The sequence below is a fragment of the Mercenaria mercenaria genome, chromosome 1, assembly GCF_021730395.1.
Source record: "Mercenaria mercenaria strain notata chromosome 1, MADL_Memer_1, whole genome shotgun sequence".
NCBI classification, from domain to species: domain Eukaryota; kingdom Metazoa; phylum Mollusca; class Bivalvia; order Venerida; family Veneridae; genus Mercenaria; species Mercenaria mercenaria.
In genome coordinates this window covers 16,097,814-16,358,854 of record NC_069361.1, presented here as the reverse complement: position 1 = coordinate 16,358,854, position 261,041 = coordinate 16,097,814, and the positions used below count along the sequence as shown (strand labels likewise).

Genomic DNA, 261,041 nt, shown 5'->3' with positions numbered 1-261,041 from the left:
TTCCGTGCAGTTTTGAGATAAGAAAAAGAACCATACACATGAAAATCACCGGGAGAAGACGCAAATGCCCCGTTGATAGGCTTTGATTCAATTTTGCTTAAAGGCCTAGATTTTGGCAGTGGGCCAAGGGATTTCTGTCTTCACCAGCACAGTTGGGGGCTAATGACCATCACAGTATGGTTCCAATAAACAAGGGTCATTGTTTATTGGACAGTCAGTCTACTTTACAAGTGTATCAATTAGTGAGAAAGGGAAACCATATAATTTATTTTAAATTAATGAATAATTGATAACATTTAAAGTTATACCAGTTTCTTTTGGCATTTCTATGTAAAGAAAAATATTGTTGATCAAACACAATAATAAAATAAAATAATTCATAATAATGAAATAATGAAAGACTTACTTAAAGAAATATGCAAGTTTTTATTTTTTTCAAATTCTGTCTGGAGAATTGTGATATTTCAGAAAAATGTGACTTAACTCATCTAATGCTGGCAGAATACTGTAGATAACATTTGTCTAAAATTGAAAAAGTTTCAAAGTTACAAAGCAAAGCATGAAAAAAGTCCCTTTTGGCAACATACTGAAAATGAAAGTCGAGTATAGATGGAACACAATAATTTTATATTATATTGTTTGTCAGCACAAAGAACTCATGAAGTTTTCACTATTATACTTGTGTTTTATCATCATTATTATTTTCAATATCATTTCTGTATCTTTTATCATCCTAAATGTAATATAATAATAATAATGATAATAATAACAATCATGATTATATTTATAATTATTATTATTATTATAACATTAAAGTAATAGTTATTATCATCTATATAATATCAAAATAATAATTATTATTATTATCATTCCACATTCACTGAAGAAAAATTAATTTCTTTCAACTCCACTGCACACATCTTCATGGTCTAGTTGGGGTCCCTGCTGTGCTAATTGCCCTCTAATCAGTTACTGTTACATTGTCGCTGATAAGCAGCAGATAAGATGGGAGTTGTATATTGGATTTGGGGGGGGGGGGGACACTTATATAGTAGTGAATCTCGGCCTTTAAGGGCCTAGATTTTGGCAGTGGGCCAAGGGATTTCTGTCTTCACCAGCACAGTTGAGGGCTAATGATCATCACAGTATGGTTCCAATAAACAAGGGTCATTGTTTATTGGAGAGTAAGTCTACCTTTCAAGTGTATCAATTAGTGAGAAGGGGACACAATGTAATTTATTTTAAATTAATGAATAATTGATAACATTTAAAGTTATTCTAGTTCTTTTTTGCATTTCTTTGTAAAGAAAAATATTGTTGATCAAACTCAATAATTATATAATGAGAAACTTATTTTCACAATAATGAAATAATGAGAAACTTGCAAGTTTTTACTTTTTCAAATTATATCTTGATAATTGTGATATTTCAGAAAAATGTAACTTTCACTCATTTAAAGCTTGCAGAGTACTGTAAATAACCTTTGTTTAAAATTGAAAACAGAATGTGCATTTAAAAGTTACAAAGCAAAGCATGAAAAAATGTCACTTTGGCAACATACTGAAAATTGAGTATAGATAAGAATATCAGTCGATTAGCCCGAAAAAGAAAAACGGGCAAAAACCTTACAGCGGATTAATCTGTCTTTCAGTGAAAATGGTTAGTCTGATATTTTGCAAGCTCTGGAATACGGTAATTATAGGTCTCAACCACTTTGTGGTTTCAACCTAAAAAGCAATTTAGCAACATCCGATGATGTATTCATTCGGCGATGCATATGGTAGCTTCAATGATAGTGTGTAATTCCACCAAAAACGGTGTATGGTCCAAAGTTAAAATAATTGTTTTGCCTTAATGAGAAAACAGTGAGGATAAACCCTTCATATCTCTTTTGCCCAGCACTAGTGAGAAGATGAAAGATGATCAGTGAATGTCACTGAACTTTTATGTAAGTGTTCATTGAAGATTCCATGTTCACCGCCGTTTGAATACATCTGTGGATGTCTCTAAATTGCTTATTGTACTTTTAGCATGTGTAAATGTTGAGTTCTGCTCAACCCGGGGCTAGAGGGCGTGGACGGTAGCATGCATTTCCACTACCGTCCATGAACAGGCTCAATCAAACCGAACCGGCAACATTTTCGTTTTTGTCGTGTTGGGCGATATGTAAAGTTTCCACTTTTCTCTATTTTATTTCACAAGCATTGATGAAACATAGTAAAACTGTAACTGACGGACGGATTGATAGAAGGATGGACGGCCTGTAACCACGGAAGTGTTGAATTACGTAAGTTGGTGCAACCAGGTATATCTAATAAAAATGACTTGCCGTCTTAGCGGACTTGCCGTCTTAGCATATTTTGGATTTTTTAAAAGTTTTTAAATAATTCTGCTACATTTTTGTCAATTAAGGCCTCCCACAGAGCCGGCATTAAATTCCTGTGAATCGGTAATACGCGCGACACCTCTGATGTGTACAACCATCCGTTTTTCTGTCAAAAAGGGCTCTTGCTTGCCGTCTTACCATGCTCAATTTCTCTAAACAAAACAGTTTTCCCGTTTTCAGGCCAAAACTGTTCATCTGTTGATAAAACCGTTTACTTGTGAGTGAAGTACTCACTTTTTTCCTTAGCCTGCGCTTTATTTGGTCTTATTTGATCAAGAAATAAAGAACTTACGCTGCTTTAAAGAATCGAAGCGACGGAATTCAGCTTGCCGTCTTAGCCATAAAATGATGTCAAAGTCACGTGGTATGGGCTCACTGGATAAAGATTAGGTAAACCCTTATCATGCTGTTCACGACTGACTCTGCTTTTGCGACCAGTGTAGATCATGATCAGCCTGCACACCACACCCGTGCAGTCTGATCATGATCTGCACTGATCGCCATTCAGTCAGTGTATTTTTGATAAGCACCCCGTTTAACAGTTAATGGTACTGACCAAATTGAATAATGGACCAGTTCATTATAGAAATTTAACAGGGTAATACGTTAACTTCGGGACTGACAGCATGATATAATGCAGCGTATTCATTTTTAGCTCGACTATTCAAAGAATAGTAGAGCTGATGGACTCGCCCGTGCGTCGGCATCCGCGTACCGATTTGGTTAAGTTAGTAAGTAAGTAAGTAAGTAAGTAAGTAAGTAAGTAAGTAAATTCTTTATTTAAAGAGGGTAACCCATTTAGCAAAGCTAATCTTCCATGGGGCCCTCTTACGACTAGAATGAACGACTAGAATGTACAGTATTGTGATCATAGTAACAAATATTTAACAGAAATCAAAGAAGAAATTATATATGCATAAAATAAAAGTAAAAATACATGAAATGTAGTTAGCATTAAAATCCATTCATTCATCGATCCATTTTATACAGTTAAATTTAAAACATGACAATGATATGAGGTTTTGATTTCTATTGGCAAACAATTCCATACAATTGGCCCTGAGTATAAAAGACTACCTTTAAATATTTCACAGTTTTATTTGGTATATAAAAATTTAAGTTTGTATTAGAACGCAATGTTAAGGATGTGTTATTTGTTTGTGGCTTTTTTTTTCTTATAAGTTTATTTATACTCGCTGCCGGGAGACCTATATGAGCGAGAATATCTGCGCCATCGTCTTCGTCGTAGAGTGTCGACGGGCGTCTTTTCATGCTGATCGGTCGTAATCCTCTCGGAGTACCATGTTCTGCGTTCGTAGACAACTCTGAACTGAAGAAGGTAAACCACCCTTCTTAGGACCATTGCTCCCGCCCTTCGTTGCAACTCCAACAGCTGACCTCAATATATTTATGACGACTTCCGGTGGAGCTGCATGCTTTCTCCGCGATGTGCGCGCGGCGGGAGCTCAGGAGAAGGTTTGTGGCTTTTGCAGAAACATTTCATTTATATAAGAAGGATGTAAGCCAGTTGACACTTTATGCATAAAGCATGCCCTCTTGAAAAAAAGACGCTTATCAAATCTTTGAATATTAAGTAATTTCAAAGCTTGATCAAAATCTTGAAATTCGTTACCTAAAATAGTGCGACAGGCTCGTTTTTGTAGTCTTATAATTTTGTTTTTGTATGTAAGCTGGTATCTCAGTAACCACTTGTTGGAATGGATTGAAACTTCACACACTTATTCACTGTGATAAACTGACTTACACTGCACAGGTTCCATAACTCTATTTTGCTTTTTAAAAAAAATATGCCCCTTTTTCGACTTAGGAGTTTTTGGTTAAGTTTTTGTATGTAAGCTGGTATCTCAGTACCCACTAATGGGAATGGATCGAAATTTCACACACTTATCCACTGTCTTGAGCTGATAAGCACTGTGCAGGTTCCATAACCCTATTTTTCCATTTTTACAAAATTATGCCCCTTTTTCTACTTTCGTATTCATTTAATTGACAAGGCTGTTGAAAGCCGAGCGTTGCTGTCCTCCGACAGATCTTGTTCATAAGCTAAACACTCACATTCTATAGCTCGTCTACTGCATTAAGAGGACATTTCCGGTACATGAAGTCGATACACATGCCGCCATATGGTACCTCCTCAAAACCTACCTGCCTTGTTTGCTCAATAATACAGTTTGTAAAACCATGTTTACCATTTAACGTCTGTGTTGAAACGAATGTTTCCCGAGCTACTGCGCAAAGGTCATTTTTTTCACTAAAGGATTACATTAATCTGTTATCAGAAGTTGAACATTCATACTAATTGAACGTTTATATTTTGAATATTATACGACTTTTTATGCCCCCGAAGGGAGGCGTATAGTTTTTGAACCGTCTGTCGGTCTATCAGTCTGTCGGTCTGTCCGCAATTTTCGTGTCCGGTCCATATCTTTGTCATCGATGGATGGATTTTCAAATAACTTGGCATGAATGTGTACCACAGTAAGACGACGTGTCGCGCGCAAGACCCAGGTCCGTAGCTCAAAGGTCAAGGTCACACTTAGACGTTAAAGTATAGTGCATTGATGGGCGTGTCCGGTCCATATCTTTGTCATCGATGGATGGATTTTCAAATAACTTGGCATGAATGTGTACCACAGTAAGACGACGTGTCGAGCGCATGACCCAGGTCCGTAGCTCAAAGGTCAAGGTCACACTTAGACGTTAAAGGATAGTGCATTGATGGGCGTGTCCGGTCCATATCTTTGTCATCCATGGATGGATTTTCAAATAACTTGGCACGAATGTGTACCACAGTAAGACGATGTGTCGCGCGCAAGACCCAGGTCCGTAGCTCAAAGGTCAAGGTCACACTTAGACGTTAAAGGATAGTGCATTGATGGGCATGTCCGGTCTATATCTTTGTCATCCATGGATGGACTTTCAAATAACTTGGCATGAATGTGTACCACAGTAATACGACGTGTCGCGCGCAAGACCCAGGTCCGTAGGTCAAAGGTCCTAATCTCTAACATCGGCCATAACTATTCATTCAAAGTGCCATCGGGGGCATGTGTCATCCTATGGAGACAGCTCTTGTTTATACATACTTTTGTTCGTTTGCAATATTCATTTGAAACAAGGGTGACAGTACACACAGATCTGAGTTTAAATCCGGGCCGAAGTTAAGCCAGCCCACTTGGCTATAGTACATTGCTACACAACAATACTATCAGAAGCCTTGTTCCTATCTGATATGGGCAGTTTGAAAGTATTTTGTATATTATCCAAGTGTGCTGGTTTAGTTCGAGGCTGAACACCACTAAATCCAGCTGCTCTTTATTTCATATAAAATCCACTCACTTCATAATGGTGTTTTGACATTTTCTAGCATATCAGATTTTCAGAGACTTATATTCCCATAAAGAACTAGATCGCTACTTTAGAAAAACAAAAAGAAAAGGGGGTGTTAACTTATATATAAGAAAACTACAGTTCGTTGAATACAACCCGCTGAATTTACTACTTTTCGCTTCTTTCAATTTCTCTTTTCGTGACATTAAATTCTTACGCCGCCATTTTTATCTATCATGCGATAGGAACATGCCGATTTCATTAGAATGCAAAGTGATACATACTGAAACGCGGTAGGGTAAAAGTAAGCACGTTGCTGCCGAGAAAATGCACTAGGAAAGGAAAAAAGATTAGTACTATTTATATTTGGACTACTTGTGACTAGACCTGCGGAGGCTTACATTCTATTTAGTCAAAATGTAGTTCCATGTTATGGATGAAATCTGGTATAATGAGTGACATGAGGAGGTGACAGTTAAATTTTTGGCTTATGTTTATTGCTTATAGTATTGAGAATAGATCTAGATCATTTTCATTGTAAATTTCTTGGAATAAGTTTTATTCTTTGCGAAAAATGTCTACCTACGCGTAACTGCTAAACGGCTGTTTTCATGGGGGTATTTTCAGAGGGTGATGTTTCTCAGATCAGATTATTTTTCTTATATACAACATAACATGTCAATATTTTTCTATTTTTGATAAGAAGACATGTTATACTAAATGACCATATATGGTTTTCATATCATTGAAATGCTCTAAAGTGCTGAAAATGAGGTCTGAATGTTTTGTTATTAATATGAAATAAATAAGGAATTGAATTGGTAAGACTGCACCGCTGTCACAAAGCATATCGTATATTATATACGATATGCTTTGTTACAGCGGTGCAGTTTGGTGATCTGCTTCTTTCCCATTAAGGCTCACAATGTGCAAAGATGTAAGTCCCCGAGTGGGGTAATAGGGTCTTTTTTATCCCCCCGCCAAAGGCGAAGGGGATATTAGAAATGCTCTCCGTCCGTGCGTCCGTCCGCAACGATCTTTGTCCGGAGCATAACTCCAAAAGTACTGGAGGGATTTTCTTCAAACTTCATACACTGATAGAACACATTGAGAGGAAGTGCAGTGTGCAAGAACAATAAATCTACCGTGCCTATTTTTTGAGTTATTCTCCTTTATCTTATTTTCTTAAAAAAATTGTCCGGAGCATAAATCCAAAAGTACTGGAGGTATTTTCTTCAAACTTTATACACGGGGTATAATCAAAATGTAAAAAACAATGCTTTCAAACTAATCAGACCACCATCTCTGATAAAAAATAACCTATCGCATTCGATTCATTGTCCTGGTTAGTCGCCTGTTAGTGACAAATGAAGACTGTTCTTAAAAAAAATGCTTCTTTTCACTTACAGTTTAATTGTAGCTGTATCAATATAATTGTAACTCTATGTACTATCTACACACTGGCCATAGCTTTATCAGATCAAGTGGTTCCTACGTTGTTTGAGCGGTGAATTTTACGCCGATCAGATGGAGAAATATGGCCGATACTACAAATTTCTGGAATTGTAAGTATGAGTTAAATGAATTTCTACCCGTTAGATAACGAATCAAATGAAAACGATGGGTGCACCTGGAGCGCAAATGTGTCTATATTTTAGCACATTTGTCTATTTAGCTGAGATTTGTGCCGTTTATTCAAACACTTCTGTACAGTCCGGCGGGGGAAGGAGATTTTTGACAGTTTTTGACAATATCGCCTCAAATTTAGTGTTTTTCGGGAGCAAGTAACTGTTAAAACACTTTTTATGTAAAGGGCTACCTCTTAAAACAAAGCGTGTGTATTTTCATAGAATTATTCAGGGTTGTTTCTGAACAATCGGCCGAAAACCTTATACAACGCCGTTTCGAGTGGGTCGCTATGCAACGCAATCAAGTGGATACCGTTCTGTGTCTTACTTGCGAAGTCTTATTCGTCTTAAAAACAGTCATTATTTTCAAAGCCTAACAATGAATAAATTAATTTGGAGAGTTTTATATCATCATAATGATCCCGCCATTTCTAATATATTGTACCTTTACATTTTTATGCTCACTTAACAGTTCACATATTTTTGCGGACATTGTCAAAAAACATCAACACATTTATAAACATAAAGCAAGGATGAACATCGAACAATATCATTAAGTAAATAATAGTATTAGTTCGTTAAAACAAGAACCAGTTCACGGATATTTTTCTCCTCCACGAATGGTACTGAACAGCATGCCGAAATCGGGTTGACTCTTTAAATCAGTATAGTTACAGTTGGTTACTTTTAATCCCTTAAAAACCAATACATTGTGATTTCATTACTGATTTGTTGTGCATTTAAGCTGTTCATACAAAATAAATAAAGTTTGGTCCATGATAAAAGTATTGATCAGTTGTTTGTATATATTTTCATTCATATTCTTGGTGAAACGTTCATTTATTTTCAGATAGATAAATCACAGAGACCGTTAAAATTGGCCAGGGGAAAGGCAAGATTTTATTTGTCCTCCATAAAACAGAAACGATGTTATAAAACTCTATGGCCGCCGTTTAAAAATGAAAATACAAATGAAATACAGACACCAATGAAAAAAAAAGTTTTGTTGGGAGACAGTTAAATAGTACAACTGTAACACGTCTCTCTTAGTATTGCTAGTCCGTTTATTTTCTTTCATTGGTGTCTGTATTTCATTTGTACATTTATACATTGATACCACACCCATTAAAATCCGTTCACTTTAGCTGTGTCTATCCCTCACTAACATTGCCTACTCGTGTATACTAATACAAAAATGGTTGGAAGAAGGTCAGCGTACGCCGTTGAAATACGGTCCTATATTAAGAATCGTTGTACTCTTGACAGAGAGTGTAAAGACATTTTTGATGATATATGTTCTGTTTATGGGCATAATGAAATATCTTTTTCGACAGTTATTCGTTGGTTTTAGAAATTCAAATGTGGGTTAGTTTCAACAGAAGATGAACCACATGGCCGTCGGCCGAAAACAGCAACGTTTGCCAAAATGGTTGCTAGAGTGAAAGAAATAGTTGCTACTGATGCAAGATACTCCGCTAGGCAAATAGCTAGTATGATTGGCATCTCATAAGAGCAGCTCATACAATTCTGAAACGTAATTTGAAAATGAGGAAGATTCCCTATCTGTTGACAGATGAGCAGAAAAAAGGCACGCGTGCAATGCACAAACTTGTTGCTTAAATAGTTTCCAAATTACAATGCACGATCTTTCGCAAATGTCGTCACTGGTGACGAGACATGAATTCACTTTTTCGAGCCCAAACGAAAGATCCAGAACAAAAAATATGGGCAACAAAGTCTGGCAAAAGACCACGCATTGCAAAGCGGACCATGAGTGTCAAGAAGGTAATGTATGCCATATTTTTTACAACTCTGGGTCCTGCCATTCAGGTTGCTGTTCCTAAAGGCAAATCCGTAAAGTTTAACAAGACTAAAGTTTTCCGAAAACTGAAGAAATATTTCAAAACTCGAAGACCCGCAACTGGTTTGGCCAATGTCAGATTGCTACATGAAAATGCGTCATCGCACAAGGCGTCTATTGTACAAGACTTTCTGAAGCAGGAAAAGGTTGTTGTGCTCCCTTCATCACCCTCCTTATTCGCCTGACCTTGCCCCGTGTGGCTTCTTTTTGTTCCTAAGGCACAAGAATACCTTTCTGGTAGAAACTTTGTGCAGCGCAAACACCTCGGTTCTGCAATATTCCAGTGTCTTCATACTATACCTAGAAAATACTACGAGAAAGGCTTCAGGGATTGGATTAGAAGACTGAAATTTTGCAAATCTGTTGGAGGTGAATACTTCGAGGGGACCAAATAAAATTGTCATTGAAATCTATCAAGGATACATTTTTATGTGCTCAGATGCATTCATATTTGAACAATCCTCATAAAGAGTCAACCCGCTTTTGGCATGCTGTTCAGTATACCATTCGTGGAGGAGATAAATGTCCTTGAACTGGTTCTTGTTTTTACAAACTATTACTGTCATTTACTTAATGATAGTGTTCGATGTTCACCCTTGCTTTATGTTTTTGTGTTGATTTTTTTGACAATGTCCGCAAAAATATGTTAAATGTTAAGCGAGCATAAAAATGTATTATAATATTTAGTACAAGATATTAGAAATGGCGGGATCATTATAATGATGTAAAACTCACTAAATTTATTCATTGTTAGGCTTTAATGACTGTTTTTAAGACGGATAAGACTTCGCAAGTAAGACACAGAACGGTATCCACTTGATTGCGTTGCATAACGACCCACTCGAAACGGCGTTGCATTAGGTTTTCGGCCAATTGTTCAGAAACAACCCTGAAAAATTCTATGAAAATACACACGCTTTGTTTTAAGAGGTAGCCCTTTACATAAAAAGTGTTTTAACAGTTACTTGCTCCCGATAAACACTATATTTGAGGCGATATTGTCAAAAACTGTCAAAAATCTCCTTCCCCCGCCGGACTGTACAGAAGTGTTTGAACAAACGGCACAAAACTCAGCTAAATAGACATATGTGCTAAAATATAGACACATTTGCGCTCCAGGTGCACCAATCGTTTTCATTTGATTCGTTATTTAACGGGTAGAAATTCTTTTAAATCATACTTACAATTCCGGAAATTTGTAGTATCGGCCATATTTCTCCATCTGATCGTTGTAAAATTCACCGCTCAAACAACGTAGGAACCACTTGATCTGATAAAGCTATGGTCAGTGTGATCTACAGAATTTGAAACGGAGAATGCGTATCAATGTTTTCAAAACGTATGAGCTGCAGAAGCAGTGCACGAAACTAGTCAGTTGGTTGTCTGTGGTACAAGCTGAAATCACATCAAGTAAAATATTTCTTGTTCCGTTCCGTTCCGCAAAATACCGTTACCTATATAGCTATTGGTACTTTGCGGAACGGAACGGAACCAAGTCAGGAATAAAGCTCAGCTGCATGTAATGTAGAAATGACTAATCCGAATATGTTATAAACATCACCAGAAGTTCAATCGTAATGTGCCAGATGTAATCATTACTTAAAGATTACAGAAAGAAATTTCTTCTTTTCACTGACAGATTGTAGGTGCATACTTGTTACTCGGATTCTATGTACTGTTTACAAAATTACAAACTGAGAACTGGTGCCAATGCTTGCAAAACCTATTTGTTGCAGAAGCAGTGCTTGAAACTAGTCAGTTGGTTGTCTGCGGTACAAGCTGAAATCACATCAAGTAAAGTATTTCTTGTTCCGTTCCGTTCCGCAAAATACCATTACCTATATAGCTAATGGTACTTTGCGGAACGGAACGGAACCAAGTTAGGAATAAAGCTCAGCTGCATCTAATGTAAAAAATGACTAATCTGAATATGTTATAAACATCACCAGAAGTTCAATCGTAATGTGTCAGATGTAATCATTACTTGAAGATCACAGAAAGAAAGTTCTTCTTTTCACTTACGGATTGTAGGTGTATACTTGTTACTCTGATTCTATGTACTACAAAATTAGATCCTCGGGCGGGGCGTATGTTCTCCGTGACTATTTGATAAACGACATTGTGTCTGAAATCATTAGTCCTCCACCTCTGATAATTCATGTGGGGAAGTTGGCAGTTACTTGCGGAGAACAGGTTTGTACTGGTACAGAATCCAGGAACACTGGTTAGGTTAACTGCCCGCCGTAACATGACTGAAATACTGTTGAAAAACGGCGTTAAGCCCAAAAACAAACAAACAAAACAAAACAAAATTAGAAACTGAGAATGGGTGCCAATGCTTGCAAAACGTATTTGTTGAAGAAGCAGTGCTTGAAACTAGTCAGTTGGTCGTCTGTGGTGCAAGCTGAAATCACATCAAGCAAAATATTTCTTGTTCCGTTCCGTTCCGCAAAATATCATTACCTATATAGCTAATGGTACTTTGCGGAACGGAACGGACTAGTCGGAATATGTTATAAACATCAACAGAAGTTAAATCATAATGTGTCAGATGTAATCATTACTTGAAGATTACAGCAAGATCATTCTTTTTTCACTTAAAGATTGTAAGTGTATACTTGTTACTCGGATTCTATGTACTATCTACAAATTTAGAAACTGCAGTGTGCCAATGATTGCAAAATGCATTTGTTGAAGAATCAGTTCATGAAACCAGTCAGTTGGTTGTCTGTGGTGCAAGCTGAAATCACATCAAGTAAAATATTTCTTGTTCCGTTCCGTTCCGCAAAATACCATTACCTATATAGCTAATATAACTCTGACCAAACTGCAGCCGCAGAATTGTGTGAAATTCCAAAATAATTGCTATTTTTTTTTCATTTCTTGGAATTTTTTCACCAAATAAAAAAATTTTGTTCAGTTTATAAATTTCTATCTGAAAATGTATTCAAATTGCACCAGAAGTCAGTAGTTTAAATTTTTTCTTTTTTTAAAAAAATTTTTTAAGAGTTTTTTTCTTTTTTTTAAAATATCTAATAAATTAAAAAAAAAAAAGTAACAAAAATTCTGAACCTGTCAAATTTTTACTTTTATAAAAGGCTATAATTTAACAAACAAAATGATAGGTAATTTACAATTTTATGACCTGTGGTTCCAAAGATATCTCATGCTAAAATGTGCCACTGTCTGGTCCAGCCTTTGGCAGGCTTGTATATTGTCCAATACACAACATTCCAGTAGAGACAAGCTTGACTTCTGTGTCACTTCTGTGAATCCAGGAATTTCTGGGGTTGTTGACAGGCATTTTCCGCATTCTTCGAATGCCAAGTTTAATATAAATAGGAATCAAATTTTTGGTAATCCTCAGAAAGGAGTCAGTGGCGCAGTGGTTAGCAGGTTAGACTACAACGCCAGCGGTCCGTGTTCGATTCCCTGTTGTGGCTGATATCCCGACTAGTGTTCAGTGCTGGGTGATATGCTTAAATTGGTACTGATTCCAGCAGTATTGGCCTAGACTGGATGCTGGGGAGGTAAATATGGCACCTGCCGTGGGCTCGGCTGGAAATAAGTTGTTCCATCCATTCCAGGTGGGGAATTTCGTCGACTACCCACGTTAAACAAGAAACTTTACCTTTTTTAAAATACTTACTTTTATACAATTCACTTCAACTGCACAACTATGAAAGGAGACCGCAATAGTCAGTCTTCTAGATTTTCGCCTGGCAGCATCCTATGGAACAAAGGTCTACAGCTGAGTAGCATGAACTGTGGAGACACTGAACAGAAGCCCTCTACCTCAAGGATGACTGCAGAAGAATTCTCTCTAGTGGCTAGACCTACTGCTAATGGGAGGGGAAACCTCTGGAAATATCCGGGTGCTACGACCAAAAGTGACCGAGACGTCAGCCCTGAAAAAAGAAGATACAACATCATGTTCAGGCATGCGACTTGTAGACTGTGAAAAGATGTCTGAAGCCTTCAATGAGGCCTTCCAGATTCACTAACAAGAGGAGTTAGACTGCGAACAGGCTAATATCATAGTGGCCGAGGAGAGAAAAGTTGGCATTTGTAAGTTCTCCCTAAAATGTACAAACTGTAATTATGTTACACCATAGAAGAAGCTATTTCAAGAGGCACCATCTCCGAGGCGAGGACCGAACCCAGCTGCACCAAATCTTGGACTGGCAGCTGGACTGCAAGACACTCCACTTGGGAACACCAGATGTAGATACCTACTGGCAAACCTCGACATCCCTCCACCCTCCAAAAGTGGCATGCAGAAGACAGGTGGAAGAGGAATACCAGAAGAAGTACGCAAAGCAACCGGAAAAAGTGAAAAGGAGGTTACTATCCAAGCGGCGGCAGCTAAAAGATCACCTAAAATACCTGGCAGCAAAACCTTCAAGGTCAGAAAACTGCAAGGGACAGCTAGACCCAGTGCCTTCAACATCAAGGGCAGGAAACTCTGCTGACCATAGCTATTCAGTGATACCTCTAGTTATCTCCCTTGTGCTGGAGAAAAATAGACTAGAAAGAAAAAAATCTTATGTGGGATATGGACAAATAGGTAGGTAGGTAGGTGGGTAAGTAGGTAGAATGCCGGCCACATAATGGAGAAAAAATGCCAATCTAGAAGATTTATGAGACAGTCGTGGGAGACTTGCCCATTTCTCAAAAGCAGCTCTTAGTAGTTTCCTATATTTTGTAAGGAAATTCCTATATTCTGAAATTTTACCAATATTTTTTAGTACCTAAGGCATAAATAATTGTTGGTTTCCGGTAACATGCTCAAACATTTGGGTAGTTAGATTGGTATGTAATTTTTTCAATGTTATTTTCATGTAAAAAAATGAATACAAATAAGGGGATTATTTCCTTTAAATTATCAGTAAGTTGATTTAATCAGTGACCATTTTTAAAGGATAACAAGAGCTCTTCGCAAAACAGCGCGATTGACTTTTCTCAGCACATCACTCTGAATGAGAGCTTTGCCAGGAGCATTTTATAAAATTTTATCAAATTCTAACTTTAGAAGGAGACAACTCTGTCAAAATTCAAATCAGAGTTATCAGGATTGTTTTCTGATGTAGATTTTGATAGTAAATTACTGTCTTAAGTTTCAAGTCAAAAGCTGTGAAAGTTACAGAGATATTTGACTTTGCAGTTTTGAAAAAAAAATTCTTAGGCCATAAAAACATTTAGGGTCCCACCAAACATTAAGGGTATGTCAGGATACAGGAAGCAATTTTTTCGCACCTGAAATTGTTCAGTGTTGTTTTTTTTTTGCCCATGAAGGTGGGCACATTAAAATCACACTGTCCGTCTGTCTGTGCGTACATGTGTCTGTGCGTGTGTGTGTCTGGTAAATTCTTGTCCGGGCTATAACTCTTCCATCCATAAAGGGACTTTGAAACAACTTTGCATTAAATTAATGTTCACCTTAATGAGATGAAGTGTCATGCGCAAGACACAGACCCCTAGCTCCAAGGTCAAGGTTACACTTCGAGGTCAAAAGTTAGCATGGTCTGTTTCCTGTGTCCTGTCCATAACTCTGCCATCAATGAAAGGATTTTGAAAGAACATGGCATAAATGTTTACCATAACGAGACGACATGTCATGCGCAAGACCAAGACCCCTAGCTCCAAGGTCAAGGTCACACTGAAAGTCAAAGGTTATATTTTGTGTCCGGTCCATAACTCTGCCATTCATAAAGGGATTTTTAAATTACTTGGCATAAATGTTCACCAGACGTGTCATGAGCAAGACCCAGACCCCTAGCTCCAAGGTCAAGGTCACACTTAGAGGTCAAATGTTAAAATGGTCTGTTTCTTGTCTGGTCCATACCTCTGCCATTGATGAAGGGATTTTGAAATTACTTGGCAATTATAAATGTTCCTTATAATGAGATGAGGCGTCACGTGCAAGACCCAGACCCCTAGCTCCAAGGTCAAGGTCACAGTTAGAAGTCAAAAGTGTTTCTTGTCTGGTCCATAACTCTGCCATTAATCAAGGGATTTGAAAATAATTTGACACAAATGTTAACCATATTGAGAAGATGTGTCACACTTATGACCGAGGTCTCTTAGGTCAAGGTCACAAAATGATATGTGATATTTATGCCCCATGCATCTACTGATGCGGGAGGCATATAGTGATCGTCCTGTCTGTCCGTCCATCCGTACGAGGTTAAACAAATGGGACCGTTTCATCTAGCATCAATGTCCCTTACTAGAATGACTTAATACTAATGCAGATGTAACCTGTGACCATTCCTCATCTTCAGACATCACCTGACCTCAGTTTGACCTTGACCTTGAACTTATTTTGGACTTAGGTTGTTTTATATGGGCCATCTCTTGGTTAACCAAATGGGACCGTTTTGTCTAGCATCAATACCCCTTACTAGAATGACTTGATACTAATGCAGATATAACTTGTGACCATTCCTCATCTTCAGACATCACCCGACCTCAGTTTGATCTTGATCTTGACCTCATTTTGGACTTAGGTTGCTTTATATTGGCCATCTCTTGGTTTACCAAATGGGACCGTTTCGTCTAGCATCAATACCCCTTACTAGAATGACTTGATACTAATGCAGTAACCTCTGACCATTCCTCATCTTCAGACATCACCTGACCTCAGTTCGACCTTGAACTTGACCTCGTTTTGGACTCAGGTTGCTTTCAACAAGGATCCCACCGGGGGCATCAAGCATTTATTGAACACAGCTTCTTGTTTGTGAATACAACTGTGGCATTCTTGGGCCTACTAAGGGGGTATTTGTCACCAATAGTGACAGCTCTTGTTTCTTGTATTTTTGCTGACTTTGATACATAATGTGCCTGTCTGATTTGGCTTTGGAAGCTGATGAACATGAACAATGTCAAATGATGAAGGTTTTAAGTACTTTAAAGTTTAATATACAGAATGTGAGGTATAACAGCACAAAAAGTTTTCACGAAGATGTTGCATCAAATTATATTCATGGAACACTGATAATTAAGGCAAAAAAATTCTAAAAGATATATATATATATAAGGCCACAAAAAATTCCAAGTCCCCCCAAAATTCTTATCAGGTACAGATACACTTAAAAACCTGAAGTATCCATGTTGTACCACAGTTCTCTACGGCCTATAATAAAAAGTTAGAAAATAAGCCGATTATAGTAACAACAAAGGGAAGTTTAATACTATAAAAAATAGTAATTCTACAAAAAAGGGGTCTGCCAAGGTTTGTCTTTTGTCAATTATAGGTCATATGGCTACTTTCCACATTGATGGTGGAGAAAGACCCTAGGTACCCCTCCATGCATTATTTCATCAAAGCACCGGAATGCCCGGAATGAGGCTCAAACCAAATTAGTGAAAAGCAAGTGATTTAAATTTGGCCACAGAGGACCTCCCCCCCATCTGCCAAGTTAGAAATATTTGACCTTGGACCTAAGCCCCGTTCATGCACACTGCACATCCTCTCTTTGCCATCCACCTACATGCCAAGTTTGGAGTCAGTGCATTGCTTGGTTATTTAGTAATGCTCCGGACACGAAATATGACACACAGTTTTGATCTTTTAGCTCAGTTTGTGACATTCACATTTGACCTACAGTGACATCTCAAATGCTACGCACATAGTCTCATCACCATGTACCTATATGCCAAGTTTAAAGTCAGTATCTTTAAGTTATAGAGTTCTCTTTCAGACACAAAATTATGACGGACAGACAGAAATACACACAGATGTCCAAGCCATCACATAATATGTCCATTTTTTTTTTAAAAAATGGGTGCATAAAAAGGCAGTGCCTTGAGATAACCAGTTCAGCCACAGTAGGATTTGGGCTGGCGATGAAGGGAGAGGGCGGTGTTGGGGGAAGGAAAACCTGTGCATTAGTTATTGCAGGGAGGCTGCTTTTAAAACACTTTTATACTGAACTAGAATGTGTTCGTAGGACGCAGGGTGTGAATGTCACAAATAAGGGGCAGTAATTCAAACCATTGCAGCTTTAAGGGGGTATAGCCTCAACAAACATAAATTATGAAAAGGATTCATTATTCTAGACCATAAATTATACTTTTTGAACTATAAGCATCACAAAGTTAACAAAAAATCCACTAATTTTGCTATTTCAAGGGCCATAACTCTGTATTAAGCACTAAGATTCTCAAGACAAATGCCAGGTATGCAAGATTACATCATGATTAAGACTCAAGCAAGGTTTCGTGAATTTACATCAAACAATTTTTGAGCTAGGCTCATAATCAGGTGAAAATATTTCAAGGGCAATAACTTAAAAAATAGGGGGTGGTGTCGGCCAAAAAATAAGAGGTGCGCAAGTTTATATCATGATAAATAAAATCTGGAAAGTAGATCCCTCGGAAGCACCGACAACAAGGCAAACAGTGAAAATTGCAGATTCGGTTTGATTGAGTCTGTTCATGAGCAGTAATGGAAAATGCAACACTGCCCATGCCCCCTAGCAATGGCTTAAGCAGTATTCAATCTTCAAATCTAAATGAGTTTAAATCAATAATCCCGAAGGACCAGAAAATATAACAAGACTGAAATTTGTGCAAGTTTTCATCATCTGAGTAATATACCTTTTTAGCTAGGACTGCGTCACAAGGTGAAAATGTGCATTTTTGACTATTTAAGGGGCCATAACTCTGAAAATAGGGGGCAGAGGCAGACAAAAGTAAATGGTGCCCAAGTTCATATCATGATGAAGACTCATGCAAGATTTAATAAGTCTGTTATTAAATAAAAGTATTAAACACTTTTTGAGCCAAGCGCATCATAAGGTGAAAATGTGCATTTTGTCTCTATTTTAGGGGCCATAACTCTGGAAATAGGGAACGGAGGTGGATGAAAAATAGAATGTGCGCAAGTTCATATCATGATAAAGACTCATGCAAGGATTCATCAATTTAGATCTATATCAAACACTTTTTGAGCTAAGCGCATCACGAACTTTGGATGGATGCACAGACAGACGCACGGACACACGGACAAGACCAAATCTATATGCTCCCACATCTTGGGGGTGTGGTGAGGCAGCTGTTTAGAAATTATTTTAGAGCTCAGATTTCCCATGCCCCCCCCCCCCCCCCCCCCCCCCCCCCCCCCCCCCCGCCAATACCTATAGGCCTACTGTCCGGCATTATTGTAGCAATCAGCAGTATTCTTCCTCTTTGTATTTTAATATAGATCTATTTCGATATAAATTTCATGTAAAAAAAAAAGAAAAATGCTATAACTTACCATGCAGTTACTTGCAGCGTTGATGTAACTTTGGGTTAGAATCTATAGTTTCAAATTCCTTGACTAAATTAGTTCTTGTCACACAAGAAATTTTGGGAAAAGAAACTTCTTCACTGTGATGTCATAAGTGTCATAGTTATGATGAGGTCATCAATCCGGTCAGTTTGTGATACATGTACATTGACCATCAATGTCCTTCAGACTAACTTTTAAAAGGGTTGGTACATGCCCTCTAGGATAGTCATGCAGCTGGGATATTTTTGCATACAATACATGTAATAACCATAATGTAAACATGTTTCAATAATCAGTCCATGCAAAGAGCTATAAAATAAATGTATTTTATAGTTCTTTGGTCCATGCAGGCAGAATATTAATAGAGTCATAATAAAAACTCTTATATTTCAATGGATATATTAGTCTTTACATCTTATTTGTGGGGGAAAAATAACACTGTTAAAATATTTTGCTTTTGCTTTCAGGCTGGAATGGCAAAGTTGATGTCAAATAGACTAGTTGCACACTGGAGCAGTTCAGAGCGCAACTAGTCCATCTGCATTAAACTGTTTAAAAATCAGTATACATTAGCAAAAATGTACTTAAAACAAGCATCTTAAAACACAACAATATAACATGTATCAAATGATACAAGTAAGCATTATTTTTTCTGAGGTATAGTAGCTACTAATTAGAATATTTAATATGGTCAATATTCCCAGAGAAAAATAACATCAAAATCACAAATTGTGAATTACAATATACACTGCTAAAACTCTGTAAAAAAAAAAAACAGAAATAAAACTAGATGATCTAGTTAGGCGTAAATAATTGTTTGTTTCCGGAGGCCCGACCTACTCTATTTTTTTTTACCGCCGACCCTAAACTTTTTTAGCGGTAAAATCGGGCCGCATATTTTTGCAAAGAAGTATATTATTATTTTTATAGCTCTTTGCACGAATGGACTACTCCACCGATCGGGCGAGTGAATTTTACGTGGTAACTTTACCAAAATGAGACATTACATCAGGCAAAATTACCTGGATTGACTGGAATTTACCCGCGAATCGTAAAAATATCAAAACGTCATGCTGGTAATTTCCAATCCACAAGCACGTGCGCCCTATCGTAATATCTGATTTACATCGCGGTTACTTTTGACACAAAAAACGCGCGTAGTGCATTCATTTTTTAATATAATCGCTTCAAATTTGCAACACCGCTTGAGAACTAATACAGTTTGAATTCTATAACAATTTTAATAAGATATCGACAGGAATGTAGGCAAAATTCTTTAAAAACGATCAAATTTTCATAAAATGTTTTGTAAGATTTCAAATTGCGCGATCTTGATTATTTTCTTTCTTAAAGTAAATAAACGGTACATACTATGGTAATAAAATTCAGACTTATGACCAGAAAGTACAACAAACACAATAAAAAAATCTTAAATAATGAAAAAGCGGTAGCAGTTTAAATACATGGTGTAAAACCATTTTTGGAAACAGATTTCTGTTAGCGCGGCAGAACAGGTTACGTGACCTCGTGAACGTTAACAGAAATGTGGTTTTAAAATAAAGCAGTATGATGTCGTTGCGGTTTTTAATAAGTTTTAAACGATTCTTTGTACATGTATTTTTTGACACAACACTTTGTTAGATATTCTTCTCAAACAATAATGTAAATTCCTTGAGGGCAAATAAGTCACAAAGGTAGGATGTCCAATATCATCGTTCACGGTTTGACACATTTACATGTCAGTTCATTCGGGATACACATTCGCTTTTAAAAAGTAAATAAAAAACAATTTCACTGATTTCTTTTCAACGATTTAAGGACTCGAGAAAGTACGATCAGACAGTGATGTGTCACATGGCGCGAAAACATGACGTAATGCCATGACAATCTCGGGCAACTATACCGCTTTGATATCCACTTCAGATGCCATAATCACTGGCAGCAGATCAGAAAGAAAATGCCTCCGTACGTGTTATACCCTACCCCTAGTTAGACCACGATAATCCGTAAATTGCCAATCGCAAAGCAGACTTGTACCCGTCTATATTTCATATACAACAGTAGCGTTGTATATATATCGGGGGAAACTTGGGCAAAAAAACGCGTGAATTTCGTGCCAGTTTACCATCTAACAATACAGGCTAACGCCGGAGTTAAATGACCTTGCAATATTCTCACCAGTTATCAATGGGATAAAAAATAAGAATGACTTGGAGGTAAATTCAGTTGACAACCGCTAAATATTAATATTGTAAAAATGACCCCATGTTATTACATATCAATAAAAATGAATTACAATAAACTACATATTTGTAGTGTAGAACCAACTGGGTAAAAACGTAATTTACACATTCACTGAAACGTTTTCAACAGTTGTAACTTTTTATGTTCACTTGTTATAAAAAAGACATGTCAGCACGATCCTTACATTTGCAATCAACTGGATCCAGTTGTTCAAAACTTTAACAGGCGATTGAGTTAACGGTCGATTGACTTTATCAGTTGATTTCGACAGTTTAGAAAACTTAGAAAATCAAATGCACTTGTTAAGGATTATAAACACTAAACCATCTTTACAGTAAAATTAAAACATCATACTAGTGTTTCCCACCCACCAAGACTAGTATCATAAATAGAAATTTAACAGGCGGTTAGTTTAACAGCTTAATGCAGTGGTCGTGGGTTCGAGCATCATTGGGGTCACGACCATGACTTTTCTTATGACCCCAGTACTAGTTTTCATAGGAAACGGACTCGAGAGTGGTTACAATAAGCTTAAACAGTTAAAGCTTTCATCAAAATCGAGCTAAAACAAATTAGTATAAACTAAACTAAACTAAATTATATTCCGTTAAAGTTTCGAACAACTTGGCCCAGTTAGAAAGTAAAACAACTACATCATTCTTACAAGAAGGGCGCGATATAGTAAAAGGTATTTGTAGTCCTACGAGCATCTACGCACTAACTATATCCTGGTAAACAAAGTAAACAAATAAAAAAAGAACTAACTAAATAAATAAATAAATAAATAACCTGGCTATCTTCTTGAATCAACGAATCAACGTATCTGTCATCGTGTTTCGCCAACATGCAAACTCCTCACAAAAACTAATTGTTCAGCATGCAGTCCAATTTTGAGTATTTTTGAGAAATCCATATTTAACTGTTTAGAATTAATTTTTGTGATTGCAAATGACTCAAAGTGTTAATGAACGTTAAATCTTAGTAAATCCTGTATTTGGGTAAAACTGAATTTATACAAATAACCTGCATTCTTTCATATGCCCTACTGACAATTAAGCGCTAACGGTACAAAGATGATATTACTCTTATAAAAGCACGTTAATCCTAATTTCTATAGAACGCGTGGGAGAGTTTTCAATAATTGCAGTTTTTATGTCACGTGGTCTAAGTCGGATAGACAACTCGTGCCGTTGTCTATCCTATACGTATTCTATAAGAACCATGGTCATGAACGGGAAAATGCACTAACCCGTTTCAATTAGGCATAGGAAATAGCGATCAATATAATTGCACCTTTACTAATCCTACCAGGTGTTCTGTATTACAAAAGTTCTTCTATTGTGACATTTTTGATACAAGCAAATCTGTATTATCTGCACTATTATTTACTTACTGGTATTTCATTTTATTATTGGCTTGTTAAAAGTTAATTTTTTACCATAATGTAAGTTGACAAAATCAAAGGCACCATATTTTGAGGAGTAAATCAAACACAAATGAATAAATCCTAAATGTTTTTGTTGTGCAAAAAGTATGATATTGTGTCTAAAACAGTTTTCATTTTCCACTCAATTGTGTAATTGCAAGGGAAGTACACTAATAGATATTTCTGCTTATAAGTACTAGCCCAAGACAAGAGTTGTCATTCTTTGTGGATCACAACTTTAAATTAATAATTAAAACTTCTGTTATTGATATTAACAAAACTATCATAAACTTCACATTTGTGAAATCACTTTTGGTTATTTCAAGGACTTGCATGGAAATCAATTTCTAGACTTTATTTAATGTATAACTATCATTGAGAATTTTAGTGTCTAACTCTATTTTAATCGTACATTTCTCAACTTAAGGTGAATGGGTACCTAGTATATTGAACAAGCAATATCTGTTCTAAGTTTACTAGCTGTAATGACAGATATGTATTAGACCTTCCTGCTCATAGTAAGGTGGCAGTAGTACCCCTCTGACAAAATAGACTGGATCCGCACATGTCTAAAGCGTAAAATATATTTTTCATAAAAGGGCCGGGCAACGAGTAAAATCTACAGTTTGCATTTCATGATTTTTAAGGTCATTGATTTTTAACTATACATTAACATCTCTGATAGACGGAGGACTGGAGATTAAATGGATTAGCACTGGTCTTTTCCATGTATGATGTTTCAGTAAACCGTTTTTCTGTGAAAATTGCCGAAATATTGTTGAAATCTAAAAGTATTCCAAAAGAACATAATAAAACTAACAAATATGTTGCAGGCTAAGGAGGCAGTAAACAGTTTTCTGAGCTCCTCAGCCTAGAGTCGCCTACCTAACTTTCAAAACCTCACACAAAAGTCTGTAACCACACACCTGAAATAAAGATATTGCAACATTAACATCACTGTATGTCTATCGTTACAAACCATCTACAATACATCTCTAATATCTAGTTTTCTGTTTACAAGACCTGAATTTTGTGCTCTCCCGGTCGCGGAAACTGATGACGAGAAAAGCTAAATTTGCCAATTTTTAAATCGCTGCAGAAAATTTCCTGAAAATGATAGCCCCAACTGCTACACTGTTCCATACTCCAGTAACACTGTAAAATCTGAAAATAAGCTCAAATATATGTGCCATCCGTACCGTTTCTTCACTGTTCCAGTTTTCCTGAGGTCCCTGCTAAAATGACAACCCCACTTTAAGCTAGCTCAGAGGAAGCATGTATACGCTCCTGCAAGTCATTACGTCATACTATCAAGATCAAGGCTACTCAACTGATTTTTTTTAAATAAGTGAAACTCAATTCTAGCCGCTGAAACTTCAATTCTAGCAATTATTATTATTTAGAAGTTCAAATATGCACTTCATTCCGTAAATTGCCTCTTATTTGTAAATTTCACCCCGGCCAATTCGACACTAACGGCTCAAAACTGTTTACTGCCTCCTAATCTGGTGAACATGACACGTCCATCGCCGATCTCATCAAAGAACTAAAAATACAATACATAATTTATTTTTATAGCTCTTTGATCTCATGTAAAGTCGTGAACATTCCAAATGTAATAGTATTTAGTGCCTTTTATGTTTAATACAGATAAAATGTAGCTAAAACTTGGACCAAAAAACGTGCGCAATATTCAAGATGGCGTATTTTTTGTGGAAGTTTGCTGTTATATAACCTTTATAATACGCACATTTTGTTTTGTACTTGCATCAAACAATAGAAATAATGCCGCGAACAACTGCTAACTAGAGTTAGAAACTCCTGTGAAGAAAATCAAAATTGTGTCTGAAAAGAAATTCAAAACACTGACCATAGAAATTCTCGAAACCTTTGTTTATTTTGCCAAACTGCTAACATCTATGGCTTTTTTTAAAGGTTTATACTTATTATCTCTTTAGAGTAGGGGTAGAATATAAGTTCTCGTTTGTACAGCAACATTTTTCCCCCTAAATGTAGATCTAAAACACTGGTCAGTGATTTCTAATAATTTGTGGATACAATATGTTAATGGACAGCGTAGAAACAGGTACTTTTCAAACATTTCATGCCTGATAATTTCGAACCCCTCTTTTTATAGTTTGATGAATATTCTATTCAGACTAGATCTACTGTATCATGTATGTATGAAGTTGATCCACATTGAAATCGGCCAGCAAAACAAAACCGTTTTTGAAACAAGATTATTGTGACAATATTTTCAAAATTCATGTTAATATTCATTAGAAAAAAGATAAAACTGGTGAAATTAGAAAAAAAAATACAAAAATGTATATGCTTTCAGTCGGGTTCGATGTTTCAAAGTTTAGTAATAGAAGAAGAGAGTTTCAATGTTCTTTCTGTTTTGTATCATAGCCATCCATATATGGTAGTTAAAGGCGTTCCACATTGCCATAAACAGCAGTTCAGTGAGTACAGCCCAGGTAAATTAAACCAATGCTGGAGGAGCAGAAAATCAATAAAGTACACTCCGTTGTCTACTGTTATACCTCCCTATCACTTTCAGTTACCGCACCTTGTACTCAGTGTATTACGGTAAATACCTGCACCAAATTTGTTACGAAAAAACACCGAGCTATGATACAATTTCATATAACTCTCAGTTTGTACATATATACATATATACATGAGACAATACATTTATATAACTAAGACATAATACGGTACATGATACATGGAGGGCAACGATAAAACTTTATCCAAAATATGGTAACTATAGTTGTACACTGTGACATTATTGATGCTGCGGTCTTTTTTCGGCGACGCCGTCTAAATTAGTTTTCGTTACCTATGCCACGTGACTTCAGTTTGCAAATCAAACTACTGGATAACGCATTATAGATAATTGATCAAAATGGAAGATTTATGCAACACTCTGCCTGATTGGACGAGAGTGTCAATTTCTTTCACTCTGTTGATTGTGCTACGCTGAGTGAAATGTAGACAAAGCGTTTATCCTAAACGACGCTGTTCACAGTTTTAAAGCTAACTTTGGACTCAGTATATTTAGCAAGAATATTGATATATCTCAAAATGATAAGTAAGTTTAATAAATATGATAAAAACCTGTTCAAATACCAACATATATCAAATTAAAGAAAGAGCTGAATACAGTCTGCGTATCACATGAATAAGGGTGTGATAAGAGTCTTTTATGTAGAGAAGTGCTTTTTAAAAGATTTTCCTTGTTACAATTGTCGTCTGTATATGAAAAAAGTTTCTTGCTTTTGTGACTTATTCAGATTGCATATTAAAATGAGTACTTGTTTGCTTTGATATATTTGTTATAAATTATTTAACTGATTTATTATATATGGATATTTTTCTTTAGTGTGGTATGCAAATATTGAACTCAGTTGAAATCTGTTTTATTATATATATGCTATATAATGACTGAATCTCATTATACTGAAATGACGGTAAGCTGCATACAGTTTCTATGTGATATGACTATGGTCAAACTTTGCTTATGAAACAGAAATTTTGAAATAATTACAACTGTATGTTTTGCTTGACCTTCACTTTTTTATAGGTGTGACGTCATTGTCCAAAGATTCATGAATAGCGAATATGCTATTTGTTAAAACGGATCAGTTGGCCTATTTTAGAAATAAATAAAAATAATAAATAAAAATATCCTTTAATTGATTTTTTCTCATGTATTCTAATCAAACTTGATTTGTAGCATCTTTATTAGGCCCGCAGCCAACTTTGTTCAGCTGGGACATTTGACCCCTTTTAGGGGCTGCTAGAGCTAAAACTAGAAATGCCTTTTTACAGCGTCTCATGAACAGCTTGGTGGATCTTTGTCATACTTGGTCTGGAGCATCATTATAAGGTCCTCTTCCAAATTTATTTATATAGGAACTTGGGCCCTATTAGGGACCACTATAGCTAAAAGTAGATATGCCTTTCTTCGCATTAACCACTAAAATATAATGGATTTTTATCAAACTCGATGTGTAACAATATAGTAAGGTCTCCTGCTATTTTGTTACAAATGGGGATAGGGACCATTTTAGCTAAAAATATAAACACGTTTAATGACCTCTTCTTGAACCGCTTCATGAATCTTCATCAAACTACTGCTGTAATTATTCGTCTAAGGATAAACGAAACAAAATTGCAACCCTACGAAACCTTTGCGAAAAATTAAAAGAGAACCATTTAAATTGTTAAAGTGCGGTGTTTAGTTTTGCAATTTGAAAACTGTTAGATGAAAGATGAATGTTAGATGAAAAATTCATAAACTTCTTTCCTAATTATTATACGGTGGTATGTTTAGGACATGCAATTATTTTTTTAGGATTAAATTATCTTGAGCGATCAACATCTTATCTCGTGCGCACGACATCTTATCTTGAGCGATCAACATCTTATCTCGAGCGATCAACATTTTATCTTGAGCGATCAACATCTTATCTTGAGCGATCAACATCTTATTTCGTGCGCATGACATCTTATCTTGAGCGATCAACATCTTATCTCGTGCGCACAACATCTTAATTTGAGCGATCAACATCTTATCTCGAGCGATCAACATATTATCTTGAACGATCAACATCTTATCTTGAGCGATCAACATCTTATCTCGAGCGATCAACATATTATCTTGAGCGATCAACATCTTATGGTGTGCGCACGACATCTTATCTTGAGCGATCAACATCTTATCTCGAGCGATCAACATATTATCTTGAGCGATCAACATCTTATTTCGTGGGCACGACATCTTATCTTGAGCGATCAACATATTATCTTGAGCGATCAACATCTTATTTCGTGCGCACGACATCTTATCTTGAGCGATCAACATCTTTTTTCGAGCGATCAACATATTATCTTGAGCGATCAACATATTATCTTGAGCGATCAATATATTATCTCGAGCGATCAACATCTTTTCTTGGTCATCTTATCAATATCTATTAAGGACCTTTGTGTTCATTCAGATCATTAGTAAAAACATACGGCTGCCACCGTTTTTGTTTTTATTTAGATTATACTTATAACCGTTTCACATGTTTGCAGGGTTAGACATTTAAATGTGGAAACTGATAAAAAAGGCAGCAAAAAATCAGTGATGATGCAAAGAAATAAATTTAAGTCCTTGAAAAAAAAATAGTATGTAGGCTTCGCTATGGAAGCCCTGGAGGGACAATTGATTCCCGTACTTCCCACTTCTGACTTCTAACTTTTGCACTTCTCACTTCCAACTTCTTGACTTCCTACTTCCTACTTCTAACTTCCACACTTCTGACTTCTAACTTCCGCACTTCTGACTTCCAACTTCCCGACTTTCGACTTCTGATTTCCAACTTCCACACTTCTTACTTCTGACTTTTGACTTCTTACTTCCTTCTTCTAACTTTCGCACTTTTGACTTCTAACTTCCGCACTTCTGACTTCCAGCTTCCTGACTTCATACTTCCGACTTCCAGCCTCCACACTTCTTACTTCCGACTTCCAAAAAAGGTAAGTTGGCAGTCAGAAGTGCGGAAGTCGGAAGTAAGGAAGTTAGAAGTCAGAAGTGTGGAAGTTAGAAGTCAGAAGTGCGATAGTTAGAAGAGGGAAGTAAGAAGTCAAGAAGTCGGAAGTAAGAAGTGTGGAAGTTGGAAATCAGAAGTCGAAAGATAGGAAGTTAGAAGTCAGAAGTGCGGAAGTTAGAAGAGGGAAGTAAGAAGTCAAAAAGTCGGAAGTAAGAAGTGTGGAAGTTGGAAATCAGAAGTTGAAAGTCTGGAAGTTAGAAGTGCGGAAGTCAGAAGTGCGGAAGTTAGAAGAAGGAAGTAAGAAGTCAAGAAGTCGGAAGTAAGAAGTGTGGAAGTTTGAAATCAGAAGTCGAAAGTAGGGAAGTTGGAAGTCAGAAGTGTGGAAGTTAGAAGTCAGAAGTGCGGAAGTTAGAAGTAGGAAGTCAAGAAGTTGGAAGTGAGAAGTGCAAAAGTTAGAAGTCAGAAGTGGGAAGTACGGAAATCAATTGTCCCTCCAGGGCTTCCATACTTCGCCCATATATTAAACGATTTTCCTTGTTTTCCCTTAATTCATACATGCAACTTTTCTGCGCGAATTTATCAGTCGAACTGAAATTTGTTGCTGTTCTAACATGCAGTATGCATCATTGGTTATGTTCATTTGATTTTGAAGATAGGATGACCAATTATATGCATTGCTTTCCCAATTGATGTGATAAACTTGTACATGTACTTGTGGGAAGTTTAAATAAATGCGGAATAGGCGGGACCCTAATTAACAACTTGTCCGTATGTTTTACTGATGACCTAAATGCACACACAAAGGGCCTTAATATATATAAATAAGATGTCGTGCGCTTGAGATAAGATGTTGATCGCACAAGATAAGATGTTGATCGCTCAAGATAATATGTTGATCGCTCAAGATAATATGTTGATCGCTCGAGATAAGATGTTGATGGCTCGAGATAAGATGTCGTGCGCACGAAATAAGATGTTGATCGCTCGAGATAAGATGTTGATCGCTCGAGATAAGATGTTGATCGCTCGAGATAAGATGTCGATCGCTCGAGATAAGATGTCGATCGCTCGAGATAATATGTTGATCGCTCGAGATAAGATGTTGATCGCTCGAGATAATATGTTGATCGCTCGAGATAAGATGTTGATCGCTCAAGATAAGATGATCGCTCAAGATAAGATGTTGATCGCTCGAGATAAGATGTTGATCGCTCAAGATAAGATATTGTGCGCACGAGATAATATGTTGATCACTTGAGATAAGATGTCGTGCGCACGAGATAAGATGTTGATCGCTCAAGATAAGATGTCGTGCGCATGAGATAATTTAATCTTAAAAAAAAATAACATATGTCCTAAACATACCACCGTATTATTACAATTCGCTGACCATCATTTTTAAAGATATTTCTTGTTGGTCATAATTAATAGTTCTATCTGTAGAAAGGTTAAATATAGATCGTGTTTAGTGACATAATATTACCTAAAGGAAGCGTGTGTAGGCCTACTGGTTCTAGGCGTGTGACTTTAATTGACCAGTTTAGCGTAACAAAATGCCACGTGCAAGTATTCATGAAATAATTAGTGATTTACTATTTTTTTTTGCCGAAAATGTAATAAGGAAATATGAAAATGAGTTATATTTCTGCTCACGGAATGATTCTTCTTTGGATATGGATGTAAACCGATTTTTTGTGTGTTTATTTTGTGAGTTTTTCAACAGTGTTAACCTCTCAAACTATCAGTTATAGCATTGTGGCAAGAAAATGATAAATTTTGATTATGGAATTTTAATTCTTTGGATACCCTTACAGAAGCAAGCGTTTGTGGCGTACATGCTGCGTATTTGCTGTGTATATGCCGCGAACACAGTAGTACGCCAGAGGAGTACATTTTACATACACCGCATGCCGCGTACATGCCGCATACTATTTCGACGAGTACACAGCATGTACGCAGGAAGTCACTAGTTCACTTCAAGTACGCAGCACAGACTCTGAAAATTTAAGGAGTACACTGCATGTACGCAGGAGGGACTTGTACAAGAAAATAGTACACTGCATGTACACCGCAGATACTTAGAAATTTATAACACTTATATTTAGTTGCATTAAAGTTGTTTCCCCTTGATGCAGTTACGCCATTTTCTTCAGATGTTTACCAAATTACATGCTACAAAAATTGATTTATTTCATTGAAAAGTGGATGAAGAAAAGCATACTTATTGATTTGATAACATCAATCTACATTATTTTGGTAAGGGTAAGTACTTATTGATGCATGTCACTTATCTTTTTTCTGTTTTTTTCTGTCCAAATGATCAGCATTTGCATAAGAAAGTTGGTGGGGTAAGGAATTTACACTATCACAGCAGTATCGCCATAAGAGTACACAGCATATATGCAGCAGGAGTACACAGCATGTACGCCGCAGGACTCGGGCCAGGAGTACACAGAATGTACACCGCAGGAGTACACAGCATGTACGCCGCAGGAGTACACAGCATGTACGCCGCATGGGTAGTACACCGCAGGCTCATTTGCATGTGAAAAGTGTATGTGCCGCGTACATGCTGCGTACTATTTCCCGCATACTAAATTCCTCCAGCGTACATCCTGTGTACTATGTAGTCCACAGCATGTACGCAGCAAGTAGTACGCGGCAGAGCTCATTTGCATGTCAAAAGTGTACTACAAATGTACTATCGGTGTATGTGCGGTGTATATCCTGCGTACTGTTTAAAGCCCTTGATTTCAGTACACATCATGTACGCATCATATACGCTGTATGTACACAGCAAGAGTACGCAGCAGGCCTTTGGTTAGCTCAGAGTGCTCTAGTTTAAAACTGTGTTGTCAGTGGAAAGCATTCAATTTAGTACCTACATTTCTACAGGTTAATAATCAATACACAAACAGACTGAAATGTCAATGGCTGTTTGTATGCTATGTTTCATTGTTCATACAAAATGAGTGACTGGTCTATAAGCTCTCAAAATGCAAATAATGATTTCACTTCTTACATTAGAAAAACATACTCAGTATGATGGCAATACTTGTAGACATGTACTAATGCCTTTAAGATAAAATTTACATTTCTACATCATTTGAAAAGGAAACGCGATTATAAGATCACCCAATTATTTAAAGGACTGCAGTTCGGACATGAGAAAATTATGGTAAATTGTATATAAGCTGCAACTAAAGCAACTTAATCACAGCATTTGCAGTGTATGTAATTCTGATATGACAGTGATCTTTATATCTGCAGTACATTGCATATGTAGAATAACTATTGCCCTAAATCTCTGGACAAAAACTCTGTCTGCTCAATGCTTTTTAATACCGTCCAACACCTGCATAGACCAACCTGCCTATGATAATAGTCTGCATGGTGCTCGCATTGCACATATGTGAGCTGATGGTGCTATGGCCACAATTGTTATTCAGTTAGCTTACCTTCACCACGAGAACCGTGTTTGGACACAGTCCAAGGCTTATTGCAATCAACATTTTTATCAACTTGAGTTCAGTCTTTGTAATGATCCGTGCTGCTCATCTTTGAGGCCCATTAGGATTATGTGTGATGAATTCTTTGCATCAACAACTTGTTTTTCTATGCTGCGTGTTGAGCATGTCATCATTGCAATCTTTCCATCCCATACCAATGATATTCGTTCTCAGACTACCTCATAATTTCTCGAGAAAAAAAATAAAAATCACCTGCCCGCACGTACATAAAAATTTCCGAATTTTTTTTTTTTTTCCGATTAAGCGGTCCGGAATAATAATGGCAAAACAGGTTTTATTGCTGTTTTAATGCGTCAAAGTGGTATTGATCGGATTTCATGTGTCCGTAATACATGTAGCTGATGTCCCAAACTCAAAAAGTCAGGAATTATGGTGTTGTTCATCATTTGTTTTAAATCTGGGGTGTCTGTGCTAGTGCCACACAGTCATGGCCTTCGATGTGCCGGTAGGTAATGAAGTAGGCACATTCTACTTTTGTTCAATACAGTGAAAAGAACGAAGCCCGACTTGTAAGAGGTGCACGGGGATGCAGTTAAAAGTATTTGGAAATATTGTTCAGATATAAAGTTTTCAAACCATTTATTTGTTGTTTAGTTCAGCATGTTAGATCTAGAGCCCAAAGCTGAGGCCAACTACTATCTTAAAAAAATATTTGTTCACAGATCCTGACCGACCTATCACATTGTCTTGGCCCAAATCTTTTTGAACGTAACTTCTTTAGTACAGCAGTCAGATATTCTATCAAAACGCATTTAGTCAATTTACTAATTGTTTAGCTTTTCAAATAAGTAGTGTTGATATGAAAATAATTTCTAACAAAATCTGTCCTTTTGTAACCACAATTTTGCCTGTTTGTACACATGACGCCAGGATATATTAATTGACTGTAAATTGATTGAACGAAAGAAACTGAAAAAAAAACAGACCTCCCCAACTCTAAATTTCTAGTTCAGTCAAAGCACAACAAACATCACTTTTAAGGGTGGCCATATTGGGATCATTCTTTGTCCGTCTGTAATCATTTTTGCCTGAAATGAATGTCTACCACAAAAACTTAAGCTAGCCTGATCTGTTAAGAAATTATTCCAAAGGGATTTGAGCAATGTCGAAGCATCTGTCTGCCCAACTCCGTTTGGTCTCACTGGTCAAGTGGTTTATTACTTCCCCTCACCTCTATGGGTTGGAGTTCCACTAGGGGCACAAATTTGTTCATGTGTCAAAGGCATCTAACTGTGTTTCAGAAGAAATGTTATTCCACACATGTGCCTGTTTTGTCTTAAATATTCCTCATCCTGTGCCGTTAAATAGGCATGCCTTCAGATTAATGTAGAAAAATCAAAATTAAAAATGAGACACATCCCTTAGTAATTATAATTACAAAATAAAAAAAAAAAAGTGATTCACTGAGTTTTGGCAAAAAGTTATTTGCAAAATCATTCATGTCGTCTTTAAAACATATAGAAAAGCTATATACTGTGTTACCCACACTGTAAATGTTTGATTTCTGTGTTATTTCTAAAGAAATGTTAACTTTATGTATAATCATAACTGTCTCCTCAAGGATCCAAGCTGGGAAAAAAAAAATTAAAAAAGCCCGCTTGCTCCATGTAAAATCTGCCCACCTCTGAAAAAATCAAAATTGAGGAAAAAAAAGAAAAAGAAAAATTTCGCTCGTTCGCTCCTATTTTTTTTGAAAATTTTCCGAAGAACTATTGATCAATTTGGTATGGCCCAATGGCATCAACGACTTTGTATATTTCACTTGTATGTTTCTCTGTATTCCAATACTTCCGGCATTGCCAGTTTTTCAGAGAGAATAAATGACATGGGTTCCAGTTTTTTTTAGCAAAATGATATCCAACACTTTTGGAAGCCATTTACCTTTCCCAAACGGAAAATTGCATTTCTAATTCGGGAAATGCAGATTTTGCACTAAATCTAAGTAGAAATGCTAACTTTCGAGGACAATAAAAAGATAACAAGAACATTAAAACAAATTCTGAACAGTAGAATTTTAGAACTACACTTCTTCTGTACAATGGTACCATCAATATTTCTGTAACTTGAAAATCCTTATGCACTGATCAGTTTTTCTGACCCTATTAAAAAACTGTGATTTTGTTTCCCCAACGGGAAAAAAATGTATTAATATAGTAACAAAAAAGGGGAAGTCCCGATTTCCCGATCGGGAAGTTTCCCCCACTGATTAAAAACAGCTAATTTCACAACAGACATAACACATGGTTTTATGCTGATGAGTAGGTTCTAATTTTTCAGATTTCATAACTCAAGCTATAAAAAGTAAAACAAACAATAATCTTTATTGTTCAGTAGATTATACAAACGCTGGCTAATTGTTTCGGGAAACAATATAAGATATAGCCTCATTAATGATGTTTATTTATTTATTCACTGCTGCCTTCTTTTTAGCTCACCTGTCACGTAGTGACAGGGTGAGCTTTTGTGATCGCCCTTCGTCCGTCCACAATTTCTTGTCTGCACGATAGAGGTTTCATTTATGATTTTATTTTAACCAAACTTGCACACAACTTGTATCACCATAAGATCTCGGTTCCTTTCTTGAACTGGCCAGATCCCATAATGGGTTCCAGAGTTATGGCCCCTGAAAGGGCCAAAATTAGCTATTTTGACCTTGTCTGCACAATAGCAACTTTATTTATGATTTGATTTTTACCAAACTTGCACACAACTTGTATCACCATAAGATCTCGGTTCCTTTCTTGAACTGGCCAGATTCCCTTATGGGTTCCAGAGTTATGGATCCTGAAAATGCCAAAATTAGCTATTTTGACCTTGTCTGCACAGTAGCAGCTGTATTTATGATTTGATTTTTACCAAACTGGCACACAACTTGTATCACCATAAGATCTCGATTCCTTTCTTGAACTGGCCAGATTCTGTTATGGGTTCCAGAGTAATGGCCCCTGAAAGGGCCAAAATTAGCTATTTTAACCTTGTCTGCACAATAGCAGCTTCATTTTTGATTTGATTTTAACCAAACTGGCATACAACTTGTATCACCATAAGATCTTGGTTTCTTTTTTGAACTGGCGAGATTCCATTATTGGTTCCAGAGTTATGGCCCTTGAAAGGGCCAAAATTAGCTATTTTGACCTTGTCTGCATAGTAGCAGCTTTATTTATGATTTGATTTTTACCAAACTTGCACACAACTTGTATCACCATAAGATCTCGGTTCTTTTCTTGAACGGGCCAGATCCCATTATGGGTTTTAGAGTTATGGCCCCTGAAAGGGCCAAAATTAGTATTTTGACCTTGTCTGCACAATAATAAGCAGCTTCATTTATAATTCGATTTTAACCAAACTTACACACAACTTGTATCACCACAAGATCTTGGTTCCTTTCTTGAACTGGCCAGATTTCTTCATGGGTTCCAGAGTTATGGCCCCTTAAAGGTCCAAAATTGGCTATTTTGGCTTTTTCAGCCATATAGAGACTTCATTTATGGTTTTATTTGATACAAACTTCCAAAATAACTTCAACAACAATAACTCTTGGATTCCATGACAAATCAGATCCAACTTCCAAGCGTAGGTTCAGAGTTATTTTATATCTGATTACCTCCCCTGATTGTAATCAAAATGGATTTATATCAGTAAGTACTTATAGTACTTATTTGAAATTTCATTATTGTCATTAGTTGGACTGAGCCAATCAGGGTAGATAACTATGGACTGATTTTATGTCAAATTACCTCCCTTTATTTCAAATTAAAATGGGTATATCTCCGTAACTAATGAAGATACTGATCTGAAATTTCATTTATGTCAACAGATTTATTTGGCAGATCCTTCTTTTCTTCACATACAATAATTTTTTTTTTTAATTACTTCCCTTTTACGTTACTATAAAAAGCTTATTTTTAGTAACTTTTTTATTATTGGCCGTAGGGAAAAACCGAGACCACTTTTCTGTGGTACAACATGGATGGTACCTCCAATTTGTAGGTGTATTTTGACATATCTGTAGCTTGTAAGAATTTTTTTCTTTTTGGTTAAATTTCTTCCCTTTGTTGTTACTGTCCTTTGAACTTAGATATTTTTTCTGAGGACCGTCTTGTCCTCAAGTGCAATGATAACAGGTGAGCGATATAGGGCCATCATGGCCCTCTTGTTTGACGTGGTACCATTTTCTACTATCTGAACGGCGGAAGTTTTGACGGAGAGTAGCTGCAACATTTCGCATTAATTTGTCTCAACATTTTAATCTGATAGAAGGGTTTTTGTTACTTAATGTGGAGTACTGGGCTATGATTGTTTTAAATAACGATTGATGATTATGTTCTTATTGTATGCTAATCAATATATTACACTTTGCATGAGTTTTTATTGTCTATTGATAATTAATTGTCATATATTGATATTGGTCCCCGGTGTAATTATGTGCACGCTAATTAAATGTACAGGTGCTTTTTAATGACGTAGTTAGCAACGTCAGCTCAGGTTACATACTCTAAGAATCTGTGTGGACAAAATTAGGAAAGCTCAGATTGGTAAAAAACGCTTAAACCACTTGTATACCGTAAATAATAAATAATCGAATAATTTTTAATAGTATGACAAATTTGCACGACAATGTGATATCTTAAGAAAATCCTTGTGACCTCTCTAGAGGTCATATTTTTCATGGGATCTGCATGAAAATTGGTCAGAATGTTTATCTTAATGATATCTAGGTCAAGTTTGAAACTGGGTCACGTCTGTTCCAAAACTAGGTCTGTAGGTCAAATAATAGATAGAAAAACCTTGTGACCTCTTTAGAGGTCATATTTATGCCCCTCTTCGAAGAAGGAGGGGTATATTGTTTTGCAGATGTCAGTCGGTTGGAATGTAGACCAATCCGTTTCCGGATGATAACTCAAGAACGCTTGGGCGTAGGATAATGAAAGTTGATAGGGAGGTTGGTCATCACCAGCAGAAGACCCCTATTGATTTTGAGGTCTGTATGTCAAAGTTCAAGGTCACAGTGACACTGAATAGTAAAACGGTTTCCGGATGATAACTCAAGAACACTTGGGCCTAGGATCATGAAAGTTGATAGGGAGGTTGGTCATGACCAGCAGATGACCCCTATTGATTTTGAGGTCAGTATGACAAAGGTCAAGGTCACAGTGACCAGGAACAGTAAAATGGTTTTCGGGCAATAACTCAAGAACAGTTAGGCCTAGTATCAAGAAAATTGATAGATAGGTTGGCCATGACCAGCAGATGACCCCTATTGATTTTGAGGTCATTAGGTCAAAGGTCAAGGTCACATTGGCCAGGAACAGTTAAACGGTTTCTGATCTTCTTGTCCAAAACCATAGGGCCTAGGGCTTTGATATTTGGTATGTAGCAAAATCTAGTGGTTCTCTACCAAGATTGTTCAGATTATTTCCCTGGGGTAAAATATGGCCCCACCCCGGGGGTCACATGGTTTATATAGACTTATACAGGGAAAAACTTTGAAAAACCTCTTGTCCAAAACCACAGGGCCTAGGGCTTTGATATTTTTGATATGACATCATCTGGTGGTCCTCTACTAAGATTGTTCAAATTATTCCCCTAGGGTCAAATATGGCTCCGCCCTGGGGGTCACATGGTTTACATAGACTTATTAGGGAAAAACTTTGAAAATCTTCTTGTCCAAACCACAAAGACTATGGCTTTGATATTTTGTAATGTAGCATCATCTAGTGGTTCTCTGCCAAGTTTGTTCAAATTATCCCTCTAGGGTCAAATATAGTCATATAGACTTATATAGGGAAAAACTTAGAATCTTCATGTCCATAACTAACATCATTCAAATTTGGACCACATGTATAGTTTTGAGTGGCAAGATGAACCTTGGCATGAGTTGACCTTGATCTTGACCTTGTGACCTACTTTCACATTTCTGTAGCTACAGCCTTCAAATTTGGACCACATGCATAGGTTTGTGTAGGGAAAAAAACTTTGACCTTGTTATTGACCTAGTGACCTACTTTCACATTTTTGAAGGTGCAGGCTTCAGATTTGGACCACATGCATAGTTTTTTGTTCCCAAAATAAAATTTGACCTTGATTTTGACCTAGTGACCTACTTTCACATTTCTCAAGCTACAGCCTTCAAATTTGAACCATGCATAGTTTTGTTTACCAAAATGAACTTTGATCTTGAGATTGACCTAGTGACCTACTTTCACATTTCTCAAGCTACAGGCTTCGAATTTCGCCCGCTTGCATATTTTTGTGTTCTGCATTGAAATTTGACATTGATTTTTACCTATTACCTACTTTCACATTTCTCAAGCTAGAGCCTCCAAATTTGAAGCACATGCATAGTTCTGTCTACCGAAATGAACTTTGACCTTGAAATTGATCTAGTGACCTACTTTCACATTTCTCAAGCCACAGCGCTTTCAAATTTGGACCACATACACATTGTTTTGTACCGAAATGAAAACTGACCTTGATTTTGACCTTGAGCTAGTCTTGAAATTTGGAACATTAAAAAATGGCTCAGTGGATGGCACCAAGATCACTCTGTAATCTCTTGTTAGGTTAATCGGTTAAAAGTCAAGGTCAGATTAAACCAGAATGGTAGAACTTTTGTTTACAGTGAGCATATAATTTCTGTTCCTTGTGCAATTACTGAATGCATCAAGGGGGGCATTTCCTGTTCGACGAGCTGTTGTTTTCATGGGATCTGCATGAAAATTGGTCAGAATGTTCATCTTGATAATATCTAGGTCAAGTTTGAAACTGGGTCACATGCGGTTAAAAACTATGTCAGTAGGTCAAATAATAGAAAAACCTTTTGACCACTCTACGGGCCATATTTTTCATGGGATCTGTATGAAAGTTGGTCTGAATGTTCATCTTGATGATATCTAAATCAAGTTTGAAACTGGTTCAGCTGCGGTAAAAGACTAGGTCAGGAGGTCAAATAATAGAAAAACCTTTTGACTTCTCTAGAGGCGATATTTTTCAATGGAACTTCTTGAAAATTGGTGAGAATGTTCACCTTGATGATATCTAGGTCAAGTTCGAAACTAGGTCACATGCGGTCAAAAACTAGTTCATGTGGGGACAGGAGAGCAATTCAGGACCATCATGGTCCTCTTGTTTCAATACATATGGACAATGAAGTTAATTAATAATGCATTAAATACAGGCTTGGAAAATTTAATAGATACTCTATAAAAAAACAACAAAGTTTATTTAATTAATTATGAATAAATTGTTTTTGTGACATTGCCTTTTGTTAGCTGTAAGTATTGTAGCGATACACTTTACTTATTATAATGCAAGCATAAAATTGTTCCTTTTTTTAGCTCCACTATTCGGAGAATAGGGTGGCTATACTACACGCCCCGGCATTAACGATGGCAACCTTTGTTTTTCTTGTCATAGTTGGTTTAGGGCCAGCATGGATCCAGACCAGACTGCGTAGATATTATTATTATTGTTATTACCATCAGCGTCAGGATCATGTCCTTTCCTTCGATGCAAGTCCTTTCCTTTGATGCAAGTCCTTCCTTTCGTTTGATGCAAGTCCTTCCTTTCCTACGAAGCAAGTCCTCGTTAAACTCGCTGACGCCATCTGAAAGGTTCAAATTAGTATACATAAAGAACTTTTACACGATCCTAGTGTTTTAGTACAACACACATGGAAAACCTTAAGTGTTGTATTTGGCCTTAAACATGAAACTCTACTAATGTTATTACTATCAATTTAAGAGAATTACATAAGAAATGAGCAGGATATTATTATTGTTGGTTTTCTCGTGGCGGGGCTCATTTCTTTATGCTGGTTTTCTCGTGGCACGGCTCATTTCTTAAAATGGCTTAAGAAATGAGCCGTGCCACGAGAAAACCAACATAAAGAGATGAGCACCGCCATGAGAAAACCAACACAGCGGGTTTGCGACCAGCTTGGATCCACACCAGACTTCGCAGCCGGTCTCTAATAACAATATTTAATGAAAACTCTACTAATGTTATGACTATTAACTTAAGAGAAATATTTCAGAAACGAGCAGGATGCGCAGGCTGGTCTGGATCCACACTGGTCGCAAACCCACTATGTTGGTTTTCTCATGGCGGGGCTCATTTCTTTATGCCGTGCCACGAGAAAACCAACATAAAGAAATGAGCCCCGCCATGAGAAAACCAACATAGTGGGTTTGCGACCAGCGTGGATCCACACCAGACTTCGCGGCCTGTCTCTAATAACAATATTTAATGAAAACTCTACTAATGTTATGACTATTAATTTAAGAGAATTATTTCAGAAATGAGCAGGATATTATCATTATTGTTCTTACCATCAGTGGGTCAGCAGGTGTCATGTTATTATTATCTCCTCCACCAGTCCGTCAGCTCCACCAGTCCGTCAGCTCCACCAGCTCCACCAGTCCGTCAGCTCCATCAGCTCCATCAGCTCCACCAGTCCGTCAGCTCCACCAGTCCGTTAGCCAGTCGGTCCATCTCGTCCTTTTTACGGCGATGCAAGTCCTATTCGCTGACGCCATCTGAAAGGTTCAAATAAGTCTACATATAGAACTTGAGCAGGATGTGCAGGCTGGTCTGCATCCATCCTGGCTGCAAACCCACTATGTTGGTTTTCTCATGGCGGGGCTCATTTCTTTATGCTGGTTTTCTCGTGGCACGGCTCATTTCTTAAAATGGCTTAAGAAATGAGCCTTGCCACGAGAAAAACAACATAAAGAGATGAGCCCCGCCATGCGAAAACCAACATAGTGGGTTTGCAACCAGCGTGGATCCACACCAGACTTCGCAGCCGGTCTCTAATAACAATATTTAATGAAAACTCTACTAATGTGATGACTATTAACTTAAGAGAAATATTTCAGAAACGAGCAGGATGCGCAGGCTGGTCTGGATCCACGCTGGTCGCAAACCCACTATGTTGGTTTTCTCATGGCGGGGCTCATTTCTTTATGCTGGTTTTCTCGTGGCACGGCTCATTTCTTAAAATGGCTTAAGAAATGAGCCTTGCCACGAGAAAACCAACATAAAGAAATGAGCCCCGCCATGAGAAAACCAACATAGTGGGTTTGCGACCAGCGTGGATGCACACCAGACTTCGCGGCCTGTCTCTGATAACAATATTTAATGAAAACGCGACTAATGTTATGACTATTAATTTAAGAGAATTTATTATTGTTGGTTTTCTCGTGGCGGGGCTCATTTCTTTATGCTGGTTTTCTCGTGGCACGGCTCATTTCTTAAAATGGCTTAAGAAATGAGCCGTGCCACGAGAAAACCAACATAAAGGAATGAGCCCCGCCATGAGAAATCCAGCAAACCCACTATGTTGGTTTTCTCATGGCGGGGCTCATTTCTTTATGTTGGTTTTCTCATGGCAAGGCTCATTTCTGAAGCCATTTTAAGAAATCCAGCAAACCCACTATGTTGGTTTTTTCGCATGGCGGGGCTCATTTCTTTATGCTGGTTTTCTCGTGGCACGGCTCATTTCTTAAAATGGCTTAAGAAATGAGCCTTGCCACGAGAAAACCAACATAAAGAAATGAGCCCCGCCATGAGAAAACCAACATAGTGGGTTTGCGACCAGCGTGGATCCACACCAGACTTCGCGGCCTGTCTCTGATAACAATATTTAATGAAAACTCGACTAATGTTATGGCTATCAATTCAAGAGAATTACTTAAGAAATGAGCAGGATATTATTATTGTTGTTATTACCATCAGTGTGCCAGCAGGGTGCTATTATTATCTCCTCCACCCGTCCATTCCCTCCCTCGGTCAGCAGGCCAGCCAGTCCATTCCCTCGGTCAGCAGGCCAGCCAGTCCATTCCCTCCCTCGGTCAGCAGGCCAGCCAGTCCCATTCCTCCTCGGTCAGCAGGCCAGCCAGTCCCACCGCCGACCCAAGTCTTATTCGCTGAAAGCTGACCTCTGGAAACGGTTCACATATTTGCAGTCTACATATTTAAAGAAAATGGCTTAAGAAATGTAGCCAGCACTGTGCCACGGAGAAATTACCAACATATAATGAGAATGAGCCCCAGCCATGAAGTGAAATCCAGCAAACCCCACCTATCCCTTGGGTTTTCGCATGGCGGGGCATCCATTTCCCTCTTATTCTGGTTTTCTCGTGGCACGGCTCATTTCTTAAAAATGGCTGTATACGAAAGATAATGAGCCCCTTGCCATCGCCAGGAAAACCAACTAAATATGCAGAAATGAGCCCCGCCATGAGAAAACCACATAGTGGGTTTGCGACCAGCGTGGATCCACACCAGACTTCGCGGCCTGTCTCTGATAACAATATTTAATGAAAACTCGACTAATGTTTAATATGGCTATCAATTCAAGAGAATTACTTAAGAAATGAGCAGGATATTATTATTGTTGTTATTACCATCAGTGTGCCAGCAGGGTGCTATTATTATCCCCTCCACCCTCCCTCGGTCAGCAGGCCAGCCAGTCCATTCCCTCCCTCGGTCAGCAGGCCAGCCAGTCCATTCCACTTCCCTCAGGTCTAGACGAGGCCAAGCCAGTCCCATTCCCTCGGTGCATGGCAGGCCAAGCAGTAATCCACACAGTGCCTCTCCCCTCGGTCAGCAGGCCAGCCAGTCCATCCCTTCCCAGTCGGTCCAGCAGGGCCAGCCAGTTTCCACACCGCCGACGCGACGCAAGTCCTATTCGCTGACAGCATCTGAAAGGTTCAAATTAGTCTACATAAAGAAATGGCTTAAGAAATGAGCCGTGCCACGAGAAAACCAACATAAAGGAATGAGCCCCGCCATGCGAAAACCAACATAGTGGGTTTATTTCTTTATGCTGGTTTTCTCGTGGCACGGCTCATTTCTTAAAATGGCTTAAGAAATGAGCCTTGCCACGAGAAAACCAACATAAAGAAATGAGCCCCGCCATGAGAAAACCAACACAGTGGGTTTGCGACCAGCGTGGATCCACACCAGACTTCGCGGCCTGTCTCTGATAACAATATTTAATGAAAACTCGACTAATGTTATGGCTATCAATTCAAGAGAATTACTTAAGAAATGAGCAGGATATTATTATTGTTGTTATTACCATCAGTGTGCCAGCAGGGTGCTATTATTATCTCCTCCACCCGTCCATTCCCTCCCTCGGTCAGCAGGCCAGCCAGTCCATTCCCCCCCTCGGTCAGCAGGCCAGCCAGTCCATTCCCTCCCTCGGTCAGCAGGCCAGCCAGTCCACCGCGACGCAAGTCCTATTCGCTGACAGCATCTGAAAGGTTCAAATTAGTCTACATAAAGAAATGGCTTAAGAAATGAGCCGTGCCACGAGAAAACCAACATAAAGGAATGAGCCCCGCCATGCGAAAACCAACATAGTGGGTTTGCTGCTCATTTCTTTATTCTGGTTTTCTCGTGGCATTTCTTAAAATGGCTTAAGAAATGAGCCTTGCCACGAGAAAACCAACATAAAGAAATGAGCCCCGCCATGAGAAAACCAACATAGTGGGTTTGCGACCAGCGTGGATCCACACCAGACTTCGCGGCCTGTCTCTGATAACAATATTTAATGAAAACTCGACTAATGTTATGACTATCAATTCAAGAGAATTACTTAAGAAATGAGCAGGATATTATTATTGTTGTTATTACCATCAGTGTGCCAGCAGGGTGCTATTATTATCTCCTCCACCCGTCCACTCCCTCCCTCGGTCAGCAGGCCAGCCAGTCCATTCCCTCGGTCAGCAGGCCAGCCAGTCCATTCCCTCCCTCGGTCAGCAGGCCAGCCAGTCCACCATTCCCTCGGTCAGCAGGCCAGCCAGTCCACCGCGACGCAAGTCCTATTCGCTGACAGCATCTGAAAGGTTCAAATTAGTCTACATAAAGAAATGGCTTAAGAAATGAGCCGTGCCACGAGAAAACCAACATAAAGGAATGAGCCCCGCCATGAGAAAACCAACAAACCCACTATGTTGGTTTTCTCGTGGCGGGGCTCATTTCTTTATGCTGGTTTTCTCGTGGCACGGCTCATTTCTTAAAATGGCTTAAGAAATGAGCCTTGCCACGAGAAAACCAACATAAAGAAATGAGCCCCGCCATGAGAAAACCAACATAGTGGGTTTGCGACCAGCGTGGATCCACACCAGACTTCGCGGCCTGTCTCTGATAACAATATTTAATGAAAACTCGACTAATGTTTAATATGGCTATCAATTCAAGAGAATTACTTAAGAAATGAGCAGGATATTATTATTGTTGTTATTACCATCAGTGTGCCAGCAGGGTGCTATTATTATCTCCTCCACCCGTCCACTCCCTCCCTCGGTCAGCAGGCCAGCCAGTCCATTCCCTCGGTCAGCAGGCCAGCCAGTCCACCATTCCCTCCCTCGGTCAGCAGGCCAGCCAGTCCACCATTCCCTCGGTCAGCAGGCCAGCCAGTCCACCGCGACGCAAGTCCTATTCGCTGACAGCATCTGAAAGGTTCAAATTAGTCTACATAAAGAAATGGCTTAAGAAATGAGCCGTGCCACGAGAAAACCAACATAAAGGAATGAGCCCCGCCATGCGAAAACCAACATAGTGGGTTTGCTGGATTTCTTAAAATGGCTTAAGAAATGAGCCTTGCCACGAGAAAACCAACATAAAGAAATGAGCCCCGCCATGAGAAAACCAACATAGTGGGTTTGCGACCAGCGTGGATCCACACCAGACTTCGCGGCCTGTCTCTGATAACAATATTTAATGAAAACTCGACTAATGTTATGGCTATCAATTCAAGAGAATTACTTAAGAAATGAGCAGGATATTATTATTTTTGTTATTACCATCAGTGTGCCAGCAGGGTGCTATTATTATCTCCTCCACCCATCCATTCCCTCCCTCGGTCAGCAGGCCAGCCAGTCCATTCCCTCGGTCAGCAGGCCAGCCAGTCCACCATCCCCTCGGTCAGCAGGCCAGCCAGTCCACCATTCCCTCGGTCAGCAGGCCAGCCAGTCCATTTTTACGGCGACGCAAGTCCTATTCGCTGACAGCATCTGAAAGGTTCAAATTAGTCTACATAAAGAAATGGCTTAAGAAATGAGCCGTGCCACGAGAAAACCAACATAAAGGAATGAGCCCCGCCATGCGAAAACCAACATAGTGGGTTTGCTGGATTTCTTAAAATGGCTTCAGAAATGAGCCTTGCCACGAGAAAACCAACATAAAGAAATGAGCCCCGCCATGAGAAAACCAACATAGTGGGTTTGCGACCAGCGTGGATCCACACCAGACTTCGCGGCCTGTCTCTGATAACAATATTTAATGAAAACTCGACTAATGTTATGGCTATCAATTCAAGAGAATTACTTAAGAAATGAGCAGGATATTATTATTGTTGTTATTACCATCAGTGTGCCAGCAGGGTGCTATTATTATCTCCTCCACCCGTCCACTCCCTCCCTCGGTCAGCAGGCCAGCCAGTCCATTCCCTCGGTCAGCAGGCCAGCCAGTCCACCATTCCCTCCCTCGGTCAGCAGGCCGCAGCACCATTCCTCGTCGCAGCAGCCAGCCCGGGACGCAAGTCCTATTCGCTGACAGCATCTGAAAGGTTCAAATTAGTCTACATAAAGAAATGGCTTAAGAAATGAGCCGTGCCACGAGAAAACCAACATAAAGGAATGAGCCCCGCCATGAGAAATCCAGCAAACACTATGTTGGTTTTTTCGCATGGCGGGGCTCATTTCTTTATGCTGGTTTTCTCGTGGCACGGCTCATTTCTTAAAATGGCTTAAGAAATGAGCCTTGCCACGAGAAAACCAACATAAAGAAATGAGCCCCGCCATGAGAAAACCAACATAGTGGGTTTGCGACCAGCGTGGATCCACACCAGACTTCGCGGCCTGTCTCTGATAACAATATTTAATGAAAACTCGACTAATGTTATGGCTATCAATTCAAGAGAATTACTTAAGAAATGAGCAGGATATTATTATTGTTGTTATTACCATCAGTGTGCCAGCAGGGTGCTATTATTATCTCCTCCACCCGTCCACTCCCTCCCTCGGTCAGCAGGCCAGCCAGTCCATTCCCTCGGTCAGCAGGCCAGCCAGTCCACCCCTCCCTCGGTCAGCAGGCCAGCCAGTCCACCATTCCCTCGGTCAGCAGGCCAGCCAGTCCACCGCGACGCAAGTCCTATTCGCTGACAGCATCTGAAAGGTTCAAATTAGTCTACATAAAGAAATGGCTTAAGAAATGAGCCGTGCCACGAGAAAACAAACATAAAGGAATGAGCCCCGCCATGAGAAATCCAGCAAACCCACTATGTTGGTTTTTTCGCATGGCGGGGCTCATTTCTTTATGCTGGTTTTCTCGTGGCACGGCTCATTTCTTAAAATGGCTTAAGAAATGAGCCTTGCCACGAGAAAACCAACATAAAGAAATGAGCCCCGCCATGAGAAAACCAACATAGTGGGTTTGCGACCAGCGTGGATCCACACCAGACTTCGCGGCCTGTCTCTGATAACAATATTTAATGAAAACTCGACTAATGTTATGGCTATCAATTCAAGAGAATTACTTAAGAAATGAGCAGGATATTATTATTGTTGTTATTACCATCAGTGTGCCAGCAGGGTGCTATTATTATCCCCTCCACCCTCCACTCCCTCCCTCGTTCAGCAGGCCAGCCAGTCCATTCCCTCGGTCAGCAGGCCAGCCAGTCCATTCCCTCCCTCGGTCAGCAGGCCAGCCAGTCCACCATTCCCTCGGTCAGCAGGCCAGCCAGTCCACCGCGACGCAAGTCCTATTCGCTGACAGCATCTGAAAGGTTCAAATTAGTCTACATAAAGAAATGGCTTAAGAAATGAGCCGTGCCACGAGAAAACCAACATAAAGGAATGAGCCCCGCCATGCGAAAACCAACATAGTTGGTTTTTTCGCATGGCGGGGCTCATTTCTTTATGCTGGTTTTCTCGTGGCACGGCTCATTTCTTAAAATGGCTTAAGAAATGAGCCTTGCCACGAGAAAACCAACATAAAGAAATGAGCCCCGCCATGAGAAAACCAACATAGTGGGTTTGCGACCAGCGTGGATCCACACCAGACTTCGCGGCCTGTCTCTGATAACAATATTTAATGAAAACTCGACTAATGTTATGGCTATCAATTCAAGAGAATTACTTAAGAAATGAGCAGGATATTATTATTGTTGTTCTTACCATCAGTGTGCCAGCAGGTGTCATGTTATTATTATCTCCACCATCCTCCATTCCCTCCCTCGGTCAGCAGGCCAGCCAGTCCATTCCCTCGGTCAGCAGGCCAGCCAGTCCACCATTCCCTCCCTCGGTCAGCAGGCCAGCCAGTCCACCATTCCCTCGGTCAGCAGGCCAGCCAGTCCACCGCGACGCAAGTCCTATTCGCTTAAGAAATGAGCCGTGCCACGAGAAAACCAACATAAAGGAATGAGCCCCGCCATGCGAAAACCAGCAAACATGTTGGTTTTCTCGGGCGGGGCTCATTTCTTTATGCTGGATTTCTTAAAATGGCTTTTCTTAAAATGGCTTAAGAAATGAGCCTTGCCACGAGAAAACCAACATAAAGAGATGAGCCCCGCCATGAGAAAACCAACATAGTGGGTTTGCGACCAGCGTGGATGCACACCAGACTTCGCGGCCTGTCTCCGATAACAATATTTAATGAAAACTCTACTAATGTTATGACTATCAATTTAAGAGAATTACTTAAGAAATGAGCAGGATATTATTATTGTTGTTCTTACCATCAGTGTGCCAGCAGGTGTCATGTTATTATTATCTCCACCATCCCCTCGGTCAGCAGGCCAGCCAGTCCACCATCCCCTCGGGTCAGCAGGCCAGCCAGTCCACCATCCCCTCGGTCAGCAGGCCAGCCAGTCCACCATTCCCTCGGTCAGCAGGCCAGCCAGTCCATTTTTACGGCGATGCAAGTCCTATTCGCTGACAGCATCTGAAAGGTTCAAATTAGTCTACATAAAGAACTGTCTTGAGCAGGATGCGCAGGCTGGTCTGGATCCATCCTGGTCGCAAACCCTCTATGTTGGTTTTCTCGTGGCAGGGCTCATTTCTTAATGCCGCATTTCTCGTGGCACGGCTCATTTCTTAAAATGGCTTAAGAAATGAGCCGTGCCTTGAGAAAACCAACATAAAGAGATGAGCCCTGTCATGAGAAAACCAACAAAGTGGATCCACACCAGACTTCGCGGCCGGTCTCTAATAACAATATTTAATGAAAACTCTACTAATGTGATGACTATTAACTTAAGAGAAATATTTCAGAAACGAGCAGGATGCGCAGGCTGGTCTGGATCCACACTGGTCGCAAACCCACTGTGTTGGTTTTCTCATGGCGGGGCTCATTTCTTTATGCTGGTTTTCTCGTGGCACGGCTCATTTCTTAAAATGGCTTAAGAAATGAGCCTTGCCACGAGAAAACCAGCATAAAGAAATGAGCCCCGCCATGAGAAAACCAACATAGTGGGTTTGCGACCAGCGTGGATCCACACCAGACTTCGCGGCCTGTCTCTAATAACAATATTTAATGAAAACTCTGCTAATGTTATGACTATTAATTTAAGAGAATTATTTCAGAAATGAGCAGGATATTATCATTATTGTTCTTACCATCAGTGGGTCAGCAGGTGTCATGTTATTATTATCTCCTCCACCAGTCCGTCAGCTCCACCAGTCCGTCAGCCAGTCGGTCCTTTCCCTCGGTTGAAGTCCTAAGTCCTTTTTACGGCGATGCAAGTCCTACTCGCTGACGCCATCTGAAAGGTTCAAATTAGTCTACATAAAGAACTTGAGCAGGATGCGCAGGCTGGTCTGGATCCATCCTGGTAGCAAATCCACTATGTTGGTTTTGTCATGGCGGGGCTCATTTCTTTATGCTGGTTTTCTCGTGGCACGGCTCATTTCTTAAAATGGCTTAAGAAATGAGCCGTGCCATGAGAAAACCAACATAAAGAGATGAGCCCCGCCATGAGAAAACCAACATAGTGGATCCACACCAGACTTTGCGGCCGGTCTCTAATAACAATATTTAATGAAAACTCTACTAATGTTATGACTATTAACTTAAGAGAATTATTTCAGAAACGAGCAGGATGCGCAGGCTGGTGTGGATCCACGCTGGTCGCAAACCCACTATGTTGGTTTTCTCATGGCGGGGCTCATTTCTTTATGCTGGTTTTCTCGTGGCACCGCTCATTTCTTAAAATGGCTTAAGAAATGAGCCATGCCATGAGAAAACCAACAAAGAAATGAGCCCCGTCAAGAGAAAACCAACATAGTGGGTTTACGTCCAGCGTGGATCCACACCAGACTTCGCGGCCTGTCTCTAATAACAATATTTAATGAAAACTCTACTAATGTTATGACTATTAATTTAAGAGAATTATTTCAGAAATGAGCAGAATATTATCATTATTGTTCTTACCATCAGTGGGTCAGCATTTGTCATGTTATTATTATCGCCTCCACCAGTCCATCAGCTCCACCAGTCCGTCAGCTCCACCACGTCAGCTCCACCAGTCCGTCAGCCAGTCGGTCCTTTCCCTCAGTTGAAGTCCTAAGTCCTTTTTACGGCGATGCAAGTCCTACTCGCTGACGCCATCTGAAAGGTTCAAATTAGTCTACATAAAGAACTTGAGCAGGATGCGCAGGCTGGTCTGGATCCATTCTGGTTGCAAACCCACTATGTTGGTTTTCTCATGGCGGGGCTCATTTCTTTATGCATTTTTTCTCGTGGCATGGCTCATTTCTTAAAATGGCTTAAGAAATGAGCCGTGCCACGAGAAAACCAACATAAAGAGATGAGCCCCGTCATGAGAAAACCAACATAGTGGATCCACACCAGACTTCGCGGCCGGTCTCTAATAACAATATTTAATGAAAACTCTACTAATGTTATGACTATTAACTTAAGAGAATTATTTCAGAAACGAGCAGGATGCGCAGGCTGGTCTGGATCCACGCTGGTCACAAACCCACTATGTTGGTTTTCTTATGGCGGGGCTCATTTCTTTATGCTGGTTTTCTCGTGGCACGGCTCATTTCTTAAAATGGCTTAAGAAATGAGCCGTGCCACGAGAAAACCAACATAAAGAAATGAGCCCCGCCATGAGAAAACCAACATAGTGGGTTTGTGACCAGCGTGGATCCACACCAGACTTCGCGGCCTGTCTCTATTAACAATATTTAATGAAAACTCTACTAATGTTATGACTATTAATTTAAGAGAATTATTTAAGAAATGACTATAATTTTAATTTAAGAGAATTATTTAAGAAATGACTATTAATTTAAGAGAATTATTTAAGAAATGAGCAGGATATTATCATTATTGTTATTACCATCAGTGTGTCAGCCTGTGTCATGTTATTATTATCTCCACCAGTCGGTCAGCCGGTCCTTTCCCTCGATTGAAGTCCTAAGTCCTCTCCTGGGATGCAAGTCCTACTCGCTGACAGCATCTGAAAGGTTCAAATTAGTCTACATGAAGAACTGGATACTTACAATATTCTAAAGATCTGTCCCGCTTTGAAAATAAGAATAACATTTGTAAAAAAATTAAAATAAACAACTGTCTAAAAGTATTTTAACCTTCTTATATTAAGTTATAGCACTTACATATTGCTGCAAATGCATCAAAATGATGGCATGTAGATATCTAACAGCATTTTAAAAATGGTGAGCTTGTAAGTAAAGACGTTGAACTGTCCAAAAGTGTGTGCTCTTCATGCAATTCAGTTCCTACATATCCTTTCCGCAGCAGGCCTACTAAAACGTATTAGCGTCTGATGGCCCTTTCACGCTTCCGTAGAAACAACATTTATTTACACGAAACTTATTTTTTTGAAAATATTTCTGAAATGTCTAGGTCTGCAGCTCTCAAATACGGTTATATCTTACATCTAAGGCATATACTGACACTCTCAGACAACATCAAAAATGAGATTTTGAGCGATTTGATGAAGTTTCAAAATTATCAATGTACGCTTCGTCCGTTGCGGACCCCTGTGGGATTAGTGTTTATCCAGAGCATCTTTTTTTTTTTCATAGATTAAAAGCTGACATGCTGTACTAAAGCCCAGGTAATATTAATTCGTAATAAAGTGCTGAAAATTGGCTCCCCAATAGCAAAAAAGTCCACGCGCATACATTTAGACGGGGTGACCCCTGCGCGTGACCCCTGACTATCTACGAATCAAAATGCGGCTTTCGTTTTCAAGTTAAGCATTTCTACTTTTATTTTATTTACTTCCGGAAATAGCTGAAGGTCGAGTGACGTCATCAAAAACATACATATACCTGGCGAGTGCTGGCCGTCCTAAGCAAGGTTATATGAGTAAATTGACAATGGTTTTGTAGAATAATATAAATGTAGCTGCTCATACTACAGGTAGTCGTCGATAAATATTATGTTCCAGATGATACCCGGATAACTGCGGCAAGAACCTATCAATGTTACATTTGTTCTGCAGACCCGCTCGCTTAGCTCAGTAGGTAAGAGCGTTGGTCTACGGATCGCAGGGTCGGGAGTTCGATCCTCGGGCGGGGCGTATGTTCTCCGTGACTATTTGATAAACGACATTGTGTCTGAAATCATTAGTCCTCCACCTCTGATGATTCATGTGTGGTAGTTGGCAGTTACTTGCGGAGAACAGGTTTGTACTGCTACAGAATCCAGGAACACTGGTTAGGTTAACTGCCCGCCGTTTACTGACTGAAATACTGTTGAAAAACGGCGTTAAACCCAAAACAAACAAACATTTGTTCTGCAGATAGTAGATCTAACTTGCATGTAAAACTTTAACCAGGATCAGTTTTTGCTCGCAAGCACGTGTTGTACTATATCGCGTTCTTTTTGTATCGATGCTTCTATGAGTGATACTTCTGTAAATGCAGATCGATAATCCATAAATATATTCTTAATCAATGAAAAGCAAATTTTATTGTTGCTTTTAATATTTCCAACTACCCTTTACATTAATAGAACAGTAGTCACATCTTCACATCAGTTGTATATTAACATGTCATTTTACATGTTTTATCTTCTTCAGAGTTCTGCAAATTGACACATAGGCCTACATTTTTATTTTCCTATAGAACTCTCCATATACCCAAATGGTAAGTATAAAATTTCCAGAGTTGGGATGTTTTTGAAATCATTGACTCATAAAAATATTATTTATGTAACAATTTTCACTGAGCGTGTATTAGAAATCATCATATAGTTGATGCACTTGATCTAATTATGTTATTGGGCTCGTTTGAAGTTGCATTTTTGAATCACATTTTAAAATGTAAAAGATGGTTGTCATGAAACAAAGTGTTCGGAATCTTTACAAAATACAATCAGCTTTGAAAGTACAGTAACAGTGGGGAGTACAATGCTACAGCTGAATGATCAAAAACACGTATTGTAATCTTCACATATATATAGAGGATATTAAATAAATAATAATAATATTTTTGCATATGTCACCACGGCAAGGATACATTTCGAACTCAGTTTGAAGAACTTACAAAATAAAAAAATGTACCAATACCACTAAAAAGTATTAATAACGGCATAGAGATTGCATATTAAGACCGAAAATATACCGAATTGTTCTTCATTTATATACGCTGACAATCACTTCAGAAAAATAAAATTGGGATCAAGTATATGTTTATTTCACAGGAAACATACAAAACTATATTTAAATTTCCATTTGACACGCCGTGCATAAAATAGGATAATATTTTTGTGAAATCGCCATCAAGTGTAGAAATTATCCATATACCCCTATAGAAAATTTGTATCTTTTATCGTCAACGATTTGTATCTTTTAGCGAGCCTAAAAATGTTGTATCATTTAGCGTTAGTTTTGTATCTTTTAGCGAGCCTAGATTTATATCATTTAGCGTTGGTTGCATCATTCAGCGTCAGCTTTGTATCATTTAACGCCAGTTGTATCATTTAGTGAAGTTGTATCATTTAGCATTCCCACAGGTGTATCATTTTAAAGCGTTCCCACAGGGGGGATTGTAACCACGCATGCAGATGATGATTATAAAGAAATAGTTTTAATTTCAAGTCATCATCTTTTAAAGTACCAAAGATATGTCTATAAACAAAGCTTTCAAAAAATAACATTAAAATAATTTCAAGTATAACAACTTTGTGATCTTGACCTTGGGTATAATGGGCCCAGGTCCTGCACATACTTTCTTTGTATGTTGGACAATGTTTATGTGAACTCACAGTAAGATAAAAGCAATAGTAACAAAGTAACAAAGATATGACAGGGAAACAAAGATAGTGGAAAAACTTTAACCTTAAAAACAACTCAAGTATAATACCATGGTGACCTTGACCTTGGGTATAATGGGCCCAGCCCTTGCAAATTGTTTGTATGCTTGACAATGTTAATGTGAAGTTACAGTAAGATATAAGCCATAGTAACAAAAATAAGACAGAAAAACAAAGGTTGCCGAAAAACTTTAACTTAAAAATAACCAAAGTATAACACCTTGGTGACCTTGACCTTGCTTTCTTTGTATGCTGAACAATGTTTATTTGAAGTTTTAGTAAGATATAAGCAATAGTAACAAAGATGTGACAGAAAAACAAAGTTTGCCTAAAAACTTTAACCTTACAGATAACCTAAGTATAACACCTTTGTCACCTTGATCTTGGGTATAATGGGTCAAGCCCCTGCACATACTTTGTTTATATGCTGGACAATGTTTATGTGAGGTTACGATAAGATTATGCAATAGTAACGAAGATATGACAGAAAAACAAAGCTTGCTGAAAAAACTTTGACCAAGAAAGGTCCTGTCGATGCCGACGCGGACGCCGGGGCGAGTACAATAGCCCCCCCCCCCCCCCCCCCCCCCCCCCACCCACACACACACCTAACCCCTCCGCTTCTCCGAATAGTGGAGGTTAAAATAGCTTTGAACGCATTTTTTCCTTTTGCTGTAACCCAGCAACCTGTGTTGAAGCTAAGACTAGTTAAGAGCCGAAGGCCGAGTGTTTGAAACTTGTCAGGGTTACAAGCACATTCCTTTAGTTGGACAAGACTACATTTTAGAATCACAAGTTTTAAATTAATCATGTAATAACTTACCTGCTCATATGAAACATGCTGCTATCAAGCCGTCGTCGGTATTTCTCAATGTTTCTTCTACAACATTTTCTAATCTTTAGGCATTTTTTTTCAGTGAGTCAGCTACTTTTCCGCTCGCCAACTAATGTCCGACTTTTTGACATGTGAGCGATATCTCACATAAAGCTGAAGATTGGTAAATAAATAAATTCAAAATAATTTTCCCACTCTACACGTAAGAGAAGAAAGACTGCCCTTAGGGTCGAAGGATTTTGGCAGCGGAAAGTGCAAAGAGAATAAAAAGAACAGACCAATGTATATCTTTCTCTCATTCTATCTCTCATTCAAACATGTAAGACAAACAAGACGATTGGACAAACATGACAAACTGCACAGACAAACACACTGATGAATTGCCTCGGGAACTTCCGTTAATATCCGTGATATTACGTACATTACCGAGAAGCCCCGATTCAATTAAATAGCAGACGATACAACATAATAAAAACCTGACGGACACTATCGGAAATTTGACGCGTGCGCGAGGGTTAAGTATTACTTTCCCGCTCTGGAAAAGACTTAATGCACGGCGCACGTTACTATTAAGGATAAACAGTCTAAAAAATACGACCTGTGACATATATATCACAGGATAACCCATAAAGTGTTTCTGCTTATTACCTGCGGCCTGGAGGCCGCAGGTATATTGGAATGCAACAAGTAGTGTAGCACATGGGGACTGGGTGATTTCACGTGACTTTTTACCGATATGCGATTGGCTTATCGCATTTATGGAACGCCGTTTCTGCAATATAGCCGGCACTCTATATGATATATAGAGCAATGTTTGTGACCTAAAGTCTTCATTCATTATTTCATATAATTTATTCAAACTTTCAGCTATGATCAGTATTGATACCTAGTTGCGCATAAGGATTTTAATTTCCTGGATTATGGTCCTGTGTTGCCTTGTTCTATACTTAGTATGTCAACGAAGTCCAGGAGAAGGCATGACTCACATTTGTGATCGCTCTAGTGCAGTATTTCAATAGTCAAGGAATGTGACCAGTTGAGCCAACAGTTATTTTTGCTCAAAACAATAACTTTCAGAATTAAGAAAAACATATTTCATAGATATACTTGTAAATCATGTATAATGGGGTAATATTTCCTACATTTAAGCGTAATTGTATAATTTTAAAAAAACACACACACACAAGCACGTTATTCCCCAATAAGTTACTTTTTTAGGCTGAGTGGTCACACATACATCCATAACAATTTCTGGTCTGTATAACTTCTGGCCGCAAGAAATCTTTCAACTTGTTTTCTATGGGGTCCTTAAACGTTTAATAGTATACATGTATAGACACGACTGGATTCGGTATGTATCAATCAGCGTAGGCATATTTTTGCACACGATTATTTACTACTTTTTATACGCCCGAAGGGACGTATTATGTTATGACGCTGGTGTCCGTCCGTCTGTCCGTTAGCAATTTCGTGTCCGCTCTGTAACTCTTGAACCCCTTGAAGGATTTCAAGGAAACTTGACACAAATGTTCACCACACCCAGACGACGTGCAGAGCGCATGTTCTGGATGTCTCGCTTCAAGGTCAAGGTCACACTTAGGAGTCAAAGGTCATATCAGTTTGTTTCGTGTCCGCTCTGTAACTCTTGAACCCCTTGAAGGATTTCAAAGAAACTTGACACAAATGTTCACCACACTAAGACGACGTGCAGAGCGCATGTTCCGGATGACTTGCTTCAAGGTCAAGGTCACACTTAGGGGTCAAAAGTCATATCAGTTTGTTTCGTGTCCGCTCTGTAACTCTTGAACTGCTGGAAGGATTTCAAAGAAACTTGGCAGAAATGTTCACCATATTGCAACGATGTGCAGAGCGCATGTTCCGGATGACTCGCTTCAAGGTCAAGGTCACACTTAAGGGTCAAAGGTCATATATGTTTTTATTTGGCAGATCTCTTTTTTTGTACTTACAATAAAATTTTTTTGAATTACTTCCCTTTTATGTGACTATAAATAGCTTATTTTGAAACTTTTTTATTACTGGCCGTAGGGAAAACCCGAGACCACTTTTCTGTGGTACAACATGGATGGTACCTCCAATTTTAAGGTGTATTTTTACATACCTGTACCTGATAAGGATTTTTTTGTAGACTTTGAATTTTTTTTTTGTGGACTTAGATTTTTATTTTGAAGTTTTCCTTTTGTTGTTCCAGTCCTTTGGGGCTTCAACAGTCAAGTTCTCCCATCCTATGATGTAAGCCTTTGGGCGTATATTGCCCCGCTTGGCGGCGCTCTTGTTCATAAATACATTGTGTATATATTGCGTATTTTGTAAAAATACATATGTTTTTTTAGTATATTCTTTAAGCTATCAAATTGCTCTATTTGATTGTCTCATATACATATATATTTCTGATGTATTATCAAAACATTTTTTTCTAGCGCACATTACAAATGAATGTTAAACCTAACCATAAATATTACCTCCCTTTATTAAATTTCATTTTGAAAAAAAAAATATCGTCTGGGAGCTGTTTCATTAACTCGGTTAGTCGTTATGATCAAGTAATAATCGTTTCAGTCTATTAAGAATCCCTGATACTTTTTAAAACGTTTATACTTGATTCATCAATAATTAACTGTTATTTCCTACGTCTTTGAATAGTATACAGTAATCAACTGACATAACTCGTGTTAAAGATGTATTCTGCTCATCTTTCATTAAAATATTTTATATTAAGATATTTACTTCAAATACAGATAATCCTCATCAAATATAAAAATAAACGAAGGTCTGTATACTAGTACTTCCTCCTCAAAATTAATTCGCCGCCAAGAACCAAACAACTGTACATTCATGTGTGAACAAATATAAAATATCACGCGAAATCTTAATTCTTTCAGGAGTCGATGCAAATATGATTCAACTAGCTGCTATGGATTCCAGATCTGGGAAGACTTTTGCTACTTACATCTATCCGCCAAATGGTTTGATACCAAAAGCAATCACAAATATTACAAATATTGAAATCCACGGAAAAAATATGTATCATAACTTTAAATGTGTATCGTCAACGGATACCCGATCAGCTTTATTAGATTTTCATTGTTTTCTAGAACCATTCGGAAAATCAGTTTTAGTCGCGCATAATGTATTATTTGATTCAAAAATTCTTTTGAATTCATGTAAAACCTACGGAGTAGGATTTGGTGATACTCTTTCTCTATTTCAAAAAGAATATCCCGACAGAAAAAAAGTAAAGCGGGATACAAACAGGTAAATCTTGTTAAAGATATTTTAGGGACTGAGTACAATGCACACAGCGAAGACAGTGATGTATATGCTTAAAATGCCCTATTGAAAACAGTTGAAATTTTGAAGAAAAAAATGAAAATATATTCAGTAAAAGAAATCATAACAAGATTGTCAATACTTGAAAATGAGAAGAAATATCAGAAATCTTTCGAACAATTTATTGCTAAAAATATTATGACAAGAATAAAAGTGAAAAAAATATCAGGCGCAGGAATTTCTATGGAACACTTAAAAACCATTCATAACAGGTCGGGCTGCGAAGGCCTAAAAGTTTTATTTCAACAGTTAGTGTCTGCTCCCGCGAAAACAGCAACAGATGTTGTTCAGTATTTTGAAGAGGTCCGGGACAGTCACTAGTATACGGTATCGTATGATTGCAAGTATAAAGATATCAGAAAGACTATTTTATCGTAGTATTATATAAGAATCTTTCACTGGCTACCGGTAAAGATGGGAATATCCGGCACGAGGGTAACTGTTCAGGCGGTAACGAGGCTCCTGCTAATTTACCGCCTAAACAGTTACCCGAGTGCTGGATATTCCTATCTTTACCCGCTGCCAGTAATTGATTCTTTTTCTTGCATGCCTTATTCTTTAATGTGTAGAAGATATAAAGAAAAACGAAGGTTTTTCTTGAAAGCGCTAGTTTGTTATAGCAGCGTATGAATTTACGTATTCATTTATAAATTATAGCACGCGAATCATCTTACACCCCTGGGTTTAAGATAAGTTTCTCTATCACCGGAAAAACACGAGAAAATCCTGTCCGGCACGCAAGAAAACCTAGTATGTTTTATTCGTCGAACTGTTGACAAGTGATAAGACTTTTTATTATACCTCACATAAATGTCCAATGCAAATTTCCCATTAGTTTAACTTGAATAATATATCATATTCTCCAGTAATTTTATATCTCATGCGCAAAGTCGTCATTTTCAGTTTCTGCGCATGTAATATGATCAATAATTTCATATCACCTGCGCAAAGGCGCTATTTCGTTTTACTGCGCATGTGATATTATTTTTTCATATCTCCCGTTGAGAGATTGATATTTTTGCACTGAGTAAAAGACTGAGACGTTAACTTTTCAGAAGATGTGCAAAAAATTTCGAAAACAACTTTTCATCAAATGTTGAATCGAAACTATTTTCATCGGATTGGAAATGATCTAACTAAGAAATTAAGTGCTCACACATATATGTTTCGTTTAGAAATAATCAAGTTATCGCCGTTTTTCGAATGTTACTGCTAACGATTTCAGCAGTGTCACAATGTTGAAATATGCACATAAATATAGGGGTCAGCGATATGCAAACGCTTTGACTAAACCTATCAAAAATGTCTTATTACACAGCAGAGTTTCCACCTGAGTAATCACTCCTTAATTCTGTTTTCATTATTTGGTAAGTAATTACTTTTTAACATAAGATAAATCATTTAAATCATTATGCTGATTTTCCAGTAAATGTTTTGATCTTATGTCATTTCGGTATAATAAAATAAATATTGCATTCCTGAGAGGGTGATATGAAAAATGTTCACCCCTCGAAATATGAATATAGACCTCGGCTGGCGCCTCGGTCGATTTTCATATATCTCGTGGTGAACATTTTTCATATCACCCTCTCAGGAATGCAATATTTATATAATACAATCTGTGTACATATGTTGAAAGAGTGTTAGTATTGTCCGTAAGTATTGACCTGGCACTCATGAATATTCCGTATGTTTTCGTAAATTAATTTTCGATGTACGAACCCAAACAATGATATAACTATTGAAAAGTCAATTATATACCATCACATTTCATGTGCAGATATAGCTGTGCGGACAAAGCGTTTTGCCACTAACGTCAGGGTTGAGTGTTCGAGTCCTCTGTCTGACCAAATCGTTTTTGTTTTTGTTTTATTATGATTTTATCTGTAAAAGACGGAAACTTGTCACACTTATCATGTTTTATCAACGAAATACTCTACTGTCGATTACCATTCTTCTACGTACATAAAACCGTTCTACAAAATGTCTTTTAAAATCTTCACCCTCTGTTATCATTATCTATATATTTTACCTTGTATTTGTGTTAATGATTATGTTTATGGATGAGAAACTGTAAAGTTTAAACTGTTAAATCCTTAATAAGTGGCTCTGTTCTGTTCTGATAATCCGTTCTTGTGAAAGGAAATTGTAATAAAATACAATTAGTTTGTGAGTATCATTTATGTTTTACTAAAGCTGCTTGTTTGCATTAACAATACATGGATATTTATAAATGAATCAACATTAACAACGTAAATCAAACGCATATGCTTCAGTTTTGACGTTTCATTCTCCTTGAATTGACTGTGACTCAATGCAGACTTGGAGCGCCGGTATAAATTACAGACTCCGGTACATACCGGATTAACTAAATTTGAACGAAAATATCATAAATGTATATATTTTGTAACCATGGTGATACTAACCCTAACCTTTAGTCAGTATTTTATGCATATTGTACACTAAATGCATGCGGACATGCAAAAATATGCATATTTTTGCCGTGCGCTACAATTGACAATCACTTTCGGGCATGCGCAGAAGACCGCTCCAAGTCTGCAATGAGTTACATCGCCTTGAATTACAACGGTATTTTTGTTTGAAAACGGAATAGCGAAAAATCTTACGCGATGACCCCCATATTTTTTCCGTTAATCATTCTGTTTATAAATACTGCACAAAATGTGGAAATATAAAAAAAATATTCACCGTTTAAAAACATGCTCTTTTCGCTATTTTATCTTACAGACGAGGCAAAATTTTCCGACGTCAGAATAGCTTTTTGTGGTCGGTTGCGCCGAATAAGCGTTTCAGTTGATAAAAGTTTATTAAAAAATAGATATAGTAATAAAGTAGAGTGTCTGTAGAGTGAAATGAAGGTTTTACCGGCGAAATCGGACAAATATTGTCAAAATCATGAGCGATCAACGCTAAAAAGACGCAGTTTTACTGTTGCCGCTAGAGTGCGCTTCGACGTCAAAACTATATTAGACATTTATTTAAAAAATGCACCATTTGAAAGGGGATGCATTATCGTTCAGTTATGCCAAAAATCATCACAATCTGAGATTGTGCCAAAATTCATGAGGAAAGTAGCGAGCCACGTTAATAAGAAGTACATGGTAGGTTATTTAACTTGCTATACTGATAGGAGGCACATCATTTATTTTTTGCAATTTTTGTACCTTGTCATGAGAAAACTTAATAAAACAGCTCTTGCAATAAATTGAAAAGCATTAGAGGTAGATCAATTAAGGGACTTTTTTACAGAATGAGTACACACATAAGGCATTAGACCGATAATTTTAAAAGTATTTTGGTTGTGTAAAAATATGGAATATTGAGAAGATAGTGACATTTATGCTCCCATGTATTTTAGCAGAAGTATTTTGTACTTAAAGAAAACAAATTCAGTTTAATTTTTGCGTGCAAGTTAAAATCTCTGTAACTATTAAAGATATTCAATTAAAACTTCACACATGTCTTCAATGTCATAATGTTAGGTCACTGGCTATGTCCCGTAACTCTGACCTCCGTTTTAGCAGAATTATGCCCTTTTTGTACTTAGAAAATTCTGGTTAAAATTTTGCATCAAAATATCTCTGTAACTACTAAAGTACTTATAGTACCGCGATATTTACATACAACATAGTCTAATGTTGTTAGTTGTCTATAAATGTTCCTTCTCCACTTACAACATGCTTTTTAGCTCCACTATTCGGAGAATAGGGGAGCTATACTACTCTCCCCGGCGCTTTTTTTTTGAGTACACCACCCCTACTGACTTTGGGGTCACTAGGTCAACAGTCAAGGTCACAGGGGCCAACGTTCACTTTTTGCTTTACTCGTGAACCACTGCACCCAGGACCTTCAAACTTCACATGCTGATAGTACTTATTGAGTACACTACCCTTACTGAGTTGGGGTCACCAGGTCAAAGGTCAAGGTCACAGGGGTCAACGTTAACTTTTTGCATGAAGGCACTTTACTTGCGAACCACTACACCCAGGACCTTCAAACTTCACATGCTGATAGTACTTATTGAGTACACCACCCTACTGACTTTGGGGTCACCAGGTCAAAGGTCAAGGTCACAGGGGCCAACGTTAACTTTTTGCATGAAGGCATTTACTCGCGAACCACTACACCCAGGACTTCAAACTTCACATGCTGATAGTACTTATTGAGTACACTACCCTTACTGACTTTGGGGTCACCAGGTCAACAGTCAAGGTCACAGGGGCCAACGTTAACTTTTTGCTTGAAGGCACTTTACTCGTGAACCACTGCACCCAGAACCTTCAAACTTCACATGTTGATAGTACTTATTGAGTACACCAACCTTACTGACTTTAGGGTCACCAGGTAAAAGGTCAAGGTCACAGGGGCCAACGTTAACTTTTTGCATGAAGGCATTTACTCGCGAACCACTATACCCAGGACTTCAAACTTCACATGCTGGTAGTACTTATTGAGTACACCACCCCTACTGACTTTGGCGTCACTAGGTCAACAGTCAAGGTCACAGGGGCCAACGTTAACTTTTTGCGTGAAGGCACTTTACTCGTGAACCACTGCACCCAGGACCTTCAAACTTCACATGCTGATAGTACTTATTGAGTACACCACCCTTACTGACTTTGGGGTCACCATGTCAAAGGTCAAGGTCACAGGGGCCAACGTTAACTTTTTGCATGAAGGCACTTTACTCACGAACCACTGCACCCAGGACCTTCAAACTTCACATGCTGATAGAACTTATTGAGTACACCACCCTACTGACTTTGGGGCCACCAGGTCAAAGGTCAAGGTCACAGGTGCCAACGTTAACTTTTTGGATGAAGGCACTTTACTCGGGAACCACTGCACCCAGGACCTTCAAACTTACGTTAACTTTTTGCAGGGAGGCCTTTAACTTACGAATCACTGCACCCAGGACCTTCAAACTTCACATGCTGATAGCACTTATTGAGTACACCACCCCTACTGATTTTGGGGTCACCAGGTCAAAGGTCAAGGTCACAGGGGCCAACGTTAGCTTTTTGCATGAAGGCATTTACTCCCGAACCACTGCACCCAGGACCTTCAAACTTCACGTGCTGATAGTACTTATTGAGTACACCACCCCTACTGACTTTGGGGTCACTAGGTCAACAGTCAAGGTCACAGGGGCCAACGTTAACTTTTTGCGTGAAGGCACTTCACTCGTGAACCACTGCACCCAGGACTTCAAACTTCACATGCTGATAGTACTTATTGAGTACACCACCCTTACTGACTTGGGGTCACCAGGTCAAAGGTCAAGGTCACAGGGGTCAACGTTAACTTTTTGCATGAAGGCACTTTACTTGCGAACCACTGCATCCAGGACCTTCAAACTTCACATGCTGATAGTACTTATTGAGTACACCACCCTTACTGACTTTGGGGTCACCATGTCAAAGGTCAAGGTCACAGGGGCCAACGTTAACTTTTTGCATGAAGGCACTTTACTCACGAACCACTGCACCCAGGACCTTCAAACTTCACATGCTGATAGAACTTATTGAGTACACCACCCTACTGACTTTGGGGCCACCAGGTCAAAGGTCAAGGTCACAGGTGCCAACGTTAACTTTTTGGATGAAGGCACTTTACTCGGGAACCACTGCACCCAGGACCTTCAAACTTACGTTAACTTTTTGCAGGAGGCTAAACAACATGCACCAGACCTTCAACTTCCATGATAGACTATTGAGTACCCACCTAGATTGGGTCACGTCAAAGTCAAGGCAAGGGCCACGTTAGCTTTTTGCATGAAGCATTTACTCCGAACACTGCACCCAGGACCTTCAAACTTCACATGCTGATAGTACTTATTGAGTACACCACCCCTACTGACTTTGGGGTCACTAGGTCAACAGTCAGGGTCACAGGGGCCAACGTTAACTTTTTGCGTGAAGGCACTTTACTCGTGAACCACTACACCCAGGACTTCAAACTTCACATGCTGATAGTACTTATTGAGTACACCACCCTTACTGACTTGGGGTCACCAGGTCAAAGGTCAAGGTCACAGGGGTCAACGTTAACTTTTTGCATGAAGGCACTTTACTTGCGAACCACTGCACCCAGGACCTTCAAACTTCACATGCTGATAGTATTATTGAGTACACCACCCTTACTGACTTTGGTACCAGGTCAAAGTCAAGTCACAGGGGTCAACGTTAACTTTTTGCATGAAGGCATTTACTTCGAACCACTACACCCAGGACTTCAAACTTCAATGCTGATAGTACTTATTGAGTACACCACCTACTGACTTTGGGAGTAACTAGCAAAAAAAATTACAATGTTACTAACACTGCAAATTTACTTGAATACACCTAGAGATCAAATTTCTGTGACGGGCATTATTGTGACATTCTGCACCGTGTCCCTGTTAGCTTTCCGATTCTTTTTACAGTAGCCATTAGAAAAACAATAGCTTACTCAATGAAATTAATAAAATTTACATAACACCTCACCATGACTTATTCTATTCTTCCACATTTAAAACCCTGATGCGGACCACAACTAAATGGTTCTTCAAAGCTTCCCAAAATTATGCATTTGCAGACACTACGTGCCATGGAACTTTAGCCTTCAATTATAATATGCCCGGCGGGGGGATTGGCCATGCCTAACATGGCTCTTGTTAATTCTTAAAATATCTTTAAGACTGTCTATTTTATGAAAAAGAAAACAGACACAAAAATTCCCCCCGATTTTAGAAATGTAGAAAATTTACACGTATACTTAAACGAACAGTCCGTCAACAGATAAAGCTAAAAGTAAAAAAAAAACAAGAATTTGGTTTTCAAAATAGTCAAAATTTATACTTGGAATGTACCCTACCAAACTGATGCTAGATCTTTTAGCTTATCTGTCACGTAGTGACAGGGTGAGCTTTTGTGATCGCCCTTCGTCCGTCCGTCCACATGATTTCCTTTTGAACACGATAGAGACCACATTTTGTATTTGATTTTAATCAAACTTGCACTCAACTTGTATGGGCATAATATCTCGTTCCTTTCGAAAACAGATCCCATCATGGGTTCCAGAGTTATGGCCTCTTAAAGGGCCAAAATTTGCTATTTTTGGCTTGTGAACACGATAGAGACAACATTTTGCAATCAACTTTAATCAAACTTGCACACAACTTCGTTTCTTTCGAAAACTGGCAAAATCCCTTCATGGATTCCAGAGTTATGGCCCCTTAAAGGGCCAAAATTTGCCATTTTTGGCTTGTGAACATGATAGAGACCACATTTTGCAATCAACTTTAATAAAACTTGCACACAACTTGTATTGGCATAATATCTTGGTCAGATCCCATCATGGGTTCAAGAGTTATGGCCCCTTAAATGCCAAAATTTGCTAATTTTGGCTTTTGAACACGATAGATACAACATTTTGCAATCAACTTTAATCAAACTTGCACACAACTTGTATTGGCATAATATCTCGGTTCCTTTCGAAAACTTGCCAGATCCCGTCGTGGGTTTCAGAGTTATGGTCCCTTAAAGAGTCAAAATTTACTATTTTTTTTATTGTGAACGCGATAGAGACAACATTTTGCAATCAACTTTAATCAAACTTGCACACAACTTGTATTGGCATAATATATCGGTTCCTTTCGAAAACTGGCCAGATCCCATCATGGGTTCAAGAGTCATGGCCCCTTAAAGGTCCAGAATTTGCTATTTTGGCTTTTGCAGCCATAATGAGACTTCATTTTTGGTTTGATTTGACACAAACTTGCAAAATATCTTCAACAACAATAAATCTTGGATTAAATGATGAATGTGTCAGACCCAATCATTATCATAGGTTCTGGAGTTATTTCATATCTGATTACCTCCCCTGCTTTTAATCAAAATGGATTTATATCAGTAAGTACTTATAGGACTCATTTGAAATTTCATTATTGTTATTAGTTGGACTCAGACAATCAGGGTAGATAACTATGGATTGATTTTATGTCAGATTACCTCCCTTTATTTCAGATTAAAATGGGTATATCTCCGTAACTAATGAAGATACTGATCTGAAATTTCATTTATGTCATCAGATGGACTTGGACAATCAGTGAAGATACATATTGACTGAATTTATGACAAAATACCTCCCTTTGTTTTTTATGTAAATGAATGTACCTAGCAGCTTCTAAGGTTGGTTTGAAACGTTATTTATGTCTTCCATGGTAAGAAATTTCTACTTTTACTTTCTTTTCTAATATATTGTTGTAAAGGCTTGTACTCTGTATCTTCTACATGCATATACCAATGCATGATTACCTCCTCTGATTTTAATAAAAATGGATTTATCTCAGTAGGTATTTACAGGGCTCATTTGAAATTTCATTATTGTCATTAGTTGGACTGAGACAATCAGGGTAGATAACTATAGACTGATTTTTTTGTCAAATTACCCCCCTTTGTATGTGTGCGTGCATGCGTGTAGTGCCTGGATTGAGAATGATAAAAGTAAGTGTGAGGAATGTATTTTATGTGTGTGTGCGGGGGGAGGGGAGGTGGGGGGGGGGGGGGGGATGCAGGATACTAAGGAACTTTAAGTGATGTATGATGTAATACGTAAGATATATGCAGGCCAGAAATATGATTCTCGGTTTGCGTATTCATTTAATGATGAGTAACAAGTTTGCAAAGTTTCAGAGCTGAAGTTGACCTTAAAAGATTAATCAAGAAATTGCAATTTTCCAAATACGAAAAGGGCCATGATTCTATCAAAAATACAAGCGAGGTGAGACTTTTGATAAATACTGTGCAAATAAGATAAATGAAAAGATCATTAAGAAGTGTAGAACGCAACTAAGGCACAATAGCAGACTCGGCAGTCTCGGTTTGATTGAGTCAATAAAATGCGCAACACCCATCAGGCTCTCTTGTAGTATTCAAGAACAGTGGACCTGAACACAAATCTTAACCAACGCCAAAGATCAGGTGACGACAATACTTCGTAGATTTTTTGTTTAAAATCAGTCTAGCTAAATAACAGTTAGAAAAATAATCTGGACAGAACAAAATCACATGCTACACAACATTATTGGCTGCTGTTTCTGAAAATAAAGAAACAATATGCCGCTGAGGGGTAATAACGCATATTTTCTTAAGTTTTACTATTGACGCCAAAGTATGTGACACCTGGTATTTATAAAGAAACAATGATTGTTATATTTATAAATTAAACGGAGTATACTCTCTCAGAATATAATCTCTCAGTACGAGAAACTCTATGGTTTAAGAGTGGGGTGGGTGTAATTCTTTTCCGTGGACATCACAAGACTCACAGTCAAGATCTTGCAAGTTCGAACTCCAATCTGAGAAATGATCCCAGTGACGTTGTATGACCTGAGAAATAATCTTAGTGACACTCTCCAACATAGGAAATGATCTCAGTGACGATTCCGACCTGAAAAACGATGGTCACAGACCTATAGGTATGATCTCAGAGACGATCACCGACGTGGAAAATGATCTCGATGGCGACTCCGACCGATCTCAGTGGCGATCAACAACCTGAAAAAATGATCTCAGTGACGATCACCGACATAGGAAATGATCTCAGTGACGAACTTCGACATGGGAAATGATCTCAATGACGATCTCCGACATGGGAAATGATCTCAATGACGACTCCGACATAGGAAATGATCTCAGTGACGATCTCCGACAAGGGAAATGCTCTCAGTGACGATCACCGACCTGGAAAATTATTTCAGAGACGATCTCGGACCTGGGGCATGATCTCAGTGACGATCTCCAACCTAGGAAATGATCTCAGTCATGGTCACCGATCACAGTGATGGTATTCGACCTTTGAAATGATCTCAGTGACAATCTCTGACCTGGGAAATGAACTCAGTGACAACCCCCGACCTTTGAAATGATCTCAGTGACAATCTCTGACCTGGGAAAGGATCTCATTGACAACCTCCGACCTAGGAAATGATCTCAGTGACGATCTCCAACTTGGGAAATTATCCCCGTGACGATATCCGACCTAGCAAATGATCTTGGTGACAATCTCCTACCTAGGAAATTATCTCAGTTACGGCCACCGATTTTAATGACAATCTCCGACCTAGTAAATAATCTCAGTGACGATCGCTGACCTAGGAGATAATCTCAGTGACGATATTCAGCCAGGAAATTAATCTCCGTGCCAATTTGACAATAGAAAATACATACGAAGTCATTTGCTCTCGACACGATTCATGTGGAAGTTTGTCACATTTAACAATCTTTGCACTATGACCATACAGGAAATAAACAAACAGCCAGTACTGTTCAGAATGAACGTTCTAAAGCCTGTTATGTAAAAAAGATAGAACGACATATTTTTCGGACTTATTGGTCAAACTGACAACATCTTCAAAGAAATTTTTGAAAAAATCAGAATTGATTATCTAAAACATGTTCTTTTAAAAGTTTTTTTAAATTTTCTCAGGATGGAAAACAGAAAACAAAGATGTGATGAAAACCTTAAAGTTTCGCGGAGATTGCAAACTGTATGATCAGTGGTTAAGTATGTCAAAATGGCTTTTTTGGTATAATAAAACAAATAACAAAGTCCTGCTAGAAGGGTATCGCTAAGTAGGTTACAAATATCCCATATCACTCTGGCTATACTGAGTTATTTATATAATATATTGCAATCACGACAGTGAAGAACTATAAATATATCAGCTTATATTTACACAACATTGAAGAGATAACGTTTTACAATGCATTAAGATTTATACAAGTGTCAAAAGTGTGTATGTTTTAAAATTGCACTGAATTTATGCATAGTTCTGGTAATATAATAACGGAATGTAATAATTCAATGAAAATGGACTTAGACACGATCTACCTCATTTCTGGAATTTATCTCGTTTTGGCAGTTATTCTCTTTATATACTTAGTTTTCGTACAACCGGCAGCATATGGCAAATTCTTGGAAAACAGTCATAGTGTTGCAGTAAATGGAAAAATAGCGTGGTTCATACAAGAGTTGCCGTCCTTGGTTTTACCAGTATGGTTTATGTTTTATAACGCTCCCAAAGTGACAAAGTTACCTAACATAATTCTTATGCTTTTATTGATTATACATTATATACAAAGGTAAGAATCTTTCATAGTCTTATAAGCGTTTAGTTGGTAAAAATTGCATATTGTCCGTGACAAACTCCTACGCAGTGATCCCCTTGCCGCTCCGCTCTCATTGATAGCGGAGCGGCAAGGGAGATCACTGTGTAGGAGTTTGTGTCCGTAGCTCTACCTTGCTCTTTAACAAAAATATGCTCATTTTTTCGAATTTGGTTAAAGTTTTGCAAAGACGTAAATATAAATTCATGTATGTTTCTGCTTAAAGCTTGATATCTCATTTAGCAATATATTTAGAGAGGAAAGTTATAAACAAAATCGTTTTTTTTTAATTTACCTCAAAGTACCTAGTCTTTAAACTTTTTTGATGGCCAGGCCTTTGAAAAGTCGAGCCGATAGATCTTGCTAAGATGAAGAATTCATAAATCCAACAAGGCTTGGACAAAATAAATCCATACATAGATCTTTCTTTCTCGTGACGAATTAATGTTTATCATTTTAATGAAAGTTTAACAATTTATAGTTTTCCCTATGATTATTTGACGTGATTTCATTTACTTCATTTTAGGGCGTGCATTTATCCATTTTTGATACGGGGAGGCAAGCCGTTTCCTCTTGGGTCGTTTGTATTTGCAGTAGTTTTCTGTACTGTGAATGGCTACTTGCAGAGCTATAGTATCTTATTTTATGGCGACTATGGAGAAAACGGATGGAAAAAACCGCATTTCATATTCGGTAATAATTAATTACATCTTTCCCTAAATATCCGTCATATGTTAAGTACCACCGTTAACGCCGACGGTATTGGTAAAAGTTGCAAACTTCCCGCAGCGATTACTATCCCTTACGTTGTTATAATGAACGCAAGGGAAGGTAACAGCTGTAGCTCTAAAAGCGGAACGACAATCGGATACGAAATCCTTCCGTATCAGAGCTATACTTGACAGAAATGAAAGGAAGCCGTAATTGCATACAGTGAAGAAAGGATAACACTACCACAATGTAAAGATCGGCTGAGTTGGGTAAGGGTTGCTTCCACAAATACTCGTGAGATCCGCGGCATTCACGTTCAAGACTTTAGTGCTACTACTTCCGTCACTAATGGCACTCATAGGATAGACGAATAAATTGATGCGTTGCTTAAAAATTAACAATTCTAACACGACCAGCGAATAACCTACATACATGTAGAGCAAAATCTGTCTCGGATTATTCTGCAATAAACCACTCGCGTGCAATGATGTCATCCGATCCAAGTGCGTAGCACGGTCGTTAAAAGTAGTTACTATTTTTTCTAATACTGTTGATATTAGTATGTCGTGTTAGAATCGAAATAACAAGTTCCCAATTGTGATTTATCGTAGAATAACCCTAGTTTTTCGTTCTTATGCGAAATGATATATCACTCAAGCATACGGCCTTCGTGATATATTCTTACGCATAAGAATCCAAAAGTCGGGTTATTCTACGATAAACCACTCTTGGGAACTTATTATTTCTTAAATAACCTTAAAGCCGCAACGGGAACACTCGACAACGCCGGTTCCGCACGTCTGTTTGTGGAAACATCCCTTTCTTCAGTCAATTAATTTAAATGACCACTGTGGACATAACCGTAAATCGGAGTTACCGGCTGAACATTGAGAGATGACTAAATGAAATGTTTCTTCAATCGCTTTTAAGACTCTACGTAAGTTGAAGAGCTATCCAAGTTTTAACACAAGGGAAAAGTGCTTCTAAAGCAATTGAAATAATATATGTTTTAAGGTATGAAAAAAATACAATTTTGAATGTGCGCGCTGTCCATGTCTTTCTTTACTTAGTAGTTAACAGCTTCAATCGATCGTCTCATTTGCATTGAATAAGGTGAATACTATGACCACTGCCAAAGCTGTATAGGGAAGTCGACAGAAAGGCACACGCCGAATATGCCGAGGTTAGATTTCTGATTTTCTTCTTTTACTTCTATATAGGCGTTGTCGCTTTCGCTATTGGTATGGGAATCAATGTCCATTCAGATCATATCTTAAGAAATCTGCGAAAACCGGGAGACACTGGATACAAAATTCCAAAAGGTAAACTTCAAGTTTCTGTTTATAATTACTAGTAGATAGTAACCGATATCGGTTGCGCTGCTAGGTGACACTGTTAATGCCTGCTGACCTCAGTGACTCTCGGTCCATAGTAAGTTTAATTCTGTATGTTACTGTGGCAAAATCATTACTGTTTTAATAGTTTTAGTTATATGTTCCAAATACTTAAGGTCAAGGTGGCATGATTTCCAATATAAGTTTCAGCATACGTCAGTTACGTTAAGTTGAGCAGACATAATGCCGTTACCCGAAAGGGGTACGAACCGAAGTCTTCTAAACTGAACGATGGAGACCTTATATGCTACACTGTCGCTTTTCTAGGATCAAAATAACAAATTTTGTTGTTGGAAATGGTGATGTGAAACTTCAGTCACAACCGCAAAGCCATCGACTAAAACAATTTCAGTCCACACCTTTGTAAACTTGGATTTTACACGAAAGTTGTAAATATAGGCCCTGTATATATATTAAAAAATTTGCCTGCTTAAAACGATCACAGTATTTCTAAGTTATAGTTTGTTTCATTTATTTTTTTTTAAGGACGTATGCTAGAATTTGGTGCGAAAATTTTCCCAATAACAGAATTTCTTCAAACTTTGGATATTGAAGGACAATCATCTAAGAAACAAAAAAATGCAATAAAAATCATAGGTCACCGGTATCGAAAAAGAGTTATCTGCCCTTGAAAACGGCATTTCCCCAAAAAATGCCGTTTTCAAGGGCAGATAACTCTTTTTCGAATCCGGTGACCTATGATTTTTATTGCATGTTTTTGTTTCTTAGATGATTGTCCTTCAATATCCAAAGTTTAAAGAAATTCTGTTATTGGGAAAATTTTCGCCCATCTCATATACAGGGAATTCTAGCGTACGCCTTTAACTAAGGTCAACTTTGTGTCTTATGTTACGCTGCTCAAAAGTGGGCGGCCAATTTAAAAGGAGTTCGGTCGATTTTCCTGAATTTACAGAACACTGCAATTTATTTGCTTTTGTGAATGAAACAAAAAATATGAATTATTTATAAAAAGATAATGCTGTTGTTGTTGTTTGTTGTAAGTGTTTGCTTCATATATTCTAGACATTATTTTCAGGCGGCATGTTTACCTACGTGTCGGGAGCTAACTTCTTCGGGGAAATGCTCGAGTGGGCGGGATTTGCACTAGCCTCGTGGTCTGTTCCGGCTCTTGCTTTCTCGGTTTTCACATGCTGTAATATTGGTCCACGTGCAATTCATCACCATAGGTAACGGACAGTTTTTGTTGCTGTTTGCCGCAGTCTGTGTCATTCTGATGCGTAGGGTATTTTGCTGTGTGTTTACTGAAGGTATACGGTGCTTTGCTGAATGTCAGTTGGCGTTGTGAGGCAAAACCATGTACATGTACTTGGTGCCAATACTTAGCTTGTCACACTTGTCTTGGTGTTTTACCTGCATGGCAACCGTAACATAGCAACATGAATTTGCCACAGAGAAAACAAAATATTGATAATGAAGGAAAATACAAATTAATTTTATGGAAAAAAATTCAAATACCGATGGTGACGTTTTACAATTTGGAAAGCATATACATGCCCTCATTTCCCGGGCTGATAGCTGCTGTTAAGCTCTAGGATGTGACAGGCTTGATGTTTGATGTCATGCCTGTCTTGTCTGGTTCCCTGTGACTATACCAAATCTAATTAACGGCCGGAGTGCTTTATGGCAATTGCATTAATTTTATTTATATATAAAATCAATTTTGAGGGCGCGATTCAGTCTTCTGTCTAGTCTAACAGCTGAATCGATCTATTCTTATATTTCAGACATAAGCGTTGGGAAATTCGAAGATATCTACAACAGAATAGCGAGGTTGATTCTTTTGTCTTTAACAATTTGAGCTGTTACATAGGCCGTTGTGTTTGTTTGGAGGGAATTTGTCAGTAGACTAAAAAATTGTCGCCTACTGAATCTAACACAATGCCAGAATTCGTTTGTTTTAATTACTCAGTGTTGTACGACGGGATAGTAAATTTAACCATGTACCTCCATATCTGCATAGTACAGTTTGAATTTGTATGTTATGTGCATTCGTTGTTGTTATTATGTCCTCTTAGTCGTGCTGTTCCAATTGTTTAGCATACTATACGTTATTGAGCGCATATGGTTGACGCCGACGCGTCGTCATCTTAATAGTGATACGGTCGGATGATTATTTTGGTAACTTCGATTTTTAGGATTACTAACAACATTTTTTGGAGTAAGGATGCATAAACTCTGTCAAATCTTCAAGTCTATCGATAAAAACAATTTGTTTCCTCCAATGATAATATTTGAATCTAACTACGGAAGTTTAACCGCCGTTAATTGATATGAAAAATTTGCTACTGTAACAAATCCTGATTGTAAATAGTTAGAATTTTTCTTCAAACAAATCTTAGACGACTTCGATACTTGGGCGCATCTTGGGTCGCGATTTTCCGAATTTAAATGCAATAACTTTCTTGATAATAAAAAATTGCAAATATTTTATTTTTCATAAATGTTTGCTGTTTTGTTGTTTGTAAGGGGTTTCTACATATTTCGATTATTTCGCCATAATTCTAGGTCAGTGGTGTAATTTTAGGGGATAATGTCAAATATTATAAAGGTCCATTTGTTTTGTCACTATAGGTGCATATTTCGACTTGATTCACGAAATTGGTCGGAGGTTTTTTGACATTTTACTCTGATCAGGTATTTTGGCCATGTGTTTAAAAAGGCTTTGAATCATCAAGGTAAATCATAGTAAGATGTCTTGGTCATACAGTTTCAAACTGTTGGTGTTTACCTGATGGCAAGTAATCGAAGACACCATGATATGAGAGAAACATGTGGTAATAGGTAATACTTTAGAAAGAAAATATCATTTACTCAGGAATGGTTCACTTTTTTAGATTTAAGGAAGCAATATATTGACATATTTCTCGGCTATATGTGTTATTTAGTATTGATAATGTGATCGTTTATTCACCTGTCTTTTTTTGTACTTACATGTTATAGATGTTTATCCATGAATTAAAAAAACATGTTTTTGCCAGCAGACCATTGATTACCGCTATTTATCTAGAACTTTGTCAGAGTTTTAGTAAATTTGAAGATTATCCTTAGACTGAAAGACTAGTCCTTTCATCATGACAAAAGTTTATGTCTACATTTTTTAAATGATCAGCATAAATCCACTGGTCCAGTCAGTGAATTTGTCTAGATGTGTGAAAACAAAGAGCCATTTTTCTGATTGTTCTGTTTTAAATTTATGCAGTTGTTGTCGTTGATTGAAACTAGTTATGTAGATAATTATGTTTCTAGCAGAGTCGATTGATTGGCTGAATGAATTACGGTGATTTTGAAGTGTTGCCATCTTCAGATTTAAAGTATAAATCACTTAGGTAAAATCTGATGAAAAACGGAGACCAAATCTTTTCCTGTTTATATGAAAACCTTTTCAGAAATATTTGATCACTAGGTTAGTTATGTACGGTTCGAAATCAACATTAATGTTATTCATGAGACAACCCATGCCTTACATTCCTGTTTGTTTTATATTCACAATTAGTGACTTGAAGTCGGATGAAAATGGTTGCATGTTCAGCGTTAATTTTGATCAGATAATGCCACTTTTTCTAGCTGACACATCAAGTGTTGTTTATGGCCCCGACAAAGACATTGCTCATATTGGATTACGTTTAGTTACAATAATGCATGTACAGTCAATAGTTGTGCCCACACAAAGGTACGTTGATTATTCAGTCAGATGATTCTACAAGTAAAACTAGATATTATAGTAATTTCATTAACTTGCATATAATGAAGTACACCATATAATGAGAGAACATGTGGAATATCTAAGACTTTAGAAGACGAATATCATTTTGTCAAGGAATGTTCACTTTTTTTAGATTTAAGGAAGCAATATATTAGGAAATATTTCTTGCATATGTTGTATTTTATATATTGCATAATGTGACTCTATATCACCAGTCTTTTTTTGTACTTGTGTATAGATGCTTTATCCATGAAAAAAAAAACATGTTATTATACCAGAGACCATATTTTGTACCGCTATTTACAGAACTTTGTCAGCGTGTTTATAAATTTGAAATTGAGTCCTCTTGACTGAAAAGACTAGGTCTTTCAAATCATGACTATGTTTATGTCACATTTTCTACCTGATCAGCATGAAATCCTGGTCAGATAATTTGTCTAGATCGCTGTGAAAACAGAAGAGGCCATATTTTCTGATTGTTCTTTTTATATTTTGCCAGTTGTTTGTCGTGATGAAATCTAGGTTATGATAGAAACATTTTCTAGCAAGGTCAGAATGATTGCTGAATGAATTCCAGGTAGGTTAGAAAGTGTGCCATCTCAGGATTTAAAGTAATTAAGTCACTAGGTAAAATCTGATGAAAAATCCGGAGAGCCAAATCTTTTTCCTGTTGTATATGAAACCTTTTCAGAATATTTGTCTGTGTTAGTTATGTTACGGTCGAAACAATCATTTAGTTTATTCAGGTGAGCAACCCATGGCCTTCATTCCTGTCTTGTTTTATTATCTGCACAATGTGTGACTTGAAGTCGGATGAAATGGTTGCATGTTCAGCGTTATAGATCAGATAAGCACTTTTCTAGCTGAACACTCAAGAGGTATGCCCCCACAAAGACATGCGCATTGATACGTTCAGTTACAATGATGCTGAACAGTCAAGAGTTGTGCCCACACAAAGACGTTGATACGTTCAGTCACGATGATTCTACAAGTTAACTAGATATATAGTATTACATTTAACTTGCATAATTGAAGTTGAGCGAACCTCGGCTGTAATAACGCTCCCTATGGCAACACAGACGTTAAATCTTTTAATTAATCAAAATTAAAACCATGAATGTAATAGAAAACGAGTTTCATTTTCTCTAGTATGCCCGAAATATTATGATTTACGAAAACAATATCTAAAACCATACTTTTGCAGATGGCCAACACTTAAAAAATTCGATACACTTATGTCAAGCAAAAGTTCAAAAGAACTAAACAATTTATCGAAGTATCTGTACCTTGCATTTCAAATTAGGGTGCAAGAAGATTTACAGTTGTAGGAACTTAACATATTGTATTTTAAGGAGGTTCACTACATTATTGTTTAACAGCTTCCTCTGTAAAATCAACGGTTAAATACTGTAACATGTTTTCACCTTTTTCGCACGATTTGTAATTGCATCTGTTTATGACTATGAATGTGCTATGCAGTTTTATGCCAAATAAAGATTATGTTATGTTATGTAAAATTAAAATTAAAATTAACCATATAAGAATATGTCGTAGGCTACATGAATAATTATGGTTTCAAACTAATTACGGCACAGAACAGTATGTTAACGGTACTACTGTACTACATTCAACCACTGTCATATCTCAACCACATGTTACAACACCTCGACGACAAGCTCAGTATGACCTGGTTCAGACGATGATGAAATATCAGTCCAAGTTCAAGTTTGTTTACATTATTGCTTTTGGTCATTAACAGTATAATGTGAAAAATTGCAAATACATAACTATTTAATATAAACAGTCATAATAGTGACCATACATTACAACATCAATTATATGGATTACATTTGTTTATCACCCTGTATAAAGATGTACCCAGGTTAAAAAAGCGTATATGAAATATATCAAAATAAACAAAATCAAACTATTCGTCTGTTATTTAGCTCACCTGAGCATTGCTCAGATGAGTTTTTGTGATCGCTCGATGTCCGTCGTCTGTCTGTCGTCTGTCAACATTTAGCTTGTGTATGCGATAGAGGCTGTATTTTTCAACCGATCTTCATGAAATTTGGTCAGAATGATTACATTGATAAAATTTAGGCCGAATCTGAAAATGTGTCATCTGGGGTCAAAAACTAGGTCACTAGGTCAAATCAAAGAAAAACCTTGTGTATTTGTTAGAGGCTGTATTTTTCAATTAATCTTCATGAAATAAGGTCAGAATGATCGTCTTGATAAAATCTAAGCCAAGTTTGAAAATGGGTCATCTGGGATCAAAAACTAGGTCACTAGGTCAAATCAAAGAAAAACCTTGTGTATGCGATAGAGGCTGTATTTTTCAATTGATCTTCGTGATATTTGGTCAGAATGATTGCCTTGATGAAATCTAGGCCGAGTTTGAATATGGGTCATCTGAGGTCAAAAACTAGTTCAAATTATAGAAAAATCTTGTGTATGCGATAGGAACTGTATTTTTCAATTGATCTTATGAAATATGGTCAGAATGATTACCTTGATGAAATCTAGGCTGATTTCAAAAATGGGTCATCTGAGATCAGAAACTAAGTCACCAGGTCAAATCAAAGAAAAACCTTGTGTATGCGATAGAGGCTGTATTTTTCAGTTGATCTTCATGAATTTTGGTCAGAATGATTACCTTGATGAAATCTAGGCCGAGTTCGAAAATGGGTCATCGCGGGTGAAAAACTAGATCACTAGGTCAAATCAAAGAAAAACCTTGTGTATGCGACAGAGGCTCTATTTTCCAATTGATCTTCATGAATTTTGGTCAGAATGATAACCTTGATGAAATCTAGGTCAAGTTGGAATATGGATCATCTGGGGTCAAAAACTAGGTCACTAGGTCAAATCAAAGAAAATATTTGTTTATACTCAAGATTTTTGCTCCAATTTCTAATGATAATTGGTCAGAATATTTTTTCCATGAAATCACTAGGTCCAACATGTTTACACTGGTGTGGTGTGTTACGGTGTGTTTCTCAGGTGAGCGACCTAGGGTCATCTTGGCCCTCTTGTTAGATAGAAGCATTTAGCTATTTCCAGAAAAAAAAAGAAGTTTTATAGTACGCACTTTCGAAACTAAGTGTTACAGATATATATTTACATTCGCCCTGTTCTTTTCCATCGAAAATTATGACGTTCATTTCATATGAACAGCAATAGGAAAGGTGCGATAGCTACGTCATCGCTGCTTAGTGATAACCGACCGCTGTTTTGACGACGTCCGCGTATAGTCATGGAGAACGTTCCTTAGATGACGTCGCAGTTGTTCCGTGTGGTGAACAGAATGGCCGGGAAGCTGATCATTTTAATGTTAAATGCCACAAAATATGCGCAATTTATGATATTATCTTGTTTACAAATGGAAAGGAAATATAATGTAAATATAAGAAATGAAACTATTTTTTCGGTGTTCATGCGAAATGAACGACAGTATAGGATCGGCAAATTAAACATTCATGAATCGCAAGCCTATTCTGTCCTTCATTTCGCATGACACCGAAAAAGAAATCATTTCATTTCTTAAATACTTTCTACCATTTAAGATGACAATAATTGTGTTAAGACTTTATAACATATAGGTTAGAGAACACCAATTGTTTTCCCATAGACTTCCATTATAACATTATGGCGTGTACGGCCTTCCATAAATCGAAACATGTATATCCAATCACATTTTTTTCAAGAACTATCTTAGTTCCGCCAAAATATCGGACGAAAAATATATGAATAGTGATACTTTATTTAAGTAATTTTCTTGTGAATGAGATGACCCCCTGTTTACATCGTTGTTATGGCGGGAGAAATTCATTTGTAAAAATACATTTTTATAGCTCTTTGAATACACATAAAATGTAGCAAATTTTGTCAAAATGTATAATGAAATACTGTAATGAAATACTGTAAATGCAATAAAAACATTCCATTTTTAAAAAAATAATCACTTCTTGGGTTTGTTTACATGACTGACCAATCAGAACGCACAGACGCTACCTTATTCCCAGGTATACACTTACCTCATTCCCAGTAAGTCCCCTGTACTTTTTTGAATTGGTGGTCTCTGACCAACACTGTATGTGAGACGTTTTTCTATATTGTCAAGTTATCGTTGCGGCATTGTAATATTTAGTTTAAACATATTTATCCATATAAATAAATGTACATATAGTTATATAAACATCTGTATGGGTAGGATTAGAACAAAAGACAATGTCTTTAATCTTATTTCGTTTGTACTGTCCTGAGCTTTAAGATTTTACGAATTATGGCATATCTATAATTTAAAAGAAAATAAAAAAGAAAAGGACCAAAACTCAAACGATAGAAAATCTTTACAAAATGTATGATAGTGACTGAAAGGGGGAAAGATAGAAAGGAAGAAAAAATGAAAAGGAAAAGCAATGCCTCATTACCAGTGAAGTAGATATGTTTGAATCATTAGAGAAATCTCTTGCTTTTTCTATATATAGAAGCGGCTAAAGTAAAAAATAAAGCATTACCTTGATATGTAAGTTATGGGTCCCCAAATAATAGGGCATCCAGGTTTATGTTAAAATTTTGAAGATTGTCAAGCAGAATTGTACGAATGTCGTTATAAAACATGCAGTCGAAGAAGAAGTGTACGTTTGTCTCAGTTTCACCACAGTTGCACAAATGAGTAGGAGGTATGTTTTTCAGAAACAGATGGTAGTTGAGAGAACTACATTTTGTACGAAGACGTGTGTGAAGGACCTGTAGTTTCTTAGTTCCAACACAGTAGTAGGACGGGATTTTGTTTTTGTCTTTGTTCAGGTGGTACCCTTTAAACGAAGAAAGTGATGCAGATTGTCGAACAATTAAAGGCAGTAAATTCCAATCCCGATTTACCCAAAATAAGGTGTGTTTAGAGTTTCTATGGTTGTATCGAGGCTCATTTGAGTGCGGAACAAGAGAGGAGAGGTAGTCGGGTGTCTGATTATTCAACATTCTGTAGAAGAGAAGAGTTTATGCTTACACCTTCTTTCTGCCAGTAATTCCCATTAAGGTACGTTCTTTAAGTTTTCTAAAGAAATTAGTTTTGTAGCGCTAGTCGTAATGCGGGCGCATTTGTTCTGAACTTTGTCAAGTTGGTCCATTTCATATTGAGTACACTTACTTCAGACAACATCAGCGTATTGAAGAATTGGCCTTATAAAAGAGGTGTATTATTATGACCTCCAGTGATTTACGGTCAAGAAAGAACTTTAATTTACGCATAATATTGACTCTCTTCCAAGCATTACTCGTGATGTAGTCGATATGAGAATGTCAACAGAAAGATACCAAGATGTACCTCAGGTACCTTGAAAATCTGCTGACCAAACAAACAGAACAGGGTGGTGGTGTTGACTGATTTTGCGAGAGATAAGGACAGACTCCGATTTGGAAGTGTTAAATGTTACTAACCATTTTTCCGCTCAGGATGAAATTTTGTGAATGTCACTTTGAAGAAGGTTTGCTGCCACATTTGGTTTGTCAATGACAATATACAGACTAGTATCGTCAGCAAATAAGTTAACACACGAATCAATGTCAACAACAATATCATTTATGAATACCAGAAAAAGAAGAGGGTCCAAGATGGATCCCTGAGGAACACCTGCTCTCAAAGTCACCCATGAAGATAAAGTGCAAGGAAGAACAACGCGTTGACGTCGGTTTGAAGATAATCCCATGTCCAAGATAGAAGAGGGCCACTTATACCTGCGTGTACGAGTTTTGATAGAAGGCCTTTGTGCCATACTTTGTCAAATGCTTTACTAATGTCAAAAAAGACAGTTCGTACTTCTAGTCTATCGTCTAGTGCTTTCGAAATAGAGCCGACCGGTATAAAACCAGGCTGGGCAGGTGTGAAGTATTGTCATTGAAGGTATATTCGAAAATAAGACGTTCGAAAACTTTTTCGATTGTATTCAAAGGGGAAATTGGACGGTATACTAGGTAGTGAAACATCACCTTTTTGAAAACAGCACAAACGTGAGCTTCTTTCCATATATTTGAGACTTTGCTACTTTGCAAGGATGCATAGAAAAAATCACAAAGAGGACGTGAAAGCTCATAAGATGCTTCATGGAGTATTCGATTATTAATGCCATCTGGGCGTGCAGCCTTGTCGACATCGACTTCAGTACTTTCTTTATTTCATCTAGGTTGAGAGAAGAGACTGAGACGTGGGAGAACCGAGGTCGGGTACTTCACGGTTGTCATCCTCAATGAAAGCCTGCTTTTGAAAATAGTCATTCAGAAGATTCACCTTATCAGTGTCAGAGAAAGTAGGCTGTTGAGAAATAGGATGTTGTAAGGAAGGAATTGTAATACATGTATTTGTGTATAGATTGTATCAAAATATTGCTCTAAATTTTGAAAAGATAAAGTTCTTCCATAATATGCAACAACCTTAGTCAGTTGTTTATTTCAGAATTTCAGATGTTAAGGTGATGTCACTTTTTGAATTTCGGGTGAATAACAAAAAAAACAAAGAATATTCAGTTCTTTCCAAAACCCGTTATATTACGATTTAACCAAATAGTTTCCTTTATCTACCAGAAAGGAACAATTCTTATATCTTAATATTGAGAGTTGGTACCTTTATAACAGACAATAAACTAAAACAATAGACATTCATATGTGACTTCGGTGAGCTCAACAAAGCAATTTCAAGCACAAATATTAATGTGGAATGTAAAGTAAGTTACTCACTACAATATCCGACCAAGATACTTTCAAAAACAATGCATTTGCAGAATAGAGAGATAAAAATAATTTTGACAGCTCGTGAAAACTAATGACAAATTTTGACAGGTATATGATGACTCATGACCTAATTAAATTTTTTCTGTTATTTCTAACTTCCAGTTTGATTTTCATAAAATGGGTATTCTATATTGTAGCTTACAACTCATACATTAAAGCAATAAAAGAATATATTGTTACCTCACTGTCGTTTTGTCTATCCATGTCTCGTACGAATTCTTATTGTTTCAGTCATTTGTCAGTAATTAGAGCAACTCACAGTGTTGCAATCATTCAAAACACATCCCTTATTTTCACATAGATATTGAGGATTTATCTAATGAGCACATGTATTGGAAACACAATTTCAATACCGATTGTATATTGTAATAATGCTAAACTATCTCAGCCGTGACGTGTCCTTAAGGGTACTTTATTTAATATACAACCGTGACCCGGGTTTATTTGTTAAAGCCCTTACTTTTGATTCGTAATTAATAATAGCTAGACTAATTACTACTAACCACTTTTATGCCACCTCTCCCTTGAAATACATGAAGTTAGCCATTCGAACGAGAAAATTGTAAACAGTGACACATTTTTCTGGTGTATTATCGATTTACCAGAATGGTACGTTATGTCAACGTAAGTTATGTCTCGGTGACGTATGACAATGTTCAGCAAATCGACTCTTGTTGTAGAGCCGCTCCATGCGACCTTGTTGATTGAATTATTAAATGTATTTTGTGTAATGAAAATATTGATCCTGCGGTTTTTGGTTAAAATATCGGCGGCTGAACCCGAATGTCGTGGATTCGAGCCCCCCTGGGGACACGACCATATGATGCAAGTACTGGCTTTCTGGAAAGCGAGCTTGAGAGTGATTAACTTGTTGGAACGTCGCACCGACACATGATAGGTCATATGGCGACTTTCCAGCTTTAATGGTGGAGGAAGCCCCCAGGTGCGGGCACCTGGGTAGCACCTGGGTAGAACCACCGACCTTCCGTAAGCCAGCTGGTTGGCTCCTCACATGAAGAATTCAACGCCCCGAGTGAGGTTCGATCGAACCCGAGTGAGGCTCGAACCCACATCGATGGGGGGGCAAGAGATTTGAAGTCAGCGACCTTACACCACTCGGCCACGGAGGCCCCAATCCGTGATTAAAGTAAACCTAAGTTATCGAGCTTATATGAAATAGTAGAAACTAAACATTCTGTCGTACTTGAGCAACCTGGTTCTCATAATATAACAAGGATAAATGAACTATTTCGAGTACTAAGGAAGGCAACGTAAACACAGCTTGGAAAACATGATTGTCATTAGCTATCTCCCCTGTTTACAGAAAAAGAAACAGGAAGAGCTGTCCAAATAGAGGGTATGCATAATTTCATGATTAGAAATACGTTACACGAACTTACATTGTCTGGGCCATAAAGGAAGGTAATGAAAACAATGGGTTTTCAGTAAAAATTTCCACTACGTTAATCAAATACTCGAACATATGACAACTATTTACGAAAACAATAATTGAAAATATGATTTAACTAGAAAATAGATCTAATAGATCTCATATTTGTAACAAAAAATGTGACAACCGCATTTTACGCAAAAGTATTACACGCCATGTACCCGGATAATCCTAACTCTGTTAAGCGGCCTTAACTCAGTGCCAACTTGGCTGACAGAAAGACGATGTATGTAGTTAATTTGCTTGTCTTTTTTCATGTTTTTATGTGAGTATGCAATGTTAGCGTAAAACTTTTGATAGTAATAATATCCTGTATTGATAAAATGTCTTGTGTACTAAATATTCCAATCGAAGTGTCACATTATGTGGTCGGAATTCATTAAAATGTACTCAAAAAAGTCTTCAAAACGAACATGTTTTATGTTTCTAACTGTTTTAAAGTACCAGAAATTGCAGTAAGACCTTACTTATTAAATGTATTAGTTCCATAAATATCTCTTTGACAATGTTTAACAGTATCAAAGTTTGAAATTGATTTTTATAGCTTAAAAAATGTATTGATTATGAGGTGGGTTTAAATTTGAGGATAATTCCTAACTGGTATAGGAAACAGTGCTGGATAAATATGAACTTAGAATGGATAAACACCTAACCAAACGAAAACGGCTGTTCGTCTGTGCTTTTTTATGGACTGCTGATGATCGAAGTTCTTTGATCTACCCACCCCTGCAGGGATGTGGTATTCCTATGTCCAACTTATCCGACTCTTGTTTTTTTGCCGGCGGACAAGTGCATTTTTCATTCTGTGTGTCCGTGGACAAGCATACTTTTTCAGAGTGTGTGTTGCTTCAAGTGTATGGAGGTGATAAAGATAATGGGTTTTTTTACTTGGTCTCGCGCACACTGTAACTCGGTAACTATGAAAAAATATCAGAGAAGATTTAGATACAAGAAGATTTATTTAACGTTGGAAAAGTATAAACATATAACCCTAGCTTAAAGCTATTTTCGGACAAACACATGTAAATAAGCTCAACATAAGTAAAACAGCTGTGATAAAATGCAAATATGTTAAAGCACATTAAAGCAAATAAAGCATCTGGCTCTAAGTAGATAAGTAACAAATCACAAATCATACATGTTACAGCGCATTAAAACAAAATAGCACATATGTACTAGCAAATAAAATGAAAAAGGTAATTTACCACATACAGATTTAGCACATTTAAAGCAACATAAAAAATTATCTGACACTACACAAAAATAAGAAGAGTCACATTGTACAACATGCATTAAAAAAAAACATAAAAGAAGAATTCATATACATGCTAAAGGGAACATAAGAACTACTTAAAGTAGCCGAAGAACAATATTTGCATCATCAGCATATAGCATTCTGTAACTAAAACTAAAAAAGGAAAACAAGGGTTACACACAGAGAACTAAAAGGACATTTAAAGACATCAGAAACGTAAACAACTTTTTAAAAAAAAGCATTATGACAAGTTTGTAAGTAGAATTCTAACTGCTGAGACAATAAGTCACTGTCAAAGGAAATATTTGACCCAGTAGTCAGCCAAAAGCACACAGAGATCTCAAGTATGACTAAAACAAGTCGGAACGTTTTAAGAGTCTTTCTCTGAATTCATCTTGCTTTGCAGAATTGCGTGGGCAGTGTTTCGGGCATGACCTCAAAAGATCCCGAACACTGCTTACGCGATTTCAGACTTTTATAAACGTTAAAAGGCAAATATTTCAACAGCTTATTTTTTACCGCAGTTACTGTGATATGCTTTTCTTTTCATTGTCCTAAATAAAGAACTCGATCTCTAGTCTTTTTGCGCTTTCATGAAGGTTTAATATTACAAATCAGAGCAAATGAAATTTGACAATGGACAAGTAGATTTTTAAGTGTCCGTGGACAAGTGAAAAATGTAAGGTTACCCACACCCCTGTCCCGTCAATCCATGCATCACCCCTACCACACAACACATACACACTTTTCTTCCCTATTTACCGTCAAAAATATTCCATTAGCACCTCTATAAAAATCTCTTACACTATACGATATACAAGATTTGAAACAAACACAATTCTTCTGAAACAGTGTGTGTGTGTGTGTGTGTGTGTGGGGTGTGTGTGTGTGTGTGTGTGTGTGTGTGTGTGTGTGTGTGTGTGTGTGGGGGGGGGGGGGAAGGGTTGGGTACTACAGAACTTCGAACATCGGTGGTATTAAATAATTTCTTATGTAAATATAATAATTTTGACTTTTATACTGAGTTATTTTTTAGGGTTTTTTCCAGACTATTCCAAACATTGCTATTTGCATAATATTAAAATTATGAAAATATATTTGACTGTAGTGGGCATACATATAACATCTTGTAAAATTAATGACAAAGTTTGAAGACAATACCGCTTATAATGTTTACAATAATCAGACCATGTACATGTCAACTCATTCATTTCTATAGAATATTAGTCAGTTAGGTGTTTATCCGTCACACATTTTCGTGTAAGTTAGGTTTTTATCCATTCCTTATGTAAACTGAGTTCGGTTTTTATCAAATCAAAGTTAGGTTTTTATCCCTTTTCTCGCTGTCAGTACATTTGAACATGTATTGTGTCAGCATGCAGTGGGTTAACAACATAGTGTAAACGGGCCTATAAAGCAGTATATCTTTGCTTTCAAACAACAAAATAGTCGAGGCATCAAAAGCATAGAAGTATTTTTAAAGATTTTTTGTAAAAGTTTTCATTGAAAAAGTTGCCTTGTTCGTCGTTTTTCCACCTGAAATCACAAGGGTTGATATATTTAACATGATACATTTTGAAATAAATATACACTTGATCAATGTATATAGATTTAACAACAGAAACATTCCTTTATACATCGTAATAGTACACAGAAAACAAAGTTGTATCGGTTTTACATCCGCCATGTTGGCACTGAGTTAGGGTCGCTGAACAGAGTTAAGATTATCCGGGTACATGGCGTGTGTTTACTGCATTTATAAATTTCAGTTATGCACATTTTCTCCATTAGATTGAAAAAATATGGTTTCAAATATTAATCCGATGAGTCGATGGCTATATTATTTTTATTCGATATTTACACAAATCAATATCATTAGATGTTTGCTTTAACAACAAGCCGCTGAATGAGTTCGATTTTCTAACCCGGAAGTGAAGAAATGCAGACAGCCAAGTCGGTAAATGACATGTTTATGTGAGAAATTTATTGCAAAACGCTATGGAATTGACATGAACGGGATGCCAGAACACGATGACAATTTGTTTGACTGGAAGAATCGTCTTCAAATTTACGGAGTCTTACTGAAACGCTCCGCACAATCAAAATGGATGAGACGGTATGTTTCTATTCAGAACTCAAAATTTTTATGATAATTAAAAAGTGAAGAGAATATGATGAGTCAATTCTAGTTGGTTTTTTAATCATATGAAAAAGGCAAAGCCTCTGAGCGAGCATAGCTTAAACAACAAAGAAACTATTCACTGCTCAAAATAATTTGCGAGAACCTATTCACTCCGACACTTGAAAAGAAAAAAAAAAGGCAGTGGCTACGATTACGGTACCGTAATCCTAGCCTCCGGTTCTAGGATTACGGAAGTTCCGTATTCCTAGACAACCCTATGAGGATAGGCTAGGATTACGGAAATAAGTAAGGACATGCATAAATGATTTTTTAAACTTACATATTTCACTGAAAATAGCGATTTTTTCATGCCTACAATGTTACGTGTATTTCGTGTTATCGATCCGCCATTTTGGGTAAGTATAAACTTAATCGATATATTTATGGCGGCGCGGAAATATTCAGTATAGAAATATGAGGGTTAATGTTAAATTAAAAAAAAAAAATATTCTATACTTAAAATTTTATGAGATTAGTTTGTTTGTCACTCGAGTTTTCCACGAAAAAAAGGCGAAATCAACACCCGTATTCATAAGTTTTTCTTTCCAAAACCATACTAAATGTTTTTTTTGTTTTTTTTTAAATTGACAGACAAACGTGGATTATATTCTTAATGATATCTCAAAAGGATTTTAACAAATATATTTCATACTTTAAATTTTATGATTTGATTTTTGCCTGTCACTTTAGATTTCCGTGCAAATAGAATCGGGCGAAATCAACACCCGTATGTACGACAGGCATGAAAAATCGCTGTTTAAAGTGAAATAAGTAAGTTTACAACATCATTTATGCATGTTCTAACATATACTTGATGCCTGTTACATACTTCCGTAATCCTAGCCTACCCTCATAGGATTGTCTAGGAATACGGAACTTCCGTAATCCTAGAATTGGAGGCTAGGATTACGGTACCGTAATCATAGCCACTGCCAAAAAAAAATTTGTGTCATCATACCTGTAACAGCGAATAGCATACATTGCAAAATTTATGGAAAGCCTGTGTCACGGTGACGTCATTACCTATTTGCAGCGTTCATGTGGCTTTATTCTTATTAATGACATCTTTTTAAAGAAAATAATATTTTTTTCTACCAACTGGAAATCTTTCTTGCATTATTTTTGAGTGATGGATAATATTCAGCAATCAAATGAAGTTCTGTATTCACTGCAAAGAAAGCATTTCCTGTGAGCACCTGTCCGCTAGGGTGCGCTTTTCGTAAAATAAAATAAAGACACCTAAATGAATATATAAAGATTGTAACTCAAATATGAAATAAAAAAAATTAAAAAAATTTTCCCGACTTTGACCGAAGTAGAAAATAATGGCAGCCCCCTGACGTCAATGAAGGTTTTTCAGCTACATCACTTTGCCTCATTCGGCACTACACTTTTGTTATATTGGTCTACACATTGCCGTAAGGTGAGCTACGCGCTTGCAATTGCGTTTTGCGCAATTGCTTGCGAGCTAAGCTCGGTATGAATTCACCTAGAATGGGGATTTATCGTTAATATATCCTTTACAAAGAAACTATTCACTATTCAAAAGAAACTTCAAAGTGTCTGTTAAATTGAAAATTGAGAACCTATTCACTTAAAACAGCAAGTTTTACATTAAGTGTCATCATACCTGTTACAGCCAGTATCATACTTTGCAAAATTTACAGGAAACCGGTGTCATGGTGACGTCATTTGGCACTCTTGTACTGGTTTACGGATTTTCTCTTTTGTTTGCACTCAGCGCAGAAACTTGATGGCCTTTACACATCCTTACTGTTTAAAAAAATATTTTTCAGTTGCACATACTTTTTCAAATGGAAAAAGAATTAAAAAAACATGTCCGCATGGTTTATGAATTTCTGTGACTGATTTGGGGTGCTCTGTGACTCATGCAGACAACCGCACATAAAATGGAACCGGAAGACATTGAAAAAATTGCCTCAGTATATGCAGATAACAAAGACGAATAACTATATACGAACATTCCCGTCTTGGGGATTTTCATCCCCTGATAAGAATTAAGGCACCATTTAGAATGGAGATTTATTCTTAATATATCGATACTGATTGGAGTTTTAAGTAAACTGTGTGTAGCTCAATCCTTTAAATCTAGCAACTAATATGTAACATTTCATAGTCCCAAAGTAGACTAGTACTAGTTTACTACATGTCAGTAAATATAAACATTGCAGAACGGGGCCAAAAAAATCAAATAACACATCAAACTTCTATTTTTAGTATCAACTTTTACTTTGACGAGCATGTCATAAACAAACCACAGGTAAATGTCTGAATGAAATGCTGTAGTCGGTTTTGTTCCGACGCATACCTAAGTTTATCGTTGATGAAGCCTCCATAAACTACATGAAAGCTGCAGGTCAGTATTGCCGCATGCACACATCTATGAAACCAGATAGGATGGCTATGGACTATGGTGTCTTTTCTGGTGACATTGAGTACAATTTATATTATCGTGGGCATAATTTGTTTGTTGGGACTGAATTTCTTGGTTGAGCTGAACCGCGAAATCCACAAAAATTAATCCCCATGAATAATAATGATTTCACAGTATTTGAAATTCAGCAGAAAAAGATAAATTAGGCATAATAATATGCACCTTTTTATTTTATTATTTAACAAGATATAATGCACGGAACTGATTAATTATCAGTTAACCAAGATAAGTAAAAGAAACTGTTTGTGGAATTGTCCGTTGTATCTCGGAACAGTTGCCAAATGTGTGGAAAACATGAATACCCTAATTATTATTGAAATGTAAATAACCCTTAATCTCTGGAAACACGGAGGTCCATACCCCTAGAAAACTCCTAACAGGCTTGTATAGAGTACGGATCCGTACTGTGTTAGGTATGAAGTAGCCATATTTTGTTCCACATGAAGTAGCCTTACCTTGTTACACACAAAGTTACCTTAGTTTGTTACACATAAAGCAGCCTTATTGTGTTGTTATTGTTGAGAGAGAACAATGTTGGAAATGTAAATAATTCAAACCAGTAATGTTAGCAGCATTCAAACAGTTACATTTGTAGCTGTTCACTTTTATATAACTTATTCCTTGAAATAAATTATCTTTGCCAGTGTTATGAATACAATCTGTTCACTTTGTGTTATGTTTAGGAATAAAAGACGTATCCTTTTCATGGCTATTGTTCTGTATTTTTGCTGAAAGTTTAGCGGTGTATTGCTAAACTACAGAAATATTAAATATTTGGTTAATGAACAACATCTTTATCAACATTCTACCTGTCTAAATATATATTTTGGGTCTCTGTGGCCAAGTGATTTAGGTCTCTGATTTCAAATCACTTGCCCCTCATCGATGTGGGTTCGAGCCTTACTTGGGGCGTTGAATTCTCCATTTGAGGAAGCCATCCAGCTGGCTTACAGAAGGTCGGTGGTTCTACCCATGTGCCCGTCCCTAGGGTCTTCCTCCACCATCAAAGCTAGAAAGTCGCCTTATGACCTATAATTGTGTCGGTGTGACATTAAAGCAAAAAGAATATATATATATTACTGTACTGTCCCATATGAAATTTTCTTTCTCTTTAAAAATGAATGTCATTTGGAAATAAAAATAACAACATGTTAAATCTTGTAATATGAAATGGCAGCACTGGGGCATTATTGCGAATGCATTAAAATGAAGATATGGAACAGGTCTTTAGAAAACGGTGGATTTTTAAAGGTGTTGGACTATCTGAAAGTTTAGCCACTTATGCAGTCCTCTTCCCGAATTTATTGCATATTTAGATGAATTGACAATCGTTTTTACAGGTTAATATACATTCTGTTCAATTTTCATGTAAAACAACTCTTTCTTTCTGTGAGTTGTTGTTGTTTTTTGTTTTTGTTTTTTTTTCAAAATGAGGATCCAACCGTTGTCGTTGATATCTTAACTTTGGGAATCAAAACACTTTTTAATGTAACAGTATTGACCACCTTGTAATAAAATGTCAAACACATGTGTATTCACTGCTTAACTTAGACATTGTTTGGTTGATAAGAGAACTTAAATTAAAACAACTTCCTCAATTTTGTCCAGATTTGAACTTGAGATTGTTTATTTTATAAATAAACTTCCTTGTACATATTTTAATTAAGTATTTTGTGATGGACAAGCAGATTTCTGTTAGACGTATCATTTTCTTGTAAATAGTAGTATGAGGTAATAAATGTTACGATTGTGTTACATAGCTATGGGAGATGTATCACCTTGCAGCAAAGTGGCGTGTGAGGTGCATCATGCCAAGTAGTTTTTATAGCATAATGATAATGATAGCAATTAATGTTGACACAGCTTGATGACATTTATGTCTGTTTTTACAAATGTCATTTACTGACCTTATCTCAAGATATACCACATTCTTGACTGATCTGTTTGTTTTACGGAAAAACAATGTATTATATAAATATCTTTATTTGTAATTTCATGTCTTAAAATGTTATATTTGGGAGGCCTTTTTTTTCTGGCATTTAAATCAGGGCTTATATAATGTTCAATTTTTGAAAAAAGGGAGCTGATCACAAAGAATAATATAGTCATTCATGGTAGCAAAACATATAGCTTTTGTCATTTTCACAGAAGGTTCTTTTTCTATTTTAAAATCTTTTTATAATAACAAAAAAATGGCATTTATGTTGAGAGAAATTGACTTGTTCTACTTTTCAGATATATAGGTTGCATTGACTGACTAATGTTGAATGTATGTGAAGGTATAAATGTATGTAATATTATTAATCATGAATTTACCATGTAGACTGCAATGTACGAAGATAAAAAAGCAGTCACCTCAAGCTAATCTTTACATCATTACTAGAAGTTAACGCTCACATCATATTGTCTTTATATATCATTTTTCTGGCGGACAGTTTACATACAGTTTGTTCAGCTTGTATTACTTATTGTGATGAAAGAGCAGCTTTAGAAAAAAGATAAAAATCAGTTGTATACTTATGCTTGTCTGTCTACAAAATTTAAAAAGGAAAATTATTTCAGAAATGTTTTATATATTATAACCACTATAAAGAACCTGTTTTGAATAGAAATAGAATTAACATAAACTGATCAACTGTGCATTGTCGCTTACAGATTTAAATGATTCAATTTATGACAAAATCCTACTTTGAATTGTCCAGCCTTAAAGTAATTTAAACTGCAGTTAAAATAAGTTTAAATATGTATGTGTAATTCTTGAATTCTTGCAGTTGATATAGCCTTTGTTTTCAACTGAAATACAGAAGTATTCAATTCTTCTTTTTTCACCTGACATTATGATGTTGCAAGATTCTGTAAAAGACATCTGAAGATAAAGGTGGAGAATTACTTACAAAAGAATGATAAATAAGAAAAGGATTTAATTTTTTCTGTAACTGTTTACATGCCGTAAATACATGTTTACTTCCTTTAAAGGCATACGCTAGAATTCCTGTATACGAGATGGGCGAAATTTTTCCCAATAATAGAATTTCTTCAATCAGCTAAGAAACCAAAATGTGCAATAGAAGAGTTACTTGCCCTTGAAACAGGTATTTCCCCCAAAATTTCAAGATTTTGCATGCTGAAACCAAAAATGCAATGTTCAAGGGCAGACAACTTTTTTCAGTACCGGTGACCTGTGACTTTTATTGCATATTTTGGTTTCTTAGATGATTGTTCTTCAATATCCAAAGTTTGAAGAAATTCTATAAAATTTAATGGGAAAAATTTTGCCCATTCATATACAGGAATTCTGGCATATGCCTTTAATAACTCACTGTGTACAGTCCTGGAGTAAAGTCATATGTACACTCATTTAATAACTACATATGTAGTTTGATAACAGTATATGGTCGTTTGGTTACTTTGTACAGGCCTGTAGTAGCAGTAGACAGTCGTTTCTCAATATCTGTGAATATATTTTGCAGGTTTTTTCTGGTGAGAGATGGATGGTTGTTTTACTATCCAGAGACAGAGAGGAAGGACTTCCCTAGAAGAAACTTTTTCAATGTCAATCCAAAGGTCTGTTACTGACTTTAGTACATGTAAAATAAAATGTGGTTATTATAACAGTAGCTCTATTTGGGATGCTGTATTCGGCTCAAGTGGATTTTGCTAGATCAGATCTCATGAAATGAGCATGCGCCAAGTGTGATCCATCCTTGCAAAATCCATCCGTTTTATGACCTTTTATTATATACATCCACTTTTTAGCTTGACTTTTCGAAGAAAAAGTAGAGCTATTGTACTCGTCCCGGCGTCGGTGTCGGCGTTGCCATTGGTTAAAGTTTTTGATAATGTCAAATATCTCTGTTACTATCAAAGCTATTGACTTGAAACTTAAAAAAGTTATTTACTATCAAAGTCTACATCAGGAGACACAATTCCCATAACTCTGATTTGAATTTTGACAGGGTTATATCCCTTTTTATCTTTGATTTTTTTTTACTGGCAAAGCTCTATTTCAGAGTCAAGCACTGAGAAAAGTCGAGCGTGCTGTCTTACGAACAGCTCGTTTTTTTGTTGTTTTTTTTGTATATTTGTAATCAAACTTAAATGTTTGTTGATGTTAAAATGAAGTGAGTGATGTTTTTGTGTGTGCTATTTATATAATAATAACTGTGTCAGCTCGTGCATATTTATGAAAGTAGTCTGGCAACATACAATAAGGGAGGTACAATACAGGATTCATATTTCATTGTGAAATACAAGCTGTATCTTTGGGTATATAATAATATTGATTTCATTGTAATTTTAGTGATTTCTTCCAAATGTTAGTGATTTTCAGTAAAATTTAGTACATGTATCTTTGTTATCTAAATGGTTCTATTTAAATGTTTGTGATTTTATTAAAATGTTCTCAGACTGGTGATTTCAGCAAACTGTTAATGATTTTAGTAAAATATTAGTATTTTGTGAAATTTACAACAAAACTGATCCAACTACATACTGAAAACAGTTTGAAAAAAGAAAATTAGAAAAAATGGAATAGGTAATTTGTACATAATTATAGAGTAGGTTACTTTGAAGTAGGCTATGTAATAGGAAGATACCAGCCATGTGTATCTGTCATGCATTCATTACTTACCAGGAACATTTCCTTTTGATCAGTAGATTTAATTGGAGTTAATACTTCAGCATGTAGCACAGTTTATTTCCTTGTTAAATTAATAATTCAGTGTTTGGGTAGCCTGTGTATTTGAAGAGAAAAATCTAGGTCAACATGAATTAATTGTACAAGTATTAGTATTTCATCTATAATGAATCCAAAAAAAGAAAGAAATTGTTTTATTTTTCCCTGCCACCATTGCTGCTTTCTTTTGATCAAGTAACAACAAAATATATATTAAATGCTCCAGATCTAGAATTGATGTTATGTAATGAAATTGAGGGTGTCAGCTTCACTCTATATAGGCTGTCTTGATCAGTGTTAAAGTTTTGATTTTCCTGTTCTTTACTGTGGAAATGTATTCTCTTACAAAAGAAATTTGGAAAAACGCTTATTTGAGATTCAATAGCTCACGTTTCTTGTTTTCATTTTACCGTGTAATGCAAAATGGACTTTATTTTATCGACTTACCTGCACTTCAATTTTGATAAATGAGGAAGTAAAAAGTCCTTGTTTGTATATAAATGTGTGTTTGAGAGTATTTGATATCTGAAAGGTGATACTAAAGAACATTCAAGATCTTAATTGACATGTTTTGTAAACACAGGGGTGAAACATATCAGTGTTTATCATATGAAATGTTTGTGTAGTCAGAGTAGTATATATGTAATATATTATATATAAATATATATCAAAACACTGATTTAGACACTTCAGGATGCATTGTCTGACAAATAATCTGTTTAAACACATCTGTACTGCTGCACCCAGAGGGTGCTGATTTGAATCTGGTAAGGGCCAAAACTGTACCTTGTTGTAACACTGGTCAGTATTTTTCCAGTAAGCAGACTTGAGATTGATTCAATGTTGGTTTTCGTCCCAGTTAAGCTAAGATAAATAAGCTATAAACCAAATGATTAGGAATATGAAAATCATCAGCATGTGATCTACTTTCTGATAGAGTGGTATACATACATTTGTAACATAGAAATTGATAACTCTTCTTTAATATACCATTTGTTTTGCGTATCAGTGTTCAATATTATTATGGAAAAAAAACATGATGAAATAGTCTGAATGCATGTTTACATGACAACTGCATTAATGCCATTTTTTCAGGCAGCACTACCATTAGGTGTGTGTAGTATCAGTGTAAGTAAGGAGCAAGGCCAGCCATCAGCTTTCACCATCTCTTCGGAGGAAATTGAGGTAAATAAACACAAAATATTTACGCAGCCATTGTATTCAGTTCCTATTATATTGACGTCAAAGTAGTTTAGGCAGAGGTCATGATTTTTAGCTCGACTATACGAAGTATATGGAGAGCTATCCTACTCAACCCGGCGTCGGCCTTTTTCCGCGTCCCCACCTTGGTTAAAGTTGTTTTACACTTTCTCTTTTTTCTCCTTATCTCTGTAATTACTTGATGGATTTGCTTTAAACTTAAAATAGTTATTCCTCATCATCACCCACATCATATGGCACAAGGGCCATAACTCTCACACCAATATGTCATGAATTACCCCCCTTTTTACTTAGAATTTCAGGTTAAAGTTTTAATGCACTTTCACTCTATCTCAGTTATTCCTAAATGGATTTAATTCAAAATGAAAGTAGTTGTTCCACATCATCTCCCACATCATATGACACAAGGTATGAATATTAAATGAATTATCCCCCTTTTACTTAGAATTTTAGGTTAAAGTTTTGATGCACTTTCACTATATCTCAGTTATTACTAAATGGATTTGATTCAGACTGAAAGTACATGTAGTTGTTCATCATCATCACTCACATCATATGACACAAGGGCCATAACTCTTGCACCAATATTTCATGAATTATCCCCCCTTTTTACTTAGAATTTCAGGTTAAAGTTTTGATACACTTTCGCTCTATCTCAGTTATTACTAAATGGATTTAATTCAAACTTAAAATAGTTGTTCCACCTTATCACCCACATCATATGACACAAGATGCATAACTCTGGCACCAATTTTTCAGTAATTATGCCCCCTTTTACTTAGAATTTAAGGTTAATTTTGATGCATTTTCACTCTCTCAGTTATTACGAAATGCATTTGATTCAAACTTGAAGTAGTTGTTCCACATCATCACCCACATCATATGACACAAGGTGCATAACTCTTGCACCAATATTTTATGAATTATGTCCCCATTTTATTTAGAATTAGACTTATATAGTGTTTTGATACACTTTATCTTTACCTCTCTTATTACTTAATATTTCTGACACAGACTCAAGCTATTGTGCAATATCTTCATCCACCATTGGATTCATTAACTACTCCAGAGACAGCTCCAGTTTCCTCAGATGTGCCCAGTTTCACTATCCAACATCGAAATAGTCGAGCGCGCTGTCTCCTGTGACAGCTCTTGTTGATTAGTCTAACTTGTTTACCTACATCATGTCATCATATGAGATACCTGCTTTTTACCCAAATGTTGTTCTTGGAATATGTGTTTTGTGATGTGGAATTAGAATGTTCACTGTTCCAAGAAGTTCCAATGTAGGGTGATTTCATCGTTTTGGGAACCTGTTAACTCCAAAGTATGCAGCACTAGATCAATGTAGATCTAAACAACTTATCTGATGGAGAAAACAGACTAGAGATGCAGGGTATGAAATATGGTTTGAATATTTATGTCTCCCCCAGGAGACATATTGTTTTTGCCCTGTCCGTCCATCCGTCCGTCCTTCCGTCCGTCCGTACGTCACACTTCATTTCCGAGCAATAACTGGAGAACCATTTGACCTAGAACCTTCAAACTTCATAGGGTTGTAGGGCTGCTGGAGTAGACAACCCCTATTGTTTTTGGGGTCACTCCATCAAAGGTCAAGGTCACAGGGGCCTGAACATTGAAAACCATTTCCGATCAATAACTAGAGAACCACTTGACCCAGAATGTTGAAACTTCATAGGATGATTGATCATGAAGAGTAGATGACCCCTATTGATTTTGGGGTCACTCCATCAAAGGTCAAGGTCACAGGGGCCTGAACATTGAAAACCATTTCCAATCAATAACTAGAGAACCACCTGACCCAGAATGTTGAAACTTCATAGGATGATTGGTCATGAAGAGTAGATGACCCTTATTGATTATGGGATCACTCCGTCAAAGGTCAAGGTCACAGGGGCCTGAACATTGAAAACCATTTCTGATCAATAACTAGAGAACCACTTGACGCAGAATGTTGAAACTTCATAGGATGATTGTACATGCAAAGTAGATGACCCCTATCGATTTTGGGGTCACTCTATTAAAGGTCAAGGTCACAGGGGCCTGAACATTGAAAACCATTTCCGTTCAGTAACTTGAGAACCACTTGACCCAGAATGTTGAAACTTAATAGGATGATTGGTCATAAAGAGTAGATGACCCCTAACGATTTTGGGGTCACTCTGTGAAAGGTCAAGGTCACAGGGGCCTGAACGTTGAAAACCATTTCCGGTCAGTAACTTGAGAACCACTTGACCCAGAATGATGAAACTTCGTAGGATGATTGGTCATGCAGAGTAGATGAACCCTAACGATTTTAGGGTCACTCTGTTAAAGGTCAAGGCCACAGGGGCCTGAACATGGAAAACCATTTCCAATCAATAACTTGAGAACCTCTCGACCCAGAATGTTGAAACTTCATAGGATGATTGTTCATGCAGAGTAAATGACCCTTATTGTTTTTGGGGTCACTCCGTTAAAGGTCAAGGTCACAGGGGCCTGAACATTGATAACCAGTTCCGATCAATAACTTGAGAACCACTTGACCCAGAATGTTGAAACTTCATAGGATGATTGAACATGCAGAGTAGATGACCCCTATTGATTTTGGGGTCAGTCTATTAAAGGTCAAGGTCACAGTGGCCTGTTCATGTAAAATCATTTTTGGGAAATAACTTGAGAACCACTTGACCTACAATGTTGAAACTTAATAGGATGATTAGACATGCAGAGTACATGACCCCTATTTATTTTGAGGTCACTTGATCAAAGGTCAGGGTCACAGGAGCCTGAACAGTGACTTGAGAACCACTAGGCCATGAGTGTTGAAATTTAGCGGGATGACTGGACATGCCAAGTAGATGATCCCTATTGCAGCCAACCATCAGTGTCTCTTTGACTTTCGCTCCTGACCCCTATTGACTTCTTGCCTATAGGACTTTGCATTGGGGGAGACATGCACTTTTTTACAAAAGCATTTTCTAGTTTTCATTTGGATATGAAGTGCACTGGTTCTAGTGCCTATGGCGGTCACACACACTGTTCTGTATTTTGTGCAAAACTACAATTTATTTCATAATTTTTTAGCTCGACTATTCGAAGAATAAGTAGAGCTATCCTACTCACCACAGCGTCGGCGTCGGCGTCACACTTTGGTTAAGTTTTTCGTACCAGTCCTTATTTTGACAAAGTCTTTTGAGATAAAGCTTTGAAACTTTCAACACTTGTTTACCATCATCATGGCCAGTTATAGGCAAGAGCACATAACTCCATCAAGGATTTTGGCTGAATTATGGCCCCTTTTGACTTAGAAATCATGGTTAAGTTTTTCGTACCAGTTCATATTTTGACAAAGTGTTTAAAGATAAAGCTTTGAAACTTTCACAACTTGTTTACCATCACCATGGCCAGTTATAGGCAAGAGTACATAACTCCATCAGGGATTTTGGCGGAATTATGGCCCCTTTCGACTTAGAAATCTTGGTTAAGTTTTTTCGTACCAGTTCATATTTAGACAAAGTCTTTTGAGATAAAGCTTTGAAACTTTCAGCACTTGTTTACCATCACCATGTCCAGTTATAGGCAAGAGTACATAACTCCATCAGGGATTTTGGCGGAATTATGGCCCTTTTTGACTTAGAAATCTGGGTTAATATTCTGTACCAGTTCATATTTTGACAAAGTCTTTTGAGATAAAGCTTTGAAACTTTCAGCACTTGTTTACCATCACCATGTCCAGTTATAGGCAAGAGCACATAACTTCATCAAGGATTTTGGCTGAATTATGGCCCTTTTTGACTTAGAAATCTGGGTTAATATTCTGTACCAGTTCATATTTTGACAAAGTCTTTTGAGATAAAGCTTTGAAACTTTCAACATCTGTTTACCATCACCATGTACAGTTATAGGCAAGAGTACATAACTCCATCAAGGATTTTGGCTGAATTATGGCCCCTTTTGACTTAGAAATCTTGGTTAAGTTTTTTGTACCACTTCATATGTTTTGTAAAGTGTTTGACATATGGCTTTGAAACTTTTATCACTTGTTTAGTATAATAGTCTCTATCTGTAGGAAAGAGAACATAACTCTGCATCTATTTTGGCTGAATTATGGCCTTTTTTGGACTTTGAAATTGGTTCGTTTTTTTTTTATACAAGTCCATGTTTTGTCAAAACTATTTGACATATGGCTTTTAAACTTTGAACACTTGTTTATCATTATGATTTCCATCTGTAGGCAAGAGTACGTAACTATTTTGACTGAATTATGGCCCTTTTTGGACTTTGAAATTGGCTCATACATTCGCCTCAGTCACAATCAAATGCATTTTTTTGTTTCACTTGGGGTCAAAAATAAAAGTTTGTAAAACTCTTTTATTTTGAAATGTTAATTTACCATATACCTTGGTTCTACAAAAACAATGGTAGTTGTCGCTGTCTGATAGTTCGACAGTATTTTTTTTTCGATATAAAGATGAATCTTCAGGGAAAAAATAGAACAGACATGACCATTTTTAAAGGACTGTTTTATTCAAATAACTCTTTAAGACCCAACAAAATTGTTACCACATGATAAGGTACATAAAAGTTATGTAGAAAACCCCAAAAACTAATAAATTACACAAAGATTTGTAGTTATTATCTTCTTTTGAAGTTCAAAATTCTAGAAATTTTTGTTTACTACTTGCTTTCAGTTTTTGCATACGTTTTGAAATGCATTTATTCAACTCAAATATGTTATTTTCTAAAAATTCAGTCATTTCTCTTTAAATAATGGTCTCATTTTTGTGATTACGACTATGTTTGGCAGAGATATCGCAATTTTAAAATGAAAGCCGAAATTTACCCAAAAAGTCTACGGACAAGACATCATCGCCAAGTGCTTTCTGCATAGGTTTTAGAAGACAGTCTTTTAGTTCTGTTGAACTTTTTATGTTTAAAATGATCAAGAACAAGTAAATAACAAACAAATTTATGAAAAGAAGTATAATTGACGGTCTTCAAAATGTGTCTTCGAATAATTGAAGGATTTGAACAACTGTGACTAAATCAAAATGTCATTATGTGACAAGTTCTGTGCTATTGCTTACATAAATTAGGACTAATTGTTTTCATATTTCACTATATACTAAAAATAATGATACTTGGAAGGATCCTCACTGAAATAGGCTGTTAAAATTCTCCTTCAGCTTGGTGTCTACGGACAAGACATTTGACCATAATTTCTGTCTAAAAGACAGATAGAGTAATGATGTTTCTGATCAATGCTCATGCATTTAGCGGGCTTAAGAACTGACCTTGCAGCCTGTTATGTACACCATTTAGACAATGTTTATTTATCTGTAATAACTTTTAACCTTAACTAAACAAAATAAACCACAATCTTCCTGAAATTGGATGGTGGAAGAAACCACCTGACTAGACTTTGTTGAGGCAAATAACATGCTGTTATCAACCATATCAATCAAGAAATGGTAAAAAAGTATAAACACAAAGTTTAACATGATGAACTCTATGAGTTCATCTAAACATGTTCATTAAAGTAGAAACATTAAAAAAGTAGGAAGAACTTGTTAAACTTATAGCTCAGAACAAGATCTTGAAAAGATTACAACTGTGTCTTAAATGGAAAACTAATGAAACAAACTCCCTTGCTGACTGCTTAAATAGCTGTATGTTGTAAAATACTTATATGACATTTATTCTGTGAGATCCATAACTCATACTAATATTTTAAGTAGTCCTGCAAAATAAAATTCCTGTGAATTTTAACCAGTTTACAGAATAATTAAATGTTCACTGTGATAAGTTTTTATCACTTAGTTTTGAGTCAGCTAATGACTTACATATTATGCTTTTTTCTTAAAATTCCCAAGATACATTCTCTTTTTCTAGCCAGTAATATTTTTGATTAATATTGACGTTTTTCCATTATGTAAGATAGTACGACCGGAGACAAAGTTTTTTAACTATCTTTTTATCACATTTACTTTTTTTCATGTTATCACCTATATTAATATTATTTTCTTGGAAAAATACTGGAACAAATGTTAGTAACTCAAATCGTAAATCAAACTTTGATTTCAAAATTCTAGACCTCTGCCTCTGATGCATGTGGGGAAGTTGGCAGTTACTTGCAGAGAACATGTTTGTACAGTACAGAATCAATTAACAATTGTTAAGTTACATAACTGAAATTCTGTTGAATAAAAGGCATTAAACCCCCCAAAAACAAACAAATCTAAATAGCTCTCATTTTTGAAAGGGAGAAAGCTGCAAGGAGACTACGGTAATCACGTAGTAAATTGCTTGTAATTTCTTTTTTAAGATGATTTAAACTGCTTCAATTTTATGTGATTTCAGTCAGTTACAGAATAAAAGTTGATAGGCAGATGAATAGAATGAAATCTTGAAAACCAATCACCATTATATCTTGGCCCTGAAGAGCACAGAAATATGCCATCTTGAGTGGATTATAACAAAATGTTTAAATTGAAAGTGGACAGCCCACACCATGACTAACAATAGATCCATACTCCACTAGAATATGACCAAATGTCAAATGATTTTGCTTCTATCTTCTCATTCTTTCTGTTTTACTACTAACTTGTAAAAGATTGGGGTTTTTTTGCATTTCAGAGTCTCTTGATTTATTTCAAAGAACTCTTGATATATTTCTAAGGTCCAGTGCTGGTTTTTATTGAAAACAGAAAATATATTGAATAGTATTTGTGCAATGTCTTGTCCGTAGACACTTCCACTGCATGCCTTGTTTTTGCCATAACAAAGGGAGGGTTAGAAAGAAATGTATTATTCCTTTTTTGATAGCTTTTAAGATTTATATAAGTCATGTATAAGATTAAAACATATTCTATATCCATTGTACTTCTCAGATTCAGATTGTACACACAAGAATAAATGGGTAACATTTTGCATTTGGAAGAAGTAAGTTACATTAGAAATATATTTATTCTATATTTTGTATAAACATTAAGTGTTGTGTATCATTGAAACTTGATAAATAGCTCCAGTATGATTTTATAAATGATATTTGTCAAAAAAACTTTGTTTCTTTAGTGTCTACGGACAAGACATGTGTCTACGGACAAGACATTTTGCAATTCAACATCTATTTATATCTATATAACCCGGCTTAATTCCGTCTAATGTTTATCAACTTAGACACTATCCTAGCAGCTTTCATACCAACAGTGATTAAACTCTAATATTGCATCCTTCACAAAGAAAATAGGTGTCTACGGACAGGACAAAAAAATTGGCGCATTTATCATTGTCTGTTCAGAGTCAATTTTGAGGAGATAAGAAACTTCCACCTGAAAGAATGCTATTATTTTCAGAAGAAGGTAGACTGAAGTTCACACAGAGACAAATAAGACAGTAAAAAAAGAATTATTTTATAATGAAATCACATTATCTGATATGAGGAAGAGCAAAAAGGCAAAATATATAACAAAACGGTCATGTCAGTCTTCAGTACATAACTTCTGTTGTGAGTAACATAGACAGTTGAAATAACTTGCAGCTGAAAGAAGACGAATTTTCCTGTAAACCAAACAGCACAAAAAGGTCTTGCTGGTTCAGGTTTTAATTAAAATGAAAAGACAAAAAGCACATTTTTTAAGGTGAAACAATATAACGCTGAATTTTGGCCTTTTTTCTGTTATTGGACAGCATGGCGTTCGTTTTATATGTACATCAGCTACCTGACAGTAGTTTTACCTGCAACTGGGTAGTGATATGTAACTCCTGAAGTGTTGAAGACAGAATATATAAACATGTACTTTTAAATTTGGGTGTATAACATAGAGCACCTAAAAAGTATGCATTTGATTGTGACTGAGGCGATTGCCATTTAGTGCAAGACTTATCGAAATCAAAGAAATACAGAAACATTGTTTGTCTAATCTATTTATTTCTTTTGTCTGAATATCCGTGGAAATATTTTGACCCCATTCTTCAATCAATGCTTCGAATAGTCGAGTGCACTGTCATCAGACAGCTCTTGTTTTTAATAGGATTCAAGATTTTAAAGAAGAAATATTTTAGTATCAAATACTTCACATCTTTTATTTGTGTAAAATGTATGAAAAAAACATTGTTCAACATCTGACAGTAAAATGACAACAACTGGCAAAAAGAATAATTCTGGTGATACTTTTGCAAGAGTATAGCAGTATGTTGTATTTCAGACTATCAGATGACTGTGCTTTTGATAACATGCACTGAAAATTGAATTGTATAATAAGAAATGAGGAGGACATGCATGTTATACTATTGTAATAAGTGGCTTAGGTTAGGAATATAATGTAAACTAGTTAATAAGTTGTCTAACAACTTCAAAATCCATTGTGTCCCCAATAAAGTAATATGAATACTGTGAAGATGTTTAAATAGTGACAGAATGACAATAGTGTGTTTTAATCTGTTTAGTTGGCTCAACTGTACAAAGTACAAGGAGGACTTACTACCCAAACACCCTGATCCCATGTCTGTATCAAGATTTTGGTTAGTCTGTGCTGTGTCCATTTTCTCACTGTTTTTGAATTTACACTAGGGCTTTGATTCACAAACTTGAAAAATTTGCTCCTCATCATCACCAGCCTCATGTATGACAAGGTCCATAACTCTTGCACCAAATATTTCCTGCCATCACAGTATCACTACAGAAAATATTGTTGCTAATCCAACACTGTTCTGGTTTATGCTAAAGTTTACAGAAACAAAAGTTTTCACATGATCATGATGAACAACATTCTGTTTTCTCCATATTGTTGCCTTTTTCACTATTAGATATCTATCAGTATATAGAGGATATTTGTTTGTTCCAGTGTAATATCTTTCATGAGTGAACACCAGATGCAATATTTTCATGAGTGGCCTACGCCACAAGTCCACATGTGAAAATGTAAGATATAGTGTTCTTGAGTGAAAGATGTTTTGATCTTACATGTAAAACAAACAAACTTTCTTTTAATTTCATGTTTTGGCTAAATTTACCCTTTTATAGTTTCTTACCACTGAAAAATATCTTTGATCTTTGATATTTTTCACTGTGAAAGTACCAGATATACTTCACTCTGATATTTAGATAATTCACTGAAAAACATGTAATAAAGAGCATTGTCTCCTTTGACAGTTCTTGTTTGTTAGATTTGTTTATTATTTTTTGTGAAAATTTATAAATATTTACATTTGCCAGGGAAACTTGACACTGGCAGCAGAGAATGACTATGAGAGAGATAAATGGATCACAGTACTAGAGAAATCCAAACGAATGTGAGTAATGTTTGAACTTTACATATGATAGATACTGGTAGTCTCTTCTTACAAAATCCTTCCAGTGCTTTATTTTGCTGATTTAGTTTAATAATAATAGAATTTATTTCTTTCATTTGACATAATTATTTAAATAATGTATAAAGCGACTCGTTCACATAGTTTAGACGAAAAAAAATTCTCTCAAAAGTCCATAAAATATGGGTACTGTGAAAGTGCTCAGTTGAACAAACCTCTTGACATATGATTTCTGCAACGTATCCTAATAAATAACCAAAACTATTGTGTAAAAGGGAGTTAACCATTTCAACACTTTTGAAATAATGGAGAAAATCAACATTCTTCTTGTCATTTTACCAAAATATAATACTTAATTTCACTTACTTTTTTCATTTTTCAGTGTCATATAATATACATTCTATGCCAGACTATAGAGACAAGTATGTTGAAAACTTTCACTCCAGTTATGGGCGAGTTTACACTATCTTTAGATATTCAAACTTGCCCAAGTGAAAGTAATTAAAATTCAAGTACTGTACTAAACACAAAGAAAGATGTCAATGGTATTGTTTTATATTTAAAGAGAAATTAGGGAAAATACTTGCGACGGAAAAAGTGCATCAGACAAAAATATCTCCACTGATACAGTTAATATAAATCCAGATTGTACTGATCATGCTAAAACAACTTTACATGTTGTAGTGTCTTAGGATATGTAAAGGTATGTATAGTACTATAAGGGCTTGTTGTTGTTGTTTATCAGAATGTCTTGTTGTTTATCAGAACGTGGGATAACCAGCAGATGTCAGATGATCTGATTAGGCAGTTGGAGGAACATGGTCTCACCTTGGCCAAACAGAAACAGGACTACTTTGGTAATAATGCTACTGTACATTCATGATTACTGCTGTGATATTCACAATTAAATATGGCAACATACTTAAAAATACTGTAAATATCCCCTTTAAAGCATCAGCTGCTTGGTACATCTGTTACAATCCAAGGATTTTAGTGCAAAAAGTTGTATTTTAAATGAGGTCAATAATTTACAAAATAATTCTATCTTTGTAAAATGTTGCTGCTTAAATATACAATTCATACATCGGTTTTGTATTTTCATATGAGGAGAAGTTTTCTGCTCACAGTTTGAGTTTGTCATATCTCCTAAAATGTACCAGAAATTTGTTTCGTTATTTTAATGAAAATAGATTTGAGTTTTGAAATATATAGGCTTTATATGATGTGCAAAGAGGAATCTGTTGTTCCGAAATCATACTATGTTTGTCTAGTCAGGCTGTGTTGGTTAGGCTGTAATATAGTTGTCTGTTCAGGCAGTTTTTGTTAAAGCATACTCAGGAAGTGTTGGTAAGATCATCCTATGTTTGCCTATTCAGGCAGTGTTGGTTAGACCGTAGAATAATTGATTGTTCAGGCAGTGTTGTTTAGACTGTACTATGTTTTTCAATTCAGGCAATGTAGGTTAGACCACAGTATGTTTGCCAATTCAGGCAGTGTTGGTTAGATCACAGTATGTTTGCCTATTCAGGCAGTGTTGGTTAGATCACAGTATGTTTGCCTATTCAGGCAGTGCTGGTTAGATCACAGTATGTTTGCCTATTCTGGCAGTGTTGGTTAGATCACAGTATGTTTGCCAATTCAGGCAGTGTTGGTTAGATCACAGTATGTTTGCCAATTCAGGCAGTGTTGGTTAGATCACAGTATGTTTGCCTATTCAGGCAGTGTTGGTTAGATCACAGTATGTTTGCCGATTCAGGCAGTGTTGGTTAGATCACAGTATGTTTGCCGATTCAGGCAGTGTTGGTTAGGTCATAGTATGTTTGCCAATTCAGGCAGTGTTGGTTAGATCATAGTACGTTTGCCTATTCAGGCACTGTTGGTTAAACCACAGAATTTTTCATAATTCAGGCAGTAGTATGTTTGCCTATTCAGGCAGAGTTGGTTAGAAGGTAGTATATTTGCTTGGGTATGTTTGTCTATTTAGGCAGTGTTGTTTAGACCATAGTATGTTTGCATATATTTGTCTTTTCTGGCAGTCTTGGTTAGACCATAGTATGTTTCGTCTATTCAGTGTTGGTTAGACATGTAGCATGTTTATCTATTGCTTTAAATTTAAGAGTAAGTATAACACACTTATAGCCCCTTTAAAGTTGATGTAAGATTGACACAGTTATGGCTCTTTTAAAGTTACCCCGTAACATAGGACCACTCTTTGTACCATACAAGGTGTACACATATATATGAATTTGTTCATTTAGATCGGTTGCAGTCTGAAGTCCTGGAATTGGCTGATGAAAAAGAGAAGACTTGGGTAAGTGATGAGTAACTATGTAACATCGCTCCCATCTCACCAAAGTAATTTTCCAGATGCTATAAGTTGTATTGAACAGACTTTAATTATAAATAGACAATGATACAGCAAATTATCATATGTGATATAAAACCTGAATATACTAGTGAAGCCTGACTAGTTGCGAGAAGGAAGCACACACATACCAACCAAGATCATATCATAATAGGTATTGCTATCATGACAAGGGAAATGTTTTCAATGACAATTTTACAACAAACAATTTTTATGCCTCCAGTGTCGAAGATCCAGGATGCATATTGTGTTTGAACTGTCCATCCATCTGTACATTGCATTACACTTCCTCCTACAGTTTCCATCTGATTCAAATGAAACTTGGTATACATCATCAACATGAAGCGGACATGCACATTTTGTTGGGGCTTACATGTCTAAATATGTTTTCTGAATTATGGCCATTTTATGGACTTTCAAATATTAAAACTACATGAGAACATCAGACGATTGTGTACTCAACTCCTACAGTAAAAATCCATCCAATTCAAATGGAACTTGGTACACATCATCAACATGAAGTTGACATGTACATATTATCAGAGCTTTCATGTCAGCTGATTTTTATGCACCTGGTTCTGAAGAGTCACTACAGTTTGAACTGTCGGTCTGTCCATCCATCACACTTTCTTCGTAATCAACATCTACAGTTTTTATCCAGATTAAATGAAATTTGGTTTATGTCAACAGCATGAAGTGGACAGGTGCATATTTTCTAGACTTTGTTGTCCAATAAATACTTTTTGTCCCTTTTTGGAAATAATAAAGGTCTTCCAATTTTATGTCAGGAAATTCTGGTCCCTAACTTCCCATGAAGGAGTAATTTGTTCTATCTTCCCACTCTGTTTAGAAAACTCCAGCCCCTAACTTCCATTAAAATAGTCATTTACCTGTGTATTATATCTTCTTATTTCATTTCAGGAGCTGGAGAGACTGAATGAGGAACTGGAGAAAGAGAAGGCGAAGATGGAAAGTTTTGCAGAAGAAATGAAAACAGATTATGAGAAGGTTAAAAGGTAAGCTGATAACAGTTGGTAGTAGTGGTGAACATGTTAGGTACTGAACACGAGAATAGTGACACAGCTGCTGTCCAAGTAATGCATTTTGCTTTGTATAATGTTATAATTTTATTTTAATAGAATAAACCATTAAAACTTGAGAATGATAACTAATATGTTTCAGAACCGGGATTTGAACCTGTACTGACATGGCAACATTGGCTGGCAACAACAAGATCTACAGTACCAGTTGCTTACCACCATATCTGTAAAATTTGTTGTTTCAAATAAATACGTAACATAGAGATAATAGTAATACATTCTTGCTTTGTTTTTATACATCCTTGAAACAGGATTTATTCTAGTATCCCCTGTGGTGGCAAAAGGTGTCCACAAAAATTGTCTGCTCTCTAACTTAAGTAGTTTGTATCCAGTATTCACCAAACCTGGTCACAATGTTTATAGGCATATTATCTGAGCAAAGTTCAATAACCAGCTGCATCCTCCAAGTCTCTGGATCTATTGCTCTTGAATTATTCAAAATGGTGTAAATTTGCAATGTCTGCTGTCTAACTTGAACAGTTCTTATCTAGTGTTCACACCAGATTTGGTCACAGTTTTAATAGGCATAATATGTTTGCCAAATTTGATATCCATCTAGATTGTCCTAGTGGCTTAACTTTTGGTCCTTCAGTTACTAAAAGTTGCAAAAATGGAAGTGGTGGCTCTCTAACTCAAGTAGTTCTTCTTCGTCGATCAGTGTTCACCAAACTTGGTTACAATGTTTATGAGTGTAATATCTCAGACAAGTTTGATAACCAGCCAGATTGTCCTAGTCTTGTTAGAATTATGGCCCATGAATTACTTAAAAGTGTGCAAATTGACAGTGTCCCCTTAATAACGTAGCAGTTCTTATTCATTGTTCTTTGAACTAAGAATGTTTATGGGCATGTTATCTTGGCCAAGTGCAGTTACAAGCCAGATAGTCTTTTTCACTCTGTTATGGCCCTTGAATTAGTTGAAATTGAGAAACAACCTGTCAGCTCAATAAGGAGAGTATTTTAAAAGTCAAACGTAATTTTCTGTGGTTGGTGTATATCTGACAGTTTGGTTCTGTTGCTAAGAAAGCCAAATTACTTTGAACAGTTGAAAAACGATTTTATGGGTATTTTAGGTACATTCCTCATTTATGACTGTGTGTATATATGCTAAATATGTGGTAAAGTGTTAAATACCTTGTATTGCAGTGAGCTGGAGGACATGCAGAGTTACATGAAAACTTTGGATACAGAAAGATCTGAACTATCGCAACAACTCAGTGCACAGGAAAGTGATCTCAAGGTATATTGTAATACATTGATTGCTCAAAGTCACAAAGGGATGAACAATATGCTTCTGGTACCCAGGGTTTTCTGTGATGCAAACAAAAAATATCAAAAAATGGACAGAGACCACAAGATAGATGTTAAATGAAAAAATTGCTGAAATTTGTTTTATCAGATATGTCATATAATTATACTACCGTAAGAGAAAACTGTTAGCTGTATTTATTGTTTTGAATCCTTAAAAACTGATAATTTCTCCAGGGTTTCACTATAAAGTTATATTTTGCAGGCATTAGCAACAGAAAAGGAATCTATTGTGGCAACATTGAAGCGACAGAAGTCTGTTACAGAGCAGATAAGTCAGGAGAAAGAACAGACAGAAGAAGAAATGAGGACCAAATTAAGAAAGATAGAAGAACAAACAAAATCACTGCAACAGGAGAAAGCAGAAGCAGAAATGAGGTTATAACAAATTGTGGCAATAAGAGAAAATTTAGAATACAATATATTTCTGATGATTACCATGTCTTTAAGGAGCCTACATGGTCGAGTGGTTAAGGTCGCTGACTTCAAACCATTTGCCCCTCACCAATGTGGGTTTGAGCCTCACTCGGGGCATTGAATTCTTCGTGTGAGAAAGCCATCCAGCTGGTTAATGAATGGTCGTTGGTTCTACCCAGGTTTTCGCCAGTGATTGAATAATGCACGTAGGGGCACCTGGGGTTTCCTCCACCATCAAAGCTGGAAAGTTGTCATGACCTGAATTGTGTCGGCACGATGTTTAATCCAACGAACAAACCCTCTTTGTACTTTATTTCTTTCATTTTTATGCCCCCACCACTTTGGCGGGCGGGCGGGGGGGGGGGCATATAGATTTGCTCTTGTCCTTCCGTCCGTCTGTCTGTCTGTCCGTCCTTCCGAAAATGTTGTGTCGCGCGTAGCTCTGAAAGTATTTGACGTAGAGTCACAAAACCTAACAGGAATGTTGGTAAGCATGTGTAGTTGTGCACCTGGGGTTTCGCGTCCGGATTCATTCAGTCATGTAGAAGTTATGGCCCCTGACTTTGTAAAAATTGGTCATTTTAATGTTGTGTCGCGCCTAGCTCCAAAAGTATATGACCTAGAGTCACAAAACTTTACAGGAATGTTGGTCAGCATGTGTAGTTGTGCACCTGGGGTTTCGCGTCCGGATTCATTCAGTCATGTAGAAGTTATGGCCCCTGACTTTGTAAAAACTGGTCATTTTAATGTTGTGTCGTGCCTAGCTCCAAAAGTATATGACCTAGAGTCACAAAACTTTACAGGCATGTTGGTCAGCATGTGTAGTTGTGCACCTGGGGTTTCGCATCCGGATTCATCCAGTCATGTAGGAGTTATGGCCCCTGACTTAGTAAAAAAATGGTCATTTTAATGTTGTGTCGGGCATAGCTCTAAAAGTATTTGACTTACAGTCACTAAAGTTTACAGGAATGTTGGTCAGCATGTGCAGTTGTGCACCTGGGGTTTCGCGTCTGGATTCATCCAGTCATGTAGGAGTTATGGCCCCTGACTTAGTAAAAAATTGGTCATTTTAATGTTGTGTCGCGCATAGCTCCAAAAGTATTTGACCTAGAATCACCAAAGTTTACAGGAATGTTGGTCAGCATATGCAGTTGTGCACCTGGGGTTTCGCGTCCGGATTCATTCAGTATTGTAGGAGTTATAGCAACTGACTTAGTTAAAAATGGGTCATTTTAATGTTGTGTCGTGCGTAGCTCAAAAAGTATTTGACCTAGAGTCACCAAAGTTTACAGGAATGTTGGTCAGCATGTGCAGTTGTGCACCTGGGGTTTTGCATCCGGATTCATTCAGTATTGTAGGAGTTCTGGCCCCTGACCTGGGAAAAAATTGTCATTTTTGGCCCCTGACCTGGGAAAAAATTATCATTTTAATGTCATGTAGTGGGGGCATCTGTGTCCCATGGACACATTTCTAGTTTTTTATACATGTCCATTTACTTTGAAACTACTTAGGGACTTCAGTGAAACTTGTATTGACAGACTGCAATGATAGAAAGTGAAGAATGTTAATATTTAAAAAAAAATGATAGCTTTATCTTCAACAATTACCAATTTATCTCCCCTTTTTTAATATAAGATAAGTAGTTGGGGGTGTTGCTGTATCTCAGACTGCACTTGTGTTATTTATGTAATTGCTGTCAATGTTTTAATGATCCAATAATAATTCTACAATATAAATCTAAATGAAAAGCAAGGAAAGTTTTAAGGCACTGTATTTTTTCTGTTGGTGCTCTCTGTTACTTTGAAAAAAAAACATTTTTTTTTTCTCACTGTCTATTTCAGGATATACTAAGTCTTGTGTCCTCATATCCAGGGATAACAGATCTACTAGCATTATGATTTCTCTTCAGATCATAATTTCTGTAACTTATGTTTTAGATTACAAGAGAACAAGCAACGTGCTAAGGAATTGGAGGAAGAAAAGTTGATGTACAACGAACAAGCTCAGGAGTTACAATCTACAATAAAGGTAGGAATGTTACAATCTACAATAAAGTTAGGGATAATATTATCTCAGTAGTTACAATCTACAATAAAGGTAGGAATGTTACAATCTACAATAAAGGTAGGAATGTTACAATCTACAGTAAAGTTAGGAATGTTACAATCTACAATAAAGGTAGTAATGTTACAATCTACAGTACAGTTAGGAATGTTACAATCTACAATAAAGTTAGGGATAATACTATCAACAATAAAGGTAGGAATGTTACAATCTACAATAAAGGTAGGAATGTTACAATCTACAATAAAGGTAGGAATGTTACAATCTACAATAAAGTTAGGAATGTTACAATCTACAATGAAGTTAGGGATGCTTCAATCTACAATGAAGTTAGGAATGTTACAATCTACAATAAAGGTCGGGAATGTAAGGTCTAGCATAAAGTTAGAAATGTTACAATCTATGTTAAAATTTACATGAAGGTAAGGATGTTACAATCTGCAATATAGGTAGGGAAGTTAACATGAAGGAAGAGATGTTAGAATTTATTATAGGGATGTTACAATCTACAATAGAAATAGAGATGTCAAAATCTGCATTAAAGTTAGATATGTTACAATCTACAATAAAGGTAGAGATGTTAAATCTTCATCAGAAGTATGGATGTTTAAATCTACAATAAAGTAATGGGTGTTATAATCCATAATAAAGGCAGGGATGTTTTGATATACAAGAGGTAGGGATGTTACTATCTAAGATGAAGGTAGGCTAGTACATCTACAATAAAAATAGAGATTACACTATCTACAATAAAGGTAGAAATGTTACAGTCTGCAATAAAGGTAGAGATGTTAAATCTTCAACAGAGGTATGGATGTTAAACTCTACAATAAAGGTAGGGTATTATAATATATAATAAAGGCGGGGATGTTTTGATATAAAATAGAGGTAGGGATGTTACAGTGTACAGTAAAAGTAGGGATGTTAAGGGACATAAAGGGTTTATATTGAAAGGAAGTCAACTTTTAAAATGTTTTCATTATGTGCTTAGAATTTTTTAACATAGAAGACAATGAAAGCTTTGAGGTGATGAAATGATGATGAATGCCAAAGACAAGAAATCAGGACTCATTTTAGTTATTGACTGAAGGAGTTGTATTGGCATGCAGTATTTTATGTGAAAAATGACCCTAGGTGGGTAACATTGGTAACTCTATTACAAATCCTGGTAACTATAAGACACGTTGTATCTCAGTTCAGATATACGGGTTAGGGGCATAAATATTTACACATATACCTACGTCATCCGTAATATATAGAGGATTTTGTTTATTCTTAGTGACCATAGAATATTTCTCATCGAGACTTGAGATAATTCATATGAGCTACACCATGAGAAAACCAACATAGTGGCTTTGCGACAAGCATGGATCCAGACCAGCCAGCGCATCCGCGCAGTCTGGTCAGGATCCATGCTGTTCGCTAATGATTTCTCTGTTTGCAGTAGGCTTTGAAAGCGAACAGCATGGATCCTGACCAGACTGCACGAATGTGCAGGCTGGTCTGGTTCCATGCTGGTCACAAAGCCACTATGTTGGTTTTCTCATGGCGTGACTCATATATTTTCAGCGCTAGTGAAAATGTGAAATTTGTCACATGTTGAGATAAGATATGATATTTAACCAGCTTTTCAAAAACACTGGTTATTAGATTGGGACTGTCGTAGGACAGGCGGGCGGCATCAACTTCTGGTTTCCAGTCACTAAGTTAAGTTAGGAGTTACCAATTGCACTGAAACTTGGCTCATAGGTAACTTGCATAGAGACCAAGTTAATGTCAAGGTCGCTGTAACTTAAAATAGAAAAAGCGGTTTCCACTCAATAACTTAAGTGTTCATTGATGTATTGAAATTAAACTTGGCCTATTGGTAGTTATAGAAAAACCAAGTTTGGGATTTGATATGGGGCCAGTGGGGTCAAGTTCATGGTGAGCATAACTTAATTAATCTGCATAATTAGAAAATTCCATGGTTGCACAGTGGTTTAGAGTGTAGGGCTTATGTACCTCGGAAGGGTCATGGTTCAAATCCCAGTCCAGGCTTAACTTTTTTCTTCTTTTTTTCTAATAAAGGAAATCATTTTGATGCCATAGGGTCAAAGCCCGATTTTTTTCACTGTGATCATCGGGAGGTTGTTTCTGGTCTATAACTTTAGTCAAGTATAGTTTAGTACAAGTAGCTTAGTACCAGTCAAGTGTTTTTTAGCTCGACTATTCGAAGAATATGGAGAGCTATACTACTCACCCCGGCGTCGGCGTTGGTTAAAGTTTTTTATAATGTCAAATATCTTGAACACTATCAAAGATATTCAACTGAGACTTGGAATAGTTGCATATAGTGACAGTGTGCACCTGTATGTCAAGGGACATTACTCTGTCTGCAATATTTTCAGAGTTATGCCCCTTTTTAACTTAAAAATTTTGGTTAAAGTTTTTGATAGTCAAATATCTTGAACACTATCAAAGATATTCAACTGAGACTTGGAATACTTGCATATAGTGACAGTGTGCACATGTATGACAAGGGACATTACTCTGTCAGCAATATTTTCAGAGTTATGCCCCTTTATAACTTAGAAATTTGATTAAAATTATTCATAATGATAACTATCTCTGCAATGCATTGATAGATTGAATTCAAACTTCACACATGTCTTTAGGGTCAGTAAATATAGTCACAGGTCCAGGTCCTAGAAGTCTAACTTGTATTTTAACAAAATTATATGCATTTTTATATACTCAGAAAAGTCATGTGTTAATACAGAGTACAATTTTCTGCCTTTGTAAGTACTTGGGGGCTATAGTATTGGAACTTAACACATGTCTTGGGGTCATTGCATACGGTCATTGGGCCAAGTCAAATAACTCTGAATTATATTTTAAAAGAATTATACCCATTTGTCTACTTAGTTCATATTTAGGTTTTGCATGCAACTTAAAATCTTTCTAAGTACTAGGACTATTGGTTTGAGACTACAAAGCTATGTTAAGGATCAGAGTATAAGGTCGCATATATTGGACTTGCCCCTTTTGTACTTAAAGTGTAAATGCTGCATACAAATTTCTGCCATTGTAAGTACTTGTAAATTACAGCAGGTTTTATAATTTTGACCTTACTGTGACACAGTTGTAACAGTACTATTATAAAATCTATTTTATTGACAAGCCTTTGAATAGTCGTGTGCGCTGTCATCAGACAGCTCTTGTTTATATGTCAAATTATATTTTATGATCAGGATATAATCCACCATTGTATTTCAGTAAATAAATAAAAATATAAAATAACTGGAAATAATTGAATGTATTGTGTTGTATTCTGCAGGATTTGACGGTACAGAAAGAGATGACAGAAGCTGAGCTCAAGGTAAGCATGTAGTATATGTCAAATGTTACAGGTCTTATCAGAGCTATGTTTCAGAAAATATGGACTACAGTTGGGAACACAGCAACAGCTTACCTATGTTTCTAAAACTTACTGTGTGACCATCTTGAAATAAAAAAGAAATGCCTCTGGAAAGCAAAACACATAGTTAAAAGTGTTCTTGTTAGAATTATTTACTGCATAATGGGATTTTGTTAGGTCATGTGTAGAGCATTGATGTTAGTTAAAAAGCAAAGCCTAAAAAGCTGGAATTTTACATATGTGCCCTTACTTCTGGATGCATACATTGAAATTGAATTGCTGCATATATCCATTCATGACAGAGTGTAATATCTGTTAGTTCTGAAGCTATAAGCTCAAATTGACAGTATGTTATGGGAAGTGGTGATATAGTGGAAAGGGAAGTGGTGATGGAGTGGAAAAGGAAGTGGTGATGGAGTGGATAACTTGTTGGCCACTCAACTTGGAGATGATTGGTTCAAGCATTGCTGACATCATAATTAAAGCACCTGAGACACAAGTACTGGATTTTTCAGGAACTTGTTTGAAACTTTCATCACTATCCAGTTAAAATCAATTAATATGAACCAAATTTTGATTGCACAGCCAAATCTATATAAACTGACCACTGTTGAGTACAAAAAAAGGCTCTTAATTTGCAAGTGGTCTCCGTCTACATTATAGGTCAGAATATTACTTCTAATGATTCGATAGGAAATGAAAGAAGTAGCCTTAAGAGTGATGGGTCTCTGATCACAAGTGATTGGTCTTTACCACAGGTCTGACTGTTCTCAGAGGTCAATGTTAATAGACAAGATTTGGAGATGTGGCTTTGAACATGAAAGATATATTTGATATATAACTTTTTTTACAGGAAGAGATTATGGCGAGAATGGAAGCAGAGAAACGTCTGAAGAATGCAGAGAAATCGCTACATAAACTTCACCATGCTGTGGAGAATGAGACGCCTAACATTGAGACAGATGTCAAGGAAGAAATGGTTGTGAATGTTAACAAACTTAAAGGTTTGATTTTTTTGTAATGGTTCATATGTCATGTCTGGGTAGTAATATACATGAATACTGTTTAATTGTCCAATCAAGGGTGTTCAATTCTTTCATGTAATATTTCAGTTTGTTAAATACATTGTGTTTGCAAACACACTGAGTAAAAAAAGAAGGTTTGGACAATCCACCTGCTTGTCAAATATCTGTAAAGTAAAAGTAAAGTAAAGTGGGTAGTCGATGAAAGTCCTCACCTGGAATGGATGGAACAACTTATTTCCAGCTGAACCCATGGCAGGTGTCATATGTACCTCCCCAGCATCCAGTCAAAGCCGATACTGCTGGAAACAGTACCAATTTAAGTAAATCACCCAGCACTGAACACTAGTCGGAATATCAGCCGCGACCGGGAATCGAACCCGGACTGCTGGCTTGTAGTCCAACCTGCTAACCACTGCGCCACTGAATCCCTAAAAGTTAACTTCAAATAAGGTTCCACCGAGAGAATGTGAACTGTCCACTTCAAGTTATCTGACAGAAATAGCGTTCAGAAATAGTAATTAAGGCAGCATTTAGGTAAAAAAATAAAAGCAAAAACAGTCCTTAAGCCAGATAAGCTGTCCTTCCTTTGGTTCATAATCAGCAAAATGAGAGAAATATGTTTATTTAATCATGTATTTCAGAGTTTCATAATCAGCAAAATGAGAGAAATATGTTTATTTAATCATTTATTTCAGAGTTTCTCCCTTTATTTTTATAGCCTTTTTTGAGAACCTTGCCCAGGAGGCAAAGATGGACCCAGATAAACCTGTAGTTATGAAAAACTCGATTCACGCACGTAAAACTATCATGAGGAGGAACAAAACTCGCAAATTTGAGCGACGAAAATCAAGCAGTAAGTATTTGATTTTACATGAATCGTTTATCGTAGGGATACATGGCCTGATTAAGAGAATGGTTGATTTCTTAGGTATATATACAGAAGCATTTTAGTATTTTATGTGGAGTTGCCTAATCTACCATAAAGTCATAAGGTGTTGAAATATGACTTGAATGCTCATGGCTTTCTTTTACTTGAAACAGACTGGATAAGAAATAGATGTTGGCTTTATAGGAGATGATCTAAATGCAAATTAAATGAAACAGCTTCTAGCGGCTTTAATTTACTGCAGTTCTTTGGAAATACAGTGTAACTGCCAATAATTTATTTATGATACCTGAGAAACCTTCCATTTTTCTAATATGGCCCCATGTTCACAAAACATTTTTCGATCTCATCTGAGTTTGAGTTTGAAATTTTAATATCAGTTTTATCAAAACGTTAAGGTTAAATTCTTAATGAGACTAACCATCAGTACCGAATAATCACTTTAAAATAGTTATTAACTTAAAATTTAATCTTAAACATGTTATTTAGATATAAATGAGAAATTAAGTTTCGTTATCAAACTCAGCTGAGACTGAAAATGTTTTGTGAACACGGGGCATGGCCTCACAGATTTAAACAGAGCCTTTTGCTTCAATGGTTTAAGGTGTTTTTGTGGAAGTGAATTTACTAAACACATTTAAAACATAAATTAATATTTGAGTGACTGTTTGCACATGGTTTATTTAAACTTCTTAAAGTTTAATGAGAAGTACATGCACTTGGTTTTATGTTGGCTACATTAAAGTTGAAATGATCCTGTAAAGCAGGTACTCTCCAGGAAATCTGGGGTTTATTCAGTTAGTTCATAGAAGCAAAAAACAAAGTATGATAAGTTTATTATTAAATCAAACTAGAAACATGTGTGTATCAGTAAATATCTTGCATAAATTTGAAATGTTTTCTGCATATAAAAATGATCAACCTGAAACTTGGGAGAGAAATTCAGGTATATTACAATGAAATCTGACTTTCCTGGAGAAGTTGTTTATGTATGTAAATTTGCTGCCTTCTTATTGAAATACTTGACTGACACAAATATATATATATATATATTTTTTTTTTTTTTTTTTAAAGTTTTAAGAATAAATAATTTTGATTGCAATTATACATACATTAAACTTTTATCACTTTATGAGACTTGTGACAATGAAGTGTTTTAACAATTTAGATGAGAGTATGTCATCACATGCAACATCATTTGGCACGTCACATGACACTTTATTGTCATGTGACAAATCTTCACCGAAGGGAGGTTATTCTTGCACAATTTCATAAATCAGTGAGTTTCTTGTTTTGAAGAATGAATTGTCCTTAATTTTTGGAATGAAATTGTGGTAGTTTTTGAGGAATGAAAATGTTGTTTTTATTTTTAGCTACATATATCAGTAAACACATAGCATTTCGCCTTGGGTAATTTTTGTGGCTTTTATTTCATATTTAGCATCTTTGCTTGTAAAACATTTGATAATCTGTTGGTGAAAGTGTGGAAATATATAAACCATCAGCTTTGCTGACCTAAGTTTCTGTTGGTATTGTCTGTCTGTCTTTTTAATTGACTTCAAATTTATATGGGTACAGGATGAATATTTATCTGCTATGAGCAAAAATGTTTGTTTATACGATTTCTTTCCAATGCCTGGTCTTTCCGAAGCATAATAATAACACAGAGATGTTTTACAGTCTTAAATGAGGAATTATTTTCTAAACATTTTCAGATTTGCATGATTGCAGCATGTGTAAGCATTGGGATATTTATCTCCAGTCAAATCATTTAAAAATTTCATCAGACTGGGTCCTGTGGTTGATGTCATTGTGTTTCTCAAATCTGAACACCAGTCTGTTGATCTCAGTTACTGTTGAGTTGTTGCCCTTTAATGGCTGAAATATTAGTAATGTTACACTTGTTAATTGCAGTAGTTATGGCCCTTTGGTTGTTGAAATTTTAAAAACACAGTTTTCTCTGCCACCTGACATCCACTCCTCACCAAACTTGGTGACAGTTAATTTGAGCCGTGCCATGGGAAAACCAACATAGTGGGTTTGCAACCAGCATGGATCCAGACCAGCCTGCGCATCTGCGCAGTCTGGTCAGGATCCATGCTGTTCGCTTTCAAAGCCTATTGCAATTAGAGAAACTGTTAGCAAACAGCATGGATCCTGACCAGACTGCGCGGATGTGCAGTCTGGTCTGGATCCATGCCGGTCGCAAAGCCACTATGTTGGTTTTCTCATGGCGCGGCTCATTTGTCAGTTGGCAGCAATTTGTTGAAATGATACTGAAGCTGTTCTGTCATCAGTTATGCACCTTTAAATTAGCAACTGTTATTGGCCTTTTTTTTCCTTAAAATTGTCATGTAAACTGCAGCTGCTTTGTGAGGGTTTGCATTTATGTACATAGTAGAATTAGTTTTGGGAATGTATATGCTTCCAAGGCATTTAACAACATGCTTTTGCTCCTGTCCATATTAATTGTGTGAGTTTATACATGAATGTTAATTTTCTTGGGCATTGTCAATTTATTTGTCAAAAGAGTGTCATTATTGGATATCAGCAGATTTGAATGCTTGGGACAAGATTTAATTGTGTATTCTCTCAAACTATAATTATCCTGTATGACTGTTTCATGTTGTAGGCTCTCTCTCAGCAGTCCCGTACACACCTGTCTTTGACTTCATGCAGAGCAGTGTTCTGTCTATTTAATACTCTATGTTGAGCGTGTTGGTGTAGGTAAAATCAGTTTTGTTTTCCAGTCTCACCACAATATTCATTGTGTGCTTCAGCAGTAAGGGAGGGGCTGAGAATTTCAGATGAACATGTGTAGTTTCACTTTATACTGCCTTTAACAGCATGCTAGATTAAAGTGTTAAAGCATTCAAATTTTGATATAGATTGTTAAAAATAAGAATTCTCAGCTCCTACGCTCCCTGTAGTTTTTTTCTACAGTAAAGGTGTACCAGGATAATATTTGTTCACAAATTGTAAAAGCTTTACCTGTCACAAAGAGCTGTTATTTTCTTTTGTTTTTATTATTAGCTCATCTGATTTTTTGAAAAAAATTATGAGTTATTGTCATCACTTGAGCGGTTGTCGGCGTCTGCGTCGGCGTTGCCTGGTTAAGTTTTATGTTTAGGTCAGCTTTTCTCCTAAACTAGCAAAGCTATTGCTTTGAAACTCGGAATACTTGTTCACCATCATAAGCTGACCCTGTATAGCAAGAAACATAACTCCATCTTGCTTTTTGCAAGATTTATGGCCCCTTTTGTACTTAGAAAATATCAGACTTCTTGGTTAAGTTTTATGTTTAGGTCAACTTTTTCTCTTAAACTATCAAAGCTATTGCTTTGAAACTTGCAACACTTGTTCACCATCATAAGCTGACCCTGTACAGCAAGCAACATAACTTCATCCTGCTTTTTGCAATAATTATTGCCCCTTTTGGACTTAGAAAATCATTTTCTTGGTTGAGTATTATGTTTAAGTCAACTTTTCTCATAAACTATCAAGGCTATTGCTTTAAAACTTGCAACAGTTTTTCACCATCATAAGTGGACACTGTACATCAAGAAACATAACTCTATCCTGCTTTTTGCAAAAATGATGGCCCTTTTTAGACTTAGAAAATCATGGGTAGGACAATATTTCTATTATACAAAAAAAATCAGATGAGCGTCAGCACCCGCAAGGCGGTGCTCTTGTTTTATTATTTATATTGACTTCCCAAAAATGTAAGGTCATAACTGTTACTTAGGACCATATAATAATGACCTATACATTTTCGGAAACTGCATGAAAAGGGCCATTACCTGAACATAAAATCATTATTGTGTGATCCTGTTTACTGAACCAAAAAATAACGTTTTGTTAATAATATAATGTTGTATCCATTACTTACAACCATTTTTGGTCAATTTTAGAAATATCTACTGAAGAAAAAGGTCGTATCTGCCATTTACAACCTTTTACGATTGCATATTATGTCATTTTGGATACAACAACTATAAATAGGTTGTAAGTAGCAGTATTGACCTTTCATCATTATTGACTGTCAAATGGCATATATACAATTACTTAAATATCATCATCTCAATAGATGCAAGACCCTTGGTACTGTAAGAATTCAAAAGCTTTAGCTATGAGGTTGAAAAACAGATATGAATGATTTTTGTGAGAAGTCTATAAAACAAAATATTTAGCTTTTTTCAGTTTTCTCGGAAGTACTGTTTTTAACTTGTGGTCTTTTATTTCTGGGGTGTCAGTTTATTTAATTACATGTTTCAGTTTTTCATGTTACATATTTTGAGATTTTATCTGATACAGTGTACTACTAATTATAGGTAGCATTCAGCAGATTGTAACACTAAACCTAAATTGAATCAAGATAAAAAAGAATTTAATATGAAAATATCCAGAGTTTTCATCATTGATTTATTTGGTGAAAATTATTAGTTTGGTTCTATTCTTTTATTGTACTTTTTTCTGTATGCCCACGAAGGTGGGCATATTAAAATCACACTGTCCGTCTGTCTGTGTGTCCGTGTGTGCATCAGGAAAATTCTTGTCCGGGCTGTAACTCTTCCATCCATAAAGGGATTTTGAAATAACATGGCAGAAATGTTCGCCATAATGAAACGACGTGTCATGCGCAAACTCAGACCCCTAGCTTCAAGGTCAAGATCACACTTAGAGGTTAAAGGTTAACATGGTCTGTTTCGTGTCCAGTCATATTTCTGCCATCCATGAAGGGATTTTGAAACAACTTGGCATGAATGTTTACCATAATGAGACGATCTGTCATGTGCAAGACCCAGACCCCTAGCTCCAAGGTCAAGGTCACACTTAGAAGTCAATGGTTAACTGGGTATGTTTAGTGTCTGGTCCATAACTCTGCTATTGATGAAGGGATTTTGAAATTACCTGGCATAAATGTTCCCTATAATGAGGTGTGGTGTCATGCGCAAGACCAAGACCCCTAGCTCCAAGGTCAAGGTCACACTTAGAAGTCAAAGGTGTTTCTTGTCTGTTCCATAACACTGCCATTTATCAAGGGATTTGAAAATAATTTGGCACAAATATTAACCATATTGAGAAGATGTGTCACGCTTATGACCAAGGTCTCCTAGGTCAAGGTCAAGATCACAAAATGATTTGTGATTTTTTGCGAATACAACTGTGGTATTCTTGGGCCTACTTCGGGGGCATTTGTCACCAATAGTGACAGCTCTTGTTTTTTGTGTGTTTTTTTTTTTGAGAATTGAGACAAAATTAATTTGTATGTTTTTATGGCTAAAAGTGAATTAGGCTTTTCTATGTAAAAACAGATTACCCTGTTGTTTATCCATAAGTGTTTCTGTCAGGTGTTGTATTTTAAAATTTTATAGTAGGTAGTGTTCAAATTGTGTATTGTAAGCATGACTTTAAACTTGATGAAAATTGCAGCGCCATCGATCTTTGAACTAGAGGAAAGATGGAAGATTAGGTAGTTACATAATATATCAAAATCTTCAAATGTCTGCTAAATATCAATATATAAGTCAAGTGGTTAGAAAAACCTCACACATTAAGTGCGTAAAACTTAAGAAAAAAAATTGTTATATACATAATTTCTGTAACACTTCACAAAAGTTAGCAGACATTTATACCGTAAAAAGGCTAAAGTTAAATGTGTACAATGGATATTTGTAACATAATCTGTAGGTATGTTAATAAATGTATGTTATGTTACAATATTAGACACTTAGTTAACACAATAGTTCTTCTCTACTAATTGAAAATCTCTTAAATTTCAGGAAGCTATAGTAATGCATGATTTAATTTTCAGAATACGACACGCAGTTATACTGGTTATAAATACTTCATTTCAGTTTTATTTTTATTATTTATTTATTTTTATTTTTTGGTAAAGTCAGCTTTGCGGTGTGCTATCAGACTGAAACAGTTTTATATTTGAGATTGTTCATTTTTAATTTAAAAATATGCCAGTAATAGGTGTGCTTTGATTTGCTAATCTGGTCTCTAAATACATGTATTGAAATAAAAGGACAGAAGTTAACTACTAAATATTGTGCATGAAATTGTGATTGCATGGCTTAGATTCTAAAACCAAATTAACAACTTGATACTCCAGAAATGGTGTCTACAATATTTATATATACATAAGTATATTTTTCTCGATGATTCAGTATATTTTGGGTGCAAACAAGACTTCTCATGACCAGTTAGTTTTGGATATTTGTACATAATTGTCAGACATCAATTTTCTTTTTAAAATAACAAGAGTTATAGCCCTTTATTGTTTATATTTCCCTCTATTCCCGTGATAATGGATACCTTTTGTCTGCTTTTAAGAGCAATTTTAAACTGGATATTTTTGTAATTTAATTAAATTCTAACCATAGCAACAGATCCCATATTTGTGTAGATGGTAAGTAAAGATTGATTTTATAATGTAAATGTTGTTATTTTAGCAGACAGATATGTTGAATGTACATTTAGGGCATGTATGAGTTTTAGGAGGTCAGACCTAATATTGTTAAGAGATTTTTATGTCCCCAAAAGATTTCAGTAATTGCACTGGCCTTCTGTACGTTTATTTGTTTGCCATCCTAAACAGTCTAAACTATAATGTTTAAACAGTTCAAGGCACTTCTTTGAGACTTTACTCAAAGTTACTCAAAGCTTAGTGTGATGAGAAGGTGTGTCAGATCTATACCTCCAAGATCAAGGTCACAGACAGAACCCTTTAATTACCCTCTCCCCTTATCCGTTTTCACAGGCAGGAGAACTCTGCTTCAGGGGCACACATGTTTAATATCTTTGCAAAGAGTTAGAGGCCCTTGATGTACATTGTCAATATCATGGGTGGTATCTTTAAGTGTGTTAACTATTTGAGCCGTGCCATCCACACAGTCTGGTCAGGATCCATGCTGTTCGCTTTCAAAGCCAGTTGCAATTAAAGAAACTGTTAGCGAACAGCATGGATCCTGACCAGACTGCGCGGATGCACAGGCTGGTTTGGATCCATGCTGTTCGCAAAGCCACTATGTTGGTTTTCGCATGACACGGCTCATTTGTGTGTCAGAATCTACTTCAACTGTTTAACATAAGTGTATTTTGGAAAGTCAGTGAGGACTCTTGTGTAATTTTGGTACCAAAATACATACCATAATCCAAACAACAGTTACATCTGAATGATTCCAAAGTTTTGCAATGTGCATTCTGTCTGACAAAGATAACAATATTTACAGTAAATTTGATATGGAATATGTGGTGCTTCATGTATGAAATGAATCATGTTTCAGTGATGTGGATAATAAGACATTATTTCAAGGATATCGTTAGAAACTAACAACATTTTTGAATTTGAATGGTCTATTGTATTTAAAAAAACAGCATTACATGATTTTTTAGTAGTGAATTATTTACAGACATGAAGTACCAACATTATGCTTGTTAGTCTGTGATAAAACAGGGCTGCCAACCCTCTGTCAGATAAAATAATCTGTCACATTGCCAAATCACTATCACACATTTTGTCCAGCACCTTTTGCTTTTGTTCTGAATCTGCAGTTAAAACTACAATGTATCTATAGAAGGTAAATTGCACCTAACCCTGCCTTATGCTTTTTAACAAAAAAAAAAGCTTTTCTCTTATGTCTTTTTCAAGCATATGAATGTGATTTTTAACAGGCACTTTGTATAAAAGAAGTGTTAGTTTTGATAGATATTTTCAATTTTCATTGGATTTCAGTATTTTTGGCATTGGATGTATTTCAGTTGAACAGGCTTGGCAGCCATGTACACTGATAGTTTTGATTATGTATTGTTTAATTTAATAAGTGGATAATAATTCATGCAGAACAAAATAGCATAAAAGTAGAAACTTCCAGAAAAAAGATAAATAAATAAATAGTGCAATTTAGACCCTCTTCCAATATCTGACACTAATTATTTCCACTTGGTATTTTTAATTGGTTTTTAATGTCATGTGAATGGAGCAGTATTGCATTTTGGGTATTTGGTTAAATATTGTATTTTATTTTTGCATTATTTTAAGGTCAGTGTGAAGGTATATTAGTTTTATATATGCATGGCATGTTTTGTTGTTTTATAATTTTGAAGTAATGTTTGTTTGAATTATCCTACTTAAATGATATCACCATACATGTTAGGGAACAAAAGTTGAACTTCATATTGTACATTGTTTTAAGTAGAGTAGCTTTATGCTGTATCATCGTAATAGTTTTTTTATGCCCCCACTTTGGGGGGGGTGGGCATATAGATTTGCTCTTGTCCGTCCGTCCTTCCGTCTGTCTGTCCGTCCTTCCGAAAATGTTGTGTCGCGCGTAGCTCTGAAAGTATTTGACGTAGAGTCACAAAACTTTACAGGAATGTTGGTCAGCATGTGTAGTTGTGCACCTGGGGTTTCGCGTCCGGATTCATTCAGTCATGTAGAAGTTATGGCCCCTGACTTTGTAAAAATTGGTCATTTTAATGTTGTGTCATACCTAGCTCCAAAAGTATATGACCTAGAGTCACAAAACTTAACAGGCATGTTGGTCAGCATGTGTAGTTGTGCACCTGGGGTTTCGCATCCGGATTCATCCAGACATGTAGGAGTTATGGCCCCTGACTTAGTAAAAAATTGGTCATTTTAATGTTGTGTCGCGCATAGCTCCAAAAGTATTTGACTTAGAATCACCAAAGTTTACAGGAATGTTGGTCAGCATGTGTAGTTGTGCACCTGGGGTTTCGCGTCCGGATTCATTCAGTCATGTAGCAGTTATGGCCCCTGACTTTGTAAAAATTGGTCATTTTAATGTTGTGTCGTCCTATCCTAAAAGTATATGACTAGGTCACAAAACTTTAACAGCATTTGTCAGCATTGTATTGTGCACTGGTAGTTTAGCTCGGATTCATCATCATTAGGTTATGCCCTGACTTAGTAAAAATATGTATTTTAATTTGTTGCGATAGCTCAAAAGTATTTACTAGAATCACCAAGTTTACAGGAATGTTGGTAGCATCTGTAGTTATGCACCTGGGTTTTGCATCTGATTCAATTCAGTATGTAGGAGTTTCTGCCTGACTATGTCATAGTCGGACATTGTTCCCATGGACACATTTCTAGTTTCAAATTCTTATTGATCATTTTCATAATTTCAGTGTAAAAACATTGTATTTGATATGTATATCTATAGCTTTGAATACAGGTAAATAATATATCAATTTCCAGTGATCGCTAGGAGTAATAATTTTAGTATTATATTCCTAACTAATTGAAACAGTTATTTCACAGTTAACATGACAGATATGACAACACCAGTATGTTCCATACTGATCCATAAGTCACAGCAACATAATAGATTACCCAGTATATTCAATATTAATCCTAAAGTCACAGTAACATAACATGTGTGTATGTTCCATATTGATCCTAAGGTCACAGTAACATAAAAGATACCACAACTACAGTATGTTCCATATTAATCCTCAAGTCACAGTAATTAAATAGATACATTTAATATTGAATCTAAGGTCACAGTAACATAATAGATACGTTCCATGTTGATCCTAAGAGCCTAATAATTATGTTAGTTCCATATTGATCCTCATTCCATCATAATCGTCAAAATCCCTGAGACGAACCACTGAATTTATTTCCATCGTTTAACTTGTACATGCGTCACTCGTAATTAACTATGGAGTAGTTTCACTAATCATTGTTTGCATTATTTGAACTAATACAGAAACTAAATAATATGTAACAGATACTTGATACGATGATAGGTCATCAGTAATAAATAGATTTTTCCTGTATTCAGTAAGAGATTAAATCAGAATTTAACAAAGGTCACAGTAACTAAATGACATCGTATTCCTCGATAATGATGCTAAGGACCGTACTATGATCATGTTATATTTGATTGGTCACTAAGTAACAAACAGTATTTGCATGATAACTGTACAGTAATGTAACTTACATAATGATCAGGCAGTAACTAGTGATGATGTTCATTGATCCTAGGTAAGACTAGTATGTAAATATTGATCCTATGGTCACAGTAACTAAAAGATATGACTTTCCATATTTGTGATCCTAAGGTACAGTAACATAATAAAAACCACAATTCCAGTATGTTCCATATTAATCCTCAAGTCACAGTAATTAAATAGATACGTTTAATATTGAATCTAAGGTCACAGTAACATAATAGATACATTCCATGTTGATCCTAAGGTCACAGTAACTAAATAGATATGTTTCATGTTGATCCTAAGGTCACAGTAACTAAATAGATATGTTTCATATTGATCCTAAGGTCACAGTAACTAAATAGATATGTTTCATATTGATCCTAAGGTCACAGTAACTAAATAGATACGTTTCATGTTGATCCTAAGGTCACAGTAACTAAATAGATATGTTTCATATTGATCCTAACTAGATAGATATGTTTCATATTGACCCTAAGGTCAAAGTAACTAAATAGATACGTTTCATGTTGATCCTAAGGTCACAGTAACTAAATAGATATGTTTCATATATATATCCTAATGTCACAGTAACTAAATAGATATGTTTCATATTGATCCTAAGGTCACAGTAATCTAAATAGATAGTTTATTTGATCCTAAGGTATCAAACTAAATAGATAATGTTGTTCATGTTGATCCTAAGTCACAGTAACTAAATAGAATGTTTCATATTGATCCTAAAGGTCAAGTAACATAATAGAATGTTAATTATAATTCAAGTCACAGTAACTAAATAGCATATGTTCTCATTTGATATAAGGTCACAGTTAATAATAATTTCATATTGATCCCCAAGTCACAAGAACTAAGTAGATGCATTTCATATTGATGCCTAGAAAGCAAACAAAAGATTCATCTCTATTGATCATAATGTTACATAACTAAATAGATATGTTTCATATTAGATCTAGGTAAGTAAATTATAATAATTTATGTAATTCATTTTTATCCTAAGGTTACAGTAACTAATTTCATTATTGATTCCTTCACCAGTATTGAGATATGCATTTCTTTGTTCTCTTGTCACAGAACATATGATCTCCATTTGATCCTATATGATCTCACAAACTTGATAGAAATGTTTCATATGATCCAAGTGTCACAGTACAAATATATATGGTTTTATATTGATCCAAGTCACTAGTAACTAAATTTGATGTTCATATTGTCTAAGTCCAGACTAAATAGTGCAGTTTCATGTTGATCTCAAAGGGTCCAGTAACTAAATAGATAGTTCCATATTGAGTTAACTATAGAATATAGTGATACTAGTTTATATGACCCTAGTTCAAAGTACTGAAATGATACGTTTCTTTACCCTTAGGTCAAGTGAACTAATCTAGATACGTTTCATTTGACCCATAGGTCCTATAATAGATGTTTTCATATGTACATGGAGTATCTAATAGATACTTTTTATATTGATTTTAGGTATTCAAAGATAAGAGCATGTTGTTTTATCATTATGCTATGGTCACAGTAAACGTACTTAATGTCAAATGCAGTATATGTTTAAATTGAATTAAAGGTCAACATGTATTATTAATGCTTATGTGACATTTTTCCAGTAACATTTCATATTGTCATCAAATGCATTGATACAATTCTGTATGCTCATTTAGTGGAACTTAGATAAAAAGTTCAGAACTGTGTTCATTTATATATAAAATAATTTCAAAGAGTATTTATTCTCCCGGGTTCGAGCCAAGCATGAAATGACAAAGTTGCATGATTCTAACTTAGTGACGAGACACAGTCCCACAGAAGTAACTTCCATCTCGGCTATTCATATGACCATAAACTTAACAAATCCTATTGAAAGAGTTTAAAGAAATATTTTGTATAGCTAGATAATAATGTTTATAATCCATTTATGTGGAAACTTAATTTTATCTTTTTAACGCATATGTTGTTAGAACAGTCTGCTCTATATGTTCCTATCGCACACGTGGTGTGGGAGACATATTGATTTACTCCTGTCTGGTGTGCTGTCTGTCTGTCACAAAGCTTGTACGCACTCTTAACATTTCTCATCCGATCTTCACCAAACTTGAACAAAATGTGTTTGACCATAAGATCTCAGCCAAGTTCGATAATTAGCCAAATCCGCCCAGGCTCTTTTGAATTATGGCCCTTGAATTACTGATTGGATCCAATTATCTAGACCATCAAGACAAACTAGACATTTTTGATAGGAACCATTCGTCTGAACAGTCCAGACAAACAAGGCAGTTGTGGGAGACATGCGCTTTTCTCAAAAGCATCTCTAGTTTATATAAGATATTCTGTATAAAGTGCCTGCGTATTTTTGCTAAGTTAATTTGCTAGTATAGCAGCTAGATGTTCAGTAATATTTGTGTGAGCTTTTTTGTTAGTGTTATATGAGATATCCTATTTGCTTTCACAGTAAGATACAAGTGATCCAATTGTAGTACAATTTTTTTTAAATCTTCCAACTTTTGGGAAATACTTTACAGTTTGAAACCTAATCTCAGAAAACCCAGATTGGTCCTGTATTGGGACCCATAGTTGGTGTCTTATAATGAGCCCTGTTCTGTACAGTACTTTCCCATGTACAGTGTATTGATATCCAATGAACTTTGTGTCATGTAATATAAGATCTTTTTGTTGTCAGGTATGTCAGAGTACATGGAGGCTTGTTGTATTATTCAGTTATGCTAGGGCCAACTTCAGTTTTAAAATGAATTACTTTAAATGTCAAAATGCACAGTATATGTTTAAATTAGAAGTTAAAACATGTGGTCTTTATAACCATGTGGTTTTTATTCAGAGGTGATCTTTAACACAGGTGTGACTGTATTTTGTAAATCTCAGTAAACATTCAAAATATAATTTGTGACAGTCAAAATGCATTGATAGAAGTTTTGATTAAATGCTAACATTTTTAAGTTGAAACTGAGATAAATAATTACAGAAATATTTTCATTAATATATTATACAAAAAATAAATATGAAAATTACAGAAGATGTAAATATTACTATTATAAACTTCAGGTATGCGAGCCAAGTCGATGAACATGGACCAGGTTCTGACGAGAGGTTCTAAAACTTTCAGTCCGAGGAGAGCACAGTCTACATTTGTACGTAGTACTTCACAATCCGAGGACGACACAGACCCAGTCAAACTTACACCAATCCCGCCATTGAAAGAAGTTTACACAGAACATTTTTGATATACCTAATAGGATAACTGTTTCAGCTAATGCCATTTTGTCCCGGAACATTCTTGATTTTTATGCGATAAGTTAAATTGAACTGGAGAAGTTGTTAGATCCAGGTCTGCTCTACCATATGTACCTAAACCTGCTCTTCTGTTGTTGGAAATATTATGTCTTTCTCTAGGTAGGGTTTCGCACTTTTTGCATTTGTTACAGCACCAGTTTATAAAACCTGCAGTCTTGCTTTAAACACTGATTCTCACTAATGACACACATTGAGGGAAGAATCATTTAATATTTGTACTACTAAATTATTGTCTGTAACTTATATTTATCTTGGTTTGAAACTGCATCAATTCATTCTAGATTCAAGGTTAAACATTTAGTACTAAGATGTTTCCTGGGTTTCTCTTTGGATACAAGACAATGTTATTAATATGATATATTATTGTAAAAAAACTCCAAGAGTGGCTTGTTTTGATATTTGAACTATCTTGATTGATTCTTATTTTGTCATCATAAAATAATTTTAAAAGGGTCTTTTCTGTTGTTGATTTCAGTCACTTTAAAAAATTATGATGTTCAAACAACTGTAGCTGAATCCATATAAAGCTTCCAAAATATGTTTGTTAGCAAAAAAAAAAAGTGCATATGTAAAGACATTTATCCTATTGTTCATAATCAGCCCGGTGCTTTCTAAGTGTATGTCCCTTTCATAAACATTTTAAAAACAGCACATAGTATATGATGCACTAGTTCTCACTATTGACCAAAGCCATTCAACATGTGTTCATGTATGATACTGCACTCATTAGCTCACCAGAGCCAAAGGCTCAGGGTGAGCTATTCTGATCACTCACCGTCCGTTGTCCGGCGTCTGGCGTCTGTAAACTTTTATTTTAAACAACATCTCCTCATAAACCGCTAGGCCAATTTCATCTAAACTTCACAGGAATGTTCCTTGGGTGAAGCTCTACAAAAATTGTTCAAAGAAAATTGGAATTCCATGCAGAACTCTGGTTGCCATAGCAACCGAAAGGAAAAACTTTAAAAATCTTTTTCTAGAAACCTAGAGCTTAGATATTTGGTGTAGAGCATTGCCTAGTGGACCTCTACCAAATTTTTTCAAATCATGACCCTGGGGTCAAAATTGACCCCGCCCCAGGGGTCACTTGATTTTACATAGGAAAATCTTAAAAAATCTTCCTCTTGAAAACCAGAAGTCCTAGAGCTTAGATATTTGACATGTAGCATTGCCTAGTGGACCTCTACAAAATTTGTTCAAATCATGACACGCGGGGTCAAAATTGACCCCGCCCCAGGGGTAACTTGATTTTACATAGGAAAATCTTCAAAAAATTTCTAAAAATAAACCAGAAGGCCTAGAGCTTAGATATTTCACGTGTAGCATTGCCTAGTGGACCTCTACAAAAAAAATTCAAATCATGACCATCGGGGTCAAATTGACCCCGCCCCATGGGGTTACTTGATTGTACATAGAAAAATGATCAAAATTTTCTAAAAATAAACCAGAAGGCCTAGAGCTTAGAAATTTAACATGTAGCATGGCCTAGTGGACCTCTACAAAATTTGTTCAAATCATGACCCCAGGATCAAAATTGACCCCGCCCCAGGGGTCACTTGATTTTACATAGGCAAATCTTCAAAATATTTCTAAAAAAAAAACCCAGAAGGCCTAGAGCTTAGATATTTCTCAGGTAGCATTGCCTAGCGGACATCTACAAAAAATTTTCAAATCATGACACCCGGGGTAAAATTGGCCCTGTCCCAGGGGTTACTTGATTGTACATTTGAAAATCTTCGAAAAAAAAATTCTAAAAATCATCAGTTTGACATTTGAAACATGTAGGTCTTATTACTCAGGTGAGCGGGCCAGGGTCATCACGACCCTCTTGTTTTTAGCTTACCAGTAGACTATAGCTAGCAAAGACTTAATTGGTAAGCTCAAATTATTGTTCCTTCAATATACTTGCTACAAAAGTTGTTTTCTCAACAAGACCAGGTTTACCTCACAATATTTTTTTTTGTAGAATGTACATGTTAAATATCAAATTTTGCTTAAAACTTAAAGTTAGAACTGTATTTGCAAGATCCTTGAATATTGTTACCAATGTTTCAGCTGCAAGATCCTTGAATATTGTTACCAGAGTTTCAGCTGCAAGATCCTTGAATATTGTTACCAGTGTTTCAGCAGCAAGATCCTTGAATATTGTTACCAATGTTTCAGCTGCACCACTGTATAGTTTTAAAGACATGTTTAGATGTAGTATGTATACTTCAAGAACTGTTGTAAGCCATATTCACTGGTAGATGTAGTAGGGCAGAGTGCACATATACTGCCTTGCTATACAAACTGGCTTTTATAGTGATGAGTTTGAGTATTTGCCTTTGGTGTGAAATGTTCTTGGTTTGATTCCCGGCCGGGTCGAGGAATTTTCTGTCTGATACATACATATATTTAAGTGTTTATTTTACCTGTTGATGTTTAATTGTTAAATATGCTGTAACAGAAACTGTTATTCAGAAGTTGTAAAGGAACATATGAGCCGTGCCATGAGAAAACCAACATAGTGGGCTTTGCGACCAGCATGGAGCCAGACCAGCCTGCGCATCCGCGCAGTCTGGTCAGGATCCATGCTGTTCGCTTTCAAAGTCTATTGCAGTTAGAGAATCTGTTAGCGAACAGCATGGATCCTGACCAGACTGCGCGGATGCGCAGGCTGGTCTGGATCCATGCTGGTCGCAAAGCCACTATGTTGGTTTTTTCATGGCACGGCTCATATGAAATGTTTTCATGACTTGAATACTTTTGTACAGAGGATTGTTATACTAAAAATAAGTTTAACATATCACATTGTGTATATCTGTAAGTTATTGTTCAGTTTGTTATTGTATATTTTGCTGAACTTTATTTTGTTTTCTTCTGTAAATGCTTCCATTTAAGAAAAGTGTAACCATTTATTGGAGAAATGTTTGTCTTTATTTGAACTTATACAGTAAAGCACCAACTGCTCTCTCTGAGATGAGCTAAATATTGGAGTTTTCTAGGGTCTCCATAGGCCCAAACATATAACATCTAAGGAGAACTAGGTAGGGACACTATATGAAATGCTTGAGTCAGTCCTTGTATTCAAGCCATCATTACTTGTGCGATTGATATTTTACTGTTTAATTCACATCATGTAAATTTTCTCTCTTTGTGTGAACAGAAATTGAAGTATGATTAGTTCATGTTCAAATGTTGTTATCTTACCATGTCTGTTATATGCATTCCTTATGTGTATATTAATCATCTTTTCAGAATAAATACAAATATTGGTAGTAAGGAATACTGACCTTTAGCCTGCTGGCAGCAAGTGATTCTGCCTTTGCGACCAGTGCAGACCAAGATCAACCTGCACATCCATGCAGTCTGATCATGGTCTGCACTGTTAGCTATTCAGTCAGTAAATTTTCAGTGAACACCCCTTCGAATAATAAATGGTATTGTCTGAATTGAATAATGGACCAGTCCATTGTAGAAATTTAGCAGGGTAAGGGCTACATATCCTTAGAAGTTTTGACACAGGCATATGCAACATTGACATGATAAAAAATGTTGGTGTGTTGATGTCACACAAGGTTTCCAGAATCAGTGTACATGGTATACTTTCAGAGGCTTCACTGACAGAAATAATGGAAGATATCTGGTCTTGGAGCATAATAATTTTTCTGCAAAAGATTTTTGAGAAATGCTTATTTTTGACACGAATAAAAGTCCATAACAATTTTAATAAAACAGTCAAGCTTCGTTCTCTCAAACTCGGATAATTCAAACACCACTCTTCATTGTATTCTATTTGATGGCTCGAATTACCAATAACTCGAATAATTTTTGCTGGTCCTGTCAAGTGCAAGTAAATTAGGTTTGAATGTATGCAAATTTAAGGAAACTTTGGCAGATTTGAAGAAGTGGTGTTTCACAAGTTTATAACTGACTCCAACATTCATTGAAACCAGGTATTTAATTTTTGTAAATAACATGCGATGGATTCTATATAATCATCAATTACAGCACAAGCTCTATGTCCACATTATGACAAAGGTCATGCTTCAAGTATCACAAAAGAAACAACCATATTAGATTAGATTTTATTAATAATGATGAACATTTATCAAAATATTTGTATTTAAGTTGCAAGAATGAAGTATTTGTAAATTCTGAGTGTTCTTAATTTTGTTTTGACTCTGTTATGTGCCATTTTGTTTACAGTATTACTGGCAGTTATTTTCATAGTACAGCATTTTCAAGAATTTTCTGTAAAAATTTGACAGCTGTCTTGATGCCTTATACATTTGAAACTTCCCAGTGAATAGATTGAAGTCAGAAAGCTTTTTAAACTATCTAAAATAAATTTCTTTAGGTAAGAGAATTTTGAGAGGAATGGTGAAAGTACAGCCAGGTTAGGGTTTGGCTTTGATTGTACTGTGATGATAGCTTTATATTTCAGGAATGTAGGATCAGTGTAGTTGCTAAATGTATGTCTAGGTATAATATAAAATATATTGTCAGTATATGACCTTCATTAATATGTTTCTTTAACATTTAAAGGAACGTTTGTGTGTATCAGTTTGTTAAATGTATAGATTTATGCTTCCATTCCTTGTCTGAGAAAACAGATGCCAGGTACCTGCACATAAATACTCTGCTTTGTATTTGCTCATCAGTCATTTTGTTGTCTTTATATCAAGGAAAAATTTCAAATAAGCTCACTAATGAAATACCGTAAAGTGAGGTTTTCTAAGAAGCAGGCTCACAAAGGATAAAGTAACAAATTAAATGACCTGTGTTAGTTAACTCACCTCAGGGTTTGGAAATTAGTTTCATTTTTTAAAAAATTATTAATTGTTCCTCAATAGTGATTTATCATAGTACATGCTATTTGTTTGTTTTTCATGTGCCAATTGCTATTGTTAACACATTTACAGCACATTGTTTTTTATAGTTCTTTAAACTTATGTGAGAGGTAACAGTTTCATATCTGTACCTGTACATGCATTGTTATATAAGATTTCATTCCTTTTATCAATAAGCATCTGTGGTGTCAAAATCAAGAATATAGCAATTTCTTCCCATGACTATATATGTTTAAAGTATAATTTTTAAATTAATGTTTGAAGTCTTAAATTTGAGCCAGCAAGTCATTGACTTCGTTGAATATTTTTAGCAGATTTACTTTATAGAGATTTACAGTGAGTTTGCATTCAGGTACAAGTATCCAAATTGCAGCATGTTTTGTAAGGAATTGAGATGTGTTCATTTAGTTCTGTTTTTACATTGGATCTGTTAACCTTGTGAAGCATTTATTCTGTTATAATATAGCATTGCATTGAATTGTTTGTTTTGAAACCTCTTTCTGTGATACATTTCATTATCTCTAAGCTCATGTATTATAATCACTGACTTTGTTGTAAAGGGTTTTTTATGGTCACCTGAGCCGTAGTGTTCATTGTGAGCTTTTGGGATTGCTGAATGTCCATGATCTGTCGATCACCTACAGTTTGCTTCAGACAACTTCTCCAGGTCACCTTCAAAGTACAAATATGTTGATTATATTCAAATGGTTACTGTTGACTAAAGAACAAGGTCACCAAAGCTTAAAATCTTAAACTATGAAAATCTTCTTGTCCAAAACTGGAAGACAAAGACCTTAGATATTTGATATGTAGCATCACCTAGTGGTCCTTAACAATATTTGTTCAAATCATGCCACATGGTTCAAAATTTGCCCTGCTCTTGGGTTCTTTTGTTTTACTATAAGAAAACTTTGAAAATCTTCTTGCCTAAAAACCTCAAGGCCTAGAGCAGAGATATATGGCATGTGTAGTGGCCATCTACCAAGTTTGTTCAGAATTGGCCCATCTGAGGGTTACTTGAAAGGTTCTTATGTCTGAAAGCTCAACCTCGGGAGCTTAGATATATGAGCTGCACCATGAGAAAACCAACATAGTGAATTTGCGACCAGCATGGATCCAGACCAAACTGCACATCCGCGCAGTCTGGTCAGGATCCATGCTGTTTGCTTTCAAAGCCTGTTGCAATTAGAGAAACTGTTAGTGAACAGCATGGATCCTGACCAGACTGTACTGATGCACAGACTGGTCTGGATCCATGCTGGTCGCAAATGAACAATGTTGATTTTCTCATGGCACGGCTCATTTGACATAAAGCATAGTGCAGGCCTGAGAATTTTTAAGAGTGGTTCTGTTTTCAGGCTTCTGACTGCCAGATTTTCCCTGTGTAACTATTTGAAAAGGAGATTTCAGGATTGAGAATGTAGATTTTCAGGTTTTTCGATTCTGTCTAAATCCCAGGCCTGATTTTGTGGTAGTTCTCTTCCACATTTGTTCAAAACATGCAATAATTAACTATATATAGTGTTACTTGTTACATACTTCCATCTGAAAATTTGTCCCTCATTTTCCACCATATTATATAACAATATTTGTACTTTACATTTATAGTGCAAATATGTTACACCCTGGAATATGTAAAATCATGACTGTTCACCTTCCACATATTATATGTTAAAATTACCACTAAGCAACATGTAACCCTTTGAATAAGGTGAGTGATATAAGACCCAACAGGGTCCTCTTGTTCCAAAAATAACAAGGTATTTCTTACTTGTGTAATTTGACATTTAATTCTGATAAATGTGTTACGAATTTATTTTTAAGACCTTTTTATTTTATTATCTTAGCTCAGTTTAAAATCCTGAGTTTGTTGTAAGTTTTTTAATATGTCACATGAGTTAGTGTTCATTGATGAATTTTTGGGATGCTGAAGTCCAGACCGCCGACACCTACATTGCTTCAGACAATTCTCCAGTGTCACCTTCAAGTTAAAACATTGTTATTCATTCATAAGGTTATCTGTTGTAAGAAAGTCACGCAGCTATATAAATACTTAAAACCTGAAAATCTTCTGCAACACTGGAAAAAAGACCTAATTTTATAGTACATCACTATGTCCATAACAATATTATGTTCAATCATCTCAGGTATCACAAATTAAACCCTGCTCTGGGGTCATTTTGTACTTTACATATAGAAAACTTTGAAAATCTTTGCCTAAAACTCAAGGCCTAGATGCAAGAATATATTGCATGTGTATGGCCATCTACCAGCTTTTTCAATTGCCACTGGGTTTCTTGAAGTTTATTCTGAAAGCTCAACCTCGAGCTTAGATAATTTGGCTGCACCAGAAAACCAAAATGGAATTTGCGACCATTTCATCCAGATCAAATGCGCATCACGCAGTCTGTCAAACATGCTGTTCGTTTCAGCTATTGCAATTAAGAACCGTTAGTGACATGCAGGATCCTGACCAGACTGTAGATGCACAACTGTCCTGGATCCATTGTCGCAAAGCACAATGTTGATTTATGCACGCTCATTGAATAAACAAGTGCAGGCCTAAATTTAAGCGGTTCTGTTTTCAGGCTTTGACTGCAGAATTCCTGTATACTATTGAAAAGGAATTTCAGGATTGAGAAGAGACTTTTTCAGGTTTTCGATTCTCTAAATCCAGGCCTTGATCTGGTAATTCTCTTCCAGGTTTGTTCAAACATATGCGAAATTAACTATTATATGTTTCCTTACTACTTCCATCTGAATTTTTCTCATTTCCACATTTATATAACATATTTGTAACTTACATTTATAGTGCAAATTGTTACAAACCCTGGAATAGTAAAATCATTGATGTTAACATTCTACTGTCATAGTAAAATTACCCTGTAACACAGTAGCCATTGGTAATAAGTGATGATAGACCATCTGGTCTCTGTCCAAAACTAATAAGGTGGATTTACTAGTATACTGATCTTAAAATTCATATAATTTGTCCGTATGATATTTTTAGACTATTGTGGAAATTAGTTAAAAACCTGTAGTTTTGTTGTTTTTTCTGCACTATTTATTTTAGGTGTGATAAATAATCTTTGACAAAAACTGAGCCCACATAAAAACTAAGAACTTCTAGGTCTGGCCATAAATTTTAATAGCAATCATGCTAGGATTAGAATCTATCACATGTTATAACACATTAAAACCTCTGTTCTGCAAGCAGTGTAAAAGCAACTATTTATAGACTTATTATCATTTAAATATGTATGTATAAGATTTTCATATACAATATACTCCGGAATTGTAGATAGCTTTTCTGACCATTATTGATATTAGAAATATTAGGCAAAGAATTGAAAAAAAAAATGTCTTACTGTTTGATCCAGCTTTTCCATTACTGGGGTTTTCATTGATTTCTTATATAAGACAATACAATTGAGATAAAACATCATTCTGAAGAACTCCATAGGGTAGTAGTAATAGGAACTTTTTCAAGTTTTCAAAACATCTAGATTAATTTTTTAATTTGGTGGGGTATTTTCCAATTTTGGAGACCAAACATTTTGAAATGTAAATTTCAATTTAATTTGTTGGTGGGTTGTTATAAAACTTCAAGGATATCTTAGTTAGCATAAGAGCAACATTTCCATGCAAAAAAGTTGCATAATTAAAAAAAATTGAAAATGTATTTTTTCCTTCATTGGGAAAAAAAATTGGTATAAAATTGCCATTCTTAAAGATATTTATTAAAAATTAAAGACTTTCTGCTACATGTATCATCTTCAGAGACCTTTAGAGTGATATGTACTTTATACCTGGACCTTGCAAAATAAAGCCGTAATTCACAGAAAACCCAGTTACAGATTAGACAGATCAAACAGTAGGCATACAATATTGGGTCTATGATATAACACAGCTACAAGGTACTAAAATAGTGCTGTTATGTTAAATGCAAGTTTTCTTATTAATATATGTTATTTGAACAGAGGAGCAGCTTTTTTTTGTTGCTGAACTGTTCTTTTTGGTGCATTTATTTATTATTGAGTGTATTTTACTACCAATACTGAGCCATATGCTCTTGAAATTTGTAGTTCTTTAAACAAACTGTCGATTGAAATACGCATATACATCTTTGGTAATTGAATGATAAAATTCTTCAGATAAAAACATTTTGTATACATGTATAACATATTGTTCTAACTATTCATTTGCATTTGCTAAGTATATGTTTATTATGTTGAATTAAAATAAATATTGGAGATGACTTACTGTTGTAATATTATCTACCATTGACTGTCAATTTTATATCTTCACAGTGATGTCTATATTTACTCAGAAACCGACCAAGGTATCCGTTCCATAGGGTGATATATTGCATTTCAGTTCCCGGCAGAAATTACAGGACATGACAGAAAAAAAACTCTGAAAATACGGAAATTTTCTGAGTGCAAGATTTTGGACATAATCGCTTCAAGAGGAGATTTTAATTCATTGTATTTGTCAGTTTTGGCCCCATCAATCTGTATGTATACCAACTAAGTTTAATTTAAGCTTCTAGTATCCCTCTTGCATGCTGTTTATATTACATTCCTTTCCTACTTTATATTACGGGACATAAAAATAAAAAATGAAAATACTGAAAATTTCTAAACGAGATTTTGGACATACTAGCAGTCCCTTTAATGAGCTAACAAATGCATAGATCAATGAAACATTGATAATATTATCATGCCAACCATCGAAAAATACATGGTTCAGACCCAAAGCAAGCAATTTTGCTGAATTCCATATTGTACGAGAACAAAAATGGAAATTGTAAGAGGCCTGGAGAAAGGACCATGTCTGACCACTTATTTTTGTGAGCTTTTAAATGCCCTTCGTGTTGATGTGTATGGCACTGAAGTGGATGTTATAGTTTAGTGACAGAGTTTGGCGGTTCAATTTATCTTCTTTTCCGAAGACAGAAATAAACTTGTCATACAAAATCTGCTTTCTGCTTACTCTCACAATAGGTCATGCATACTTGAGAGCAAACACAAAACTATCCTTCCATAGTAGACTTATGAAGTTCCTCCTGGATTTTTGTAACTCTTGGACTTTATGTAATTCCTCCTGGACTTACCTATTCCTCGTGTACTTAATGTTGTTCCACCTCGGCGATATATGACCATTTTGTGTCGATTCGCCGTAAAACCCAACTCACTCCTCGACCCATGTAGTTCCTCTTAGATATTATGTACTTCTTCCTCAACTTATTTAGTTTCTCCTGAACTAATGTACAATGCAGTTCCTCCTGGACTTTATGTAGTTCCTCCTGAACTTACATAGTTCTTCCTGGAATTATGTAGTTCCTCCTGGACCTACAAAGTTCCTCCCTGATTTAGTAGTTCCTTCCGAACTTATTTAGTTCCTCCTGGACTTATGTGGTTTCTGCTGCACTTTATGTAGTTCCCATGGACTTATGAAATTCCCCCTCGATTTATGCAGTTCCTCCTGAACTTATTTAGTTCGTCCTGGACTTATGTAGTTCCTCCTGGACTTTATATAGCTCCTCTGGGACTTATGTAGTTCCTCCTCCTCCTGAACTTACAAAATTCCTCCACGACTTACACAGTTCCTCCAGAACTTATGTAGTTCCTCCTGGACTTTTGTAGTTCCTCCTTGATTTATATATATATAATAGATAAAAAAAGAAAAACATCCAATGGGTTTCCTCTATCTGTATTCTTCCATATATATTATCATATATTATATATATATATATATATATATTTATATTATTATAAATATTATATTAATATAATAATTAATTAATATATATTAGTTCCTCCTGGACATAGGAAGCAGTTCTCCTGGACCTAAAAAGTTCCTTCCTGAATTATGTAGTGCCTCCTGAATTATTTAGTTCCTCCTGGACTTTATGCAGTTCTTCCTAGACTTTATGAAATTCTTCCTGAAGTTATGCAGTTCCTCCTCAACTTACATAGTTCCTCCTATACTTAAGTATGTAGATCTTCCCGGACTTTATGCAGTTGTTCCTGAACTAATGCAGTTCCTGAACATAATATTTTCCATGACTTACATAGTTCCTCCTGTTGTTTATGCAATTCCTTATTTACTTATGTAGCTCATCCTGGACTTAAGTAGTTCACTCCTGGACTTACGTAGTTCCTCCTCCTCCTGAACTTACAAAATTCCTCCACGACTTACACAGTTCCTCCAGAACTTATGTAGTTCCTCCTGGACTTTTGAGTCCTCTGATTATATAATATATATATATATATATATATTATTTTATATAATAAAAGAAAAATCCATGGTTTCCTCTATCTGATTCTGTCCTATAATATATATTAGTCCTTCTAATAGAAGTATTCCTCTGGACTAAAAAGTTCCTTCCTGAATTATGTATCCTCTGAATTAAGTTCCTCCTGGACTTTATGCAGTTCTTCCTAGACTTTATGAAATTCTTCCTGAAGTTATGCAGTTCCTCCTCAACTTAAGTAGCTCCTCCTGGACTGTATGTAGATCTTCCCGGACTTTATGCAGTTGTTCCTGAACTAATGCAGTTCCTGAACATAATATTTTCCATGACTTACGTAGTTCCTCCTGTTGTTTATGCAATTCCTTATTTACTTATGTAGCTCATCCTGGACTTAAGTAGTTCCTCCTGGACTTTATGTAGTCACTCCTGGACTTACATAGTTCTACCTAGACTTATGTAGTTCCTCTTGCACTTTTTAGTTCCTCCTGAACATTATGTAGTTCGTCCTAAACTTATGTAGTTCCTCTTGGACTTATGTTGTTCCTCCTGGACTTACAAAATTCCTCCTCGACTTATTTAGTTCCTCCTGAACTTATTAAGTTCCTCCTGAACTTATGTAGTTCTTACTGGACTTATGTAGTTCATCCTGAACTTATGTAGTTCTTCCTGGACTTATGTATTCATCCTGGACTTATAAGATTCCTGATTTATGCGTTCTTCTTAGACTTATGAATTCTCCTCGATACGAATTCTCTCACTTACCAGTCACTGAACTTATTTAGTTCCTCCTTGACTTTATGTAGTTCCTCCTGGACTTATGTAGTTCCTCCTGGACTTATGTAGATGTTCCTGGACTTTATGCAGTTCTTCCTAGACTTTATGCAATTTCGCCTGATCTTATGCAGTTCCTCCTGTACTGATGTAGTTCCTCCTGAACTTATTTAGTTACTCCTTGACTTTATATAGTTCCTCCTGGACTTATGTAGATGTTCCTGGACTTTATGCAGTTCTTCTTAGACTTTATGCAATTTCTCCTGAACTTATGCAGTTCTTCCTGTACTTATGTAGTTCCTCCTGAACGTATGTAGTTCTTCCAGGACTTATTTAGTTCTTCCTGGACTTATGTAGTTTTTCCTGGACTTTATGCAGTTCATCCTAGACTTTATGCAGTTCTTCCTAGACTTTATGCAATTTCTCCTGAACTTATGCAGTTCCTCCTGTACTTACGTAGTTCCTCCTGAACTTATGTAGTTCTTCCAGGACTTGTTTAGTTCTTCCTGGACTTATGTAGTTTTTCCTGGACCTAATGCAGTTCATCCTAGACTTTATGCTGTTCCTCCTAGACTTTATGCAATTTCTCCTGAACTTATGCAGTTCCTCCTGTACTTATGTAGTTTCTCCTGAACTTATGTAGTTCTTCCAGGACTTATTTAGTTCTTCCTGGACTTATGTAGTTTTTCCTGGACTTTATGCAGTTCTTCCTAGACTTTATGCAATTTCTCCTGAACTTATGCAGTTCCTCCTGTACTTATGTAGTTCCTCCTGAACTTATGTAGTTCTTCCAGGACTTATTTAGTTCTTCCTGGACTTATGTAGTTTTTCCTGGACTTAATGCAGTTCATCCTAGACTTTATGCAGTTCTTCCTAGACTTTATGCAATTTCTCCTGAACTTATGCAGTTCCTCCTGTACTTATGTAGTTTCTCCTGAACTTATGTAGTTCTTCCAGGACTTATTTAGTTCTTCCTGGACTTATGTAGTTTTTCCTGGACTTTATGCAGTTCATCCTAGATTTTATGCAATTCCTACTGGACTTATGCAGTTCCTCCTGGGATTACGAAATTTCTCCTGAACTTACGTAGTTCCTCCTGGACTTTATGTAGTTACTCCTGGACATATGTAGTTTTTCTTAAAATTCCTCCTGGACTTATGTAGTTCCTCCTGGACTTACAAAATTCCTCCTGAACTTATGCAGTTCCTCCTGAACTTATGTAGTTCCTCCTGAACTTATGTAGTTCTTCCTGGACTTATGTAGTTCTTCCTTAACATATGTAGTTTTTCCTGACTTCATGAGTCTCTGATTATGCCCCTGACTTATGCAGTTCTCTGACTTATGTATCTCATGACTTATGTGTATCTGACTTAGTAGTTCCTCTGACTATAGTTTCTGACTTTATGCAGTTTCTGACTATGAATCTCTGATTATGCAGTTCCTCCTGAACTTAAGTAGTTCATCGTACTATGTAGTTCCTTCTGGACTTATATAGTTTTTCCTGGACTTTATGCAGTTCTTCGTAGACTTTATGCAATTCGTCCTGGACTTATGAAACTCCTCCTGGACTTATGAAATTCCTGCTTAACTTATGCAGTTCCTCCTGAGCTTATGCAGTTCCTCCTTTGCTTAAGTAGCTCCTCCTGGACTGTATGTAGATCTTTCTGCATGTTATGCAGTTCTTTCTGAACATTATGCAGTTCTTCCTGAACTAATGCAGTTCCTGAACTTATAAAGTTCGTCCTGGACTTATGTAGTTCTTCCTGTACTTATGTAGTACATCCTGGACTTAAGTAGTTCCTCCTGGACTTTATGTAGTTCCTCCTGAACTTACATAGTTCTTCCTAGACTTATGTAGTTCCTCCTGGATTTATGTAGTTCCTCCTGGACTGTATGTATATCTTTCTGCACTTTATTCAGTTCTTCCTGAACATTATGCAGTTCTTCCTGAATTAATGCAGTTCCTGAACTTATATAGTTTCTCTTTCTGTTGTTTAGGCAGTTTCTCCTTTACTTATGTAGTTCATCCTGGACTTAAGTAGTTCCTCCTTGACTTACATAGTTCTTCCTAGACGTATGTAGTTCCTCCTGGACTTATGTAGTTCCTCCTGGATATTATGTAGTATGTCCTGAACTTATGTAGTTCCTCTTGGATTTATTCAGTTCCTCCTGGACTTACAAAATTTCTCCTCGATTTATGCAGTTCCTCCTGGACTTCTTTAGTTCCTCCTCGACTTCATGTAGTTCCTCCTGGACATGTAGTTTTTCCTGGACTTTATGCAGTTCGTTCTAGACTGTATGCAATTCCTCCTGGACTTATGCAGTTCCTCCTGGACTTATGTAGTTCCTCCTGGACTTTTTGTAAATCCTCCTGGACGTATGTAGTTTTCCTGGACTTTATGCAGTTCTTCCTAGGCTTTATGAAATTCTTCCTGAACTTATATAGTTCATCCTGTACTTAAATAGCTCCTCCTGGACTGTATGTAGATCTACCTTGACTTTATGCTGTTCTTCCTGAACATAATGCAGTTCCAGAACTTAATTAGTTCCTCCTGAACTTATTTAGTTCCTCCTGGACTTTATGTTGTTCCTCCTCGACTTATTTAGACTGATATAGTTCCCTCTAGACTTATATAGTTCCCCTTGGACTTATGTAGTTCCTCCTGGATTTATGTAGTTCCTTATGTACCTTATGTATCTCCTCCTGGACTAATGTAATTCCCCTTGGACTTTATGTTATTCCTCTTTGACTTAGGTAATTCCTCCTTGACTTATGTAGTTTACGTATAGTTCCTCCTGGACTTCATGTAGTTCCTCTTTGACTTAGGTAATTCCTCCTTGACTTATGTAGTTTTTCCTTGACTTATGTATAGTACCTCCTGGGCTTTATGTAGTTCCTCTTGGACTTTATGTAAGTCATCCTTGGTTTATGTAGTTCATCCTGGACTAACGTAGTTCTTCTTGGACTTACACAGTTCCTCTTAGACTTATGTAGTTCCTGTTGAACTTCATGTATTTTCTCCTGTACTTATGTGGTTAGTTCATCCTTGACTTACGTAGTTCATTTTGGACTCATGTAGTTGTTCTAGGACATATGTAGTTCCTCCTGTACTTATGCAGTTCCTCTTTGACTCATGTAATTTTTCGTCGACTTACGTATAGTTCCTCCTGGGCTTTATGTAGTTCCTCTTCGACTTCGTGTAGGTGTTCCTTGACTTATGTAGTTCATCCTGGACTAACGTAGTTCTTCCTGGACTTATGTAGTTCCTCCTGGACTTATGTAGTTCTTCTTGGACTTTATGTAGTTCCTCCTGTGCCTATGTAGTTCATTCTGGACTTATGTAGTTCCTTCTGTACCTATGTGTGTAGTTCATCCTGGACTTATGTAGTTCCTTCTGTACTTTATGTAGATCCTCTTTGACTTATGTAGTTCATCCTGGACTCACGTAGTTCTTCTTGGACATATGGAGTTCCTCCTGTACTTTATGCAGTTCCCCTTCGACTTGTGTAGTTCCTTCTGGACTTACGTAGTTTCTCTTTGGCTTCATGTTGTTCCTCTTGGACTTAATCAGTTCCTTCTAGACTTATTTTTTCCTCCTGGACGTATGAAGTTTTCCTCGACTTTTGTAGTTTTCCTGGACTTATTTAGTTCCTTCTGTGCCTATGTAGTTCATCCTGGACTTATGTAGTTCCTTCTGTACTTTATGTAGATCCTCTTTGACTTATGTAGTTTATCCTGGACTAACGTAGTTCTTCCTGGACTTATGTGGTTCCTCCTGGACTTATGTAGTTCCACTTAGACGTATGTAGTTCCTCTTGGACTTGATGTTGTTCCTCCTTTACTTATGTAGATCCTCCTTGACTTATTTAGTTCATCCTGGACTCACGTAGTTCTTCTTGGACATATGTAGTTCCTCTTGTACTTTATGCAGTTCCCCTTTGACTTGTGTAGTTCCTTCTGGACTTATGTAGTTTCTCTTGGGCTTTATGCTGTTCCTCTTGGACTTATGTAGTTCCTCCTAGACTTATGTATTCCTCCTGCACGTATGAAGTTTTTCCTGGACTTTTGTAGTTCCTTCTTGGCTTTATGTAGTTCCTCTTGGACTTTATGCAGTTCCTCCTTAACTTATTTAGTTCCTCCTGGACTTATGTAGTTGCAGTTGAGCTTTATGTAGTTTCTCTTGGACTTGATGCAGTTTCTCCACAACTGATTTAGTTCCTCCTGGACTTTTGTAGCTCCTCCTGGACTTATGTAGTTCCTAAAATTTGTACTTCTGTAGTTCATCCTGGACTTAAGTAGTTCCTTCTGTACTTGATATAGATTGCCATTGTCGTTTGTTATTCTTCCTGGACTCACGTTCTTCCTCCTAGACTTATGTAATTCCGCCTGGACTTCTATAGATCCTCTTGGACTTTATATATTTGCTCCTGGACTTACGTAGGTTCCCCTGGACATATGTAGTTTCTCCTAGACTTATGTATTACTCCTTGACTTCATGTAGTTTCTCTTGGACTTTATGTAGTTCTGTAGTTCCTCCTGGACTTATGTAGTTCCTGTTGGACTTTATGTAGTTCCTCTTGGATTTTTTGTAAGTCCTTCTGTACTTTTGTAGTTCATCTTGGACTTATGTAGCTCCTTTAGACTTATGTAGTTCCACTTGGACTTTATGCAGTTCCTCCTGAACTTATTTAATTCCTTCTGGACTTATGTAGTTCCTTCTGGACTTTTGTAGCTCCTCTTGAACCTTATATAGTTCCTCATGGACTTATGTAGTTCCTCCTGGACTTATGTAGTTCCTCCTGGTCTTTATATAGTTCCTTTTAGACTCTTGTAGTTCCTCTTGAACTTGATGTAGTTTCAGAAAGAATTCGGATTATCGTAAGTCTATCTGAGCATGTTTGAGATGTAATTTTCGTGGGTTGAGCGACATATGTGCTGGGCATTCTGTGTACTTTACCCAGTCGGCAGGAGTGAACGTCTCTATTGAACCGTGGCGGACTTCTTTTGAGGTCTGGCGGGATGTACCTCATTAAGTATATTGTGATTGCATCCGCCTTTGAATAATTATCAAATGCAATTGCTGTCTTTTGTAGAGGATATATGTTTTCTATAATGGAGTAATGGAAAATTTCGTTGATGTATTTACATACAATGTGCCTATATAGTGTTGTTTGATCATTTTAAATGTTCACCAGCAATTCACAAGGTCGAGTTTTTAAAATTCTTGTAGACAGGGGAAATCAATTGTATAGACCGCATGGGCGTAGCTGAGGATTTTGAAGTGAGGAGCAAAGAATGTTCATTTCGCTAGGTCAGAGGACACGCTTCCACAAATTATTTTCGAAAATGGATATAAAAAAATGATGCAGTCTAGAGCATTCCGGATGGTATTTTTTTTTATAGCAAAAGACTCTTCTATGATTTCTTATTTAGTTCCGATGTTAACTACTGAATGACTCAAACATCTATAGCCTGTGCTTGTGTGAATTTCGACATGTGATAGAGGCAACTCCTTATTATAACGAATGATTTTTGAACGGCACTATTTATTTGCATAACAGGCATTGACAAAGATATAATTAGTGTTTATATTTCTTGTACATTTGCCAGACGGACAACTTACTGTTTCTAAGTTATCAAAAGGAACATTTATTATATTTTTCTATAGCCTCTGAATCCGAACCGGGCCCAGAAACATGGCCAATAGGGACGCCAGTGTGGTAAGAGAGGGTTCCGATAACTTTTAAAATCAAGTAATTAGTATGGTGTACTTTAATCCATTTTAACATAATATGCAGGGCAAAAGTTTTTATTTCTGTGCAAATCTGGTTGGAAAGCACACTCTATCCGCGAGATTACATGAAAATGATGGACTATTTGTGTTTTACCTTTGTATCTGTCACAAGAAAATATCTAACTATCTCACCAGTTTATGAGATTTTCGAAAACAAAACAACTACGGGACTGTTTCATTGTGGTCAGAAAATGTTTAAAGAAAACATCTCGAAACTTTAGTTATCTGTTCTATACACTTTACTTTTAAAAAAAAAAGAAGAAAATACTTCTGTTACATAATAGAAAAAAACTCCGACTTTTAAATATACTGAATGGTTTTCTTTTCAATTCATCATTAAAAGTCTGTTTTGACTGTTGTTTTTATCTTTAAATTATGACTCGTGTAGGGGTTGGGTACAACACGTACAGTGGCAGTTTCTTTCTGGTTTGTGGCCGTCAAGTTTCATTAATAGGAGATAACTCCTGAGGCTAAATCTCTGTTCAAATTTTGCATGATTAGATATATGCCCATTTTTTTAGCAGGAGAAAATACTGCATAACTATCAAGTATATTGCAGAATAGTAGGACTTAGTATCCAAGGTCATTAAATCAACCTAAAGTTATTTTCTCTAGTTCTATGCATGTCCGGAGAAAAGTTCTAAAAATAACTGAAATTAATAAATGATGTTCATGTATTTAAAAAATCTAGTTCTCAATACGGTGCTGCATTATCCTTCTTAAAGTGTTTCGGACATATGTCTGCAGAATGGTGTCTAGCTACAATGTCTTAACATATATTGAATATAGAATTCGCAAGTATGCATAACACAGTGATTCCTGAATCTTCGGAAATACCTGACGTTTGTGTTCGGTAGTGCCGATGCACTTCGGTAATGCCCGCAGTTGTACGTGTTTTTCAAATTGATATTACCGGCTTAAAAGTCAATGTAGATCTAGTAGTTCGCAAATTTATAGGCCTAGATCTAAATTTACTTGAGATGCGTCATATGAACAATCAAAATAATCGCTTAAAGGTACTGACCTCTAGATCGTATGATAACAACAAAAAGAAAGGAAATTTTTAGATATCAGGAAATTATTGAGTTTATATGTTATTGAAACTCATTAGAATTCGTTGTTTTACTATTTTTTTTTCCATTGTGTTCGGTTATTAACTGATAGAGCTAGATCCTCTATCATTTGACTGTTAGAAATTTTAAATGTTAGCACACCCTTCTGAAAACTACACAAAAGGACATTTTTCGTTAATTCTAAACGAATGACTAGTTCGACTTTCAATCACTTAATTAATGCACGTGGGATTGAATAAAACATAGGTGTATGTAGGTTGGAAAATCCGCGAAAGTTTCGGCCAATGAAATCCCTTGTTACAAAATTGACTGTTTACGTCCTCAATCGGAACACTTTTGAATGTTCGTTGGAAAAGTCGAAAGGTGTCAGTGAATAACATGTTTAAAACTCAAATTATGCCTTGAATTCAGTGGTCAGAATGGATAATAAGCATCCGAGAAAGATTTTAAAATCTCCAGTTGCAAAACGAAGGAGTAGAATTACGCCTAAAGACCAAAAGGTGAGGTGATAAAAAATGATTCACAACAGGTGCTGTCATAGACAGGTGACTCGTTATGAACACCTCGTTGAAAATTTCAAATATTGCTAATTTTCGTGGCAAGTTGTTTTATCAAATTTAGTTAGCTAGTTTAATGTTAGGTGAGGAAATATTAATACACCATATCAACAATCTAGAGGGCCAGGAAATTTCACAGCATCTGTTTCTGCTTGGATGAAAAATTTCAGCTTCAGTTCAGAGATGTTTATATATCCTAAATACTGTCTGACTATAGTGTTGTGGATCTCTGAATTGAAACGAAATTTGTATAGAAACCTAACCAGGTATCGTGAAAGAAATCTTTGGTGCACAGCTATAATTTCATCAAGGACGTAATTTAACGATATTTAAGCCATTGATGTCATTAATTCAAATTTTTCTGGAAGTATCTAGCCGTTATAGGTAACCGAACACCGAGCCTGCATTCTAGCGGTCTGGTTATCGATTTCTTAATGAATAAGTAATCATTTTATATGTAAACTTTTATCAGTTATTTACTTATTATATCAATACTTGTCTGCAGGGTTGGCGAAAGGCAGTGGCTACGGTTACGGGACCGTAATCCTAGCCTCCAGTTCTAGGATTATGTAAGTTCCGTATTCCTAGACAACCCTATGAGGACAGGCTAGGATTTGTTAGTAAGGCATCAAATATATGTTAGGACTTGCATAAATTATGTTGTAAACTTGCTTACTTGTATACATGCCAATTTTCAAGAAAAAAATATTTATATTTTACTATGGTTATAAAATCAAAAAGGTATACGAGTGCTGATTTCGCCCGATTCTATATACGCGGAATTCTTAAGTGACGGGCAAAATCAAATCATAAAATTTTAAGTATGAAATATTTTTAAAATCCTTTTGAGCTATCATTAAGAAAAAAATATATATTTTTCAAGGTTTTTGGAAAGAAAAACGTACATATACGGGTGCAGGGATCAGCCTACAAGGCGATTTGAGCGATATCGTCGCTTTAAAGTCGGCCACTTCGCTTAATTATCGCCTCCGGGCGAAATCCAAATCGCCGAGTTTTTCAGCGAGTTATTATCTGTTTACTTAAGTTGCAAAACTTGATGCATATTCTAGATTAAATTATCGATAAATCCATAGTCAACCCCGCCTACTCGCCTGTCAAACTTCAGCCAATCGTAGCGTTAATATCTAACAGTGTCAATCAATAATATTGTAAGCCGCCGCCATTTTGAAAATTTTCAATCGGCGTGTAAAAAGCCGATAAACTTAACGAGAGCATGATTTTATGCAACAATTGTATATTATTCTTTCATTTTATTAAAGATTACTTCAAAAATTATTTCAATTACCATAATTACGGTCAATTTCTGTAAATGAACGCACGGGTACTGTGGATAAAAAATGATTTCGCGGACGTCAGAACTGCCGTACAAAATATGTAAAAAGATCGCCATTAACTACGAGTTTGGTATTATTTTCGAAAAAAATAATAAATGAATAAATTAAATGTATAAATCTGAACAAATTGGTGCAAAAATCGGGCATTATAAAAGTACGAGAATCGAAACATTAATGAAAATTTTCACGCCGTTTTGATCGTGCACCTGTTAAATTTACTAATTTGGGACATGTAAATTTCGGATAAAAAATTTAAAGGCGACTTTTTCATAGCTAAGTTTATACTTTATTTAGAAATTCATGAAAATGATAATGCAAGAATCAATTTCCTTAAATATTTACTGTTTATAAGTTACAGCTAGACCCACAGAAAGTGGATATATATGGGCAAGAAACTGAATGCTATGCCGATTCTTCTCCTTAAATTTCTCAACTTCTCCCTAAATTCTGTGGAGGGAGAAGTCACTTCTCCCTAAAATTTTGACCTAGGCTGATCCCTGGGGTGTTGATTTCGGCAGTTTCTTCACGGAAAACTCAAATGACAAGCAAAACCAGCATGTAAAATTTAAAGTATAAAATATTTTTTTTAATCTAACTTTGACCCTCTTATTTCGATCTATAATATTTCCGCGTGCCGCCATTAAATTTTCGTTTAAGATTATACAAACCCTAAATGGGGGAACGACAGGCATGAAAAATCGCTATTTTAAGTGAAATAAATAAGTTAACAACATCATTTATGCATGTCCTAACATATTAATTGATGCCTCTTAAATACTTTAGAAATCCTAGCCTATCCTCATAGGGCTGTCTAGGAATGCCAAAATTCCGTAATCCTAGAATCGGGGGCTAGGATTACGGTACCGTAATCGTTGCCACTGCATTGGCAAAACCCGGGCTTTAAGCATATTGCCCAGCCCAGTGGGTAATACTGGGAAAACCTGGATTTTTTACTGGGCAATAGTGGTCAGTACTGGACAGTAATATTTCAGTTCAAACTTCAATACATATTTCAACACTTTAGTTGACTAACAGCCCATATAGTGATAGCAGTGACACCTGCATCTATTTAATAGACATTATTATGATGATGATGATTCATTGATTGGGCAAGATCAGGGGATTAAAGTGTGAACAACTTAAATCTGGTCATTTTCTCATGAAAATCAGTTTAGATCACATTGTCATTTCTATCATATAACCATAAAATCTAAGGACCCTGTGCGGAATTGTTTTAATGTTACAGTGGATGATTAAAAAATATTGCAAAATGTAAAGACTGTGGCACTGTGGTTAGTGCCGAAATTGAGAGTCTGAAAGGTCATAGACTGAAATGTTACACTGTGTAAGTCAATTGAAAGTGTTTTCAAATTTTGGTATTATTCAGACAAAACTCAAAACAAGACTTGGGATCAAAAAAACTTTAAAACTTGTGTTCAGTTACAGAATGTGCTTTGTAATTAAGCTAGAAGAACTAGACTGTTAGACTATCATATGTTAATCAAAATCTAGTTGTGATTGACCATGCTTTTAAATTTTGGTATTATTCGGACAAAACTCAAGAACAGACTTGTAATTGAAAAAACTTTAAAACTTGTGTTCAGCGACAGAATGCTTCGTGTTAAAGAACTAGACTGGTTATAGGTAGACTATCACATATATTAAGTTTTTCCGGGTTTTCCCGGGTTGGGCAATACTCCTAAAAAAATATAAAGAAGTGGGCAATACTGGGCAATAAGAATTTTTTCTAATTTTTTTACCAAAACAATTTTGTTTCTATGTTATAGAATGTGAGCTAATTCTTTACATTAAGTTTTACTTGTAACTTTGATTACATTGGTGAAGTTATAGGTAGCTGACAAAACAGTTTCATTAACAAAATTATGGTTTATTTACACAACAAAATATTTTTTTATGTGAAAGTAAACACCTTTCAAATTTATAGTTAGATCTCACTAGGTCACAACTACATTTTGCTTAACATATATGATAGTCTACCAGTCTAGTTCTTTAACACTAAGCATTCTGTAACTGAACACAAGTTTTAAAGTTTTTTCGATCCCAAGTTTGTTTCTGAGTTTTGTCAGAATAATACCAAAATTTTGAAACACCCTTTCAATTGACTAATGCAGTATAACATTTCAGTCTATGACCCTTCAGACTCTCAATTTTGGCACTAACCACAGTGCCACAGTCTTTACATTTTGCAATTTTGTGATCGCGTGGCGTCCGTCGTCCATGCGTCTGTCCGTGCGTCCATCCGTAAACTTTTGCTTGTGACCACTCTTGAGGTCACATTTTTCATGGGATCTTTATGAAAGTTGGTCAGAATGTTCATCTTGATAATATCTAGGTCAAGTTCGAAACTGGGTCATGTGCGGTCAAAAACTAGGTCAGTAGATCTAAAAATAGACAAACCTTGTGACCTCTCTAGAGGCCATATTTTTCATGAGATCTTCATGAAAATTGGTCAGAATGTTCATCTTGATGATATCTAGGTCAAGTTTGAAACTGGGTCACGTGGGGTCAAAAACTAGGTCAGTAGATCTAAAAATAGAAAAACCTTGTGACCTCTCTAGAGGCTATATTTTTCAAGAGATCTTCATGAAAATTGGTCAGAATGTTCACCTTGATGATATCTAGGTCAGGTTCGAAACTGGATCACGTGGGGTCAAAAACTAGGTCAGTAGGTCTAAAAATAGAAAAACCTTGTGACCTCTCTAGAGGTCATATTTCTCAATGGATCTTCATGAAAATTGGTCAGAATGTTCATCTTGATAATATCTAGGTCAAGTTCGAAACTGGGTCACGTGGGGTCAAAAACTAGGTCAGTAGATCTAAAAATAGAAAAACCTTGTGACCTCTCTAGAGGCCATATTTTTCAAGAGATCTTCATGAATATTTGTCAGAATATTCACCTTGATGATATTTAGGTCAAGTTCGAAACTGGGTCATGTGGGGTCAAAAACTAGGTCAGTAGGTCTAAAAATAGAAAAACCTTGTGATCTCTTTAGAGGCCATATTTTTCAATGGATCTTCATAAAAATTGGTCAGAGTGTTCACCTTGATAATCTCTAGATCAAGTTTGAAACTGGGTCACGTGCGGTCAAAAACTAGGTCAGTAGGTCTGAAAATAGAAAAAAATTTGTGACCTCTCTAGAGGCCATATTTTTCATGGGATCTTTATGAAAATTGGTCAGAATGACTTCGATGATAACTAGGTCAGGTTCAAAACTGGGTCATGTGCGGTCAATAACTAGGTCAGTGGATCTAAAAAAAGAAAAACCTTGTGACCTCTTTAGAGGCTATATTTCAAGAGATCTTCATGAAAATTGGTTAGAATGTTCACCTTGATGATATCTATGTCAAGTTCGAAACTGGGTCACATGCGGTCAAAAACTAGGTCAGTAGGTCTAAAAATAGAAAAACCTTATGATGTCTCTAGAGGCCATATTTCTCAATGGATCTTCATGAAAATTAATGAGAATGTTCAGCTTGATGATATCTAGGCCAAGTTCGTAACTGGGTCATGTGCGGTCAAAAACTAGGTTAGTAGGTCGAAAAATAGAAAAATCTTGTGACCTCTCTAGAGGCCATATTTTTCACGAGATCTTCATGAAAATTGGTTAGAGTGTTCACCTTGATGATATCTAGGTCAAGTTTAAAAGTGGGTCAAGTGCCTTCAAAAACTAGGTCATTAGGTCAAATAATAGAAAAACCTTGTGACCTCTTTAGAGGTCATATTTTTCAATGGATCTTCATGAAAATTGGTCAGAATTTTTTATCTTTATGATATCTCGGTCACATATGCTCAAAAACTAGGTCACTATGTCAAATAATAGAAATAACGACGTCATAGTCAGTTCAACACTGGGTCATGTGGGGATAGGTGAGCGATTCAGGACCATCATGGTCCTCTTGTTTAAACATCTACAGTAACATTGGAACAATTCCACACAGGGTCCTTAGGTTTTATGGTTATATGATAGAAATGACAATGTGGTCTAAACTGATTTTCAGGAGTAAAATGACTATATTTAAGTTGTTCACACTTTTAACTTTAATCCCCAGTTAAGTAATTGCTCAATCAATCATCATCATAATAATGTCTATTCAACAGATTTTTACAGATATTATAGACCAGGCATGCAGGTGGTCACTGCTATCACTATATGGGCTGTAGTCAACTAATGCTGAAATAAATATTGAAGTTTGAACTTAAAATTATTTGCCCAGTATTGACCACTATTGCCCAGTAAAACCCGGGTTTTCCTAGTATTACCCACTGGGCTACGCAATATGCTTAAAACCCGGGTTTTTGCCAACCCTGCATGAAACCATATAGGAATATTATTCAGCATTTGAATTTGTGCACCTGGGTTTCTTTTTGAGATTGACTCTGCAAAACCTGAGTTATGGCCCTTGATTTAGTAAACAATTTGTATTAAGGCTTAAAAGTTTGTGTTCCATGTGCCTCAAAAAGTATTTGGCTTGGTGTCATTGAACTTTCAAGGAATGTTGATTAGCATGTGGATATTATTCCAATTTGGGATTTAATCCCACCTGCTATCCTCCCTCCACCCCATCATGCAAAAAAACTTTCTGCTCCCTCGATCTTTTTGTAGTATCCGTACCCCAATCCCAAGGTAATATAAAAGTTTAGGTAGTAAGTAACATATGACTGTACAGTAGCAGGAAGTTGGGGGCACCAGTGTCCTATGCACATACATCTGTCTGGTATGTTTAGGGCCATCCGTGATACTGATGAAGCAGCTGACTGTTTTTCGTGCAGCTATCAAGTTTTTTTTTTATTATTTATTGTTTTCCCTTCATGTACATCATACAGACAATAATAATAACGTTACATAATACATATACAATTTTACCAACTAGTTTTATATATCTATATAGCTATCAAGTTGTATCTCAGTAACAACTTTATGTATTGGATGAAACTTCACACTTTGAAATGTCCTTCTATTCACACATGCCCACAAACCCAAATTAGAGAGCTCTTTAATAAATTAATTCAAATTATTGCCCTTGACAAATTGTTCGACTTTGAAAATTTGGTTGATGTTTTGCATGCAAATTGTTATCATTGCCATAATAAGATTTAAATTCATAGTAAATTGTTTTAAGATAGCCCTGTTACACAAGTCTGCCAAGTTTTGGCATTTTTTGGATTTAGAAGCTGTCAAATAGCTGAGCCCACTGTCATATGGACAGTTCTTGTTTCCCAGATAATATGATTCGGGTATTGTAGGGTTTATGATTTTGGCTTGTTAATCAAACTTGGTCTATGTGTAAGGTGTTTGTTAAGATCTCAGAATATCAGTGCTAGTCAGATTGTCTCATTAGGTGAAGAGCTTTGATTTATCAAAAAATGTGCAATATTTAGATAATAACTGTGTTTTGGTGTAGCAGCTCCATTTCTTCACCAGTCCTGCTACAGTGTCAAAAACATTAAATTTGCTAATTGCTTTGTAACAGTTACTGTTAGTAAATAGTTATGTTTATGAATAGCTGGTGCCAACTTCAAATTGCCAGTACATGTGAGATGCACACTGAACACAACCCAATGCTAAATTTCAACATATTATTTTATTACGTTAAGAGTTTTTATAATAGTCTTATGTTTAATGTTTGTTTGAAAAGATTTAGTTGATATATTTATTGATTTATATGCTCAATAATGTGTCAGTTGCAATAAGACATGAAATTCAGTCATCCAAACTGTTTGGTCTTAAAGAGCGTGATAAAGACCTTTTAATACTTAATCTATGTAAACATAAATCGCCCACTTTCACTTATATGGGTATAAACTAGGTTTGACCCTGATACCCATAAATTTAAATGTTTATATGTTAGGAGAGGCTGTACATCAATCACTTACCGTCACAGGGACTTGTATTTATTAACGTTTTACACCACCCATCACAAGGTCCTGTTGTTTAATGTTACCAATGTTACAGACTTCCCATCACAAGAACCTGTAGTTATGTTTCAAACTTATGGAACTGTAGTTTATATCAGTGTTTCAGATTGCCAATCAGTAGAGCCTGTATTTATTAATGTTACAGACTTCCCATCACAAGGCTGTAGTTACAAATGCTACAGACGTCCACTCACAAGGATCTGTAGTTACATGTATCAGTGTTACATACTTCACATAAAAAAAGCTGTATTTGTCAGTGTTTGAGACTTCTAATCACAAGCACTCGAATTTGTTATTGTTTCAATTTCCCATCACAAGGACCTGTAGTTATCAATGGTTCAGACTTCCCATTACAAGGACCTATAGTTATCAGTATTGCAGACTTTCCATTACAAGGACATGTAGTTATCAGAGCTACAGACTTTCCATTACAAGGACATGTATTTATCAGTGTTACAGACTTCCCATTTCAAGGACATGTAGTTATCAGTGTTACAGACTTTCCATTACAAGGACATGTAGTTATCAGTGTTACAGACTTCCATTACAAGGACATGTAGTTATCAGTGTTAAAGACTTTCCATTACAAGGACATGTAGTTATCGGTGTTACAGACTTCCATTACAAGGACATTTAGTGATCAGTGTTACAGACTTTCCATTACAAGGACATGTAGTTATCAGTGTTAAAGACTTTCCATTACAAGGACATGTAGTTATCAATGGTTCAGACTTCCCATCACAAGGACCTTTAGTTATCAATGTTGCAGAATTCCCATTTAATACAAGGACATGTAGATATCAATGGTTCAGACTTCCCATCACAAGGACCTTTAGTTATCAGTGTTGCATACTTTACATTACAAGGACCTGTGGTTATCTGTGTTACAGACTTTTCATTACAAGGACCTGTAGTTAACAATGTTGCAGAAATCCCATTTAATACAAGGACCTGTAGTTATCAATGTTGCAGACTTTACATTACAAGGACCTGTGGTTATCTGTGTTACAGACTTTTCATTACAAGGACTGTAGTTACCAATGTTGCAGAATTCCCATTTTAATCCAAGTGTGTTGTTAAAACATATTTTATATGTAGTACAATATTGTTTATACATCATTGACAGATATCAGTTCACTATGTTATACTGCAGTAGAGAAAATTAGGTGCCTTCCAGTAGGGGACTTTGTATTGCATGGCAATACTTCATTCACTTGTTAATTCAAGGTTGTGCCATTATGAAATTGAGTAGTTTTCTATCACTGGGGTAATGAATTTACTTAAAAAATCAGATCACATGAAATGATGAATGTCATTGAATCTATTGACAGTATTGACTGGCAGTATTGACTGCCGTAGAAAGTCAACTATTCAAACCTAAAACTGCATGATGGTGCCATTTATTTACTTGCAACTACTTGAATCATATTACATTTATGCATTTTGAAAAAAATCTATACAGGTGCGGTGTCGAGAACCTGGGTGTTTGAACTGTGTCTGTTCGTCATTCAGTCTGTCAGTCGCAATTTTTTGTGAACTCCTCTCCTCTTTCAGTTTTCATCCAGTTCAAATGGAACTTGGTATATATTAATAGCATGAAGTGGACATGCTTATATTTTTGGGACTTTCATGTCATTATTATTATAACACCCACCCAATGGTGGGAGATATATTGATTCAGTGCTGCGTGACAGTCTGTCCATGCTTACATTTGGATACTTATGTGGCTATAGGAACAATAGGTAACTATACCTTTTCTGTGATGTCACGTCTCGGCAAAACTGACTTTTCTTAGAGCATGTACTAAAAATATCAGTAGGTCTTACAATTTACATATTTTCTATTTTCAGGTAACTCTAGAAAGAGTTCTGGGACTTACAGCAACAAGCAATGCAACAGTAGCCTGTGATCCGAACAGCAGTATTGTAGCATATCCTGCAGGGTTAGTGTCTTCTGTTAGTCTTGCAATCATACGTTAGTTTATACCAGACAAGACAAATGTTTTAGTATAATATGTTTATTTTACATGACATGTAGAGAAAAGTTTTACAACTTAATTTTTCAACTCTTGGACTAATTGCTTCCTCCAATGGTATCTGACCATTGGTCAAAACATAGTAGAAGATAGTGAAATTTCTCCCTGTATGAGAAGGTTGTACAAAGTCAGATTTCACCCTGTATGAGAAGGTTGTACATAGTGAAATTTCACCCTGTATGAGAAGGTTGTAAATTTCACCCTGTATGAGAAGGTTGTACATAGTCAGATTTCACCCTGTATGAGAAGGTTGTAAATTTCACCCTGTATGAGAAGGTTGTACATAGTGAAATTTCACCCTGTATGAGAAGTTTGTTATAGTCAAATTTCACCCTGTATGAGAGGGTTGTTCATAGTCAAATTTCACCCTGTATGAGAAGGTTGTACATAGTGAAATTAAGTATCATCATTGAAGTATAAATAATCATATTGACAAACAACATTGTCCTATCTGAATACAAATTTTCATTATGACATCATTTTAAGTTCTTATCCCTCGAGGCAGTTGAACAGTAATTAATATTTTCACCTCATTTAACCCTTACATTGTGTTACAGTGCAAATAATGCACATAATCTTTTTTAGGCCAGATCAAACAAAAAGTCTTAGTATTAATGCATATTTAGGTTTTCTAAATCTAATGTATTGAAGCTTTAAATGTACAGAACATTTTTGCTTTATGGTTAAGTACAGATAGTGAACTTTGAATATTGATAGTTAATCTACTACAGTTTAAATGTATGTTTGATGTTTGATTTGAATTAACATTTACAAAAAAGAAGACAAGGGTCAATTAAGGTGTATCTTTTAACATGATTATTACACTAATTTTCAGTGATATATCAGGTTATCTTGAGGCAATATGTTAAACAAACTGGGTTATTTACTCTGTTACATTTAAATTATTTACTCAGTTAATGAATTTTCATGAAAATGAGCTTGCCCTGGTTGACCTGGCTGGGGGAGGTTAACAATGACAGATGATGTGAGGTACATTAACATTATGTCTGTCATTGTCTACATTGAATAAAAATCAATTTACATATATATAAAGCCCACCCAGGGAAGCTTGTATACTATGGAGCTGATTTAAAGTTTACCTTTTGACACAAGTATATAATGTGTTTAGCTCATGCATGCATTTTATGCATTGATTGCCAGTGAAGGTAACGTTGTGGAGTAAACCCATGCCCTGAAAATCCTTGAATCTGATACATTAAGCTTCTTGAAAACTCCTTAAAAATGACTTAACCCTAAAAAACCGGAAAAGTATTTGAATTTTGTAAAAGATCTGCTTGAATTTTTTTCCAGAACTTTGGGTAAGCAGTTTAGCTTGTGGAAAGAATAAATTCTAAGAAAATATCATATTTTATGACTTATTGATCCCTGTAAACATAGATAGCTGAGTCTGTGAGATATGTAGAAAGTGCAACGTTTTTAGCTTTGTGCTAAAATTTTTAATGAATAAGTATAACAAAATTACCTTGGTTTAGAAATGCTAAATTGAATAAGTTGGACAACATTGAAGGAAATAAAACTTGATTAAACTATTTCAGCTGACAAAAACAAATGGGCCTGAAATGTAGTATCAATGGTGGAAAGTGTGCTGAAAAGCCATAGCATTAGCAGAAGTCTACATTACACAAGTCTTGAATTTGTCATTCTTTGAACCCAGGCCTGGCATTAAGCTCTTGATGGAATAAAATCAGTTTGATGTTGTTTGGAGGAAGATATGAAGACATTTAATCAGCTAGTGATTGTTTTGAGAAAGAATAGTCTTTGAAAAAGTGAAATGAGTACTTGGAAAGTCCTTGAAAATTATTTGAATTTTGTCTCAGATGTTCTGTATGTAAAAACATGATAATTATGTGAGTTGTTGAATTGTGAATGAATGTATTCCACATGACTACTTGCAAAACATAACCAAAGTTTCGACCTACAGCAAGTGAAAAAGCTGTTTTGGGGCAAATATGTCACTGTTACAATACTGAGGAAAAGGTAACAGCTGAAGGCAGCATGTAGAATAGCAGTGAAAGCATTACTCTGATGTTACCTGAAGCTGACAAATATTTTTTCACAATACATTATGTATCAGTGTTTTCTTACACAATAGTAAAATGTCTAGACCAATAATATTACTATTGTGATTTATAGAAGTAGTTTATGACATATAATTGCCTAAGGTGTAATGTTCACCACTCAATTAGGAAATCTTGTCCAACTGTCCACTTTCATTAGCAAGTGATCATATCTTTTTCTGGTCAGCAAGGATGTTGCACCAGTTTCTTCTGGACAAAATGCATGTTTTGTTGTTTAATTATGTATCATTACCTGTAGGTGATGACTCACTGACATCTTTTGTTGTTAGTAAATTTTGATCTGGAAACCTGATGTTGTATGATCATTGGCATTTAGTCCATTAAAATACAATAAACTTAGTACATGGAAATACAGAAACAGTATGAAACCAGGAAGTTTTAGAATTAATTAATTCCCCGATTGCATTGCATGACATAGTTACATTCAGCAGGATCAGAAATCATGCATCAGGATATGCAGGTGCTTAGTGCTTTTTGCACAACAGCAAAAAACTTTTTGTGCACTGTTAAGGAAATTAGTTCTGCAAGAACCATAGCATAACTGTCTGCATATTGCTTAATGTTTCGCCCTATCAGAAGATCTTTTGCACCTGTAGGTGGTGCCCTTGTTTATACTGGTGCAAAGTTGCATATTCTTACTGTAGGGTATCAATTTTGTACACTTAAGATCCTTACATTCATAATTATTCTTGGAATTCTATCAGTGAACCAGACTAATAGTTTGTGGCATTGTTATTGCAAGTGTTTTCCAGACTCTTGACACTTGGCTCTGATAGTTTGATCTTTTTCCAGACAATATTTTATCCTGTAATTAATGATAAACAATAATGAAAGGAAATCTTCTCAATTAAAAGAAACCCTCTGCCAGTTTGGTATTCTAATTGAACATGGGTACATTGTGTACCTTGGAGGAAAATGTTGTACTCTACCTGCCGACAGCCAAGTACAAACATCTGGCCTACCTGTCGACAGTACAAGCTACAGCATCTGGCGAAATGTGCTGAGAGATTTCTAATAAATCATGCAAGGTTAGCAACACTTCAAACACTTGAAGAACATAGATCTGTCAGTCAGTATAAGCATCAGTCCAGGAGAAAAATACAAGACTTTTCCTTTTTAACTAAGAGGGTATTTCTCAAGATTGAAGAGGTTATATACCATCTGCATAAGAGCTTCTTCAAGACTTACTCAAGAATTGTGTCTCTCTGTAAATTATCCTCTTTTCTGTAAGCTGGTTGTTTAAGTTTTTATTTATTGTTTTTTAAAAGAACATGTATGAAAATAGAGGAAATGATCCATACAGACTTTTACATTATGATTGAATGGTTTCATTCTACAGTAATTAAATTACAAGATTGTTTAGCTGTGATTGGTAAAGTTATCAGACTTTCTGTAGTATTGTTGAAAATTGTTACAATATACCTAGGCTTTTGCAGAATTTTTAGCTTTGAATCACAGAAGCTGTATAATCATTGTTTCAAGATTAATCAACATTAGTCAGACTTTAAATACATTTAGTCACACTAAAGGTACATGTAGTCAGACTATAGGTACATGTTGTCACACTATAGGTACATGTAGTCACACTATAAGTACATGTAGTCACATTATAGGTGCAGTCAGTTAGTAATTGTTCATGTCGTCTTTAGAATTTAGTCTTGTTTGAATTTAGTAAGCTAGGCATTTCTAAACTTTGGTGTCAGTTAGATTCAATATTATACAATAAAAAAAAAAAGCTCAAAAAGGAACATGTAGTCAGACTATAAGTACATGTAGTCAGACTATAGGTATAATGTAGTCAGACTATAGGTACATGTAGTTACATTATAGGGTTAGGGTTAGGCAGTATGTACATGTAATCAGAATATAGGTACATGCAGTCAGACTATAGGTACATGTAGTCAGACTATAGGTACATGTAGTCATACTATAGGTACATGTAGTCACACTATAGGTACATGTAGTCAGACTATAGGTACATGCAGTCACACTATAGGTACATGCAGTCACACTATAGGTACATGTAGTCACACTATAGGTACATGAAGTCACACTATAGGTACATGTAGTCACAGTCTATAGGTGCAGTGATAGTAATTGTTCATGTCGTCCTTGAGATTTTAGTCTAGTTTCAATTTAGTAAGCTTAGCATTTCAATATTACACAGTGATATATATTTAATGAAAAAATTTCAGAAAGCAAAAAATTACTTTTAATTCTACTACAAAATGAAATCGTGATTTGTTGTTCGTTTTGAAATAATAAACTCCGAGGTGGTATACTTCTTAAGACTTTAATACTCTATAAATATCTCTAATATATAATTCAGAATATGCTGCACCCAAGATAGTGGTGCAGTTATTTTCTATTATGTGAATTTATTGATGCATGAAATATTGCAGAAAAAGCAAAATTGAATATCTAGGTCATGTTTATTTAAAATGTTTATACAGGATGATAAATATCAAAACTTCATGATAAAAACCATTAACTTCAAACATGACAAGTTACATGGAAATATGAATTATGTTTTTCAACCTTTTTATACAATGAAATTGAAATGAGATAAGAAAATGATTGCATGTTGCTACGTCCTATTAAAATGACAGGCCCTCCTGCTATGACTAGCAGTCAGTTATTTTTTAGCAAGGTTACAGAATATATGAGTATTCTGGATTATGAAAGCATACCTGTGAAAGATTAATATTGTGAAAGTATAATATCAAGACTCTATCATGTCTGTGGTATCCATAATTTCTTACTGTTGCCTAACATTTGAGCACTTCTTGAAGACTGTAACATAACAGTTGTTTAGCTAAGTTGTACCACATGACAAATAGCCAGTGCAGCCTTTAATTTTTTACCTGAACAAATATATTCAAGTGAGAAATAGCACAGCATTTATGATAATAATAATAATGATCATAATAATAATAATAATAATAATAATGATGTCTTTTATAATTTCAAGAGGCAAAACAGTTGGGTATACCCAGTTTTTCTTGTAAGCCTCTACATATTATATAGACTGGTCATGAATCATTGATTGCCACCAGAGACTTGAACCATCAGGTCTGGTTGTTGTAAAGAACAGGGAAATAAGTAACATCTTCATCTCTTGTCATTATACAGATGGATTTCAGATCATTTTGTGCCAAATATACTTGCCTTTAACCCAACTTTAAACCTTAAATACCCTAATTTCAGGTCAGCTATTTGAATCAGTCAGTTATATTATGCAGTTTTCTACCTTGATTGTATATGACCTGTTTATCACCTTGTTAAAGATAGGATCAACAACACAACACCAAAATAAAGCCATAAAAGATGCTCATTAGGTGCTAATTGGAGGGTTTTTACCCAGGTGATTTTCAAGAGGGTAGATATTAAATGAAGTGATATGTATTGTGGTTTTCACCTTATTAAAGTGGATCCATTATATATATCATCTTGTGTGAGTTTGATAGCCCTCTTATTCTTGTAGGTTAGATGCAGTTATGATTTATACAGAGGGTCAGTGAAAGCCATCATCCACTCAGTTACATTAAAATGTTTACAAGTAAATGCTGTAATCAATGCTCATATCTGTAGGCCACTTTGAGGCTGGCAAACTATATACCTGCTTCAAACTCATAGACAGTCATACTAGTAATGTTTTACCCCAAGTCTGTTACCTGCAGCAGTTGTTATGCAATACAACTTATTTCAGGCCGTTACACATTCTCCCAGCTTAGGTATCCATATTTTGAAATTAAATACATTTGAGGAACATTTATGTGGTGTATGTGTTTTCGCATCTATTTCCTCGGTCAGTGTTATGATCAAACCCGGAAAACCGAGACTGTTTACACACAATGATCACAGGGTTTTATATATTATATCATACAAGATTTATATAGGGCTCTATTCTCGATAAACAGATAAACACGTTCAAAGGCGCATTTATACATAGAGCACCACTTTAACACCACAATTTATATAATTTGCCAATTGTTTCAGTCTTTTCCACTCATTATTGCAAATCTCTGCCTGATTCACTATTTTATCCCACTGGATCCCAGTCATACTGTGTGAATAATGAGATGTATATGTTTATAAATGAGGTTTTATTTTCAACTTTTTTGTGGTTGAATTATTATTCTACCTACAGTAAAATAGATTGTTGATGATAGTTATATTTTCAGTTTTATACCTCAAATGGTGTCATATTTTGTATAAACATAAATAGAATGTTTAAGCAATAAAATCTGTTACAAAAAATTGTTGTAATGCGAAATACGTTTTGCACATCTTGTGAATAGGTAACTGATTACTGAAGTTATATTGTCATTGAGGTTATCATCAAACGCATCAACGTCATTGTCATCAGTAGCGGTGTGTCATTTTGTCTAGTTTGAATGTATAGTGGTCATTATCTGGTTTGAATGTGCAGTGGTCAATTTCTGGTTTGAATGTACAGTGGTCAGTTTCTAGTTTGAATATGCAGTGGCCAATTTCTGGTTTGAATGTACAGTGGTCAATTTCTGGTTTGAATGTACAGTGGTCAATTTCTGGTTTGAATGTACAGTGGTCAGTTTCTAGTTTGAATATGCAGTGGTCAATTTCTGGTTTGAATGTACAGTGGTCAATTTCTGGTTTGAATTGTGCATTGGTCTATTTCTGGTTTGAATATGCGGTGGTCAGTTTCTGGTTTGAATGTACAGTGGTCAAATTCTGGTTTGAATGTACAGTAGTCAGTTTTTGGTTTTAATGTACAGTGGTCAATTTCTGGTTTGAATGTGCAGTGGTCAATGAACAGTGGTCAGTTTATATTCAAAAATTGAAATCTGAATGCATATCCCCATAAAAAAAGCTGTTTATACCAAACCATGAAATTCATACCTGCAAAATTAAATGGTTTAACAAGAAGTGTATAAAAATATTTGAGTGAAACATATAACTTATATTGTACATGTTGTTAATATTTTCCAGATGTGTGGTGGTGCTTTACAACCCAAAGAAGAACAAACAGGGTCACATCTTCAATGTGTCAAAGAAAACGCTAACATCCCTCGCCTTTTCTGGTGATGGCAAACATCTCGTTACAGGAGAGGTAAGCTGTTGTAAGCCTTTTCTGGTGATGGCTGTTGTAATTGCCAGTAGTTAATTGCCAGGAGGAGAGAGAGAGAGATTCAAACATTCATCCTTACCTAAAGCTAGGGTTCAACATTGAAAAATTCTGACTGCAGTGCATTCTTTCCCAAGTTTGCCATTAATAAGTACTTCCAGTATTTTAAGAGAGAAATGTAACCCTTTCTCTTCTGTTCTTGTTTGGTATGAAAGAGGCTGGTACATAGGAGACAGATATAGTAGCCCAACAGTTATTACTAAACAGAGTACAATCTAGAAAACATCAAACAAGTTAAGGGGTATAATGGGACCAGTTGGAAACATTTGTAGAAATTTATCATAATCACCTGAAAGAGTTAGCCTTGTTTTAGTACTCACAGTTTGAGAGTTTAGAGTGGTAGAACAGGGCTCAACATAATTAATTATTCATAGTGTACATGTATCTATAGATAATTATTCCCTAATTAAGTAATGTAGTGGCACTGTTTTCATTTTGAAAGTAGTAAGTGTATTGGCGTTGGTCAGATAGTGTTGTCAGGTTGTGGAATTTTCATTTAATATATTGTTACATTTGTCCTCTCAAGCAGCATATGCTAGTTTCTGAGAGCACATTTTTCTTCTCTTTAATGGTACAGAATCAAGGAATGCTCTCTGGTTCATAACTGAAATACTGTTGAAAAACTGCACTAACCCCAAAACAAACTTGCACTGGATGAGATTTTTACACTTTTTGGACTGATTTACCAGGAAAAAATAAATAAGTAAATTGAAAAAACTGCTAACATTTTGCTTGAAAGACTATGTAATCAATTAAGTCTGACATTAAAAAGAAACAGGCAGAATGTTACAATTGCAAAAAATTATTAACTTATTTTTAGACATCATTAGACAGTTGACTATATTAGTTTACAAGAGGAAGTGACAAAAATTTAGAAATTGCCACTTCAATATTCTTAATCTAATTTTAGATGCACTACTTTCTTGGCATCAAATCACCTGCCTCTCACACATTTGAAACCTTGCTTTGCATATAGAATTCTTTCATTTGAATGTATATATATATTACAGAGTGGCCACCAGCCGGCTGTGAGGGTCTGGGATGTGGCAGAGAAGACTCAAGTTGCTGAGTTTCATGGTCACAAGTTCGGCATAAGCTGTGTGGTAAGGGTTCCAGGAAATTTTCTCGTAGAATGATTATTTGTATTTCACATTAGGTGTTTGTTTAAGAAATTTTCAATATATACTGTACATAATATTATTATTAAGCTGACATGTAGGTCTGATTCACCACCAAATCAGTGTTTGTTTTTTTATGAGTAGACAATATATTGGTTGGTGGCGTTGTTACCTATAGATTTTATGAGATTAATTGGTTACCAATCCAGAAGTTGCAAATTTGATCCCAGGGCATGGCAGATACTCTCTGACAATTGATGAAAGATGTTACATAATAAGATTTTCATTCAATTAGACATACCTTACAACATAAAATATATAAATTTCTCAATGCTCTTTCTTTTAAGAAAGTAAAAACGTTGAAGGTTTTGCAGTAATATCCTTTATGCATCTTTGTTTTGTAAAGTTTAATTAGATGTAAAGTGAAATACGATATTATGGGTCACTTGTAACATAAAAAGCAACAAGGCTGAAGCCATTGAAACATGAAATTTCAATGCTAATAAAGCAATAAATGAGTAATTTTCTCTCAAGTTTTTATTTGTACACCATAAAATAGTGGGCTTTATTAGCCATGTCCGCATTCGACTACAATAACACAGAGATACTGGTGTCAGTATAATATATGTTTGTTTTAGTTAAAGAACAGATTGCAAGCTTGAGGTATGAAGTATCTTTGACTGTCTCTACTGAGCTCTTTGGGTCAGCCTTCTTCAGGTATTACAGAAGACACAATAATCTTGATGCAGGAATCTGATGTTATGTTGCTTTTTTGCTTTAATGAAGTGTAGCAAACACTATAGTATCTCAGTTTGAAGTCAGGGTTTTGAATTTATGTTTGTACATAAGATATATAAGGGTACTTTTATTTAAATTGTCAGTCTTTAGATTCTATAATTGATTGCCATTTTGGTTTTATTTTAGGCCTTTTCGCCCAACCTGAAGTATATTGTTTCTATTGGAACGCAACATGACATGCAAGTCAATGTCTGGAACTGGAGAACAGGGTCAAAAGTGGCCTCAAACAAAGTTTCAAGTAAGGTAAGTAAAGAATGGGGTCAAAGGTCACCTTGAATAAGGTAACAAGTAAGTTTAGTATAGAATGGGGTCAAAGACCACCTTGAATAAGGTCACAAGTAAGATGAGTATAGAATGAGGTCAAAAGTCACCTTGAAAAAAGGTCACGAAAAAGTTCATTATATAATGGAGTCAAAGGTCACCTCAAAAAAGGTCTCCGGAATGAGACCAAAAATTGAGCTTAATTGCAATTTTACCTGGAACAAAACAGGTAGGAGACTAACAGTAACATATTTATAATGTTTTACTGTGTATACATAGATTTTATACTGAAATAACTATGTTGTACTTAAACAAAACTATTTTTCAGGTGTCTGCAGTGTCATTTTCGGCTGACGGTTCTTATTTTGTAACCGTTGGTATGAGACACGTCAAGTTTTGGTACCTTGACAGTAGCAAGTCAAAGGTATGAAATATTTTAACTAGTTGCTCTTCTCTTTTTAAATAAAAATGATACCAATATAGTTCGAATTTTCTCTTCCAGCTATATTTGATTTAATTTGAAACAGATACAATTTTGAGGATTTTGTGTTGAACATGATTTGTACAAGAATAATTAGAAACTTAAACAGGTGTTTTCTTTGTTTATAGACAAAGTTTTTTTTTTGTGACAGGATTAATCTCTTGGCATGATTGGTGTTTTATGATGACATGTTGTTCATGATTTATGAAAGGCATAACAATTTGTAATCCTGTATGATGCATCCAGCAATATATCAGTAATGCATGAGAAGAGCATTAGTTTAAAACTTCCTGGCTAGTCTTTATTTCTTTGCATATACTATTTATCAAACTTTTTTTGTTGGTTAGAGAGCTGTCAGAAAACTCATACCTACCGGTAGTTTGCTCCAAGTCAAGATATTTTTGATGTTACAAAATTTATATGATGACATACCTTATCAATTATTGTCCTGGGTGTGTAATAACTGTGGTCTGGGACATTCTGATTCATTCATTAATAAGGTTGTCATCTGGAAATGAAACAGAAAAGTTTTCTTATCTGTGAATGAGGCAAAAAAGTAAAAGTGTACATCAGGACATTTCTGATAACTGTTTATCTGTACAAAATGTTTTACCTTTGAAATCACAATATTAGTTACATCTTTTGTCCACATTTCATTTACACATATAAGATAATATTCTACTAGTGCCTTTTCCAGCCACACAGTGCTATGAACGGTGATTTAACAACAAAGAATATCCCAAAATGTTTAACGTAATTTTTCAGATAAATTCAATAACATTACCACTGAATGGGCGCAATGGTATACTCGGAGACCACAGGAACAACTTCTTCTGTGATGTAGCTGCGGGGACAGGAAGTTTAGAAAAGAGCACATTCTGTGTCACCCAGTCAGGCTATCTGTGTCAGTTCAATGAAAAACGGCAGATGGAAAAATGGGTAGAACTTAGGGTAAGCTGTGTTCTTGCATTTTGTGTCTGTTTAACATTTAAGCTTGTTATAATAGTAGAGATTTGTTTTTGTTTTTTTTTCAATGTATGAATTTGTAATAGAAGCTGCATGAAAGGAATTCTCAAACATGCAGTTTTAATTAGTTAACAAAAGTTTTGAAGGCAGACATCTTCTAAAGTATATTTATTTTATAGTCTGTTATCCTGAAATGTTCAAAGAAGGATAATTGAAATAAAAAGTGTTTTCTTTTTCATCAGAGTAAGTAGATTTCAGTGAAACTTGAGCAATGTCTAGGCATAAACAGTATATCGGAAGTAAATTGTATATAGACAGTAAAAACAGCAAAATCACATTAGAACTGTTCATGTTTTTATGCCCCCGGCATCTACTGATGCGGGAGGCATATAGTGATCGTCCTGTCCGTCCGTTCGTCTGTCCGTCCGTACGAGGTTAACCAAATGGGACCGTTTCGTCTAGCATCAATACCCCTTACTAGAATGACTTGATACTAATGCAGATGTAACCTGTGACCATTCCTCATCTTCAGACATCACCTGACCTCAGTTTGACCTTGACCTCATTTAGGACTTAGGTTGCTTTATATGGGCCATCTCTTGGTTAACCAAATGGGACCGTTTCGTCTAGCATCAATACCGCTTACAAGTATGAATTGACACTAATACAGATGTAACCTGTGACCATTCCTCATCTTCAAACATCACCTGACCTCAGTTTGACCTTGACCTCATATTGGACTTAGGTTGCTTTATATGGGCCATCTCTCGGTTAACCAAATGGGACCTTTTCGTCTAGCATTAATACCGCTTACAAGAATGAATTAATACTAATACAGATGTAACCTGTGACCATTCCTCATCTTCAAACACCACCTGACCTCAGTTTGACCTTGACCTCGTTTTGGACTTAGGTTGCTTTGTATCGACAAGGGTGCCACCGGGGGCATCAAGCGTTTATTGAACGCAGCTCCTTGTTCATGTACATGGACAGTGGTCAAGGTCTTATGTACACAATGGTTGTTTCAAAGGATAAATTCAACTTTTCTGCATCAAAGCCTTACATCAGTTTTCTAGTTTTATATAATTGTTTTCTGTCTTTTAGACAACATGTGCCAATGCAATATCAGTTGCTGGTAACTATATTTTTGTTGGTTGTGCCAATGGGATTGTGAGAGTGTTTAATTCATCAACTCTACATTTTGTGGCTACACTTCCACGACCTCATTATCTCGGAGTAGATATTGCTGCTGCTGTCAACCCAAGGTAACTTTCTGCTTTACATATATATCAGCTAGTTGTGGATATCGGACCACTTTGAAGGTTCCAACTGTCTAAAACTAAACTCTTAATTTTGCTCAACAAATACTGTACTCTTGTAATATTGAGGTAATCTTAGTAGAGTATTTTAATAGTAATAATGTGTGCTATGAAAACTTTCTTCACAGAATTGTGTAATCTCGAGTTTACAAAATAGCATATGAAGTAATTTCTTTACTCCTACCTACCTTCAGTTGTAAAACAAGTCTGGGAAATATTTAATTATAGAAAATCAAATATATACAGTCGAACTTCGATGGCTCGAACTCGAGGGTCCCGTTGAAATAAGTTCGAGTTTTCCGTTGTTCGAGCCATCCAAATGGCGGCCATTTTGAATTTAGGAATTCAAGGGCATGATGTGTTACAAACCTTATATCGTAATATATTGTCATATTGTACCTACATGTATGTATGATACGATGATTTGTAAAAACAAACGCTGAAATAGTCTTTATTATTTATTTTCAAACATGACATAGATACGAAAAACAAGTTATTCAGCCATGCTAAAGCAGTATGAAAATTAACATCGAATCTCCCGTTTTTATGCAGAAAAAAAATAGACAGACATTGCTCAATTATTTTAAATAATTTTATTCGTATTAATCAAAGCCCATTAAAGCATTGCATTGAACGAAAGTCACTTTGTTTAATTTGTTTGTCGTATACCGACGCTAATTACATAAGCGTGTGAAAATTACGCACGCGTCGGTTAAAGGGGAAGCTTGGCGAATGTCAGGCAGAGGTGTGAAAAACTTTGTAAACACAAGCCATTCCGGCGACAAATTGGCTGTTCGACTGAATAGGTGTAATTATCACTGTAATTGAGCCGAAGGGACCACCAAATGAGTTCGAGAGTTCGAATTTTTGAAGTTCGAGCGATCCGAGGTAGAACTATATAGAATAAAGAAGGAATAAATTCGGGACCGGGCGAAAAGTTCGAGCGATCCAGGGTGTTCGAAAGATCCGAGTTCGAGCCATTGAAGTTCAACTGTATGTAGAAACCCAAAACTAAAATTTACTATAGAATGGCTCAGTTACTGTGACAATGCTGTCCTTTTTAAAATATAATTTAAATTTGTATATTTTCAGTCAGTTAAATTCTGTTAAAGATGGTGATATCAAATATCCTGACACGATTGCTATACAGTATGATGAGGAACATAACAAGGTATCTACATGTATCTTAGTTCTCTTCACATTTGTGAATACTTTAAGTATTTATTTCTTTTGATGAACGTTATACTCCTCAGCGCCTTAAACAGTTAATGAAAAAATTTGATAGTATTTATTTCATAAAAAACTGCCAGATTTTACCTTTTCAGTTGAATTTTACAAATTGAAGCGCATATTTTGCAGAAAAGTTTTCCTCGATAGATATAGATTTAATATATTTTAACATATACGATGAGCATAAAAACCATCATTTTAACACTGATTAGTTGTAAAGTTTCAAGAAAGCCTACTTTTATCCTGTTTCAGTCCTATTTTTAGCAGTGCATTTGTTTTAATACAGTTTGTGAAAATTTTGGTAATTGTTACTTAGGTTGAAACAACAGGTGCTTTGTATTTATATTTGATCAAAACAATAAATAATAAATGAACATTTTTACTAGGTTTGAAATATCAGTTAAAAATATGTTACCGTATAAGTACTTATTTCTGCGGGCTTAATATTCTGTGATTTTTTAAAAAATGAGGTATTAAATTTCTGCGTACCTTATTTCTGCGTTGCCTTCCTTCTCACGTTGATGGAATTTATTTCTGCAGTTCTGTATTCACCGTTGTTTCATTAATTTCAAATAGACAGGTACGTATTTTGTTGTGATTTTGACAGTTATGTTGGCTTCCAGTTTGAAAATAAGAGTTGACGAATACTGATGTAACATCGTCATCATCACATAATGTAAGTGTTAAATGTAAGGAGAAACAGTCATTTTATAAATACGAACATGCCAAACAGACATGAAAAATGTCTGAATCTATATATTGCGAACATTCTCATCTGTGCATTGTAACGGTATGATATTTTTTGTTAATCACGCCTTTTTAAAGTCCCATACAAATAACGGTAAACATGACTATCGCCAGACGAATCGGTTGACAAAGGATACAATGGAATGTGTTTGTCACATAATTAAAGGAAATTGAAACTGACAGCTGACTGCTAAATGGTGAATGAAAATCAAAACAAATTCTATGTTTTTATTATGGTTTATTCAGTGGCAAACAATAATAAAAACGGTCATGTTACATTACTGTTACTACCAAATTTTCAACTTGTTTTGTCGGCATCCGACAAAAGCCGATAATGCTATCAAACATTGTCTTATACTTAACCTGATTATGATAAATGCTTGTATCGTGGTATCAAGGCATCTCAGGACAAAATTTTCTGCGGATTTTAAATCTGCGGTCTAACTGTCTTCCGCAGAAAACGCAGAAATAAAGTTCCCGCCGAAAAAAAGTACTTATACGGTATTTATATATTATTGTACTGCTGCACTACTATGCACTATTGTGCTATGTTTAAAAAAAATCAGCCTACTTAGTTCTTTACTTTTTACTTGGAACATTGGCTGCAAATCAAATTACAATCACTAGTAAAACATAAATACATAGATAAACGTATCTGAAGGTCTGTGCATTTGTTTTGATGTGATTGTTTGCATGCATCTTAATGTGATAAATGTGCTGTTAACTGGACTTGGAATAAATATAAGGATCTTACATGGCTGCCTGTGTGAGACAGTGTTTTCCAAACCCAAGGTACAGCATGGAATAGAAATGGAGCTCAAGCAAGGCTTTTTATTCTCACTGTTCTGATGGTTTGTCTTTCTAAGGCAGACATTAAAGATGTTTTTCTTGCCTACTATTAATATTATTGCAATATTTTCAAATATAATGTAAATCAAAAATCACTCATCAACTGACATCAATAGGTGCACATGCAGCTTACTTTTTCCCTAGGGAAAAGTTTATCTGATCCCCTATCTGGATAACCTTGTGTTTCCCTAGGGAAAAGTTTAGCTGATCCCCTACCTAGATAACCTTGTCTTTTCCATAGGGAAAAGTTTAGCTGATCCCCTACCTGGAAAACCTTCTGTTTCCCTAGGGAAGAGTTTAGCTGATCCCTTACCTAGATAACCTTCTGTTTCCCTAGGGAAAAGTTTAGCTGATCCCCTACCTAGATAACCTTGGCTTTTCCCTAGGGAAAAGTTTAGCTGATCCCTTACCTAGATAACCTTGCCTTTTCCTTAGGGAAAAGATTAGCTGATCCCTTACCTAGATAACCTTGCCTTTTCCTTAGGGAAAAGTTTAGCTGATCCCTTACCTAGATAACCTTGCCTTTACCCTAGGGAAAAGTTTATCTGATCCCCTACCTAGATAACCTTGTCTTTTCCATAGGGAAAAGTTTAGCTGATCCCCTATCTGGATAACTTTGTTTTTCCCTAGGGAAAAGTTTAGCTGATCCCCTACCGAGATAACCTTGTCTTTTCCCTAGGGAAAAGTTTAGCAGATCCCCTACCTGGATAACCTTGCCTTTTCTTTCCATAGGGAAAAGTTTAGCTGATCCCCTATCTGGATAACCTTGTGTTTCCCTAGGGAAAAGTTTAGCTGATCCCCTACCGAGATAACCTTGTCTTTTCCCTAGGGAAAAGTTTAGCAGATCCCCTACCTGGATAACCTTGCCTTTTCTTTCCATAGGGAAAAGTTTAGCTGATCCCCTATCTGGATAACCTTGTGTTTCCCTAGGGAAAAGTTTAGCTGATCCCCTACCGAGATAACCTTGTCTTTTCCCTAGGGAAAAGTTTAGCAGATCCCCTACCTGGATAACCTTGCCTTTTCCCTAGGGAAAAGTTTAGCTGATCCCTTACCTAGATAACCTTCTGTTTCCCTAGGGAAAAGTTTTGCTGATCCCCTACCTAGATAACCTTGCCTTTTCCTTAGGGAAAAGTTTAGCTGATCCCCTACCTAGATAACCTTCTGTTTCCCTAGGGAAAAGTTTAGCTGATCCCCTACCTAGATAACCTTGTCTTTTCCATAGGGAAAAGTTTAGCAGATCCCCTACCTGGATAACCTTGCCTTTTCCCTAGGGAAAAGTTTAGCTGATCCCTTACCTAGATAACCTTCTGTTTCCCTAGGGAAAAGTTTAGCTGATCCCCTACCGAGATAACCTTGTCTTTTCCCTAGGGAAAAGTTTAGCAGATCCCCTACCTGGATAACCTTGCCTTTTCCCTAGGGAAAAGTTTAGCTGATCCCTTACCTAGATAACCTTGTGTTTCCCTTGGGAAAAGTTTAGGTAATCACCTGCCTTGATAACCTTGTCTTTTCCCTAGGGAAAAGTTTAGCTGATCCCCTATCTGGATAACTTTGTGTTTCCCTGCTAGGTGGGCAAGAATGCTTACTCTACAATTTAATACCTGAATGTTATCTGTTCCTATATCTCTATGTTTAGTGGACTATAACCTACTGTCAGGGATATATTATTTACAAATGTATAACATTTGGTAGTTAAAACATTGGAAATGAAAGAACTGAGAAGCTGTACAAAATACAATTCAGTGTATCCTTTTTTGTATGCACCAACCATTTTGCAATCATTAGAACTTTGATACACCTATGAGGAAAAAATTGAAACCTTTTTTTTATGCCACTCTTACTTGTATGGCATATAATGCTTAGAACAGATTGTAATAGATTGTTTGAAACTATTGATATGTTTAAAATTGAATCCTTTAAAATAAATTTTTAGTATGACATATTGCTTTCCATAGATGGAAAATGAAACAACTAAATGCATATAGTTATACCCCCACCAAACATGTTTGTCAGTTTTGTCGCGTCCCGTCGCGTCCCGTCCCGTCGCGTCCCGAAATCTATTATCTCAGTTATTACCAAATGGATTTGATTCAAACTTAAAATACATGTTCCACCTTATCACCCACATCATGTGACACAAGGTGCATAACTCTTGACACCAAGTTTTCATGAATTATGTCCCCTTTTACTTAGAATTTAAGGTTAATTTTGTTGTATTTTCACTATATCTCAGTTATTGCGTGCGTCCGTCCGTCCGTCCGTAAACTTTCGCTTGTGACCACTCTAGAGGTCACATTTTTCATGGAATCTTTATGAAAGTTGGTCTGAATGTTCATCTTGATGATATCTAGGTTAAGTTTGAAACTGGGTCACGTGCCATCAAAAACTAGGTCAGTAGGTCTAAAAATAGAAAAACCTTGTGACCTCTTAAGAGGCAATATATTTCACAAGATCTTCATGAAAATTGGTCAGAACATTCACCTTGATGATATCTAGGTCAAGTTCGAAACTGGGTCACGTGTCATCAAAAACTAGGTCAGTAGGTCAAATAAAAGAAAAACGTTGTGACCTCTCTAAAGGCCATATTTTTCATGGGATCTGTATGAAAGTTGGTCTGAATGTTCACCTTGATGATATATAGGTCAAGTTCGAAACTGGGTTACGTGCGGTCAAAAACTAGGTCAGAAGGTCTTAAAATAGAAAAACCTTGTGACCTCTCTAGAGGCCATATATTTCATGAGATCTTCATGAAAATTGGTCAGAATGTTCACCTTGATGATATCTAGGTCAAATTCAAAAATGGGTGAAGTGCCGTCAAAAACTAGGTCAGTAGGTCAAATAATAGAAAAACCTTGTGACCTCTTTAGAAGCCATATTTTTCATGGGATCTGTATGAAAGTTGGTCTGAATGTTCATCTTGATGATATCTATGTCAAATTCGAAAGTGGGTCACGTGCCATCAAAAACTAGGTCAGTAGGTCAAATAATAGAAAAACCTTGTGACCTCACTAAAGGCCATATTTTTTATGGGATCTGTATGAAAATTGGTCTGAATGTTCATCTTGATAATATCTAGGTCAAGTTCGAAAGAGGGTCATGTGCGGTCAAAAACTAGGTCAGAAGGTCTAAAAATAGAAAAACCTTGTGACCTCTCTAGAGGCCATACTTTTGAATGGATCTCCATAAAAATTGGTCAGAATGTTCACCTTGATGATATCTAGGTCAGGTTTGAAACTGGGTCACGTGCCTTAAAAAATTAGGTCAGTAGGTCAAATAATAAAAAAACGTTGTGACCTCTCTAGAGGCCATACTTTTCATGGGGTCTGTATGAAAGTTGGTCTGAATGTTCATCTTGATGATATCTAGGTCAAGTTTGAAACTGGGTCAACTGCGGTCAAAAACTAGGTCAGTAGATCTAAAATTATTAAAATCTTTTGACCTCTCTTGAGGCCATATTTTTCAATGGATCTTCATGAAAATTGATCTGAAAGTTCACCTTGATGATATGTAGGTCAGTTTCGAAACTGGGTCACGTGCGGTCAAAAAATAGGCCAGTAGGTATAAAAATAGAAAAACCTTGTGACCTCTCTAGAGGCCATATTTTTCATGAGATCTTCATGAAAATTAGGGAGAATATTCACCTTGATGATATTAAGGTAAAGTTTAAAACAGGGTCACGTACCTTCGAAAACTAGGTCAATAGGTCAAATAATAAAAAAAACCTTGTGACCTCTCTAGAGACCATATTTTTCAATGGATCTTCATGAAAATTGGTCAGAATTTTTATCTTGATAATATCTAGTTCAATTTATTTTAATGAATTTTGGTCAGAATGATTGCCTTGATGAAATCTAGGTCAGCTTCGAATATGGGTTATCTAGGGTCAAAAAGTAGGTCATTAGGTCAAATCAAAGAAAAACCTTGTGTATGCGATAGAGGCTATATTTTTCAATTGATCTTCATGAAATTCAGTCAGGATAATTGCCTTGATAAAATCTTGGTCAAGTTTGAATATGGGTCATCTTGGGTCAAAAATTAGGTCACTAGGTCAAATCAAAGAAAAACCTTGCGCATGCAATAGAGGCTGTATTTTTCAATTGAACTTTATGAAATTTGATCAGAATTATTGCCTTGATAAAATCTAGGTAGAGTTTGAATATGGGTCATCTGGGGTCAAAAACTAGGTCACTAGGTCAAATAAAAGAAATACTTGTGTTTGCTCCAATTTTAATGATACTTGGTCAGAATATTTTTTTCCATGCAATCACTAGGTCTATGTTTACACTATTATGGGGTGTTTCTCAGGTGAGCGACCCAGGGCCATATTGGCCCTCTTGTTTTATGAATTATGCCCCTTTTTACTAAGAATTTAAGGTTGATTTTGATGTATTTTCACTTTATCTCAGTTACTACTAAAAGGATTTGATTCAAACTTGAAATAGATGTTCCACCTCATCACCCACATCATGTGCCCACATCATGTGACACAAGGTGCATAACTCTGACACCAAGTTTTCATGAATTATGTCCCCTTTTACTTAGAATTTAAGGTTAATTTTGTTGTATTTTCGCTATATCTCAGTTATTACTAAATGGATTTGATTCAAACTTAAAATAGTTGTTCCACCTCATCACCCAGATGATGTTACATAAGGTGCTTAACTCTGACATAAATTTTTTATGAATTATGTCCCCTTTTACTTTAAATTTAAGGTTGATTTTGATGTATTTTCACTATATCTCAATTATTACTAAATGGATTTGATTCAAACTTAAAATAGATGTTCCACCTCATCACCCACATCATGTGACACAAGGTGCATAACTCTGACACCAATTTTTCATGAATTATGCCCCTTTTTACTTAGAATTTAAGGTTAATTTTGATGTATTTTCACTATATCTCAATTACTACTGAATGGATTTGATTCAGACTTAAAATAGATGTTCCACCTCATCACTCACATCATGTGACACAAGGTGCATAACTCTGACACTATTTTTCTTGAATTGTGTCCCCTTTTACTTAGAATTTAAGGTTAATTTTGATGTATTTTCACTATATCTCATTCTGATTGGCTTAGAGCCAAAGGGAAGTAACCTTTTTTAGCTCACCTGTCACAAAGTGACAAGGTGAGCTTTTGTGATCGCGCGGCGTCCGTCGTCCGTCCGTCCGTCCGTGCGTCCGTAAACTTTTGCTTGTGACCACTCTAGAGGTCACATTTTTCATGGGATCTTTATGAAAGTTGGTCAGAATGTTCACCTTGATGATATCTAGGTCAAGTTCGAAACTGGGTCACGTGCCGTCAAAAACTAGGTCAGTAGGTCTAAAAATAGAAAAACCTTGTGACCTCTCTAGAGGCCATATATTTCACAAGATCTTCATGAAAATTGGTCAGAATGTTCACCTTGATGATATCTAGGTCAAGTTCGAAACTGGGTCATGTGGGGTCAAAAACTAGGTCAGTAGGTCTAAAAATAGAAAAACCTTGTGACCTCTCTAGAGGCCATATTTTTCATGAGATCTTCATGAATATTGGTCAGAATGTTCACCCTGATGATATCTAGGTCAAGTTTGAAACTGGGTCACGTGGGGTCAAAAACTAGGTCATTAGGTCTAAAAATAGAAAAACCTTTTGACCTCTCTAGAGGCCATATTTCTCAATGGATCTTCATGAAAATTGGTCAGAATGTTCACCTTGATGATATCTAGGTCGAGTTCGAAACTGGGTCATGTGGGGGTAAAAACTAGGTCAGTAGATCTAAAAATAGAAAAACCTTGTGACCTCTCTAGAGGCCATATTTTTCATGAGATTTTAATGAATATTGGTCAGAATGTTCACCTTGATGATATCTAGGTTAAGTTCGATACTGGGTCATGTTGGATCAAAAACTAGGTCAGTAGGTCTAAAAATAGAAAAACCTTGTGACCTCTCTAGAGGCCATATTTCTCAATGGATCTTCATGAAAATTGGTGAGAATGTTCACCTTGATGATATCTAGGTCAAATTCGAAACTGGGTCACGTGCGGTCAAAAACTAGGTTAGTAGGTCTAAAAATAGAAAAACCTTGTGACCTCTCTAGAGGTCATATTTTTCAATGGATCTTCAGGAAAATTGGTCAGAATGTTTACCTTGATGATATCTAGATCAAGTTCAAAACTGGGTCACGTGGGGTTAAAAACTAGGTCAGTAGATCTAAAAATAGAAAAACCTTGTGACCTCTCTAGAGGCCATATTTTTCAAGAGATCTTCATGAATATTGGTCAGAATGTTCACCTTGATGATATCTAGGTCAGGTTCGAAACTGGGTCACTTTGGGTCAAAAATTAAATCAGTAGGTCTAAAAATAGAAAAACCTTGTGACCTCTCTAGAGGCCATATTCCTCAATGGATCTTCATGAAAACTGGTGAGAATGTTCAGCTTGATGATATCTAGGTCAGGTTCGTAACTGGGTCATGTGCAGTCAAAAACTAGGTCAGTAGGTCGAAAAATAGAAAAACCTTGTGACCTCTCTAGAGGCCATTTTTTTCACGAGACCTTCATGAAAATTGGTGAGAATGTTCACCTTGATGATATCTAGGTCAAGTTCGAAACTGGGTCACGTGCCGTCAAAAACTAGGTGAGTAGGTCTAAAAATAGAAAAACCTAGTGACCTCTCTAGAGGCCATATATTTCAATGGATCTTTATGAAAATTGGTCAGAATTTTTTATCTTGATGATATCTAGGTCACATGTGCTCAAAAACTAGGTCACTATGTCAAATAATAGAAATAACGACGTCATACTCAGTTCAACACTGGGTCATGTGGGGATAGGTGAGCGATTCAGGACCATCATGGTCCTCTTGTTTAACCTTTGTACTGAGTTTCTTCCCCTTAAATTCCAGGAATTAGTCTATTTTTAGAAATCCTATTTTTAGATTTTCAATATTTCAGGTATTTTTCTAACTTTTTTATTATAAGTCCTATGTAAAAAGTAAAAACATTTTTCCGTGGTAACATGGGTTGGTAAGACACTTTTTTGTATTCACTTTTAGTGTATCTCTAATATTAGAGATTTAATATATTTACTAGTATTACTATACTAGTATTATACTAGTATTACTTATATGTGGAAGCCCAGGATGAAGTACTCCAAAGTATTTTTAAGATTCCTTATGGTTGCCATTCTTCTGTGACAAGACCGTATGGTGGGGGTATGAGTCACTCCTGTGACAGTTCTAGTTTATATTGTTTTCCTGTCCTTAGGTAACATGTATATACAATGACCACAGTATGTATATCTGGGATGTCCATGACCTGAAGAAGATAGGGAAAGCCTGGTCATTCCTGTACCACAGTTCATGTGTATATGGTGTTGAGGTATGGCGTATAGTTTTATCAGTTTTATGTTTTGGAACATAATTTCACAGAAGTTATTGTGCATTTATCATGTGTTAAAATCATCTACAGTGAGGGGAAAGTAAGTATCTTAATCTTTTTATGCCCCCGGCATCTACTGATGCGGGAGCATATAGTGATCGTCCTGTCCGTCCGTCCGTACGAGGTTAACCAAATGGGACCATTTCATCTAGCATCAATACCCCTTACTAGAATGACTTGATACTAATGCAGATGTAACCTGTGACCATTCCTCATCTTCAGACATCACCTGACCTCAGTTTGACCTTGACCTCATTTTGGACTTAGGTTGCTTTATATGGGCCATCTCTTGGTTAACCAAATGGGACCGTTTCGTCTAGCATCAATACCGCTTACAAGAATGAATTGATACTAATACAGGTGTAACCTGTGACCATTCCTCATCTTCAAACATCACCTGACCTCAGTTTGACCTTGACCTCATATTGGACTTAGGTTGCTTTATATGGGCCATCTCTTGGTTAACCAAATGGGACCGTTTCGTCTAGCATTAATACCGCTTACAAGAATGAATTGATACTAATACAGATGTAACCTGTGACCATTCCTCATCTTCAAACACCACCTGACCTCAGTTTGACCTTGACCTCGTTTTGGACTTAGGTTGCTTTGTATCGACAAGGATGCCACCGGGGGCATCAAGCGTTTATTGAACGCAGCTCCTTGTTCTAAAATTAGTTTTATTTTGAAGTAAAGAAACTGTCAACAACAATGTTCTTTGTAATTTTTCTAGTCTACATGTAGTTTGATAAGTCTGTGTTTTCAGATAGTGTAGTAAGTTTGTGTTCTAATATAGTATGATAGGCTTGTGTTCTAAAATAGTATGATAGGTTTGTGTTGATAGATAGAGAAAAAGGGTTGTGTTCTAAGCTATTGTGATTGGTTTATGTTCTAAGATAGTGCTATAATATGTGTTATTAGACAGAGAGATAGGGCTGTGTTCTAAAATATTGTGATAGGTTTGCATTCTAAGATAGTGCGACAGGTTTGCATTCAAAGGTAATAGGTTTGCATTCTAAAATAGTGCAACAGGTTTGCATTCAAAGGTAATAGGTTTGCATTCTAAGATAGTGCAACAGGTTTGCATTCAAAGGTAATAGGTTTGTGTTCTAAGATAGTGTGATAGGTTTGCATATAAGGTTTGTGTATAAGGGTAGTGTGATAGATTTGTTAGGTTTGCATTCAAAAGTAATAGGTTTGTGTTCTAAGATAGTACAGTAGGTTTGTGTTCTAGGATAGTACAGTAGGTTTGTGTACAAAGGTAGTGTGTAATAGGTTTGTGTTCTATGATAGTACAGTAGGTTTGTGTTCTATGATAGTACAAATAGGTCTGTGTTCTAAGATAGTATAGTAGGTTTGTGTACAAAGGTAGTGTGTAATAGGTTTGTGTTCTATGATAGTACAGTAGGTTTGTGTTCTATGATAGTACAGTAGGTTCGTGTTCTAGGATAGTACAGTAGGTTTGTGTTCTAAGATACTACAGTAGGTTTGTGTTATAAGATAGTACAGTAGGTTTGTGTTAAGATAGTACAGTAGGTTTGTGTTCTAAGATAGTATAATAGGTTTGTGTTCTAATTTGTGTTCTAAGATAGTGTTATAGGTTTGTGTTATCAGATATAGACAAAAAGTTTTTGTTCAGGTTTATGTTCTAATGTAGTGAGATAGGTTTGTGTTCAATTAATATTTCAATTATCATTGTAAGTTTTTCGTCACGTCTTTAGATGATGTAGTATTCTTGTGCAGATCTGATATAAAATTTTGGTGCTTGTTCTTTTAAAACTGAGAGAGCCCTTTTAGCCTAAACAGTAGAAGGGCAACATGATTATTGTGCTTAAATACAACTTTCAAAATTTCTGCAGGTGTATCCAGTGTTGGAGGCAGGTTTGAAGTCTGTTCTACCACCACATTCATTCTTCACCTGTTCCAGTGATGATACTATACGAATATGGAACCTAGATCCTCACATGGCTGAAACATCCACATACAAAAGCAATATATATACACATGTAAGATCTTTTTACTGTCTAAAACAAATTTTTGTCTACATCTATTCTAAATGTTAGATGGTTGGAAAAAATTTTTCCATTATCTTTCAGATCTGGCTTTGCCGAATATTTAATTAAAAAAATTCAGCTGGAAAAAGTTCATGAAGCTGGATAATTTTGTTAATTTTACCACACTAATGTTGATTTAGATATATTTTAAAAAAAGGTTGTTGAAGTGATATCCTCTTATTTCATAACTCACATGAGTATTATAAGATTTGTGTTAAAGGAGATGCAGTCAGTTGTAAGTATGTATACACTTGTTGAGGGTGTGTGAAGTTTCTGCAGTATATTCTAGTTTTCTTGATAAAGCAGGCCGGTCTGGAATCAGTCTTTATTTGATAGTTTCTTGTATCTTCACTAGCAATTTTATTAGCTCACCTGAAACGAAGCTTCTCGGTGAGCTATTAGTATAGGTGGATGGCCCGGCATACATTGTCCACAATTTACCTAAACATCTTCCTCTCTGAAACTTTTGGTCAGAATTACATTAAACTTGGTCTGTAGCATCCTGACAAGGTCCTCTCACAAATTTATTCATTTGACCTATCTTTGGTCCACTAGAATGATTTTTTCTCATGAACTATTTGATAGATCTTCATCAGATTTGGCCTGTAGCATTGTTATAAGGTATAAGGACCTTTTCCAGATTTGTTTAAATGGGGGACACTTGGCCCCTTTTAGGGGCCTTTAGAGCAAAAGAAAGAAATAGCTTTGAACAGCTATTCTTAAGAACTACTTGATGGATCTTTATCAGACTTGGTCATCATTATAAGGTCCTCTCTAGAATTATACAAGTTGGTGATCTTGTCCCTTTTAGGGGTCACTAGTGCCAAAAATAGAAAGACCTTGTAACAAATTCTCATTAACCGCTAGATAGATCTTCATCAAGCTCGATCTGTAGAATCATTATTAGGTCCTCTCCAATATTTGTTTTAATTGGGGCACTTGGCTGCTTTTAGGGGCCACTAGAGCTATAAATTGACATAAGTTTTAAACTTTTTCTCATGAAGCACTTGATGGATCTATATCAAGCTTTGTCTGTAGCATTATTATAACTTCCTCTCACAGTTTTGCTAAAATGGGGACAGTCAGTCCTTTTACCGGCTGCTACAGCTAAAGAAATACATTTAAACAACTTTCTTCATGAACTGCTTGATGGATAGAAAAAAAACTTCAATAAACTTCTTCTAATGACTGCTAGTTGTACCATTGTAACACAGTTGTTACCATCCATGTACATATATCCAAAGTCAAAAAGTCAAGATCAGGTGAGTACCATAGGATCACTATGGCCCTCTTGTTGATCTTCAAGACATTTTAGTGAGTGACTGTAAATAACAAAAGAAATATACTAATAGGTTAAATGTGCATTAATGTTATTGATAATGGACGTCAGTTTTTGGTGTGATGGGGGCAGCACATAGATTTGCCTTTGTCTGGCCATCAGATATATATTTGTATTTAACATGTCTCAGATATCTCAAAAAGAAGTAAAAACAGTTTGGTATTGCAGGGGTTGAGGTTTCAATATGCACATGAAATAATTTGACCTAGAGACATGAAACTTTATGGGAATGTTGCTCAGTGTGTGAAATTGTGTACCAGGTGTTGTATTTAGGATCAACCACTACTGTTCAAGTTTCCTGTATATTTCTTGGTGATATTTGAAAGTATTTTACCCTGACTGTTATGAAGTATCCTTACCCTGTCCACCAGTACCCAAATTTAATATAAAACTTTATTTAGCCTTGCCTTGTCTGCAAGTAATATGACTGTACATTGACAGTAAGTAGGGGTACTAGTGTCCTATTGCTACATATCGAATTTCTGAATGTGGTTTTGAATAAGTAAGTACAGTAAAACATGGAGCACGTGAAATCGCAAGATTGGCAAAGTGGCAAAGTGCCAAAGTTATCTCAGGTTTTGAATGATCCAATCATAGAAAATGTAAGGAAAATGTCAGGGGACCTCTGGATAAGTTCAAGTTAGCCCTTGTACTAGAACCATAAGTGATTGAGTCAGGTGTTTCACTGTAACAACAAAAACAAATGATATATTTACGGTTCATTTTATTAGCTTGTATTGTCCTCTCTTGATTATCAATGCTGGTGTGGTGAAGAATTTTGTTCAGGTCCACTTCTTCCTAATATCTGGTACAGCTATAACTTTGAAACTTGAACATTGGTTAGTTGTCATCAGATGAGTAAAAAGGCCAAGAACCGTAACTCTCACTTGCATTTTGTTAGAATTATAGCCCATTTTATATGCCCTTCTCTGGAAGAGCGGGGCGTATTATGTGAACACTCATGGCAGACGGGTGGTCGGCGTCCAAAAGCATGTCAGCTCTCTAAGTCAAACAGTTTTCAACCGATCTTCACCAAACTTGGTGACAATGTTTGTGGGCATAATATCTCAGCCAAGTTCGATAACCAGCAAAATCGCCCTAGGCACTCTTGGGTTATGGCCCTTGTATTACTCAAAATCTGCAAATTTAGCATTGTCCGCCCTCTAAGTCAGGCAGTTTTCATCCGATCTTCACCGAACTTGGTGACAATGTTTGTGGGCATAATTTCACAGCCAAGTTTGATAACCAGTCAAATCGCCCCAGGCACTCTTGGATTATGGCCCTTGAATTACTTGGAAAAACTGTGAATTTAGCCTTGTCCGCTCTCTAAGTCGAACAGTTTTCATCCGATCTTCCACAAACTTGCAGGTAATGTTTGTGGGCATAATTTCACAGCCAAGTTTGATAACCAGCCAAATCGCCTCAGGCACTCTTGGATTATGGCGCTTGAATTACTCGAAATCTGCGAATTTAGCCTTGTCTGCTCTCTAAGACGAACAGTTTTCATCCAATCTTCACCAAATTTGGTGACAATGTTTGTGGGCATGATATCTTGGTTAGATTCAATAACCAGCCAATTCACCCCAGTAACACTTGGATTATGGCCCTTGAGGTAGGCCAAATTCGATGACGGGCGTATTTTGTGAAAGTCTGCCACTCCTGTTGAAGAAAGACTTTGAAAAATGGAATTCCTTTGTTAAAAGTTTTAGTTAGGTTCACTTGATGTGAATACTACAAGAGCTATAGTATAGCTTTGACTCTTTGAAGACATGTTTGTTATTGGTAAATGTATAAGTAAACTTAGAACCATAACTCCCTCTAATATTTTGTCAGAATAATGGTCCCTTTAACTTCAAACCTTGGTATTTCCTGGTTAAATGTTTTGTTTAGGTCCATTTTTCTATTGAATGCTTCAAGAGCTATAGCTTTGAAACTTCATCATCAGTGAGTAAAAAGGCCTTAATATGCCATTTAGTTACAGACGAGTGTTCGCATCCACACCTGGTGCTCTTATTTTTGAATGTATCTGCATTCTTGCTCTTAAAACCCAGATTAGTACATAGTGATTTCATGTAATACACTTTCTCAGTAAGAAATAGAAACTAACATAGATTGAAAACTAGTTTTTCTGTTCTTCCAAGTGTTATGTGCAGTGATTGTACATATGACAGCTCACATGTGTGACTTCTCATGTTGCCTTTTCTTAACTGCTTCTCAACTCTTGACGACTTGTAGAGACAATAAACATGTTAGACATTAGAATAAAAACAATTGTTTGATATTTTACAAGAAATTTGTTAGGTTTTCAGAAAATGATGTTTGTCAAGAGAATGCATGCTACACAGGTTTATTATCCAGGATTCAGTACATACATGATTATGTGGGCACTTAGTCAGGAACATTTTTAGCTCGACTATACGAAGTATAAGAAGAGCTATCCTACTCGACCCGGCGTTGGCGTTTTTCCGTGTCCCCACCTCGGTTAAAGTTTTTTTACACTTCCTCTTTTTTCAACTTATCTCTATAATTACTTGATGGATTTGATTCAAACTTGAAATAGTTATTCCTCATCATAACCCACATCATCTGACATAAGGGCCATAACTCTGGCACCAATATTTCATGATTTATCTCCCCTTTTCACTTTAATAGATTTTAAGGTTAAAGTTTTGATGCACTTTCCTCTATCTCTGTTATTACTGAATGGATTTGATTCAAACTTAAAATAGTTGTTCAGCATCATTACCCACATCATATGACACAAGGAGCATAAGTATGGCACCAATTTTTCATGAATTATGCACCCTTTTACTTAGAATTAAAGGTTATTTTTGATGCATTTCCACTATATCTCAGTTATTATGAAATGCATTTGATTCAAACTTGCACCAATATTTGTATAGGTTATAGATCATTTATTGAACTTCTAATGCAATTAAGTTTGCCGAAACGGAGCGTAGCGTAGTGAAGGCAAAACTTAATGCATTTGAAGTGCAATAAGTGTATATATAACCTGCTTACAGTTTAAACGCCCCATTTCATTTTACTGACAGGTTAAAGAAACAAAAAGCTCTCTCTGAAGTAAACTAAGCCACGCCTTCTTCAGTCTCTTGGAACTCATTGGCTAGTCTTATCTTCACTCATGATGGAGAAGTACATGTTTACTACAACTTGATACAAGGTCATTTTAGTGCCGACCTTTAGCAAAACGGCTGATGATCCAGTGCTGGAAGATTTAAATTTAGTTATTATAAATACATAGTAGATGGCTTACTTATCTATGTTTGTAGAGCACAATATTATATTCTTAGTCAATGAAAATATAATATGCAGGTTTAACTCGTGATGATCTAACGGTACAATTTAAACAACTACATGTATAAATAAAACAAGAAAAAGTAAGTGCACGCTGGGTTATTTTTAGACCAGTAGAGGTAATTGATTGAGAGTGAAAGGTGCAGAAAGGTCACACTTGAACTATGCAGTAAAATGAAGCTAAAAGACACAATTTGATAGTTATATACTTGGCTCGTTTATTACATAGACATGCAGTCCCTGTTTTGGTAATTGCTCTTGAATGTGGGAAACATATAGTAGGCAGAGCAATGAATACTCATTAATTTTGAACTACTTCATGATTAGTGGATCAAATTCTTCAGTTACGAAATAATATGGAAATAAGTTGGTTACTTTTTTGAAAATCCCTCGCTTGTCATTGGATAAAAACAATGTTTGAACTATAAAATTAATTATGCCCCCTTTTTGCTTAGGCTACACTTACATAGTGTTTTGATACACTTTATCTTTTCCTCTCTTATTACTTAATATTTTTGACACAGACTCGGGCTATTGTGCAATATCTTCATCCACCATTGGAGTTAACAAACACTCCAGTGACAGCTCTAGTTTTCTCAGATGTGCCCAGTTTCACTATCCAGCATCGAAATAGTCGAGCGCACTATCTCCTGTGACAGCTCTTGTTTTATATGCATTGACCATGTTACTGAAGTGGAAGAGAGTCATAATTCATATAAATATTTGGATTGTATATTAATCTTGATTTTGTTAGTGAAGCCATTATATTGAAGTTTGGTTGCAGTATTTGTTCTGTTTAATGCGCCTTAACCTGATCTTGGTTTTCAAATAAATTCTTTCTATTTCTGTTGCACCTGAGGGAAAAGAAGTTATACATTTTTGGTTAGTAGTTAAAATCAAACTAAAAGTTTCAACAGAGGATTTTTTAAGTGCACTTTTGTCTATGAAAATGGCAAAGACAGACAGAATGACATACAAGGCAATTAAGCAGACTTTATTGCATTTTGCATGTGTGATGGCAGACTTGTGCTTCTGAGTTTGAAGAAAGAGCTTGTTCTCATTGCTAACAGCTTTACTATCTTATGCACTTTCGAGTTAAAATCAGATTTAAGATTCTAAGAGGCTATAAAAGCTTGAATAAAACCTGTTTCCAACTGGTCAAGAAGCATGAATTTTAGTTGTTGCCCGTTCTTGAAAAAAGAACTTAGTCATTCACAGTCAATTTTATGTATGAGGAGTTCTCTAAACAAGAATAAGAAATGAGAAAAAGTAAAGTTTTTAGGTCACACTTAGTTAAACCATTTACAAATTTGATATGCATACAATATTATTTTATGTTACAGGACTTGCTGAAGGTGATGTACATGGACCCAAGTTTAACATCCCTCTGTGATATAGACTACAATCCTTGTAAGTTGTATTATTCTCATTCCTCTCTACTGGTATGTTAGATTTCCTCATGGACCTGGGGTATGAACTAGGTCAGATGAGCAGAACAATGCCTTTCACAGCCTTCTTGTTTTAAGATTTCCTCATTGAACTGGGGTATGAACTAGGTCAGATGAGCAGAACAATGCCTTTCACAGCCTTCTTGTTTTAAGATTTCCTCATTGTCCTGGGGTATGAACTAGGTCAGGTGAGCAGAACAATGCCTTTCACAGCCTTCTTGTTTTAAGATTTCCTCATTGACCTGGGGTATGAACTAGGTCAGATGAGCAGAACAATGCCTTTCACAGCCTTCTTGTTTTAAGATTTCCTCATTGACCTGAGGTATGAACTAGGTCAGATGAGCAGAAAAATGCCTCCACAGCCTTCTTGTTTAAAGTTTTGAAAGTTGTGTCTTTTAGGATTAGGAAATTGTTTCCTGGATTGATTTGTCCTTTAGTTTGTTTTGATCTGTATACAGAGCTGTTTTTTTGCTTGACAATTCGAAGAATAGGGGAGCTATCCTACTTACCCCGGCGTGAGCGTGAGTGTGAGCGTCACACAAATGTTAAAGTTTGCGTACCACCCCAAATGTTTTCAAAGTCCATTGAGATATTGCTTTCATATTTTGCATACTTGTTTACCATCATGACCCCAGTCTGTAAAAAGAAGGAGGCAACTCTATCAAGCATTTTGACTGAATTATGGCCCCTTTTCGACTTAGAATATGCTTATTGTAATGTTAAAGTTTGCATACCACCCCAAATATTTTCAAAGTCCGTTGAGATATTGCTTTCATATTTTGCGTACCTGTTTACCATCATGACCCCAGTCTGTAAAAAGGAGGAGGCAACTCTATCAAGCATTTTGACTGAATTATAGCCCCTTTTCGACTTAGAATATGCTTATTGTAATGTTAAAGTTTTACTCGTAGCTTATATTATACTATCAAGCACTGAGAATAGTCGAGCATGCTGTCCGCTGACAGCTCTTGTTTATACATGTATCTGTCTTTTCTTAACTTTGTATTCTTTGAATGATATGCTATTTCATTTGTGACGATGCTCTGAAGTTGACCATACAAATTATACTGAGTAAAAAAAAAAAGAGTTATCATTACAGTGATTGGAATAGAACAAATTCTTAGGTTTGTGATAATTTAAGACGCTAGTTTCAGGTTTACTGGGTACAGTTTGCAGGTGTGTAATATGCTCCTCCATAAGTAGGGATGTAGCAGCAGCCTGTCCCTCAAATGTAAAACCTTCAACACATAACAAATTAATATCATATATCAGCAGCTATCATTTTGGAAGTATTTTACTATTAGGCCTGTATTCAGCCATATCAAGTATGATCCTCATCAGAACTATTCTGTTACAGCTGGTGCTACTGATAAAACAGATACTAACTATGATGACAAGAATGGTATACGTTCTATACGAGTCAGTCCAGATGGTCAACATCTAGCTTCTGGTGATAGACAAGGAAATGTCAGGTAAGAATGGTATACCTTCTATACGTGTCAGTCCAGATGGGCAACATCTAGCTTCCAGTGTTTGTTGTTGGTTTTAATGTCACACAGACTCAATTAAAATTCATATAGTAACTTTTCAGCTTTACATATTGGGAGAATACCCAAGGTGCCCCTCATAGCATTATATCAGGCATGGTTGGAAGTCTTGAATAGACCAGTATGCCGTCATCCAGCTGGATGGCTTCCTGACATTAAAGAATTTGCTCAAAACAAGGTTTCGAACACTTGAGTCATGAGGGGCAAGAGATTCGAAATCAGCAACCTTCCACTTGGCCACGGAGCCCCCCTCGGAAACTATTAGTAGGGTATTGGTGAAACATGGCCTTGACATCCCTTGGGTGGTCCTCTTCCAAGGTTGTTCAAATGTTTATGTTTGGTTTTATATAGGGTCCACCAGAGATAAGCCCTCTTGATTTGTCAAAACAAATATACAACTGCCAGGGTCAGGTGTAGTTTTCCCAAAATGGATCTATAGAAAACTATTTTAGACATGGTTTTTCTGGGGAAAGATGAGGATATTATTTTATTCTGGGCATGTAATTGTACATTTACATGCTTCCCCCACTTGGTAGGTAAGAAAAGATAATCTGTTGCCATTTTGTTATTGTTCAGCTTGGCAGACAAGATAAAAAGGTTGTTTTGACACTATCTGCTTTTGTTATGTAGCATATAAAGTTCTGTTTTATTCGTTGTAATGGGAATGAGAATACAGTGTTGTAATTTTCAGTGTATTACTGAGAGTTACATGTCTGTGTGCAGTTTTCTTTTTTAAAAATTAATCAAATGACTCACTGATATATGCCTTGCATGTCTAGTGTTTTGCTGATTTTATTTGATTAACGCTGATTTATTTTTGTCAGGATTCATGAGTTGGAGAATTTGATTGAAATAAAGCAGATTGAAGCACATGAGTCAGAAGTTCTGTGTTTGGAATACTCTCGATGGAAAAATGGTAATTTATTTAATACTTGTGATCGTATAAATCAGAAAAAAATGTACTGGTACTGATGATAAACCCGAACAGAAAATGAGGTTTTTTACCTGTAACTTTTTTATTTCTGCAAATTGAAATCAATGGTCGGTATCAAAATAAAGCTTAACCTTTGCTGAAAACTTTACATAATTCAAATTTATATTTAGTAAGCAAACTCACACGAAGTGAAGGCCTGAAAGGGATATGTAAAAAGGGGGCTGTATGAACGTTGACTGATGATAAATTCGAACACTTTGTCATTTACAAAATGTTCTTGGTATTATTATATTGAAACTTTCCCCAAAAAGCTGCAACAGTCATTCCTGATCAAGTAATGTAAAGTTAACAAATGTCAGGCCTTCATGTTTCGACAGTGAGCATGCGCAAAAAACACCCTTTTCCCCAGTAATTTTGGATAAATATTTTTTATACAAATTTATGTAATTTATTTATACAGAATATTTACCAATTTTGTTTTTGTTTACACCAGTTGGTGTTGTAAGTGGAAACTATTAGATGGTGTGTTCAATTTTATAAATAACCAATTGCAATCGAATATTTCCAAGGTGGTTGACTTTATCATCTGTCCGGGTTTATCATCAGTACCAGTAGCTTACACAAAACTTTTTTGTAATCTGTCGGAAGCAGTTTGATAAAAAAAATTTAAGCATTGGAATTGTCACATTGGGATTGAACTGTTATTTTTCAAAATTTTTAATGTAGATAAGAATAGTTAAGCATTGATTTTTTTTTTCTTCTTGAAATGGAAAATTATTTTACATGAGAGTGCTTTCTTACTTTATGACTACTGTTTGATATAAGGATAGAAGAGAATAATAAATCTCAGTAATTGTTGTTTCAAAAAAATGTAATTAGTATTACTTGCATTCTGTGTTGTTTTTCAGGACCAAAGTTGCTTGCATCATCAAGTCGTGACCGGTTGATTCACGTGTTTGATACAGAACAACAGTACGGTCTGTTACAGACATTGTCAGATCATTCCTCGTCAATATCTGCTGTCAAGTTCACAGAGACAGATAACCAGATGAAGATGATCTCATGTGGGGCAGACAAGTCTATATTATTTAGGAATCTACAACAGGTGCGTTTTCATCCCAAGCTGCCAGCAGGAAGGGACATACACTCAAGATAAGCAAAAAAAGCAACTTTTCTTGTTTTGTGATACAACATCTGTATGTGACATTGATCTGATTGAAAATGTTGACATACTAATGTCACTCAGGTTTTCATATGTCACAGTTTGCTGGTTATACTTCTGGTGATTCCACCATTCCGAAGTGACTAATTAAGGTAGTTCTGCATGTTTGATTAACTGGAAGTGACGAAGGCTGGTACCTATTAAATTGATAGTATAGATGTTCATGTGAATCTAATTATATCCTTGTTATGCAGTGTTAAACAGACATCACTACTGTCTATTTTGGGAATAATTTTGAAGTAGGTTCAGAGATCAATTCAAAAATATAACATAAAATAAGTAGCAATGTAAGGATTTCTGTTGATTTTTGGCAAATTCTGAAAAATTAAGCACATGGACATATATATTTTATTTGGCCATATGACTGCAAATAGGTAAATCTACTGTTATGAAGGGTTTCATTAAAATCTGCAAAAATCTTCATTTAAAGTGTGATTTTCCCATAAAAGCCTATTGTGAAAATTGACTGAAGAATCAATATCTTCAAATCTGTCTAAATAAAAATCAAGCACAAGACCCTATCTTTTTCTTGGCTGAACTTCCTTTGGATACAATAATGCTTTGAAAAAAATACTGTTTAATAAAATTCTACATTCTAGAACAAGATTTATTTCAAACATGCAGAACTACCTTAATTGATCTTGTGGCTTAACAATGCTTCCACAAAAGAGTTTTGAAAAATGCTTATTTCTGGATGTGAGTAAGTCTGTAACGGTATAAAGAAAATGCCAAATTTTTTATAAGTTGGGCGATTTTGAAGAAATCGTTTAGTAGGATAACATGAAAGCCAGAATCAGTTCTGGGGCAGTAAGCGCAATTCCAAATATATAGTTGTATGACATGTTTTCAGGATCCTGAGTTTCAGTTTACCTTAGCAACACACCAGGTTGAGAAGATGACACTGTACGACATGGTCGTAGAACCGACACAGAAGTTTTCAGCCATTGCTTGCCAAGACAGAAATGTCAGGTAGTTATATGTTTATACTGCAAGCTTTTTAACTTGTTTAAGCTAATGTCCTATAAGTTAAGATAAAATACTTTTCTTCAGATTTATCTGGATTGGTTTTAATATTTCAGAATAACGTAAATTATACATCAGTTTGCTTTATGTATTTCCAAAAAAACTTAAGAACTGTGATGTGTGGGTACCTCAATGAATGAGTGGTTAATTTTGCTGACCCATATTGGTTTGAGGAAACCATCCAGCTGTCTTATGAAAGGTCCTTAATTCTACCAAGAGCCCACCCATGCCTGAAACAAGGCCTAGAGGGACAACTGTGGTCTTCCTCCACTATCGAAAGCTGAAAAAGTCACCATAATGACAAAAATTATGTCTTTGTGACTCTAAACCAAAGAAGCAAAACAAAATTAACTGTGATGAGCTTACATAAAAGATACCTTTTATCAGTGTGGTATTGAAATGCTGTTGTATTTTTTAGTAAGAAAATAGTAATTTTTTTCGCGACTGACAATCTGATACACAAAGAAATCAGGATACACTTGTGAAAGGATACACTTGTGAAAGTGTAGACAAAATTTTTGTTGTGAAGTTAGAATGTATGACATTGTGCATGGTCAAAACCTCATTATTTGTTACAGAATCTACAATATAAAAACTGGAAAGAAGAAGAAAGAATACAAAGGTTCGCTGTCTGATGATGGTACCTTACTGAAGATGAAGCTAGACCCCTCTGGTACATTTGCCGCCACCAGTTGTAGCGATAAAAATATGTGTATTATTGACTTCTACTCTGGAGAGTTACAAGCTACTATGTTTGGTCACTCAGAAATTGCAACGGATGTGAGATTTATGAACGATCTGCGACATTTGATCTCTACATCAGGAGATGGGTAAGTGCCAACTACCGTTGGAGTGATGCCTCTTACCAGCCCTATAAAAACCTGAAGCTATATGTTTGACAAATAGCGCTATATTAGAGTAACACTATATTAACGAAATTTAGTCCAAGGGAGGCAGTTCTTACTTATTCAAGTACATTACCATATAAGGTTATGTCACTTTGCCTATTTTAAGGTATGGATATGGTAAGTGCATGGCCATTTTGAAATTAGTATTCACATCGAAATTAATTGCAATACAAATTGTTATCATTTCCTACACATATAATAACAGTATAAATAATCATTATAATATGCATACAACATGCATAAATATAAACAGTGACAGCCATTTACTGCATTTTTCATGTACAACAGTATGTGATCAGTTTTCAGTTTCTGTTTTAATACCTTTAGCCTGCTGATGGCAAGTGATTATTTGTGAACAGTGCAGACCAAGATCAGCCTGCACATCCGTACAGGCTGATCTTGGTCTGCACTGTTCGCTATTCAATCTGTAAATTTCTAGTGAACACCCCTTTGAATAATAAATGGTATTGCCCAAATTTCATGATGGACCAGTCTATTTTAGAAATTGAGCAGGTTAAGGGTTACGTTTTATAGCAGAGTTCAAAATCATATTGGCACTAGGTATTTTCTATTTTCCTTTGTTCGTGTAATTAGTCAATTGGTGAATACAAGTTCTGAGATTTTGATGGTGATTAGGAAGCCTTTGTGATAGCATAAAAATAACTGCCAGAATCTTTTTTATCAAAGTTGGATTTTCTGTGGCTAGGGGCTAATGTATTTAAATCAATATTTACATGTTGTGAACAGCACTGGATTGTCATTCTTTATTTATCCCAGAACTGGAATCTCATTGAAATTTTCAAATGTGAGGAAGCATTTGAAGTGAAATATTTGAGTGTCATGTATTGTAATATTTGATATATTTGCAGGTGTATATTTGTGTGGAGGTTACCACAGGAGATGACAAGCCAGATGCAGAACAGATTGAAGGAAATGGGACAGATCTTACCTCATATTACTAATGGTGGCTTAAAGTAAGCAACACAAAACTGTATTAACATTTACGAAAAAATGATCTTATATGGGAAGAAATTGCTGCATTTATTAACTTAAAGGAGATCTCCTCAGTTTTATGACATTCTTCTGTAGTTTCCCCTTAAATATTTCAGAGTTTTAATTTATCTTTAGTGAACAGTAACATTTCTAGCTAAAAAAAGTTGATTTGCTTTCTGTCTGTAACAATATTAAGTTATCTTGTTTAAAGCAGCATGCCTCCAGATTTGGCTAAAAAATAATCTTTCTTTCAAATTGAAGTTTGGTCATATTATGAACATTAGAATATGAATCAATAGCGCTATAGCTGAAGTAGTGAATAATGACTTCAAATTATAGATATTTATAATCGAGACAGTTTACCTGGAGTAAAAGCGTGACAAACACTTTTCGATTTTCATTTTAAAAAGTAGTAAAAACAGCAAATTCTCATGTGTTTCCTTCCGTAACATTAAGTTTGTCAGTAATTAAGTTTTAAAGCCTTCTTAAGAAATACAGCATTTATTTCGAGATATCTAAAAAAAAAATTGTTTTTTTTGTTTGTTGTCGAACGATCTGGAGGCATGCTGCTTTAAGATGAAGGTTTTGTTTGAAGTGTAGAAGCATAGCCTCAGATTTTCATACATTATGATTTCCTTTAAAAAAAAAGGTTTAAAAGTTGATAAGATTCTTAGATGTTGATTAACATGTAGATGAGTTATATTCAGTGAAAACTGTATCTCGGCAGTACAGAACAGGTCCAATATATTATTATAACAATTCCCAGACAGCAACTGTAAATTGTATTAAATTTATGTATATCTTTTATAGACTGGAGCCACTGAAAGCATTCAAGAAGGATGAGGTTGATGCTAGTGTAGCCCCAGAGAGGGAGTTTTTCAGTCCAGAGAGAGCTCTGAAGGAGATGTACCCCAGCCAGTACAATGGCAACAGCCCATCTCCATCGCCCAAAGATAATCTAGATTACAGGTTCAGCATTAGTCAGCTGCCTAGCTGGGCAAAGAAAAAGGTACTGATCTTAAAATTCTTTAATGATTAATAGATAAAAAATATTTAAGACTGATCGCTGACTAATGACCTTGGTGAGCGGTACTTTTAGCTGAAAGTTCCACATTTATATACTATTGCCAGGATAAAGCCATAAATGTTTTAAAAATATTTATAATGTTCTATGTTGGGATTATGCTTTCTTTTGTGGCCCAGTACTCTGAAGCTTTTGCCCTTCATTACTGTCAGTTTGAATACTAGATGTGTAAATTCCTGTCAGGTGAGGCCATCCTCTGGTTCAACATAGGTGCTGTCTGTTCCTGAAATAATGCTTGGAAAAGCAGCAAAAAACACTAGTAGCAGAATTGTGTTGATTGTGCAAAATGAAACAGAAATTGAAAATGTTTAAGTCACAAATACTGTTTCAGTTTGAGGGAGGAGGAGATGGTTTGGAAAACGTGCCCAATGCTGATGATGATACTGGGTCAGGAACTGCTCCTAGGGGGCGCTGGGCTCAGAGGGCAGAGGGACAGGGACCAACAATCAAAACTCAAGATGGAAAGTCGGTGGAAGTAGACCCATCTGCAGGTATACTTGGCTTACTTATATGTCAAGACAGCAGTTAAAATGTCAGAAATAAGGTAGCAAGGTACACTTAGATGCGAAAATTTTGGGCACGGACGGTCTTACATGTAGCGCGTCGCAATATTGCACTTCCCCTATGAGCAAAATTTGGGTGGCTATTTTATAAATTGCGTGCATGTTTTGTGCTTTTAATTAATGGCAAGATCGGGATTCTCATACAAGAATAAAGAAAATTATCAAAGCGAAAGGTTTATATCATCCATGAAAAATAGCGTGCCAAAATCATCAATTTTGCACCTTTTGAACAGTCTACAATGATCCCACTGCAAGAACACTGTCCAATTTTATTGCATTTCTTAATTTAATAGTCCTTACTGAACGTCAGGACATAAATGGAATGGGGGCCCATCCAGCTCGTTTTTTTCGGAAAATAACGAAAATGTTCCTGAGTATCAATCAACAAGCACAGAACCCTTCCGTGAATTGAATTTTTCCGCGAAATGGTGTCTCATTGATCATACAAAGCTACCAGCAGTTAGTTTTCCAACTGACATCAGAATTTTACATGTATCGGCTGTATAAATTTTCTAAAGAATTAATAATCATTATCTCTCACCTTAATTTACAGACATCCAAAATCACGATGTTCTCTTTATAACAAATATTGACGGGGGCCAAAATTCGAAAGTGTACCCTGCTACCTAAATCCTGACTTATGGTTAAAGGGGATATCACTCTTGCTGTTCTTGTATGGGGTCAATGACCATTTCACCAAGGTAGGAAGGGACTGTGTTGATGTATCATCTGTCGTGAAATTTCCTTCAGAATGGAATTGAACCATATTTGACTGGAGGCATATGTTTATTGATTCAAAATTGCTCTTATGATGGCCTTGTCCCCCGAGCTGAATTGTATAGATGATAATTGTTACAGGGAGACAAGGCCTCTTAACATAGGAATTTCACTATACATTATTTGCACATTTCATTAACTCTCACACAGACTAAGACTAGTCATACTAAGTCTGCTATTACTTAATTGGTTGTGCACTATGCTTAAAGATATGTTTTAAGAGAATCTTTATAGAATTAACCTTTAGCATGCTAGATAAATTGTCGTCTGCTGGAAATGTCGTCTGCTAAAATTGTAAAGTTCATTCAATTTGCTCCAAAATTGGAAGAAATATTGTCAGAGTAGCAAACAGCTTGGAACCTGATCAGATGCCGATTTAATCGGCGTCTGATCTGGTTCCAAGCTGTTTGCAAAGGCTGTTAAATTCGCCTGCAGCAGGCTAAGGGTTAAACAAGGTGTATGTAGCTTAGACCTGAAAAAGAACAGATGAGATATGTATGACCTCTTGGCTTCTTATTTGCTGTTATAAAATAATAACAACAATGATTGAAAGATAGTCAAGGAATTAATTGATTAATGGAAGAATATATGAGATAAATGAATAGAAGAATACATGAGCAAAACATGAAATGAATGAATGATCAAATAAATAGATTGATAATTGAATGAACAATATATGAACAGAAACATGGAACAGAGTGAATGAATTTAGGAATGCTTTGTGGCATTCACTTTAAAGAAGTTTGTGAAGTAAGGGAGAGAACTTCAATACAGTTTTGTAGTAAAAGATGTTATGATTACTAAGTTACTCACTTCGGTATGCTAGCACCATGAAAGTTATTTTTTGAATAAGCGGTAACTAGCTTTAGAGCTACTCGATGAATACACAGCTTCGGAACCAGTTTGGTGGAAAACTATTACAAATGAAGTGACTTGGTATGGTAATCTGGTTATTCACCCTTCTCCTTTTAGTTGTACTGAAAGTGTGACAGAATGAGACCATAAATAGTGAGATAATTAAAAGATTAATTTCATATGATTTATTTTATAGTTGAGGTTAGTAGTGTCAGAGGTGTTAATCCTACCTTGAAATTAATGTCTTAATTGGATAACATTTGAAAAGTTGATAGTTTAATGGTAGATTTACATAAAAATATTATATTTTAAGAATATATCACATGTCAGGTCATACGTGCGTTACATATCCCAGTGAAAGTTTGGCAAGGTGCCACTGGGATTACTTTCCAAACTTACGACAATTTATTTGAAGTAGAGAAAACTGTATTTTTGTTAGAAATTGTTAATAAAAAGTTAAAGCAAAATAATTGGGTTTAAGGCATGCGGCCTATAGATTTGGTGTGTCTCTCAGTCTGTTTGGAAAAAAAGTTTGTGACACGCCTAGCTCAAGAAGCTTTTGATATAGATTGATGAAACCTTGCATAAGTCTTCATCATGATATGAACTTGCACATCTCCTATTTTTCATCTGACTCCTCCCCCCTATTTCTAGAGTTATGGCCCCTAAAATAGTCAGAAATGTATATTTTAACCTTGTGATGTGCCTAGCTCTAAAAGTATTTCATATAAATTGATGAAACCTGGCATGAGTCTTTATCATGATATGAACTTGCACACCTTCTTTATTTTTTTATCTGGCTCCGCCCCCTATTTCCAGAGTTATGTCCCCTGAAATGGTAAAAATATGCATATTTTTACCTTGTGATGCGCTTAGCTCAAAACGTATTTCATATGAATTGATGAAACCTTGCATGAGTCGTTATCATGATATGAACTTGCGCACCTCATAATTTTCCCCCTATTTCCAGAGTTACGGTCCCTGAAATAGTCAAAAATGCACATTTTTACCTTTTGACTCACCTAGCTCAAAAAGTATTTGATATGAATTGATGAAACCTTGCATGAGTCTTGCATGAGTCTTTTCGGCGATATATGACCATTTTGTGTTGATTTGCTGTAAACCCCAACTCACTCGCATGAGTCTTTATCATGATGTGACCTTGCACACTTGGCATTCTTCTTGAGATTTTAGTGCCAATTACAAAGTTACAGCCTTTGAAATAGCCAAAATATAAGATTTTTTGTTTGTGATGCTCACAGCTTAAAACATATATGGCCTAGAATAATGAATCCTTTATATAAAATGTTTGTTGAGGCTATACCCACTTAAGACTGCAAACATTTAAATTATTACCCCTTATTTGTGACAGTGGGTGCACACCCTGTGTCCTACAGACAATCCTAATCCTGCCTTGCAATTAATGTCTTAATTGGATAATATTTGAAAAGTTGATAGATTTACATAAAAATATTCTATCACATGTCAGGGCATGTGTGTGTTATATATTCCAGTGAAAGTTTGGCAAAATGCCACTAGAATTAGAGGTTAAAGATTAACATGGTCTGTTTTTAGCTCGACTATTCGAAGAATAGTCTAGCTATTCTACTCACCCTGGCGTCGGCGTCCGCGTCCGCGTCGGCGTCACACCTTGGTTAAGTTTTTGCAAGCCAGTACATACAGCTATCATTTAAAGGCATATAGCTTTGAAACTTATTTATTCTTTTTCTAGGTCAATTACCAACCTCACTGGGTCAAGTTCCATAACTCTAACATGTATTTTGAGCAAATTATGCCCCCTTTTGGACTTAGAAAATTCTGGTTAAAGTTTTACATGCAAGTTACTATCTCCAAAACTAATGCAGATATTGAATTGAAACTTCACATGTGTCTTCGGGGTTATAAAACTAGTTGATAGCACCAAGTCCCATAACTCTGACCTTCATTTTGGCCAAATTATGCCCCCTTTTGTACTTAGAAAATTTTGGTTAAAGTTTTGCGTGCAAGTACATACAGCTATTACTAAAAGGCATATAGATTTGAAACTTGTTTTTTCTTTTTCTAGATCAATTACCTACCTCACTGGGTCAAGTCCCATAACTCTGACATGTATTTTGGCCAAATTATGCCCCCTTTTGGACTTAGAAAATTCTGGTTAAAGTTTTGCGTGCAAGTACATACAGCTATTACTAAAAGGCATATTGATTTGAAACTTATTTTTTCTTTTTCTGGATCAATTACCTACCTCATTGGGTCAAGTCCCATAACTCTGACATGTATTTTGAGCAGATTATGCCCCCTTTTGGACTTAGAAAATCCTGGTTAAAGTTTTGCGTGCAAGTACATACAGCTATTACTAAAAGGCATATTGATTTGAAACTTATTTTTTCTTTTTCTAGATCAATTACCTACCTCATTGGGTCAAGTCCCATAACTCTGACATGTATTTTGAGCAAATTATGCCCCTTTTTGGACTTAGAAAATCCTGGTTAAAGTTTTACATGCAAGTTACTATCTCCGAAACTAATGCAGATATTAAATTGAAACTTCACATGTGTCTTCGGGGTTATAAAACTAGTTGATAGAATCAAGTCCCATAACTCTGACATGTATTTTGGGCAAATTATGCCCCCTTTTGGACTTAGAAAATCCTGGTTAAAGTTTTGCGTGCAAGTACATACAGCTATTACCAAAAGCAAGGCCGTCGCAGCGGTCCGGCCGATCCGGCCATGGCTGGACCACTTTTTTGGCCGAGCATGACCAGTTGTTTTTTCGCATAAAATTTCAGCTTTTGCTTAGATTGAAAGTGCCGAAATATTGCCTTGCTAATTATCCGCAACGAGCGGTATCTGTCATAATTGCCCGCGGGGTGTGAAAACTTCGGCACACTTCGTGTCAAAAGTATGGACCCTGCTTGATTGGATTAATCATAATTAAACGCTTATCTGATATATCTTTAATCCGGTATGATCTAAAGGGCATTGTTTTTATAATCTATAATAATTGTTTTGATGAAAAAAAATAGTCGTTTGTTTAAAAAAGTTAGAAAAGATGTGTTTTTCGTGGTATAATAAAACAAAACTAACCGAAAGCTAATATCTTCTAATCATTTTGAATAATCTTAAATAATTGCTTTAAATCAAATAAAATGCTTACGTACATCTCAACTATATAAAATAATATAAACTTCGTTTCTATCTTCTCTAAATTCTGAAACCGTATGCTTAACTCGTTGCTTAACGTATTGCTGCAAAATGGACATACCTGAAATTCCAAAACAACCTAAGACATTTAAATTTCCGAAACGCACCTTTGGTCGGAAAAATCCGGTGAACAGAAGTTTTCAGCCTTTGTGGTTCACTGATAGATCGTGGTTGCATTACGATGAAACTAATGACCTTGCATATTGTCATGTGTGTTTGTTTGCTCACATAGACGGCAAGTTGTCAAGTTCGAATCTTGATAAAGCCTTCATTATTAATGCCACCGCCTGATGAGACTCACAGAGGGGTCAACATTCATTGGGCAAATGTCGGATAGTTATCCTTGAAAGCTGTTATAAAATTGACTGAAAATCTTAATGGAAAATGTTTTCAAGATGCAAGGAAAACGTACTTACGGGCATCCCATATCTTAAAATTTTCTCGGGGGAGACCCCCCAAACCCTCCTTACGAGAGGGGGAAACCCCCTCTCCTGCTGTCCCCACTCTCCTGCCGTCGGCACTCGCGGGACGCCTTCGATGTCCCATGGCCGGACCACTTTTTCGAACCCGGCGACGGCCCTGAAAAGGCATATAGCTTTGAAACTTATTTATTCTTTTTCTAGGTCAGTTACCAACCTCACTGGGTCAAGTTCCGTAACTCTTAACATGTATTTTGAGCAAATTATGCCCCCTTTTGGACTTTTTTTATTCATTTTCTAGGTCAATTACCAACCTCACTGGGTCAAGTTCCATAACTCTAACATGTATTTTGAGCAAATTATGCCCCCTTTTGGACTTAGAAAATTCTGGTTAAAGTTTTACATGCAAGTTACTATCTCCAAAACTAATGCAGATATGGAATTGAAACTTAACATGTTTCTTCGGGGTTATTAAACTAGTTGATAGCATCAAGTCCCATAACTCTGATATGCATTTTGGTCAAATTATGTCCCATTTCGAACTTAAAACTCTTTCGATATTTAACATTTTGGGTAATAATTTCCTGCTTCTGTGACAATATTTCGAATAGTCGAGCTTGGCTGTCTTACGGACAGCTCTTGTTTGTCTGGTAGGAAACTCAGCCATTCATCAATTACTTGGCACAAATGTTCCCTACAATGAGTTGATGTGTCATGTGCAAGACCCAGACTCCCAGTTCCAAGCTCAAGGTCACATTTAGAAATCAAAGGTTAACATGGTCTGTTTTAAGCTCACCTGAGCACAAAGTGCTCAGGGTGAGGTATTGTGATCGCTCACCGTCCAGTGTCCGTCCGTCCGTCCGGCGTCCGTCCATCCGTCCACACTTTCCTTTAAACAACATCTCCTCCTAAACGAACAGGCCAATTTTGATGAAACTTCACAGGGTTGTTCCATGGATGGTCTTCTTTAAAAATTGTTCAAAGAATTGAATTCCATACAGAATTCTGGTTGCCATGGCAACCAAAAGGAAAAACTTTAAATATCTTCTTCTTAAAAACCAGAAGCCCTAGAGCTTAGATATTTGGTGTGAAGCATTGCCTAGTGGACCTCTACCAAATTTGTTCAAATCATGACCCCAGGTTCAAAATTGACCCTGCCCCAGGGGTCACTTGATTTTACATAGGAAAATCTTAAAAAATCTTCTTCTCAAAAACCGGAAGCCCTAGAGCTTAGATATTTGACATGTAGCATTGCCTAGTGGACCTCTACTAAAATTGTTCAAATCTTGACCCCGGGGTCAAAATTGACCTCGCCCAAGGAGTCACTTGATTTAACATAGGAAAATCTTCAAAAAATTTCTAAAAATAAACCAAAGGCCTAGAGCTTAGATATTTGACATGTAGCATTGCCTAGTGGACCTCTACAAAATTTGTTCAAATCTTGACCCCCGGGGTCAAAATTGACCCCACCCCAGGGGTCACTTGATTTTACATAGGAAAATCTTCAAAAAATTTCAAAAAATAAACCAGAAGGCCTAGATCTTAGATAAATATTTGCCATGTAGCATTGCATAGTAGACTTCTACAAAATTTGTTCAAATCATGACTCCGCCCCATGGGATTACTTGTACATAGAAAAATCTTCAAAATCAACCAGAAGGCCTAGAGCTTAGATATTTCATATGTAGCATTGCCTAGTGGACCTCTACAGAATTTGTTCAAATCATGACCCCCGGGGTTAAAATTGACCCCACCCCAGTGGTCACTTGATTTTACATAGGAAAATCTTCAAAAATTTTCTAAAAATAAACCAGAAGGCTTAGATCTTAGATATTTGACATGTAGCATTGCCTAGTAGACTTCTACAAAATTTGTTCAAATCATGACCTCCGGGGTCAAATTGACCCCACCCCATGGGGTTATTTGTTTAGCTTTAGCAAAGAATTTTTTTCAAGAAAGCAATTAAACTCAGGTGAGCGATATAGGGCCATCATGGCCCTCTTGTTTGTCTAGTCCATATCTCTGCCATTCATCAAGGGATTTTAAAATTACTTGGCACAAATGTTCCCCATAATGAGTTAATTTATCATGTGCAAGACCCCAGACCTCTATCTCCAAGGTCCAGGTCCCCTTTGGAAATAGAACATTTTTGGTATTTTTGTTGTTGTTGTCTGGTCTGTAACTTTTTTATGCATGGTTGTATATTCAAATGACTTGGCATAAATATTCACCATTACAAGACATTGTGCCATGTGCAAAGGGCAAAGTCACAGGCACCAAAGTTAATTTTCTTCTTTTTGTTTTTTTTACATGAAATTACTTTCCTTTTATTAGCTCACCTGTCACATAGTGACAGGATGGGCATTTTGTGATCGCATTTTGTCCATTGTCTGTACACAATTTCTTGTGAACAAGATAAGAGACCACATTTTACAATCAACTTTATTCAAAGTTGCACACAACTTGTATTGGCATAGTATCTCGGTTCTTTCGAAAACTGGCCAGATTCCATCAATGGTTCCAGAGTTATGGTCCCTTAAAGGGCCAAACTTTGCTATTTTTTGGCTTGTAAACACAATAGAGACCACAGTTTGCAATCAGTTTTAATCAAACTTGCACACAACTTGTATTGGCATAATATCTCGGTTCCTTTAAAAAAACTGACTAGATCCCATTATGGGTTCCAGAGTTATGGCCCCTTAAAGGGCCAAAATTTGCTATTTTGGCTTTTGCAGCCATATAGAGACATCATTTATGGTTTGATTTGATACAAACTTGCAAATTATCTTCAACAACAATAAAAATTTTAGATTCCATGATGAATCTGTCAGATCCAATCATAGGTTCCAGAGTTGCAGCCCCTGATTGACCCCTGAAAGAGCCAAAATTTGTTAATTTTTACCTTGTAAACACGATAGAAGTGACATTTTATATTTGTTTAAACCACACTTACACACAACTTAAGTCACAATAAGATCTCGGTTCCTATCGATAATGGGCTAGATTCCATCATTGGTTCTAGAGTTACTGCCCCTGAAATTTTCTAGTTTAGCCCTTTCAGCCATATAGAGGTTTCATTTTTTATGCTTTGATTTGATACAAACTTGCAACGAATGATTATCTTGATGATCTCTAGGCCATGTTCGGAACTGGGTCATATGGGATCAAAAACTAGGTCACCCGGTCAATTCAAAGCTTATTAACACTCTCGTTCATTTGATGTGCATGAAACTTGGTCAGAATGTTTGTGCATGAAATATCAGATGAATTTTTATCTGAATCATGTAGGGTCAAAAACAAGGTCACCAGGTCAAATCAAAGAATAAGTTTGTTTACATTCAAGAATCTTTAAACTGACCTTCAGTGACTTGCTGACCTATTTTCTTGTTTTTTAAAATACAATCTTGAAATTTGGATGACATGTACAGTTACGCACCGAAACTTACTTTCAGTGACTATGATTGTGACCTACTGACCTACTTCCTTGTTTTTAGCTCACCTGTCACATAGTGACAAGGTGAGCTTTTGTGATCACCCTTCGTCCGTCGTCTGTGCGTGCATCTGCCCGTCCGTCAACAATTTCTTGTCTGCACGATAGTGGTTTCATTTATGATTTTATTTTAACCAAACTTGCACACAACTTGTATCACCATAAGATCTCGGTTCCTTTCTTGAACTGGCCAGATCCCATTATGGGTTCCAGAGTTATGGCCCCTGAAAGGGCCAAAATTAGCTATTTTGACCTTGTCTGCACAATAGCAGCTTTATTTATGATTTGATTTTTACCAAACTGGCACACAACTTGTATCACTATAAGATCTCGGTTCCTTTCTTGAACTGGCCAGATCCCATTATTGGTTCTAGAGTTATGGCCCTTGAAAGGGCCAAAATTAGGTATATTGACCTTGTCTGCACAATAGCAGCTTTATTTATGATTTGATTTTTACCAAACTTGCACACAACTTGTATCACCATAAGATCTTGATTTTTTTCTTGAACAGGCCAAATTCCGTTATGGGTTCCAGAGTTATGGCCCCTGAAAGGGCCAGAATTAGCTATTTTGACCTTGTCTACACAATAGCAGCTTCATTGTACCCCCCGACAACAAAGTTGTAAGCGGGGGTATACTGGTTTCAGGTTGTCTGTCTGTCTGTCCGTCTGTCTGTCTGTCCGTCTGTCCGTAGACGCAATCTTGTGCGCACCATCTCTCCTTATCCCCTTGACAGAATTTAATGAAACTTCACACAAGTGATCAGTACCAACAGTAGTTGTGCATGGGGCATGTTAGGTTCTTTTAGAAACAAATTTTGCAGAGTTATGGGACTTTTTTTTTTTGTTACTATACTATATACATAGACACAATCTTGTGCGCACCATCTCTCTTCATCCCCTTGACACAATTTAATGAAACTTCACACAAGTGATCAGTACCAACAGTAGTTGTGCATGGGGCATGTTAGGTTCTTTTAGAAAAAAAATTTGCAGAGTTATGGGGCTTTGTTTTTTTGTTACTATACTATATACATAGACACAATCTTGTGCGCACCATCTCTCCTCATCCCCTTGACACAATTTAATGAAACATCACACAAGTGATCAGTACCAACAGTAGTTGTGCATGGGGCATGTTAGGTTCTTTCAGAAAAAAAATTTGCAGAGTTATGGGACTTTGTTTTTTTGTTACTATACTATATACATAGACACAATCTTGTGCGCACCATCTCTCCTCATCCCCTTGACACAGTTTAATGAAACTTCACACAAGTGATCAGTAACAACAGTAGTTGTGCATGGGGCATGTTAGGTTCTTTCAGCAACAAAAATTGCAGAGTTATGGGACTTTGTTTCTTGTTTACATACTATTTACATACAGTCTGCATATGCAATCTTGTGCGTGCCTAATCTACCAAGCCCTTGCACACAATTTAATGAAACTTCACACAAGTGATCAGTACCAACCCTAGTTGTGCATGGTGCATGTTACATTCTTTTAGAAAAATATTCTGCATAGTTACGGGACTTTGTTTTTTTTTATTTACTATACTGTATACATACAGTCTATATACATACAGTCCACATAATTATGCAATCTTGTGTGCGTCAAATTGCAATGTACTGTGTCAGTGCATGTGGGGGGTACATTCATCACCTTTAGTGATAGCTCTAGTTTATGATTTTATTTTAACCAAACTTGCACACAACTTGTATCACCACAAGATCTTGGTTCTTTTCTTGAACTGGCCAGATTACATCATGGGTTCCAGAGTTATGGCCCCTTAAAGGTCCAAAATTTGCTATTTTGGCTTTTGCAGCCATATGGAGACTTCATTTATGGTTTGATTTGATATAAACTTCCAAAATATCTTCAACAACAATAAATCTTGGATTCCATGATAAATCTGTCAGATCCAAAAATTATTGTACCTCCCGACAACAAAGTTGTAAGGGGGGGTATACTGGTTTCAGGTTGTCTGTCTGTCTGTCCGTCTGTCCGTCTGTCCATCTGTCCATAGACGCAATCTTGTGGGCACCATCTCTCCTCATCCCCTTGACAGAATTTAATGAAACTTCACACAAGTGATCAGTACCAACAGTAGTTGTGCATGGGGCATGTTAGGTTCTTTTAGAAAAAAAATTTGCAGAGTTATGGAACTTTGTTTTTTTGTTACTATACTATATACATAGACACAGTCTTGTGCGCACCATCTCTCCTCATCCCCTTGACAGAATTTAATGAAACTTCACACAAGTGATCAGTACCAACAGTAGTTGTGCATGGGGCATGTTAGGTTCTTTTAGAAAAAAAATTTGCAGGGTTATGGGACTTTGTTTTTTTGTTACTATACTATATACATAGACACAATCTTGTGTGCACCATCTCTCCTCATCCCCTTTACAAAATTTAATGAAACTTCACACAAGTGATCAGTAACAACAGTAGTTGTGCATGGAGCATGTTAGATTATTTCAGAAAAAAAATTTGCAGAGTTATGGGACTTTGTTGTTTTTTGTTACTATACTATATACATAGACACAATCTTGTGCGCACCATCTCTCCTCATCCCCTTGACACAATTTAATGAAACTTCACACAACTGATCAGTAACAACAGTAGTTGTGCATGGGGCATGTTAGGTTCTTTCAGCAACAAAAATTGCAGAGTTATGGGACTTTGTTTCTTGTTAACATACTATGTACATACAGTCTGCATATGCAATCTTGTGCGTGCCTAATCTACCAAGCCCTTGCACACAATTTAATGAAACTACACACAAGTGATCAGTACCAACCCTAGTTGTGCATGGTGCATGTTACATTCTTTTAGATAAATATGCTGCATAGTTATGGGACTTTGTTTTTTGTTACTATACTGTATACATACAGTCTATATACATACAGTCCACATAATTATGCAATCTTGTGTGCGTCAAATTGCAATGTACTGTGTCAGTGCATGTGGGGAGGTACATTCATCACCTTTAGTGATAGCTCTAGTTTTATATCTGATTACCTCCCCTGATTGTAATCAAAATGGATTATATCAATGGCAAGTTTGATCCGTAAGTCCTTATATGACTTATTTGAAATTTCATTATTGTCATTAGTTGGACTGAGACAATCAGGGTAGATAACTATGGACTGATTTTATGTCAAATTACCTCCCTTTATTTCAAATTAAAATGGGTATTTCTCCGTAACTAATGAAGATACTGATCTTAAATTTCAACAGATGGACTTGGAGAATCAGTGAAGATACATATTGACAAATTACCTTATAGGACTTATTTGAAATTTCATTATTGTCATTAGTAGGACTGAGACAATCGGGGTAGATAACTATGGACTGATTTTATGTCAAATTACCCCCCTTTATTTCAAATTAAAATGGGTATTTCTCCGTAACTTATGAAGATACTGATCTGAAATTTCAACAGATGGACTTGGAGAATCAGTGAAGATACATATTGACAAATTACCTCCCTTTATTTTTTATCTAAATGAATACAACTTAGCAGCTTCTAATGAAATTGGTTTGAAACGATCATATCATTTTGAGCAATGGTACTCAGGTGAGCGATATAGGACCATCATGACCCTCTTGTTTAAGATACAGCCTTGAGATTTGGATGACATGTACAGTTTTGCACACTGATCTTAAAACTGACTTTCAGTGACCATGAATATGACCTACTGACCTACTTTCTTGTTTTTTAAGATACAGCCTTGAAATTTGGATGACACGTACAGTTACGCACCGAAACTTACTTTCAGTGTCTATGATTGTCACCTACTGACCTACTTCCTTGTTTTTTAAGATACAGCCTTGAAATTTGGATTACATGTACAGTTTTGCACACCGAAATTTACTTTCAGTGACCATGATTGTGACCTACTGACCTACTTTGTTGTTTTTTAGCTCACCTGTCACAAAGTGACAAGGTGAGCTTTTGTGATCGCGCGGTGTCCGTCGTCCGTCGTCCGTCCGTGCGTACGTGCGTCCGTAAACTTTTGCTTGTGACCACTCTAGAGGTCACATTTTTCATGGGATCTTAATGAAAGTTGGTCAGAATGTTCATCTTGATGATATCTAGGTCAAGTTCGAAACTGGGTCACGTGCCGTCAAAAACTAAGTCAGTAGGTCTAAAAATAGAAAAACCTTGTGACCTCTCTAGAGGCCATATTTTTCATGAGATCTTCATGTATATTGGTCAGAATGTTTATCTTGATGATATCTAGGTCAAGTTCGAAACTGGGTCACGTAGGGTCAAAAACTAGGTCATTAGGTCTAAAAATAGAAAAACCTTGTGACCTCTCTAGAGACCATATTTCTCAATGGATCTTCATGAAAATTGGTCAGAATGTTCATCTTGATGATATCTAGGTGAAGTTCGAAACTGGGTCACGTGGGGTTAAAAACTAGGTCAGTAGATCTAAAAATAGAAAAACCTTGTGACCTCTCTAGAGGCCATATTTTTCATGAGATCTTCATGAATATTGGTCAGAATGTTCACCTTGATGATATCTAGGTCAAGTTCGAAACTGGGTCATGTGGGGTCAAAAACTAGGTCAGTAGATCTAAATATAGAAAAACCTTGTGACCACTCTAGAGGCCATATTTTTCAATGGATTTTCATGAAAATTGGTCAGAATGTTCACCTTGATGATATCTAGGTCAAGTTCGAAACTGGGTCACGTGCGGTCAAAAACTAGGTCAGTAGGTCTAAAAATAGGAAAACCTTGTGACCTCCCTAGAGGCGATTTTTTTCAATGGATCTACATGAAAATTGGTCAGAATGTTTACCTTGAAGATATCTAGGTCAAGTTCGAAACTGGGTCAAGTGGGTTTAAAAACTAGGTCAGTAGATCTAAAAATATAAAAACCTTGTGACCTCTCTAGAGGCCATACTTTTCATGAGATCTTCATGAATATTGGTCAGAATGTTCATCTTGATGATATCTAAGTCAAATTCGAAACTGGGTCACGTGGGGTCAAAAACTAGGTCAGTAGGTCTAAAAATAGAAAAAACCTTGTGACCTCTCTAGAGGCCATATTTCTCAATGGATCTTCATGAAAATTGGTGAGAATGTTCAGCTTGATGATATCTAGGTCAGGTTCGTAATTGGGTCATGTGCGGTCAAAAACTTGGTCAGTAGGTCGAAAAATAGAAAAACCTTGTGACCTCTCTAGAGGCCATATTTTTCACGAGATCTTCATGAAAATTGGTGAGAATGTTCAACTTGATGATATCTAGGTCAAGTTTAAAAGTGGGTCACGTGCCTTCAAAAACTAGGTCATTAGGTCAAATAATAGAAAAACCTTGTGACCTCTCTAGAGGCCATATTTTTCAATGGATCTTCATGAAAATTGGTAAGAATTTTTTATCTTGATGATATCTAGGTCACATGTGCTCAAAAACTAGGTCACTATGTCAAATAATAGAAATAACGATGTCATACTCAGTTGAACACTGGGTCATTTGGGGATAGGTGAGCGATTCAGGACCATCATGGTCCTCTTGTTAAGATACAGCTTTGAAATTTGGATGACATGTATACTTTTGCATGCCAGTCTTTAAACTGACTTTCAGTGACAATCAATGTGATCTACTGACCTACTTTCTTGTTTTTTAAGCTACAGCAAAAAGATTTGGATAACCTGTAATATTTTTTTAAATTTTTTTTTTTTTACATATTTCAAAAGTAATCTTGAATAATCTTTATGTTGACCAGCTCTCCTATTTTTTGTTTTTGTTTTTAAAGCTTTTGCTAAGAAATTTGTTCAAGCAAGCAACACTACTCAGGTGAGTGATATAGGGCCATCATAGCTCTCTTTTATGATGAAGTACGATATGTTTGTTTATATATCAGTTTTCCCACTGATTTAAAAAATAAATTATGTTTTAAGTAAGATGATTGGTATTGATAGATATAAATAGCTATTAACAGTTGTAGACTTGTAGAATGCAAACCCAGGCACAAGTTATTAGTTAATATATGGTATATATAGGTAAATGCAGCATTACTATGGTGGTATGTTTAGGACATGCAAGGTGGGCATATTAAAATCTCACAGTCTTTCCGTGCGTGGGTCTGGTAAATTCATGTCCGCTCTGTAACTCTTCCATCCATAAAGGGATTTTGAAATAACTTGGCATAAATGTTGACCATAATAAGATGATGTGTTATGCGCAAGACGCAGACCCCTAGCTGCAGCTGCAAGGTCAAGGTTACACTGAGAGGACAATGGTTATCATGGTCTGTTTCGTGTCCGGTCCATAACTCTGCCATCCATGAAGGCATAAATGTTAACCATACTGAGATGATGTGTCATGCGCAAGACCCCTAGCTACAACGTCAAGGTCACACTTAGAAGTCAAAGGTTAACAGGGTCTGTTTCATGTCCATAACTCTGCCATTTATCAAGGGATTTTGAAATTACTTGGGATAAATGTTCCTCATAGTGAGACGACATGTCATGCACAAGATCCAGACTGCAAGGTCTAAGGTCAGTTATGTCTCCCACCACACAGTGGTGTGGGAGACATATTGATTTACTCCAGTCTGTGTGTGTGTGTGTGTGTGTGTGTCTGTCACAAAGCTTGTCCGCACTCTAAGTTGAACATTTCTCATCTGATCTTCACCAAACTTGAACAAAATGTGTTTGACCATGAGACCTCGGCTAAGTTTGATAACTAGCCAAGTCCGCCCAGGCACTTTTGAATTATGGCCCTTGAATTACTGATTGGATCCATTCATCACAGCCATCGAGAGAAACTAGACATTTTTCAATGGGGTCCATTCATCAAAGCCATCGATGTTGCAGTTGTGGGAGACATGCGCTTTTCTCAAAAGCATCTCTAGTTTCGTTATATTTTTATTTATCTTTCCTTACCAATATAAAAATGGAATAGAATAAAATTTGTAAAATACAGGTATGAGCATTTGAAAACATTCACCTATTAATAGATTTCCAGACATTTTCATAAATGTCTTCATGAATTATATGAAAAAGTTATGATTTATACACATTGTTACTATGTTGCCCTATTATTATTGTACCCCCCGACAACAAAGTTGTAAGGGGAGGGGTATACTGGTTTCAGGTTGTCTGTCTGTCCGTCTGGTCGTCTGTCCGTAAACGCAATCTTGTGCGCACCATCTCTCCTTATCCCCTTGACAGAATTTAATGAAACTTCACACAAGTGATCAGTACCAACAGTAGTTGTGCATGGGGCATGTTAGGTTCTTTTAGAAAAAAAATTGCAGAGTTATGGGACTTTGTTTTTTTTGTTACTATACTATATACATAGACACAATCTTGTGCGCACCATCTCTCCTCATTCCCTGGACACAATTTAATGAAACTTCACACAAGTGATCAGTACCAACAGTAGTTGTGCATGGGGCATGTTAGGTTCTTTTAGAAAAAAATTTTGCAGAGTTACGGGACTTTGTTTTTTGTTACTATACTATATACATAGACACAATCTTGTGCGCAGCATCTCTCCTCATCCCCTTGACACAATTTAATGAAACTTCACACAAGCGATCAGTAACAACAGTAGTTGTGCATGGGGCATGTTAGGTTCTTTCAGAAATTTTTTTTCCAGAGTTATGGGACTTTGTTTTTTTTGTTACTATACTATAGACATAGACACAATCTTGTTGGCACCATCTCTCCTCATCCCCTTGACACAATTTAATGAAACTTCACACAACTGATCAGTAACAACAGTAGTTGTGCATGGGGCATGTTAGGTTCTTTCAGCGACAAAAATTGCAGAGTTATGGGACTTTGTTTCTTGTTAACATACTATGTACATGCAGTCTGCATATGCAATCTTGTGCATGCCTAATCTACCAAACCCTTGCACACAATTTAATGAAACTTCACACAAGTGATCAGTACCAACCCTAGTTGTGCATGGGGCATGTTACATTCTTTTAGATAAATATTCTGCATAGTTATGGGACTTTGTTTTTTGTTACTATACTGTATACATACAGTCTATATACATACAGTCCACATAATTATGCAGTCTCGTGTGTGTCAAATTGCAATGTACTGTGTCAGTGCATGCAGGGGGTACATTCATCACCTTTAGTGATAGCTCTAGTTCATTCAGTGTTTTGTGAAAAATGTCCTTAGGGCGGGGACTTTGGTACCTCTGTTACAAATTCTTGTTCTAAGGGCATTAGCACATTTTGTTAAGGCCGTCATTGGAGGCGTATGTGTTTTACAAACAGCTCTGGTTTCTTAATATATAATACATCAAAATAAAATTTTGCTTTAAGAGTATGCACATTTAAGTGGAAAATAAAAGGTATAAATATTTTATCATTATGAAATTCTCATTTATCAGCAGAAATGATGATGGGAAGAGTAATTGTCTGATGAAGAACTGGGTAAAATCAGGTGATATATATTTTTGTTACCAGACTTAAATTGGTTTCGGAGATATTGAAGCCTTGAAAACCAGCAGATACATTTTGTTGTTATTAAATGTATAATTATTATAATGCTCAGAAGGAAAGCTTTAACATTAAAACTGAAGTTAAAATGGGTGAAGTTAAAGTAAAAAAAAAAGTTTGTTTGCATGCATGTTTCCTCACTAGAAACAAATAATTTATTTCCAGCTTACTTTGCGAGTATTTATACAAAACACTTATATTGTAACATTTTTTTAAAGTTGTTTATTTTACATTAAATTTGTTTATATTTGTATTTAATTAAGATAATCCTGTACTCTAGTGGAATCACTCGTTAAGGAATTAAGTGAAGGTGTTAAAAGTTTAATCTGCACTTGTGGTGGACAGATTAATTTCTATGATCCTTTAATGTGCCACTTGTTACACAATAATATTCGTTTCACACACATTAAATCTGTCCGGACTTTTGATATGAAAGTCCTAAAGGGTTTTCAGTTGGCATTGAGAATACTTATTTCGGTAATACTTTCTGGAAGAGCCTCTTGATTCATAAGATCAACAAGAAATTATACCATACTTTGTCGCTCAGGATTTAAAATATACCCTAATGGTAGGGTGACAGTCAGTTCATTTAGCTTAATTGTTCGAAGAATATGGAGAGCTATACTAGTCACTCAGGCATAGGCGTTTGTTAAAGTTTTTATGAAATGGTAATATCTTGTATACCATCAAAGGTGTTTACTTCAAACTTGGAACACATATAGGCAAGAGTACATGACTTTGTCAAATTTTTTGGCTGAATTATGGCCCTTTTTGGACCAGTCCATATTTTGTCTAAACTGTTTGTCATATGGGTTTGAAACTTTAACCACTTTTTTACCACCAAAGTCTACATAACGTTGACAATACTATAAATAACAATGACAAGAACTTTGGCTCAGTTATGGCCCTTTTTTGACATAGAAATTAGTTAAGTTTTGCATATCATTCCATATTTTGTCTAAACAGCTTGATAGGTGGCTTTGAAACTTTGAATACTTGCTTACCATCATGGTCACACATTGCCATATAGTGCATGTACTTACCAAGTTCTGCAAATACAGGTACATTGTTTGTCTTATCTATTTTTATGCCCCCAGCATCTACTGATGCCGGAGGCATATAGTGATTGTCCTGTCCGTATGAGGTTAACCAAATGGGACTGTTTCGTCTAGCATCAATACCCCTGACTAGAATGACTTGATACTAATGCAGATGTAACCTGTGACCATTCCTAATCTTCAAACATCACCTGACCTCAGTTTGACCTTGACCTTAACCTCGTTTTGGACTTAGGTGCAAAATCTATAGACAAAGATGCCATTGGGGGCATCAAGCGTTTATAGAATGCAGCTCCTTGTTCTTCTTTTAACTTAGATAATTGGTAGCCTTAAAGAGATCCATAGCTGATATTTGGAGAAAGTTTGTTTGTTTCAGTAAGATTAACCTTTTAGTCTGCTGGTGGCAAGTGATTCTGCCTTTGCGACCAGTGCAGACCAAGATCAGCCTGCACAATTCGTGCAGTCTGATCATGGTCTGCACTGTTCGCTGTTTAATCAGTAAATTTTCATTAAACACCCCTTCAAATGATAAATGGTACTGCCCAAACTGAATGATGGACAATTCCATTATAGAAATTCAGCAGGGTAAGCGTTGAACTTTTTGTCAACGTATGACTGAACACCCGATGCAGTATTTTCACTCATTTACAAGTGGACCTTTTGTTATTCCCAGTCCGTTTCAAGCTGCATGGATTTCCATCTGTCTCTTCCTGGGTCAGGGAGACATGTTGCCTTCTGTCCAGTTGTGTGTCTGTCTGTGTGTCTTTCACAAAATCTTGTCCATTGCACTCTTATTTCTGTTACTTCCAAATTACTTGCCCCAAGTGCAACTCTTGCATGAAGAGATCAAAGGTCAAATAGGAATTATCTTGCCCCTGCTGTATCTTTTTTGGTCATGGTTTCAAGGTCAAGGTTGCATGAGGAAATCAATTTGATAGATTAAATGAAATAACTTAGTCCATCTTCCTTCACAACACTTTGTGCTTTGGCTGAATTTTGTTTACAAATTAAGCCTTCCTTTTAGAGTAAGCCTTTCGGAGAAAAATGTGCTGTTTTCAAAAGCAACCTTTAATTTAAACTATATTGGTAGAAACTAACAAACATCTCACGAACAGTGAACATAAGAGTTGTATCACTCCTTGTGGCCAGCTATACAGCTTGCAGCAAGAAAAATGCAAAAAAGAACATTTTTATCATCATGCCGGTAAAAAAATGCAAGAATTATCTTCGTATTTTATAATTTCAACCTTTGATCAAAATTAAAACAATGATGGGATCAAAGTACAAAATTTGTATAAAAATGGTTCTTATACAAAAAATAATGATTACAAAATGTCTAATAAAATGTGCGCACTCGGTAGCTTATGACACGTCTTACCCATAATCCTTTCTGATAAATCCGAGTCTTTGATTGGGTTGTTCTGTTTTTGACAGTTGAAGGCGCTATAATCCAAAACTAACAAATCATTTGATAGACTTAACTTCACAACTTGTTATTTCATTTGATCAGCTCCCGACAATAACTACAATAGTATTAGCGGTATCAGATAAATGAAGTGTGTTGATAAAGTAACTAATCATTTCATAAATGACTTTTAACATGTTCATCGAAATGTAATAAATGGCTATTATTGAAGAATATTAAATAAAAATATTTTGACAAAAAGGATGCAGTTTGTACGTCAACACTATTTGTTCTTAAAGAATGAAGTTTTGTAAATCGTTTCAGTTTTGAGGCTTTTTTGTGGAAATTCAAATTTACATGGATATTTTGCAGAAGAGAAGAGATTTATGTTAAGTGACTACAACTTACTAAGAATGTGCATATCAAAAGTTTTGTTTTATTTTAATTTTTTTTTTTTTGCTTGAAAGATATTCACTATGAATGTCACTGCTCAGTTTAACTATTTTTATGAAAGAACCTAATAGAGGTGACGTTTGATAAAACTTGACGGGGATTCTAAAATAACGGGATTTGTTGAAAGGGAATTGTGATAAGTATACCTAGTTTGATAGAAACAGAGGAAAGATGGGTCCAGAAATGTGGACAATATTAGACTGGGCCAATATAACTGTAGATGATATGGACATTCAGAATGTCATAGATAATTGGAGATGGAGATGTAGAAAAAAATGTAAGTTTTATATTTGATGCTCATAGTTCATAATTCATGTTTTATACTTTCATATCGGTACCCACAGTTCATATAAGATTTATAACTTGCCCTGAACTTTATCTCGTAGTTCATTAAGTTTTATAACCTACCTGGTACTTTATCTCATATTACTCTTGTAAGTTTTATGACTTGCTCTGTGCTTCATCTCAAAAGTCATGTAAGTTTCATAACCTACTGGATACTTTATCTCATAGTTCATGTAAATTTTATGATTTGATCTGTACTTGATCTCATTTAAGTTTTATAACCTACCTGGCACTTTATCTTGTAGTTTGTGTAAGTTATATAACCTGTAAGGTAATTGTATATCATATTTCATGTAAGTTATAACCTGCCTCAGGTAATCTTTTCTGGTAGTTCAGTTTTACAGGTCTTCAGCAAGAAATACAAATTTGCAAGACTTCGTTCTGCACTAGTTTTGCTCTCAGTGGTAGACATTACTGCCTAAAATAAAAGTTACTTAAATCTTTATACTATAGATAAATAATTTACGATTTGCCAGTTAAATATTATTTGATATTTTTGACTCTGAAAACATTACCTAGTAATTATAAAAAAAAAGCTTTATAATAGTGATGTAACATACCATGTTTATTATTAAATTCTTTCTAATTAATATAACTTGGGGATCTTTATGGCCAAGTGGTAAAGGCCGCTGACTTCATATCACTAGCCCTTCACTGATGCAGGTTTTGCCTCATTTGGGGGCATTGAATTCTTCATGTGAGAGAGCCATCCAGCTGGCTTGAGGAAGGCCGGTGGTTCTACCCTGGTGCCCTCCTATGATGAAATAAAACATGGAGGGGCACCTGGGGTCTTCCTACACCATTAAAAGCTGGAAAGTCGCCATATCACCTATAGTTGTGTCAGTGTGTTGTTAGACCCAAACAAAAAAAAAAAAAAAAACAAAAAAAAAAAGAGAGAAAAAACATATCAGGGTTAATTTAGCTGATTTGTCAGCAGGTTTTGGTTTTGCAGTTCTAAACGTAGTCATTGTTTCTCTTGCATTGTCATTTAATGACTTTAATTTTGTTCCTGTCCTTCCCGTTCATTTGTCTTCGTTTGAATGCAGACTGATTTTTCCTGATGGGTTTCTGCTTATAATTTGGTCAAATATTTTTTGACATCTTAACTTTTATCTGTCTTCCTTACTAGAGCTTCTTTGAAATTATTAATTTTCGTGGGGGACAAATTTTCTTGGATTTCATGGTTGAGTCAGTCCATGAAATTTAATCCCAGCGTACAAGTAAAGTTCTCATTCATTTTATGTTCAAAAGTTGAAATCCATGAATTCATATCCCTACCAAATTGCTGTTTTGACCAAAACCATGAAATTTCATGCCCACGAAATGAAATGATTTTACAGTATTAGATAGCTGTTTCATACAGTCTTAAAAGACAGTCTTCCTTTCAGTATAAAGAACTTTGCTAAGACATAAAATTAATGTACCTTAGTAGGGTTCACTGTTTTACATGACTAACAACTTTAAGGACAACACTTGAAGATCTTTTTTATCTAACTGATAATGACAAGATTAATTATTTAAAGATTAATACTGATCATCTGTCGTGTGTCGTGGCATGGGTGCTTGTGTCAGGATAAAACTGTGACAGCGACACAAGTTGCATTTCAATTTGATAAAAAGGAGTGGCACAACTCCCGAACAAAGTGACCGTTCTCCAGGAATGTTCATAATACTTTAGATGCTTGAATGCACGATAAAGTCAATGTTGTTCAAGGAATTTTCATGGTGTCTCTGATATGTGAACTCTTCAGTAGCTTCTTGAATGACTCCTGAGAGATATAGATTGTATTTTAAGTAGTCTTAAAGGTTATTGAGCATTTAAGGTTGTCATTACAGTAAATTTGCAGCTTAAAAATATATTATAAAAATCTTGAGTAATTAATTGATAGATTAAGAAATGTCAGCAAAAGATAAATGTTCCACATTTTTTGTTTTTTGGGGTTTTTTTGTGTTTTTTTTTTTAGATTTTCCAGAAGTCCCAGGTGTGTACCCATATAAATACACAGGAAATAACATTCAGTCCTTATGAATACATTTTTACAATAGCTTACTACAAAAATATGAGGTTTAATCGTTCCACAACTTTAAAAAGATCATTTTTAGCTCGGCTTTTCGAAGATTGCTGATTTTCAGACATGTTTTTGGTCAATGCCATTGTGTTCATGTTTTTTGTGAAAGATATCAAATTGCATGTGTTTCCCTATAATCAGATATCATTGCACCTAATAGATGGTTTATACGAAAATAGACATCATTTTTCTTTCGGAACAAAATACATAATAAACAAAAATATTGTAGAATAAATACAGAAATTTAGCAACATCTAGCACATCTAACACAAATTGATTAGATCCTTAATAATTTTTATTTTTAATTTTAAGTTTTTATTGACAGGAATGATTTATGTTTTTGAATTAAGCATTCTTTATTTTGCTTCTTTTTAGATTTATGAAGATGACGTATTATATATACGGTTTTAACACTTGAAACATTTTAAAAAGTCAATACTGAGTTTATTTGATTTTCACTTTTTATCCATTTATTTTATGTACTTCTTGTTTGCCAGTGTACATTCAATCGTATATTCACTCCTTTTAGATCTCGAGTAACCCCCAATAAAATGATGAATTGCAATATATTGACTTAGAATAGATTGAAATTAGGGTATTTTATTAGTAAATTTGTGAAAAGTTAGCTATAAAATGCTAATGATATTGGATATGTCCTAGTCCTACATTCATTGAAAGAAAAAGAACACATTTTGGATTTTGCCATCAAATTAATATTTTATTTGAAGATGGGAAAATACAGGAAAGTTGCTGAATGATTGTGCCATAGACTTACTATTTTACATGTATAGGATGAAAGGAAATTATAGATATTCCATTTTTAAATTCAAAGGAGAGTTGTGATCTGGAAACAGAAAGCAGACTGAGGGAAATATGAAAAATATTTAAAGCCTTTTAAGAGTGGATATTTTTACTACATGTAACTTCATATCAGAATGGTTGAATTACTAAAATATCTAAATTTTATCAATTTTATAACATAAATTTTGTGTGATAAAACTGAGAATTTGTGGAATGTATAATCCTAAAGCAAAGATAAAAAAAATATTGTAGCATGCTCATTTTATAGCTATCTGATATTAACTTTGTAAATGAAAGAATAACAATACATTTTTGAAATGAGATTTAAATAAACATACTGTAGTTCACAAGACAAAAAAAGATGTTAGTTATATTGTCCTTGCAAGATATATATCCTTTTGAAAGTATGTGGAGAATCTCGAACAAATGTGACATCTCACTTCCAGTGAAACTTTTGTTTGATATTGATTTTGTAATGAAAATGAAGAACAGACATGCAATAATAGAAACTGTTGATGTAGATCTGTGATCACAGTTGAGTTAAGGAATATAATGTATAAAACATGGACAGTGTAGTAAAACATAGACAATAAAATCTTTCCCAAGTATAGCATTTTATTTGAATGCTGAATACAGTGACAATTATTGCTGTTCTGAAGTTGTCATTGGGAAAACTGATTAGTTAGTTAGATTACTCGGGAGTGTATGGTTGTTAGAAGGAAGAAAACTTTAGATCTTACTGTACAGAACACTGGAAGAAATGTTATATCAATTAGAGCATGCATCTCTATAGAAATGTGACAATATTGTGAAGTGAGATTTTCATTTTGATTTAGTGCTGCTGAAGTTGATATTTCTTGAACCATGTCATTCTACAGACCATACACCAGTCACTATAATTACAGACCGTACTACGGTACTGGTGGTTATTATTCTGACATGTATTATGACAGTGGATTTTATAGTGATGATTTCTTGGATTTTTTAGATCGGCGACGAATCTCGTACCAGGGAGAGTTCTCGACCGGTCAGGTGGCAGATATGAGAAGAGAGACAATGGTGCTGAATAGACCTTCCACAACACCAACGGTAAGTACTTAATACAGTTGCAACATTTTGCTGTATCGGAGGTTCTACTGTATTAAACAGTAGAAAGGCAAAAGGCATTTAAAGTTGGTGAAAGCAAGTAGTTGTGCTCTTAATTTGACAAAATATTATAAATGGGGAAAGTGATCGGAAAAGTCACAGCAACACAAATGTAAAGAGTTGATAATGTTGTTCTTTGCACCATTGCCTAGTTAACATTTTGAATCATGTGTGCATTTTACTATTACTTCAAGACATGTTTTGAAGAAAAAGAATTCCTTGAAGAATTGAAGAAAGTACTTTAATGTCCATGAAAAGTATTTGAATATTGTCTCAAATGTATTGTATGAAATATGTATTTTTTTCTCAATGTTTGAAGCAAAAAATACAAGGTCAGTAAAAGAGATGGAAGTTTGGATTGATTTCCATTACCTTAGCCTATTTTACATACTTACATATAGTTACAACAAGGTACTCTTTTTCTTAAATGTTTACTACAGCTAAATAGCTACTGAACACGTCCTGTTTGAATAAAAAGTGCAGACTTATTTTCCTAGAAGGTTTAAATTCGTGGCAGGTGATCAGAGCATTTTGTTATGTTGACATTTCCGTATGTATTTTAACATCAGTCAGATAAAAGCAAACATGGTTGTCATCTATAAGAAACTTTAAGCTTTCACCTGTTTATTGCAGCTTAAACTTTTGAAAATGAAATTTATCTAAGATATTTGGATGACCAATATTATCTGGTTTTGATATTGAAATATTGATCACTTTCAAATGATATGTATATTAAATAGCCATATTTCACATTTTATGACCCCCGTAAGTGACAGGCAGGAATCATCCTTTAATCTCATGTACACTGTGTTATTCAAGCTTCTGTTTAACCAAGAATTATCCACGAGGATAAGCGATAAGTCTGTGTGATGTAAGGTAGATTGGAAGAATAATGCTGAAATTTCATAGTTAAATATTGACAATCTATAGAAATCCTCAGAGACGCAGTTCCTATATTGTTTGATTATAATAACTTGTATCCCTTAATGAAAGGACGCTTTGAAGCACCAGTTACTTGGTCCTTTAATAATGGGTTGGTTCAGATATTGAAGTTGTTGAAAACATCCATGATAAAAGTCAGAAGTATGTCAGTATTCAAGATTTATATCATCATTTAAAAAAAAAAACCCAACTTAACAGATAAAAATATCATGGCTAGCAGTCTTCACATTTATTTTCTCTGTAAAATTAAAAATCCACAAATTCAGTGTCCCACAAGATAGTTTTTTTGGCTAAAAGCACAAAATTTTATACCCACAAATTATCTGATTTCACAGTGTACTTCTGGTGTCTATACACAATCTAAAATATGTATATTGCCTTTAGGGATACTTTCAAAGCAATTAATTAATTACATTAACCAATGTTTATCTTGATATAAGTTCATAAACATTTATTTTATTTTACAGAATATGCCTGTGATATTTGACGACATGAATGACGATGATGATGATGATTTTCTGCCTGTGTCATCAAAAACATTTGTGAAACAGGACACTCAGGAGAAATCAGATGTAACATGGGATGATGTAAGTTACATTTTACAGCGCAAAATTGTAGGGGAAATATAAAAACTGCACTATAACAAATACCTGTAAAGGTCAGATTGGATGAATTTGTATTTTCACAAAATGTTGTGTCTTTTTTTTTTCTTTTCTATATATGCTTTGCTAGTTATTGGATATGAAAATACTATAACAATTTCGTTGAATTTAAAATTATATGTGACTTTGTTTCATATTTTCCCCAGTGTATATTCAAGGTGAATAAAGTACTATATATAATTATACCTTTCAATGCAGTGAATATGTTATGCAGCAACAACTACATAAATCGATGTTAATAATTTATTGGGTTAAAGTTTATATATTGTTATATTGACTGACTGTAAATTTCAGTTGTACAATTTTGATGCAGACGACAATGAGCAGGATAAGACTCAGATCATTTACTACCCGCCGTCGGAGAGTGATGGCTCAGACACACTACCAAGGTAAATGTTGCAAGTTTTTTATTATTTATCTGTAATATTGAAAATAAATTTTGCAAACTGATTGGAAAATTTCTAGTGTTTCTGATGGATATTAAAGCAGTTTTTCTTGTTGGTGATTGAATGCTAACTAGATCTTAGATACACTCCCTGACATGGTAAGAAAGTTATAGAAATTTGAGATATAGTCACATAACTTTTGTCTCCATTTGACAGTTTCATTGACCCTTGTTTATGGTACATTTAACACAGAATAGTATTTTCAGTGTGCCCAATCACGTGATCACGCTATGTCATTTTGAGCTCGAAAGTGAAAGTGGAAAGGTAAACAAAAATTATAAATCAGGGCGTAAGTTTTTTATTCAGTATATTGTGTTAATAGCATGCACATGATTCGAAATCTGTTTGAAAGTGCTACCACTGGTACTATGATTTCCCCATAAAAACCTCGTTTTAACGCTATTCCTGTTCAACTATTTTAGACATTGCGCTCTGAGGTGTTCTCACTGCAAGTCAATTGAACAGGAATAGCATTAAAACGAGAACATTTTGGTGGGGAAACCGTAGTACTGGGGATAGCACTTTCAAATAGGTTCCGAATCAGGTGCATGATATTAACACAATATATTGAGAGAAAAAACTTACGCCCCTATTTATAATTTCTGTTTACATTTCCACTTTCACTTTCGAGCGCAAAATGACATAGCGCGATCATGTGATTGGGCACACTGATTTTACTCAATAAACTTTAATGTGTATTATCAATTTAAAGCTGTACTGTAATATTAATCAACAAATCTGAATACCAGATATCTTCATATTTTCGGATATTTCAGTTCTTACCAGGTGTTTGATGCAGGATTAAGTGCAGACCGTCCCCCAAGACAGCTGAAACATTCAATATCAATGAACAGTAACCCAGATGCTGGTAAGGCCATGTCAAATTAATAACTGCAAAATTTTCAGTAAATGTGTTATAGACACTGATATCTGAAACCAAATGTTAAAAATATGGTGCCTACTTAGGTTGGTGCTATTTCTGATAACTGAAAAGTAAACAGAATGTCAGATTTAGAAGCATTTGACGTAATAGACTTGAATATTAAGACACACTATATTAGACTTCTTTCTATTCATGAATACAGTGCTCAAGAGTGAAATGTTTCCATGATGTTACAGATTCTGAAGTGAACACTACAGATAAACTTGTTACTTAAGGGGTACAAAATACAGAGAAAAATAAGTACACTAATGCAGAATGTCAAAACTTCTTATGTCAAAAATTATTAACATGGATTTTGTATGTGTCCAAGAAAGTGTGCATTTTGAGCACTTGAAGCTTTGCATTATTGAAGTTCTGCATTGGAAGGTCAGAAAGAGCAGAAATCATTCCTCTTACATTTAACAAAATGGCATTTTTGTTTAAAATATATTTGTTGTAAAGGAATAATCTCCCTTTATTTCAGTAAAAGTGAAAAAGTGTACTCCATGGAGTATGCATTCCATAGAGTCATTTCTTTTAAGCCATACTACAATCTGAAGTTGAATGAATAAATGTTATCATTGTGAAAATAACTATAGAAAAATAACCTGCTCACTTTATGAGAAATGTAACCGCCTCTCAAAAATTTATATAGAGAAAAATTAAAATGAAAATTGCAGTTATTTTCCTTATGAAATTTTCTGAAGAACTATTAATGAGTTTGTTGTGGCCTAAGGTAACATTGTCATACAGCATTAAACAACAGAGTATTGATTTTAACCTCTCGCAACACATTTAATTGATGATATCTAACTTGCTATAGAGGTGTTTGTGTGGTAGTGATAATTAATTGATTAGAATATGATGTAAATTAGTTTTTAATATTTAAATGATCGAAATTCCTGGTTGAAGATTGTGACAGTTAGAATCATAAAGTTATTCACCTATATCGTGGTGTGAAATATTATTGGAAATTTTCTGGTACATTTTATATAAGTGTTGTGAACAGTAGATGAAACATTGTGAAATATTATTGGAAATTTTCTGGTACATTTTATATAAGTGTTGTGAATAGTAGATGAAACATATTGCTATTTATAGATTCTGAGTCAACCGATCCGGTATCTCTGGAGGACGTTGAAGATGAGGATGATTCCATGCCAGGTACACCAATGGATGATGTCCCGAAATCACAGAATAGAGTATGCATTCAGTTTTATATCAGTCTCTCAGTTGTTCTTTGTTTAATTTTATTTATACACTCAGTTAAATTGTCAACTTTTTAAAGGATTTCTTTGAAGTTAGTTTTAAATGTTAGCTGTTTTAATGATTTTGAAAGGAAGAAAATCAAATCTCTCAGAATTTTTAATTATGAAAGTATATAGTTCATTTCTGGAGTAACCTTTGAATGATAACTATACTTCTGTCACCAGTATATTCACATGAAATACAATATTGATCAACAATCACAGGAGAAATTCTTGAAGGACACTTTTGAGAACCTGAGTTTCACACCTGGATTACCGACAGATAAGTTTGTGAAGGGACTAGATACATTAGAAGAAGAGATGGCAACTAACCAGGCAACAGGGGCCATTAATTCTCGTCAGAGTCTGTCAGCAAGATTCCTGTCTAAATCACAGGCAGCCAACTTAAGGTAGATGCACTGTTTAGTACCAGACATGATACTTTTTGTCTGATTCTTAACTCTTCCAAAAATGGTACTTCAGAAATACAGAGTTGTCTTCTCTGCATCAAGTCAGAGTTATATATAGCATTACATTCTAGGGAATATTCACTATGACTCAGGTGTTCTTTTTTGTGTGCTTTAATGAGAAAGCCTTATTTTGGAAAAATGATGTTGAAGCCTATGAAGATTTATATAATTGAAAAACTGTAAATTTTACAAAAAACACAAAGTTAGTTTAAGATTGTTAAAACATTGCATGCACTGTTACAGGAATATGGGACCATATGGTAACATACAGAGACAGGATAACTGGTTTGATGTAAGTAGACAAGGATTTTGATTTTATCTCTACATCATGTTCTTGGTGGATTTTATGTATTTATCTTTGTAGTAATTAAAAATCACTGTGAAAATAAGCAGAAGAAGCAAGAAGTGCTGTTTATGCATGCTTTGATATTGTACTGAACTGCTTCATATCATTGTGTTTAAAAAATCTGTATTTACTTTGTTACTTTTTTGGCAAGGCCATGTTAATATATACGCCTGAAGGGAGCCTATTATGTTATGATGCTGGTGTCTGTCTGTCTGTCTATCCGTTGGTTAGCAATTTCATGTTCGCTCTGTAACTCTTGAACCCCTTGAAGGATTTCGAAGAAACTTGACACAAATGTTCACCACATTGAGACGACATGCAAAGTGTATGTATCGGATGGCTGGCTTCAATGTCAAGGTCAAACTTAGGGGTCAAAGGTCATACCTTCCAGCATTGCGGAGCTTTTGCTTCAAGATTAGAATGCACTTAGTATATAAAAGGATGTTAAAAAAGTCAGGGAAATTTTAGATAAACAATAATATGCCATGTATTGAACATATATTTGAGCACAATTCTAATATATGTTGTAAGGTACATACTATATGTTCAGTAGACTTTTTATGCCCCCTTGAAATTAAGTATACTGCTTTGCTCATTGTCTGTTGGTCAGTTGGTCTGTTGCTTTGTAGACCATTAGCTTTCTGATCAATAAGTAGAGAATACTTGGTGTCACAATGCACAAAGTTCATCGGGTGATTGCCTGTGGTCATGTTATGGAGGTCAGAAAGTCAAAGGTCTAAGTAACTGACCTGAAAAGTACAATACATCCTTTCAGCTTGGTAATTAAAGGATGCTTTGGCTTGCAGTCATCAAACAGGATGACCCTATTGTTTTGGGGACGAGTAGATCAAAGGTCAACTCAGACTGGTATCGGTTTCTGCTAAGTTACAAGAACGTTTTTGCCAACTATCATCAAACTTCATAGGATGATTGCCTGTGGTCAGAAGATGACCCCTATTGTATTGGGTATCATTAAGTAAAATGTGAATGTTACAGTGACCTTTAGACTGAAAATGGTTTCTGCTAAATATTTAAAAAATGATTTGGCCTACAGTTCTCAAATTTCATAGGATGATGGCCTCAAGTCAGTAGATGACCCCTGTTGTTTTGGAGGTAAGTAGGTCAAGGTCACACTTCAATTGAGAATGAAAACTGTTTAAACAATTTCCTCTTAACTTCAGAAGCCTAATGCTTTTGACTGCATAGAATTATTGCCTTTGTACAATGTTTATGGTCAAGGTCACATTGACATTGAAACTAAAAACGGGTTCGATCACTGTCTGGAGCGCTTTTGGGTTTTCAAATTAGTGCAGGTGATCAGGAGATGACTACTATAGTTTTTGGGATCATCAGTACCTCAGTGGTTAAGATCACAGTAACCTCGTGATTGAGAGAAAGATTGGGCATATGAATGTCAATCTTTATGGGATGGTTGCATGTAGTCAGTAGAAGACCTCTGTATTTTAGGTCATTTGGTCAAAGGTCAAGATCACAGCATACAAAATAACATACTCAGTTGCCTCTTAAGGCTATCATGGGGGTTGGGGCATATGTGTTTTACAAATGGGTCTTAGTATGTTTTTAACCTTTAGCCTGCAGGGGGTGAGTGATTCTGTCTTTGCGACCAGTGCAGACCAAAATCATGGTCTGCACTGTTCACTATTCAGTCAGTAAATTTTCAGTGAATACCCCTTCAAATAATAAATGGTATTATCCAGATTGAATGATGGACCAGACTATTAGAACTACTAGAAGTTTAGGAGGGTAAAGGTTAATGTCTAATTTAAGGAACATGACATGTATAAGCACACTTTTTAGTTAAGTAACACCCTGATGTAAGGAACATGCAATAGTTATGAAGGACAGAAACATTTTGCATTATTTAAATGACACTCAGATATTTGGTATTTCATAGTCAACATGTTGTTCATTGCAGCTTAGAGGTCTTCTCCGCAAATGGCAACTGGTACATACTTTTTGAATGCCCAACGATAATTTTACAGTTTTTGTTATTTTCAAATGTTATGATAGGTTTTACTAGTTATTATTTTAATAAGTTGGTGCAATGCCCTGGCAGTGTAGAAATTTATAAGAAAGAAAACATATAATGGCTGTTTGTTAGGCATATGCATCTTTTTAGTTAAGGTATGCTAACATTTATTATGAGCCTAGTTTTGTTGAAATCCCTGCTTTTATGCATATTTGGAATAGATAATTTTAGTAGAGGATCAAATAATTATTGAAGTTTTGTTAGGCTTAATCATACAGTACTTGGACATCCAGCTGTTGTTCCCATCATACACGTTTATTGCTCTGTTAGATAAAACTTCCATCATACAAAGCTTTTCTCACAAAAACATAGAAATTTCACATAAGACAATTAATTGCTCAAATTGACTGCAGTGTCTGTGTTGAATAAAATGGAAATAAGATAGTAACTGTTTGCCTGTCAATAGGCTGTCACATTTTTCTGGAAAGCTTTACTTGTTTACAGATGACTGTCCTTTCTTAAGGCAGTTGTACATGTCTGGATTTGTTTACCCATCACTAAGCTTAATTTATTTAATTTTATTCATTAGCCAAAAGAGCAAAGTGTATGTACATTTGTATTTTTATCCTGTTTGAAAGTTTCACTATTTCACTTTTACTCTTTCAACTGTTTTCACCAATACACATTTCAGTAAAATGGGAAGAAATATTTAAGTAACAATGTTACAACTTTCAAAATTGTTGTTTTTAGCTCACCTGTCACTTAGTGACAAGGTGTCAGCTTTTGTGATTACCATCGTCTGTTTGTCCACATTTTCTAGCGGACAGTATAGAGACTACATTTTGCAATCAATTTTCATGAGACTTGCACACAACTTGTATTGGCATAATATCTCAGTTGCTTTTGAAAACTGGCCAGATCCCATCATGGATTCCAGAGTTATGGCTCCTTAAAGGGCCAAAATTTGCTATTTTGTCTTGTGAACACGATAGAGACCACATTTTGCAATTGATTTTAATCAAACTTGCACACAACTTGTATTGTCCTTTCAAAAACTGGCCAGATTCCATCATGGGTTCCAGAGTAATGGCCCCTTAAAGGACCAGAATTTGCTATTATTGGCTTTTGGAGCCATATAGAGACTTCATATATGGTTTGATTGATACAAACTTCCAAAATATCTTTAAAATCAATAGATCTTGGATTCCATGATGAATCTGTCAAATCCATTCATAGGTTCCGCAGTTACGCCTCTAATTGATTCCTGAAAGGGCCAAAATTTGTTAATTTTTACCTTGTAAATACAATAGAAGTGATTCTTTACATTCGATTTTAACCACATTTACACACAACTTTAGTCACAATAAGATCTCGGTTCCTTTCGAAAATCGGATGGATTCCTTCATAGGTTCTAGAGTTACTGCTTCTGAAAGGGGCAAAATTTTCTATTTTGGCCCTTTCAGCCATATAAAGGTTTCCTTTATGCTTTGATAAAACTTGCTTAGAATGTTTTTCTTGATGATTTCTAGGCCAAGTTCAAAACTGGGTCATGTGGGGTCAAAAACTAGGTCACCAGGTCAATCAAAGGAAAAGCTTGTTAACACTCTTGAGGCCACATTTATGACCCTATCTTCAGGAAACTTGGTCAGAGTGTTAATCTTGATAATTCCTATGCCAGGTTGGAAACTGGGTCATGTGGGGTCAAAAACTAGGTCACCACTGAAATTAAAGGAAAAGCTTGTTAACACTGTAGAGGCCACATTAACGACCCTATGTTAATGAAACTTGGTCAGAATGTTTATCTTGATGCTTCCAAGGTGAGCGATATAGGGTCACCATGACTCTTTTGTTCTCAGTTCTTACTAACGTCTAACTGCTTTTTACTTACCCAGAATCTTGTAAAGAATTCTATTTTCATTGTGGTCTTCCAGTAATGACAAGATTTTTTACCCCATATTTATGCTTGTATGTAATATTTACCTTATCATCTGCTTTGGTTTAGAACTTTGTTTGGGATATAATGAAAACCTACAGATTATTTAGATTATGTATATTCTCTGTTTATGGTCAAAGGAAAAGAAACAGCATCAGTAATGAGATAGTATAAAAGCTTTCAAATTCAAAATGAGAGAAAATTGTTGCTGTGATATGTTTCTGAATGAGGCTGTCTCTTTTCAGATTTATGTTTAAGGATAGGTTTAACTATTGAAGTGATATTCATATATTTTTTTCACAAAATAGATAAATGATATATATTTACTTTAACAGAGCACAGTTAATTAAATGAAGCAGACAGGTTGTTAGAATAGCAGACTGTAGTAACTGATGTTTCACAATGTTTGAAATTGCAAAAAATGAGGCTTATTGTCCAATCAAGAACTTGAGCATCAAGATCTTATCATCTTACTTCAGAAAGAATAGTAAAGTTAGAAAAAGGAAAATGGAATATGGGGTAACAAATTTGAGGATGGGTTAAGTTAGTATTGCATACAGATTGTCACAGTAAGAAATAATCTGTTGTTAAAAATAGCTCCAATGAAAATGGGAAGAATTTTAATTTTTTATCCACTTTTTGACTGGAATATTTCTAAAAGTCAGTTTCTGTTTTGACAATATTTCTTCATTTGACAGAACTGGCATTAATTTCATTTAAGATACGGTATATCCAAATAATATAAAAGTTAATTTATGACATTTTGTGTGTTTGTACAGTCTGTACAGAGAAGGAAGGATGATATGGCAAGAAACCTGGACGAGAGCAGGAAAATGCTCATGGCTGTAAGTATATCATGCTGTGCTGAAAGGAACCCCTTGTATTAAAATGTCCGTGATTAAACATGCAGAAATGGTCATTCTTTATGACTTTGGTCTCATTTTTGCTGAAGTGGTAAACTGAGTCATTGAAACTATTTCTATATACTGAACATTTTTGCTGTGTTTCATCTGTGAATATTTAGAGGGTGACTCTTTGTTTTTGTGTAAGATCGAAATATCTTTCACTGTTGCTGCTCATCAAATGTACTTACATACCAAAGTAAGAAGAGAAATTTTGTTTGAAATTAATTCAGGTTATTGCCCTTGTTTGACAGAAAACTTGGTCATGTTTTCTTGTAATCATTCATATTGCCATAATAAAATTTAAGTTTGAAATAAATTGTAATGAAATAACTTGGTTATGTAAGTCTTGACAAATCATGGCTCTTCCTTGACTGCTGTCGAATAGTCATATGTGCTGTTCTAGGGAAGTATCTTTGTTATCAGTGTTTTTAATCAAAGTACACTAGTTTTCACCTGTGCATTGTAATGTGAATATGTTATGACAGCTAACTTCCCAAATTTACCTTTAGTTTGAAATTAATTTTGTCTCGTACAGCAACCTGCCTTGAGCAGCCAGATTGTGTTGTTCCCTTGGCTGGATGCTTAATACAGGTTCGGCAGTAGATCTGGCAAAGAATTTCAGAATATTAATTCATGTCACATTTAACCATTATTCCAAACAAGGGAAACATTTCACTGATATATTCCAGTATTTCACATAAAAGATTATTCTGCTTAGTATATCATGTCATTATCATGTACATATAGAGTGAATAACAGGTTTTTCATTTTTGTGTTTGTCAAAAAAAAAAAAAAAATCATTTTCTCATAAAGTTTGTAGAATGGTTTTATTTACATATTAAAATTTAAATTTAGTTGCTCAGAATTCATGGGAATCAGGTGATAAAAATTATTTCAGATAATTGTACAAGCTTTTATATAACTCACAATGTCTATGCTGCACATTTCCTTATATCTTCCCTCCTTTTTCAGATGGGTTGGAAGCAGGAGAGCCCAGAGACAGATGGAGATGACCCATTCACTGAACCCCACACCTCTCCCACTTCCCCACAGCTTGACAGCACCCCTACTCTCATTCAGGTAGTCACTAAAGACATAGGAATGTTCATTTTGTAGTATCTGTTGTTTCAGCCACAAAGTAATAATTAATCTGGAAAAGAGTTGATAAATTCAAGGCTTCTGAAAAATTTAGGAGAGTGTCTGGAAATGAAAATGTTTCTATTCCGCCCTTTACCTGTGTTGGTTGGGACTCTTCTCATGTTATCCATTGTGAAAGTCATTTGCTGGCACCTGTGCTTGAAATAATGCATGGAAGGGTGCATCTTCCTCCACCATTAAAGGTGGAAAGTCACCTGGAAGATCTTGATTATGTTGGTGTGATTTAAAACCAAACCAAAAAAAAAAAAAAAATCTATTTCTTATATTTCATTCTTGGTAAACATTGCTTATATATGTAAAGTGACATTTTCCCTTGAATGTGAAATATTGACACTGAATTTGTCGTAAATTTTATTTTAAAAAAAAAATGAGAGGATTTAAAATGCCAAAATGTCTCACTAAATGAATTTTATGGTCTTATTTAAAAGCAAATAATAAGTGAAACTTAGAAGTGAGTTTTTGAGTACTATAGTCTTTCTTAGTGCATGTTATTTTTTTCAATGTGATATGAAAATCACAGAAATATTAACTTCTTAGATAAGGAGCATCTTTTAATAAAAAAAACTGTGGTATGTTTTCAGGGTGAGCATTCAGGGAGTGATGATAATTCACCAACAAACCTGGCATTACATCTGAGAGAGCAACCAGACCCCCCACCGAGTATGTACCTTATTACAGTGTCTGATCAATCTCTTTTTTTGTCAGTATCTCTGCTTGTCGGTGTGATGAGAATAATTGTTTGTTCATATGTTCATTGATAAATTGATTGACAGTTCTTCCTGTGATCAGTAATTTAAGTTTAATATTAAACCTGAAACTTGTCACTGAGGTAGTTTCCTGGCTGAAAGGTTAGCAGTAATGCATTCAACCATATTCAACTGAAAGGTTGACTCATTATGTTGCTGCTCTGTTAGAACTAAAATCTGTTGGAAAAAAAAAGATCAAAAGTGATGTTCACAGTAAAAGATTGGACGTACATGGATCATGTTTGCATAGATAATAGGTAGATACTTCCTTGATATTTCTGAGGTATTGCACTTTGGAATAAAACCATTTATTTTAAAGCATGGATTTAATTGGCATGGGGTGTGGCCAAATAGAGTTTTTAACGAATATACATTATATATTTATTTTTAATTTGTAGATAAAAGCTATAATCCTGCATTAAATTGAAGTATTTCAGATTTATTTATGTAGTGACATAGACTGGGATTAGGAAGCATGCCTTAAGTTTTTTATATATAAATAATACATTATTTATGACATACTGAAATAATAGAGGTAGCCAAAATACTACTTGCAAGCATTTCCCTGCAAGATTTTATTACAAACCAGTGTGCTTTCGTATGCATTTGCACACTACCACAAGCAGCTAGTCAATGTCACAAGATATCACTCTAATGGCGAGTAGAGCAGGAAAATGTATTGCGCAGGATCCAAGCTATGTAAATGTTGCCATGGCAACCACAGCCAGATGTTGAGTAGAGTTATAGTGGTGCTGGGTGGGGTTGAAAAGGTTTGTATGGATTGAGATATGTTGACATGGACGATCTGCCATTGGTAATGCTCAGATGCATACAGAAAGTACTATTACAAGCTTTTCAAAACATGTTATAAATATTGAGTGTAGAGTTAAGAAGAGTGTATGAAGTATGCAGGAGAGAAGTTTTAGAAGATTAAAGCTTGAAACTGTTTTTGGAAAATAACTTTTCTGGGAAAATATAAAAGAGATAAAACAATTTTTGACCACTTTGTATTGAAACAAACTTTACAGTCATCAATGGCCCTAATATTACTCATGTGTGTCTAAGGAAATAGAGTTTGGAGTAGCTGTATAGCTGATCTTGAACATAGCAAAAATCTTTACAGCTGATTAGACGGAACAGCTTGACAGGAGGTGCTTTGGCTTGGCAATATTTTTCTATGTGTTTAAAGTATAATCGGTTTCTACTTCAGTTTTAGTTCACTTTATAGTTTGCTTTATTATGATCATATTGCTAACTGTAGGCCCTAGAACACCTAAAACTCTGCGCCGCTGCTGGTCTAACTTTGACCTGCCAAAGAGTCCAATTCCTGAAGGAAAACCGATTAAATTGTCAACTCCGAAAACTCTGGAACGATCCGGTAAACAGACCACTGTCATAATAGTAGAGCGAATAACCAATAACAAGATGTGTACTGGGAGTAAAATACCAGCTCCCAGGTCCTACACGCCTAAACATAATCAGCGGAAAGTTACAATACAGGGTAAAGTTACAAAGTTAGCTTGCTGTTTGGTCCTTGACAGCATGAATGTTCAGCTGTCGACAGCATGCTTGTTAAAACTTGACAGCAGTATGACTTTTATTTAAGCATGATGTGTTTTTTTTCTCTAAAATTGATGAACAGTTTAGGAAAACAACTTTTGAATTTGGCAAACATCTAAAAATAACCAAAACAGTATTTATGAAGAAAGCTGGATACAGTGACTCTACCCTATTATATGTAATTGTGAACTATAGGTGCAGAATTCTCTATAATGCTTATTACTTAGAAACAAAATTTGTATAATTTGCAGTGGAACACTGTTAGCTCGGGCATCAATGGCTCAAGTATCCATGTTATCCTCAGCAATTTGTCTTATATTTTCTATATTAATTTTTGATTGCTCGATAACTAAACCTAATATTTAGCTCATGCCAATGCGACCTAGAGCTATCGGTGTTTCACTGTTTGTGGAAATTGGGAGCACTTACCAATTTATTTTAAACTTTTATAAAGACAAAAATCTTCATATTTGGTCCTACATTAACCCTATGACATTTCAAGGATTTTTCTAAATCTATTTTTATATTTTTATTTTTCTATAGCTTACAGTTTTAGTTTTTAAAATATAGTGGTGTTATATGCCATTAAATAAAACATGAAATTTTAAACAATCTCCCATATCATGATAATGAATTAAGTATTATTATCTATGTATGTTCTGTATATATTGGGTGTTGGAAATAAAATGTCAATGTGTGAATAATTGTTTGACATGTCAATACTAACATATGTGTTTGGACGTTGGCTATATTTGAATGGCTTCTGATATTATTGGATCCAATATCTACACATTATCAAGAATCATTATCCATAATTATATCACATTAATATATGGGAGCAGGAAAATCAATTAGTCATTGTAAGTGTTTGGATACTAGTGGGTTAAGAAAAAAGCTTCTTAACATACCATTTTCATAACAAAATTAGAACCAGGCTGTTTGGAACTATATATTAACATGTATGTAATGCTTAGGGATACGTTTAAAGTTTCGTTTTTAGCTCATCTGATTTTTTGAAAAAAAATGATGAGTTATTGTCATCACTTGAGCGGTTGTCGGCGTCGGCGTCGGCGTCGGCGTTGCCTGGTTAAGTTTTATGTTTAGGTCAGCTTTTCTCCTAAACTATCAAAGCTATTGCTTTGAAACTTGGAATACTTGTTCACCATCATAAGCTGACCCTGTATAGCAAGAAACATAACTCCATCTTGCTTTTTGCAAGATTTATGGCCCCTTTTGTACTTAGAAAATATCAGATTTCTTGGTTAAGTTTTATGTTTAGGTCAACTTTTCTCCCAAACTGTCAAAGCTATTGCTTTGAAACTTGGAATACTTGTTCACCATCATAAGCTGACCCTGTACAGCAAGAAACATAACTCCATCTTGCTTTTTGCAAGATTTATTGCCCCTTTTGGACTTAGAAAATCAGTTTTCTTGGTTAAGTTTTATGTTTAGGTCAGCTTTTATCCTAAACTATCAAAGGTATTGCTTTAAAACTTGCAACACTTGTTCACCATCATAAGTTGACCCTGTACAGCAAGAAACATAACTCCATCCTGCTTTTTGCAAGATTTATGGCCCCTTTTGGACTTAGAAAATATCAGATTTCTTGGTTAAGTTTTATGTTTAGGTCAACTTTTTTTCATAAACTATCAAAGCTATTGCTTTGAAACTTGCAACACTTGTTCACCATCATAAGCTGACCCTGTACAGCAAGCAGCGTAACTCCATCCTGATTTTTGCAATAATTATTGCCCCTTTTGGACTTAGAAAATCATTTTCTTGGTTGAGTATTATGTTTAAGTCAACTTTTCTCATAAACTATCAAAGCTATTGCTTTAAAACTTGCAACAGTTTTTCACCATCATAAGTGGACACTGTACATCAAGAAACATAACTCTATCCTGCTTTTTGCAAGAATGATGGCCCTTTTTAGACTTAGAAAATCATGGGTAGGACAATATTTCTATTACAAAAAAAAATCAGATGAGCGTCAGCACCCGCAAGGCGGTGCTCTTGTTTAAAGTTGCAGAGGTTGATTTTAATAAAGTGTGTCTTGTTGGAATATATAATGCCCTCCAAAAGGCTTAGGACAAGTAGAAAATAACCACAAAAATATATGAAATTTGTTCTTTCTTTGCAACTGATTAGGTGAAACTCTTAAAGAGTCATATTGTTTCTTTATAAATTATCTGTTTCTGCTATAAAAGTCTTACTCTTGTTTCAAAAGTTTGCAAATTTCAGGCATACATATTTTTTTTTCTTTTTTGTCCTCATACTTTTGTGGGGCACTGTTTATTGCCTCAAAAACGTTAAATTTTGAATGTATTTACATACATGTCAAGTTTCCCGGATAGTCCGGGAGTTTCCCGGATTCAGACCCAATTTCCCGGACGTACGGAAAACTTAAATATCTCCCGGAAAATCATTTTTCAATAATAAACATACCTTTAGTGTAATTTTGGCCTGTTGCTCGAGTTTAAATAAAAATTTCAAGCATCAAATTAAGTCACTTGTATCATTGCTCGGTGTTTTTTCTTCACAAATTTGGTGCAGGTAAATCCTATACACTGAGTACAGGATGCGGTAACTAAAAGTGTGCAGGTATTTAATACCAGCACGCTAGTTACCGCACTGTTGGATAGGAGAGTATGCCAGCGTGTCTGGAACAGTAGACAGCGAAGTGTATTTTATTGATTTTCTGCTCTCGCATTGGTTAATTTTACCTGGGCTTTACACATTTGTAAAGCAAGGATTTGAAGTACTCACTTGAACTGCTGTATATGGCGGTGGAACGCCTACAACTACCATGTATAGATGGCTATGATACAAAACAGAAAGAACATTAAAACTCTCGGGTAAACGATTTTTACTCGGGGGCTATGCCCCCTCGTACAAATCGTTTACCCTTGAGTTTCAATGTTCTTTCTATTACTAATTACACACTGATGCTGACATGATTTATCACTCTATCATAAAAGTTTAACAAGGTCACGCTCTGATGACATCAGTAACAGGTGATGTATGGGCTATTTTTAGAATGTGTTAATTAGCGAGTTAACATAATGATATGGATGATTTAGATGGGAAAAGATATTTAGGGATACATTTGAAATTGAGTAGATAAATTGGAGTGATGGCAATCATTACCACTGAAGGCAGGAGTGTCAACAACTTGAGAAAGGTTAAAACATTTTTAACAGCTATGATTTTGTATTTTTTTATTGTGTAAAAAAAACCCCACTGAAGACTAATTTTTTAATACTATATAAAGTCAAAATGGTGAAATAGATTAATTTCCAGTCTGTTTTAGCTACTGCTCATGGGCTAAAATTCTAGGAATGTCAAAAAGACCTGCAGATTATTCACTGGATACTTTACTAAATGAAAAAGAAAAAGATGTGCTAGTACATTTTATCAAAATCTCTGCTCATTAAAAGATAATAACTAAATTAATATAAATCAATATTAAAAATGTTTTAACCATTACCCTCCTAAATTTCTACAATGAATTTGCCCGTCTTTCAATTTGGACAGTACCATTAACTGTTAAAAGAGGTGACTAACTGAATGGCGTACGGTGCAGATCAGGATCAGACTTCACAATGTGCAGGCTGATCATGATCTGCACCGGTTGCAAAGGCAGAATTAATAGTGTCCGGCATGATAAGGATAAAATGCAAATTACAACCCCTGAAACCATAGCCCAACTCAATTAATCAATTCAAGTGGTTTAGTTATAACTTGTTTTCGGTTTTATATTTGACCTAAAATTTCCAAAAAGTGCTGGTCGATAAAACTCCTGGATTTTCATCAAATCTTCTGGATTTTCAACTCATATCTCCTGGAAAATTGTCCTGGGAACTTGACATGTATGTATTTACCAGTATTGGTCATATTTCTTTTTGAGAAGTTCTCAGTTCAGGTTATAGGTTTAGCCATGCTTAAAATGCATGCTTGTTTTTTTTTTTTCTGCCATTACCAACTCAGAAGTTCACCATGCATTTGATGTTAACATTCTACTTAGGTGTAACTTTTTGTTGTCCTAGGTTGTTGTTTTTAATGTAATTAATACATTTTGTTTAAAAAAGAAATGTATTTTTTGACATAGTTTTTATCTTTAAATGTGATGAGAATGTTTGTTCAATGTGTTAACCATATTTTAGGATCAGCTGTTGTTGTAGAAAAAGGATTGTCTTCCGTGTGTTTGAAGTTTCCTTATGTATTTTAAGGTCAAGATCACTTTGCTTGTATTGAATGCTCATCTGAAACTGTTTTAGTTGACTAATGTGTTCCCTTTGATTCCAGCTCCGTCAAATGATTAATAAAATGAAATTTAAATAGTTTTATAAACAAACAGAAACAAAGTAAGAATGAAATATTTCAAATTTTGACGAAGTGTTGATCAGTATTTTAAATCTATGAATGCTTACTTTTGTAGATGTCGGCAAAAGTAAACAATCAACTACTTGGATATTTGCATTTTAAATGTTTTTTAGCTCACCTGTCACAAAGTGACAAGGTGAGCTTTTGTGATCGCGCGGTGTCCGTCGTCCGTCCGTGCGTGCGTCCGTGCGTGCGTCCATAAACTTTTGCTTGTGACCACTCTAGAGGTCACATTTTTCATGGAATCTTTATGAAAGTTGGTCAGAATGTTCATCTTGATGAAATCTAGGTCAAGTTCGAAACTGGGTCACGTGCCGTCAAAAACTAGGTCAGTAGGTCTAAAAATAGAAAAACCTTGTGACCTCTCTAGAGGCCATATATTTCACAAGATCTTCATGAAAGTTGGTCAGAACGTTCACCTTGATGATATCTAGGTCAAGTTCGAAACTGGGTCACGTGCGGTCAAAACTATGTCAGTAGGTCTAAAAATAGAAAAACCTTGTGACCTCTCTAGAGGCCATATATTTTACAAGATCTTCATGAAAGTTGGTCAGAACGTTCACCTTGATGATATCTAGGTCAAGTTCGAAACTGGGTCACGTGCCGTCAAAAACTAGGTCAGTAGGTCAAATAATAGAAAAACCTTGTGACCTCTCTAAAGGCCATATTTTTCATGGGATCTGTATGAAAGTTGGTCTGAATGTTCATCTTGATGATATCTAGGTCAAGTTCGAAACTGGGTCACGTGCCATCAAAAACTAGGTCAGTAGGTCTAAAAATAGAAAAACCTTGTGACCTTTCTAGAGGCCATATATTTCACAAAATCTTCATGAAAATTGGTCAGAATGTTCACCTTGATGATATCTAGGTCAAGTTCGAAACTGGGTCACATACCTTCAAAAACTAGGTCAGTAGGTCAAATAATAGAAAAACCTTATGACCTCTCTAGAGGCCATATTTTCCATGGGATCTGTGTGAAAGTTGGTCTGAATGTTCATCTTGATGATATCTAGGTCAAGTTCGAAAGTGGGTTACGTGTGGTCAAAAACTAGGTCAGTAGGTCTAAAAATAGAAAAACCTTGTGACCTCTCTAGAGGCCATATATTTCATGAAATTTTCATGAAAATTTGTCAGAATGTTCACCTTGATGATATCTAGGTCAAGTTCAAAATCTAGGTCAAGTTTGAAACTGGGTCAACTGCAATCAAAAACTAGGTCAGTAGGTCTTGAAATAGAAAAACCTTGTGACCTCTCCAGAGGCAATACCCTTGAATGGATCTTCATGAAATTGGTCAGAATGTTCACCTTGATGATATCTAGGTCAAGTTTGAAACTGGGTCACGTGCCTTAAAAAACTAGGTCAATAGGTCAAATAATAGAAAAACCTTGTGACCTCTCTAGAGACCATATTTTTCAATGGATCTTCATGAAAATTGGTCAGAATTTTTATCTTTATAATATCTAGGTCAAGTTCAAAACTGGGTCACATGAACTCAAAAACTAGGTCACTATGTCAAATAATAGAAAAAACGACGTCATACTCAAAACTGGATCATGTGGGAAGAGGTGAGCGATTTAGGACCATCATGGTCCTCTTGTTTTATAATGTAATCAGTAGCGAAATAATTTACTCCCGGAATTAGAGTTGAATGGTTGTGTTCCTAAACTATCTGAGGTAACTTCAAATATATCATCATACTTTGAATATGATGTTAGATAGGCTGTTGCTTAATCCAGTTTCACAAACAAGTTATTCTGGAAAAATATAGGTATAGTAAGGTGTCTCGAACAAGTTATTCTGGAATAATATAGGTGTAGTAAGGTGTCTCGAACAAGTTATTCTGGAATAATATAGGTATAGTAAGGTGGCTCGAACAAGTTATTATGTAATAATATGAGATGTTCAGTGAGTTTTAGGTTTCTAGGAAAAATACAAGTACAGTAGGGTTTCTTGAACAGGTAGTTAAGAATACCGTGAAATCATTGATAGTTGTTGAGGACTAATTTTTGTGGACTTCATTGTTGTTATCAACATGCACATAAAAATTCCCTTTTATTTTTTCTTTACAGTTTCAAACCTATGTATTTATGTCCCCTTGAAACTGCATTTTTGGATGAAACCAGAAATTTTTTGTCCAAGAAATTAATGATTTCACAGTAATATAAGTATGATAATGTTTCTCTACCAAGTAATTATAGAATACTCTTGGGTACAATAAGCTTATGCTTGCTTAGATTTATTGTGGTGGTTTTACTCATGCTCATTGTTTTCCTTTAATCCATTTCAGTGAGCTCTTCAAACTTTTCATCATCAAAGTCAAGTGGCCATCAGCAGACTCCTACCTCAAGGAAATCTCTCTCCTCTACAGCCCGCCCACGAACATTGCCACTTGACAAATCAGGTGGAAGGGTAACACCCACTGACAAATCAGCTAGTAAGACTCAGGGTAGAGTCAGAAAGGACACGCCTACTGCACCACAACCATCTGGTAAACTGTCCGAGTACAAGAAGAATTCAAGGCTTTCAACTCCTAACCTGAGTAAAGTACAAGTTGTTTCCCCTGAGCCAAGACGAATGTCTGCAGGCAGTAATCTCTCAAAATCAAAATCAAATTCCATGAATAATTTATTAGCTGATGACGAAGAGCAAGAGTTGACCCCACGCGGAACAAACAGAAGACCTCGTTCAAAGTGGTCAACTTCGAAAATGACATCTTTTGCATCAGTGCCAAATTTATTAAATCCTGATGATGATGGTAAAATATCTGTAAGTAATTCACAGGACTCGGATCTTTCTGATAGAAGTAAACAAGACATAAATGATAATGTCATAAATGAAAGAAAAGGCGGCAAACGTGCTGGAGCAAAAAGTCCACAAGTAGGTGATTCAACGTTAAAAAGTACGAAGCGAGCAGCCTCCACTGGAAGGCTGTCTGGTGAACTAAAAAGTAATACAGATGAAAAGAAGGGATTGAATAAGAGAGTGGCATCCAGTGTGACAAATCTCAAGACTGTAGGTAACCAAAAAAGTAAAGATCGTGATTTAATGCCACCCCCTGCTGTTCCAAATGTTGCAAAAACTAAACAGGAGACGAGATTTATGAAACGTGCACAGCAACAAAGGAGGAAAACAACAGGAACTGCTGAACTTACTTTTGAAGAAGCGAAAAATATTCTCAAAGGTAATTCAGGAATTTTAAATGGTAAAAAAGAAAAAGAAAAACGCTCTTCATCTACATCACCATCTAGAAACAGATCCAGTCTTTCATCTGTAGAATCAGGGTTAACAAGTAGTGATATAGGTGAAATAACAGATCCAGCGTTATTTAATGCTGCTACAGAGATTGAAATGACTGCGGCAGAAATTCGCCGGAAATCTACTCCATCTTCAAGCATGCATTCTGGTCTTGAGGCAAGTCCTCAGGATCTGCCTGAGCGAGACATTCCACCAGAACGTGATACCTCTAGAGCCCAGGCTAAGACATCGAGTAGTGCTAAAATTATAAGTGTGAAACCTCATCCTCTGAAAGGTACAGACATGGATATTAGTGGTGGAAGTAAAAACTCACCGAGAGATTCTGGGTTGTTTACCGAGGAGGACGAGGAATGTCCATCACCAAGTGTTAAAGAAAGAATTGCGAGACTGAATAAACATGTGGATGAACCTGTTAGGAAACAAACTCACAGCCCCTACAGGGGTCAGCATCGCTCTGAAAGCCCAGATTGGGAAGGTTCACGTCAAACATCGTCAATTCAGATAAATTTCTCAAGTCCATCAACAGTATCCAGTAGTTCTTCCCAGTCAGGTCCTGCACTAGATGCTTCTGAAACTGCCAGTTCAGATACCATGACTGCATCAAGTCATGTAACTCCCCAACGGCTCTCATCCTCTGACCATACTGAATCATTCCATTCAGTTTCCCAGCCCCTCAGGGACCATATGCTTCAACATCATCAACTGGAAGGGACCAGTCATTTGTCAGGAGGGTCCATGATGTCCACCTCAGCCCAGAGTCTCAGTCCACCCTCCGGATTGATATCTAGCCTTGACTCGGAGGGTCTGTCTCACCATCTGTCTCCTGGTAACCATAGCAACACAAGTCCCCGTAGTGTTGCTGACACTGGACTTGGATCTGACACTGACCTTGAAAATAGGTACGCATATTATTTATATGGTTTGCTTTAAGGGCAAGGAAAGCCTGAAAATAAGTTAATTTAATATGAAAGCCATCCTCGAGCCATTCATACCGCTGAAAGAATTTTTAAAATAGACCACTGTTGAAAAAGATATGGCAGTTTGAAATTTAAGAAAATGGCTGATCATGGAGGCAGCCATTTTAGTGTTTATGACGTCATTTACACACTGCTGAATTCTTTATTTAGCAAATAACCTTTTAAATTGACTAATTTCATATGTTTCTTGGGTGTAAGATGTAAAACATGGTAATCCCTTTCATTATAGCTTGAAACAGTAGAGAAATTATTTTACAGAAATAAGTAAGTACAGTTCAAATATGTATCTAGAAATTTAAGAAATCTGCCATTTTGTTTTTTGTTGCCATGGAAACAAAATGGCCACCATTTTGATCAAATTTTTAAATGCTGATAACTTTTTCATTTTTAACCCGATTTTGAAAATTCTTTCACTTCTTTAAATGAAATAAGAAGCCCTATAGTCTGCCAATATCTTGGGAAAATGTGACTTCTGATGGCGTTATTTGTTAATGCTTGGATATGAGTATTAAAGTGTTCCTTAGAATCGAACATGAAACTTAAAAGGGGCTGTCGCCTTCTAGGGTTCCTCATTTAAGTGCAATGGGGTCAAAGGTCAAATAAGTGCATTTACAAATAAATTATGCCGCTGTGCACTCGTTTTATTTTCATATACCATTTAAATTGTTTTAAATATTGTGTCTCAATGCCCTTCACTATTTTGTAAATAAAACTGATGATAATATAAAAAATTTATATCTAATATATATAATATTACATAGAATAATATATATCTGGGGAAAGTGGCATACGATGGCAAAGTGTGTTTTACTTGACATGTAATATGATGTTTGCTAATCTTTATATGTGGATGAACAAGAGAAATAGTTTTGGAAATGTTGTATCCAAGGGTTATTTCAACGTAATTTCAAGGTCACAGACATGTCAAGGTCAAAACTGAACTTTTAAAAATGACTTCTAAGTTATTCACGGTAGCAAAATGGTAGCACCAAGTTGCATTCATTCAGTGACATTTTTATGCCCCCGAAGGGAGGCATATAGTTTTTGAACCATCTGTCGGTCTGTCAATCTGTCGGTCTGTTGGTCTGTCCGCAATTTTCGTGTCCGGTCATTAAACAGTGTGCCCAATTTTCATTCAAATCTGTCAAAATTTGGCAGAGATAAAAACAAAAGTCAGGTGTGCAGTTACAAAAATTGTTGAGCAAATGATTACAAAATGGCACTGCAAATGCATTTCTTGCATTTCAGGCAGCAATAAAACTTGAATTTAAGCTTTGAACTGACTATAAAAAGAATATTTACATATTGTCACCTTTGGAGAAATGTGTGCGAAAGAGAAAATATGATAGGTTTTGAGGAAGAAGACTACAGCGGAAAATGAATTACATATAAATGTATAAAATTCTCACGTAAATAGTTAAAATCACTTTACTGTCATGTATACAAACAAGCATTTTTAGCTCAATCAGTAAAGCGCAGATCTGTGGATCGCGGGGTCATGAATTCGATCCCTGGGAGAGGTGAATGTTCTCCATGACGATTTGATAATAGACATTGTCAGGAGAGATTTCGTCCTCCACTTTCTGAATCATTTGGAGATGTTGGCAGTTACTTGCAGGGAAAAGGCTACTACTTGTAGAGACTCCAGAAACACTGATTAGGTTAATTGACCGTTGTTACAAAACTGAAATAATGTTGAAAGTAACATTTATAACAGTATATGGAATCCTTCTCCAGCCCCTAAAGAAATGATTTCAAATCTGGTGATGATTCATTATATATGAATTATATATTTATGTTAATTTGTCCACGTGACGATGGTTAAACAGGACCGCTTTAGAAGAATAACTGAAATATTGGTCAGAGCATAGGCTTACACAGTACATGTACGGTAATAAACTAAAAACAGATCTGTAGGATTTCAAATAGTTAATCTATACACTATTCCCTTGATTTACTGTAACATAGTTCTTTTTTTACTATAAGTCAGGCATTTATCATCATATTTTAAGTATTTCCAATTAAGTAGACATCTAAAGAACCAACATAAACAAATATTTACAAAATTGTAGATATTGAAACACTTGAAGAGCGGTTATAAGTTCTAATAATAGCCTAATGTCAATGTGCAAGGAGTAATTTTTTAGCTAATTCAAAAATATGAAAAGTACCATTTTTCATGCTGATGCACATGCGTAAACCAATGGAATAGAGTTTTGATTGACAGCATGGACAGTTTTAGATAATGCTTGAGAGAATTTTCACATTTCATTTTATCTCACAAACAGACTTAATCAAACCGAGTTTGCTATTTTTACGTTCTGGAGTTCTATGCCTCCGAAGGAATCTTTAGATCTGTCAACAGTTAGTACAGTCAAACTATTTTCGCCAGAGCTTGATAGGACAAACAACATGTGTTCGAGATATCAGTAGTACAAGCCAATGTGAAGTATATTTTAGGTATTTCCAATTAAGTAGCACATTTCAAGAACTAGATTTTCTATCACCGAAGCTCTTAATGCGATATTTGCATCATTTTATTCTAAAAATTCACCACGCTGTTTCTGTTTCGATCTTTTTTATCTTTGGCTTTGCTTCTACACTCTCACTTCCTATTCAAACTAAAGTTGAAAAACTAATCAGATCGTAACAATTTACAGATCTGACACATGGTTTCAGACAGGATGTCCTTGATAACATTGTGAAAACAAAGCTTGTGTCTTGACACTGAAACATTAGTCATTCAGATGTTTTACAAATAAAAATGTAAAATTAAAGATATAAAACATCAGAAGGTTGCTTTAATTTTTTTTATACCGGTAATAGAAACATTCAGGCTCGTTCAGTGAAACATTGAAGTTATACCTTCCGATACTTTCATGATTACTGACATATGATGGTTCAGCTAATCAAAATGATGAAATATGGTGGTTCGATAGTTACCAAGAGATATAAAATGCGTAAAAATAACTTCCTGCAGGATGAGAAGAGCATGAAGAAGAGATTTGAAGTTCAAAATGATGGATTTATAATAAATAATGCCGATTGATAAATTATGTCAGGCTAACCCGTCTATAGCTTGTGAAATGTTACGGAGTTTATTCATTTTCTTATATAAGGGTAAGAAGTTATTTCTATATAAGGGTAGTTCATTCTAACATTCTGCACTGAATTTATCTGACAATATATTTATTTTTACACGTTTAAGGCTACAATAGCATTAGCTCACAATTGTTTACTTTATAACATCAGTAGATTCCTTCGTGATACTTTGGTAAGTTTGCTCCACATGGTTCTATCACCAACCAATCACTCGGAAATCTAAAGGTGTTGTTACAGGAAAACAAACATGCTTTGCCCCTATATTCACAGTCATAAAGATCATATAACATTCGATATACTATCGAATTTACTGACAATTATCAAGCCTTTTTGAAGTTATGACATCTAAAGAACCAACATAAACAAATATTTACAAAAGTGTAGACAATGAAACACTTGAAGGGCGGTTACAAGTTCTTATAATAGCCTAATGTCAATGTGCAAGGAATAATTTTTCAAAAATATGAAAAGTACCATTTTTCATGTTGATGCACATGCGTAAACCAGTGGAATAGAGTTTTGATTGACAGCATGGACAGTTTTAGATAATGCTTGAGAGAATTTTCACATTTCATTTTATCTCACAAACAGACTTAATCAAACCGAGTTTGCTATTTTTACGTTCTGGAGTTCTATGCCTCCGAAGGAATCTTTAGATTTGTCAACAGTTAGTACAGTCAAACTATTTTCACCAGGGCTTGATAGGACAAGCAACATGTGTTCGAGATATCAGTAGTACAAGCCAACGTGAAGTATACATTATATAGACCTGACACCGAGTTCGAGCGAGCAAAAGTAGTAATTGGATAATCCGAATTCGAGCAAACAAAGTTTTACTGTACTAGTCTTTATAAAATAAGCACCATAGATTTTTTTCTACCTGTACTGTTCAATCATACAGGTGACCAACCAGCCATTATGGAAACTGTTAGCCAGAATATGAAAATTTTAGAAGCATGAGAAAGATAAGTTCCATAAATGAACAAAATATTAAGAGTGTACGAAAATTTAAGCTCATTCTATAGAAATAACTTTAGTCGTTTTGAATTTTGCCAGTCTCAAATGCAATAAATATATTAGAAGTAATTTATTTTACTTCTGAGATTCATAATTATCACCGAAAAATTACAAATTTGTATTAGAATGTAGCAAAAATTGCAAATATCTGAAGTTTATAACAAAAATGCACTTACTGACCTTTGACCTTGTTCTGTGACCTTCTTATGACCCTTAGAAGGCGATAGCCCCCCTGAAAAGTTTCCATTTTTTATAAAGTTAACAATGAACATGGTTGTCGGGCATTAACAAAAAATGCCATCAAAGCCAATTTCTAGGCCTCTTTTTTGGATATATAGGCAGACTATTAGCAGACGGAATTAACATAAGAACAACATTGCCTTTCCCTTTAAAAATTTCAGAGTTTTAATAAGCAAGTCCAACATAAGATAGCAGTAATTTAATGACTTTTAAGAAAAACTTAATTTTATAGGTTTATTTTTCACTGAAAGTTGGGATATAAATATGAAACATTTATTATTAATGTAAGGCATTGATTAATTTTGTTTTCTGCTCTTCAGTCATACATTTAGAAGAGATCAACTCCTGGCACAAGGTTTGTATTTTGCTCAATTTTTGACTTTTATCGAGAAATGATAATGCATTCAACTGTAATATTTGAAAATGATCTATTTGCTTATTGCAGTCTTCATTTCAAAAGAAAATATAAGTTTTGGATAAAGAGATACATTTTATTAGTTCCTTCACATGTCTTTATGGTTTCTATAGGACTCGAGAGGAACTTTAGTCTTAGGAATGTTTTGTTGCTTCCTTCCAATATGTTCATCTTTGATTTGCCTCACAACCATGTTAATAGTTTAAAAGTATTAAGTCACTGGTAATAGTAACTTGAGGCCAGATTATCTGTATTTCTAGGAGCCTCCTGTATTTCTTACATACATGTATATATATTGGAGGAAAGCATTGATGCCTGTGCAATAAGGAACCTACATTTTTCAGTTGTAGTTACTGCTTTTTTGCTCAAGAGATAATATTTCAATTCCAGCTGACCCACATTCCATAGTACTAGAATCTTTGGACCAAATACAGTCGGCAATATATAAGATGACACAGACTTTCCCGAAGGTAATTAGGCTGCAGGTTAATTCTAACGAGGTTGTAAGATGTACCATAGTTAAATTGAGCTAAGGATTAGATTAAATAATTTCCATAATCAAGCGGTTAAGGTTGCAATTTCATAACACTTGACCCTCATCAGACTTGGTTTGAGTTATGTTTGGATTGTCAAGTTATGAAGCCATCCAGCTGAAAGGTAGATGGTTCTACAGAGGTGCTTGGACCTGTGTCTTAAATTATGCATGGAAGTGTAAATTGGGTTTTCCTCCTCTGTAAAATGCTAGAAAGTTGCCAAGTTAACTATGTCAGTGGGACTTAAAACTCAAAAAATAACCATAAAGAAACCATAGTAAAAGTAAGCTTGAAATATTGAAGTTGTAACCACTTGGGTTCACTGTTATTCCATAACACCTTATTTTTGACTTAAACTTATTTGCATTGTATTGTACATTTTAAATGGTAACGTTTTTAGCTCACCGGAGCACTTACACTCTTGCAAGTTTCTGTAATTGACCCATGTCATCAACAACTTTTTTATGAAACATCTCTGAAACTACTTGATCTTTTGTAGTATCTAAGTAAGAGAAATGCAGTTGTGTTTGGTAACCTGCCATCTATTCTACTCAGAAGTCTTGTTTTTAAATGCACTTCCAACCTTCATCCCAAAACATAGGAAGGAAATTTATTTATTTATATTTCAGCTACAAGACAGAGAGGATGTCAGAGTTGCTGAAGTAAGGAAACAATGTCGAGAGAGATTGCCAGCCATGATAGAAACTCTCTGTAATACCGTTGGTCTATCTCCACCTGGCAACCATGACAATGAAGTGTCTGTCTCTAGACAAGCTATAGATAGCCTTTACGAGCAAAGAGAAGCTCTGAATAACCTTTATCAGCAGATAACTGATATACACAAATATGTCAATCCTTCTTGAACAGTTAATTTTTACAAATATGATAAGCTTCAAATACTTGAGGAAAATTATCATGTAGCCTTGCTAAAAAATTGCCGGGATAAAATAATTGCTAGTATATGCTGCTCAAACCAATTTTGACCTCATTTAGTAAAGAAGTGCCGCAAATTTGTTCAAGGACCATGGAATCGTACCTCCATACATTTTTTTTTGTAAATTTTATTTTCCATGGTACTTGTAATAATGGGAAGAAGAAAACAAAAAGCAAAGGATATGAAATTGAGATTGTGGCAAATACATTTCTGTGACATGTTAACATGGTATAAAACACAATACTAAGCATTGATGTTAAGACTAATGTAGCATGTTTAGTGCCTTTACAGAAGTATATGGACAAATTAAAAACTAGCTTATGCTACATTCATACCCAAATTGAACTTTAAAAAATGGTCATTTGTTCCTTTAAATCAACATGTTTTCCAAATTTGAAGAAAGAAGTGTTGATGTATTGCATGTCATGGATACCTTGCTATAAAGTGGCAGTTTTTAATGTTAATTTCTTGCCTTGTTTTGTCATTGTCTCATAGATATATGAAATAGCTAGCATATCAAGATTTAAAACATATCAACTATAAGTATTCTCCTTGTGTAATACACATATTATCTATTTGGGTTGTCTCAATCTATAGCCATGATTTGCGTTTCATTATGGTCATGTCTTTACATAAACATTAACACATTTGTTTTTTCATTTTCAAAATGAAAAAAATGTAACCATGATATTCTCTTCGGTTTGATTTTCGTCCCTTTTTCTAAAAACACAATATATGACTTCTTAGATATGTCAACCATCATGCAAAATTAGGTAATATTTGATGTCTTCCGCTTACTTAACTTAACATTCCAAAGAAAGTGTGAAGTTTTTCAGATGATTTTAGTCCCCTACTGGTTGAAAACCAGTTTCGGGGACTATATGAATGCGCTTTTCCATCGTTCTGTCATTCCGTCATTCCATCGTCTGCAATTTCGTGTCCGGTCCATAACTCTGTCATCCATGAAGGGATTTTAATATTACTTGGCACAAATGTTCCCCATGGTGAGACTATGTGTCGTGCACAAAACTTGGACCCCTAGCTCAAAGGTCAAGGTCACAATTGGAGGTCAAAGATCAACAGGGCTTTTTTTCCTGTCCGGTCCATAACTCTCCCATCCATGAAGGGATTTTTAGCTCGACTATTCGAAGAATAAGTAGAGCTATCCTACTCACAACGGCGTCGGTGTCAGCGTCACACCTTGGGTTAAGTTTTTCGTACCAGTCCACATTTTGACAAAGTCTTTTGAGATAAAGCTTTGAAACTTTCAACACTTGTTTACCATCATCATGGCCAGTTATAGGCAAGAGCACATAACTCCATCAAGGATTTTGGCTGAATTATGGCCCCTTTTGACTTAGAAATCATGGTTAAGTTTTTCGTACCAGTTCATATTTTGACAAAGTCTTTTGAGATAAAGCTTTGAAACTTTCAACACTTGTTTACCATCACCATGTCCAGTTATAGGCAAGAGCACATAACTCCATCAAGGATTTTGGCTGAATTAAGGCCCTTTTTGACTTAGAAATCTGGGTTAATATTTCGTACCAGTTCATATTTTGACAAAGTCTTTTGAGATAAAGCTTTGAAACTTTCAACACCTGTTTACCATCACCATGTCCAGTTATAGGCAAGAGCACATAACTCCATCAAGGATTTTGGCTGAATTAAGGCCCTTTTTTGACTTAGAAATCTTGGTTAAGTTTTTCGTACCAGTTCATATTTTTTGTAAAGTGTTTGACATATGGCTTTGAAACTTTTATCACTTGTTTAGTATAATAGTCTCTATCTGTAGGAAAGAGAACATAACTCTGTCATCTATTTTGGCTGAATTATGGCCCTTTTTGGACTTTGAAATTGGTTCTGTTTTCATACAAGTCCATGTTTTTTCAAAACTATTTGACATATGGCTTTTAAACTTTGAACACTTGTTTATCATTATGATTTCCATCTGTAGGCAAGAGTACATAACTATTTTGACTGAATTATGGCCCTTTTTGGACTTTGAAATTGGCTCATATACTGCCATTTAGTGCAAGACTTATCGAAATCAAAGTAATACAGGAACATTGTTTGTCTAATCTATTTTTTTCTTTTGTCTGAATATCCGTGGAAATATTTTGACCTCATTCTGCAATCAATTCTTCGAATAGTCGAGCGCGCTGTCATCAGACAGCTCTTGTAGTATCACTTGGCACAAATGTACCTCATAATAAGATGATATGTCGTGCTTAACTTTGAGACCACTAGCTCAAAGGTCAAGGTCACACTTAGCAGTCAAATGTTAACATGGCATGCTCAGGGTCTTTTGTGTTTGGTCCATAATTCTGTCATTCATAAAGGGATTTTAATATCACTTGGCACAAATGTTCCCCATGATGTGACCGCGTGTTGTTTGCGAATTTTGGGCTCCTTTCTCAAGGGTTAAGGTCACAATTGGGGGTCAAAGGTCAACAGGGCTTTCTTCCTGTTAGGTCCATAACTCTGCCATCCATGAAGGGATTTTGATATTACTTGGCACAAATGTTTCCCATGATGAGACGACGTGTCATATGCCAATCCCGGGCCCTTTGTTCAAAGGTCAAGGTCACAGTTGGGGGTCAAATGTCAACAGGGCTTTTTTCCTGTCCGGTCAATAACTCTGTCATCCATGAAGGGATTTTGATTTTACTTGGCACAAATGTTCCCCATGATAAGACAACGTGTCCTGCGCATAATCCAGACCCCTAGTTCAAAGGTCAAAGTCACAATAGGAGGTCAAAGGTCAATAGGGTTTTTTTCCTGTCCGTTCCAGAACTCTGTCATCCATCAAGGGAATACAATATTACTTGGCATAAATGTTCCCCATGATATTACGATGTGTCATGCGCAGCACCCAGAACCTAGCTTAAAGGTCAAGGTCACACTTTGAATGAAATGTCAACAGGATTTTTTTCCTGTCCAGGCTATAACTTTGTCATACAAAACGAGATTTAAATATCATTTGACACAAATATTTGCTTGGATGAGACAGCATGTCATGCGCAAAACCCGGGCCCTAGGTCTAAGGTCAAGGTCATTATTAGAGGTAAAAGGTCAAATTCAAGAATGACTTTGTCCGGAGCATTTCTTCTTTATGCATGGAGGGATTTTGATGTAACTTAGCACAAATGTTCACCATCATGAGACTGATTGTCATGCGCAAGAACCAGGTCCCTTGGTCTAAGGTCAAGGTCATACTTAGAGGTCAGAGGTCAAACTCAAGAATGACTTTGTTCGGAGCATTTCTTCTTTATGCATGGAGGGAATTTGATGCAACTTGGCACAAAATGTTTACCACTATGAAGCACCCTTGTTTTTAGAGTTTTGTCAATGTGTTTTACTATAAATAGATTATATTGTAACTTTTTTATTACTGGCCGTAGGGAATAGCGAAAGCACTTTTCTGTGGTATACATGCATGTTATATCCAATTTTTAGGTGTATTTTGACCTATCTCTACCTGGTAAAGAGTTTCTTGTGGATTTACGTTATATAGATTTTTTTTAGGATTAATTTCCCTTTGTTGTTACTATAAATAACTTATATGATAACTTTTTTTATAATCGGCCAAAAAAAAAAAAATCAATATGAAAACAAGTGTAGGTTTTTATATATGCAAATTTTAATCCAAGTGATTGCATAATTATATAGTACAATATTGTTTATACATCATTGACAGATATCAGTTCATTATGTTATAATGCAGTAGAGAAAGTTAGGTGCCTTCCAGTAGGGGACTTTGTATTGCATGGCAATACTTCATTCACATGTTTAATTAACTTATATCTGACTGATACATCTGGAAAAGTGCTTGGTTAACGAGTGTCAGCTGTGTATGTTTTGACTTGCTTGAACAGTTGTTACAAAACTTTACACAACAAAATGAATGATTATTATTATGAGAAAAAATGCAAGAAGCAACTTCCAGTCATTTCAGTTGAAGGTCAAGGTTGTGTGTTGAAATTAAAATTGAAAAGACAGTGTTTTATGTCTTCAGTATGACCTTTAACTCTTTTTTTTAAAGAGGATTTTCAAAAATCTTTGATCAACCATTTCCCAGAATGACATGACCTGCAGAAGCAGGCCGAGGTAACGGTCGTACAATGAGATCGAAGAGAAGAAGCCAGTATTTCCAGACTGCTTCATATCTTTCTTTCCTTCTGCTTGGAGGATTTCCAAATTACAAATGTTTCTCTTGTGAGATGGTCAGCTCCAGACAACTTTACCATGTCAGGTCAAGGTCTTAGCTCCAGACAACTTTACCATGTCAGGTCAAGACATACAGATTATTCCTTTTGTTCCATGTTGGAACTATTATATTGGAACTTTAAATTCAGGGGGGTGAGGGGGGGGGAATTTTGGTTTAAAGCTAATTATCAGGTTGTTGTTGGTTTAATTGTTTCCCTTATTAGTCATTTACACTTTTACACTAATAGCTGTTGATGTAGATATTTCCTAAGTTTCTGTTAAGGGGATATTTAACTATGAATAACTGTCACAATGTGACCACCTTTTAACCAATAAAAATTCTAGAGGTAAAACGAGCCGCACCATGAGAAAACCAACATAGTGCATTTGCGACCAGTATGGATCCAGCCCAGCCTGTGCATCCATGCAGCCTGGTCAGGATCCATGCTGTTCACTTTCAAAGACTATTTCAATTAGAGAAACTTGTAGTGAACAGCATGGATCCTGACAAGACTGCAAATGCACTATGTTGATTTTCTCATGGTGCGGCTCAAGTCCGGTTGAATAGTGTTGTATCATTTTATGTGCCATACTGTGCCTGTGTGTATATATAGTATTGTACAGTTGTTAGCTGCTATGTATGTTACATTTAATTCACCTTATTACTGCTTACTTATATTTTTGTCAAGTAAATTTCAGATTTCATCAGTAATAGTTTTATGGATTTGATTTAAGTGCATAACTTATGTCCAAGCTTAATCTATTGTAAAATGTGATTGGCAGTATTGAGTCGAACAAAAAACGCCACAACCAACAAAAGGCTAAACATTTAGTTGAATATCAGATATAAAACTACCTTCTCAGAGTCCAGATGTATAATACCGAGTCTGAGGAAGCCATCCAGCTGACTTACTGAAGGTCGGTGGTCCTACCCAGGTTCCCATCTGTAATGAGATAATATGGGTCTTCCTCCACTCAAAGCTTGAAAGTTGCAGTTTGACCTATAATTGTGTTGGTGTAACATTAAAAATTCTTAAGTTGCAGCATTCAGAATTGATCATTTGTGTTTCATTGTTACAGTTCATAATAGGTTGTGTAGTTTTTAATTGATAGTGATTTTTGTTCTATTCTGTTCAAGAGAAGTGCCAAAGTAGTCATAAATGATCCTGAATCTCATGGTAGCATTAAACTTTGTATAAGCAGTTCATGTTTATAAATGCTCAATGTAGAGAAAGCAGAACAATAGTTAGTGGTATCAAAGTTTATTTCTGTTCTGGCTGATGTACCATTATTGGGAAATATGCCAAAATTTTAATGTTTGTTTTGTTCAAAAGTTTTCAGGAAGTGAGTTTGACACATTAAATGAAAAGGGACACCAGGTATTCTTTCTGTACATAATTATGTACTTGTAGATAAACGTTGTGGTATAGATATACCTGTTGTTTTGGTATACAGTGTTGTTATGTTAAATATTTTTTGTTGTTTTAAACTTGTAGTAGGGCAATGCATTAAACAGGGGCAATTACGGCTCCCACAGAGAAACACTTTACTTTCCATATTTTAAAATTGTGAGCACTAAGTATTATGAAGAATATAATCATGAAAACAGATTTTTTTGTACAGATTTGAACTTTCTGGATTTCTTTTATCTTTTTTTCCCCCCTACTTTTTTTACATTTCATATTAAATCATCCTTTCAGGATGATATAGCAACAACGTTACTTTCTTAATTTCATAGATGGCCAGCTCGTTTTCCTATTACATGTATATTAAATTGTTCTTTTCAGATAGTATAGTTGCAATGTATTTTTTTTCTTCATTTCATACATTAATCAAAATAGTTGTTTTAGGGCTTCCATTTCAAAAGATGTCCAAAAATGTAAATAATTTCATCTGTTTTCAGTTATATTTTTGTACGGATTGTAAATATATAGTCACAGTTCTGTTTAAGATATATGTATAAAGTATGTATATGTATAAAGGAAATATATGTATAAAGGATCTTGTATGTATAAATGCTCATGCTATTTAATGCACATTATGTATATCAGTATTCCTGTTTTCTACTCTGCAAACCATTTATGACAGTGTTCACTTCATGCAAACATTTTACAAGGAGCTTTAGTGCTATGCATAAATTCAGTGTTTTTTTTAATATTCATTGTTAAGTTTTATGCTGTATAGAATGTACGTTGTAACTGCCTCTAAGATGGCAAATTGTAAATCATTCTTTCTGGTGGACCAGGGATTTAAAGAACTAAGAACAATACCCAATGTGTAGAAATTTATATTTTAAAACAATTTCAAATGTTTGTCAATATTTTGCAGAATTGCAAAAACACTGTGTCATGTAAAAACTAGTGTATATAATTTTTGTATGTCATGCAAATCAATAGATGAGGTCAGTGAGCTTATGAACTTATAAAATAGCTCAAAATTTATAATTTGAGCCGCGCCATGAGAAAACCAATATAGTGGCTTTGCGACCAGCATGGATCCAGACCAGCCTGCTCATCCGCGAAGTCTGGTCAGGATCCATGCTGTTTGCAGTCTGGTCAGGATGTTTACTAAAAAGATACTGACTGAATGGCGGACAGTGCAGATCTTGATCAGACTGCAAGGATGTGCTGGCTGATCATGATCTACACTGGTCGCAAGTCAGTTGTACCCTTGCTGGTAAGGGTTAAAATTTTCTTGTTTAAGCAAACTGATATAATAGGTTTTTTTATTGTTATGTTTTCATTAGAACTTTATGGTTCTCCTAGAAAGAGCTGCCTGTATAGTTTTGTACTGCTGGTCTTCTATCAAGACATATTTCCAAATAGAGCTGATCATATTTAGATCATTTGGTCTCTGTTCCATTCTTTTCAAACTGTTACAGTATGATTTGAGTATTGAGAGATAGTTTTCAGAATATATCCTTTTTCAATTAATTGTATCAATCTGTAATGAACCTTTCAGTACTTTTTCAGTTAGCAATCTTTTTAAAATGATTTTAGATAAAAGCAACAAGTTTTTCTACAATTTGCTCCATTTTCTATGTACACTTGAAGACTTTTCTAACTCCACACATTATGGTTTGGTTTTTATGTGTGCTGCTAAAGTTGTGCAGTATAGTTGTCCTGCGTAATTCATGCATATTTCAGGACATAACTGATAATTTATTAATGCACACTTGCAGAATAGTATGCATTGTCAGAATAAAGTGTCTGCTAGCCTTGATGAATTACTTCCATTTTTTATCCTGGTTATGTACGTTGACTATAATGTTGCAACAAAGTATGGGGTTAGAAAAGTTTTTGGGGATATGAGGTCTGAAGATTTAGGTGCAAAGTCTTTTGATTGTTTGCAACTTTTGTTCCGATGGACATTTAAGAACCCACTTTGTTCTTTAGTGTCCACTTTGTTCCCTATTTCACATACACAATACATATTTATATTAATTAAGTACATTGCTTGTATAAACTGGGTATACAGAATTGTTAATATATGAAACCTACTCCAGTCTTTCAAGTGAAAGAAATAAAAGGTTGAATCAAACTTTTGTATTTGTTTTGATTTATTGTCTGCTGTGTGAAACTGAAAGTTTGTTTCAGGTGAAGCTAGTGTAGTTTCCAGAATATTTGTTTAGTTTATACTAATTTGTTTTAGCTCGATTGTGATGAAAGCTTCAAGCTTATTGGAACCACTCTCTAGTCAGCTTGCTGGTAAAATCAGTGCTAGTATCTTATGAGAAGTCGTGGCCGTGACCCCAGTGGGGCTCGAACCCACGACCCCTGGATTGAGCGTCCGACACCTTATCTACTAGACCACCGCTACCCTTTGAATAGTTGTTTGATGTATGTATGTTGATGCCTCCACTTGGGTTAGTATCTGGCAAGTGTTACATGAAACAAGAGCTGTCCGTAAGACAGCCAATGCTCGACTATTCGAATTGTCCCAGAAGCAGGAAAATATTACCCTAAATGTTAAAATATCTATAGAGTTTCAATCCAGTATCTGCATTAGTTTTGGAGATAGTAACTTGCATGCAAAACTTTAACCAGAAGTTTTAAGTTCAAAAGGGGACATAATTTGACTAAAATGCATGTCAGAGTTATGGAATTTGATGCAATCAAATAGTTTTATAACAGCGAAAGCACATCTGAAGTTTCAATTTAATATCTGCATTTGTTCTGCAGATAGTAACTTGTACGTAAAACTTTAGCCAGAATTTTCTAAGTCCAAAAGGGGGCATAATTTGCCAAAAATACATGCCAGAATTATGGGACTTGACCCAGTGAGGTTTGAAATTGATCTAGAAAAATAAAAAATAAGTTTCAAATCTATATGCCTTTAAGTAATAGCTGTATGCACTTGCATGCAAAACTTTAACCAGGATTTTCTAAGTCCAAAAGGGGGCATAATTTGGCCAAAATGCAGGTCAGAGTTATGGGACTTAATGCTATCAACTAGACACCGAAGACACATGTGAAGTTTCAATTCAATATCTGCATTTGTTTTGGAGATAGTAACTTGCATGTAAACTTCTTAGTCCAAAAGTCTCAAAATACATGTCAGTGTTGTGGGACTTGACCTAGTGAGGTTGGTAAAGGACCTAGAAAAAGAAAAAAATAAGTTTCAAAGCAATATGCATTTAAATGTCATATGTATTTGCATGCAAAACTTTAACTAAGGTTTGTTTCGATATGACGCATGTCCATGCAAAAACAATTATGCGTCTCGATCAAGTGCCATAATACGGAACAATCTAAAAAACTCTTTCAGATTTAATTGAATTAAAATCACAAGTTATTTAAAAAGGAAATCTCTTAATATCTTTATTATCTATCATGCTTTTAGATAAAAGATATCTGCTTTTTAAAGTATGCAATACAAATGGGTTACACCCACCCGCCCCCTTTTGCGTTGTCAGCCGAATCGTCAGATTTCCTCCCGTTTCATACCTACTTTACCCGTTAAATATATAATAAAATTGAATCATCTCCCCAGGACGACTGGTTACAATTTGAACATTGGTTCCGCATCTTGCCGGACATACTTTCCACTTTATGTTATTTGAAATTAAATTGTTTGGGCCTGCCCCATATATTCTTAATCTCTTGGATAGTTATGCAGCTTGGATGGAATGTTTATCTTATGTAGACAATTTGCAAAACCTATGATTCGATTGTTTCCGCTTATGGTCAAGATCACAACTGAAAGTCAAATGTTTAAGCCTTGGATTTCGTATCCGCTCCATATTTTCTACTCCATTGACATGCAGAACTCTTATTCCAATGGTGTCAACCTAAAGGTCAAAGTCACAAGTCAAGTTTTCATTTTCTGTCCGTTCCATGCCTTATTATGAAACATCGATTCTAATAGAAAACGTTTACAAGGCATGTTTAAAGTGCCCTTGTCTAAGGTCAGTACTACAACCGTAGGTTATATGTTTGAGCCCTGGATTTGTACCTGGTCTGTACCTTCACATGATCGATATTTATGAGACAATATGCTGAAGATAGGTGACAGTTGCGAGGAACCAAGGTGATTGTCACAACTGAACGTCAAACACTAGTCTTAGAATCATGCTATGTGCATTATGTTCCAAACACCTTTAAAAATATTTGAAATATGAAATTTGGATGTGATGTTTCTGCTCCTCAAGCGAAATGTAGTCAGTGTTCAAACTGCGCCGCCCCAAGCACAGTGTCACAACTATGTCGGTAAATAGCTATACATAGCTGATGCCTTTTCTGTTTATAAATACATTTATGCACCGACTTTAAAATGAAATTTGTATTGTATTGTATTGTATTGTATTGAGACAAAAGAAGCTCGTGTTCAGTTCGCATCAAGGATATTCCACATCAAGCTTACATCAGATCTGAAAATAAATTCATTATTTAAGCTCATTTTATTATGTTTGTGCGCAAAATAACGACCATACACAGAACCTTGTCTATAATACATAACTAGCTTTTCTGTGTAATAACCGCAAACGGACTGTACGTGTGCACAGACGGACGAACTATCGTGCTGTCTCATGTGACGAGCTGATCGTCCTTCTCCGTATTAATATTTAGTGTTTAGACGTCTGCAATAATTTTCTTTTGATATTTTTGTATGTTGGAAATGTGATATGCAAATGCCATTGGATTATACATTTGAATTCGTTAATACACATTTCTAATACTAATCCGTTGTTTATGACAATATTCAAGAAATCAAACAAACGCAGTTTCTGAACAGAAGTAAGCTAGATACTGAACAACATTTGTTTCATTTATCATCTAAATATTACAAAAACTACTTAAAACTAAATATTACAAAAACTACTTACAAATGGAAAATGAAAATGTAGTGTATAACATAATCTAAAATAACAGGATTTGTTTAATTTTATACAAGACAATAGTTAACCTTTAGCTTGCTGGTGACAAGGGATCAGTGCAGACCAAGATCAGTCTGTGCAGGCTGATCATGGTCTGCACTGTTTGCTATTTAGTCAGTAAAGATTCAGTGCACACCCCTTCGAATGATAAATGGTTTTGCCCAAATTGAATGATGGACCAGTTCATTTTAGAAAAACAGGCTATAGGTTAAATATCATTCTACTGTTAAATGCTATTTTATTCGGCATGGTACGTATTTATTTGCAAATTAGTTACATCTTTCTTTCACTGTCTTTTTGTGTTTTTCAAGAATGAGTTGACGTGGTAAAATAAGTAACTTAATATGATTTATATGATAAAATAGTACATGTTGTTGAAAGTCTGATAACATATTTCTCTGAGCTTATTCTAATTAAAATAAGACCTTCAGAAAATTTTAAAGTTATAGCTTTTTGTTTAGTTATTGGCTCAATAAAAAATGTTTGATTAGAGGTTTCAGTCTTCAGAAGATAATAACATGGAGTCACGGAGCTCCTTGACAGAACCTGTAGATCTACATCACAGTCAATACGAATAGAATATTACATCATTAGTTTTTATTTGTTCCATAGCAAATGCGGGAAGCATTGCACAACGGGTATAGTTTGATTTTGAGGTTTCAGAGTTCAGTTTATATACTCGTCTGTCAATTAGAGGTATCAGCATAATTTACTTTGCCTGATTTATGTAAAAACACTATAGTACTGAATAACACTACCTAAATAACGGACCGTTCCATCATAAAACGTACTTAAACCCCCAACAGGAATATAAAAGGGAGGCAATGGTGGATGGGTTGTTTCCCTTACATTTTGAACATGTTTCAGTTCAGTGATGGTTTTTTATCAATTTTAACTTTAATCATGAATAAAAAATTTTATAAAAATTTATACATATACTTTAGCCTATTCTCATGCCTTTGTGAGTAATAAACTAACATTTCACTGGAAAAAAGGTGCCTTTGAGTAAAAAAAATGTTGCACTGACAGTTGAAATTTGAATTTTGTGGGAGGAGTCAGAATAGTTAATGAACATGTGATCTATGTTTGTAAACAGTAGCACATGGTATGGAGCAAAATGTAAACACAAGCACAAATCATGCAGAACTTACCAGATTTTAGAGACAGCAACATAAAGAATTGTAAATCCAATTGATTAGCCAAAAGACATAAATTTCTTTTATACACTTCACATTATTCCAGTATATTGTATTAGTATATGATGATGTAACATTATTTTTGCAAAGCATTTATTTTTTTACAGGATATATTAAATTAA

The 261,041-nt window shown here is 35.8% G+C and overlaps 3 protein-coding genes and 3 long non-coding RNA genes across 20 annotated transcripts; 3 read left to right on the top strand and 3 right to left on the bottom strand.

Annotated features, from left to right (window-relative positions):
* Window positions 1-23,061: 23,061 nt before the first annotated feature.
* On the bottom strand, window positions 23,062-23,671 carry LOC128554659 (uncharacterized). The gene is made up of 2 exons (XR_008369664.1): window positions 23,376-23,671; window positions 23,062-23,102 (listed from the first exon to the last, which is right to left on the bottom strand). It is a non-coding gene; the product is annotated as an uncharacterized LOC128554659 (long non-coding RNA).
* A 14,759-nt stretch (window positions 23,672-38,430) lies between these two features.
* On the bottom strand, window positions 38,431-41,127 carry LOC123545768 (uncharacterized). Its single transcript, XR_008370531.1, has 3 exons — window positions 40,985-41,127; window positions 39,583-39,789; window positions 38,431-38,858 (listed from the first exon to the last, which is right to left on the bottom strand). It is a non-coding gene; the product is annotated as an uncharacterized LOC123545768 (long non-coding RNA).
* Window positions 41,128-42,103: 976 nt separating this feature from the next.
* On the bottom strand, window positions 42,104-80,959 carry LOC123562848 (uncharacterized). 5 transcript variants are annotated; one of them, XR_008370528.1, is made up of 10 exons: window positions 80,714-80,959; window positions 53,379-53,543; window positions 49,611-49,730; window positions 48,695-48,871; window positions 47,881-48,026; window positions 47,001-47,206; window positions 44,068-44,277; window positions 43,509-43,716; window positions 42,896-43,100; window positions 42,104-42,515 (listed from the first exon to the last, which is right to left on the bottom strand). It is a non-coding gene; the product is annotated as an uncharacterized LOC123562848 (long non-coding RNA). The 5 variants fall into 5 exon arrangements; XR_008370526.1 differs by lacking the exon at window positions 80,714-80,959 and adding an exon at window positions 58,500-59,288; XR_008370527.1 differs by lacking the exon at window positions 80,714-80,959 and adding an exon at window positions 58,771-59,288.
* Window positions 67,489-71,213, top strand: LOC123545770 (3-oxo-5-alpha-steroid 4-dehydrogenase 1-like). The gene is made up of 4 exons (XM_053540808.1): window positions 67,489-67,885; window positions 68,436-68,602; window positions 69,841-69,942; window positions 71,051-71,213. The coding sequence occupies exons 1-4, from the start codon at window positions 67,566-67,568 to the stop codon at window positions 71,203-71,205; spliced, it is 744 nt and encodes a 247-aa protein (XP_053396783.1). The 5' UTR covers window positions 67,489-67,565; the 3' UTR covers window positions 71,206-71,213.
* A 4,182-nt stretch (window positions 80,960-85,141) lies between the features above and the next one.
* LOC123544894 (pleckstrin homology domain-containing family D member 1-like) lies at window positions 85,142-134,478 on the top strand. 6 transcript variants are annotated; one of them, XM_045331026.2, is made up of 15 exons: window positions 85,142-85,354; window positions 91,346-91,439; window positions 93,646-93,735; window positions 102,992-103,068; window positions 103,852-103,943; window positions 105,345-105,397; window positions 106,373-106,467; window positions 107,697-107,790; window positions 108,064-108,236; window positions 110,213-110,303; window positions 113,659-113,700; window positions 114,593-114,743; window positions 115,483-115,617; window positions 121,087-121,126; window positions 128,701-128,894. In XM_045331026.2, exons 1-15 carry the CDS (start codon window positions 85,200-85,202, stop codon window positions 128,750-128,752), a joined length of 1,434 nt encoding a protein of 477 aa, XP_045186961.1. In that variant the 5' UTR covers window positions 85,142-85,199; the 3' UTR covers window positions 128,753-128,894. The 6 variants fall into 6 exon arrangements, with proteins under 6 accessions (XP_045186961.1, XP_045186962.1, XP_045186959.1 ...); XM_045331027.2 differs by lacking the exon at window positions 121,087-121,126 and adding an exon at window positions 117,024-117,060; XM_045331024.2 differs by lacking the exon at window positions 121,087-121,126 and adding an exon at window positions 116,819-116,929 and having other exon boundaries at window positions 128,701-128,830.
* Window positions 134,479-148,020: 13,542 nt separating this feature from the next.
* On the top strand, window positions 148,021-256,887 carry LOC123524303 (mitogen-activated protein kinase-binding protein 1-like). Of its 6 annotated transcripts, none has more exons than XM_053540751.1 (37): window positions 148,021-148,179; window positions 157,380-157,471; window positions 164,635-164,755; window positions 165,841-165,933; window positions 166,873-166,989; window positions 167,336-167,431; window positions 168,254-168,439; window positions 169,559-169,719; window positions 170,866-170,944; window positions 179,847-179,960; window positions 181,880-182,026; window positions 182,295-182,309; window positions 188,072-188,138; window positions 189,534-189,648; window positions 190,548-190,639; window positions 191,566-191,762; window positions 192,730-192,848; window positions 193,481-193,732; window positions 194,680-194,784; window positions 195,614-195,812; window positions 196,219-196,378; window positions 220,797-220,897; window positions 222,364-222,483; window positions 222,853-222,947; window positions 223,781-223,872; window positions 225,028-225,128; window positions 225,399-225,583; window positions 225,887-225,935; window positions 228,569-228,583; window positions 230,692-230,757; window positions 231,790-231,897; window positions 232,557-232,635; window positions 233,983-234,099; window positions 240,953-242,819; window positions 247,577-247,611; window positions 248,062-248,141; window positions 248,834-256,887. In XM_053540751.1, the coding sequence occupies exons 1-37, from the start codon at window positions 148,099-148,101 to the stop codon at window positions 249,065-249,067; spliced, it is 5,952 nt and encodes a 1,983-aa protein (XP_053396726.1). In that variant the 5' UTR covers window positions 148,021-148,098; the 3' UTR covers window positions 249,068-256,887. The 6 variants fall into 6 exon arrangements, with proteins under 6 accessions (XP_053396726.1, XP_053396715.1, XP_053396719.1 ...); XM_053540740.1 differs by lacking the exon at window positions 228,569-228,583 and adding an exon at window positions 227,926-227,955; XM_053540744.1 differs by lacking the exons at window positions 182,295-182,309; window positions 228,569-228,583 and adding an exon at window positions 227,926-227,955.
* The last annotated feature ends 4,154 nt before the right edge of the window (window positions 256,888-261,041 follow it).

Bases quoted from the DNA above. Each gene is read 5' to 3' on its own strand.
- LOC123524303 (XM_053540740.1), top strand. From the start codon at position 148,099: ATGGATAATAAGCATCCGAGAAAGATTTTAAAATCTCCAGTTGCAAAA. The intron at 157,472-164,634 runs GTTAGTGTCTTC...AATATTTTCCAG, and splicing joins ATTGTAGCATATCCTGCAGG to ATGTGTGGTGGTGCTTTACA. The intron at 222,948-223,780 runs GTAAATGTTGCA...CGGATATTTCAG, and splicing joins GGCTCAGACACACTACCAAG to TTCTTACCAGGTGTTTGATG.
- LOC123544894 (XM_045331023.2), top strand. From the start codon at position 85,200: ATGACATGTTTATGTGAGAAATTTATTGCAAAACGCTATGGAATTGAC. The intron at 114,744-115,482 runs GTTTGATTTTTT...TTATTTTTATAG, and splicing joins GAATGTTAACAAACTTAAAG to CCTTTTTTGAGAACCTTGCC. The intron at 115,618-128,700 runs GTAAGTATTTGA...TATAAACTTCAG, and splicing joins TGAGCGACGAAAATCAAGCA to GTATGCGAGCCAAGTCGATG.
- LOC123545770 (XM_053540808.1), top strand. From the start codon at position 67,566: ATGCATAGTTCTGGTAATATAATAACGGAATGTAATAATTCAATGAAA. The intron at 67,886-68,435 runs GTAAGAATCTTT...ACTTCATTTTAG, and splicing joins ATTATACATTATATACAAAG to GGCGTGCATTTATCCATTTT. The intron at 69,943-71,050 runs GTAAACTTCAAG...CATTATTTTCAG, and splicing joins TGGATACAAAATTCCAAAAG to GCGGCATGTTTACCTACGTG.